This window comes from Gopherus evgoodei, chromosome 2 (genome assembly GCF_007399415.2).
Source record: "Gopherus evgoodei ecotype Sinaloan lineage chromosome 2, rGopEvg1_v1.p, whole genome shotgun sequence".
NCBI lineage: Eukaryota > Metazoa > Chordata > Testudines > Testudinidae > Gopherus > Gopherus evgoodei.
The window spans coordinates 171070462-171358819 of record NC_044323.1 but is presented as its reverse complement, the minus strand read 5'-3'; the positions used below and the strand labels follow the sequence as shown (position 1 = coordinate 171358819).

General features: G+C 41.7%; 2 protein-coding genes across 4 annotated transcripts; one reads left to right on the top strand and one right to left on the bottom strand.

The window, feature by feature from the left end:
- The first annotated feature begins 11434 nt into the window (after window positions 1–11434).
- On the top strand, window positions 11435–29160 carry LOC115646441 (MARVEL domain-containing protein 3-like). Of its 3 annotated transcripts, none has more exons than XM_030552265.1 (4): window positions 11435–11533; window positions 13797–13949; window positions 16658–16827; window positions 28251–29160. In XM_030552265.1, the coding sequence occupies exons 2-4, from the start codon at window positions 13834–13836 to the stop codon at window positions 28946–28948; spliced, it is 984 nt and encodes a 327-aa protein (XP_030408125.1). In that variant the 5' UTR covers window positions 11435–11533; window positions 13797–13833; the 3' UTR covers window positions 28949–29160. The 3 variants fall into 3 exon arrangements, with proteins under 3 accessions (XP_030408125.1, XP_030408123.1, XP_030408126.1); XM_030552263.1 differs by having other exon boundaries at window positions 13794–13949; XM_030552266.1 differs by having other exon boundaries at window positions 11448–11512.
- Window positions 29161–50132: 20972 nt separating this feature from the next.
- Window positions 50133–286412, bottom strand: PHLPP1 (PH domain and leucine rich repeat protein phosphatase 1). Its single transcript, XM_030552262.1, has 17 exons — window positions 284698–286412; window positions 171971–172167; window positions 167869–167994; window positions 142002–142168; window positions 111661–111807; window positions 110868–111098; window positions 105731–105933; window positions 103940–104000; window positions 100657–100752; window positions 94534–94689; window positions 84377–84577; window positions 82970–83132; window positions 71327–71457; window positions 66718–66822; window positions 64852–65046; window positions 56145–56373; window positions 50133–52138 (listed from the first exon to the last, which is right to left on the bottom strand). Exons 1-17 carry the CDS (start codon window positions 286175–286177, stop codon window positions 51026–51028), a joined length of 5001 nt encoding a protein of 1666 aa, XP_030408122.1. The 5' UTR covers window positions 286178–286412; the 3' UTR covers window positions 50133–51025.
- Window positions 286413–288358: the final 1946 nt, after the last annotated feature.

Below are 288358 nucleotides of genomic sequence, written 5' to 3'. Positions count from 1 at the left end.
ATCTTGCTCTTAAAAATCTCCAATGATGGAGATTTCACAACCTCCCTAGGCAATTTATTCCCGTGCTTAACTATCCTGACAGGAAGTTTTTCCTTATGTCCACCCTAAACCATCCATGGGGCAATTTAAGCCCATTGCTTCTCGTCCTACCCCCAGAGACTAACAAGAACAATTTTTCTCCCTCTTCCTTGTAACAACCTTTTGTGTACTTGAAAATTATGTCCCCTCTCAATCTTCTCTTCTCCAGATTAAACAAACCCAATTTTTTCAATCTTCCCTTGTAGGTTATTTTTTTTAGACCTTTAATCATTTTTGTTGCTCTTCTCTGGACTTTCTCCAATTTGTCCACAGCTTTCCTGAAATCTGGCTCCCAGAACTGGACACAATACTCCAGTTGAGGCCTAAAGAATACTTATTGATCATACATATCAGAGGAGTAGCCATGTTAGTCTGGATCTGTAAAAGCGGCAAAGAGTTCTGTGACACCTTATAGACTAACAAACGTATTGGAGCATGAGCTTTCGTGGGAGAATACCCACTTTGTCGGATGTCCGACGAAGTAGGTATTCACCCACGAAAACTCATGCTCCAATACGTTTGTTAGTCTATAACAAAGGTCAACAACCTTTCAGAAGTGATGCGCTGAGTCTTCATTTATTCACTCTGATTTAAGGTTTTGTGCGCCAGTGATACATTTTAATGTTTTTAGAAGGTCTCTTTCTATAAGTCTATAATATATAACTATACTATTGTTGTATGTAAAGTAAATAAGGTTTTTAAAATGTTTAAGAAGCTTCATTTAAAATTAAATTAAAATGCAGAGCCCCCCGGACCGGTGGCCAGGACCCAGCAGTGTGAGTGCCACTGAAAATCAGCTCGCGTGCCGCCTTTGGCCATAGGTTGCCTACCCCTGGTGTATATGGTGCCACAGGACTCTTTGCTGCTATTGATCACAGTTGTTGCTGTAGAGGAGACAACTGGCTGTTTTTAAGATAGTTAGACCATAGCCCATTTAGGGATTTAAAGGAAAGGCCTGGACATTGAAACAACTTTGAAAGGGGACAGAGAGACGGAGTGTATTTGCAGAAATCAAGCATGCTATTGGTCGGCCATTTACTGAACTTTCAAATGACTTTCACTGTTAGCCCCAGGTAGAGTGTGTTGCAGTAGTTCAGTGTGGAGAGATGACTCTCCGTGGCTGAGAATGTATCAGAGAGGAAAGGGCACAGGTTCACTGCTAGTCAGTGGTGAAAGGTGGCATTTCTGGCCATTGTTGCTATTTGAGCATCCAGAGCTGTCATAAATCCCTTAGGATTCCAAGATTGTGCATTCTTTTGGACACTAAAAGACAGATAGTTGCCCTCAGTGCACAAGAGCTCTAAGCTCACTAATTCCTCAGAAAGTTTCCTTCCTTCTACAGCCACTCTCTTACCTGTACCACCTCTGTTTAAGCAGCTGTTTGTTATCTTTGTGCCAAAGCAACCCAAGACAGCTGGGGGGAGGGGGGGAGAATCTGGCTTGCGATCTTTAATTACATAATCACAGATTCTCTGCAAGATTCCTGCCTCATTCAGGACACAGATGAATGCTGCACAGTGAATATAGGTCAGCCATATTTATTTATATACTTGCCATTCAATCAATCAGTGCTAGTTGTAAATTAGGCAGGGGTCCTGTAAACCTCTGCTTCATTCATTACTTCATTATCACGTACACCAAGGTCTCACATGATTTTCAACATCAGATTTGCACTTGTACGCACCAAGATCTTTCAAAAGCTTTATTTAGATAACTCATTGTGTAGCTAGGATGTGACATGAAACATTACAAGAACGTGCAAGCTATATCTCCCATATCTTAAAATTGACTGCTTCAAACATCATCAAATTTAGTAAAGTATTTTTATACTGGCCACAAACCACATACTGAGGGAATGTCTACACCACAAAATTAAGTCAGCCTAACTTTGGTCAGCATATAGCTGCCATGGTAATTACATCACTTGTGCGTGTCTACACTTTGCTCCTTGTGTTGGCCATGTGTGTCCTCACCAGGAGTGTTTGCATCGATTGCACTGTTTGTTTGAAGGGCTAAAATAGGCTTATAATGGAAAGCAAGACTCAACTTTAAGGTTCAGTTACTGCTACCCCATAATAAGACTACTCAGGAACCTTGTTCCTATACTAAAACCTGTACTAATGGCACAGCAGCAGCACCACTACAGTTAAGGTGGCATTCTGATTTCTGTTTACAGGTTGATCTTTCTAAGTCCTGTAAAATTGACATGCATAATTAGATTCCTTTGAAATTTGGTTTCCCTCCAGAGGGTACTGTGTAGGAGTATTGAACTAAATTTGGGGTCATTTGAGCTAAGAGTTGCAAAGATATAAGCCCTGACAAAACTAGCCATTTTTCAAAAAGTTTCTAGGTGGTTTTTTTTTTTTTTTTTTTTGCAGATAGGTAGAGATCAAGTTATTGACATAATGTGGGTCAAAATGGCCTCAATTTGTGAAGTTTTACTGAATCTTTTAGGGACCCAAACTAATAATCGTATTTAAGAAAATGTACATTTTAAAAAACTTATTAAGACAATAAAACACTAATTTATTACACCATACACTACTTATTCAGGATCAGGTTAATGTTCAAAGAACCTGGCTAAAGATTCTAGCTTGCTGGCTGGGAAGCCCTCCTTCTCTGAGTATGCTTAGAAGGGCAACCAAATTTCTAAATATCTATCCTCTTTTTGGCTTTTCTCTTGTATGTAGACTTGATGTGAAAGCTTGTGTATTATGAAGACAGCCCATATTTTACTATACCACAATTACGTAGAGGAAGTCACATTTTTCCAATAATATGCAATACAAAGTCTTGCTAACTAACAATAAAAATAAATTAATTTATTGTTCTGTTTAAAATGTAGATCTTTTACTGGAGCATTAAGTAACCAGTCAGGGGATCCCTAAGAAGCTGACATAAGATGAATCTCTTTAATAATTTCGTCCCAAAACTATCTAATTCCTGGACACAACTACCATATGTGCAAGTATGTTCCCCATTCCACCCGTCCCTTCCAATACAGCATCCCCCAGTAGCAAAAAATATGATGGATCTTAACTTAAATTACTGCATCTATACAGTAATTTCCCATATTGAGAGAGACTCGTCCAGATCAATTTCTTTGTCCAAATCTACCTGCCATCTTTTCATATGAGTTGTTTTCTTAACATCTTTTTCAATCAAATTGTATACATTTTAGAAATTAAACCTTTTGTCCTCAAATATGGTTAAAGGTCTAGATAGACCTGCCTTCTATCCAGATTTCACAATAAAGTGTTCGACTTGTAAATATTGAAAATATGGAATCTTTATATTATTACACATCTCTTGACATGGATTTCAAATCAGGACCCAGAAACAGCTGTCCAAATCAAGTAATCTCACCTCTTACCCACAACGAATAGTTACTTTGATACAGTACTGCCTAGGGATAAATTTCTGATTATTAATTAAAGTAGTTCCTTGGCAACAGGAATTTTTAAAAATTGTCCAAAGGAGTTCTGGATGAATGAGTGGTTTTTTTTTAATTTTTCGTGACCTAAATGCCTTTTTAACCCAACAATAACTATGAATAACTATATTTGGGCACCAGGCTTGTTCGAGTTTTATCCAGTTTGCATGGTCTATTGTTATCCCAGTTGATTACAGCTTAATGAGCCAACTCCTTTTATAACATTAACTGCCATCCACATGATTCCGTCCAAGACTAATAAAGGAAAAACAAGAAAGAAAAGAAGGGGAAAAAAAGACTGCCCATGCCACCTTCCCTCTACCCTTTTCAAGCAATGACTCAATATCCACATATTCACACTGGCCCTTAGCAATTTTAGATTCAGGAGATTCTAGATCCTGACATATATTCACACCCTTAGCCAACTCCCCAGAAAAATTGTACACATGTGGTATTCTAACAACCACTTCACAGACTTTTGCAACTGCCGTACACTTACTCAGAGGACAGTCTCTCAACCTTAGCTGTGCATTTCCTGGTTTTAGAAGTTTGAGTTTTGCTCAACTCAATGTTCTGCAAGGGGACAACCTATCACCAAGCAACCTTAACCTTAACACATTTTTTTCCCCCTGAATCTTACATACAACCAGTGAGAACGTTCCTGTATCAGTCTTACTCTGGATCACTAAATCAAGTATCTAATATTTTTTCTTTTCTTTTCTGTTAGAAAAAAAATCATAGGAGAGAATATAAGTAAAAGGCATGATACTTCAGGTAATTGTATTTGTGAGTTTGCTATTGGGTACCAAGGCTGTATAATGATAATATACCAAAGACCAGACACAGCCCTTCCTGGCACAGTTAGCATGTTTGTGAAACTTGGTAGAGTGACTTGCTTTTTAGGGTGCTGGAGTACTGGCAGCACAAGCACAGTATATGCTGTCTGGCTCTTGAAAGCATTAAAGAAAACAAAAAAGTGAAAGTGAAATAAACTGATGGAAGCCTTGAGATTTGTACTGTGTGTAGAAGATTTTTTTTTTTTAATTAAAAGTCCCCCAAAATAACTCAAATTTCCTACCATTCCACAAGGGAAGATTGCCTCTGCTCTAGAAAATACACACACATGCCATTAACAATATAGACCACAGGATGGCGCTATTTCTTTTCTTTTTCAGTAGGTCAAAATAAATGAAAAAAAACTTATTCATATGAATTAATTTTTGTTTGTTGTTTGTATTACACTAGCAATACAACTACAGACAATACCTGATGTGAAAAGCTCACTATCACAGTACAAAACATCTGCCAGAAATAAAATGTTTGGGTATCTTTAGCCATTGTTTACATGCACACAATTTCCCATGCACTATGGTCCCAATCCAGTGCCTGCTGAGGTAATGAGGTACTGCTAAGTAAAGTCTGCTCATTGACTGCCACGGGTACTGGCTCTGTTACTTGTGAATGTAAAAGAAAAAATAAATACCTTCTGGGGGGGGTTACCTGTTTCCAGCTCAGAGATGGAGAATACAGGGAAGAGGGAATGAAATTAAGAGCCAAAGTAGCTTGTGTGATTAATTCTTGAAAAAGGACAAAGCATCTAGCGCGCTAAAGGCAACTAAAAAAACATATTTGCCTATTATAACTTTCCCATGTAAGCAGTCTAGGATGTAATGGGCTCACCAATGGGAGGGAAAGTGGTTCACACAACTGTATGGAAGAAGATTCCATTAGACAATTTCTATATTATGCTGTGGTCTATCTTATGAATAAAAAAGGCTTGAGAACACCTGCCTTCGGACCTTATGCCCCAATACTGCAATGAGCTCCGTGCATGCAAAATCAAGGATGTACATCTGTAAGGAGCTCATTGCTGAATTGGGGCCATAAATTTGGGGGTGGGGGGAGGGAGGAGAATCAAAGATACTGAAGATCCAAGCTGGTTTCAGATATATTTGAATAAGTGTCAAAATATCACATTACATTTTATATTCAGCTTATTTTGAAATACTAGGGTTATATATAAAGTGCTAAGTATTTTTTAAAAGACCTTAAATATAGAATTGGCGCTATCAAGTTTGAGACTTTTACTGTGAAAATACCTTCCCCTAACATCGGTACAATAGCAGGGTATTGGTAAGAAATGGGACAGAGTTTCTCAACTTTCAAAAGTAGAAAAATGTATGCATGTTTCCTTGTGTCACTTTTGAAAGGGAAAAACATATGCTTTCAGCCAAAAATAACTCATTTGCAGATTCAGGAAAACAGAAACAAGACTGGATGAAAATGTTTTAACACCTGCTAACTAGTCAAACAACAACAGTTCTGAAGAAGGTGAACATGAGAGTGGAAAACTGTAGTGATAAAGAGGTTATGGAGGTTGCAATTGGGGTTGCATTGTTTAGGTTCAATTATATATTAATGATAGGAATAAGATTTCTGAAGGGACACGCTGAGAACTGAAATCCAAAGCACACTGAAGTCTATGGAAAGACTCTTATTGCCTTCAGCGGGTTTTGGATCACTCCCTGAACCAGGATCTTCCATAGTCTAGGATCTGGATTCATGATCTGAGCAGATTCCTCGCCCTCAAAGATCCATTGGGGAAAGAGATTGCGTTTTTTGTTGCTCAGTAGAAGGTGGGAAGAACTTAGCTTTGGAAAGTGGGTGGATAGAAAAATACAACAAAAATAAGATGTCTAAGGATGATTCTGCTTTTTTTTTTTTTTTTTTTTAGAAATAAAGTGTGTATGTGTATCACCACAAAGCAAAGATGCAGTATTAATAAAAACTCATGGTTGTTACTTCCTTTCCCTAGGCAGTATCCAGTCTGATTATATTTATTTTCTACTAGAACAGAAAATTGACCGAGACCTAACCAATTACTTAGCTCCAAAACTCAATTTACATCCCATTCTACAAGACTGGATCATTAAAAAACTGTCAAAAAAAAGAAAAGAAAAAAAAAAAAAGAAAAAACCACAAGAAGCTATCCCTCCCCCCAAACCAAATTAATTCTTCTGCAGGTATTAGTCACTTATTCATAACTAAGGCTATGTTTTAGTCATGGGTATTTTTAGTAAAAGGTCATGGACAGGTCACGGGCAGTAAACAAAAATTCCCGGCCCGTGATGACCTGTCCATGACTTGCACTATATACCCCTGATTAAATCTTGGGGAGGGGGACAGTTTGGGAGTGCTGTGGGTGAGTGCTTGGGAGTGCTGTGTGGTGCTATGGGGGGCAGGGGCTGCAGCACACAGCCCAGGACCCCCACTGATGCTGGGGCACGGGGGTTGGTGGGGCTGGCAGGCTCCCTACCCAGCTCCACGCCTCCCTGGAAACTGTGACATCCCTCAGCTCCTAGGCAGAGACTCAGCCAGGCAGCTGTGTGTGCTGCCTCCTCTCTGAGCACCAGCTTCGCAGCTCCCATTGGCCGGGAACCACGGCCAGTGGGAGCTGCCAGGGAAGTGCCTGCAGGCAGAGGCAGTGCACAGAGCTCCCTGGCTGTACCTCCCCCTAGGGGCCGAGGGATGTTGACACTTCCAGGGATCCTCCCCTCCACTCCCGAGGTAAGCATCACCTTACCCCTCCCTGCGCCCCAACCCCCAGACCTTAGCCTCCCACCCAAACTCCTGCTGCTGGGGGCGAGGAGAAGGGGCGGTGGTCCGACTGCCTCAGCAGCAGCTGGTGCAGCTGGCCAAGGGGCTAACCCAGCTGCTCAGGTGGCCCTCGGGCCAGCTGCACCAGCCGCTGCAGAAGTCACAGAATCTGTGACTTCCATGACCTCTGTGACAAACTCACGGCCTTATTTATAACTAATGATAAACTTAGAGATTCCAGTCATAAGAAGAGAAAAAAAATCAATGTAAATAAGCTTTCATGGGTGAATACTCACTTTGTCGGATGCATTCACCCACGAAAGCTCATGCTCCAATATGTCTGTTAGTCTATAAGGTGCCACAGGACTCTTTGCTGCTTTTACAGAACCAGACTAACATGGCTACCCCTCTGATACTTGACATCAATGTAAATGTTAGTCATGTTGACCTTAGGAGGGCAGCATTCCAGCTAGACACAACTAAGAGGCATCTTCAACCTCAGTTCTGCAACTGGATCCACATGAGCAGACCCCTGCAACTGTATGGAACCCCATAGACCTCAATGAGGCTCTGAATGGATGGAGAACTCTCTTCATGAAGATCCAATTGCAGGATCAGCACCTATTGCCCTGGTTACACTAGATAGTTTTAGCTCTGCTGGTGAAAACTTCCAGCATGAATAAACTGCATTTATTGTAAATGTAAAATGTAGTGTAAAATACTGACAAGACTCTTCCCAGTAAGTTACCAAAGTACGTTGGTCTGGTACGGGGTAGGCAACCTGTGGCACGTGTGCCAAAGGCGGCACGCGAGCTGATTTTCAGTGGCATTCACACTGCCTGACTCCTGGCCACCGGTCCGGGGGGCTCTGCATTTTAATTTAATTTTAAATAAAGCTTCTTAAAAGTTTTAAAAACGTTATTTACTTTACATACAACAATAGTTTAGTTATATATTACAGACTTATAGAGACATCCTAAAAACATTAAAATGTATTACCGGCACGCGAAACCTTAAATTAGAGTGAATAAATGAAGACTCCGCACACCACTTCTGAAAGGCTGCCGACCCCTGGCTGGTACATACATATCCAGTTTTTCACTTTTGTAATGCCTACAAGAGAGAGAGAGTTATATTGGGTCAAATTATTTAAGTGAATTAGGCTCCTGAGTGCCTAAATTACTTCTGAAAATGGGATTTAGGCACTTTTGAAACTTTTACTCCAAGTCTAGACAAGCCCTAAGATGCCTACAGGCTAATGGTACTCACCCTTCCACAGCTGGAAAGTCAAATATTTGTAAATAGCTGGAACAGTTTGTAGTACCATAAAAGATTATTCTCTGCTAAAGCAATATTTTTAAAGCTAAAAGATCATAGAAGTTTCCACTCACCTTACTTAGCGTCTAGAACAAATACAGAGTCAGCCCACCTAGGGGTATGTGGGGGTGGGGGGGGTGTCTATTTTTTAAATTGCCATATTCCCTAAAACATGCTTGTGGGACAGAGGGGGAATGTGCTTTATGCTTGTTCAGATATACACAGAGTCCGAAATGGAGCTCTACGAAGAGTGGAAGACTGAGGCCATGTCTGTACTACAAACTTTGATTGATGCAAGTTATAAAGTTATAAAGCCGCCACAGTTATTATATTGCTTGTGTGTGTGCGTTCTCACTAAGAGTGCTCGTGTTGCTGTACAGGGCAATGCACCATGGGGAGGTATCCCAGTGTGCAACCCACAGCCACCCAGCGTACTCTCTTTTGGGAAGTTTTGGAAATGCACCGTGGGGCAGACAGGAGTCACGCAGGGTGACTAGGAGCATGGGGTCAGCTTCCCAGCAACTGTCTTCATCCTATATCATCATCTACATCGCACAATTTTCACACCTTTTTAAAAAAAAAAATCCCACAAACCCACACAGCCCTCCTAGCTGTCTGTCATCTCTGACAGACGCACACAGGGGCTGGAACAATTTGTATAGGGGGGATGCTGAGAGCTATTGAAACAAACTGTAAACCCTGTATATAATGGAAACCACTTCAAGCCAGCGGTTGTGGCAGCACCCCCCGCACCTCTGGTTCTAGTACTTGTGCAGATGCATGGAGACTGCATAGCTCTGCGCTACTGTCATAAGAATTGCAAGGACAGGAGGAACGACACAGAGTTGTAAGAACAGAATCAGTGTGGAAAATGACTATTTCTTGGAGGACACTATCTTCAGTCTGGATAAGTCATGACATGCATATTTTTACTTTACTTGCTGTATTATATTTATTCATCCTAGACTATTGTGTGTGTTGATTCAGGGATCTCAGGGACATTCTTTATTCAATGTCTCTTAGGTGGCTGCTGAAAAACAATCAAATTTTGTGTGACAGCCCTGGATATTAAATGTTTTGTGGGAAGCAATGCATTATTCTCTCCTAAACTAAAATGGTAAATTCTCATTCCCTGACGTTATTTGTTAATAAGAAGGCTACCAAAGACTTGTCCTGCGGGTCTCTGTGATTGCAGGAATACTTTTTAAGGGACCAGAGTCTCAAGACCACAAAGGATTGGCATGCCTGGGATTAGAAGCAAGAATTGCCAGTCCTATACTGAATCAACCACACCAAGTACTTTTATAAATAATGCAAAGAAATCAGAAGGCTATTAATACAAATGGACAATTAACACCTATTTTATATCAAATAAAAGGTTAATGTATTTCCCTCTTAATTTAGACTACGTTTTTTTCCCCTTTATCAATCTTTAAATCCCCCACTCCTACCTTTCCGGTTCCTGGCCCAGATCTCTCCTCTTTTACTCTGTCTTCTTTGGTTTTCTGTTCTTCAGAGATTTTAGGCTACAGAATTGCCAACCCTAAACATTCAAAATACATGAGATTATCTTAAAATACAACAACTACTTTAGGAGCTTTTTATCTGCCTTCTGGTGTTTGAGGCCTTAGAGGTCCATTTACCAGCTTTTCTTGGCAATCAGTAGGGCTAGTACTCACTTTTTAATAAATGAAAGAGTCTCACATAGTTACACAGTTCTAGGAGCTGTGGGTTATCAGTAAAACACCACATGTTGCAGGGCCCATGGTCAAATCATGAGAGTTGGGAGCAATAAGTTTATGTGGTCATTTATGCCCTTGTTTCTTTTTCTTCCATTTCCTGACACCTGGACCAATCCATATGCTACAGGCTGTAGTCCAACTGCTCAAGATATTACTTCACCCACTTTGTGTCTCATGCAGAAGTCAGAGAAGATTTATGCTGGCAGTACTGCCTACCAAGCTGCATCACCCCTTTGTCCCAGGGTCTGCATCAATACCTCAATCTCTCTCCCTCCTGATTCCTGCTTGTTACTTTATTCCACTCAGCCCTCACTTTTAAGGGGGTGGGGCACGGGCTGTAATTGGTTATGACTTTGTCTCACTTATCTGGTCCTGTGCTCTGCTTAGAAATCCCAAAGCAGTGGCTCTTTTTAACCTTTCAGACTACTATACCCCTTTCAGGAGTGTGATTTATCTTGCATACCCCCAAGTTTCACATCATTTAAAAACTACTTGCTTGCATAATCAGACATAAAAATACAAAGTAGTTACAGCACACTGTTGCTGAAAAAAATCATGTACTTTCTTATTTTTACCATATAATTATAAAGTAAATCGATTAGAATATAAATATTGTACTTACAGGTCAGTGTATCATATACAGAGCGGTATAAATGAGTCACTGTGTGAAATTTTACTTTGCATTGACTCACTGGTGCTTATTATGTAGCCTGTTGTAAAACTAAGCAAATATCTAAACCAGTTGCTGTACCCTCTAAAAGAGCTCGGCCTACCCCTAGGGGTATATGTACCCCTGGTTGAGCCCCACTGCCGCAAAAGAGACTGTTACTGTTGAGAAAATGAAGGAACATCCCCACATACTTGGCATAAATATCACTACATAGCAACCGCTCCCAAACGCTGTCTAAATATCAGGGAGAGAAGGTCTAACTCTCAATTAAGGCGGTACACGCTAATTAAGCAGCACCAGGTTACAGCCGCTTGTGCCCTAATCACTGGGCTGCAGCACATTGCACGGGTAGGATGCTATTTTACTCCTGCTTCCCCTGGGAGATTAACACCACCCCACCCCCAGCACCCACCCCTTGGCCTCAGCAGCAGCAGCTCCCCTGCTGCTGTGACCTCGCGCAGGGCACGAAGCCAGCGCGGTGTGAAGCGAAACTCCCCGGGGAGGGGCGGTGACCTGTCCTCCACCTGTGAGACTCGTCCTCCTCCTCCCCTCCCCCGGCCTGGCACACACACGGAAACGCAGCTCCACGGGCTTGGAGCGGCAGCCAGGGAGGAAACTTCAGCTAAACCCACTCGCTCCGAGGTCCCGGGTGCTGCCGCCGCCGCCGCCAGACAAGTGAGGCGCTTTGAAAGAGGGGTAAGGGAGAGAGACGGGGGGAGGGGCAGGAGAAGCGCATGGGGTTGGGTCTGGATTTTCCGGGCTAAGGGGACTGTGCAGACAGGGTCTAGAGGCGGGTTTTTGTGCACTAGAGCATGGCCGGGGTCCTATGAGGTGGGGATTTTTTTGGGGGGTGTGGGGCAGCCATGGCAGAGCAGCTGGGGCTGGGTTGGACTCTCTCCGCTGCTGCTGGGGGAAGAGGTGGGTGTGACCCATTCGAAGCCCTGCACCTGGTGTCTGTGTGTTATTTGTTTACCAGAGGAGCAGGCTAAAGGGGTGGCGTGCAGGGGGAGAAGGGGCATTTTCCACTTCAGAGGGACTCATGGGGTTGAAATTTTGGACTAGGAATCCAGACTAGTAGATGTGAAAGTTAGTATAGCCCTTTTCCAGGTGAGGAGATGAAAGAGCCAAGAAATGTAAGTCAACTGGCCGAGATACCGCAGTCAGAATTGGGCAGAGCTGGGAACCCGCAGCGTTAGGGGAATAGGGTACTGTCGTTCCACAGTTAAGGACTCAGGCCCAGTATATGCTCCCCTAAAGTACAGCACTAAAGCTGAGTGTAGAATGAATATTCTGAGACTGTGCACATACACAAGGTAATTAGTTTGACAAAACTAATTTGAAAGTGAGAACTTTAAATTTACGATCCTGTCTCTCAGCGTCCTGCATAATCTTAATAGAATAACACAAATTTCTCATAATTAAATGTTGAAATCTCGTGCATTGGCCACATTAGAAGAAAGTGTGGTCATTTTTTGCCACTTTATAACTGTTTCTCCTTCAGCAAAGAATTCCACAAAGGGCCCATCTTTCAAACGAGCTGCAATCTCCTTTTGTTCTCAATGAAAGTGCTCTCAGGAAAGACAATGGCCCACTTTCAAACTGGTCATAGCATTCCTTTGAGAAAAATGGAAGTGAACCCATTCCCTGCCTTCAGGGAAGATGGTGGTTCCCCATTTGTCAGCCATACAACTGTAACTCCTCCCTTCACTGCCACCACCAGGGAAAAAATGTCAGGGGGAGGGGAGGCCAGAGGGAAAGTTTTTACAAATCACTTGCATCTAATGGGGGTCTGTAAACATTTATGCATTAATCACAATTGTCTGGTTGTTACATGGTATCCTTACACAGCAGAGTTAAGGTTGTTTGGGTGAAGTAAGGGCACGGTTCCATGCCTTAACACCTTGTGATTCTTTTAACATTAACCTTACATTTGAATTTCCTGAATTTATAACATTGATTTTTGGAGGATAATTACAACACCTCTAATGTATTTTACCCTAAATACCCAAGGATAATGTACTCTAAACCTTATCTCCATGTTAATAGTTGGGGGTTTTTGGGGGGAGGGGAGGGGATTTGGGCACATAACCTAAGCTATAGCTAGAACTATAACCCTCCGTTTAAAGGGCATCACATTAATTTCTGTTCTCTCCTTAAACTAAAAGTGCTAAATGTTGCTCTCAGCTATACATGGCTCCTAGTAAAGTCAGGGAAAACCACATATTCACACATTGCAGACCTAAATAGGTATGTGGGCATTTCCTAGTCTTTTTCTATAAGACATTAAGCAACCATTACATGATCTTAAGATGTGCTTTATATAAGAATACAGGAGTATGCTATGCTTTGTCCTTGTAATCAGTGCCGGCTCCAGCTTTTTTGCTGCCCCAAGTGGCAGGGAAAAAAGAAAAGAAAAACCAATGAAGCTGCTGCCCAAGTGCCATACAGGAGCAGGACAGCGAGTGAAGGACCCACCCCTGAACTGCTGCTGATCCGGAGTGGGCCGATTGAGCTGCCACCGAAATGCCGCCGCTGGCAGCTACGGATGTGCCGCCCCGACAAGAGACGCACTTGCACCCCTTTCTGTTGGCCACTCCAGGCACCCGCTTCCTTCACTGGTGCCTGGAGTCAGCCCTGCTTATCAGGCTAGGAGAGAAGAAAAATGTGTTTAAATACCTGTACTGTTGAATGCAGAAACATCAAAGTTACTTGGCAATGGAAAAGTAAAAGGAGACCTTCTTTCCTTCTTGAGAAGCTACATCTTACTCATGGACTAAGTACTGCTTCCCTCCCCTCCGCACTCCACACCCCCCCCAACACACACACACACACACCATTGTACTTCTTGATCACCTTTACTGAAATCTTAACTAGCACAGGGTGATCATGTTGTGCAAATGCTGGTCAATGAGTAATTAGAACTATAAACTGAATTGGTTTTATCTCTCTGGCTCAGTAGATTACTTCAGCAAGAAGAAATACATGTGAGAAACAAGATGTCTCATGCTGAGAGACCTCACCGCGATAAGCAACACCGATATTATGAGAGCCACGGATCTGACAGACACCATGAGGAGAGAAGGGCTAAAAAGCCATACCCATCCAATAGAAGGTATGTCTCCTTTGTCCCTCACTATGGGGTGCAGAGCTTGTTTGTGTTTTTACATTCATGTTGTGGTTATTACAATACCAGGAGGGACATATTCAGGTTTGAAAATCAGAAATGTCAATATGCCACATTCAGAACTGTGGCGGAGTTATTTTGCTATTGGAAGTTTTAAAGAGTCTAATTAAACATTCTTTGTAATAAAGAACTACAGTGAGGAAGATTAAGTCACATGGGCTGGGAGGATAGGAGGAAGGTGAGGCTGAGTCAGGGAGGTGGAGAAGGAAGAGGGGAGAAGCTGAGTTGTGGGCATGAGGCGATGTGGCTGGGTCGCATGACCAAGGAGAGGTTATGTCCTGATCTTCCCAGAGGTGACAATTGATGCAGGCTTGTCTACATGCAGAGTTGCACTGGTTTAACTAAAGATGCCATTTAGCTGAACAGATGCTAAGGCTGAATGAACACTTTTTCCAACTAAAGTAACAGGTTTAAGCTAAACCAAAATAACTTGATGTAAACACATGTGGTCACTCTTTAGTAAACCAGTGTTAGTGTGTCAGCAAGGTCTCAGTGTCTGGGGTGGATGTGGTGCAACATGTGAAGCAGCAAATGGTAGGGTTACAAACTTTCTGATTGCAGAAAACTGAATATTCTTCCCTATCCCCTGCTCACTCTTCCCAACCATTGCTCCGGACTAATTTTCACCAGGCTGTGGCAGAGGGTTTTGGTGTGGGCTCGTGCAGGAGTGGGCTCCAGGCTGGGGCAGTTAGCTGAAAGATTTTATAAATCACAGTTTTGTCTTGGGGAGCTGCCTGACAAACTAAAGTCAGAAAAACGTTGATTAAAGTTAAAGAACCAGCAAGAAAAATCATTTAATTCTCTATAGAGTGAGGATGCTTTTGTTTACAGATCCAGGTTAACTATTTGGGGATTATGTTAAATTCATGGAGTTGTAGAACGACAGACAAATGCAAAAGAACCTAGAGATCAGAAAATGAAACTCAAATTCAGCTGAGGAAAAATGCAGGCTAATAGACCTGTGGATAAGTAATCTCAGACAGATGTTCAATTGGAAGGAGAAATTTTAAAGTAATAATGCTGAAGGAAATGTAAGAGTAATAAGACACTATATTAGACATGTTCTGTTCTATACAGTTTCTTACTCCATCCTCATAACTATAGTCATGGAGAGCCTTTCAGTCGTGCACTGAAATATGTGTAACGTCTGTCACATGCAGTCCACTCTCTCATCCTCCTCTGAGGGAGCACAGTTTTTTAGTTGTAGGGCAGCTTTGTGTTTTGGTTTGATAGGGCTTTTATGTTCACGCTGCTATGTTTGTATATTAGAGAACACAGGTCAGAGAAGCATGCTTTGCACTTGGAATAGAAGATGTGAGGCTTGCGATGATCCTTAGTTCCTGTTGGGAATTGTTCTACAGTTTCAAATCTGCCCCCAAGAAATCTCTCTCTGCACAGATACGCTTTCCCATCCCTTGTGCTAGAAAATTCTGTTGTGACTGAGGGGTGGAGTTGTTGATCATACCAGAACTTCAGGAAATCTTTTAGCTCTCCTGGGTCCAAGCCATTTTGATCCTTGAAGATAAAGAGCTAAGACCTGGAATTTGCTATCCTATGGGAATAGGATGGATGTATTAATAATAGTTTGTTACTGAAGAGAGGTACTGCAATGTTCTGTACTAGGTGAACTAAACTAAGAACTGATGGTTCCCTGCCTCAGCATGTTGTATTGCTGTAGTCCAGCTGAGGAAATGAAAGTATGCTTAACTAAAGTCAGGCCATTATCTGCCAGGATGAGAGAGTGTTTCCTAATCCACCATAAATGGTAGAAAAGCATTATTCATAGATGAGTTTACAGTATAAGGCAACAAAAGTGCAATTTTGGCTATCCAAGCAGAAAGGCAATAGTTATACACTGACACTGGTGCTACTGCAGCTGGAATATTGCATTCATTGCTGTAGTTCTGCATCACCAGAAAGATATTCTTAAACTGGAAGGGAGTTCAGAGAAAGGAGGAGAGAGTAGATTGTACCAGATCTCCTTTATAGAACTTTACAAGAATGGCTGTGGTGAGTAGATGCAGTGTTACTGTCATGAAATATTTTATATTCTGGTTTTAATTCCATGCTTTTGTATTCTTGTAAAAGAATCATTGTGAAATGCAGTAAATTTGCAAATATGCATGAGATACATTGCTTGTCCACAAATTGGTGGTGATTATTTACAGATTTGTTATGTGCAACTGTTACAGAAAACTTTAGCCTCTAGTTTGTCCATAAGCTGATAGTTGAGTATTTGCTTTTCATGGCAGATGAGTGATCAGAGGGTACATGGTATTTATAAACAAGAGTTCCACCCACTCACTCTTTTCTTTTTGCAAATTACACAAAAGCATTAGCAATAGTTGAATGGACTTATGTAAATAAAGTTTTTCAAAATTGCTGTGATAGTCACAAAACATTGTGAATATTTATTTATGCAAGCAGGTGATAGATTCGCTTTTCAAGAACATTCTTGCAAACAGATCTCATTTTACCAAATGTCTGCAAACAAAAGGGATCATACATACCAGTGAAGCAAGTCAGTTAGCAAAAATTCCAGAAACTAAAACTAATACTTTTTTGGTGCACTTGTCCAAAAATATTAGACTGTGCTGTCTCCTATAGATAATCTTTTACTCTTACCGCATTTGCAGGTCAACACAAGAGATTCCTGGCAACCAACACTCCAGACCTTATACTGCTAATTCAGACCTGTACCAAAAAAACAACTTACCAACTCATGGATATGTCAATTCTCCACCAAATTATGATCCTGAGAAAAAGACCTTTTCAGAGAAATGTAATAACCTATGCTCAAGGAGAGGTAGGTGGATTTTTATTTGGGCTTACCATCCATGTGTCGCTTCACAGATTTATGTCCTTGTTTCAATCACACATCCTGATTGATAAACACAACAAACTCAAGATAAGGGACAAAAGAGGGAGGGGGACTGACTACCAATGTCCAGGGAGACTAATTTGTGAATGGCATAGCTATGATTCAGTTATTGTTCTTATTAAATGTCTACGGGCCAGATTTACAAAGGAATCTCTGAAGATGCAAATTGGTGCTTTTGTGAATCTGACTAGGAGCCTGAGTTAGGCACCAAACTCCCACTGACTTTCCGTGGGACTTAAGCCTCTAGGCTGCTTAGATGCTTTTGTAAATTCCTCAAGGCATCTGTTTGCATTTTTTAGCCCTTAAGTCTTTATATGCCACCTTAAAACATGGAATTTTGCATTAAGGAATCGCTGTGAATCTTCGGCCCAATGATAGAAAGCCAGAGCAAGTATGAGTGACTGTACAGCCTGGTGATTAGAGCACACCCCTGGGAAACCCAGGGTCCAGGCCTCCTCCTCCAATGACTTAAGTGTTTATCCACAGTGGAACAGCTTCAACAGGAGAGCTTGAGGGATCCCCACTCTGGAGTATCTTATAGCACAGTGGTCAGGGCACTCACCTTCTCCCCTCAGGTGGGGTGGGGGGGATTTGAACCGGGGGGGGGGGTCTCCCATATTCCACTTGGGTACTCTAACCATAGGCCAAGAGTTCTGAGGGAGGGCCACTTTCTTCTCTTCTCCCCCTCGAGCTTCTTGAAAAAATATTAGGTGCCTAACACCAAGACAGGTTTTGCAGCTGAGAATCCCAAGCAGAGCTAGGCCCCTCCCTGCAACCAGGATTTAGATGCGTGTCTTCAAAAGGGGCTGGCCTTAGTTCACACACAGCTTACCTTGGCTATCTTAGGCAAAGAGCCTCCCAGCATGCTGGCTTTTGTGAATCCATTCAGAGGCACTTGAGTCTTCCCATTTGTTGTATCGGGAGCTGAACTCAGGTTTTGTGAATCCAGTGATTTTCTAGGTATCTAAGTGTCCTGATGAATCTAGCCATATATGGATTTAACGATGAAAAATATACACCGCTTGGACGGTCTGGAATAAGTCTCATCTCTCCTGTTGTTGTCAGACAATCAGACCTAGTATCTTTCTGTTTTACAATAATCAGTTTCTCTCTGGGGGTGTTGCTGCTCCCTTTGGACATTTTCTGTGGAATATCTAGAAACTGAGGTATCCTTACCACATGAATTATTTCCACCATCACATGTTGAGACCCAGGAAATTAGCACCACACTATTGAACCCTCTTTTCTCTGATTCTGAAATAAGCATGGCTTAGACCAGAACAGGGAGCCAAATAACATCTTCTCCATGGCTGTTTCCAGAGCAACACCTGATGTGTGAATTGAGAGCTCCTCCCATCCTATTGTTTTACTTTTTACTCTCATCTTATTCCTCTTTGTCTTCTATTTTGTTTAGCTGGCCACAATAAGGCTAACCCTTGCACACTTGGCTTGCCAAACTGGTCACAGCAAAAAGATTCCCAAATGACCAGATCTCTTAAGATCTTTGCCATGCTCAGACAAGACAGATGTTTTTTTCCTCAGAGCTAGGGTTGCCAGCTCTCTAGGATTGCCCTGGAGTCTCCAGGAATTAAAGATTAATCTTTAAAGATAATTTCATGTGAGGACCTCCAGGAATTCTTCCAACCAAAGTTGGCAACCATACTCAGAGGCAGGGGATTAAAATGGGGGTCTAGAAGAGGCCAATTGGTTTGTGCTATAGCCTTCCAAAAACTGAACTGCAAGCACCAGAAAAAGGAACTGCATTTTTCCATCTCTTGCTGTCTCTCCTTCTTGTGCGTTCACCTTTATCTATTAGCCTCTTTCCAGCTATCAAATGAAAAATATTGTGCAAAACAAATAGATCTAATTCCAAAACAGTCTCTTAAAATTCAGAAATTATAAAAATTATTGCAGAGAAATACTGGTCCTTGTGATGCTAAAATGGTCCATACAGATATTGCATTATTTATCAAGACAAAACCATGCCTCTTCTACTTTATTAAAATATAAAACCTATCAGAGCAATGCATCTGTACCGAGATCTGTTTCTTATTGCTTTTATTATTCTGTCAAGTACAATAGTCAAAATGTGAATTAATACAATTATATGAACAAACTCTAGTAGCTAACTATACACAGTTAACCATATTCATATTGAGTAAGGCAAGATCTATTACCTGTGTACCCTGTTCTTCCAATCAAGTTTACCTGCCTTCGTTTTAGATATCATTGGTATTCAAATTAGCACCGCCAGGGTGAGGATGGTACTGCTCTAGGAACTAATGACTAATTACACCCAGTGTAATTTTTGGGGGAAAGCACTGAACGCTTGACAAACCAATGGATTTGGTGCAGCAAAAAACTATACAATAGAACTAGTCACTGACAAACTATTTTAGAATATAGGAGTTTGGTGACAATATACATTCAGCTGAGCATTTATTAATTGATTGTTTAAAGTGAAATATAATCAACCTAAAAATGTAAAAAAAAAACTTTCAAAAAGACAAAACCTTTATATATTAATTTATTCAGACTTGAGATACTATCAACTTTATTTAAAAGAAATCATATCGGATTTATCTGCTGTAGTTACAAGTAACACGTAATACCACTATAACTGGAAGAGTCTGTACTCTTCATTACTTTTGTTATAAATCTTTTGCACTTAATAGCAGTGTGTGTGTGTGTGTGTATATATATATAATTTTACTGTCCTCCTCTAGATAGTCAATTTCCCCCATTTGCAAGGTCTTTCAGAGGAGAGAAAGCCACTGAAAAAATAGGGAAGTGAGATTATCCCACAACAATCGGTAGGGGATTTTGGGGGACTGGTGTTAACACCAAAAATTATTCACCTTGAGATGTATTTTAACTGACTAGATTTCAAGGGTAATGGTGCCTCTAAAAATCCCACATTTGAGATGGTGATATGAAAGAAAAATTTACAATGATGGTGACACTTAAATGAAGACTCTGTAAATTAAGGAACTACTTTTTGCAATAGTTACTTACAACTTACCTAACACACAGCATTTGTAATATGCTAACAAAACATAGGTTGGAAATATTTTTAATGTTTGGAGATAGACTCATAAAACATGACATTTAGTTTGCTTTACAATTAATATGATTGATATTTTGCATATCCTTTTCCTGTGACAATGAAAATAAACTTGTAATTTATGCTTTTGCTCACATGCAGTTTTACTCTTATTGAATGACAGGACAGAGGACGTGGGAAGTTAGGAGAATGAATGTCATAGGTGTGGAAAGTGCTGGATTGAGCCTGACACTACTTTCTTCACCTAGGTTTGGGCAAAAACTGAGTCAAGTCAGAGTAAGGCTCTAATCATAAATAGGGTAGAGATGTTTGGGGTGTCCTTACCTCCAGCCCCCCAAAACAAAATGAACGAGCACCCCACACATTTTGATTTTGTTTCAATATATTTTTATGGGTGTGAAAGAGAAAGCAATAGTGACATGGCAACATTTATTTACAGTACTTTTGTTTATACAGTAAAAGTCCATGAAGTCCTTTTATCTTTTGTCTATACATTACTCTGGCCCATTCCAACAATTCAAGAACTTATTCAGTAAAAATTTCATTAGTAGTAATCTATTTTAATTCTGGTACTACCTAGTCTCTAACTTGCTAATTTCCAAATGAATAGAAAGATTAAAGAAAAATTTGAGAGACAGTTTGCAGGGAACAAGTGTAACAGAAATCCTATTTCTCAGCAGCAGGAAGACAGCTCAAAGCAAATGCAGTGAACAGTGTTGTATTTCTCAAATGTATTATTATTATAATAATAGGCTGCTAGTGAACATACATGTAACCTAAATGCTCTGATTGCTCAGACCCCTGTCTTCTCAGAGAGTGGTATCATCTCTCAGCAACAAACTTTTTAATTTCAGTTTTACCCTTTTTACTAAAGGCAAATAAAATTAAATTTCATTTCAGCAGGAAATAAGATTAAAGTGCACTAACATGATTTTCTCCAGGATATGTTCACGCATTAATAAACTAGCACTAATTACAGTGTAAGCATTCATAAGCCTTTGTTCTCAAATGTGACTGGAAGTTCTAACCACCACTACAGATTCTGGAAAGTAGTTCTGAATAGTGGAATGAATATTTTGGGAATATTAAGATAGAAATCAACCCCAGTGATTAGAGATCAACATCTTTCATGTCCATTGTGAAATTTACGTCATATGTTTTGCCACTCTGTCATGAACCACATTTCACAGAGGTTCCCAGCTCAAATTATTGATCTTCCAAGGGTGTATTGAGAGTATTACCTTCATTTTCAGAGATGGGGAAACTGAGGCTAAGAGCTGAAGTGATTTACCCAAGGCCACAGCAGGAGACAGTAGCAAAGCAGGTATGCTGTACTAGGTAGATCTATTTGATGCTAATCCATGTTGTCACATTTATACAGCTTCTAAAAGGAAAAAAGAATGACACTGCACATTATGCTTGATGGACCAAACTAGAATGGATCAGTTAAGTTCACAACTTTTATTATTCCCATTTAGAAGTATCTTGTTTTTTATGACCATGTCAGGCTGAGATTCCCCACACTTGAGCCAAACTCCTCTAACAATTAGAATAAAAATAATTTCCTTTAACAAGTGTAATCATGCTCAAAGGTAATCAACCCAACAGACTAGTACTGTTCCCAGTCACCTATCATATGTATTTATTAAATTTAGCTATAACAGTTTTCCTGAGACAAGGATAAACTAATTATTAAAAAAAAGCATATCGTGGAACAGGTTCCACTGATCCTGCTGTGGTGTTGGTTCTACAGCCTAGGTTTGACTGATTTAACAAAATGTCCCAGCGTACAAGTTCCCCTAGCCTGCCCCAGCTTCTGCAAGTGATGCTCGTTCAAAAAGCAGTAACTATCAGAGTACCTTCTAGTTACTAAGGCCAGTTTAATAAAGGAGGAGTAATAGTAAAAAGAGCTGGGGAAAGGTGGTTTCCTCGTACCAACTCAGTACATTTGTTCCAGCACCAGGGAGGCGTTTACTTGCCCCCTTCTAGAAAGCTCTGGGTGCAATGGGTGAAAATCTCAGTATTTGATACTCACAACAGGAAGTACTGTTGCAAGTGCCCAGTGCCAGTTAAAATAAATGCAGGCCCCTCTGTGATGTTATTATATTGGGACCCCTTGGTACAGGGCCCAAGATTTGGTGTGTCACCTTCTCATCTGCTTCAACCTCAATGCTTCAGGGATGAATTTAGCAGTCATAGAAGCAGCAAATAGCAGTTCCTACTTTTGTAGGAAGTATGAAAAGAGTAAGTAGAAGGCAGGACCTGGAATAAGCTCAGGCAAGAACCATGCAAAAAGTTAAGATGTCCTGATTCCCCCAAGTGGCCTGAAGTTATTTGCCATAGTGCTCTCAGCCCATATGACACAGCTACAGCTTAACGCTATATGGTACTGGAGCATGAAGTTAATATCGTGCTAGCTGCCCTCCATCACTTAAGGATCAGGTTTGTCAATATTGCCTGTACAGTCCTGCAAGTCCCAAATATGCCACAGATGGAATAAGGCAGGAGTTTCAAACGGTAGGATTTGGAGTAAGTTCTTGGCAGTATGGAAAAATTGCTCCTATGGGAGAAAATGGTCTCCAGGGTAGAGTGGATGTGGGAAATAGAACAACTCCTGCATATGAACTTGAGAATTACCAGGATATCAGGAGGAGTCATTTGAGGCTTTTAAGCAGGGTTATCATCTTCACTAACGAGGGACATTTTACAAATATTTAAAAGGATATGCTATTGCTTCTCTTCTGATTAGAGCTGCTAAATCAAATTTTGTAATACTTTCCAAATTGACTAATTTTTCTCTATCATTTGACCAGTTTAGGGCCATAAAATATTTTGATAAATTGAATAACATTCGATTCTCATTAAAATATTTTTAAATGATCCCACAAGACTTAGGCACCTGGATTCTATTTGAATTCAATGAGACTTAGGTACCTAACTCCCTTAGGCTCCCTTGAAATTCCCAGGCTCAGTGATTAATTTTTGTCATTACATTGCCTGTCTTAACTCCTGGAACCTGAGTGCTTTTTAAGTATTACCCCATTAGGGATGTTTTAGCAATATCCAGAGAAAGAAGAGCACCACTGGAAAGGAAACATACGAACTGCAGGGTGGGTGGTTTTTTACATAGTATGTTTTCTATTGGTCTGATCCTGCAGCATTAGAGAACGAGGGACTTTTGCTGTTGACTTCACTAGCAGCAGGATCACACTCATGGATATGTACATGTAAGGTGTTCAACAGAAAAAACACACGTGAACATGGAACTTCATTGCAACATGGAGGCATCCAGCTTTATTAGCTTGTTTTTAGAATGTTACTTTTCTATGTCTGCTGCTTTCGTTTTCCTTCGTTACCTTCCCTCTCTCTGGTTTTATAATGATCTTCCCTCTTCTGTCCGCCCTTTCGTTCTGTTCCTCTTCATCCTCCTCACCTGTTTTTCCTTTCAGTGATGTGTCGTCTTCTCCCCCCCCCCCTTGGTGTTTTTTAAAAATCTTTTCTTTCTTTCTGTCAGATTTTCTTAATTTTCCATCTCCCCCTTTCCTTTCTCAATCCACAGAAGTGACTGTAAAGCCTCAAGTTCAGCTGTAACTTTACTCTGTGGAATGCAAAATGTTTATTGGCAAGAGTAGTTCTACATACGGAATCCTTTGCAGAGCTGTTTGACTCCTGCTTCTTCAAGTGACTTTATATTGTCAGAACACTGGTCTTTAAAACCAAAAGCCAACCTACTTTTAAAAAATCTGTTTTAAATGAGGGAGACTCACTGGCTCAGGTGCAGCCTTTAACCCTTGAGCTGACCATTCATATCTGACCTGCTTCTATAACAGCCCCTAATGGAGCCTGCCACAGGAACAGCTCATGTGCACAGGGCTGCAGATTCATGCAGTAGCTCATTGGCACAAGTTTTCACATTCAGTTCAGCCACCACATGTATAGCTTGGCACTTATGGGCCACCAGTGAATTCTGCCCAACCCAAATACAGTAGTAGACACCGTTCAGGTGAGGGTCAGAGTAGGCAGACAAGTAGGGAAAGAGGAGCAAAACACAAAGTTTAAAAAAATTCACAGAAAAGAAGGAAAAGAACAAAGAGGAGGCCAGGGGATGGGGGTGCGCGAGTGACGACTATTCTGGACTTGATGTAAGGGATGAGCTTAGGTGGAAATACTCAAGCTGCACCACACACTTAGACTTTAAGGCCAAAAGGGATGATCATGAGCCTCTAGTCTGACCTCCTGCACATCACAGGATACAGAGCCTCACCCATCCACTCACTCTTGTAATAGACCCATAACCTCTGGATGAGATACTGAAGTCCTCAAATCTTGATTTAAAAAGACATCAACTTACAGAGAATCCACCACTTGCTCTAATTCAGACCAGCAAATGACCTGTGCCCCATGCTGCAGAGGAGGGCGAATCCCACCATTCCTCCCCACACACAGGGATTCTGCCAATCTGACTTGGGGGACAGTTCCTTCCTGACCCTATATATGGTGATCAGTTAGAGCCTGAACACAGGGGCAAGACCCACTAAATTGGCGTGTTTAGTGCTCGTTTCTCAGCAACAGTATCAGGGCTTGCATCTATACCATTGCTTGTACTGGTGCAGACAATTGGGCACTAGATTTAAACTAACGTACACCAAGCCTTGTTTGCATAAGAAAATTTTACAAAAAATCCCCTATCATTCAGAATAGTGTAGCTCTACAAGTATGAGCAATATTGCGAGCCCTGGTGCATCAGCAGCTGGTATTCTTACCATAGGTTCATTGACTCCTGCTCAGTATAATGGATACTGTGTGTTAAAACTGACAGTAGGCTGAGCACACTAGCGCTCCCAATATACAGGCACCAGTGTGGCTGCTGTAGGAAAAAAATTTACAGAATGTACATCATTTAAGCACACTTCTACCTGGGTGGAACTGGAGGATAGTGGCAGGAGCAGTAGCTTAGGAGTTTTTCTAGGAGGCAGCAGTAAATGAGATCAGAAAAGGAACAAGAGCTGCTGAGACAACTGTGCAGGGCTTGGATACAATACTCTCATAAATGTATTATGTATATTTTAAAGGAAGTCAGACTTTGAGAAGGGCTATTAATCCAAAGTTCTAATCCCTTTAGCTGTTTATTACTTTGACAAAACCTAGCCCCGCTGCCCTGTAATTCACAGCTGGCTATTTTGCTCTGGAGCTGAATATTTTTTTTCTTTGATTTAGGAGAGCTGTGGATGTTTGCCCATTTTACAATCAGTCTGAATATGTTGCCAGTAACTGGGAAGTAGAGGGTCACTGGAAGACTGTGTGTGTTGTTTACGCAAGTACAGTGAACTTGGTTCAGTGAAGCCGAGCCCAAATTCCTCAATAAGTCAGCATTGTGGCAGTTTAGTGTTAAAAACATACTGACACACAAACCCGTCTAACCTGAATTTCTTGCCTTTGTGGAAATATAATTCACAATATGCCATAAAGCAACTCCTGTTACTGTCAGAGATGGTTACACATGTAGTGACCTCAATCTATTTCCTCTCCTGCTTGCTAAGGGCCAGATTCTGCTACTGTTAATCATGCTGTAGTACCTTACTCCAGAAGGAGTCCCACTGAAATCAGCATGTCAGAATCAGGCCGACTGCAATTACATAGTAAGCTAGGGGCACTGCAAAATTGTAGATTGGGTCCAGTAATTGTCATGCTATTATACAGTTCCAGGGTTTTTCAGACCTCTCCACTGAAGAACACAGTTGGTTTCGCACCAGGAAATCCCAGTTCCCAAAGTGCAACAAAGGTTTCTAGAACAACACAACCTAGCAAGAGGAAGGAAGTTCCATAGTCTAATTTTTGTTGTGCTGCTTTACTCCTTTCTTTGCAAGCTCAGACAGATCTGACAGCAACAGAGAGCAGCTGGCTAGATAACTAAAGGGAAATGCAAGACAGATGAATTTGGCAGCATAAAGTGAAAGACTGTAGGCTTCTTGCGATTTGTGTCCCACTTCGTAATGGCCAGGAAATGCATGACCATTTTGGCAAGCTTCTTACATTTAGCCTGTATTCACTTATTGCTGCAAAGAATGGGGAGCAGGGGTAAGAAGAGCCTTAAAGTAAGGAGGTGCAGCATGTTCGCTACCCTACAGGTTAGGTCTCCTGAAGCTTCAAATTTAACTGCAATAAAACGTTTACTAAACTTAGTCTGCCCTCTAGTGGTTAATGAAGTGATCATTACTACTACATGCATATTGAATAGCACAGAAGCAGAGACACTATGCTGAAGTATTTAATATTTTTCAAATTCTACATTAGAATTATTTACTTAGATTCATGAAAAATTCTTCACTTCACATTTACCACCCTGGAGGTTTTAAAATATGCAGTGAGATCTAAAATACCATCTGCATCAAACAGTAAATAAAACAGTGGAGTTACATGCATCACTGGCTAGAACCAACAGTTTACAAGACCTTCAGTAACTTTGTTGAATTCCTTGTTTAAGGTGTTGTCATCATATAAAATTAACACTTAGATTTCCTAGTCCAACATCATCTGAAGATAAGTTCTGTACTTTCTCTTCCTCTAAGACTATTTAGATTTTAGGAGGCTCGGTGCTTGAAGTGAGCAGGATCCAAACTGCAGCACTTTTCCAGAAAAATAAACATTTAGTCTTTTTTAATGGAGTAAGACAAAAAGGTACAAAGACTGAATTAGTAAGTAGTAAAAATGTAGATTTAATAAAAACAGGCCATTGTATTTGGTCAGGTCTGTTTTATACGTGTTTGGAGAGGTGGGGTAGTACAGTACCTGAATTTCCTGGAGGCACTGGTTCAATGCGTGACATACAAGGTAGATAAAATGAATTCTATGCAGTCTTGTGTATACGGGTGTTAACGTGTGATATGAAAACTGTCTTCCCTAGATGGACATAAAAATCCTATGACACTTTCTTATACAGCAAGGTTTTGCCTTGGTGTTCTTGGGCAAACTTTTCCCTCCTCCAATTTGTTCCCATTTTCCAAACACAGGATGGAGGTATTTGTTTGCTGTGTGGATTTTTTATAAACCACTTTAAGATGAAGAACTACCAATTATATTTATGATTTATCTTACATTGGGGAGCATCCAGCTGGTTAAAATGCCCTTTTGACATGCCAGCATTCAGTTGGATTGCAGACACTTAACATGCAGTTATGCTCCGGGAAGTGATATCCAATGGACAGCCATCAATCCCTACAACCTTGCTATAGAAAAATTACATGTAGTTCTGATTTTTAAAAAACATTGACCTGCCTGATTGTTAGAATACAGATATATGGCCTACTAGTAACAGAGGTCTGTGAATCCTTTCTATAAAAAAGTTCCTTTGCCTGTCAGCTTGGTGATGGATTGGAACATAAATGTTAAATGGCATCTCTTCATAAAATTGCCATTGCAATGGTGGATGGTTTGAAATTGAAGAACTTCAGCTTTACTTTTGTTACTTTGTGATAGACAAATGAGTCAATTATCCAAATGCTGTTCCTTTGCTTAAAGTCTGTTCCATACAATTTTTTACAAGAGGAGGAAGATGGTCAGCCTAGAAGAACTTTTTCATACAGTTTTAGCTTTAGAAAGTGGGGTTAGGTAAGACAAGCTGGGAATCATAGGATTTACTTCCCTTTAAAAAGTTAGTCGAGGCACACAGGTTGAACAAGTGTCTCCTTAAATATGATTTAAAAAACCTTGATTTAGATTAGATCCAGCAAATAAGAGGCCAACTTTTTTTTTTTTTTTAAAACAGGAGCCTGAAGTAAGTTTGCCAAATGTATATTTAGGGATCTAATAAATGGCCTTTTTTTTTTTTGGTTTTGTTTCTTTGTTTTTAAAAGAAAAAGTCACTCGGAGTTAGGAGATTTTTTAAAAAAATCTTGTCCACAGTTTTGTTCAGATGGACAGCTCCCATTCCGTGTGGTTGTGTGTCAAGCAGCTGGAATACCAAATACAATCTGTTGGTGCTGTTACCTTTTCTTCATCACAGCTCAAACAACACTGTAAAAATCTTTATGGTTTTTTCTTGCATGATCCACTTATCAAGTGCACTGTCATATACCGAAAAAGCCATCTTGCTCAAGCTCTGAAGTACACTAATTAAAGTGAATGCTTCGTATACAAAGGAGGGCTTTTTCTGTAGCCTCCCCTGAGGAGAAAAGCTCAATATGATCTCTCTGTAGTTAAAAATGCATTAGTTCTCCCCCAGCCCCCATTTGTACAAATACATTTTAAGCCAATATTCAGTTCATTCACCCTTTTCTTCCTGCAGGTATTTTGAAGTTTGTTGAAATCACTGTCAACATTCTAGTGCTGATCTGTGTTGGAGCCTCCCATGCAGCTATTGCTGGCTATGGTTCTATGGGAGGTTTGGGAATGGGCTCTTTCAACATTGGTTCATTTTACAGCCCATTTGAAGGAACTGAGTTCCAGGAGGTGCGAGACTTGGACATGCAGTACAGCCAGATGAGAGCTCCTTGTGTGTATGGGGGAGTAGCCTTCAGCCTGACATTAGTAGCACTTACACTCCTGTTCCTCATCGTTGGGGCAAAACCTATTGATCGACTCTCTGTGAAGATGCTCGTGGCAGAATGTGCCTTTGATGCGCTGGCTTGTATCGGGTATATTGCAGCTGTTGGCCTTTACTTACACTTTATCATCCAGGTGAACGCCACGGACACATGCAAGAAGAGGGAAAGACTGTATGCGCGCCGTGGATACACCTGGATGAACTGCGAGGTTCAGGGGGGTGATGCAGCTGTCAGCCTGTTTGGCATCGTTGCTGCTTGTTTGTACTTCCCAAGTTTTGTGATCTGTGCACTCACCATTCGAAATGTACAGGCCTTTCGGAGCCAGATGACCAGGACTCAATACAACCTTGAGAACAGCTACAGTGAGAGAGAATACCAAAAGGACTACAGAGGCCCCGAAAGCACTCACAGTGCACAGGCTGTAGCAACACTGGTGTAGAATCTGTCATGGAACTCATTGCAGTGGCAGGGAGCATCAACTCCAGTGATGGGCAGGCACTGGATCTGATATTTTTAGGATTTTCTTTAAATACAGAGCATCTGTATCATACGGACCATAGTGTACACATGTACAGCATTAATTGTCAATTTTATGATGGACTAAAGTCCTGAATGTAATAAAATTTACTTTGTCACAGTAAATTTTAATTTTAGATGGTTACACCAATTACTTAAGTCTATTTTCAAACGTAAATATATATTTGGTTTCAACAGTTCAGCCCTGCTCAGAGCAGGTCCAACTGACTCTAGTAAACACCAGCATGTTAACATCGGAGGAGCTGAACTAGTTAACAATGGTGGGAATTATTATTATTTATTATTTTTTTAGTTTCCTTTGGATAGATATAACTCCAACTAGGAGTGTGGGAATTTCATTTCTTCTTCCCCTCCAGTTGGCCAGCCAATATAAGAGGTTAATAATCTATGAACACTCACAGCTAATGGATTAAGGCCCCTATTCAGAAAGGTACTTAAGCACATGCCTAACTTTAATTTTGACTTCAGTGGGTCTACTAACAAAGATAAGAACATTTCTAAGGATCACACTGAATCAGGGCCTAAACTACAACTCTGCTCCCTTGCCTGGATTGCTACCATGCTACTAATCTAGGGAAAGGCTTTAAACTCCCACTGTTGATCCCAAGTCACCCATATTTACTCACCCTGATCCCACTGCTCCCTGAGGAATTTTGCAGACAGGCGTTAACTACAGTTCCAAACATAATGGTTTTTTATGTCCATGTAATTCTGAACCTAGTGGAGTTAATCTGAATTTACCAACTGTGAAACATCAGAACTGGGCCCGATAGATCTGAGTCAGTATTCCCCTGAATGAAGGAGCAGTTTGCAAATTTCAAAACACAGGAATGAGGAGATGAATGCTAGACAAATACATACTTACACTTGAACATACTGACTTCTCTTGGGTATTTAAAACAGTTTTTTTCCCTCCAGAGAAAAGCTGTAACAGAGTGACAAACACATATGCCCCTCCAACAACTTTGCATGAAAAGCTCTGATGCACAGCAATAATCAGACACTCCCTGGGTCAAGAAAATCATCGTTTAAAAAAACATCTTCAAAAATCCTCTGTTTGAAGCGAAGCAAAGCAAAGAGATCACTGTACAGCACAGTTGACAGGGAAAGCAAAAGCTTTGTTGAATCACATCATGATTTATGTCAACATGTGGAAAAGGCTATCATGATCCTGGCTGTGCTCTTGGCTTTCAGTTTTGCCTGCATGAGAGTTATTATGCAGATGAAGCCCTCTTTTCATACTGGAATAGTTTTTTGATATGCACCCCCATAAATTACAATAAATATAGTGATATATGATGTATAGTCCATACAAACAAGATGTTAATATTAAGTTCTGGACTATGCAGATGTGTTTGAATGGACTTTGCAATAATATTTAGCATTTATATAAAACTGTATGTGTTCAAAGTACTGAACAGATGTTAAGTTAAACCTCAGAACACCCCTAAGAGATGGATAAATGTAATCCCCATTTTACAGACTGGGAAACATAGGTGAAGTGACTTAACCGAGCCCCTCAATAAATCTGCCAGTGGCAGGAGGAGGATTAGAACTCAGAACCTCTTAACTTCCAACCCTGTCCTTATTGATCCAGACCAGAATGCCTTCCACTGGTGTTCTGTGTGGGCATTAACAGTCTACCACTGGCAAATCTATTACTAGGAATAATACCCATAGCAACTCAATTTTGCACTTGAATCACGATTGTCTCAATTTAAGGCTGCACAAGCTCTCTGAAGTCTGCTGCCCCATTGTGCATATAAACTGTGGTGCAGACTGTAGTTACATGATCATATTCTATACCTTTTTAAATTACACACAAAAATGTTAAGAAAACAAAGGTTGCACTCATCAAACACTGGCAAGTTAGGAAATGCCACAATTGAGTTCACCTATACAACCTTAATTTGATCTTGCTCTGCATATGCACTATGACACTCTTTAATCACATACTTTTTTGTCCACAGAATCTCTGTCTTATTCGGTACGTAGAATGGACAGTGTTCACTGAAGAAGCAGCTTTTCAATAGCTTGTTTTCTCTTCATGCAAATCTATGGCTTCATGGGTTATTTACGGCACATTCAATTCTGTCTCAGAGCAGGCATTAAATAATTTCTTCATCAGCTTTTGTATGGTGCTTATCACTGCAGTATTCAAGTGCTTCACAAACAATTTATTTTCACAATGCCCCTGACATGAGGTGGTATTATCCCCATTTTACAGATAGCAAACTGAGGTACAAAGAGCTTAAGGTCAAAAAGTATCCACTAATTTAGAGATACCTAGGACCTGTTTTTTCCAGAGTACTTTATATAGCAGTTTATATGTTCCAAACACAGTTCACATTGACTTCACTTGAAGCTGTGAGCATTTAGCACTTCTGCAAATCAGATCCCAGGGTCTCAAGCCTGGCACCCAGAAAATGAGGACAACACAAATAGAGACCACCTGTGAAAAGTTTAGTTTAAGCAACTTACCCAGCATCACATAGGAACTCTGTGGCAGAGGCACAGAATCCAGTTTTCCAGGGCAGCATTCAGCTGGCTTAACCATGAGACCATCCCTTCTCTTCCCGCAACCCTTTACACTACACATCTTCTGATTTCTGAAATAAATGAAACAGGGGTCCTACACACAACAGTCTCCATTACACAACTCTGATTCATCCCCGGAGCAGGTCCACCTGTGCACTGAATGAATGGATCCTGTGGGGGAAAATATAATAATGAATTAGGAATATCATAATGTATAATCACAAGAGGGTCGAGTTAAGATTGTACAAGCAACCTTAAATCTGGTATTTCCTAACTTTTGACAGCTTGACTTTGCAACATTATTATTTTAACAGATTTTTGTATGTAATCTAGGATTTTTTTTTTTTTTAAACAGAGCAGCAAATTCCATCATGTGCCATCATATTGACACTTACATGGGTCACCAGCAGTGTTGGAACCTTTAGGTCTTCCACACAGACCTCTATCACTTGCATTAATGGAGTAAATTATGGTAGTAGTTGGTCCATGCAGAGGATGACAGCCTACACTAACAGGGAATGGGACACTTTGCCTGTGGTTTTCACAACTGTTTGCTGAGAGCAGAGGAATGGGGAGACTTAGGAATGAGGGTTTCATTCCAGGCTCTGGTGGAGTGTGCAGTCTTAGTGGGTTGATTCCCTTTCCTTCCCGCAGCATGAACTTTCTTCCTTGTCCCCTCTTGTGTATTCGAGTGCTTTCTCTTCCCCACCCCAGGCTTATTGTCCCAGACCCATTCTCCTCACCTAGCCAATGCCAGTCCCTCATTCCAGTCTCTCTGCCCAGCCACTTCTAATCTCCTTTCTTCTGGTTCCTCACCTGATCCATCTCTCCCAAGCCCTATCTTCCAGTCATCTCACCCACTTCCATGTTTCCTATCCTCATTGGCTCAGTCCCAATCTCCCTCCCTGTATATTTATGAGTGCCTACTGTTATTTTCACTCCATACATCTGAAGAAGTGGGTCATAGTCCACGAAAGCTTATGCTCTAATAAATCTGTTAAGTCTTTAAGGTGCCACAAGACTCATAGTTGTTTTTGCTGAAACAGACTAACACGGCTAGCACTCTGAATCATGCAATCTTGGTATCCTTCCTTGCCTGGCTACTTGTCCCTCTCTTTGCCCAGCCAGTCCCAGTCTCCCATGCATGTCAACTCCTTACCAGATCTAGCTCCTCTCACCTCCTGCCCTCAGCCAAACTAGTTCTCAGTCGGTGAGGGGGTTACAGCGCTGCAACTTAGGAGGTGTACACATCTGCAGGGCATCACCAGCGCTGCAACTCCCTGTTTGCAGCGCTGGCCGTACTCCCGTTTTGTCTCGGGTGTAGAGGATCCAGCGCTGGTGATCAAGTGTAGACACTTACCAGCGCTTTTCTTGACCTCCGTGGAATAAGCAGGTATCCCAGCATACCTGAGGAAGCCTCTCTGGTAATCAAGCTGGTCTCCTTCCCCGGTTTGCTCTCGCATTCCCTGAACCCCGAGCAAGCAGGTCTCCTTCCCTGCGGTTTGCAGGGTGGTTTGGGGAACGCGAGAGCAAACCGCGGCGAAGCTGGTCTCCTTCCCTGGTTTGCTCTCGCGTTCCCCGAACAAGCAGGTCTCCTTCCCTGCGGTTTGCAGAGTGGTCCGGGGAACGCGAGAGCAAGCCGCGGCGAAGCTGGTCTCCTTCCCTGGTTTGCTCTCGCGTTCCCCGAACCTCCGTGCAAGCAGGTCTCCTTCCCTGCGGTTTGCAGGGGGGTTCGGGAAACGTGAGAGCAAACCGCGGCGAAGCTGGTCTCCTTCCCCGGTTTGCTCTCGCGTTCCCCGAACCTCCGTGCAAGCAGGTCTCCTTCCCTGCGGTTTGCAGGGTGGTTCGGGGAACGAGAGCAAACCGCGGCAAAGCTGGTCTCCTTCCCCAGTTTGCTCTCGCATTCCCCGAACCCCCCTTGAAGCCGCCCAACAGCGCTGCAGTATGGCCACATCTAACACCACTTGCAGCGCTGGTTGCTGTAAGTGTGGCCACTCTGCAGCGCTGGCCCTATACAGCTGTACTAATACAGCTGTAACAACCAGCGCTGCAAAATTTTAGATGTAGACATACCCCCAGTCTCCTTGCCCAGCTAGTTCCAACTTCAGATATGTTTGGCAAGTATATTTTTCCTTTTTCATATTGATTTCACTGTCCTACTTGTCCTGTTTAGCAAAAGATTTTTTCATTCAATACATTCATTGTACTAAAGTCCACAGATACATTACAATGGGTACAGCAGCCTGCTGGCAGCTTTGGGGCAGAACAAGACCTGTCAATCACTCCCCAGTGCCCAGCTGCTCAGGCAGGCCTCCTTGCTGCAGAGCTTTTCTCAGAGAGAAACTCCAAACTTTTTCAGAAGTTTAGACTAACAGTTTGGCTCAATGGTTCTAATTCTCTGCTGTGACCCAAGGCTGCATTTGATTTTTTGGAGGGTGATTGTCTCCTCAGCTCTGCTCCCCCTTCTGAGGTATTTGTGCAATGGCCGGTGCCCATGCATGCTTCACAGAGCAAGCCAGACAAAGAAAAGAGGGCTGAGGATGAATACTATCAGGTACCAGCTCTCATCTCAGAAGAATATTAACGGAAGATTATAGCCACAAAGGAAAATGAGTGGTGTCTCAGAAAAAATCCAGTTCTTATTTGAATCTATTGAAAATGCTGATCTCATAACAGATGTACTTCAAAGAAACAGAGCTCCTATGAGACCTGTTCAGTAATTCTTGCTATTCCCTTGCATCACATCTCTGCCAATGGATGTGATGGGATCAAGGCCCCATCACATATTCTCCACTCAACCAAATGTAGACAATTTTTTTTTTAAAGGGATCCACCCATTAGTGCATCAGGAAGAGTGAGCCTTATATCAAAATGCCAGCTGGGGTAATGCAGGGGCCTCATTCAGGTCTCAATTTCTTCTGGTACTTTCCCCCTGGATTGAAAGAGTGCAGAGCATCCACCAGTTAAAACACAATGATTTACTAAAGTTTCAGAGGGCTGTTCTTTCCAAGGATAAAAGACTTATTCTACTTGAGGATCAATGTGTCTGAGGGAGTTTTACATAAACTAGGGGGAACATGATCATTCCAACTCAGGAAGGAAAAAACAAAAGACAAAATCAACTTCTCATGTCCTGGCCAGAGCAAAGTTTCCTATCGTTATGTGCACTCCACATCAAGAGCAAAGATAAATACCGAGATTTATTATGGCAGAAGTTGGATTAAGCAGAGTGGAATGTGTACCCAGAAATAGCCCCACTCAGTCAACTTGGTGATCCAGTGATTGACATCTGCATCTAGAAACAACAGAAAGCCATATTTGGCCTCTCTGTGTATCAGGACCTGGATTGTGAAGTGGTGAATGATCTCTCACAAAACTGGGCAATGTGTATGCTATATGCCTTTCCACTGTTGCCCAGGACCATACAAAATATAAGAAGGAGAGCATGGCAGTGATACTGTTTTTGCCTTTGTGGGTGAAGAGGCTGTGGATTTCAGGCAATTAACTAGCATTAGCTCTTCTGATGCCTCTGTGTCACAGAGGTTGTCTGCCATTGAAAAAAGCAGTTCTTCATCTGGATTCAGACAGGTTACAAATGGAGGGACTCACTCTCATGGACTCAAAGTAACTCAACAAAAACAAATTCTGCTGGCTGGTGCAAAGCCCGTGGTTTAACTACCATGTAAAAGTAGTAAAACAGTCTTGAATTCTTCCAGGAGGGTTAATGTGTGTGTATAAGTGTCCAAGCGGAAAGGTAAATCTCTATAATGTTTTAGTGTTCAGGGAAAGTAAGTTTGGTACAAATCCCAGAATTAAATGCTTCCTTAGGACATCAATGCTTATTCCAGCCCAGTAAAGGTCAGAAAACATAACCTTAGAATCTCATTCTGCTCCTTCAGCATCTACCTAAATCAAACTCCTGCACAAGATGCATCTACTTCCTATCCATTAAAGCAGACCTACCAATAGCTACTGTCTTCAGACAGATGAATGTTTAAATTGGGAGCTCTCAGATGACACCCAGTGTTGTACTTGTAATTTAGACATTAGTCCTCACAACAATCATAACATTAAATTTCCTAAGTAAATTCAATAAATAGTCTTCCTTCTGTTAAGCATCAAAGTCCAGTCCTTAGGTGCACCAACAATCTCAGGCACAGGAGTCATGTTTTCTGTATTGAGACCTACTAGGTGGCCACAGGGCATCAATTACATAAATTCACCAAAATTCTAAACATTGGTTAGCCAATGTATAGCCAGTGCATCCTGGCAGAACTCTTTCCCATACTTTAAATATGTACCAACTGAGATATTAGTGCCCAGGGGAGGATATATAAAGAACAACCAAGCTTCCCATCTGTGAAAATCTCATGGCAATGAATCTGTGTGCCTTAGAACAATGAATAAGAACATTCATCTGCTTACCTGAAAATATACCTTCTTTTGTGTAATAAGGCCCATAGCCTGGAGACATATAGAACATCCAGAGTAGAGACAGCTATTGGATTTGGTTTGTTGCTGTGGTCTACAGTAAGAGAAATTGTGCTTTTTCCTCACTCTAGAAAAATAGATATGAATTATCCTGACTGTGGAGGTTAGTTCAAGAGAACTTCAGGAAGACAGGGTACTTCCCTCCTACGAGGGACTTGCAGGTCTAGCTGTTCCCCCAAGCTGCAAGTAGGCGGACATACCCTTGTAACAATCTACCTGAAAATTGCATCTCTGAGTAATAAGATCCATAAATACAGAAAAGTTTTTCCATTCTCTTTCACCAAGGTATGCATTTTAATAGTTGTCAGGATTGGAGTACTATACATTCGTTTCAATGTGTTTTGGAATAGTCTGCGTTTAATGTGGAAGAAATACCGAATGCAAGCAAATAATTCTACAACACTGGAAATCACACTCAAAGTCTAGCATAAGACTCTGGATTACAATCTGAATCATTGATGCATCTTTAAATGAAAATGTTTGTATAGATTAATGCATCAAACAACAGTTTGATTGTACATGTGGACAAATATTAATGAATAAAGAATGTAATCTTTCCCTTGTATTTAAGTTACTCTTTGTTCGTCTTGCTTTTCTTCTCTATTCTTTGTATAATTTATTTTTACATGTATACATAAACACATATTGATGATTTGGTCTTTTCAGTAAATACAATCAAGCAATACCAAACTTTCATGAACTTTTTCTTTAAAATCTCAGATAAGTTATTAAAACAGAAATAGAAACCATGTTACTCATGACAGACATGACAAAGATTCATTGTTAGTCATCTCTTCCATAGCTCATGCTCCAAAACGTCTGTTAGTCTATAAAGTGCCACAGGATTCTTTGCTTCTCTTCCATAGCATCACTCTAAGAAAGGGTGGCATTCAATGTATTAAGAAGCTTTTTGCCAGCACAGCATGAAAACTGTTGCAGATGCTCCTCATCACCCAGCATAAATAAAACAGGCTCCTTGCAAGGTCTGTAGATTGTCACACATTTGATGTGATTGGTTTTGGCATGTGACAATGCAAGACAAGCAAGTCAGAGGATGCCCTTCAATAATACAAATGGTCTAGATTGATTTATACTGATTCCATTTATACTTAGAAATGCAGCTGCTACTGGATTTTCAGAAGCTTTCATGGCATGATGAGCAGCTTAAATGAGGAAAATGTGTATACAATGTCTGTAGATAATTAGTTTTTAAAAAAGATTCTGAGACACTCATGAGAGATACATAGGTAAGGGACACAGATGTTTTATATGTGCTTTGTGTAACTCAGTTAAGATTCAGATACGTTATGTTATTCATATAAAATACCTTCCTTTTAGTGATGAGTAAAATTGTTTAGACAACAGTAGATTCCCAAAAACTTGTGCTTCCTGTATTCCATACAGGCTTTCAAGTTGAGGTTGGATGAATATGAGCAAAAACAGTAAAAGTTCAAACTTGCCCATCTGCTCTTAATGCAAGTTGGAACCTCGACTCTTAAGCAAATTCGATATATGAAGTATCCTTAATTAAACATGAATTCCCATCTGTATTATATATAACCAGTGGTTCTCAACCTATTTATCATTGTGGGCCGCATGTGGTTGAGAACCACAGTGCCCCCTACAAACCTGTATGCTCAGCACTCTCCACCCAGAACCCCCTCCACAGAGTAGGGTCAGGCATGGAAAGCTGAGGAGGGGGAAGAGACGTCGATCCTGGATCCTGCTGCAGGGGGGCTCCTAACCCCCACTGTGCAGGGCCAGGGAGGCTGCCAGGACCCAGACCCCACACCCTGCTGGGACCCGACCCTGCCATGCAGGGTTAGGTGGCAACTGGCTGCCTGGAACTGTGTAGGGAGCCGGGGGGCACCCAGGACCCCGCCCCCACCTGCCCCACAGCATGGACAGTCGGGAGTCCAGAGTCTGCCCCTCCTCCTGCGCAGCAGCAGCTCAGGAACCCGCCCGTCTTTAGCACACAGCTGAGCTGGCCCACAGCTGTGTGCTAATTGGGCCATATGTGGCCCATGAGCCGCAGGTTGAGAACTGCTGATATAGGCACTGTATTTATATTCTCATATGTATTATATATACCCACACACATTATGGTTTAGATTCAAATGATAAGTTTTAACAAATATAGTACCATATCAGCAGCACCACAGAAGCCACTTGACACTAGCTAAGGATCAGGCCCATGAGACCTCACATTAATGCACAGAAAAATCTCTTTTGAAAATAAAACTGGATGTTAGCAATGCTTCTTGGCCACCACGGAAGGAAAAAACAGACACATTCAATTGATGCAGAGAATTTCTTTCCTTTCTTTCCTTCCTTCAGAGAATGTGGAAACACACTTAGACTCTGAGATGGCCGGTAGTTATGTCATGTCCTTGAACAAGCTAATGGGGATTAGGTTCAAGCTAGAATGTCTTGAGACAACTATGACCATTTCCTTTAATTTTTTAAAAATACTCTAACTTAGTGATCATATGGGAAAAAGGTTACTCTGTGCAGTAACTGTGATTCTTTGAGATGTGTTGCCCTATGGGGGCTCCACTTGGTGACTTCTGACAGTATCACCAGATGGAGGAGGGAGTTTCAGAACAGAGTCCACCATGAACTGGACAGAGACCAGTAACTCAAAACATTCACATGTGCTTAGGGAATTTCACAAGTGCAACAGAACAGTTAGTCTGTAAAACAAACTAATTTTACATACGTCACAGAAAAGCCAAGACATGGCAACTATTTCCACAAGAGGCATTTCTCTCCCTTTTCAGTGCGTGTGTGCTATAGCCATGTAAACTAGTTTTGCACAAGGAGCTTCCTAGGGGGCTCAGCTTCTGAGCAGGACAATGAGCCCGGAATACATTTGTTTTACAATCAAGTCTCCCTCATCCTGAAGAAGGTTCTCAATAGTTCAAGAGACTGAGGTGGGCCTGGAAATAATTTATGAGATTGCTGTGGAAAGACTTCATTGCCCGAGGTACAATGATGTGCTGGGGTATAGGGGACACAGAAGCTCCTTCTTAAAATTCTGTCAAACTCCATGCAGGGACAATCTCTCTGCCTACGATGACGTCTCTCCCCTTTATGAAGCCTGCAGAATCATCCCTGCTATGGCTAATTTGTCCCTAAGGTTCATAAAAAGAGTCATATAAAGAGCTTTTACTTTCATCTGGAATGCAAGTGTCAGGTTTTTTTTTCTTCTAATATACATCTCTACCCCAATATAACGCTGTCCTCGAGAGCCAAAACTTACCGTGTTATAGGTGAAACTGCGTTATATCAAACTTGCTTTGATCTGCTGGAGTGTGCAGCCCCGCCTCCCGGAGCACTGCTTTACTGTGTTATATCTGAATTCATGTTATATCAGGTCGCATTATATTGGAGTAGAGGTGTATTTATTTTCCTAGAGGAAAAGACATCCCAGTTTCCAGGTCTGCTCCGTCACCACCCAATTTTTAATAAAAATGAACACAGTCCATATATTCCATATATTGTACAATGTATAAATGCTTACAGCAAGTGCACTTAATGTAAGTTTGTTTGCCAGAGCTGGAGTCCTCTTCCTTGGTTGTGGTTCTAATGAAAAAGCATTTTCTTCACGAGTCACTGTCTCATACTTCTACAGTGCAATAGAATCATAGAACTGGAAGGGACCTTGACAGGTCATCTAGTCCAGTCTCCTTTTTGTTTTGTTTTTTTGTTTTGTTTATTTACAAGGAATCCACCAAGTACTACGTCTCGGAACACAGAATGAACCAAGAACAAAAGGAGCTGTTTCTTACAGCACTCAGGCTGCTTTAGTCAACATCAGACTCAAAAGCTCTGTCAAGCTTTTTCCAAGGTCACATTGTGCTTAGGTTCCTGCCTCTCCCTCTCTCTCTTCTCATGTGCCCTCAGTTTGATCGCTCTCTCTCTCCGCACACACCCACCCACCCTCACCAATTATTTGTTGTCAAGATCTAGACTCCAGAGAACATTGTAATAAAACAAACATAATGAGAAGTAACAAGATTTTGGGGGTCAGTTCAAAACCATCTAGTGGTCTGGTTGTGGCCTGGGATCTGCCTATTGACTACCCTGACTCATAGACTCTAGGACTGGAAGGGACCTCGAGAGGTCATCGAGTCCAGTCCCCTGCCCTCATGGCAGGAACAAATACTGTCTAGACCATCCCTGATAGACATTTATCTAACCTACTCTTAAATATCTCCAGAGATGGAGATTCCACAACTTCCCTAGGCAATCTATTCCAGTGTTTAACTACCCTGACAGTTAGGAACTTTTTCCTAATGTCCAACCTAAATCTCCCTTGCTGCAGTTTAAGCCCATTGCTTCTTGTTCTATCATTGGAGGCTAAGGTGAACAAGTTTTCTCCCTCCTCCTGATGACACCCTTTTAGATACCTGAAAACTGCTATCATGTCCCCTCTCAGTCTTCTCTTTTCCAAACTAAACAAACCCAATTCCTTCAGCCTTCCTTCATAGGTCATGTTCTCAAGACCTTTAATCATTCTTGTTGCTCTTCTCTGGACCCTCTCCAATTTCTCCACATCTTTCTTGAAATGCGGTGTCCAGAACTGGACACAATACTCCAGTTGAGGCCTAACCAGCGCAGAGTAAAGCAGAAGAATGACTTCTCGTGTCTTGTTTACAACACACCTGTTAATGCATCCCAGAATCATGTTTGCTTTTTTTGCAACAGTATCACATTGTTGACACATATTAAGCTTGTGGTCCACTATGACCCCTAGATCTCTTTCTGCCATACTCCTTCCTAGACAGTCTCTTCCCATTCTGTATGTGTGAAACTGATTGTTCCTTCCTAAGTGAAGCACTTTGCATTTATCTTTATTGAACTTCATCCTGTTTACCTCAGACCATTTCTCCAACTTGTCCAGATCATTTTGAATTTTGACCCTGTCCTCCAAAGCAGTTGCAATCCCTCCCAGTTTGGTATCGTCCGCAAACTTAATAAGCGTACTTTCTATGCCAACATCTAAATCGTTGATGAAGATATTGAACAGAACCGGTCCCAAAACAGACCCCTGCGGAACCCCACTTGTTATACCTTTCCAGCAGGATTGGGAGCCATTAACAACTACTCTCTGAGTACGGTTATCCAGCCAGTTATGCACCCACCTTATAGTAGCCCCATCTAAATTGTACTTTCCTAGCTTATCTATAAGAATATCATGCGAGACTGTATCAAATGCCTTACTAAAGTCTAGGTATATCACATCCACCGCTTCTCCCTTATCCACAAGGCTCGTTATCCTATCAAAGAACGCTATCAGATTAGTTTGACACGATTTGTTCTTTACAAATCCGTGCTGGCTATTCCCTATCACTTTACCACCTTCCAAGTGTTTGCAGATGATTTCTTTGATTACCTGCTCCATTATCTTCCCTGGCACAGAAGTTAAACTAACTGGTCTGTAGTTTCCTGGGCTGTTTTTATTTCCCTTTTTATAGATGGGCACTATATTTGCCCCCTTCCAGTCTTCTGGAATCTCCCCCGTCTCCCATGATTTCCCAAAGATAATAGCTAGAGGCTCAGATACCTCTTCTATTAACTCCTTGAGTATTCTAGGATGCATTTCATCAGGCCCTGGTGACTTGCAGGCATCTAACTTTTCTAAGTGATTTTTTACTTGCTCTTTCCTTATTTTCTCTTCTAAACCTACCCTCTTCCCGTAAGCATTCACTATACTAGACATTCCTTCAGACTTCTCAGTGAAGACCGAAACAAAGAAGTCATTAAGCATCTCTGCCATTTCCAAGTCTCCCGTTACTGTTACCCCCTCCTCATTGAGCAGTGGGCCTACCCTGTCCTTAGTCTTCCTCTTGCTTCTAATGTATTGATAAAAAGTCTTCTTGTTTCCCTTTATTCCCATAGCTACTTTGAGTTCATTTTGTGCCTTTGCTTTTCTAATCTTGCCTCTGCATTCCTGTGTTATTTGCCTATATTCATCCTTCGTGATCTGACCTAGTTTCCATTTTTTATATGACGCCTTTTTATTTTGTAGGTCACGCAAGATCTCAAGGGTAAGCCAAGGTGGTCTTTTGCCACATTTTCTATCTTTCCTAACTATCGGAATAACTTGCTTTTGGGCCCTTAATAGCGTCCCTTTGAAAAACTGCCAACTTTCCTCAGTTGTTTTTCCCCTCAATCTTAATTCCCATGGGACCTTGCCTATCAGCTCTCTGAGCTTACCAAAATCCGCCTTCCTGAAATCCATTGTCTCTATTCTGCTGTACTCCCTTCTACCTTTCCTTAGAATTGCAAATTCTATGATTTCATGATCACTTTCACCCAAGTTTCCTTCTACTTTCAAATTCTCAACAAGTTCCTCCCTATTGGTTAAAATCAAGTCTAGAACAGCTTCCCCCCTAGTAGATTTTCAACTTTCTGAAATAAAAAGTTGTCTGCAATGCAGTCCAGGAACTTATTGGATAGTCTGTGCCCCACGGTGTTATTTTCCCAACATATATCTGGATAGTTGAAGTCCCCCATCACCACCAAATCTTGGGCTTTGGATGATTTTGTTAGTTGTTTGAAAAAAGCCTCATCCTCCTCTTCCGCCTGATTAGGTGGCCTGTAGTAGACTCCCAGCACGACATCACCTGTGTTTTTTACCCCTTATAGCCTAATCCAGAGACTCTCAACACTTCCGTCTCCTACGTCCATCTCCACCTCAGTCCAAGTGTGTACACCTATTGTCTTGATAGGGGCTTCTGGTTATAGTTATGTTAACTGAGGATGAATTCACACCTGTCAACCTCAGTTGGGTTTCAACTCAACCTGTAACAAAGTTTCACCCAGCTCATAACAATATTTATCTCCTTACAGTCCTGTTAGCCCTGCAGGAGCCAACGCAAGTAGGGGAGGGAGAGATTGGCTATTTCATCTTACCACCACAATTGTTTCTTAAGTTCCAGTTACACTGGTGCAACCCTTTTGAAAACAAGGCTTGCAGAACCATAATTACTGGCAGTTAGGGCTGTTGATTAATCACAGTTAACTCACGTGATTAAATCAAAAAATTGCAATTAAAAAAATTAATCCCAATTAATCGCGCTGTTAAACAATAGACCACCAATTGAAATTTATTAAATATTTTGATGTTTTCTACCTTTTCATATATATTGTATACTGTGTTGTAACTGAAATCAAAGTGTATATTGATTACAAATATTTGCACTGTAAAATCATAAACAAAAGAAATATTTTTCAACTCACTTTATACAAGTACTGTAGTGCAATCTCTGTTGTGAAAGTGTAACTTTAAAATGTAGGGTTTTTTGGTGTTAGATAACTGCACTCAAAAACAAAACAATGTAAAACTTCAGAGTCTACAAGTCCATTCAGTCCTACTCTTTGGTCAGCCAATCACTAAGAGAAACAATTTTGTTTACATTTACAGGAGATAATGCTGCCTGCTTCTTGTTTATGTCACCTGAAAGTGAGAACAAGTGTTCTCATGGCATTGTTGTAGCTGGTGTTGCACGACATTTACGTCCCAGATATGCTAAACATTCTTATGCCCCTTCATGCTTCAGCCACCATTCCAGCGGACATGCTTTTATGCTGATGACACTCGTTAAAAAAAGAATGCATTAATTAAATTTGTGACTGAACTTGGGGGAGAATTGTATGTCAGCTACTCTGTGTTTTATCTGCATTCTGCCATATATTTCATGTTATAGTAGTCTTGGATGATGACCCAGCATGTTGTTCATTTTAATAAACATTTTTTTTAAACCAGAGCCACTTTTCTGAGTAGAACTGTTTTTTAAATGTTCAGTTTTTACTAGATTTTCAATAAGCAACACAGACAGAGAAATCCAGAAGAGAACTTGCAGCCTAAGTCAAGAATAGTAGGATCTGCAGACACAAGTAGTCTGAAAGCAACACACTAATGAGGGTGGGGTGGGGGCGAACAGCCAGTAACAGCTCAATGTTATAGCACACGCCAGACATAGCTCTTAGTACAATCACTCAACCATCAGTTAATCTAGTTAATGGTGGCTGATGCTTTAAATTTCTCCTACAGCAGAAAACATCACAAGTGTATTTACTCAGAAGAGATTTACTTGCTGAGAAATGCACCAATGCTTCCTTGTCAGATAACAGGCTTCAGTTGCATTTCAGCTATTACAGTATATGCAAGTCTTTCAACACGGCATACTCTACCATTAAGTTTCCAACTACTTCTTGTTGTTGTGTCTTTCTTTTACACATGAAGGTAATAGATACCCACTGGAGAAAGATGAAATATAGTGTCTCTTCCATTTAGCTCTTCACTCAGTTATGACCAAGATAAAAGGCTGTCACTTGCTGAACTTGCTTTACAAACTAAAAGCAGAGTTGGTAGAAGAGGTATGTGAACTAACCGCATGGGAATTTCAACTCTTCACCTAACAGAGGGAGCCGGAGGTCCGATGGCTGAACTCAAACAAATGAAAGAATAAATAAGCTAGGAGAAAGAAGGCATGGATTAGTCATCTGAGCAGAAGACTTGCAGCAAGGAACTTCTGAACTGTTTGTACAGCACCTAAATGGGCCCCAATTCTTCATTGAGACTCCTAAGCATTACTGCCGTAAGTTAAGAAAATTTAGAAAAACAAGGAGTCTGGTGGCACCTTAAAAACTAACAGATTTATTTGGGCATAAGCTTTCAAAAAACCTCACTTCTTCAGATGCACGAAAACTTATGCCCAAATAAATCTGTTTGTCTTTAAGGTGCCGTTGGATTCCTTGTTGTTTTTGTGGATACAGACTAACACGGCTACCCGTGTTATATAAGAAAATTTAGGTTTTCTTCTACATTTTGATTGAGATGTGTGAAGAATTTTTTCTATGTAATAGCAGTACATTTTTCTACCATTTATTAAATATAGCATTATACTATTAGCATTGTAAATGGATTTGTGTCACAACATGACCTTCTCCAAAACTCAAGTAATCAAGCACACATGCATACACCCACCCACATAGCACATCCCAAGAGCCTCACTACAAGGGAAGTGAGTTGAGCAATCAATAGACAGAAATAATTAGTCAAAGTATAGTGCAGTAATCCTGCTCCAAAACAAGCCATTTCAGTTCTCAAGAGGAACAGCACAGAGGATAGGAGAAGGAAAGAACGAGTGGCAGAGTAGGCCCATCCAACAGCCTTTCACTTTGGAAAACGGAATTCCATTCTGACTTTGGGGGATACAAAAGAATCTCTTTGGACTGAATTTTGGTTACCTTAACCTGGCCCATTACTGTGTATCTGTGCACATCAGGGACAATAATGATACAAAGCATTTGTGAAGTACTGCATACATTTTCAAACACTTCACTAGCTAGTGCTCACTACACCTCTCCGCTAAGTACAAAAGAAAGCATCTTTGTCTCCATATCAGAATATAAGATGACACACAAAGGGTGAACACCACAGAAGAGGTAGACTTCCTACACATTTACTTAAACAAAATTCTTTAAAATAAAAGCTTAGGTGAATTGAGCATGGCAATATATGAAATCCACTGCAGGGTTGGAATTAAAATTCAAGAGTCTCTATGATCTAGATCCACAAGCAGATCATGTAAATTTCTCTACAGCTAGCCCTGCAGTATCAACCCACTAAAGCAAAGGTCCACAACTGAAACAACACAGTGACTGAGGGAAGAGGAATGTTGGCAGAGGGGTCCGTGAAGACTTGTTAAAAATCTAACTGCATTTGAACTTATTTTTTTCGGTGCGAAATTCAAAAAGTTGGTCAGAAGTTCCTTCCACAACTCAATATATCCCATAATCCACAGTGGCCACAAGGATCTGTAGATTTGGGTGGTGGGAGTCCCTTCCAGAGGCAGCGGGGCCAATATATCTCCTCTCGGGCACGGGCAGGAAAGGAACAGCAGAAGAACTGTCTGAGGACTGGAGACATGGCAAAGCAGGGGCAGCATATGATGGAGGGGGAGGCTTTCCCTTCCTTGCCCTGATATCCCCTAAATCCTCGTTATTCCAGGGTTTTGGTACTTTCCCCTGACCTTCAGGTGGCGAGGGGAAACCCCCTGGTATCTACTTTCTGGTTGCAACCCATTAGTTGAGATGTCCAGTTTTATACCATTAAGCCCTCACTTGCATCAGCCCATCCAAAAGTACTGCTGAAGTACACCAAAACAACAGCCCTCTTACTTACAGATTTCTTTTGTAAACCTGTACCTATCTGCAGTACCATCATGGAAATTATATATGGGAGAGAGGGCGCTACTAAGTCATCTTCTGGGAGAGGAAACTCTGGCCTAAGTTAAACCCCCCCCACTCATCAACTGCCTTATTACCAAATGCTATAAAAACAGATCCAACTTGGTCTTTTATTTAAGACATTACAGCTTACAGTGGCAGGGGGATGGAGTGATCTGGTGGTGTTCATCACCGTGCCTTTAAAAACTTCTATTTAGGATGTACATGTGTATGATAAAAACAGCACTCTTTGAATGCATTAAAAGATCTGAGAAGTCAGCCACACACAAGAATCTTATATTCCATGACTGGTAAAAAATAAACACTAAATTACTTTTAGTAAGAAATACTATCGGAGATTAAATGAATCCCAAGCTGAAACAGACTTCAAATCTTTCTGGATGTGGCTGAATCAAAGGGCTTGTCTAGATGAAAAATTAGTGTGGAAAAATCTGGGGTCTAAATCACTAGCCTGCTGCGCACCAGAAGTTCCTTAATACACAGTGACCTACTATGCTTTGGAACAAAAGTAGGTCACTGCACACTAGGGAACATTCAGTGTGAAGCAAGCAGCAAGGTCCACATGGACAGCTAGCGTGCAGCACTCTGGAGTGGTGTAGAATATACAGCTAACTTGCATGTAGTGTTTCTGTAGATGTGCCTTGCTTGGCCATCTCTGTCTCTTTACTGGATATGTTATTCATTTAGATGATATTCTAAGGACAAGTAGTCACTACTGGGAAAATTTTCACAAAGTGACCTTCAATTGTATGTGCACAGAACTGCATAAGCAATTACTAGACCCTCATATACAAGTTGAGTAGTTAGACATCTATTCAGTTTGTGTGGAGATGCAGTTATTCTGTTTACAACCAGATGTGTATAATCTGTAAACAAACGAGTCAGATCAGATTAAGATCACTAAAACTGTTGTCCTTTCAGCATTGCTATTTCTGTGCCACTTCAACAAGGTAATTTAGTTCAAGGAGCAAGAGACTGCATCGATACAGATACAGTTGGGCTCATGCTGACAGCAATAAATCATCTAAAGAGATAAGAAAAATCATTTCATTACTTACAAATGAAAAAGATGATGTGATTTACAGAATCACCCTTGAAACAAACTAGCAGAATTCCTATGATCCATCATCCACAATAAAATGCATTATTTAAGAGCTATTTGACAGCAGGCAAGATGAAATATTTCTCTTTAATGCCAAAAAAAAGGTTTGCATATATACTGTAAACAAATGAAGTTATTTTTTCATACACACACTGGTTTGTTTTATATTAAAGGTATTTTCTGTAAAACAATGGGGACACCATCCACCTTTCCAGCACCAGCCTTTCCCCTTTCCAGTCATGCATCTCTGCCTGTCTCAGGTTTCTCGTTCTGCATGTTTCAAAGGTCACATTAAGTTTAACACTGTCTGAGTCTCAAGCACCTCTTTTTCTCAACTTCTGATCCCATTAGAGCTGGGCTCATTATTCACTGAAAATTTCCCTTTTCTTGCTGATTTTTATTAATTGGCTATTGTTCAAAGCACACCACCTATATTTATGGCTTTTCTGGGGGGGATCATCACTATGGCATCACGATGCCTACCCAGCTTGGAGAATTTAGGCCTAGAAGTTAAGTGACTTCCCCAAAGACACCCAGGAAGTCTGTGGCAGAGCTAGGAACTGAAACCAGGTCTCCCAAGTCCTAGTCCAGAGCCTCCACCAGAAGAATGCCCATCCTCTTGTTTATTTAAAAGTGTTTTTGAAAGATGATGGGTTTAACATCATCCACCACCTTGCTGATGTTTTTCAGCATGCTCTGGAGGGCCCACTGGAAGGATGAGAGAAGACTTCAGTCTCTATGGTTCCATTCAATCTTTGGCATCTCAGGCTTGCCAGGACAGCAGCTGGAAGTGCACAAACAAATCCCTGTCTCACAAGAACAAGAAATCCAAAATATACAGTTTCACAGCCAAATCCTGGCATTATAAGAGTACAGAAGCCCTTCCAGTGAACTGATCATCACTCACCTTAAAGTAGGTAGAGGACAGCAAGATTTGGTGGTCTGTCAATTTTGCCTGTCTTTATGCTACCTTGTAGAGGCATAAAAAGAAAATGCTAAAAGGCATTCCCTGCAAGAAATAGCTAACATTTGGACTGAACTTCTCCTTTATTTTCATCCGCTCTGACAGTGAGGAAGGAGAACATCCTGTGTGAAACCCAAAGAGGAGTATATGGATTATTGAGGTTAGGGTCTGACAGACTCATAAGAAAGAATCCCCCATTTTGTCCCTCGTATCTGCACCCAGCACATAAGTATCAATTGACATTAATAAAAGAGGAAATCTCACTCACCATTATGTTATCTATATAATGTTATTTCACAGAAGCATTTTAGACTGAACAGAAATAGAAGAACAATTCAAGCTAGCCCTGCTCACTGACAGGGCAGCAAGTGCATTATTGTGCTGGTAACACACACTGCACTGGAGAAAATTCTCATTCTTAGGGTGCAGAGAAGTTTTACAATTACTCAGGAAGCCCTAACTTGTACCCACTTGCCTAGGCCCCTGCATAACCTTTGTTCATTAGCACCTTTAGACTCAGGCAACAATTGAAAAATCTCAGTTTGTGCCAAGGACATTAAGACTGATTATTCGGAACAAAATGAATCACTACCAGTCCATTTTCGGATTTCAGAACCATTTATCAAAGACTATCCAGAGTTTTACTTGCCTAAAAGTTGTTAATTTAGTCTCTATTTTAATACTGTATCTTATGGCTCTTCCAGAACAAGTCATTTGTGCTCCCATTGTGGAGCTGATTCTGCAGTAAATTAACATACTCCCACAGCTGTACATGTCCCTACTGATCTCATTAATGATACCAATGGGACTACAAACATGTTCTACATTAGAACCACAGTAGGAAAGCAGTGTGAATTGGTATCTGTCAAACTGAAAATCAGTACTTCCGTATTTTCCCCCCAAATTCCCCACCTCTTAATTGCCTGTAGTATTCTTAGAGGGAAAGCTAGTCAAAAGCTGTATTAAAGGAAATCTCTCCTTTTTGCCATCAGGTCCTGGAGCAGACTGGGAAGCCTATCCCGTATTATGCTCCTGCTACAAGGTGTTGACTCAACACTGCCTCAGGGAGGTACGTCATCTGCTATTAAAATACTGATCCACCCAAAGCCAAAATAAGGCCGATCGGCAGAATTCAAATGAAAGTGAGATTGAGAAGAGAGTGTCACCACTTCTCAACTAAAGCAGGAAAAACAATATTTTTCTTGTTCTGAAAGGCAGAACTCCCATTAAACTCAAATTGTTCAGACTTCTCGCTCCTTTCTCTTCTCTGCCCCAAACGACCACTCTTTACCATTTCTAACCTGCCATTTTTCTCAACTCCTCCATCCTTATGAAGGAGGGTGGTGGGGTCTGAGGTTAGACCATAGGTGGTCCTGAGTCTTCCAATATCATCAATAGTATTTGAGAAAGAGCTGACAACAGATGATTGCTACTAAAAGAAAAAAAGCCAATAGAAATTAAATGCAATATTTCTCTGCTAGAGAATTTGAGCCCCTTTAAAAATGTGATTTCATTGCAGAATTACCTGATAATTTATTTTTATAGCAGATTTCTATATTTGCAAAGCTTTGTAAAATTCTCCACTTTCACAGAACAATTTAAACAGAGCTATTTAAAAAACAGTGTGCACTATCCAGATGAACCCAAAGAACTCCAAGGACTTTTGTTCAGGAAATACATACATCCAGCTGCTCAGACATAAAAGCAGACTCATTATTTGTAAATTTTGTATTTATTATAACAAAAGTTATGACATGTTCATTTGTGCATTCTGCTTTAATATAACTCTTGGTATGTAAATGATCTACAGTAAAGGAGCTCTATACAATCATGCTGGTTGTGGCAGCAATAAGGAACACAAATAAAATGTGCCTGTAAAAGTAAAAGGAAGAAAAACAGAGACCAGAAAAAGAGAGGCTGTTTTCTATGGTTTAAGAACCACCTAAATTTGTAGGTAATTTGTACAGCCACTCAGTATGAAAACCATGGCCCAAAGAGTCAAGAAAACAAAAGTCAGTTCAGGTTGTGTCCTTATGCCAAAACTACAAAACATTTTAAGCATCACTATACAACACAGATCTATTTACAGTAATTTCCCAATCAACTGTTCTCTCAGAGAAAATTAGTGAATCTCAGTGACTTAAGTCATCTGAAAGAGTAAAGCAACTCCTAGGAGTTAGTCTCCATATTCTACAAATGTCTGTCATTTTCAAGACCAAAAAAGCCTTTTTCTTTCTCAAAGAAATACAGTATTACAATATTACGTAATCACTGAGCACTGGCATACTGCCCTGCTTTCCAAAGAAACAAAAAAAAAAGAGCCATTAAAAAAAAAATTACATCATCATGTCTCTCTGCAATATATTAAACCTTTTATTTTTTACACTTGATATGTTAAGGGGAAAGTTAACTAGTTTAAATCTTATCGGTAAAATCATCTCTAGAACAATGTCAGTTGATATTAAAACTAACAAACAGAAAGAGAAGCTGCAGTTATCTGTAGTGGCAGGGTAAGGAAAACAAAATGTAGTAAAATCCCTGCAGTAATGTGAGCCCTATTTGGGTCCTGCACTCATGTCTTCTTGTCCGTTAGTTTATTTCTGAACAGTATGCAGACAGGGTCATAGTGGTGTATCGTAATAGTCTGGCAGCTGATCCATCTGATGCTGCCGCTGCTGCTGCTGTTGTTGTTCCTGGTGTTGTTTCATAATCTCCTTGACCTCTTCTTCAAGCTCTGGTGGGATGATGAATTGGTCATCTGGATCTGGCTGAGCTGGGGCTGCAAAGTAGCCCCCAGTTTTTCTGAGAGGTGCATCAGTTGCTACTTCAATCAAGTTATGGCTCCTTTCCTGAGGAGCCACAGAACCATTGCCCCGTCGGCGCCCAATTGTACCAGTGCTGGAGTAATCTGCTTTCCTGGAAAGGCCTGTTTCATCCTCATTCGCGCTAATGACAATGCCTTCATCACTGGCTTCCACAGGCACTTGGAGCAACTGCTTCTCCTTTGCTCGGCTGCAGTGGATGTCCACCTCCACTTCCACCTGGCTGCCATTGGTAAAGACACCCTCAATTGGCTCCTCGTCATCACTGTCAAGGCCATTGTCAGAGAAGGCGCTTGAGAAGGTGGCGCTGGACAACTGCCTTTGGAAAGAATTGGACAGGCAGACTGGGTGAAGCATGCAGCGTTGTTCATTGGGGTATGCTGGGCTGTTCTCATTCATGGCTACCTGAGGGGGCTCATCAGAGGCTGTGGACCCCACCTCACTGCTCATTTCAGAGGTGGAGATCTCGCTGCTAATCTCAGAGGCCATGCCGCTGCTGGAAGATGGCATTCCCAAAGCATCCGTAGGTCTGTCTTTAATAACTACGTTGACTGACTGGGGAAAGATGCCTGGGCTAGGAGGCGGGACTCCATTAAGTTCACAGCAGCAAAAGCTGTCCTCCGTCACATTGAGCTGAACCACCACCGCACTAATGCTGTCGTTGTAGCCGTAGCTCTGGGCCAAAGTGCAAAGCTTCTTTGCAGCCGCCAGTGGTTCAGGGACATTTCTGACCGCTTCCACCACCTCCTCGATGGAGAGGCTGTCCCACAATCCCTTGCTACCAAGAACGAAGAACTCATCCTGCGGAGTCAAGGTAATGGACTGGACATGAGGGCGGGGCACTACGTTTGGGTGAAGGAAGGTGTATCCCAAGATTCTTGTGGAATCTGTCACGCCATTTACTTTACCATCCTGAAATTTAAAAAAAAAAAAGAGGACACGAAGTTGAGACTATACAAAGACAAAAATGCCTAGCATTTACATCTTACAAGCATTTTAGAAATGTCTATCTTCACAACATCCTGTGTGGCAGCTACACATCCCATCCATTTTATAGATAAGGAGCCAGAGTGATGAAGTTTTTTGGGGAAAAACAGATGTAGTCTCATCATATGGTGATAACATTCTTTTCATTTTACTATCATCTCTGGAGGATGTTGAGCAGAAGCTAATGAAGCTAGACATTTTAAAATTAGCAAGTCCAGACAACTTGCATCCAAGAATTTTGAGAGCTGGCTGAAAAGCTCATGGGACTGTTAATGTTGATTTTCCATAAACCTTGGAGCACTGGAAAGTTCCAGATGACTGGAAGAAAGCTAATAATGTGCCAATTTTTAAAAGGGTAAACAGGATGACTCTGATAATTATAGACCTGTCAGCCTGACGTGAATCCTGGGCAAGATAATGGAGTGGCTGATATGGGACTTTATTAATAAAGGATTAAAGGAGGGTAATGTAAATAATGCAAATCAAGATGGGATAATGGAAAAAATCCTATCAAATTAACCTGCTATCTCTTTTTGATGAAATGATAAGTTTGGGTGATATGGTAATAGTGTTCTCATAATATCCCAGACTCTGTAAAGTCTTTGACATGGCACTGCACCACATTAAATGGATTAAAAACTGGCTAGATGATTGGTCTAAAAATGTAACTGAAAATGAGGAATCATCATCACGTGGATGTGTTTCCAGTGGGATCGTGTAGGGATTGGTTCTTGGCACTATGCTATTTAACATTTTTATCAATTACCTGAAAGAAAACAGATAGTTTGCCGATGACACAAAAGTGGGGAGGGGGAAGAGGAGGCAGAGAGAGAAAGAGTGGTAAGTAATGAAGACAAGTCACTGATTGAGAGAGAGATCTGGATCAGCTGATGAACTGGACATAAGCAAACAACATACATTTTAATACAGCTAAAATGTAAATGTATACATCTAGGAACAAAGAGTGTAGGTCATACTTATATGATGGGGGATTCTACCCTGGAAAGCAGTGACTCTGAAAAATATGTGGGGGGTCGTGGTAGAGAATCAGTTGACCATGAGCTCCCTATGTGAAGCTGTGGCCAAAAAAGCTAATGCAATCCCAGGATCAAGAACCAGGGGAATCTCGAGTGGGAGCAGAGGGGTAATTTTTCCTCTAATATTTGACACTTGTGCGACCATTGCTGGAATATAGTGTCCAGTTTGGGTGCCCACAATTCAAGGATACTGATAAACTGGAGAGGGTTCAAAGAAGAGCCATGAGAATGATTGAAGGACTAGAAAACATGCCTTATGGTAATCGAGGTCTTTGAGTCTATCTATTTAGCTTAACACAGAGAAAGTTGAGAGGTGACTTCATTATCATTTGTTAGTATCAACAAGGGGAACAAATATTTAACAATGGACTCTTCAACCTAGCAGAGAAAGGCAAAACACAATCCAATAGCTGGAAGTTGAGCTAGAGAATTTCAGACTGGAAATAAGGTGCAAAATTTTGACAGTGAAAGTAATTAACCACTGGAACAACAGTTGTGGTGGATTCTCCATTACTGACGAGTTTTAATCAAGATTGGATGCTTTTCTAAATATGCTCTAGGAATTATTTTGGGGAAGTTCTATGGCCTGAATTATATAGGAGATGAGATTAGATCACAATGATCCCTTCTGGCCTTAGACTCTATGAAGTGTCTTGCAAACTGCTACTCTGAGTCAGTGCAAGCACTGGATTAGGACTCACGACTTCATGGCTCCCAGTCTCTTGCTTAGCTCACTACACCATCCTGTCTCAGTGGACTTAATACAAGTTACAGTTATGGTGTCACTTATACACAGGTCTGTCTCTAGTACCCAAGAGGCTACTTGACAACATAATGGAGCATGTGATTGGGCAAATAAAAAACTTAATGCTTTGGCTTGAGGCCCCCTGTAGAAACATTTCCCTGGTATGCACAATCACAATCCGCAGTAGAAGCCTGGCTGCTGCCCCTACAAGGCTAGGCCTGGCTCCCCGCTCCACGCATTGTGACCCGGCTTGTGGGGTAGCAACACCACTCAGGTTTGGCCCCATGGTCCCTACATGGTGAGAGTGGCTCTGGGACCAACCCTAAGTGGCACAAATGGGGTTGCAGAACCTCCTTCTTTGGGGGTCCTCTCAACCTGGGGGCCCAATGAAAACCAGCCCTTTTAACACCCACCATCCCCCAAACCCCTGCAAATGGTACATACTGTGCATAAAGGTGTGGGGGTCACTGCTCTGGCTAATGGCTCATGCAGCTACTGTCTTATTAGCCAGTCAGATCTGTCCCTCCACTTAAGGTATTTTATCTTGTGTATGACCCTCCCTGCCCCCACAAGTCCATATTGGACAATGGCTATAGGATCACAGTTATGGCTTCTCTCCTGCAGCTATACATTATTTATCTCAGCTCAGCCCTTTGAAAGGTACAATTTAAAAATATTCTTTAAATTATGCATTCAAGTCAAATATAGCAGAGTACAACTCTGTGTTTATCAATCAGCTGAGCTGTAGTGAAATGTTTTACATGCTCCAATTACTTACTATACTTCCTCTTAGATACAACATTTCCCAAGGGGAGAAGGAGTAATATCGGAGTGGGAAAACACCATTAAAAATGTGTATTTAAGAAATAAATCCCATGTACATTCAAATCCCAAGATTCTGGCTTGGTTAGAATCTGAGCTGGCACGGTAAGGAGAGCAAGCATCTCAAGTGTTGTTGTGTTTGGTTTCCTGCCAGTCTTGCTGGGGATAACTGCAACCCTGCTAATGCAGAGAACCAGGAAGGCAACGATTTATAATCATTTGGTCCAACTGATGCCAGCAATGGCCACTACAGAACAAATAACCAAAGGAAAGTTAATGAAGATCAGGAAAAGGTAGGCCTTTCAAGCGCCTCAGAACATAAAAACCTCTTTGGCCTGTAGGGTTCCATATTCTAAATAAACCTGACAGAACTGATAAGCCATCCAAGTATGTGAAATTGGTGAATCATTTTAAGATTTAAAAGCAGGAATTCACTTCTCCTTCACAAAAGGACTTTGATAGCTCCCTGGTTATCTACAGTACGTGATGGAGCGGCTCGCTTCAAGCATGTCACATTTTAGATTCTAATCCCCCATCACCTTTGCTTGGCAGGTTTAACAGATCTACGCATATACAGTAGTAGGCTGAGCATCACATTCTTAAGTAGGGATGTAGCAGACTAAAAAGAAAAGGACGGGCTTCTCTCTCTCTTTCTGCTTTCGATCAGTTCCCCACATGTATGTTCCTTGTCAGCTATCTGCCCTCTGGGTCTGTATCTTCCAAGGGAGGAGACTGGTTCTCTACTCTTTCAGCCACGCACTCAACCTCCAATCTGTGGGGGAGCACAGACTGGATTCCCTGTGCAGAAGCTGCAGTCTCTCTCCTACAGAGCTGCCTGCCAGAGCACAAGCCCATAGCTGGCACAATACATTCTGTCGTGAGACAGAAAAATGAGCCAGCAGTCTGTCAGCATCCTGGTTGGTCAGACAGCAGGAAGGAGCAGAGAAAGTCTCTTATGGAAGAAAAGACATCACACTCCAAGTTCTCTCTCAGCGCTTTCCCACCCAACACAAAATGGATGGGGTCTTCATTCCTACTCCAGCAATTCCTCTTCCAGGTAGAAGGTTGTTTTCCTCATCTTCCCCTGTTTAAGACCACATTGCTCAGACCCTGGTGGCTGAGTATCTCTGCAGAACAACAGCAACTGGACCACGTGACAAAACATACTGGAAGGGGAAGATGAAATTCCAGCACAGTCGCACCCGTCTTTCAGATACAGATTATTATTTATATGATAAGGACATGCATTTGGTGTGTTGCTCAGAATTGTCTCTAGAGGAAGTTGCAGATTGTAACACTCCCTCCACCAGCACTACAGTTCTCTTACCTCTGTGATAATGGCCTTGTGCTGTTTAATCCTCTTTAGCTCTTCTTCACAACTCATTACATAAGACCTGGACAAAGGCAAAGGTTTTCCATTCCTACAGAGAACAGCTTGGCACTTCCCCACATTTGCTGAGGTTAATGTGAAGCATCCACCTGGGTCTGTGGGATCGTGCTTTATATGGCAAAGGACAGCAGAGCCTCCAAGTTTTTGTCCAGCAGTTCCAAGTTTTCTGGAATGTAAACAAAGCAATACTTGCTGATTAACTGGAAAAGTTGCATTATGAGGTCAGTAGAGAGGGGAACAGGGGACCACAGTTAAGCAATCCCAATCACAGCACACAGACTCTCAAGGTTCACTGGGCAAGAACAAGAGCTCCAGTTCAGATTGTGAAGCTTTATACCAAAGTAGTGAAGAAGTTATGTACAACTCATGGGAAATGTGTTATAAGAAAGGAGATATACATCCTCAATTGGATCCATTCTCAATTTAAAAAATGCTCACAATCCCAGTGCCACTGCTCTTGTCATCATATTACCAAGACAGAGTATTTTATCTCATTCAACCCCCCAGCAAACCTTTAAGAAATTTAAGTATTAAGAAGCTATTGAAAAACTAGAGGTAGAAAAGAGGGGTACTCACCTTTGTAACTGTTGTTCTTCGAGATGTGTTGCTCATATCCATTCCAATTAGGTGTGCGTACGCCGTGTGCACGTTCCTTGGAAGATTTTTACCCTAGCGACACTCGGTGGGTCGGTTGGGTCGCCCCCTGGAGTGGTGCCGTTATGGCGCTGGATATATACCCCTGCCGACCCAACGGCCCTTCAGATCCTTCTTGCCGGTTACTCCGACAGTGGGGAAGGAGGGCGGGTTTGGAATGGATATGAGCAACACATCTCGAAGAACAGTTACAAAAGGTGAGTAACCATCTTTTCTTCTTTGAGTGCTTGCTCATATCGATTCCAATTGGGTGATTCCCAAGCCTTACCTAGGCGGTGGGGTCGGAGTGAAATGTTGCAGAATGCAAAACTGCTGAGCCAAATGCTGCATCATCTCTGGACTGTTGAACCAATGCATAATGTGAGGCAAAGGTGTGAATCGATGACCAGGTAGCTGCCCGACATATTTCCTGGATGGGAACATGGGCCAGGAAGGCGGCAGATGAAGCTTGAGCCAGAGTAGAATGGGCGGTGAGGTGGCTAGCTGGAACGTGAGCCAAATCACAGCATGTACGGATGCAGGATGTTACCCAAGATGAAATTCGTTGGGATGAGACTGGAAGGCCTTTCATCCGGTCTGCCACAACTACAAAGAGCTGAGGTGACCTTCGGAAGGGTTTTGTTCTCTCGATATAAAAGGCGAGAGCCCTGCGAATGTCTAGGGTGTGCAGCTGTTGTTCCCGACGCGATGGGTGTGGCTTCGGGAAAAAAGACTGGGAGGAAGATGTCTTGATTGACATGAAAGGCAGACACAACCTTAGGGAGGAAGGAGGAGTGTGGTCGCAGCTGTACCTTGTCCTTATGGAATACCGTATACGAGAGGTCCGCTGTCAAGGCCCGAAACTTAGATACTCGTCTTGCTGAAGTAACAGTGATGAGGAAGGCTGTTTTCCAGGAAAGGTACAGCAGCGAGCAGGCGGCCAGTGGTTCGGAAGGAGCACCCATAAGCTTGGCTAGCACCAGGTTGAGATCCCAGGTAGGGGTCGGGCGTCTGACTTGAGGTTACAAACGTTCCAATCCCTTGAGGAACCTTGAAACTATGGGATGAGAGAAGATTGATCAGCCGTTTTTCCCTGGGTGGAAGGCGGAGATGGCTGCCAGATGCACCTTTATGAAAGAGACCACTAGGACTTCTTCTTTCAGGGACCAGAGGTAGTCCAGGACAGTAGGAATGGACATCTGCCTGGGGACTGAGTTACGCTGAGCGCACCAGCAGGAGAAACGCTTCCACTTGGCCTGATATGTCATCCTAGTGGAAGGCTTCCTACTGCCCAAGAGCACCTGTTGGACCGAGGCAGAGCAACGCAACTCAGACTGGCTCAACCACGCAGCAACCATGCTGTAAGGTGAAGAGACTGCAGGTCTGGATGGTGAAGCCTGCTGAAGTCCTGTGTTAATAGATCCGGCCAGAGTGGCAGGGGAATTGAGTCTGCCACTGAGAGGTCAAACAACATGGTGTACCAGTGCTGCCTCGGCCACGCTGGAGCAATCAGGATCAGGTGGGCGCTGTCCCTGCGGAGCTTGAGTAAGACTCTGTGGACGAGCGGAAACGGTGGGAAGGCATAGAGTAGGTGCCTCTTCCACGGGATCAGGAATGCGTCTGAGAGGGAGCATCCCTGGAAGGAGCAGAACACCTGGAATTTCCTATTCTCTCGGGAGACAAAGAAGGTCATGTGGGGAAACCCCCACTTCCGGAAAACAGAATGGATGATGTCCGGACGAAATCGACGACTCGTGAGACAGGAAGGATCTGCTGAGGTGATCCGCCAGAGTGTTCTGGACTCCTGGGAGAAAAGACACTACCAAATCGATCGAGTGAGCTATGCAAAAGTCCCAGAGATGGACGGCTTCTTAATAAAGGAGGGAGGAGCGTGCTCCACCCTGCTTGTTTATGTAAAACATGGCCATTGTGTTGTCCATGAACACTGATACACAATGGCCTTGGAGATGGTCTTGAAACATCTGGCATGCTAGACGGACCGCTCTCAGCTCCTGCACATTGATGTGCAAGGCCAGCTCTTGAGGCAACCAGAGGCCTTGAGTGCGAAGGCCCTTGAGGTGGCCACCCCAACCCAGAGATGATGCGTCCGTGGTTAGGGCCATCAAGGGTTGCGGTGGGTGGAATGGCATCCCTGCACAGACTAGAGGGGAGTTTAGCCACCAGGTTAGGGAGCCCAGAACCTTCCGGGGAATAGTGAGCGACCAAGTCCAGGCTGAAGCAAACCAGGTTTGAAAGGGACGGAGGCATAGCCTCGCATGTTTGGTCATGAAGGTGAAGGAGGCCATGTGACCTACTAGGCTGAGGCAGGTGTGCACCGACGTTGTCGGGAAGGTTTGAAGACCTCGAATAATTTAAGCCATTGCTTGAAAACGCGACTGCGGGAGGCAGGCTCTGGCCAGATTGGACTCCAGAACCGCTCCTATGAAGTCTATTCTCTGCGTGGGTGTCAGAGTAGACTTCTCTGTGTTGATCAGCAGGTCTAGGCTCCCGAAGAGGTCTTTGACAATGCGCAGGTGATGCGACACTTGTAACTGGGAAGTCCCTCGAATTAGCCAGTCGTCGAGATACGGGTAGACGTGTACCCGACAATGCCGGAGGGAGGCGGCGACTACAGCCATGCATTTTGTGAACACACGCGGAGCTGTACAAAGGCCAAGTCCAGTGAACTGAAAGTGTTAATGGTTGACCACAAAATGGAGGTACCGTCTGTGTGGTGGGTAAATTGCGATGTGGAAATATGCGTCCTTCATATCGAGGGCGGCATACCAGTCTCCCGGATCCAGGGACGGGATTAATGGTCCCCAGGGTTACCATGCGGAACTTCAGCTTTATCATGAATTTGTTGAGTTCTCGCAGGTCTAGGATCGGTCGTAGACCTCCCTTTGCCTTGGGGTTTAGGAAGTAGCTGGAATAAAACCCTTTGCCCCTCATGTCTTTTGGCACCTCCTCTATGGTTCTCATGGCTAGGAGCGACTGGACCTCTTGTAAGAGGGGTTCCTGAAGAGGGACGGGGAGGGAGGGTGGGAAGGCAGGGTTGAAACAAACTGGAGGTAGTATCCACTTCCACTGTGCGCAGGACCCAACGATCTGAAGTTAGCTGGGACCAGAGAGGGAGGAATTGTGAGAGGCGGTTGAAAAAGGGAGGAGAAGGATCCGGTAGACCAACTGGTGGGCCGCCCTCAGGCGTCCCATCAAAAGTTCTGCTTGGGCTCCGCTGGTGGTTTATGGGGCGCCTGATTTTGACTTCCTTGAGGGTCAGACTGTCTCTGACGATTCCCTCTACCACGCCTTCTGCTAAAGTCCTGACGCGGCCTAGGCAGGGCGTTAGGGTGGTGTGGCTGGGGCCGGAAGGTCCTGCGTTGGGTCACTGGCGTGTGCATACCCAGCGAGCGCATTATAACGCGATTGTCCTTCAGACTTTGCAATCTGGGGTCAGTTTTATCTGAGAACAGGCCCTGGCCTTCGAAGGGCAAATCCTGAGTAGTCTGTTGTAATTCAGGGGGAAGGCCTGATACTTGGAGCCAGGAGATACGCCTCATCGTCACTCCTAATGCCAGAGTTCTGGCTGCAGAGTATGCTGCATCCAGAGAGGTTTGGAGGGAGGTTCTTGCTACCTTTTTACTCTCCTCAAGTAGGGCTGTAAATTCTTGACGGGATTCCTGGGGAAGAAGCTCCGTAAACTTTCCCACGGACACCCACATGTTAAAGTTATATCTATTTAGGAGGGCTTGTTGGTTTACAACCCTAGAGTTGGAGGCCTCCGGTCGACTATATTTTGCGGTGTAGGAGGTCCATGCGTCTAACCTCCTTTGATTTAGGAGCCAGGGCTTGCTGGCCATGACACTCCCTCTCGTTCACCGATTGCACCACTAAAGAGCAAGGAGCTGGATGAATGTAGAGATATTCATAACCTTTTGAAAGGATCATATATTTTCTCTCTACTCCCCTTGCTGTAGGTGGAATCGAGACTGGGGATTGCCAAATGGTATCCGGATTAGCCTGTATGGTGCAGATAAATGGAAGAGCCACTCTAGTAGGTGCATCAGCCAATAGGATGTCAACGACACGGTCCTCCATTTCAGGGACCTCCTCCATCTGTAAGTTCATATTCTGAGCCACTAGTCTCAAAAGGTCTTGATGGGCCCGGAGATCAATTGGTGGAGGGCCTGAGGAGGATGTTCCCGCCACCGCCTCGTCAGGTGAGGAGGAGGAGAGGCTTGGGACCAGGGGATCCTGTGGGGGCTACTGCACTTGAGGAGCGTCATCTGTGTCAGGTGAAACCTGGGTGTCTGCAGATGGTATCGGAGCCTCATCCATGCTCGTGGGGGGCGGGGGGGAAGGGGCAGCTTACTTTGCCTCTGGTACCCGGTGTTCTGATGTGCTGATCGTGGAGCCACTGATGGAGCACCTTGGGCCTGGTGGTATGCCCACAATGTCCAGAAGGACCAGCGATGAGGCCCTTGCTCGTGGCTCTGGCTCTCTGGGAATATATGGCTGGGGACGTCAGAGTCATGCTCCTGAGGATAGGATGCGCTACCAGCCTGCGATGACACCGATGTGTGTCTTGATGGCCACGGCGAAGCCGACAGAACCTGGGAGGGCGCCACTGTTCTGGATGCTTGATCCCGGGATGGTACTGGGGAGCGGTACCAGGAGCTATAATGGTACCACGAGCGAGACAGGGACCTTCTACCGGTGCTGGGAGATCGACCGGGATCTCGAGTCCCTTTGTCTAGAGCAACTGCAGGATAAACGGTGCCGAGAGCGGTGCCATGAGTCGGATTGGTACTGGGAGTATCTGGCTGGCGAACGTGATGGAGAGCGGTGCTGGGACTGCAAGCGGCGCCGGGAGCGGGAATGGCATGATTGAGAGCATCTGTGAGACCGTGATCTTGAACGACGTCTCTCTGTTGGATCAACGGAAGGTGGCCTTACCAGGGCTGGTTTTCCAATTGATTATATGACCCGCACCGGCAGTGTCAGGGGTTGAGGCCGTGTCGACTCCATCATGGCGATGAGCTCCGTTGCCGTGGAGAAGGTCTCTGGTGTAAAAGGGAGGGCAAGCTCAACCACAGCATGAGCCGGGGAGCTGTCAGGCACCGGACTCAATGGCCCTTGTGGAACCGGAATCGACGGTGCCGTGCTTGTTGGAGCTGCAATCGGCGATACCACAGTTGACAGTGCCGCAGCAGAGGACGGTGCCAGACGAATCGTCTTCGAAGAGCACTCCTTCTGTGGAGCTGAAGCAGCTGGAGCTATGTTGCTTCCTGGGTCTCGGGGACAGGGAGTAGTGCCAAGCAGATGTCGGTGCCGGTAGCGGTCGGTGCTGGGGCTCCTTCTTGGTACCGGAGCGGTCTGGGGCCGAAGGGGCGCTACTTACAGAAGCAGTCTGTTGGGCGCTCGGTACCGACGCTGCAGAACTAAGTGCTGACGCCATGAGGAGCTGTTTCAATCGAAAGTCCAGCTCCTTCTTCATCCTTGGTTTAAAGGACTTGCAGATGCGGCATTTATCGGTAAGGTGGCATTCCCCTAGGCACTTGAGGCAGGAGTCATGGTGATCCCCTATTGGCATCAGCTTTTGGCACGCTGAGCACGGTTTGAATCCCGGTGCCTTGAACATGGGCCCGTACTGGGGTGGAGGAAAGGGGCTAATTCCCAATTCCCCCCATAAACTATATACACTAACTATAAATACAACTACTAACAATAATCACACCTCAGATTAACTTCACTGGCTATGATACTGCCACTGTAACTCTAACAACAAGAACTCGAACTATACACACAATAAACAGCAAAGAACTATGAGTAGCTGGGGACGTGGAGATCAGCAAAGCCGCACTCCACAGTTCCAACGACTGTCACGGGCGGTAAGAAGGAACTGAAGGGCCGTTGGGTTGGCAGGGGTATATATCCGGAGCCATAACAGCGCCACTCCAGGGGTCGACCCACCGAGTGTTGCTAGGATAAATATCTTCCGAAGAACGTGCACGCGGCGCGCGCACACCTAATTGGAATTGATATGAGCAAGCACTCGAAGACGAATCTAAAAATACAATAATTTATGAAAATGAAGCTTTAGTTTCCAAAACTGCAATGAATTTTTTAAAGAGCTGGAATCAATGTTTTACTGCTTATTGCCACTCAGTTAAGTATTTAACCATTGTTTTTCTGCACTTTCAGACTCCTAAAGCTCCTAGATACTGTAAAGTATCTATCACCATTAAAGTGATAGAAGCAGTTATCACCGTTAAAAAACACACAACACTTTCCAGTTGTACTTGGACTCAGGATCACTAATTCATAACCCTAATAGCACATCAGAAGTAATAACTTATCAGGCACATTTGAAGAATATTTTTAAACTTGTCATGTTAGAAGGCCTTGGCTAAAGTTCACTGACAAAACCTGTTGCAAACGAACATACAAAGTATTGTCTTGCTCATATTAAAACTAAATTACTTTTTATGACATTTCGCAATATAATTTCTGGTTGTGTTTAATAATTTTTCCATCTCTCCCTCTGCATGGGCTTCTAAACCTATTTAAACTTTCTTTGCAATAACTGAACAATTACATTACAGAACGTTCCAAGCTTTCTTAGCTCTTTTGTTTTAACGAAGATCGGAACTTGGATATAGAACCCTGAGGTGATAATACTCAAATTCAGTTTTCCAAGATCTGATGTAGGTTAGTGTTTTACCACCTCAGGAATGTTTGAGAAACAGAAATATTGTACTAATCCTCAATAAATGTATACATGCAACTAGAACCATTACTATTTCTGGGTTCTACGAAATGTTGATTAGCCTATTCTTTGAGACATGTGTAAAGAACTCTCTTTTTGCAGAAAAACTAACTTTCCTTGAAATTGATGGGCAAGGACATCTATTAGGTACTTTCCCTGCCTCATACCTAGGATTCTAATCATACTGCAGGATTCACTTCCAACACCTGTCAGAGTGAGGCAATATCCCAAGCAATGATAAAAATGGGGAGGCACAGTATTACAGAAGCAAAGGGCCAAGTCCCCCCTTTTCCCCTGTGTACAGTTGATTCAGTTTGATCTTATTGCTCTTGCTTCCTGAAAAGATCCAATTCTTATGTCAGGAAGAGACTGTGCCAAATATTAAGAAGCCCTCATACATAGGAATCCATAGCCCTGCAGTGTGGACTATGGGGGTCATAGTGTGCACGGAAGAGTTGCACTGTAACTGCCCCGTGTAGACCTTGCTAGCACAAACTAGAAGGGGCCCAGTTCATGTTTACACAGTCCTTTACCATACACAGCAATTCACACCTCCATAGTCCACACTGTGAGGCCGTGTAGTCAAGCCTATTTGCATGTCCTCTCCTTTGCTTTCCCTACCTCTTCCTTCCCTTTTGTCTGATCCTCTTCATTCAACTCTATTCCCCAAGGCACAGTCTCTTATACTGTCAACAGCAGCATACACTGGTTTTCAAATAACCAAAAATACCTACTACATCATACTTCTAGCACCATCTCTTTATGCCTGGCTCAAAGAATTCAATTTTATTGTTGAAAATATGCAGTTAAACTGGTAGAATGGATATCCTCAACAACAGTTTTGATGTTTATGATCATCTGAACTGGTGCAGAGGGACAGGTTGAAACATGCCGGGCTTTGCAAGTTGTAGGAGGGGGGATGTTTAAAGATGATCAGTCTCCGGAAAGAAAAGTCACATCACTATTTTAAATATAAGCAATTCTGAACAATGAGACTTTTAAAGAAATTAAGCACATCTCGGAAAAGAGAAACTATTCATTCCTTGGTCATGAACATTTTAGGACATGTGTGCAACAACAGGTCACAATTAAAAAAACAGGCAATTAAGAATGTGAAGTAACAAGCTAGCAAACAAAATCATTTAGAAAAACAGTGGAAAAAACAGCTCTGGGATAGAAGCAAATACGCTGACTGATCAGTATATGGAGGAATATGACAAAAATTCAAGATCTGGGGTTAACCTCTGCATAACGATGAAAGTGTTGATCATGTATTCCTCTTCACTCTTTGTTTTTTGTAGCTCTTCTGCCAAGATATCACTCATTGTACACTGCAGAAGGTAGGGCACTTCCACGTTGCGATCACCATCAAAGACTCCATACAAAGCCTCTCTGTTGTCACAGAAATTATTGGCTGAAAGAGCCGCCACACACAGTCTGAGGAAAGAGAGAAAACCAGAAATGTGTTTTTAATAAGTAAGCATTTGTACCAGATCATTTTAACACTCCTCAATTTTTTTCCTCACTGTTCTGACCAGGATGTGCAGCTTGAAGGAAGATCAGATTATAATAAGCGTCACAAACTTTCATGAGTTATAAAGTTTCACTTCAGATCCTGGTAGTGAACAACATAAGTAGCATTTATGGTACTGTTAAATTCCATGTAAAGAGAGAGCAACTAAGAGGTTGAAACAGAGACCCCTAATGATTTTTCCACTTTTCTGGCATGTGAAGTGCAGCCTTTATTTTTGTGATTTAAAAAAAAAAATTTAGTAGTAAAAACTGAGAAAGCTACTGCACTGTTTACTCTTAAGTTTACCCATGAAAAGTGAGCATAGGAAGCTGAAAAGCAAGATTCTCCATACTGCCCCCTTGAACATGCTTCATCAAGGTATGGAAATAAGTGCCTTTAGGAGCGAGAGGGTAGTTCAGACCATACAAGATCTTGGCCCCTCTGGGCTGCCAACATGGGATAAGCTATGACATGGGTTTTATGACGTGGATGCATGCTGACTGACATCTGCAGTAAGTAAGACCAACTCAACAGCTGTCAGACAGTAATATGCAAATCTACAAATTCACAAAGAAAAGCAGGTTTACACCTCCATTTCCACTAAGCTATCGGGTCGGCTAAGGAGGAAGCCTTCCGACCCCTAAGGACCTGGTATAAACAATCCCATGGATTGTTTTGTGCTCTCTGACTCTAGCTTCTAAATGGTGTAGTGTTAAAAACAAGCACATATATAGAGGTCAGCAATTTGCTGTTTGAGCAGCTCCTGCTCACAGCACCACTACCACAGCAAAGCCTTGGTGAGCTGGTCAACAGAAACTAACTTGGTACACCTAACCAGTCTTTATTCTTTTCAATACTTATTTCATATGTTGCATTGTGTAAATGGGTGGAGGGGGATGGAAATAGAATATCATAATTTAAATTGCTTTCATCCCTGTAGCCCCTTAAAGTTGTCATTGTTACTCTATGTGATAATCATTTTAGTTTGTTGATACATTTAATAGAATGCCAAGTACAAGCTTGCTGGCACTTGACTCAAGTGTTTGAAAACCTCAACTGGAAGTGCAAAAAGATTTGTAGAAGTTATTTATGGACCATTAAAGTGAGATGTATCATATAACCAGCAGCATACATGTCAGGTTCCTGAGATGTTATTTGTCAAGGGCTGCTTTAGTCATTAAAAAAGGACTAGCCAATGATGTAGGAATATGCACAGTTTAAGCCACTTCTCTTCCAGCAGCATCCCTGATATGCTTGGGAACTTGCTTCAGCGAAAGATAAAGTAGCTTTTCAAAGAGCGGAGATGCATTTGAGCACCTGGGACTTTTGGAAATACTGGAGTCTTATACAGACAAAATGCATCAGTAACACTCGTATCTTAGCAATTTCTTTAACAAAGAAGAAAAAGAGAGCCAGGCAGGGGTCTAGTTTACAGATATATGTCATGCCGTGGCCTCTGCTTGTGAGACAAATGTCCCCAACTAACTTTCTCCTAAGAAAAGAGTTTCTTTGTAGGACCTTAAACAAAACAAAACAAAACACATATGTGTTCTAGCAGCAGAACACCTCTGTGCTAATACCAAATCAGTACTGACTTGTTCTTAACTCCCGAAGCTTCAGTATAACCATGACTCCACACTGCTGGGGCTCCTGAAGCATCACCAGCTGATGGCTGGTCAATCTTGAAACAACGAATGTTACTGCAATGAGAAAGGAAAAGAAAAAAGTCCAATGAATTATTACAGACATTTAGCTAAAAGTCATTGCTATCTTAAAATTGTAAGGAAGCTTTTATTGTCCCAATTATCATAGTCACCTGCCACTTGCGGCATGTTGCACATACTCTAAGAAGACTACATTTAAGAAAATGAGGCATCCCTGTTAAGGGGAAACGCTTAATAGAATAGGTAGAATGTTATTCGTCAGAATACACACAGGAAAAGAACAAGCAATAAGCATTCCAATGCAGGTCTATTTCATTCCTGTTTGTGTTAACTTTGTCTTTTCTTTTCTCAGCTGTTTGAAACTTAACCTTCGCTCTGCAGAAAACACAAGCAGAATGTGCCACTGGCCTGAGAAGATATGGAGAGGAGCCATGGGGGAAAATCCTATCTAACTTATGCATTTTTTATCCATTTCCAGAATGAGATCTTTCTGCATTCGATTTTTACTGTATTAAAATAAATGCTCCCATATCACCACCATGTCCAGCTTCCCCATCTCCACCTAAGCCAAAAGCTGATAATAGAGCAATGTTCTAAAACCTCATATGAAAATGCCTAAAAGCTAATATGTGGGTGCTCTCCCCTCTGGGTGCCTTCAGGTCTGTGCTCTAGCTATAAGAATTGCCATTCTCTTCCCTCTCATTCTGGAGTGGTAGCTTTTACTTAGGGTATTAGATCCCTCCTCCCTCCGATTAACTATCAGTGTAAACTCCGGACCGAATTTCAAACATCTCAAATGGTATGCAGCACAATACAGCTTTTAAAAGGGGCCACATACTACTACTGTATGTGGAGGAAAAAACCTGACTCCCTGTTGTTCTGCTCCATTGGCAGTTAAGCAAGTTCTCCACAGGCACCAGAGCCTTTCAGTGATACAAATGCATTATGAAAAGAACAAACACAAAAGGTCTGACTATTCACTCTATTTCAACGTGCATTTCTCCCTACTCAAACCCTCACTGCCTGTTAAAACTGTGAAACATTAAGAAATCGTGTGTGCACAATCTGTATGGCCTTGGAACTCTTCTTCAAACAACTTAAATTAGAGCTGCTGTATCTGGATCAGAGTCTTTTCCTACACAAATAAATAAGTAGGATATGCACTTCCCAGAGCACATTAAAAACAAACGAAAACTCCTCAAGTAATGTTCAAACTACTGATGTTTACATATTAATCTCTGGGTTCTATACTCTAAGTGTCAAACAGAAGGAAAACTTAGCATACTTCTAATATACCTGATAAGAATGGTCACTAATCAAGAAACAAAAACCAGACCCGTTTTAAAGTAATGCTACTTGCAGTTCTGTATAAACTATATGCAAATGCAATTTACAGCAGATATTGAAGTGGCTTGTGTACACTGCACTTGTTTTCCAGGAAGCAGGAACTTGGATCCAAATGGATTTCTGAGAACTGAATTTCCCACCCTCTCACCCCTTTAGCACTGACAGAACAAGGACTCTCATGGCATTTAGCAGTAGCATTCAGTACTGGAGAAATTCCAACTCCCAGTCTCAAAGTTTCATAGAAGAAGAGGATCACTTCTTTAGAACTATTTGCATATTTCCGGTACATTATAAAAAACACTATTTTTGCAATATAGTAAGCCTCTATTGAAAGGCAATTAGGATTATCTTCTAGTGCATAAATACACCCAGAAAATAAAGCTAAGTAGGACAGTCATGACTAGACTTGAATTCAGAAACTATTAGTTTTATGCAAAACTTAATTTGGAGGGTTACATAAGACAGGGGAAAAGTCTGCATTTTCATGCCCTATTTATTATCTCTTTTACCTTTGACCACGTCTCACACTTAGAAAAGATTATACCAGATCTAGGCCTGTAGCAGTTTTGGTTTTTTAATTCTGTCCCTTTGGAGGCTCTTGTACACTCCAAGATGGCATTACTTCCCACCTTGGATCCTAAACTGGCCTTTTTTGGATCCTCCTCCCCACCCTTTTATCATTCCCCCTCCAGTTACTCCCTAGTGTGTTTAGTGACACTTTTATTGGTTGTGATCTGCTCAGAACAGAATTCTATTCCAGTAAGTGCCATCAACACCTAGATCTACACGAGACTTTCTTTAAGCAATGTGATCTTTTGTCACCAACCAAATCCATAAAATGAGGAATTTCACACATCTCCACTGCATCTCTGACAGCCAGCAGTGACTCCTTCGCATCTTCAGTAATTGGACAGAAGGCAAAGAATGGTCCTTCGCCAGCAAACCATCTATTAGGCCAGTGCTACTCAGACTGACGCTCACAAGTGGCTCTTTAATGTGCTTCTTGTGGCTCTTTGCAACACATGCTATTAAAACACTGTGTGATTTAATTAAGTAATCTAAGATATTAACCAATCAGGATGCTTTTACTATGTTATTAACCAATTAATTTATCAACTTGCACTAATTTATTTACTTATTTGCTATGAGATTCTCGTGTGTGTGTGTCTCATCAACACAGGGTATATTAAAACCTCTCATGGAGAGATCTGGGTCTTGTGATGCATTGTTAGAAGGACAGCATCAGGTCAAATGCAACCCAACATTTGGCTCCTTTAATAATCTTAAAACCAGAAGACAAGTTTCCATGAAGTTTAAAAAACTAATACATCAGTGCAAAGAGTTTGTAAACTAAGACATTTCTTTTGCATTTCTCCCAACTTAAAAACTGCAGCACTGTGGTAGCCTGAAAGTGACAAGAAATTGATAAGGACTGTAATAAAATTATCTAGTCTGTTTTCATTGTCCAAACTGAGAAGCAGAAACTGAACAAACTACTTAAACAGTGAAAAGCAATTTAGATTAAGAATTCCTTCAATTTTAATATACTGAAGTTTTAGTGAAGATAAATAAATTTAAAATGAAGGGTCACTGGTGAAAATGTACTGGCTGATAAATCTTCCCCTGGTGAACAATGTACCTTGCATTTAAGAGTGAGACTATCTGGTGATTACAGCAGAGGACTGAATGAGGATACTTGGGTTCGATTCTTGGTTTTGCTAGACTGCTGACCTTGGGTAAACCATAAACTCTATGCCTCAAATTACTCATCTGTAAAATGAGGGTAACAGCTACCTCACATTGTTGGCAGAGTGCTTTCAGTAATAGTGCTAAAATTACATTTCTACATGATTAGGTGTAGCACTTTTAGGACTAAAAATCAACATGCAATCTACATGGTAGTTCTCTGTTGCACATACTGCACTTGTCATCCATATGTGGATTAGAGAAATTTGCCATTGTAATTGAATTATGCTTAATTCAATTACCATCCTCAGAAGTCATCTGCAGAACAGAGACATATTTCTGTACTGCTGTTGTGCTAAGGTAACTCCTAAAATAGAGAAGGATAAGTCTTCCTGTTCACTTGCCTTGTTCGCTGTATAATACTGACATTTATTTTCAAATATCAAACACTTGCCTTAAATTCCCATTTAACCTAGGTTACTGGTCTTAAATAATTTTTCTCTGTTTAGTCTAATGCAATAAGGTACCAAGATTTAATTGTTAAAAGTTAACAAATTTAATGTGAACAAACATCACTTGTGACAGGTGAAATTTAATACTGCACTGTTTGTCTGAAAACTGTTTAAAGTAGAGTTACATAAACAGTTGCTTAACCTTTAAAAAAATCTAAACTGTTCCCAGAACCTATTTGGTCTGTAGGCAGCTAACAGGCTGGAAGGATCAGGCAGGCAAAGAGCCTCAGGGTTGGTGTAGATAGCTCTGGCCTACTGGAGGTTAAAGAATACGAGAGGCTTGAAGGCAGAACCACTATAACACCTCCACCTCCACCCTGAGGGGGAAACCCAGAACACTATGGAAGGAATCAATACAGGCTCAAAATAAATTGCTTATCCATGCGCCAACCTAATTATTTATGGTGGCACCTATACATTCAATAAGGGATGATCCCTGTTCAAAAGAGCTCACAATAAAAGGACAGAAAGAACCCAAACAAGACAACTAAGCTTCACTGCAGGCCGTATGGCAGAAGTGGGTCTTTAAAAGCCACAAGTCTGGAGAGGGTAAGTACCACAGGAAAGTCATACAAAGCGGAGTCAAGTGGAAAGAAGCACAGGATTGTGACAAGAGACAGTGGGAGGACAAGGGAGGAAACCAATAGTTTCAAGGTATATGCATCTCAGTAGTGGAATAAACTAATGTATTTTGTTGGGACCTAATGTACAGAGTGAAAAATTAGGTCAAATCAGCCCAATAGTAGTTAGAGCTGGTTTTGATTAGGAATGGTATTGACAGCAATTGTATTCGTGTGCGGGGAAAATAACACTGTTTAGAGAAGCCTTAATTTTCTGAATTACCTATACATGTGTTGTCTTTTTCCCCCTCTGGCAATAAAAAGCTGTACTCCTTGAAAAGACATGTATGTCTCACACTTGTGTACTGGGTTCTTGTCCCATGTGCCTTTGGAGTCATTCTGCCTCCTGCATTATTAAAAAGACATTTTACTTACTTCAGCAACTCAAGGGTTTTGTGATCCAGGACTAGTCGGGGGTTTCCGGTCAGGTCTAGTTCCTGTAGTTTTGGAGGCAGGTTTTCAGGTAACGTGATTTCACTCAGTTCATTGCAGCTCAGGTCCACGCACTGCAGAAAGAAGTGGGATAAGAGAGGGAGAGAACTTGGAGAGGGACCTGTAACTGGCTAAATTAAAAATAAACATGCCTTATACATGACAATGACTGAATCTAAAATCTGCATCATCCATTTACATAAAGCTCTTTCTTACTAAACGCGGTAGGAAAATTCTTCTGTAATCTTCAAAGATATCACAGAACACCTGAAAATATGTTTGCGCCTCTCCCATTTCTTACTAGTCTTAATGGATCAACACAGGTGTATTGATTTAAATTAGCAACCAGGAAACTATAATTTAAATACATTTTAAGTTTGTTTTGCATTTGTACTTTTTATTTATTTTCATAAAGAGAAGTTGATTCTCACAGGTTTGTAACCATTAAAATTTGTTCATTTTAAATGAAGTATGCCCTTTCCACTAAATATGGTACTTTTTGCTGAATAGGAAGATACACTGTATCCATACACATTTAAGCAATTGCATAGCCTAACATACAAGTTTCTTAATTTTTGTGTGTTTGTTAGAAAATGATGAATGACGCATTTCCTCTTTACTAAATTACTGTTTTATTTACTCATGACTTGTGTTGAGCTCTACTTGAATGGAAACTGGAATTAAATTAAAAATGCACAAAAACAGCATTTAAAAATTTGTATTAGTCAAATAAAACCACTTTAAGCATGCTGAATACATATGAAAAAAATTAAAATTTGTTTTGTATTTGAAACTAAGCAACATATAACAAAGGAAGTATTATCTGTATTAGTGAACTGACGTGATAGTTTCTGATCACCAAACCCTTCAAGATTTTAGAGCTAGCAGATCTTTTTCTCTCACACCTACTTTTCTTTCAGATTGGAAGAGGAAAACAAGTTTTCCTGCGTCCCAGTTGGTTTCTCAACTTTAAATGAACTAGATACTGAACTGAACCAGTTGAAAACTGAAATGAAAAAGATACTCTCTCCGTACCTGCAGAAGAGGCAACTGCTGTCAAAGGCTGGTTGAACCAGCCCTTCAACAAACTCTGGTTCTAGGGGCTGAGCCAGTGACTTCTACTAGTTCAGTGGTTTGCCTCTCTTTAAAACTTCAGCAGCAAACATACTCTTTGTAATAATTTTTTAAAATTTATTATAAGCAATCGAGATTATAGTTTTTGGTTTCATGCAGGTTGTCAAAATTTCAAATAGGTTTATTTTAAAAAAGAAAGATGGATTTAATTTAAATACAAAAATCCAATGTGGTTTTTTTTTGTTTGTTTTTAATTTTTTTTTAAATCCACCCTGTGTTAAGGGTCTGGTCTGCTGTTCATACATAAATGCTAGTATCCTAGCCATGCTTACTGTATACATCAAGGTAGGCAACCTATGGCACGAGTGCCAAAGGCAGCACGCGAGCTGATTTTCGGTGGCACTCACAAGGCCCAGGTTCTGGCCGCTGGTCAGAAGGGCTCTGCGTTTTAATTTAATTTTACATGAAGCTTCTTAAACATTTTAAAACCTCATTTACTTTACATACAATAGTTTAGTTATATATTATAGACTTATAGAGACATTCTAAAAACGTTAAAATGTATTACTGGCACGCGAAACCTTAAATTAGAGTGAATAAATGAAGACTCGGCACACCACTTCTGAAAGGTTACCTACACCTGGTATACATCATATATTATGCTATTTTTTAAAAAATAGGGGTTGTTTAAAATTAAATGCATGTTAAACAGAGAAAAACTAATGACTCATGAAAAGAGGATGACTTCAAAACAATTGTTTGCCACTTAGCACATAAAAGTAGGGTTACAATTTTCTATGTGCAGAAAACCGAATACCCTTGCCCTGCCCTTTCCCTGAGTGCCCTCCCCCCCCACTGCTTGCTCTCCCCCACCCTCACTCACTCACTTTCACCAGGCTGGGGTGAGAACTCTGGCTGGGGGTGCGGGCTCTGAGGTGAGGCTGGACATGTGGGATTTGGGGTGCAGGAGGGGGCTCAGGGTTGGGGTTCAATAGGGGGTGCTTGCTCTGGGAGGGAGCTCAGGGCAAGGGTGCAGGCTCAGGCAGCTCCCAGAAGCAGGAACATCTCCCTCTGTCTCCTAGGCGGAGGCACGGCCAGGCGGCTCCATGCACTGTCCTCACCTTATGCGCCACCTCCAAAGCTCCCACTGGCCAGGTACTGCAGCCAATGGGAACTGCGAAGGCGGAATCTGCAGGCAGGAGCAGCTTGCAGAGCTGCCTGGCCATGCCTCCACCTAGGAGCCAGAGGGAGATGCTGGCAGTTTCCTGGGAGCCACACAGAGCTGGGCAGGCATCCTGCTGTGGGCAGCCAACCACACTTAACTGCCCAGTCAGCAGTGCTGACTGGAGCCACCAGGGTCCCTTTTCCACCAGGCATTCCAGTCGAAAACTGGACACCTGGAAACCCTAGATAAAGGAAATAATAGATGCAACATATCTGCACTTCAGTGGGGCACCAAAAAAAAAATCGTACTTGGGAGTCAATTCAAACTGGCTTGGATATGAGCACTGACAAGGATTGAAAGCTGGCTGAAAGATATTAAAATAAAGTGTTATAAATGGCAAAGTATTGTGTTGGGAGGAGAGGAATCAATATTAAACCTAGTTTTAATTAACATTGTTAAATATCTTGAAGACAAATATTAAATTTGTAGCTAGTTCTATATTGGGAAAGGGGGCACCAGTAAACACAGAGAGGAAAAAAAACCCAAGAGAACAAAAAATCAAGCAGGCAAAAATCAAGCAAATTTGCTCAGGAAAAATAAAAGTCAATATATTTCTGAAAAATAATGCACAATGGGAAGGAAATGTTTGGAATCTAGGAAGTAGACAGCAAATTATACAGGCCAGTATAATATTTGGCAAATCCCCTGAATGCAGTTTGAGCAGAATACCCAGAAGCTTATCAACATGGATCCAGGAGGAACAGCACGGTCCTTGTGAGAAAGCACTGTAATATTTGTACCCTGTTCTAGGAACCTGCATTTAGGTGTGTGGCAAAACAGAGCAACAAGAATGGTTAGTGGTCTGAAGGGGCTGACTTAAGAAATGATAAAAAAACTAAACGCACATCTTTTAGCTAAAAGATGACTAAGAGACAACATATAACTTCCATTTTCAGTGAGTAAAAGCAAGAAGAGCAAGATGGATAAAAATTATGAAAAGGAAAATTTTAGGTTGAGTACCAGGCTAACTTTACTGAAAGTACACCTTATCTGTCAAATAATCTCCAAGGATAGCAGTGATAGCTCATGTCTGATCTAAAACACGCACAGTAGGCAAGATGTTTGAGACTATACTGTAATGCCAATCTTGTACTGAAAAGGGATCAGATGGCCTAAAAATTTCCCCCTCCCCTCTCCTCTCTTTAATTCTAGGATTTCATTAATATAGTTTAAAGTATGTACAGCTTAAATTGAATTCCTATTAAAAGTAATACTTCTAAAACCTGAAACCAGAGACTGCCTGATAATGGAGATCTTAAAATCCAATGCCCAAATTCCAACTCTGCTGACATTATTTAAGCATAGGTGGATCGAACCAGAATTTGGATCCTTCAGATGAACAAAAATGGTGGAAATCTCAACGACAGCTAATGTATTGAGATTTTTGCTTGTCCCCTCCCCTACTACAGTTGGGGTCCTTCTGATTCATTGTAGTTTACTTTTCAGGAATTGATCCCTAGTAGGGCAGTCAATTAATTGCAGTTAACTCACACGATTAACTTAAAAAAATTAATCACGATTAACTGCAGTTTTAATCGCACTGTTAAACAGAATCCCAATTGAAATGTATTAAATATTTTTGGATGTTTTTCTACATTTTCAAATATATTGACTTCAGTTACAACACAGAATACAAAGTGTACAGTGCTCACTTTATATTATTTTTATTACAAATATTTACACTGTACAAATGATAAACAAAAGATATAATATTTTTCAATTCACCTCATACAAGTTCTGTAGTGCAATCTCTATTGTGAAAGTGCAACTTATAAAAGTAGATTTTTTTTTGTTACATAACAGTACTCAAAAACAAAACAGTGTAAAACTTGAGAGCCTACAAGTCCACTCAGTCCTACTTCTTGCGCAGCCAATCATAAAGACAAACAAGTTTGTTTACATTTATGGCAGATAATGCTGACCGCTTCTTAATTACAATGTCACCTGAAAGCAAGAACAGGCGTTCACCGGCTGCAACAGTGCCATCTGTAGCAAGATATTTATGTGCCAGATGCACTAAAGATTCATGTGTTCCTTCTTGTTTCAGTGACCACACCAGAGGACATGCTTCCATGCTGATGATGCTCATTAAAAAAATAATGCATTAATTAAATTTGTTACTGATCTCCTTGGGGGAGAACTGTATGTCTCCTGTTCTGCTTTACCCGCATTCTGCCATATATTTCATATTATGGCATCTTGGATGATGACCCAGAACATGTTGTTTGTTTTAAGATCACTTTCACTGCAGATTTGACAAAATGCAAAGAAGGTAACAATGAGATTTTTAAGGATAGATACAGCACTCGACCCAAAGTTTATGAATCTGAAGTGCCTTCTAAAAATCTGAGAGGGACAGGTTGTGGAGCATGCTTTCAGATCTCTTAAAAGAGCAAAACTCTGATGTGGAAACTACAGAACCCGAACCACTAAAAAAGAAAATCTTCTGTTGGTGCCATCTGACTCAGATGATGAAAATGAACATGCATTGGTTTGCACTGTTTTGAATCGTTAGCAAGCAGAACCCATCATCAGCATGGACGCATGTCCTCTGGAATGGTAGTTGAAGCATGAAGGGACATATGAATCTTTAGCACATCAGGCACATAAATAGCTTCTGATGTCGGCTATGACAGTGCCATGTGAATGCCTGTTCTCACTTTCAGGTGATTTTGTAAACAAGAAGCAGCAGCATTATCTCCTGCAAATGTAAACAAACTTGTTTGTCTGAGCAATTGGCTGAACAAGAAGTAGGACTGAGTGGACTTGTAAAATTTTACATTGTTTTATTTCTGAATGTAGTGTTTTTTGTACATAATTCCACATTTGTAAGTTCAACTTTCATGATAAAGAGATTGCACTAAGGTACCTGTAATGGGAGAATTGAAAAATACTATTTCTTTTGTTTTCTTACAGTGCAAATATTTGTAATATAAAATATAAAGTGAGCACTGTACATTTATTTTTTCTGTTGTAATTGAAATGAATATATTTGAAAATGTAGAAAACATCCACATATATTTAAATAAATGGTATTCTATTATTGTTTAACAGCGGGATTAATTTTTTTTATCACTTGACAGACCTAAACCCTACTTATTACCACTCTGGCTTTTCAAGACCATGTCAACATACTGCCCTTTTATTCCATGCTCCTTTCAAGATTTAATGGAAAACAAAACCAAAACTATGAAGTCACAGGATTATCTGAAGGCTATGACATAACTTTGATTTAACTGTTGTAGTGCTCTCTGACACTCCTAGCACCTATAAACACAGCAATGCCTTGTTGCAACAACTCTAATCCTTTGGCACCAACAGGCATAACTTTTGTTGCCATGGTAGGATGATTTTAAAAATTCTCTGCATCCTTATCCCAAAGGACAACAAGGTATTCAGTTAAATCTAGCTCTCCCTCTACTCCATATACAAACAGGAAAGAACAAATTTATAATTCCAATCATATCACAGATTTGGATTCCCCCATGTATCATTTTAATGCAAGAAGTATCAACCCAGCTTGTACAGCACCAAGATTACTCAAATGTATATAGATTTCTACTCGATCAGGCAGACACCTCCCTCCCCTCCAAAATTAGTTTAGGCAAAGTGGGGAGGCAAAGAAGGATGACTCTTAAATATATTTGTTCCAAAGTATGAGAGATGAGTGTTCAGAGCACAAGTCATCCATGAACCTCGTAGTTCTGAGACGGCTCCTGCAGTTACTCAGCAGTCCTGACAGCGCTATTACTAGGAATCACGTCTTGGCTGCAGCTCATGTGCACATTACAGTATCCCTAATTGTGGCTAAAGATGACTTTAGTGTGGGAGAACTATTATAACTCAGAGAACAGCTATCAAAAGTTAAGATTCTCTTCTTCAAAAAGGTACTACTTGTAACAGATCTTCACTGATACTCGAATATCTCTATAAAGACCAAGAGAGTGAGACAAGGAGAAAACTTCACAATTGTCAAGTGTTCCAAGAGCAACCATATAATGAAGTGATTCAACCAAAACAGTTATTTCTGGAAAGACACCCTGTAATTACAGCAGAAGAGTTAGATACTCTCAGCCTAGAATACATTCTGTGAACCCAGCAGGGTAAACCTGGACCCTGTCAAAAGGGTGAGTCAGTACAGCTGAACTTTGCTTAAATATGCAAGAACATATATTCCAGTTGGTTTGTCCCAGAAAGCAGAGCCAAGTTGCTAGGAAATTACTCCCTTTTTTTTGTAAAAAATTGTTTTTCAAGCTAACAAAATTCAAGACAGATAGAAAAAAAAATAAATTCTGCTCAGATATACATTTTCTAAAGCATAAAACAACATATGGAATTTCCCATCAGTTACATACAGCCAACACAGATCCTAGAGATGGGGGATCATCATGACTCATGTTGCTGTGGACATTTCAGCACCCATTCTCTCTCTCAGAGGTAGGCAAACTACAGCCTGTGGGCCACATCCGGCCCATGGGACCCTCTTGCCCAGGCCTGAGCTCCTGCCCCAGGCAGTTCACCCTGGCCTCTCCCCTGCTGTTCCCTCTCCCCTGCAGCCTCAGCTTGCTCCGCCGGCAGCGCAATGCTCTGGGCAGCAGGGCTGTGAATTCCTGGGGCAGCGCAGCTGCAGAGCCCGGCCTGACCTGGGAATCTGTGCTGTGCAGTGGCGTGGCTGCTCCAGCCAGCGCGGTAAGGGGGCAGGGGTGGATAGGGATCAGGGTGGTCAGAGGGCGGGGAACAAAAGTGATGAATGCGGGCAGTCAAGAATGAGAATGGGGGTTGGATGGCAGGGGACAGTCAAGGGCAGGGGTCCCGGGAGTGGTCAGGGGACAGGGAGAAGGGGTGGTTGGATGGTGTAGGGGTTCCAAGGGGGCGGGGGGCAGTCAGGAATGAGAGAAAGGGTTGAAGGGGGTGGCAGGGGGCAATCAGGGGATGGGGGGGTGGATGGGGCAGGGGTCCCAGGGGGGGCCCCCATCGAGAGTGAGAAGCAAAAGGGGTCAGATGGGGGCAGGGCCAGGCCATGCCCAGCTATTTGTGGAGGCACAGCCTCCGCTAACGGGCCCTCCATACAATCTGGAAATCTGATGAGGCCCTCCGGCCAAAAAATTTGCCTGCCCCTGCTCCATTTACCAGTAGGACTACTATTCCCATAATTTAAAGGAGAAAAAATTAGCAAAAGTTGAAAACTCATTTTGTTTGGGTGGTTTTACGAAGTGCACTGTACTCAGCCTCTGCTAATCAAGGTACATACTTTCTTATGTCCTGACAGAGATAATGCTCTTGATCAGCTAAGTGACACCCTGCTGAGGACTGATCTGCACACAAAACGTGCACTGTCAGAGTAAGAGTTTAACGCTAGATCATCTAGTCTTATCATGTGTATATCACAGGTCACCAACACGGCCCAGCTCCTGCGCACTAAACCCAACAATCAATTCAACTAAAGGTGCGATTCAAATTGATTTAATTCAATCAATGCAAACTTGTGTGCCAACTTTCCTAAAATGATTTGCTTAAAAAAAATGGATAAGATAAGTTTAAATCAATTTACAATTGTCCACACAGGCCTTTAAATCAAATTGTGATTCAGGGACCAGTCTTTTGCCATCCTTGTGAAAATTCATCCAATTGTGGCCAATTTATAAGCCTCTGGAAAAATAGTTCACACATACTCAGAGAATTTTGATTTTAGCTTCTAAAATCTCCAGAGATTCCATCCTCACTAAGCGTGCTCCATCCCATGCTCAAAGCTCCTGTTGCTGACTCAACAGCACATGCACCATCCCTACAAAGCAACTGAGAATGCTCCCTCCAGCCCAAGGCCAAAGCCAGACTCTCTCTATAATGGCTATTCGGGGCCAGGCCCTGGAACAGGGAGCCTGTCTCTGCTGTGATTTCAATGCCTCCGTTGAATATTTTTAATTCATAACTTCAGAAGTTGAAGCATAAGTGAAAATGGTTTCCCTAATCTACATCACCTTTCCTCTGCAACTTGAACATCACAAAGCACAAAAGCCACGTTTCATAATATTTGAAATTCAAGATCTAACCACGTAGTTATGTGATATATTTAAAAGTTATTTTAATGCCACCACCATTCATTCCTATAGCTTAAACAATTACTGCTATAACATGGTATACACATGCACACTATATGGACAATTGCACTGTCTCTCTCATACAATGAGACTTTATATAAAGATTTAGGAATTAGATGAAACAAAACAAGCCCTCAGACAAGTTAGAAACTTTAGGCCTTGTCTACACTGCTACTTTACAGTGCTGAAACTTCCTTGCTCAGGAGGGCAAAAAAACACCTCCCCTGAGCAATGCAAGTTTCAGGGCTGTAAAGTGGCAGTGTAGACAGTACACCAGTGCTGGGAGAGCTCTGCTCGTGGGGTGCCGTGACTACATAGCCACAATAAAGCACTTTAACGCTGGCAGTGAAGACATACCCATAGCTAGGTACTTTTCTAAGGTGCTAAATTATTGACAGCCCTGAAGATTGAATTTCCTATATAGCCAAGGAACAAATAAAGCAATTAGCAGCAGTTCAAGGTCCAAACAGATAGGTCCGTCCCCCCATGAGAATTGAGGTTCATCTTTTAAGGTCCAGAAAATTTGTTATGGGCACTTTGGCCTCCAAACTTGCCAAGTCTAGAGCATCTCTGTTCAGAGTGCTAGCTAGGTTGGTAGTTATGTGAACACTCATTTACTGGGAACTAGACTGAGACCAAGTTCTTTATACCTGGGTAAAACAGGCTAAAAACCAATTGAGTATTTTCTGTACATTAAGGAAAAAGCCCCAGAGCAGTATTTCCTCCTATCTTTTGTTGTATATTCTAATAAAGTGTTTCTGAAACCGAGAGGAAATTTTTCATATAAGAATGGCTTTGTCTATTTTAATGAGGTCTAAGCAACTCCTGACAAAATGAGAAACAAATCCTTTCCCTCTTTTCTTACTAACCTGTTTTATGATAGGATGCTACAAAAGAATAGCTGCATTTTGAAGACTGACTATTCCATAGGGCTTTCTGCTTTTGCTGAGTATGAGCGGAAACACAAGAAAAGCTGTTTGCTTCCCATCAGCGTGTTTACATTATTTTCTTTTTTTAAAAGCACAAAAGGGTATAGTTTTTGTCAAAACTGTTTCCCATGGAAAGTCTGCATCCCTCCACCCCAACCCTTCCTTTAATTAAAAGATCAATTTTAAACCGTGTTCAATTTCCTCTGGCTATTGTTCCAAAGAGGGAGGAGTATCCCGAATCCACAACTTTGTTTCAGATATCCGGCTAAAACCAGCCTAAGCAGCTCATCCTTAGATGTGCTCATTCTCAAGCAGCAGCTTAGTAACTATGTTTCGAGTGACCAGATTTACTAAAAAATACAGATTGTTCTCAGAACTATATTATTCCACAAGCCAACAAACAAACAAAAAAACTGTTGTAGTATAGTAAGCATTTTGGTCCAACAACAGTAACCTGCTCTCAATCTCGTTTACGTCTCAAGATAAATACAGTTAACCTGCTCTGTGTTACGATAGCATCTGTGTATTATATAGTGCTGTCAAATGATTAAACAAATTAATCACAATTAATTGCTGTCTTAATCGCACTGTTAATAGAATACCATTTATTTAAACATTTTTGGATATTTTCTACATTTCCAAATATATTGATTTCAATTACAACACAGAATACAAAGTGTATGGTGCTCATTTTATATTATTTTTATTACAAATATTTGCACTGTAAAAAAAAGAAATTGTATTTTTCAATTCACCGAAGTACTGTAGCGCAATCTCTATTGTAAAATGCAACTTATATGTAGATTTTTATTTACTACACAACACTGCACTCAGATATAAAACAATGGAAAATTTATTTACCTTGCAATGCTGGCTACAAAAGTGCCATGTGAATGCCTGTTCTCACTTTCAGGTGACATTACAAATAAGAAGCAGGCAGCATTGTCTCCTGTAAATGTAAACAAACTTGTATGTCTTAGTGATTGGCTGAACAAGGAGTAGGACCGAGTGGACTTGTAGGCTATAAAGTTTTAACATTGTTTTGTTTTTGAGTGAATTATGTAACAAAAAAAATTCTACATTTGTATGTTGCACTTTCATGATAAAGAACTGTCTCTACAGTACTTTCATGAGGTGAATTGAAAAATACTCTATTTTTACAGTGCAAATATTTGCAATCAAAACGATATGAAGTGAGCACTGTACATTTTGTATTGTGTTGTAATTGAAATCAATATATTTGAAAATGTAGAAAAATATTTATAATAAATTTATAATAAATTTCAACTAGCATTCTATTATTAACTAACAGTGCAATTAAAACTGATTAATTGTGATTTTTTTAAATTAAATTAATTTGTTTTGAGTAAATCGCTTGAGTTAATTGTGATTGAGAGCCCTAGTATTATACCTTCAATATTTTCTACTTGGATAATTAGCACATGACCCGTTAGAGTTCTGTGTTATGGCCTGGAAAAGAGACAAAATTTTAGTTTACTACACGAGGCAAGCAATAGTTTCCTGAACACATTCAATTGTTGCATTCCTCCAAAGATAGAATCTCTTAAGGAAAACTCAGGTTTGTGTTACTTATTTTTAAGCAAAACATAAAATTTTTAAAAAGCTATGTATTCTTGAACTGTAATTTTCAAAATATTACTGAGACTGTTGATTGCAAAATAATTTGCCAGATCTTTCCTCTTCTGGAATACTATCACTACCCCTTAAGTCTTGCCTGCTCTATTGCTTTTAAAGGTATTTTTAAACCAGTCAGTGATATGGCTGGCTCTAAATATTATTCATTTCCATACATGTTAGCTGTCACGGTTACAAGTAATGACATGACATATACAACCTGGTTACAGGAAGACAATTAATACTTATTTTGTAGAGAAGACAGGACCTGCTAAAAGTGCTTGGTTAGCAGGTCCTTCCTTCCTGTGGAGCAGACCATTCCAAAGTGAATTCCTCATGTCCTCTGGCATGGTGTCCCCCATGACAGTAACAGTTGCCCAGATTTCAACAGAAGGTAAAACTCTGTAGGAGTTTGGCAGCATGATGGATTTGGGATTCACATATACGACTAGTACATGTCTGCTGTGACAAACTTAAGGACACAACATAGCCTGCTTACAAATACACTGTACTACAATGAGGGTCTCATTCTTGAGGAATTTTATTCACACTATTTCTAGCACCTAGAATCCTTTCAAAACTTGTGTGTGTGTGTTGTTTTTTTTTAAACGCATCCATTCCATACCTTTATTTCAACAAGTTGCATGACTTCTGGGAAGACTTCAATGCAGTTGGAGTGAGCAATCACAGTATGCATACGTCTACAGTTCATAATGGTTGTTGGAATGGCTTTCAATTTGTTCCCACTAATATCAATTTCTTCCAATTCCTCAAGCTTGGCCATTTTACTATGAAAAGAAAGAAGGGAGATTAAAGATTTTTTTTTTTTAATATGTACTGTTATTTTTAAATTTTAAGCTTAGCAGTTTTTTGGGTTTTTTTGTTTTGTTTTTTTTAACTTGTAGGCCCATACTGTTGTAAGAGATCAGAGTTCGCTATCTCTCCTATTATGTCATGTTAGCAAGGTTACATCATAAGGTCTCATTTGTTCTATTCTGTATTGTTAATTTCTTAATTTAAAAATTCTTGGTGTTTATTTCTATTTTTTGTTCATATTTTCCTCTTTTAGTATTAGTTTTTTCTTTTCTACTCTATGCTCTTTCCTTACCTTTCTCCTGGCATCCTGCTTCCATTCCCTCTTGCAGAATGCTTGGTAAGTTCCCCTCATTCTGTTGCTCTCTGCAGAGCAACATGTATTCTCACTTTCTCTCCTACTTGTTACTCCCTGAAAGCAGTGTGCTAGGGAGTGGCAGCATGTAGGGCCTTCGTACCAATGGGAGGAAGAAAAGAATTTGAAGGAAGTGGAGAGATGGGGCACCAGTGTCAGAAGCCTGGCTGTGCGAAATGTCACATATGACAGATGTAATATACCTTCTGGAATCTGGTGGCATCCCCAGCCTTACACTTGGCTTGTCCACACTTGAGACATTCTGGATCAAAGCAGGGTGTGAATTTAAGCGCAATAGATAATCCAGACTAGCTCTCCGTGCAGACACTAATTTCACAATTAGAGTGTCTTTTTCTGTTTTAGTTTAATCCACTTCGAAAATGCATTACTCTAGTCTGGAAAAAGGCACTCTTATTCCAAAATAAGCATCCACGTGATGTGCTATTCTGGAATAACTATTGTGGTCAATTTTGCCATGTAGATAAGCCCTCAGTATATGTGTGTAAAGTGACCAAGTTATGCTAACTATGTGGGAAACAGCTTCCAGATTTCCATAAAGTGGCTGTGATAGGAGAGTGCATTGATTTTCCTTAGCTGAGACTAGCACACAAACTCTAGAGATAAATGCACACATTAACATACAAAGTGCATTCATTCCTGTGTACAACATGAGAGCATGTAGTTACATACATTCAAGTGGCAATGGACAAACCCATCATTGCACAGGCAACGCGCACATGCACTTAAAAAACAAATGCAACACTCCAATTTGTGAACAAAACCTTGCTATGAAAATATGCTCCGCATTTTCCACTTAAGACTGCTTTCTAATAAAGAGACAAGCAGAACTAAGAAGTTACTTACCTCGCAGGAAAGCTCTGTAATCGATTGTAGGCCATATGCAGGATCTTCAGATGTGGATGGCCAGTTAACAAGGCCACGCATTTATCTGTGAGGTTGTTATTGGTCAAATAAAGTTCCTGTAAGATGCTGTTGGTCTCTTCAGAAAGGGTTGCTGTAGGAAGTGTTTCTAGTTTGTTGGCAGAGGCATTCAAGTTTCTCAAGCTACAAAATAAGATTGTACATGTAGTTAAGAGTTACTGTATTGTTCATCTGTCTTCATTTATATACACCACTACCACCAGAGATTTACAGAATGTTACATTCAGAAGCAGAAAATTGCTGGAAGTGGTCAGAAGACAGTTTAGTTTTATACATGTAAAGTAAATTTCCATTTAAATTGTTAAATTAAGTAGTGAGAGACTTTGTGCTCTTGGAAATGGCATGGATAAAAAAGCATTTTCCAGTACTCACTGGACCACAGATGACATTTCTAATGTACAGTATGAAACACATTATGGAACCTGTATTTACAGCATGGAAAAGTTGGTTACACAAATATGCAAGGTAAATAGTAAAGATATACCTGGCAATAAGAGCTGGGTGGCTTAGGAGTTGAAACTTTTCACTTCTACATCATTGTTTAAAATCTGACAGATACTAATAGCGACAAGAAGTGGTTACTACTATACATTTGTTTGGTGGCCTATGTGTCTAGTTCTTGATGGAAGGGGACATGTTATCCCCAGACCAGGCTGCCTCTCCCCTGAGTGCCCATAGCCAAGTAGTTGGCATTCATAATTATTTCTGCAGTCCTAGATGAGAGGCCAAGGACTGAATAAGCAAGAAAACCTGAGTCCTTCTCCCTCACTCAAAAAAGCTTTTGAAGCCCTGGGATGAGATACAATTGACACTGGTGTGGAGAAGGTTGCACTTCCTGTGCTTTACATATATAGATCTGTAGACAAGGAACTCTCATTTGTTCAAATAATTTTAGTGCTATATTGATACAAACAGTAGTCTCAAGGGATATCTGGCAAATAGATACAATTCTTATCTGAAAAATATCTTAATGCCACATATATTTTACAAGAGAAATGGAAGAACTTTTATCCCACTATTTACTTTACAAAGAGACTGCCTTTGGAAGCATACTTTGCTGAAGAATGAGTGTGTTTGTGTGTGTGCGCGCAAATATACAGCGTCCAGTCTCTTGAGATCAAACCGCACTGTTCTCATCAACTAATGAAAAATGACAGCTGCAACAGTCCAAGTAATTTTCAAGAAACAGAAGATAAACTATGTTAATTTGGTAGACAAGAAAGCAGGTCATTGCCCATAAAATAAGGGAACAGAACACAAATTTAAAAAAATGAAGTATGTGTGTCTGACTGAAGAAGCAATACTGCCTGATTTATTTCACGAGGAAAGTACGCAATATTGATAAATTTTTCTCTAGTCATCCAACTACATGGGGATTCACACAAAATGTTAAGGTTTATTAATGAATGAAACAGATTTCCAAGAGAATTCACAGCTGCAACCTGTTGAACCTTGTCCACAGAAAACAAGAGTTTACACACTATAGAAAGGTCACACACAGCACTGAGGGATTAAAAAATTTTCCATTAAAACAAAAAACTCCAAGAGCTCTGAAGAACTGAAACGAGGTTAACTACTTTACACAGATTCCAGAGGAGTCCACTAACGCAGAAAAACGCAGCTTAAATCAACAGTCTCATTTGTTATTCACAGGAGCTGTATGACTCGATGTAAAAAGATTGCGATTGCAAGGTGGTGGTGGTTCTTTAAAACAAATCCCCCCCCCTTGACTTAATCCTTTAGCAAACAAAAATACACTGTCTGTTCAAAAATGGATTACAAAGCATAAGCATTCTGAACCAAATTACTTTACTAAATCACAAGAATGCACACCTAATGCTAAAATATGAGACGTTACTGTAACAACTTATGTTGGCAACAGCATTCTTTTAGTCTCTTCTTTTCTCCACTATATTTTCAGGTATGATCAAAATTCTCAACTTAAAGGTGCTGTAAGTGATTTAACAACATTTACAAAGCCTAAACATTCCTGCAGCCACCATGACTGAATGGTCGGTTTTGAAAATGGTTTAAGGCCTTACCACTGAGCAACCACCTACTTCCTATGCTGCACTACAACAGTTGCAATCGGTAGAGCTACTCAAGCTTGATCCCCTTGGAAGAGAGGTCTGGCAGTACAGCTTTCTTGACGAAGGGGTCTCAGCCCTCCACCTGGTCCAAAACTGTTCTGGTGACTTTCAGAGCACAATGCCAGGCACACACATTTGCAAGGCCTGCAGCAAAGAGTGGGGTTTCATGGGGATTTGACTTGTGCTGTGGAGGGGAGTAGTGCTTTCTTGGGGAACAAGTTCTGCGGGCATAAAAGGGATAACCGGCTATTTTACTTCATTTCTTGTAATATGCAAGGCTCTAAGTGCCCCTGTAGCAAAGGTGTGTATTACTGCATGAATCCAACACACAGTACCTATGCAGAAACCCTAAAGCAGAGAGGTTAAGCTATTTGCACACAGCAATTCCAGGGCAGTAGAGCTGGTCGAAACTGGAATTTCTGTTCTTTGGAAAATTCTGACATTTTTTAAATTTACACTGCACTTCCCACTGTTTAGGGATTCCACAGACTGGGCTCCTCTCTGCCAAGAAGAATGCTGGCACAGTCCCTCCCTAAAGCTCAAGTCTCAAATCTACGCTCATTTGTTTTATCCGCCTTTCCTTTGTATAACAGGTTTGGGTGGTTTTTTTGGTTTGTTTTGTTTTTTTAACTTGAGTGCACATAGTTACAGTTTCCACGTTTCTGGTTAGAATATCAGATCCTACATTTTTCATTCCTCCTTCCCCCATCTATAACTTAGATCACCACTGCTCATTAACATTTCTCTTTAGAAGCTGTCATTCCAACTGAGGGTACGTCTACACTGGAAACTTCAAAGTGCTGCCGCAGGAACGCTCCCGTGGCAGCGCTTTGAAGTGCGAGTGTGGTTGCGCGCGAGCGCTGGCAGACAGCTCTCCCAGCGCTCCTGGTAATCCACCTCCACGAGGGGATTAGCTCTGCCGCGCCAGCGCTCAAAGCCTGTCTACACTAGCGTTTTAAAGTGCTCAGACTTGCTACACTCAGGGGGTGATTTTTGACACCCCATAGCAGGCAAGTTAGAGCTCTATAAAATGTAAGTGTAGACAAGCCCTTATTTTGGGACACTGAAGGATTCATAAAAATGCTCTGCCAGCAATTCTCAACCACATGCCCATATATAAAAAGACAATATTCTCAGAGAGGAGGGCTTAATGAATGAATGGTTTGAAATAATGTAAAACAACAACTAACTCTAAACTAGTTGTACATAAAATAAGTTGATAAGAGTCGGCAGACAAATTTCCATCATGCTGATTTAACTAACTGGGCCTAGTCAAGGCTATCCTGAGGCTATGGTTATACTAGAGAGCTTGCAGCTGCACCGCTGTAAGCTTTCTAGAGTAGCCACCTTCCGCTAACGGGAAAGAGCCTTCCCGTCAACTTAATCAATCCATCCCCAATGAGAGGTAGTAGCTATGTCTGCAGGAGACGCTCTCCTCACCAACATCATGCTGTCCACACTGGCGCTTAGTTCGGTGTACCTTGTCGCTTGGTGAGGGGAAGCACCATAAGCTATTACTGACACAAGTGGCAGTGCAGTTATAGACTGAATCGTTAGAATTCATCCTCAAACCTCCAGCTGGGTTTGGCACTGCGAGCTACCACATTAGATTTGTTTCATGTTCCATCAATGCCCTCTGAAGCCACAGTGCTGGGAATTTACTTAGACACAAATATTGCCATCTTTCCAGTGCCTGTATTCAAAAACCATTCCATATGCCTGCAGATATCCCACTCATACCACTATCAGATGGAACCAGAATGTCAAGCATGAAAGCCTAGTCCAAACTTAATTGTTTTTCCTTCAGACTCTGCCAACACACACACACCACACCACAAGCACATGAAAAAGTACAGCATCAACATAAGAACTTGATTCCACTACCCTCATATATACCAGAATACAATAGCGAGGAAATATGAATTAACAACAGTTACAGAGATAAAAAAAGAAAACTTAAGTCACTGGCAGCGACACAGGAATTCTGTAGCTTTGACAAAGTGCAAGGTTTCCTCTGGGGTAATAAACATTCAGCTCTGGCTGGAACAAGTCACCTTCAGTTTTACAGGGTATTAGGCGGATACCCTTAATAAAGGGTCACTTATTTTTTTCAACCACACACCTAGGCAAAATATAATATTGTCCCAGAGAACACACACAATCATGGTAGGGCTTCACTGATTCCGCTGAAGTAGATCTCTCAACATATGTGCAGTTTACATAAAGTGTTAAACTACTTGAAGTAAAAGAGTGACTTCATCTTAAAAATCTACTTCTACAGTAGAGGCAACAATCTTCAGTTAGGAAAAATAATTAAGAGATTCCAAAATATTTATATTGGTATCTAGTTGTACTGTATTCAAGAAATAAACTAGGATAAAAGAACCTTCAAATTTGTATAGTACCTCTTTCTCCCCAAAGTATTCTGAAACATTTTATAAACGTCACAATGCAGCTACCAATGGAGCATAACATGGTAGCTGTTACGAAATGCACAGCTATATTATGGAATTGTTTAAAATAGCAAGGTAAAAAAGATTGTATCCAGTAAGAAAGACTGGAAATTTATATTAAAGCAATCCTGTTTAGCTTGCAAACAGTGACATATTCAGTTAGAAGTCCTATAGCTGCAAAAAAAAAAAATATGCACAAAATTAAATGGATATCAGAAGAATCCAGGCAATATGTACCCCAAGTATTAAGATCTCAGATGATACAAGTTAGAAAAGAAAACCATTTTAAGTATCTATAAAAAAATGCTCTCAGTATATGAACATCTAATACCATCAACAGCACAGAAGTGAAATGGAAACAAGTTCCATAAAAGGAAAAATCAGGGAAAAATAAATACTAAATTGATACCAATTCTGGCATGATGGTTTTAATTGAGAAAGGGGTGAGAAAAGTACATCCCAATCCCCCTCTAAATCATCCTACCAATGGATCGCCAAAAGTACACTATCCAGATCATCTAATTTCTTCCTTAGCTCTTGCCATCTTACTATCTCCTCTTCTCCTGTCCCTCATTCTCTTATTCCCTAATCCTCCAATAAAACTACTTTCCTGTCTCCAGAGTACCTGTTTCAGTTGATCACCTTCAGGTAATGAAATAGGAAGAGAGGGGAAGAAGATAAAACTATGTTAAATTATGTGTGTGCAGAAGGTTTGGGTATCAATCATTCCACCTGTCATTCCCCGCTCCCCCTCCTGATACAAGAATTAGAATCATACACAGCACCAGGAAGTAAAGGGGAGTGTTATGGTGTGATTCAGTGGCGCACGAAAGTGGCATGTATTAAGTGCTAGCAGTATCTTTTTTTCATCAAATATTTTCCAGCTACCCAGCCCTGGTGTGGGATCAGCACCTGGATGAAGCTAAAACCAGGCATGAAAGATGAACACATTCTGAAGAACTAGCCCACATATATCAAATCACCCTCAACAGATACCCTACCCCCAACATCTGTCACAGTATACAGATGTATGATCCTAGACTCACCACTAACACTACATACTCCAACAGAACAGCTGCCAAAAGCATCTTTTATACCCAAGTCTGGCCAGGAGCCTTTGTCCCACATCCCAACAGACAGAGATTTGGTCAGAGTGATTCATGTATATGTGAATTCACACAGGCTTGATTGCTGCTGCTAACTCAGAAGTAGAAACATTGAAAAAACTCTACCTAGTACTAGAGTACTAAGAGCACACATGAAATGAAATAACACAGTTACTATGAGTATGACACCCACCATTCTGAATGCTAGCATAAGTCAAACAACATCAGTGAACCTGGTTACTACCCAGTTGTCTCCAAACAGTTAATCACAGTTCCAATCTGTAGCACAGAACAGAGTAGACTTAATACATGACCAAGTGAAAGTCTTGGAGCCAAGTTTGTAAGCGGGTGTACGGAACTGCATTGTAACGAAGCTCTGTGACATAGCTGTATTTAAAATGTGGCCTTAGTTTAAAAAGGTACTGACCTATCTTGGGGACCACCTCTCTCTCATCCTTGTTGGATGCACTCCTCCGGAACAAATGGATCTTTCTAGGACAAGAGGAAATATTTTGGGAAGCTGTCCCATGGCTCTGGAACCACACCAGCTAAGAATGATTACAAACCTTACTGTCCCTCAAGGAATCTTTACCATAGCTTTCCCACAACAAGAGGAGAATGAGGGGGAGTGAAACATTGACTGTCCTTGAACCTCTCCACTGGCTGCTAGCTTACTTTTCAAACCAATGGGAAGTCCAAGGAGACATTGCTACATATGATCCACACTACAAATTTTAACTGCCTCCAGTGACTGTTTTAGGCTCCAACTATACTTCTACCATCAACTTCTACAGCCTAATTTCCCCATGCTGGACTCCATCTTTCTTAGTCCCCTTCTGACCACACCTACAGGTGCCACTTGATGCTATACTGAGCTGATATTGTTTATATTTACAAAAACTGATATGCTTAGTTGCTTTTGCATCTGCCTATATATTAACATACTGAAATGTTTTGCACTGTGTGGATCTACAGTTTAACTTGAAGCTGACCAGTGACCAGATCAAAAATTTGTAGAAAAAAATCAGACACGTAAAAGGACTAAAAGAATCTGGCCACTACCAACAAATGAGGAAGCATTTGGAACTTGGGGTTATGAGAACCCAGATGCACAGATGAAGGTTAGACACATTTTCTGGCAGTTTTTCTACCAACCCTAACACCCATAGCAATTCTCCATTTTCACAGAAGCATCTGCTAGTGAGACTTGAACTGATTATCTGCCGATCTCTGTAGTGCTCAACTCAGCCAAGAAAACTCCTACCAACATGATCAAGATCTATACTATCACCGGTATATTCAGAAGCAATTTCTGTCCTGTTCAGAGGAACGTAGTTTCATAGACAAATCCTCAGGGGCTTATGGTCTAACAGACATAATGGAAGTTTCTCCACAAATCTGATACTGTAATAGTTTAAAAATAGAAAACTAATTTTAATGAAAAACTAGTGCATCACATTCCTAAGCTCTATTTGCCAACTGAGAATAGAAATTTTGTTTTAATTTTTGTACGAGTTTGAGGAGGATGCCATTAAAGGTTTGATGCAAAACACAAACAGAAGTTGGTAAGTATCTTATTGTTTTTCAAAATGCGTTGATGCACTGATTTGTGTGTTTTTTTCCAACCAGGTGTTGTGGATGCTAAAACACAAACCCTGTGTTAAAATTAAGTAGGCACCTCAGACCCACTAAAACCCAAGGATATCTGGAGTTCAAGGAAGATGGAGAGGTCTATGAGCTGAAGCACATCTTCTATCATCTTCCCTTGGAGGATATCAAAGTGCTATACAAACAAAATCCATCTCCACAGACTCCTGGATGTAGGTCTCATTTTATAGATGGGGAAATTAAGGGCCTCTGGGGTATACTGATCTGCCCAACATCATATGCTGTAGAAAGACTGTGGCAGAGCTGGAGCTTGAAACCAGCTGTCTTAGCACCCACTCCTGTGCTTTAATTACATGGTCACAGGGGTATGCTGCCCTACAAACCAGTTTGAGTGAATTTCAGCCATACAATTCTTTCAGTTCATATTTTTAAAAACCCATGAAGTAAAAAGGCATTTTCCAGACAAGACCCAAGTTCACACTCCAAATCTGAGGCCTAATCTACACTGGTCTTTTGCTCAACAACTGTTAGTGCTGCAGCAGCGGTGTGTGCACTAATAGACCAGCCAAAGTGTCATTTTTGCTATTGTCTCTTCTGTATCTTTTCCAAGTAGGGTTAGATGACATGGTAACAGGATAGGTCTACATAAATGATCCAACCAACAGTGGAGATGCAAAGGTGTTAAGAAAAATTCTAGAGTCTGTGTATCTCCTGCAACAATACTTTACATTACTAGTACATCGCTAAAGGAGAGCTCCTTTACAATGCGTTGGGATGTCTACGTAGTAGAGGGAAGATACTGAACCTTGAGGGGACCTAAAGTTCATGTAAGCTTACAAGGGAAGAGAACATCTGTCATATACATTTTACTTTAAAGTCTGAATTTTCTTCTGATTGTTTATTTCAGTCAAATGTTGTTATGGTACTTAATGTTTTTGCAGTTGAATTTAAGGTGTGCATATTATGGTACAATCTCCACCTGCAGCATCTCTATCTTGCCGCAAAATGGCATTAATCTGCATTCTAGACTAACAGATGGTAAATTTAACTCAGAAAAGGATTACTTCCCTACTCCCCCTTCAGAGATGTGAGTAGCTTTCTGAAACTTCTATTTCTTCTTTTTTTGCTCTCCATGCTTGACTAAGTATATTTTCTTTTAAAAAAAAATCTTGAGTAGAAATGTATATTCCTGTCTGGGGAGGGGGGCGGTATTTTACAAAATGGATCTATTCTTGTGAGTACTTATGAATAATGTTTGCAGGGTCAGGCTCTATGTTCATGCTATGTTATGGTGGAGAGTTTAGATGTACAAAAGACAGGAAGTTCAAAGTTGTCACCCAGCATCAGCAGCTATACATTTGTCCTTTTGCACACAAAATATAGGTAATATTTTGCTTTACTATACAGGCTGTTAAATTTACTGCAATAAGTTACAGTTGCCCTGGTAGCCATATTGTTATGTTTCCTAACTTGTTAATTGTGTGTTTGAGGGCTGCAAAATTTCAACCATAATATCGAACAACTACATTCAATAAACTGAGCAAACCTGACACGTACATAGTGCTGAATATGGAGGGCATACTGCAATAATCAAACTTTTGAAATCAAAACTCCATTTCAGCTCCCAGCACAAGCACATTTGAAAGATTCCTTAAAACCATGAAGAAGGAAGTTCTATGCTTGGGCAATTTGAACAGAAGAAACCTTTCCTAACGAAAATTAACCTTTTGGCATTACATGTTTTAGTCTAAAGGACAGTTTTCCCACAGCAAATTACTGAAGTTTGGAATTTATATGCAAACTGCATCTCCAACCAAGCCTGTAGCACTATAACCCTCACACAATGAGCCCTTGAAAATGAAGACATAACACTGCCTTCATAAAAGATTTACAATATAAAATAAGGGCATCCCTCTGACTGACTCATTACCAATCTTTTGGTGATGAGTCTTGTCTAAATGATGACAGTGAGATTAACAGTGCGGTTTCCCACCCAAGGAGAGCTAGTAGCCGTGCATTCTATTGTCATAGTTTAGAAAACGAACTAAACAGTCTTGCATGTCAAATTAAATGCAGCATTAATGTCACCAGTAAGCCTATGACCATTGTTGAATCATGAAGGTACGAGAAATATAGAAAGCTAAGCAGGTCATCCCATCAAAGGCCTCTAAATCTGCCTCACTCAGATGCTACAAATATGTTTTAAAAATACTTCTTCGTGCCTCTAGGCCATACACAAATTAAAGTACATTTTGAAGTCTGTCTCTTCAGATTCATAAACACAATTACAAAGACTCCAAGGCATGTAAAGCTGCAGCACAGAAATAAAGGTGAGGGGAGAGGAAATCAAATCAAGTGATGTCACCAAATAAATTAGTGACAAATACTCAAAGGCATGAAAATTTCAGAAGCAGGAACAGAAGAAACCACTGTCAGTTATTTTGACAATCTTATGTGACAGGTTTTATTTTGTTTGAAAGGAATGAATACATTTTGGCTTTTGATTCACAAAGAAGCTTCCACACTCTGGGTTAAAATTTATTTAGAAATTGCTGCTAACATATCTGGGAATGTATAGCAAAAAATGGCTCACGTTACTTTGTAGGTAGAGGTACTGTGGGAGCTTAGTGACAAAAAAAGCATATGAGAGCAGAAAACCAGAATTTAAAAAATTACTTATGTTTTAGCAGGTTTGACAGGACATCTGTTCTTAGCACAGAAGGCTCACAGCTTTCAATTTAAGGGACCCTCAGATTACCCTTTCAACTAAGAAATAAAATGCAACAGGTTCGTCATGTAAAAAATAGATTTTTTTTATTTACCTGTCAGCTTTCAGAAGAAGGTTCGATGGGAGCTCAAGGACCTGGTTGTGTTGCACATCCAGGACTTCTAGTTGCGTTCGTTCAAACCTCTCTGGTAGTCTTCCTAATTGATTATGTCCTGCCAGCAGCTTACGCAAACTGCTATTGCAAAACAACCTTAAAAAAAATAAAATGTCAAAAATAAATAAATCTAAATTAGATAAGGACACACTGAAAACTACTACTTATAGGGGACCCAAATCTTGTTTCAAAAACAGCAAAGAATCCTGTGGCACCTTAGAGAATAACAGACGTTTTGGAGCATGAGCTTTCGTGGGTGAATACCCACTTCGTCGGATGCATTTAGTGGAAATTTCCAGGGGCAGGTATATATATGCAAGCAAGCTAGAGATAATGAGGTTAGTTCAATCAGGGAGGATGAGGCCCTGTTCTAACAATTGAGGTGTGAAAACCAAGGGAGGTGAAACTGGTTCTGTAGTTGGCAAGCCATTCACAGTCTTTGTTTAATCCTGAGCTGATGGTGTCAAATTTGCAGATGAACTGAAGCTCAGCAGTTTCTCTTTGAAGTCTGGTCCTGAAGTTTTTTTGCTGCAGGATGGCCACCTTAAGGTCTGCTATAGTGTGGCCAGGGAGGTTGAAGTGTTCTCCTACAGGTTTTTGTATATTGCCATTCCTTATATCTGATTTGTGTCCATTTATCCTTTTCCGTAGAGACTGTCCAGTTTGGCCGATATACATAGCAAAGGGGCATTGCTGGCATATGATGGCGTATATTACATTGGTGGATGTGCAGGTGAATGAACTGGTGATGGTGTGTCTGATCTGGTTAGGTCATGTGATGGTGTCGCTGGTGTAGATAAGGGGGCAGAGTTGGCATCAAGGTTTTTTGCATGGATTGGTTCCTGAGCTAGAGTTACTATGGTGCGGTGTGCAGTTACTGGTGAGAATATGTTTCAGGTTGGCAGGTTGTCTATGGGCGAGGACTGACCTGCCACCCAAGGCCTGTGAAAGTGTGGGATCATTGTCCAGGATGGGTTGTAGATCCCTGATGATGCGTTGGAGGGGTTTTAGCTGGGGACTGTATGTGATGGCCAGTGGAGTCCTGTTGGTTTCTTTCTTGAGTTTGTCTTGGTATAGCACTCCCAGCTATCTCCCAGCTATCTCCGTGACACCACTGATTTCGTGAGGAAACTACAATGCATTGGTGATCTTCCAGAAAACACCATCCTAGCCACCATGGATGTAGAGGCTCTTTACACAAACATCCCCCATACAGATGGAATACAAGCGGTCAGGAACAGTATCCCTGATGATGCCACAGCACAACTGGCTGCTGAGCTCTGTGCCTTTATCCTCACACACAACTATTTCAAATTTGATGACAATATATATCTCCAGATCAGCGGCACTGCTATGGGCACCCGCATGGCCCCACAATATGCCAATATTTTTATGGCTGACCTGAAACAACACTTTCTCAGCTCTCGTCCACTCACGCCCCTTCTCTACCTATGCTACATTGATAACATTTTCATCATCTGGACCCATGGGAAAGAGACTCTGGAAAAATTCCACCACGATTTCAACAGCTTCCACCCCACCATCAACCTCAGCCTGGACCACTCTACGTGGGAGGTCCACTTCCTAGACACCACGGTGCAAATAAGCGATGGTCACATTAACACCACCCTATACCAAAAACCTACCAACCGCTATGCCTACCTTCATGCCTCCAGTTTCCATCCCAGGCACATCACAGGATCCATTGTCTACAGCCAAGCAGTGAGGTACCACCGCATCTGCTCTAACCCCTCAGACAGAGACCAACACCTACAAAATCTCCACCAAGCATTCTCAAAACTACAATACCCGCACAAGGAAATAAGGAAACAGATCAACAGAGCCAGACGTGTACCCAGAAGCCTCCTACTGCAAGACAAACCCAAGAAAGAAACCAACAGGACTCCACTGGCCCCAGCTAAAACCTCTCCAACGCATCATAAGGGATCTACAACCTATCCTGGACAATGATCCCACACTTTCACAGGCCTTGGGTGGCAGACTAGTCCTCACCCACAGACAACCCGCCAACCCGAAACATATTCTCACCAGTAACTGCACACCGCACCATAGTAACTCTAGCTCAGGAACCAATCCATGCAACAAACCTCGATGCCAACTCTGCCTGCTTATCTACACCAGCGACACCATCACAGGACCTAACTAGATCAGACACACCATCGCCGGTTCATTCACCTGCACCTCCACCAATGTAATATACGCCATCATATGCCAGCAATGCCCCTCTGCTATGTATATCGGCCAAACTGGACAGTCTCTACGGAAAAGGATAAATGGACACAAATCAGATATTAGGAATGGCAATATACAAAAACCTGTAGGAGAACACTTCAACCTCCCTGGCCACACTATAGCATACCTTAAGGTGGCCATCCTGCAGCAAAAAAACTTCAGGACCAGACTTCAAAGAGAAACTGCTGAGCTTCAGTTCATCTGCAAATTTGACACCATCAGCTCAGGATTAAACAAAGACTGTGAATGGCTTGCCAACTACAGAACCAGTTTCACCTCCCTTGGTTTTCACACCTCAATTGCTAGAACAGGGCCTCATCCTCCCTGATTGAACTAACCTCATTATCTCTAGCTTGCTTGCATATATACACCTGCCCCTAGAAATTTCCACTGAACGCATCCAACGAAGTGAGTATTCACCCACGAAAGCTCATGCTCCAAAACGTCTGTTAGTCTATAATGTGCCACAGGATTTTTTGCTGCTTTTACAGATCCAGACTAACATGGCTACCCCTCTGATACTTGTTTCAAAAATTGGTTCATAAACAACTGATTAGCAGAAGAGTGGATTTAATAATCCACAAGAATCTTCCCATATCCCACCAACCTCTCAGAAAACGGATGAGTGTTGAGGGATCTGGGGGAGGAGAAGGGACAAGGAATCAAATCACTCCACAGGCTATTCCTACAGTGTGTGTCATTGGTGAAGTGGGTAATTACCAGCAGTGACTTCAGAAAGCTGAACCTGTGGGATCTCTCCAGATAATGAAGGATTAAAAAAGTGAGAGAACACCAACCACCCTGGAAAAGTAGTAGTAGCAGCACTATACTCATCATGTGCTGATTTATAATCCACTGTACTTCCCCTCCTACGTCCATTTTCTTTTTGTTAATACCAGACTAACAAAGCCTCCTTTGTTAGTCTGGTATTATAGGAAATGAAATTTATCGAAACCGCTTTTCTATCTTGAGCTTTACAAGCTGCGGATGGCCCAAAGTTCCCCTCACTGCCTCTTTTTTTTTTTGGGGGGGGGGAGGTGGGAGGGTAAAAGGTTTGTTTTGGTAAACTACAAGTCAAAACCACTAATTGTTCCTACAAAAATTGTTAAAGGAATTTAGATATTGGGCGTAAAAAGCCCGATAACACAAAAAGACGAAGTTTCGATTTTCAACAGGAATAAATCAAAAGAAAAAAGATTATTCTTCATCTGCCCTGTGCTCCAATGACTATACAGTTTTAATTAAAAGATGACTATGCCTCTTTTTGACCTTGCTTTCAAGCAAAGATTCACATATTACTCAGCATTAGTGGAAACCTTCCTCCCCCTCTTCACATGAGACCCATACATCCGCAAAGAATTTTGCCTTTCCTCCCACCCCCAATGCATCAACTATTATTATGCAGTGCCATTGCAGGTCATTGGGCAAGTGTGCCAAAGTAATCAGTTAAGTATGCTGGCTTTTCCCTTGACAGATGTAGTCAGACACTACAAGTGAGCACCAGTATCAACAGTTCAGGAAGATGATGGCTTGCATTATGTAATTATGGATACAAATCAATGTCACCACTTTCTCTAGCCAAGATGACTCAGCAATAAGGGTAAGTATCTCTGAAACTGTTGACCCTATTTATTTTAGTAGTTTTGTTCTGCTTTGCTTTAACTGTCAATTTTGTTCAAAAAGCCTCTTATAAGAGAAAAAAGAAATATGGAATTTTCCTTCTATTTTTTGTTTCGCATAGGCATGGTCAATGTTGTCAACATAAAATGTTTTAGCTAGTAACTAAAGCTGGCCAACAAAACAATGTAGCGGATGTGGAAGAAAACTGGAAATAGTTTCTGTCCCAAATCAGAATGGAATGTCAAAAAATTAAAATTTTCTGTGGAAGCTAAATTAAAAAGCAATATAATCAATTTTGGGAGAACCAAAGCAGAACGTTTTGGCTTGCTCCTCGAGCGACCTGATTACCCAAGGAGCTGGGCAGCCCAGTGTGTTACAGAGGTGGGGGAACATTGACACTACATTTCTTTGTATATTCTGCTCCATTTTGACTGTGTAATCTCCACAGCTTGAAGGACTATATCTCAGTTATAAAAAGGTAAGTGCAACAACAATCTGCTGTAGTTTATTCAAATTAGGTGCAAACCCCAGGCTCCCAGCAAAATCACTAGTCTCTCTCTTTATTCAAACTATGGACACTTATTTTTACAGTATTAAACTTTCTCCAAACAGTGAGCTCTTCATCCACTTAGCATGTCCTGGCACCATTGTACAATATGGAAACAAATCAACCAGGCTTCCTTTGAGAGCGGGAAGGAGTAAAGGGGCAGTAGGGAATACTCCAAATACATATTTATACCGAAGTGCCAGAGGATTTTGTTGATACTGTTGATAAACATTTGAGAATGGGAATCAAAGCTTAAATCCAGGCCCAAACTTGCCTGAAGTTCAGGGATGTTCAGAGCCAATGCTTTGGGGTGGGCCGATCAATAAGTATAATATCACTAAGTCATCTAAGCATATGCTATCAGGAAAAACTATCGAGGTTTAAAACATTTCCTGGTGTTTAATGGGAAGATGGGAGAAGAAGATGCATGTAGATTGTGCCTTGGAGTCATTAGTTTCAGCCAATCACTCATCTCCAAAGATGCTCTGTGTATGCCTTGATAGTTTTTGCTATTATAAAATACAACACAACAACTGAAAGGCAACTGAACTTGTTTTTCTTATGAGTGATGCAGTTTCAGCTGATGTGAACAAGGCATTTCTAGAGAATTAACAGTATGTACGTTAGCCTGATAGGTTGCTCAAGTCATCTTCTCTCATTCCTTTCAGCCTATATATTTCTAAATTCTGCCTTTACTTTCTATTTCTAATGCAAAGTCCTCGATTCACATCACAGTTCTCACCCGGACTAAATTAACCTCCTCTCTGGCTTCCCTAACACTCTTCTTTGCTACAATGGCTCTTTTTCCATATGAAGTTTGAACTTATCCTCACTTTTATGGATCTGCCCCTTACTCTCCATCACTTTGCCCACTCTTCTCACCACATAGCTGCTTCTTGTCTCTCTTCTCCCACGCTCATCATGTCTTTTTCCAGGCTGTTTCCTATGCCAGGAATGACAACCCTTTTCCTGTGAGCCACGTGTTCACACTAATTCCTCTGCAAAACCCACTTTTCACTTTGATTTCCAAACTGACCTCCACTCATGTGCCAGCTAATTCCCGTTGTCTCAAGGTGCTATTTACAAAAAAGATATGAAAATATTAAGATCTTTCTTCTCTTCTCTATGATTTGTGTTTGTCTGTGAAGTTAACTCTTGAGGGGCAGGGCCCATGTTTTTACCTGAGAATACTGCTCACTGTCGTACAAACCTAGAACAGTCCCAGCCTCTGGGTGAGTAATATCCTTAGGGGCCGGGATTGCTCTGTTTCTACCACACTTTGCACCATGGAGCCTTGTCTGGGGCTTCTAGGGGAACAACATTAAGTTGTAATTTCTGAATCTATAAAACATCATGCAAAGTTATGGTTGTAAATATTTAATAAGCTTTCCTCTCTGAAGCGCTGCATAGACGGCTTTAGAACTTCTGTCTGGAATTCAAAGACATTGTTCTCTGCGTGAAAGTAAAGAAGAAAGGCTGTGCTTAAACTTATGGCACGATGACATCCCATGAGGTAAACATAAAATCAATCAAAAGATAAAAAAAGCTTATCAGTCAATGGAACACACTAACATTGAATCAGCAATTATTTTTGAATATGATTATCCTGTCTCAAGTTGCGTAACCTGGTCTGAAGGACTCACCGGGCAGGCAGTTCACATAGCCGATTGTGGCCAACATCCAACACTTCTAGTTTTCTGCTGTCACATACCCACTCAGGCAGGCTTTCCAGGTGGTTTCTATGGGGATGAACACAGGAATCAAATTAAGGTGTAGTCCTTAAAGACTGCTACTAATACAATCAAAAACTTATCTGTACACATGTGCACAAACACACACGAAGCCTACTGCACATACAGGTCCCAATGGGAACTGTAGATCCTCTCACCATTGAGAAAACACTGAGTACAGTACGATTTTGGTTGTAAGAGAAGAGAAAGCAGCCAATTATTTTATAAAACTAAACATTATGGGGAAGGGAGTAAGTTTTTCAAACTCACGCACAAAGGTGAACCTGGGCACAAATACTGTGAATACTTTCCCTCTGCAATGGTAAAGCACCTAGTACAGGAGGAACAGATATACACCCTGACGAGCACTTAACTGAATACTCAGCTACACAACTAGGCATCTAACTTAAGGTAGCTGCACGCAGAATTTAAGTTTAGGGAACAATATTTTTGATTGCATAGAAATCAACACTCCTTTCTCATCAGCGTGCTTGAGTCCCCTTTGGATTTATTCAAAGAATGATCTTTAACTCAAAAAAGCAAATAGTGACCAAGCCCATATTTTCACTGAAATATCAATTACCTTAAAAATATAATCATGAATACCAAAACAAACAAACATATTCCTCTAGGAAAAAAAACAAAGAAACCCCATTGCTTAACTGTATGCCAATTTATTATAACACAAAAATGAAGTCATAAAAAAGTTTCAAAGTCACTGCAAAATCAAATCTTACTCAATATGACTAATGCTTTGTTTCCCACTTCTTACAAACAGCACTTTTCAGTAAATCACACTTACCCATGCACATACATTAAGGTTAGATACCCAATTATGCTGATTTATGTTCTTGCACATCTAAAAATGAATGGCCACAGCCCCAGGCTAGCTCATTTACTGCTATGCTCCCATTTAAAATGTTCAATAGCTTACAAGTGCCTTAAACAGTTTTTATGAAGTTAATGGCACTTAAATGGAGGTTACTTACTGTAACTGGAGGCTCTTCGATATGTGTGGTCCCTATCTGTATTCCACATGTGGGTACACATGCACGCCATGCACCCAAGTCTGTAGACTTTAACAAGCAGCGTCTATTGGCCCAACTAAAATGTCAAAAGAGGCTCCTAGCAGTGGGCTAGGAATGGGTCACAGGTGTGGTGGTAGAGGGGGCCAAAAAGCAGGACCTCATTCTTTTGTTGCTTGTGGGAGGCTTGGCAGGATGCTGGTAGTAAAGCACAGGAGGAGAAGATGGCAGACTCGGCACTAAAGGCAGACCTATAAACTTTCTCTTTGGGGCTGGTGTGTTGATCATCAGGAACCGGAAAATAGGCCTTACATCCTTTAATGAATGGAGAGGGTCAGTCTTTGCGTTAAAGAGGTTGGGCACAAAGGGAAGATCTTTGCTATATTCTGCATCTCTGAGAAAGCCCAAAGATTGCAGCCACAAATCCCTCCTTGTAACAATGCCAGTGGCCAAGTTGCTGGATGCTGCATCAACTGCATCCTGAAGCTCCATTTTCACTACCAGGCTTGCCGCCCTCTAGAAAGGAGAGGAACTGGGCTCTGTCCTCAGAGGAAAGTTTGTCCTGAAAGACTGCCAAACTAGAGTAGTTATTAAAGTCATACCTGGCTAGGAGAGCCTGGTAACTGGAATTGGTAGAACTGCAAGCCCACAGAGAAGACATTTTCCCCAGGAGGTCCAGTCTCTTGGAGCCCTTGTCTGATGGGGTGGTCTAAGTATTGAGACCTATCAGGTTTCATAGCAGCCTCTACCATCAGGCAGCTGACAGCAGGGTGGAGAACAGGAATTTAGCTCGCTTTACCGGAACAAAAAAAGAGCAATTCTCAGCCTTCTTAGATGTAGGGGGCAGGATGCTGGGGTGTGCCAGACGAATCTAGCCACCGGTTCCAATAGCGTTTCGTTAACAGGGTGAACCACCTTACTTGATCCCAGAGGCTGCAGAATGTCCAACAGTCAATGGTGTGGGTCCTGGACTTCCTGGAGAGATATCTGGAGATTACCAGCTGCTCTTCATAGTAAGTTCTGGTATTGCCTATGGTCATCTGGTGGGGAGGGGCAAGAAGGAGAGACTGTCTCATCCGGGAAGAGGAAACTCCCATCAGAAATGTTGGTACCTGCTGTCCTGGTTCAACCTCCTCCTCCTCCTCCACCAATGGAACCAATTGTTGGAGCAAGGGGGAGGGGACTGGAAAGACTCCTGAGTGTGTCCTGGATGTCTGGTATAGGGATCCCATGGTCCCCAATAGGGCAAAAAAGAGGGGCCAACTGTTTGAGGGGGACCCCATGGCATAGGGAAACATTGGTTCCTAGGGAGGCCACGTTCATAACAGTAGCAATCATAAATCCTGGCTCACTTGTCCAGGCTTAGCTCTCTCTCTGTGGAGATGAAGGAGGGATTGCCTCATCATATTTGTCTGAATCTGAAAATTGCTCTTGTAATGGTGAAGCTGTCAGTACTGGGGCAATCCCGCCTGATGGCAGTAAGTAAGATAGTTCCTGGGATACCAAAGTACTGTCATCTTCCAGTGTAGCTATGTCCCTCAGAAGGGCTAGGCCAGAGAAGACGGGAGTTCCGATGGTCAGCACTGATGGTAACAGTACATCTCTGGTCATGCTGTGTTCTTTAGGAGGATGCGTCAGTACTACTGAGTCGAGAGCTGCACTGGTGGATGGAACTGGCCATTAACGTAATATCTACAAGCCCTTATGTGCGGATGATAACGGACATTTGCAGAACTGTAAGTCATCCCTGTTTAGGAAACCACTTGAACACATGCTTTAAATATTGAGCTTAATAGAGAACTAAATTGATACAGAGGAACGCTCAAGAAACCTCCCTGTTACGTATCCAGCCTATCTACATTGGACAGGGAATCTTTTAGCCAATGAAGTTTATACAAAAGTAATTGTAAGTGACTCCAGTAGTATGGTTTATCACAAAATTAAAGAGAAACAGGCAGAATGCCCAGTACAAAGGACCAGAGATAGGGTGCAGTTGAAGAACTAGGAATAAAATTCAAAATTCCTGAAACCTCTCAGGCAACATCACAGCCCTTCCGTAATTCGGTATTTATGTTCAGTAAAACACAGGTGACCCTCACTTACTTCACATGAACTTAACTGATTGATGTAGATGCTACAAATAGCAAGAGAAAACATATCATCCTTCTTACCTAGAAATATCCATAGATGTCAGATGATTTGGGACTGGATACACATCAAGATGAACAAGTTCTGGGAGAAGAAAAAAACTAATTTCATGCAAAGCAAACTTGTCATTTAGTGTATCATGTAGTTTTATTAATTGCCAGAGTGTATTCCATAAGAAGTGTATTTGCTATGTAGAAGACTTAATACAATAATCAAAATGAACCATTTAAGATAGTATTTCGTTAATTTTAAAAAAGGAATCAATGACTAACTGAAATTATTTTATTTTCCCCAACTTCCTCCTACCCAGAGCTCCAATCGTTAGCTTTATTTCCTTTATTCTCTCTCTATTTAATAAGATAGCATAGACAGGCATAAATCTGTGATACTTTTTCACTAATGAATAGAATCATTGTTACTGGGTACCTAGGAGCAGATGGTCTACTCCCAAACAGAATGGGTCATCTCTTAGATGTGCTCTGCTTGACCAGATCACACAGATATGAAGCACATTCTTCAATTTGGCATTCAGTGACAAAGTCAGAGTCATCTGCATTCCTGTGGGATTTTCTTTTTTAAGCAGCCCAACAGGCATTTCATAATTACGTACCACTAACAATATAAGTACTTTTTTTTTTGTTTTAAAAAACTTATTAACACAAAGACCTATGCAATAAATATTAGAATTCTCAATTCAGAGTGAAGGCTGAAACTCACTGAGTAATGCATATTACAATTAAACCTACAGACTGTTCTAAAATAAAGATGTATGTACACAATACATTACCTTCAGTTATAAAACTTAAACAGTAAAATGAGGTAGGAAAAAAGCACAGGGAAGGAGGAGAGATTGCACAGTAATAAGTTATGTTGGCTGGTCCACCCAGAACGGCTTGTGAGGAGTCCCTTCCTTTTATTTCAGAACAGTCCTTCCCGATCACTTTTGACTGAAATAAGCAGTTGTCACAACCACTAGGGTTCTCAACATCTGTCGTTGCACATGGCTGTATTCATGTTAACTTTTAGCAGCTGTGAAAACACATCATCTGACCCTTTCTTGGAGTCTTTCCACATCTCTCAAAACTGACTTCATTAAAATACAGCCTTCTTTCTACAGAAAGTGTGAAGTATCCAGTACCAACTACTTAGAACAATCAAGTCTAATCAGAGTGACTAGTTGAAATTGTGTAGTTTTTAATAAATATAAATAATTCTAAAGACCATTCAATTAATTTTATTCCCTGTTTAATTTGATCAGAGGAGCTATTTAGGTGAAAGATATTGCATACCCTATATGAGGGGAAAAAACCAAAATGTTGACTGACCACAGGATTTGTAACTTTTTAACCAGAACACAGGCAGGGAGATCTGTTCATAAAAATACATACCACTTTACTAGGTCACCCAAAAGGCCAATTGTTAAAACATTGCTTACCTCCAGAAAGGAGAAAATGTCCTTAGCTTGCCTTGGCAATGCAACACACATAGCTTATAAGGTAATTCAGACTTTCAAGACCTCTCTGACATTGTATACTGTGGAGGGTTAAGAATGGAATTTCAACCTTCATTCTAAATTTCTATGATGCTCTGTCCAAGTCAGCTGCTTAGTGTCATTTGAACATAATTTTTGAAACTTAAAATTACCACTGACATGATATTAGGTAAAAGTTCTCATTTTCCCAAAGGCCAAGTCAATAGATCCCTTGATTAAGCCTAATTATGTGTATTCCATTTAATAAGCATTCATTCGGCTGTTTGAAAACCAGGTAACAAAAAGACAGACCTCAACATGATAGCCTTGAAAACAGTCTTACCATTTGAAAAGGCATAAAGAGCTTTGAGAAAATATCCACTGATTTTGAGGGTCACCAGCTGGTTTCGTTCACAGTGCAGCACTTCAGTGTTGTTGAAAACTGTTGCATCTAGTTCACAGAGTTTATTGTCTCGTAGGTCTAATTGTGTCACATGATGCAGGAAGTCTACTTCATCCGGCACCAGCCTCCTAATTACATTCAATCTTGCAAAGGGAGGGAAAAAATAGAAGTTGCTAGACACAATTACTACACACTCCCTTCTGGCAGGGTAGAGGAAAAGAAACTTTGCTCTCCAATTAAGCTATTCCCCAATGGTTGGGTCAAAATGATAAGACTCAGGATCCTGACCTACTTCAATTTTAATTGTTTTATTATTCTCTCTTCTTTGGGATTTTTTTTTTTTAACAGGATGGTTCAGGTCTTTTATCTTATCTACTGTTATACTGGGATAACAACACTGACCCCTTTGGAAGAATCTTTTGAGATCTACCGAGCATGACGTAAGAGCTAGTGCTATTATTATGGTGTCTAAAACAATAAAGGTGATCTTGCTGTGATTTACTCTGAAGTAGCACAGAAGAGTAAAACCTTTACAGTTCTGCTAGCCTTCAAAGAACCATAGTAATTGTCCGCTGGACAGGCTGAGCAGATACCCGTACATACTTCAGGGGTCGAAGTGAGAAGCTGGAAATACTGGGAGTCGGACTTACTGAAAGGCAAGATCCAAAATTCTAAATTCTACACACAGTCACTCACATCTCACTTCACCACCTTCCAAGGCAACCAAATACTGAGTCAGAAGAAAGCATACTGAACTTAAAAGGTAATGAGGGGAGAGGATCTGGAAGTAAGGGCTTATCTAATCCAGTAAATTAGTGTGCAGCAAGTCTGGGTATGAATCTACAGTACACCAGCCTGTCACACACTAACCCACTGTGTAGACAAGAACAGCTCTTACTGGTTTCTTACTGTTTTCAATGTAGCAGTTACTAGATTGAAGCCAGCCAGTTCTATAAAAAGGAGCAACAAGAAGATTTCAGTACACTTCAAAATATTTTGCCTTAGCAGCGAAACCTAACAAAAAAAAAAAGGAAAAAGCTATATTTACTTTTTTTAAAATTGGTGTTTTTAACTAGACAGGAAATGCTTGTCTCTGGCTTCATTGCAGCATTATACATATCATGTAGCAGATACAGTTCATGAACAAATTCAACACAAAACACTCAAGATGTAGGAGTACTACATTCATTATTAAAAAATTGATATTCATCTCTCGGGGTACAAGGAAGCAGCTGACAGAGATGGGTCCTGACCAGCAGACTTCCAAGGTTCAGGATATTCTGACACACTATTTTGGTTCAGGCCTATCTGTACTATAAGGCCACCAAGTAATAATATTCATGTTCAAAAGTGGAGTGTGTTACAGCTATCGTAGATTTCATGATTTTCCTTTCTTACTTTGAGCAGTATATAAACCTGGTTGACTAATAGACAGCAAAAGCTCAATGACATTACATGAATAGGACTGGATCACTGGATGCACAGTGAACACTTACATTTCTCCTAAAGATCAAGAGCTTCCTCCTCCCTCTTCCCATTGCCAAATGACCAATGAGTTAAAAAAAAATAAAATCAGTCATAACAAGAGTTTGTGTATCCAACATTATTCACTGTTACCATAGGATATACAGTCATTGCTATTTAAATCGAATGAAAAAACTAAAAGGGTCGAGTACAAACCAATCTTCAAATTTTTTCCTCCTTACAAAAAAAAATAGCCCTATTATCGGAGGTGTTTAGCACCTCTGAAAATGATACCATATGTTCCATAGAATCATAAAAATGCAGGACTAGAAGGGACCTTGATTGGCTGTTTAGTCCAGTCCCATGCACTAAGGAAGGATTAAGTATCTCTAAACTTCCCCAACAGGTGTTTGTCTAACCTGTTCTTAAAAACCTCCAATGACAAATTCCACAACCTCCCTAAGTAATTTGCTCCAGAGCTTACAGTTAGAAAGTTATCCTTACAGTTAGGAAGTTTTTCCTAATGTCTAACTGAAATCTCCATTGCTGCAGTTTAAGTCCATTACTTCTTGTCCTGCCCTCAGTGCCTAAGGAGAACAAATTATCATCCTCTTTATAACAGTCTTTTACATACTTGAAGACTTATGTCACCCCTCTACTCTAGACTAAACACACCCAGCATTTTCAGTCCTTCCTTGCAGGTCATGTTTTCTAGACCTTTAATCATTTTTGTTGCTCTCTTCCTTTTTCTACAATTTTGTCTGTCCTGAAGCATGGTGCCTAGAATGGATGCAGCACTCCAGTTGAGGCCTCCTTAGTGCTGAGTAGAGTGTGTTTCTAGGACTTGCACCTTTTTCACAATGACCAGTCTGACTTCTCCTAAATGAGCTGCACTTAGTAAAGGGTTCTGATTAAAACTCAAGTTCTAATAATGGATATGAAAAATCAATTTCATAAAGAGAGAAGCCCACATACTATTTTAGAAACTAATTAAAAAAAACAGATTAAGGATCCGTTTGCAGTATCTGAATACTTCCCTCATGGATCCATCATTGCACTGGTGGTTCTTCTTCATTACAAAGAAACAGGGCTATGTGACAATGTGGTGTACAGTACATTTCAGTTATATTAATCTAGTTACCAAAAGCACTCCGAAATCCAGTTTTGTTTGGAACCTTGCACTCCTTTACTCAGTAGCATTGCAACAGTGCTGTGAAGGCTGTCCCTCCCCCAGAACCCGATTGGTTAGGATTGGACAGAGACTGAAGAAACTGGCCTCTCCACTCACACAGAGCCCTGGTTGACTAGAAAACTGGCAGGACATTCCATCCTTACTTAGGTGCTAGCTCTCTTCCAAGTGGTGGAGAGGGAACATGCTACCACTAAAAGAACACGGCAGACCAAAAATCCAAACTTGGGGCTCAGGGATTGGCCTAATGAGCAATCTAAGCATTCGGTAAGAATTGGCTACTATACAAAGGGAAGGAGATGACTTAATCCATGACCGAGGCTGAGACTCCGAGGGGCCCTTAGACTGTTTGTGATGAAGGGAGACTCTCTTTTAGGCATTTCAGATTTATGTCATACTCCTAATGACTGTCTATTTAATTACACTGGGATTTTGCTCATGCTAATAAGGACACTGGGAGAGAGCTGTGCACTGGAGTGATTCCTGGGTGAATTCATGCTTCCCAACGGTTATAAGAATTTGAAACAACCTAGCAGGGAGGGGAGCCCCACCACAGTTTATGAAGATGACTTGGTCAACACATAGCTGAGATCATCAATAAAATATTACACATGGTGAATCTGGCTAGGTACTGTCCAGATAACTAATCTGTGCAGAATCATATTTTTGTTCCTTGGTCTCTCCCCTTTACTGCCCACTTGTTTGTCTAGTCCATCAGTTATTTCATGTCTTAAGTTGTAAGCTCTTTCAGACAGAGGACTATCATTTATTGTATGTTTATACACTACTTGCACAATGAAACCCTGACCTGGCTGAGCCTGTCATGATATTGCAAGATTGTTGTTTTTTTTAAATTTACAATTTCTTTAAAAAACATTAAATCCTTCATTTCCCTAACCCCTACCTTTCCCCAAAAGAATGCTAGTCATCACAAGCAGTGTGAGTTTCTATAGTATGATCTGAAACGTGGGAAGATGAACTAAATATATATATACCTAGACTTTAGTAAGGCATTTGATATGGTCTCGCATGATATTCTTATAGATAAACTAGGAAAGCAAAGGAAGGAATTGGGTTTGTTTAGTTTGGAAAAGAGAAGACTGAGAGGGGACATGATAGCAGTTTTCAGGTATCTAAAAGGGTGTCATCAGGAGGAGGGAGAAAACGTTTTCACCTTCACCTCCAATGATAGAACAAGAAGCAATGGGCTTAAACTGCAGCAAGGGAGATTTAGGTTGGACATTAGGAAAAAGTTCCTACCTGTCAGGGTAGTTAAACACTGGAATAGATTGCCTAGGGAAGTTGTGGAATCTCCATCTCTGGAAATATTTAAGAGTAGGTTAGATAAATGTCTATTAGGGATGGTCTAGACAGTATTTGGTCCTGCCATGAGGGCAGGGGACTGGACTCGATGATCTCTCGAGGTCCCTTCCAGTCCTAGAGTCTATAAAGTACAATTTAGATGGGGCTACTATAAGGTGGGTGCATAACTGGCTGGATAACCGTACTCAGAGAGTAGTTATTAATGGCTCCCAATCCTGCCGGAAAGGTATAACAAGTGGGATTCCGCAGGGGTCTGTTTTGGGACCGACTCTGTTCAATATCTTCATCAACGATTTAGATGTTGGCATAGAAAGTATGCTTATTAAGTTTGCGGACGATACCAAACTGGGAGGGATTGCAACTGCTTTGGAGGACAGGGTCAAAATTCAAAATGATCTGAACAAATTGGAGAAATGGTCTGAGGTGAACAGGATGAAGTTCAATAAAGATAAATGCAAAGTGCTCCACTTAGGAAGGAATAATCAGTTTCACATACTGGGCACCACATTTCAAGAAAGATGTGGAGAAAATGGAGAGGGTCCAGAGAAGAGCAACAAGAATGATTAAAGGTCTTGAGAACATGACCTATGAAGGAAGGCTGAAGGAATTGGGTTTGTTTAGTTTGGAAAAGACAAGACTGAGAGGGGACATGATAGCAGTTTTCAGGTATCTAAAAGGGTGTCATCAGGAGGAGGGAGAAAACTTTTTCACCTTCACCTCCAATGATAGAACAAGAAGCAATGGGCTTAAACTGCAGCAAGGGAGATTTAGGTTGGACATTAGGAAAAAGTTCCTATCTGTCAGGGTAGTTAAACACTGGAATAGATGGCCTAGGGAAGTTGTGGAATCTCCATCTCTGGAAATATTTAAGAGTAGGTTAGATAAATGTCTATTAGGGATGGTCTAGACAGTATTTGGTCCTGCCATGAGGGCAGGGGACTGGACTCTATGACCTCTCGAGGTCCCTTCCAGTCCTAGAGTCTATGAGTCTACGAGTCTATAATATAAACAGCATTACACCCAGGGCCTACTATCACTATGTAAGAAAGTAACTTCTACACCAACAATTCAGGTTTGCTTATTTTCCTCTCAAGTGTTTACCTTAGATCCACATGTTTGATATGAGGCATTCTTCTTAATGTCTGTAGGTTGAGGACCTCCATACAGTTTCCAGACATACAAAGTTTATCCATGGAAGTCAGCTTCTCTAGTACCTCTGGAATGTCAGTGAATTCATTGAAGGAAAGACTCAGATAGCTGAGCTGATGTATACTCTCCAATTCAGCAGGAAGGGACTGGAGAAAGTTACCATCCAGCAAAAACGTCTGCAAACTAGGGGAAAAACGAAATGATTGTTTAAACTACATTTCCTGGTTCTGAACACATATTCAACACAAATCGTGGCAATTAAAGTTGCAGAAAATGGACTAATGAGGAAAAAGTTTAAAGATAACCATAACACAGGTCTGCAAAAAATACAACAAAAATCTTACAAGCCCTGCTAATTCTGCACTGTGGACCATAGATGTGTCACATCTTGGTTTTCAGAATTCTCACTTATCTTGCATGTACTACAGCCTTCTTTATATCTTACACAATTAACTTTGTTTCTACAAGAAATGGATTTTAAATTTGTCTTCCCAATATTAATAAGGTTATTTTTAAAATTATATTGAGAATAGAAAAGCTACAAACATAGATGACCTTCCCCCCCCCACCTACTGTTTCTGATTGCTCAACATGAGCATAAAAGCGAGCCCTCTGTGACAAAACAATCCAGTAAGTGAGAGTGTATACATACATATAGTAAGACATGCATAGGGGGTCACAATCTTCTATTGTGTGTACCAATAGGATCCCACTGAGCATGTACACTAAGTTTAAAAATACGCACTTGTGCATATCGCCTACAGCTGCTGGAACACTTCTGAGGGCATTACAGGACACATTGAGTTCAGTCAGGGTTGGAATACTGCAAACTGCCAACGGGAAGTCTCCTAAATGATTATTGGAAAGGTTAAGGCTCTTCAACTTTGTGAACCTATAATAAGAAACACAGGAAAACACACTTTAAGGAAATGGAATACGAAATGCACCAAGTTACTACAGTTGCCTTGTAGTAACTGAAATATAATGTACGTTTGTGTGACGGGCTGGATCACAGAAACCCCCTTGGGCCTGCCAACTGATGTGCTGGGACTACCTCTAAGTCAGTTTTCGCTGGAAGCCTGGGACTTCAGAACCCTACCTGGTTTGAGCCAGACATGTTAGCCTGCTACAAACACAGACCCAGGTCTGAACCATTTTCATCAACAGCTGCAGGCTTAACTGAAAACACCTTAAAAAGCGTTCCTGTCTCTAACACTCAGATACCGAGCTCCCAATGGGGTCCAAAACCCAAAAAAATCCATTTTACGCTGTATAAAGCGTATACAGGATAAACTCAAAATGTTCGCCCTCTATAATACTGATAGAGAGAGATATGTACAGCTGTTTGCCCCTCCAGGCATTAATACATACTCTGGGTTAAGTAAAAAGTGATTTTATTAAATATGAAAAGAAGGATTTCATAGAACCATAGAATATCGAAGTTGGAAGGAACCTCAGGAGGTCATCTAATCCAAACCCCTGCTCAAAGCAGGACCAATCCCCAACTAAATCATCCCAGCCAGGGCTTTGTCAAATCTGACCTTAAAAACCTCTAAGGAAGGAGATTCCATCACCTTCCTAGGTAACCCATTCCAGTGCTTCACCACTATCCTAGTGAAAAAGTTTTTCCTAATATCCAACCTAAACCTCCCTCACTGCAACTTGAGAGCATTGTTCCTTGTTCTGTCATCTGCTACCACTGAGAACAGTCTAGATCCATCCTCTTTCGAACCCCCTTTCAGCAGCTATCAAATACCCCCTCATTCATCTCTTCTGCAGACTAAACAATCCCAGTTCCTTCAGCCTCTCCGCATAAGTCATGTGCTCCAGCCCCCTAACCATCATTGTTGCCCTCCTCTGGAATCTTTACAAGAAGGATGTGGAAAAATTGGAGTGTGGGGCCCAAAACTGGACAGTACTCCAGATGAGGCCTCACCAATGTCAGATAGAGGGGAATGATCATGTCCCTCAATCTGCTGGCAAAGCTCCTACTTATACAGCCCAAAATTCCGTTAGCCGCCTTGGCAACAAGGGCACACTGTTGACTCGTATCCAGCTTCTTGTCCACTGTAACCCTTATGTCCTTTTCTGCAGCACTGCTGCCTAGCCATTCGGTCCCTAGTCTGTAGCAGTGGATGGGATTCTTCCGTCCTAAGTGAAGGACTTTGCACTTGTCCTTGTTGAACCTCATCAGGTTTCTTTTGGTCCAACTCTCTAATTTGTCTTGGTCCCTCTGTATCCTATCCCTACCCTCCAGAGTATCTACCACTCCTTCCAGTTTAGTGTCATCTGCGAACTTGCTGAGGGTGCAGTCCACACCATCCTCCAGATCATTAATGAAGATACTGAACAAACTGGCCCCAGGACCTACCCTTGGGGCACTCCGCTTGATACCGGCTGCCAACCAGACATGGAGCCATTGATCACTACCCTTTGAGCCCGACGATCTAGCCAGCTTTATATCCACCTTGTAGTCCATTCATCCAGCCCATACTTCTTTAACTTGTCGGCAAGAATACTGTGGGAGACTGAATCAAAAGCCTTGCTAAAGTCAAGGAATAACACATCCACTGCTTTCCCCTCATCCACAGACCCAGTTATCTCCTCATAGAAGGCAATTAGGTTAGTCAGGCATGACTTGCCCTTGGTGAATCCATGCTGACTGTTCCTGATCACTTTCCTCTCCTCTAAGTGCTTCAGAATTGATTCCTTGAGGATCTGCTCCATGATTTTTCCAGGTTTTGAGTTGAGGCTCACTGGCCTGTAGTTCCCCAGATTCTTCTCCTTCCCTTTTTTAAAGCTAACAGTGGACAGTTAACAGAGGGAGTTTGCCTGGGATCTGTCCGAGAGGAGATACGCTAAGTACTGCATTAGGGGGTCTGTGTTGGTGAGTATCTGAGCGTCTGTTGAGGGGACAGTTTGTCAGTTTGACTGTGTGCTTGATTGATTGTTTGAAAAGTGTGAATTGGGAGTGCTTTGTTCCAGGTGTGCCTTGAGTGGACCTGACTGTTATAAAAAGGCAGTCAGCAGTGAACCAGCTGAGTGGCGAACAGCAGAGGCTAACAGAAGGAGTTTGCCTGGGGAGAGTGTACTGAGGCTTTCATCTTGCGAGCTTCTCTGAGCAGTTTCTGCAACAGCTGAGGAAGCTTTTAGAAGGAAGGAAATATAGAAGGTTAGTGTTCAGCTATTGTAACCTGCACAAGTTGTTCCATGTTTGTATTTCTTCCACAGGACAGAAGCGACTTTGTCTGTGTAAAGTGCAAGCTGGTCTCCATATTGGAAGAGAAGGTTTGAGGTCTGGAGAAACAAGTATTGACCCTGTGTTGCATAAGAGAAAATGAAGATTTCCTGGACAGACATCAGGATATGCTTCTACGGGCACAACATTCTGAGGAATCAGAGCAGGCTGCGCAGCAGGGACAGAAGGACAGGGAAGAAAACTGGCAGCATGTGACCTCCAGAAGAAGAAAGAGGAGTGTCCATGTACCAGCAATGGAGATACAGGTGAGCAACCATTTTCATGGTCTCTCCACAGGTACTAATGTGGAGAGTGGACTAGATGATACATCTGAGGGAAGGGAACAGGAGGAGACTCTACCGATTGGAAGGCATGAGATGCACTGTCCTAGGGATGGGTGTTCCACAACCACCGCTCCCAACAGAAGGAGGTCAAGGACTCTCTCCTCAGGGGGACTGAGTCATCTATCTGCTGCCCCGACCGGGAAAACCGAGAGGCCTGCTGCTTGCTAGGAGCTAGGATTCACGATGTGACAGAGAGACTGCCAAGACTCATCAACCCCTTGGATTGTTACCCTTTCTTGCTTCTCCAGGTGGGCACCAATGATACTGCCAAAAATGACCTTGAGTGGATCACTACAGACTACGTGGCTCTGGGAAGAAGGATAAAGGAGTTTGAAGTGCAAGTGGTGTTCTCGTCTATCCTCCCTGTGCAAGGAAAAGGCCCGGGTAGAGACCATCGAATCCTGGAAGTCAACAAATGGCTACGCAGGTGGTGTCAGCGAGAAGGCTTTGGATTCTTTGACCATGGGATGGGTGTTCCAAGAAGGAGGACTGCTAGGCAGAGACGGGCTCCACCTAACGAAGAGAGGAAAGATCATCTTTGTAAGCAGGCTGGCTAACCTAGTGAGGAGGGCTTTAAACTAGGTTCACCGGGGGAAGGAGACCAAAGCCCTGAGGTAAGTGGGGAAATAGGATACCGGGAGGAAGCACGAGCAGGACAGTTCAAGAGGGCAGGACTCCTGTCTCATTCTGAGAAAACGGGAAGATCAGTGTTATTTTAAGTGCCTATACACAAATGCAAGAAGCCTAGGAAACAAACAGGGAGAACTGGAAGTCCTGGCACAGTCAAGGAACTATGATGTGATTGGAATAAGACTTGGTAGGATAACTCACATGACTGGAGTACTGCCGTGGATGGATATAAACTGCTCAGGAAGGATAGGCAGGGCAGAAAAGGTGAGGGAGTTGCATTGTATGTAAGAGAGCAGTATGACTGCTTCAGAGCTCCGGTATGATACTGCAGAAAAACCTGAGAATCTCTGGATTAAGTTTAGAAGTGTAAGCAACAAGGGTGATGGTTGTGATGGGAGTCTGCTATAGACCACCAGACCAGGGGAATGAGGTGGACGAGGCTTTCTTCTGGCAACTAACAGAAGTTACTAGATTGCAGGCCCTAGTTCTCATCGGGGACTTTAATCACCCTGATATCTGCTGTGAGAGCAATACAGTGGTGCACAGACAATCCAGGAAGTTTTTGAAAAGTGTAGGGGACAATTTCCTGGTGCGAGTGCTGGAGGAACCAACTGGGGCAGAGCTTTTCTTGACCTGCTGCTCACAAACTGGGAAGAATTAGTAGGGGAAGCAAATGTGGATGGGAACCTGGGAGGCAGTGACCATGAAATGGTTGAATTCAGGATCCTGACAAAAGGAAGAAAGGAGAGTAGCAGAATACAGACCCTGGACTTCAGAAAAGCAGACTTTGACTCCCTCAGGGAGCTGACTGGGCAGGGTCCCCTGGGAGAATAACATGAGGGGGAAAAGGAGTCCAGGAGAGCTGGATGTATTTTAAAGAATCCTTATTGAGGTTGCAGGAACAAACCATCCCAACATGTAGAAAGAATAGTAAATATGGCAGGCGACCAGTTTGGCTTAACAGTGAAATCCTTGCTGATTTTAAACACAAAAAAGAAGCTTACAAGAAGTGGAAGATTAGACAAATGACCAGGGAGAAGTATAAAAATATTGCTCAGGCATGCAGGAGTGAAATCAAGAAGGCCAAATCACACTTGGAGTTGCAGTTAGCAAGAGATGTTAAGAGTAACAAGAAGAGATTCTTCAGGCATGTTACCAACAAGAAGGAAGTCAAGGAACGTGTGGGCCCATTACTGAATAAAGGAGGCAACCTAGTGACAGAGGATGTGGAAAAAGCTAATGTACTCAATGCTTTTTTGCCTATCTTCACAAACAAGGTCAGCTCCCAGACTGCTGCTCTGGACAGCACAGCATGGGGAGGAGATGACCAGCCCTCTATGGAGAAAGAAGTGGTTCAGGACTATTTAGAAAAGCTGGATGAGCACAAATCCATGGGGCTGGATGTGCTGCATCCGAGGGTGCTAAAGGAGTTAGCGGATGTGATTGCAGAGCCATTGGCCATTATTTTTGAAAACTCATGGTGATTGGGGGAGGTCCTAGATGACTGGGAAAAGGCTAATGTAGTGCCCATCTTAAGTGGTTCCAAGTAATAACAGACAGAACAAAGTGAATTACCAAGCAAAATAAAACAAAACATGCAAGTCTAAACCTAGTACAGTACGAAAAACTGGATACAGATAAGAATCTCACCCTCAGATGGTTCAATAAGCTTCTATCACAGACTGGACGCCTTCCTAGTCTGGGCACAATTCTTTCCCCCTGGTACAGCCCTTCTTCCAGCTCAGATGGTAGCTAGGGGATTTCTCATGATTGCAGCCCTCTTTCTTCTGTTCCACCCCTTTATATATATTTTTTGCACAAGGCAGGAATCCTCTGTCCCTCTCTGGGTTCCCATCCCTCCTTCTAAATGGAAAAGCACCAGGTTGAAGATGGATTCCAGTGCAGGTGACATGATCACGTCACTGTAAAACTCCAAGCCCTCATTCCTCCCAGCCTGATTCACAGGAAGGCCTGTAAGCAAACAGAGCCATCCACAGTCAATTGTCCTGGTTGATGGGAGCCATCAAGATTCCAAACCACCATTAATAGCCCACACTGTGCATAAATACAATAGGACCTCAGAGTTATATTTCATATTTCTAGTTTCAGATACAAGAGTTACATATTTATACAAATAGGATGACCACAACTCAGTAAATTATAAACTTCGTAACGGATACCTTACAAGAGATTTTCTGCATGAAGCATATTCCAGTTATGCTAGAGAGTGAATATAATGTATGTTCATAAAATCATACAGAGTGCAACCTCACAGTTTGATTATTTGAATGCTGCTGGTGTGCATTTCAAGTCTGTACTTTCTGAGTGTCATACACAGATTTGTAAGCTCAGTTAAAGACACTTCAGTGGGCCATTGAAGGTTTGTTGGTTCCCTTGATGTCAACGCACCATTTGGTATAGGCATAAGAGGGAAACCAGAGTGAAACACTAAATACATTTTCTACAAGTACACCAGAATGCAGTAGATTCACCCCAACTGTCAGAATTGTATGGTAGATTTTACTTTTAACAAGGTCTTCTGCGGCATTTGATCTTGCACTGAAGTACTACTGTATTCTAACATGCTTCATGCTAGAGAACCGCCCATATAGTTAGCAGCATCAATTATCAGGTGCATGATTCCCTCTGTGTAAGCCCTTTGAACTGAAAAACCTGTGCTGCATGGCTCAGTTTTGTTCATCTGTGCAGACTTCATCTCTCAACTGGAAAATTCTTAAGATTTTTATGTTAATTTGAACTGAATAGGAACATCCATTACAGTAAACTGAAATTTAGTAACACTTTTGGTAATGGAAGAAGCACTTCCTTAAAATCTCAATTCTGCATATCTACAAGAGTGTCTGCAATTATACTGATTTCATAATTTTATCCTCCTGACGCGTGTCATGGGATTCCTAAAATCTTAGGTTTCTCATATCTCCTGAAAGTAACACTTGCATATGCAGCCTATATTCATCTTGTTTAAAAAGTTAAAAATGCAAAAAAAAATTTGGTTAAAAAAAAGGTAGAGGACAATCCAATCACACAGCCTGCATGTGCAGCAACATTGTTATGGCTGCCTAACAACCACTGGGAGGAGTGCCTAAAGGCAACTAACTGGATGAATGAAAAGATCTGCGTCAGAGACAACGGATGAGAGGAAGCTCTTTTCTGGCATGGCTAACTAATGCATTTTATTCAGACTTCATTTTCCCGTCACTAAATCTCAGCTCCTTTGTGTTCTTATATAAAGTCAGTGAAAATGATACCACACATACTGACACTAACGGTATAGACAAAAAAGAGCTCTAAAAGCATGCCTTTAAAAGTCTCAAAAAGTCCTGTGGCACCTTATAGACTAACAGAAGTTTTGGAGCATGAGTTTTTGTGGGTGAATACCCACTTTGTCGGATGCATGTAGTGGAAATTTCCAGGGGTAGGTATATATATGTGCAGGCAAGAACCAGGCTGGAGATAACGAGGTTAGTTCAATCAGGGAGGATGAGGCCCTCTTCTAGCAGCTGAGGTGTGAAAACTAAGGCAAGCCATTCACAGTCTTTGTTTAATCAAATGGCTTGCCAGTTTCTCCTCCCTTGGTTTTCACACCTCAGCTGCTAGAAGAGGGCCTCATCCTCCCTGATTGAACTAACCTCATTATCTCTTGCCTGCTTCTTGCTTGCATATATATACCTGCCCCTGGAAATTTCCACTACATGCATCCGATGAAGTGGGTATTCACCCACGAAAGCTCATGCTCCAAAACTTCTGTTAGTCTATAAGGTGCCACAGGACTCTCTGCTGCTTTTACAGATCCAGACTAACATGGCTACCCCTCTGACACTTCAAAAGTCTGCAGCCCAGGGGCCTCCCCAGATTAATATCCTAAAATGATTTGTTCTCCAATTATAAAGTTAGTACAAGCAAAGCAATCAAAAGAGTGTTAAAAAATAAAAACTACAAAAAAATTTAAAAAAAAGACAGGGAGCAATCCAATTAGCCAGCTTGCAATGATGTTATTGTTGACTAACACAGAATATGCGGCCAATGATGAAAACTTCTCCCCTACCAAGATATAAATAATGCCTTCAGACTGTAGTTAGATTGTAGATATATCCAAGGCGGGGTCCTATGTCACTGGAAGCTGAGACAGTGAAGATCTGTAATATTTACAGAGACTTCAATGACGATGGCAATACTGGGTCAGACCAATGGTACCTCTGGCACTATATCCTATCTTCCGAAAGTGGACAGTTCCAGATGCTTCAAAGGGAATGAACAGAACAGGGCAATTATCAAGTGATCCATCCCCATCATCCAGTCCCAGCTTCAGGCAGGGAGAGACTTAGGGATACCCAGAGCATGAGGTTGTGTTCCTGATCATCTGGCTAATAGCCATTGATGGACCTATCCTCCAGGAACGTGGCTAATTCTTTGTTGAATCCAGGTATACTTCTGGTCTTCACAACATCCACTGACAATGAGATTCACAGATTGACTGTGGTTTGTGTGAAGCACTCTCTCATGTTTATTTTAAAACTGCTTCCTACTAATTTTAATAGGTGACCCCTGGTACTTGTGTTATGGGAAGGAGTAAATAACACCTCCTTATTTACTTTCTCTACCCCATTCATGATTATATAAACCTCTATCATTAAGGTATCAGAGGGGTAGCCATGTCAGTCTGGATCTGTAAAAGCGGCAGAGTCCTGTGGCCTTATATCATTAAGGTGTGGGCATTCCATGGATTTATAGTGTCATGGTATTTTCTCTCATTATCTACCCCTTTCCTAATGGTTCCTAACAGCGTTAGCTTGGACTGCCGCTGCACATTGAGTGAGGTTTCCAGAGAACTATCCATGACTCCTTCAAGATCTCTTTTGAGTGGTAACAACTAATTTAGACTTCATCGCTTTGTATGTATCGTTGGGATTATGGTTTTTAACTTGCATTACTTTGCACTTATCAACATTGAATTTCATTTGCTTAGTTGCCCAGTTTTCTGAGAAATAGGTGGTTGAGGTCCTTTGTTCACCAAGATAAGCTTTCCACTTGTCAGCTTCACTTCGCACCTCTCGCCAATCAATAGGAAAGTGTTATGATGTAAGGAAGAAAATCAGTTAACAGATTACATCTTAGTGATCCAGTGATAAAACTTCATCATTACTTCCCCCTCTGACTGGATTACAGCAAACATTAACATGAGTGGAATGCATAATGGACCCAGACTTATACAGAAATAATATTTCAATGTAACCTCCATTTGCAATACTTAATGCAAGTAAGTAAAAAAGAGGGAAGATGGAGGGCAGAAGAGATAAAGTGACAGTCCAATGCATCATCAAGGATCTACAACCCATCCTGGACAATGATCCCACACTTTCACAGGCCTTGGGTGGCAGGCCAGTCCTTGCCCACAGACAACCTGACAACCTGAAACATATTCTCACCAGTAACTGCACATCGCACCATAATAACTCTAGCTCAGGAACCAATCCATGCAACAAACCTTGATGCCAACTCTGCCCACATATCTACACCAGCGACACCATCACAGGACCTAACCAGATCAGCCACACCATCACTGGTTCATTCACCTGCACATCCACCAATGTAATATATGCCATCATATGCCAGCAATGCCCCTCTGCTATGTACATCGGCCAAACTGGACAGTCTCTACGGAAAAGGATAAATGGACACAAATCAGACATTAGGAATGGCAATATACAAAAACCTGTAGAAGAACACTTCAACCTCCCTGGCCACACTATAGCAGACCTTAAGGTGGCCTCCTGCAGCAAAAAAACTTCAGGACCAGACTTCAAAGAGAAACTGCTGAGCTTCAGTTCATCTGCAAATTTGACAACATCAGGTCAGGATTGAACAAAGACTGTGAATGGCTTGCCAACTACAGAACCAGTTTCTCCTCTCTTGGTTTTCACACCTCAACTGCTAGAACAGGGCCTCATCCTCCCTGATTGAACTGACCTCGTTATCTCTAGCTTGCTTGCTAGCATATGTATACCGGCCCCTGGATATTTCCACTACATGCATCTGAGGAAGTGGGTATTCACCCACGAAAGCTCATGCTCTAAAACGTCTGTTAGTCTATAAGGTGCCACAGGATTCTTTGCTAGTCCAATACAGCTACATCCATGGATAAGCTTGAAAATAAACATTACATTTTTTTAATCAGCCGTAAGAAAATTAGCCAGTTTAATAATCAGCACATAGGTTATAGCCTCAGAGGGCTTCAGAGTATGTTTCAAACATTACAAAGAAGATGATTGCTAAATTACATTTGAAGAAAAGTTGGAAGGAAGGACTGTATACTTGGAATTATCCCCCACATTAGAGGGTAATTTAAGATGAGCAGAGGGTGTTGTTTATTTCCTTCTCTGTGTGTTCTCTCAGTTCCAAGTAAAGCTACGTTCTTCATACAGCAGTGTAAATTATCCAGCAGATATATTAGTAATGAAGGCTGGTGGGCAGTTGCTCAGAGAATTAAGATAGTAAGTCAAACTCACATCTTAATCACCTGCTTCACATTAATTATTAACAGCATGAATCCCTAATGGTTGTTTGTTATTATGGACCATTGCCAAAAATGAACTGATCTGAAATACTGACTTTGTGTCCAATGTTTTTTATATTTAGAGAGTTATGCCATTAATCTACATTGTCACTGATGCAAGTAGGATACCATGAAGGTATGTAACTGACTACAATTCTCTGCTGATGAGTTTGTACAAGGAATCAGGCTTTAAAGAATTAAATATCCATGGTTTCCCTTTCTCCTAAATCGTTACATTGTGCTGACAGCAGTAACTAGAAAAGTGGTGACAAGCGACACTGATGCCTTTGCAGCATTCCTTGGTAGGAGGAAAACTCCACAACATACATAATTTGTTAACTACTTGATGATACACTGACTCCATAATTCAAGATATGTCATTTCCTCCCTCCTATCTGTAGACCTTTGCCATTCTTCAAAAAAAAAAAAAAAAAAAAAAAGAAAAAAAGAAAAAAAAGAAAAAAAAGACACTTGTAGAATTGTACTTCCTTCCTCTCCTGAACACACCAACATCAGAAAACTTAATTCTGAGCCTTCTATAATTTAAGCTAGAGCAAAATGCTGACATGTCAACCCTGGTCTTTGAACATGCAATATGACTGAACACCAACTGTTATAATTGAGCGAAATAGCGTCCACATTATTTGTTCTTGAAGTTACCAATTTAGGAGAGACTAGTTTGACATATATGAAGGTGGGCGGGGTATTAATAAGCTAAGTTCTCTATCACAGTAATATGTGCACGTTTATCATGGTTTCTAAATTTAGGATTCTGATCCACTTGAAGTGCACAAAAGGGAATATTGATTATACTGCATAGTACTTGTGTTCCAATATGTTTGAAATAAGAGTTACAGTAAAGCTGGCTATTTGCTTTAGTCAAGTAAAGCTACAGAAGTTGGCCTGACATAATCGGTTTGTCTGATTCTTATCAGAAGTGTTTATACAGAAGGTGATTTTTACTATATCCGACCAGGATATCTAGTATAATAAGGTAACAAATCTGAAAGAAAACAATATTCCCACTGATCTCTTTGGTCTTTCATGGATCTATTTTTATGGTTACAATGGAACATCATTTCAGACAGGAAAAAAAAAACCGCATTCTCCCTCAACTCCAGCAGAACGTTGAGAGCACTAGCTAGCAGTCAAGCAGGATGTGGCAATTAAGTATTGGAATTGGCTGGAAATCTCATTACACGAATTTGCCAAATTACATTGTTAAATTTCTTTCTTACTACTAATAATCCAAGTTATTGTCTTTTAGCTGTCATTTGAGATCCTCCTGGACTATAGTGTTAATGCCTTCCCATGGAATTAGTTACCCTGGAGCCAGAAAAACAAGACAGACAGACAGCATTTCTTTTCCCTTTAAGGTATAGCCATTAAGACTTTAAAGTAGCCACGCAATTGTCAGGATCAAAGCTTTATGAAGGCTCCTGCTACTCTAGTGCTCTCCAAGTGGGAAAACCCTTCCCTGCAGCTAGATGGCTCAAAGATTGTGCTTAGCAATAATCCAGATGCAGAGGGATATCTTGGCCCCGCTGAAGTCAATGAAAACATTCCCACTGGGTTAATACAGCCAGGATTTCACTCCAGATGCCTAAGAAGAAGAGAAGTGCTTCAGATCTCTTCCTCTCCACTTTGAAGATAAAGTTATTTTAGTAGCTCCAATGCATCTGAGATGACAACATACAAAAGCAGACAGGGAAAATAATCCCAAAACAAGCAACAGACACAGATAATTGGTTAATTTTAGGGTAAGGATCGTATTTGAGTTTGTTTTGACTACCAAACCAATTAACAATCATACTTAATTGAATAACTAAAATTCAGATATAACCCTACCTCCTAAAAAATGTTTTCAAATCCCCATGCAAACAAAAGTTAAGTCCCAGTCCTTGTTAGTTTTACAGCATTCATATTAACACTACAGGGATCCTGCCATTTTTTTCTCTATCCAACACAGTAAAGGGTCCCTGGGTTCGTGAAGACAAACTTCAAAGTCTCTATATGCAGAGAAAAGTTAATAATCATGTCTTTCACTGAAGAATATATAAAGAAACTGTAGCACATTGCACAAAGAGCAACTTCAAACCTTAGTGGCTCACTTTTCAAAACATACAAATAGCCACAGATGCTAAATCAAACTAGGATTACATCCAAGTCATAAGCAGCTTTTATTCTAGTACAAAAATCAGTAAGACCATAAAAAGATAAATATGTTGTTAATGGAAACAACCTGAAGTTATATGGTGCTTTACACTTTACAAGGAAGCAGGATTTTACAATGCTCAATTTCTGCAATAGCCTATTGCAAACTACTTCCTTGGGGAAAGACTATTACCTGCAAAAAGAAGGAAATCCTAAAGGATGAAAGTGAAAATCTATACTCATCTCCACCTTGGAAGTCTATTTTCAAAACACAGGAGCTAGCAACAGCTAATCACAGCCCTGCTGGCCCAAATAAAGGAGCTGCCTGGCCTTAGCAGGTCAGTTACTCGCTGGGACCAGAGGAATGATGAAAGGGGCTCCTTTCTGGCCTGGAGATAGAAAAAAACCTGGGCCTGAAACGGGCTGGAAATAAAAAGGTTCAGCAGGATGAGGCCCACGGAAATAGCAGCAATGGATTCACGCAAGCAGTATGTAGCTGCGGTGTACAGGGGTCCCTGGGTTGGAATCTGGAGTAGTGGGCAGTCCGGGTTCCCCTACCGGCCACAGGTGAAGTGTTATAAACCCCAACAAGGGGACATACTTCATCAGGGAGCATGAAAAAAAGGGCTGAATTTAAAAAGCCGAGAGCCGAGGGTGAAAACCCTAGCCCAGAGAAACAGACTGCTTATTTGTTGGACTCCTTAATATCCTGGAAGGCGTTCATTTGGACTTTGTGACTCAGCCAGAAGGCCAAGCAATTGAAGACCCACCAAGGTCAGTCGGTAGCCTGCAGAAGGCACCGGGGCAAAAAGGACTGCAGTTCCTTACCCAGCTGATTGGAGGCACTCAAGAGGTGAGTGCCCCTTTGCAGATGGGTACTGCCAACCTGAAAATTATGAAACCACTGTGTTTTAAACTGCAAGCAGACTGCTTGGAGAGAGACTCTTCTCTTTCAGGAATCTCTTCTTAAATAACGAGAGTGCCAAAAATACTAGGAAAGCTTTTCAAATTACTATGATTACACACAAAGCTCCTTGCACAAGACGCTCTTTCAACAATCTCCAACTCTTCCTTGCTATGGCAAATTTTCTTGACATCCAGTTTCTGCTGCTAACAAGCAAATAATCCAGGTATTACTGTAACCAAAATAAAATTGTATTCAATTAAGCGTATATAACTACCATATGCAGAATTTCAATAAGATGGAGAGCAAAAACTCCACTACTCTATTCCAGAATGCAGTATGATTTAAAAAAATATATGATCAGGAAAAAAGTTTACCGTATGATTTAAACTAGATTTGACCAGAATCCCAGCCTGCCAAGTATATGTAAATTAGAAAGGGTGTCCAATTAAGTTAGGGGTTGAGCACACCAATGTGTTTTCATACTAACTATATGTGATTACAAGATAAAAGGGAATATTAGTGCAAATAAACTAGTGAAGATTTTAATCTCCTACTTTTTTCCTATCTACCAGCAAGTAGCATAATATTTTATTCTCAGGAAATTCAGCTGTAATTTTTCAATATACTGCTACGACAATTACTGAAGGCAATATGCCTCTGCTATTTAAACTTACTGGCCCAGATATTACATTTATAACAAGCTTAGCAGCAGAAGAAAAAAATAGAGCTGAGCATCCAAATTAATTTTACTAGGTATCTGATGCTGAAAGAGAAAAATGCTTTAACAAAGAGACAAGCAAAAATAAAAATAAGTCCATATAAATTTAGAACTAGCTCTTGAATAACTGAAAAAATCTTATTCAATTGAAAGTACAGGGGGAATTTCAGATGGGCAGAATATAAATACTCACCCTGGAAACGAGCCAAGACATCTAGAACAACATCTCTGCTCTTGTGAGAAGTACCGGGGGATCTTTTATTGATCACAAGTGGTCAGAGCATCATCATTTTTCTAAAACTCCTATTCCTGAATAGTCATATCATGAGGACACAGACCAGGGCAAGCAGCGGATGTGATGTGAGATCACTAGCAGATTAACAAAGACTACAAATAGTATTAAAAAAGGGACACATTCCTCTTCAAATAACCGTTCAGAAAGGGAGAGTGACAGATAATATGAAATGGTAAACTAACTTGTATTAGACATGAAGAGCTAGAAAGGAAGATCTAAGGGTTCCAGACATACTCCAGAAACCCTGGAATGCCTAGCATGCTTTCTCTCAATTAGTTGTTAACCACCTTTTAAAGTAAGCCTCATGCTATACTTACGTATTTATTTGATCATTCTCTCCCATCTTCGAGAAGTTAAAAAAATGAGTATGTTAAACTTAACTCAAGAGAAATGTAGTTCACTGTAATTATAAATTCACATCCTGAGACTGAATTAACACATTTGCCACCTCTATTTCCACTTCATCTCAATCTCTATAAAATGTCATTGACAACAGAATTATAAATAAAGTAGTTTTATTGTAATGACACATGCAAACACCACTTAGTTGAAGGACAGTCACCATTTCTATTACTATTACAAACTATTCTTCTCCAAAAGCAGTACTAAAATGGTAATAAAAATGTCCTTGAAGTTAGATGCTAGCACAAAGTACAAAATCTCAGCTTTTCATTTTGGAGGTTAGGATGGGAAAAAATGGATGAAAGACAAAAGCTTACCAAAAGAATTCACATCAGCAGCTTTAAAGCTGCATCAAAAAGGAATAGTCAGAAGTAGACCAATACATAATCTCTATTATTTATTTCAATATGTTTTAAAAGTCCACCCATGCCAAAACAAGCATTTCCAGCAGCAGAGTCCTGTTTAGTAATGCAGATTCATTAAAATTCCACAAGAATCCAAGTCACCAGATGCACCGTAAGTGCTGCACGTAAACTACACTAGCCTAACACTTTTTACTTTGTAGCATACTTCATAGCAGCCAGTATTTAGTCTTCATTTTTTAACTATACAGAAATGAGATGCTATACAGTTTCTGCTTTCAGGCGGTTCTGCTTACAAAACAGAGCTTTTTCAAACATAAAAGTTTTTGCATTCTATCAGATTTAGTTAATTATAGTTGTTTGGTGTTTTGACAGCATTTTTGTCCAGAATTTTATAATTTATTGTGTTTAGGTATTTTGGTTTTTTTACATTAGGTATAGGTTTTTCCAAAGAAAAAACTAAACAGTAACTACAAGTAGACAAAATGATGGATATGAAAGCCCTGAAACAGTTATCAAAAATAGACAGTAACAATTCTAAGTAGTATTTATAGGCCAAATAAAACTAAAGAAGCCAAATTCTGCACAGAACATTTTCTAGCTAAGTGCTTTGTTTGATGTTTTAAATTTCAACTCAGTGTTGCCAGCTCACATAAACATGAGCAGCCAGTGGCTGGAAGCTAGCTTTTGTGACCAACTCTGGCAATCAAAGAGAATCCTCAAAGGCTTATAATGAACGTGCACTTTTGGGATGCCATGGTCATGACGACACTTCTGTCCTAATCTTGCTTAGGTGGTCAGATTTCAAATACAAAACTCACAGAAATAGGGCACTCCTGCCTCCAAAGTGCAGGGAATCTCCACAATCTTCCTGCCTCGCACAGCATTCCTTTCCTCCTCACAACACACCCCACCTTTAACTTAAAGAGCAAATGAAGATTGATTTGTGTTTATAAAATCTCCCTGAAAAAAAAAAAAACAGAGTTCACAGAACCTGTAAAGCATAGGGCCCAAGAGCCACTGCTTCATTTGTCCTTCTCTACTGCACTCATCAAGTCTTTGAGGGTTTGGCGAGGGGAAAAGCTAACAGCTCTTAAATTGGTTCTTGGTAGCCATTTGCATCTGGCCAGCAAAGGGTGCTGTAACAGGTATTAGCAGGCTACAGGGCTTCCCGCAACAAATCCCTTTCTCTCCTGGAGAAAGGAGGCAACCTGAGGAAGCCACTTCAGCTTGCTCCAGTTCTGGTGGAGGAGAGAGCCATACGGGACAAGTCTGAAGAAGAGGAGACATTGCCTCCCCTACAATGCGGAAGGAAGGCGAAGCAAGAAGCTAGAGGGAAAGGAAATAGTGGGATGAACTGGAAGATAGAAGAGGGAGGTATGATCTACGAAGATGACAGAAGATAGTAAGTCTGCTGGTTGCCCCTCAAACCCTTGTAGAGGAGTAACATGTCATTATGCTACTTCCTTCTCCCCAACTTCCTTCTCCAGCAAGAATGGTAACAAGCCAGAGGTGCAAATGCCTAGTAGGCGCCTCCATAATTTCAGAAAAAACAGTTACTAACCTTTCTGTATCTGTTGTTCTTTGAGATGTGTTGGATATGTCCATTGCACTGTGGATGTGTGCATGCCCCGAGCACAGTTGCCAGAAATTTTTCCCTCTGATACCCATCAGGGTGACTCAGGCACCTTCTGTTGCTGCGTGCACATAGCGCCAGTATAAAGGGTCCAGCTTCCAGCTCACTCCATGCCCTCTCAGTTCCTTCTTTCTCTGCTAATCTCCGATGTAGAGCGGTAGGATGGCAGGTTGTGGAATGGACATGTGCAACAACAGTAGTTGTTAGTAACTGAAAGGTTAGTAGTTGAAAGGTCAGTAACTGTTTCTTCTTCTTTGAGTGTCCATTCACTGTAAATGACTCCCAAACAGTTGCCTAGGAGGTGGGATCGGAGTTCACGGGTATGCTGACTGCAAAACTGCTCAGTCGAAACTGGCATCGTCCCTAGCCTGTTAAGTAATGGCGTAAAGAACAGAAAACGTATGCGCTGACAACTAAGTTGCTGCTCTGCAAATGTCCTGAATAGGGACTTGTGGTAGGAATGTTTCTGAGGATGCCTGTGCCTTTGGAGAGTGCGTGGTCAGGCTGGCTGGTGGTGGAACAATCGCCTGGACGCAACACATGTGGTATAAATATGATATGATCCAAGACGAGATTCTCTGAGTAGAGATGGGGAGACCTTTCATCCTGTTAGCTACCGCTGTGATGAGTTGGGTGGATTTACAGAATGGTTTGATTCTTTCTATGTAGAACGTTACGGCATGTCTAACATCCAGAGCGTGAAGACATTGCTCCTCCCTCGTTGTGAATGGCTTCGGGTAGGAAGCTGGTAAGAAGATTGCTTGATTGCTATGGAACTGGGAAACCATCTTTATGAGGAGCTAGGGTGAGGATGTAGCTGCACCTTATCCTTAAAGGAGACCATATATCGAGTTTCTGACGTGACAGTGGGGACCTCCAAGACCCTTCAGACTGAAGTAACGGCCACTAAGAAAGCCATCTTCCATGAGAGATATGATAAGGGGGATGTTGCCAATGGCTCAAACAGGAGACCCATAAGTTTTGACAGGATCAGGTTTAGGTCCCATGAAGGGAAAGGTTCTTGTATTCAGGAGTATAGTCTTTCCATGCCCTTGAGGAAATGGATAGACATATCTGGTGAAAAAAGACCGGTTATCCACTCAGGGTGGAATGCCAAAATTGCTAAAGGGTGAACCTTAAGTCAGGAGATAGCTTGGTGCTTCAGGTGTAATAAATACTCAAGAATCTTCTGCAGAGATGACTACAGGGTGGGAAGCCCATATGGAGACCTATTTCCATTTTGAGACAAATAGCCCTGGTGGAAGGCTTCCTGCTATTCAATAGGACTTGGCAGACCTGCTCCAAGCAAGTCAGCTCACCAAGATTTAGCCATGGAGCTTTTAGGTTGTCAATTTGTGGGGAGTTCAGGTGTGGGTGGAGCAGTCAACCGTGGTCCTGGGAGATCAGCTCCAGATGTTGAGGGAGCAGAATTAGAGAGACGCCACTGTGAAACCTAGCAGTATGGTAACTAGCTCTGAGGGGGACAAAATGGGGCTATAAGAATGACCCAGGCTTGATTTTTAGCAGAACCTTGTGCATGAACAGGATGGATGGGGAAAGTGTAGTACAGGTGACCTGTCCATGGGAGTAAGAAGGTGTCTGAGTGAATCCATGCTGTGGCCTCACAGGGAGCAAAACTAGTGACATTTTCTACTGTGCTCAGTTGCAAACAGATCTACTTGGGGAGTCCCCTACCACTGCAAAACATCCCTCACAATGTCACCAGTCATGGTAACAGAAGAAAGACCTGCTAATGCAATCTGCCAGCTCATTCTGCGCTTCTGGAAGGTGAGAAGCCTCAAAGTGGATTATGTAGGTTATGCAGAACTCCCACAGCTGAATTGCTTTGTGACACAGAGGAAAGCGAGTCCCTCCTTGACTGCTGAAATATAACATAGAGCCAACATGCTCTTGCAGAAATGCATGTAACGTGAGGCAGAAATGCATGACAGGCCAGGTGAACTGCCCTGATCTCTCTGACACTGATGTCTAGCAAGGGCTCTTCCAGAGACCAGAGGCCTTGAGTCCTCAGGGGCCCCAGATGAGCTCCGCAGTCTAGCGCTGATGACCAGGGATGTTCCACAGTTGCGACTGTGAGAAGGGAATGCCTGTGCAAATTGTCTACAGGTCCAGCCACCAGTTGAGGGAGGCAAGGACCCTCGGGCAGGTACTCTATTTGGATAGTACACCAAAGCCTGTCATGTCTGAAGGTGTCTGAGGTGCAGTCTTGTGTGCTGCAGCACATACATACATGAGGCCATGTGACTCAGGGGCGGCTCCAGGCACCAGCGCAGCAAGTGCGTGCCTGAGGTGGCAAGCCGTGGGCGGGGCAGCCTGCCGGTTGTTGTGAGGGCAGTAGTCAGGGCACCCTCAGCAGCATTTCTGCGGGAGGTCCGCCGGTCCTGCGGCGTTTCTGCTGGAGGTCCACCGGTCACATGGATTTGGCGGCGTTTCTGCGGGCGGTGCGCTGGTCACACGCCTTCGGCATACCCACCGCCGAATTGCCGCCGGGTATGCCGAAGGCGTGTGACCAGCGCACCTCCCGCAGAAACGCCGCCAAATCCATGTGACCGGTGGACCTCCAGCAGAAACGCCGCCGAAGGTGCACTGACTGCTGTGCTTGGGGCAACAAAAAACACAGACACGCTCCTGATGTGACCCAAAAGCCTCAGACAAAACCAGGCTGTTGTAATGGGGTGGCCCTTAAAATTTATTATCGGGGATGTGATAGACTCTGGCCTAGGAGTTGAGCACTGCTCCAGTAAACTATCTGCTGCAGCAGAGGAAGGGTAAACGTCTTTACATTTATTAGCAAGCCTCTGGCCTGCAACGTCAACTGGATGAGGTGCAGGTCCGACTAGCTGAGCTCTGACTATCCAGTCATTCCAGACAAATATGGGTAGACTTGCACCCTGTTGCCTTCAGAAAGGTCACCACTACCACCATGCATTCTGTAAACACTTCTGCGGCTGCCAACAGACTGAACGGAATACTGCAGATTGATAACGCATTTGGTTCACAGCAAACCTGAGGAATCTTCTGTGGCCTTGGAAGATCGATATGTGAAAGCAGGCGTCTCTTAAATGAAAGGCAGCATACCAGTCCCTGGGATCCAGGGAGGAATTAAGGGAAGACAGAGAAATCATAAGGAACATTAGTTTCTTGAGGTAGCCATTCAACTGGCAGAGATCTAAAATAGGTCTGAGACCTCCTTTGGCTTTCAGGATGATCAAATAGCAGGAGTAAGACACCTTCCCTTTTAAATCCTCTAGAACCTATTCCACACCTCCCATCTGGAGGAGAATGCACCTCCTGTACTAGAAGTTGCGTGTGAGAGGGGTCTCTGAAGAGGTACAGGGAGGGAGCATGGGGGAGAGAGAAACAAATTGAAGGGTATATCCCACTTCCACCATGCTCAGCACCCAACTGTTCATGGTGATACAAGATCACACACTGGTGAAGTGGTACAGATGGTCTGCTAATAGAGGGGAAACAGGAACCTGGAATATGGAAGCTGGTACGACATCCTTGAGCATCTCTTCAGAAGTTCTGCTTAGCGCCTCCTGGGTGTCTGGAAGGGGCACACATTGACACCATGGCAGTAAAGCAGGAGTCAGCAACCTTTCAGAAGTGGTGTGCCAAGTCTTCCTTCATTCACTGTAATTTATGGTTTTGCGTGCCAGTAATATGTTTTAATATTTTTAGAAAGTCTCTTTCTATAAGTCTATAATATATAACTAAACTATTGTTGTCCGTAAAGTAAATAAGGTTTTTAAAAGGTTTAAGAAGCTTCATTTAAAAATTAAATTAAAATGCAGAGCCCCCTGGACCAGCGGCCAGGACCCAGGCAGTGTGAGTGCCACTGAAAATCAGCTTGCTTGCATCCTTCGGCACCCATGCCCATAGGTTGCCTATCCCTGCAGTAGGGAGTGGCAATCTGCATCTAAAACCCCTGCTAGGGTTCCACAGTCCCTAGGTTATACAATCATAGAGCTTCACATCAGTCTGCTCAGAAAAAAGGGAAGCTTCCTTGAAGGGAAGGTCCTGAAGGGTTTGCTGGACCTCATGCGGGAGACCTGACGACAGTAGCCATGAAATCCTTCGCAAGGCCTCTGTGCAGGCCGTGAATCTAGCTGCTGAATCCATCACATCCAGGGCAGCTTGCAAGGAAGCCCTGACTATCAACTTCCCTTTGTTCACCAGTGAGAAATTCTGCCTGACCTTTTGGGGAAGCAAGTCCTTGAACTTTAACATGGAGTCCCATATGCTGAAGTCACATCTGTCCAGCAGTGACTGCTGGTTAGTGATCCCAAGCTGCAGCCTCCCGGTAGAGTTCCCCTTGCTACCGAAAAGGTACAATTTCCTGGAGATTTTCGCCTTATGAGTTACCCCCTGCAGTCCCTGCCTTTTCCTCTTGGCAGCCACAGACAGCACCAGGGATTGGGGGTAAGGGCCAGGGACAAAGTATTTCCTCTCAATTCTTTTCAAGGTGGGGGGAAGGAAAGCCACAAGGCTTTCACCGGGTCCATAATGGCCTCACTGAGGGGCAATAGTGCTGGTACTATGCTGTCCCTCTTGTGTAGCCAGTTCGTCTGGTACCAGACTCAGTGCCTGAGTCAAAGCCAGAGTCAATGGTGCTGACTGCGATTCTGAAGCAGAGAAGCAGCCTGATCTAGGTCACACTCCACTCTGCTCCCCATGCCTGGCTATCTTTGGTGTGGGGGAATATCCCCTTTCAGCCAGCTTCTTTCTGTGCTGCTTCTTCGGCATTCGGGATGCTGAACGGTGCCAGGATTCCTGTAGGGTGAGATGAGAATTCCCCTCCGATGCTGAGGTGCTTGGTACCAAGTCAGACCAGCTTGGCTCAGAGGAACGTCTCAGCGCTGCCTCTCTTAGTAGGCGCTTTAACCTGGACTTCCTGTCCTCCTTCATGTGAGGTTGAATTCAAGGCAGATAATGATCCCCGACGTGAGCCTCACCCAAGCACTTTAGGCAACTAGAGTGCAGGTTGCTCAGAGGCACAACCTTGTCGCAGGAGACACAGGGCTAGAAGGCATGCCTCAGCGCCGGGAATGGACAAAACTCCGCTATCTAATGGAGAAAACCAACTATACTAACATACTAAGGTTAAAAAAAAAAACTATATACAACTATGGTAAAAACAAAAAACAAACCACAAACCAGACCACTGAGAAAAGCTTGCCATAGCAAGGAGAGCAGGGCCAGCAATCACAGGCAGTAAAAAGGGGTGTGGGGTCAGCTGGGCCCTTTATACCAGCATTATGTGCACATGGCACTACAGGGCATCCAAGCTGCCTCAAAGGGTGCCACTGAGGGGAAATTTTCCAGTGACTGTGCTCAGAAAACCTACAGTGCAATGGACATGTGCAAGCACTCGAAGAAGAAATGAGTATGTTGTAAAAGTCATGAAAGATCCAGAAACCCATGGGACTGTTAAAAATCATGAGATCCTAACTGAGTGAATTGTATGGTTTGGGTCTGACTCCTGATTTTGTAACTGTCTGTGGAAAACCCTCCTGACACCTATGTGTGCATATTTTCAGGATGAAAATTCAAATCAAAATGAACACAAAGCATGTACATAAAAAATTAGGACATACCATTCCCATCCTTGTCCCCTCTCCTCCTGAGAGCTCTTGGCATGACATACTTTTCCTCAGTCACCACTTCTTGGCAACCCCACTCTCCTCTCCTACAAGCAGTCTCTACAGCATCTTTCCACAGACTTTCACCCACCCTCTCCAGCCACTCCTAACCTCAGCAGACATCACTTGTTTCAGTTCTCTTCCTCACTTCACATGGCACAAAGCTGCCTCTGCCCTCCAGTACTAATTCAACTTCAGCAGTCTGCACCAGAACCCAGTCTGTTGCCCCATAATCCAGTAGGTTAATTCCCCTCTCTCAAGTCCTTCAACCCCGTGGATTCAGCCTCAACCCAGTTTCCAACAAATGTGGTCAACTTCTCTGCCAATAGAAGGCTACGCTGTTGCCTCCTCCCCCTTATTTCCTGCACTATTACCCAAACAATATGACCGTTGTCCACAGTTCCTGCACTGCAAGTGGAAGAAGGCCCATCTATAGCCTCTACTGCCTCATTTTGAGGGGTGGGGGTGGCTCCCTGATGCTTCCATGCAGGACACTGAGGGGTACACAAGAACTAGAGGCAGCAGTCCCCTCAGCAGATGGAAGGGGTCTCTCATGGCCACAGGTGGAACAGGTAACTGAGCTCAGATTCCTGAGCCACCTGCAGCTGCTCACATGATCAGAGCTCTAAATGACCTCACAATTAAGGAGTGCTGGCAAACAGGGTATCAACCACATTTTATTCTGCTTAGGAAGACCTTTGAGGGGTTCACATATCACTGGTTTTATGTATTTTTGTAATAATGCGTTTTATAGCACATCTTGTAGCACAGTATGATTAAGCGATCTGTCACAATGATGCAATGTTACAATACAGCCTTTTATTATTTTGGCATTTCTTACCATGCTCACCACTGTAATCTTGTGGGGCAGAGAACATAGGATTTAGTAGATTGTCAGTTTGGCAAATAAACAGGTCTTTAAGAAAGGTCTGGAAACTTGTTTTCAAGCCTTATTAACTAAGGCATTTGTATATAAATAATGTATTTTTAAACCAAAATGCAGAGAGTCTCGAGACTTAGTGCTCTTGCCATCTTATTTGGCAAGTGTTTTCAGGGACAGCTTTTACAAATTTGGCAGCTATAGATGATCATCCCTGTTCTATACGAAGCAGCTCATCTAGGGTTTTTTCTAGGGCTGTCAAGCGATTAAAATAATTAATTGCAATTAATCATGATTAATTGCACCACTAAACAGAATACAATTTATTTAAATTTAAATGTATTTAAAGAGATCGCACAGAGGTGTACTTAAAAATACTGTTTCTTTTGTTTATTATTTTTACAATGCAAATATTGTAATAAAAAATATGAAGTGAGCACTGTACACTTTTTGTATTGTGTTGTAATTGAAATCAATATATTTGAAAATGTAGAAAAATATCCAAAATTTCAATTGGTATACTATTGTTTAACAGTGCAATTAATCATGATTAATTTTTTTTTGAGTTAATCGTGTGAGTTAACTGCAATTCATTGACAGCCCTAGTTCTTTCACAAGAATCATCATGGCAGCATAGGGTCTTTGAAGTTATGTGGTGGTAAGTCCCAGAGAACTTTGAGGGAGAAAGCCAAGGAGTATTATTGTAAAGACCACTACTAAAGGCTGGTAAACTAGAGAAAAGATGAAGATGCAGCTAAAGACTCAGAAGGGAACAAAATACTGGAGAAAATGGAAGGAGAGATTAGAGTGGAAAATACAAGGAAATAAAGATTACATACAAGAAACAGAATATCCCTTTCACATAACATCTTCTGCTCTGCTTTCCTGCATTACAGTCATTTCAAATGTGGCCACAAAATTCTGTTTTAAACACCAAAAAGTTAACAAGCACTTTTATATTATTTTTTAAACTCCAAATGGTAACTTTTAAATCAACCCTTTATAGTGTTTGCAACTCAAACATTGCAATACTTTGCAAAACAAAACAAAGGCAAAACGGACTAGAAAGTGATGCTGTTGTCGTGTAATTTAAAAAGTTCAATTTTAAAAAACTTTCAGTTTTAATGAACTGCTATTTGTAAAATAAGATTTTATTTAAAATGGTTTATTTTTCCTCACTCACCAGTAATGCAGTGAATTGTTTGTAAAAGTAAGTTCCTTCCCAGCATCTGCACCTACGAAAATAAAATACCTCAGCATTTTAAGCCTTGATCCAAAGCCCACTGAAGTCAAACAATCTCTTTCCATAGACTTCAGTGGATTTTGGATTGGGTCCTTATAGAGAGATTATTTTCCTATGACTGAGCTATTAAATGCCTTATCCCCTTCCTCTTCTTGCGTACATTTGTAACCCCAGAATATACCATTAGCAGGTTATAATTTCTCTGGAAAGCATGACGTTCTTTTCCTGTCCTTTGGGTATTTGATTATTTTTGAATTCCTGTGCTTCTTTCAAACAAACACTTTCACTGCTAGCATCCATAATCTATAAACCCTTTGCTTTGTCATATCCTGTGAAAGCTCGAAGATTTAAAGCTGTGTTACCTGTCTAAAGCAATTTCAAGTAACGGATGCTTGAGAGATTAGATTTCTGAGAGAGGCCCCTAGGAAACCACTAATGACTGCATGTACATATTTGCAAAAGAAAATCTATAGTGTCACTATTAATTATTAAACCTTAATTACAATGTAAGGGGTGGGGAAAAAAGCTAGTTCCTTGGCGTCACAAGAAGAATTGCTAGAAAATGCTGACGAAAATGGTGTTTGCCAATACTATTTACTCTAAGTTCAGTTGCATGCTTTCACTAAAACATTGTTTAATGACAAACGTTTGACTGAATCATTTCCCATCATTTAACAAGCAAACAATGTTCTTAGTGTATCTCGTATCAGTATTTAATCTAAATGAGATGTATTCAATCTAAACATATTGCCACAGCGAAACAGATCAGCAGCAAACAACAAATTTTAATCATGAGTTTGCCTCAAACCTCAGAACTGAAGTCACTGGACTAACTAATGTACCTGAATTATCTTTTACATTTCAGTAAAGGAGCTGAGGAGTTTAATTGTAAATAAAGGGAAAACAGCAGTTGCAGCTCCAAGTGTAATGTTTTTGATGTAGCTCCTCAAATTGCTGATCCAAATGCAAGCTCCTTTAGAACATTATCAGAGGATGAACACCAGTGCAAGTGTAAACCCTAACACTTTTGTTAAACTGAAAAATTAAGCTTTAATGCTAAAAATGAAGAGAAAAGCTGTGGCACTTTAATACTTTTGAACGTGTGTCCAACAACAGCTCAGGTATATTTGTAGTATAGTGCTTATAGACTGAAGGGACTCCAACCCACCCACTGCTCTGATACAAGCCTTGTGAGTATCTCATTAGCTTCCATTATTGCAACAACTGGGGAATATTTTCCTGAAAGGCACCACCATGTTATAACTTTAAAGAAGCCACTGTGAACTGGAGCCAAGTCAAGTCAACTCATTCAATAGGCCATTTATCTTTTACTGTACTTGAATTTTCACACCACCTACCTTTGAAGGTTAGATTCAAATATTTGTTCCCTATTTTCTAGCATGCCCCAAAAAGGAAAAATATAGGTGTTGGTACAAAACTACCCAGTAGTCCAAGTTCTGTTTACAATTTTGGACCATCAGAAACACACTACAAAGTGGATTTAACAAGTTTAAGTGAACAATAAAAGAAGTGTACATGAACGGTCTCACAAAGTAATGTTTACTTCTCATGCCCCAAGCAAATATGTTCTTTCCCACTCCTCTCCCTTCCAAAAGAGATGCATGAAGCTGTCAAACTAACAATTAACTCATCTTGATTCTTCCTTTTACAATACTTGGAAAGTATCAAATGCACAGTTACTATAAAACTTCTTTCTACAGCATGCAGCAATGAACATCTATATTTGAGGGCAAAACTGAATCTCAGGATTATTATTTATCTACTCTGTCCTGTCCCTTCACTGGAAGATCAGACCTGGCATCTTATTTTAATGTGAATAAGATGCTGAGGAAGGCAGACCAACGATGCTAACAATTCATCACCATATCAGGCTTCGTTTATCTACATGACCTACTGAACAAGAGTTATGACTATGTATTGTTCAGCCCCACAAGGTACATGATCTTGAAAATACAAACAAAAACAAACAAACTACAATAACTTTACAGTACTTTAATCTTCAAGCAGCCAGTTCTAAACAGATTTCTTTCAGAAGCTGTTGAACATACATAAACTCCTGGCTAAAACAATATTATCCAAAATGTATACCAGGTGGCTATTGACTGATAGGGATGCCATCCAGCCAGCATTTCATTACCATGACCAAGTTACCTGTAGTTAATTGGTAATGGAAAAGCTGGTATTTTCTCCTTCCTGTGAGGTGCCTCTTCTTGTAAGAAGTTTAACATACATGAAGTAAGTGTTCGTGAGGGGTGCTGGAGTTAGTGTCTGGGACAGGTGAAGTGCTTTATTATTTATCCACAGGACCAGTACCACCACAAGCTGTAGCAGCAGTGTGAGCTTTCCCAGACTGCCCTACCAACTGTATTTGATGCAAAATTAAACCAAGGAGGCTTGATCTAGGGGTGAGAGCATTTCCATCAATATGCCCTTTCAAATCATTGTCCTTGCTGACTAAAGAGTTTCTGAGGCAGATTCACTAAGGCCCTGCCCCTTGTGTAGTCATACACCAGAGCAAAGTGGGCCTTAACACGGCACCCAATCAGTATGGCAATGGTTTTGCGCTCGCTTTGCGCTGGTATAAATGATTACACAATGGTGAATCATGCCCCTGGGTCTTTTTCTAGTCAAATTCTTGTTCATTTTAATAAAAATTAGTTTACAATCTTATTTAAATACTATTTTTCTTGACTTCAATGACATTTACTACAGTTTAATGACCTATGCTTTCAAGAATGAGTTCCTTGTAAAGCACAGAAGGATTGTTTCCTTTGTGCTTCTATGCTACATTTCAGTGAAGGACTTCAAACCACTTTATATATAATAAATTAAGATTTAATACACTTGTAAACTAGGGAAGTAGTATCCCCATTTTACAAGGGGGAAAATGAGAGAGGGATTAAGTTATCTATACTCTGCCTTTCACAGGAATGCATGTTCCCTGCTTGTTGAACAATTATGAAATTCGATGTCACTGAACTAGATCTATATTGGCAACTATTAAAGTTCTCAGAGTGTCAGTAACTCTGCCAGTAACTCAAACGTATAATCTGACTCCTAAGGTGAAGATCCACTGTTAAGGAACTGTTGAGCTCCCTAAGATGGGCAAAAGAAACATTCAGTTGAGTATAGATGAACATTCCTATTTCCCTTTCTGCCTTCTCTCACAATCTCGCTTCCTCTTTGGGAGGCTTACCCCTCTCAGAAAACTGAAAGCAGTATGGCCAGATTGCCCACACCCTGGGATGCCTATGAAATTTAAGATGAACAATGAAATGGTGACAACAAATGGGTGTGGGAAACAGAAGATGGATTAAGTGTCAGTGCCGCGATGGCTGCAGGGGATTGGCTCCAGTGTGATGTCAGTAAGCCATGAGATGCCAATGACATTTGCCAAGCTGGTGCTCACTTAAGAGAAGCTACTGCTGAGGCTCAGTGGTGCAGCCTTCACAAAATTTCTGTTGTGCAGGCTCAGAGAGAAGCTACTCCCCACATTTGGCACTAAGGGGCCAGCCAACGAGGAGTTTGACTGCCACCTCAAGGAGTTACCAAAGAAGTGCAAGCCCCCTTGACAAATACTACCAGAAAGATATCTGTGCCCAGCTGATACCAAACCTACTAGATAACCATCAGAAAGGCCACTATACACTAGTGACCAATGAGTGCTATGAGAATTAATTTATTCATGTATCTGGTGTCTTAATTTCTGTAGAAAACAGGTTAACTATATTGCAGAACTAGAGTCACTACAGATTTAGGGTGAATGCTTCCTAAGGGTCCCCATTACTGCTCCTGTCAGCACTGAAGAGGCATAGAATTCCTTTGCCAGGGACCTTCACAGGCATTAAGGGTCCTGACTTAGCTCCAGCTGTCTTCCAGGTGCCTCAAAGATCTTGCCCTCAGGAGGTTACAATCTAGGTAGACATGCGAGACAGAAAAAAGGGAACTGTAGAGCCAAGAGGCAGGAGGTTGATAGGGCAGAGTTCCCATCCACAGAGCACTACTGTTTTGCCTAGTAATTCATTCTGCTTTGAAAAGGTCCAGACACCGTTAGAGTTCATCTTCAGTCAACTCTGAGCCTCGGATGCACTGTCATTCGTTGGCAGAGTAGGAGTGGCTTCCTTCCTGAGGAGCAAGGCAAATTTTCTGTTCTGTGTCTTAAGGTGCAGGTGGCTTTCCTAGACCTCCCTGCCATGAAGCAGAAACTGAGACCAGAGGAGGAGTGCAAGGGAAGGAGAAGTTTTATTTGATCAAATGAGCTGTCTCTCAGCTGTATGGTTAGACCGCAGGTTTGTCTGAGGGCATTTTTTGGCTCTTGTTGCTGTCTTTCACTGAGGCACTATAGCAGTTCCTGCTACTGCAGAGCACAAACATAGCAGACAATGAGAGTAGCCTGCCATGTTATTTGAACACTTCCCTTTTCAACAGCAGTTGGAACCAAGCCACTCTGTTCACAAAAAAGGACTTCTGTACCTTTTCTAACATTAAAAATGACAGCAAAACTGTTTCATGCTGAAGATGCAAGTTGGTTCTTATGTTCACCAATTTGTTTCTCTCTAACTGGCAACATAAGGCAGTACAACATTGCTGATATGGTTTTAGAGGGTATCAAATCAACTATTCCACTACAGTTTACTTCTGGCTGTGCTCATATGTTCCTGGAAATGCTGTCTGTTTTGTTTGTGAATCAGACTTATTGGGTTTGTTCATCCCTACAGTGCCAAATTTTTTGTTTTTCTAAGTCAATTGGAGATTATGTAAAAATGCAGCAGCCTGCATAATCCATTTCGTAATTTTTCAAAAAGAAAAGGATTAGAAGTGCTGGCTATAATATACACCTCTACCCCGATATAACACAGTAAAGCAGCGCTCCGGGTGGCAGGGCTGTGCGCTCCGGCAGATCAAATCAAGTTCGATATAACGCGGTTTCACCTATAACGCGGTAAGATTTTTTGGCTCCCGAGGACAGTGTTATATCGAGGTAGAGGTGTATTACAATACAGTTAAATAAGATCATTCACAAATAATCCCAGCTCACTTTGCAATTCAGGCTCCACTGAAATTGCAAAAATTCTTAACTTGCGATATAGAAACATCCATCTTTCTGAACAGCTAGTCTGTTCTGTAATTCTAAGGGATGTAGCAGATACAGTGTTCATGCCCCATCTACGCAGTGACACTGTTTACTATCAATTTGTTCCTTCTTGCTCTATGCCCATCAGAAAACAGTCACATATATTAGTGGTCAAATCCAGACAGAATCATTACGGTCACAGCTGCCAGAGGAGTGGGTAGTAGGGAAAAGGGGCAGATGTCACATTTAATTTACTAGTTTGTTTTCCTGACACCTATATAAAATCCTACACAGTTTCTACTTCAGCAAAGAATCCTGTGGCACCTTATAGACTAACAGACGTTTTGGAGCATGAGCTTTCGTGGGTGAATACCCACTTCCTCAGATGCATGTCATCTGAGGAAGTGGGTATTCACGCACGAAAGGACATGCTCCAAAACGTCTGTTAGTCTATAAGGTGCCACAGGATTCTTTGCTGCTTTTACAGATCCAGACTAACACGGCTACCCTCTGATAGTTTCTACTTCATAGCTCAAGAACAGAACCCATCTGATCTGCAATTCATAAAAGTATACCGATCAAACATGTGAAAGATCAATGGATTTAAATTGGGCTCAGGTGTGCAAGGAAAAACAGTGAATGTGGGAAACTATTTTGGATTTTAAAAGCTTGCTTAATTCAGAGAACAACATTCAAATACTTTATGGAATTTGATCAGCTCCCTGTACACACATTTTCCAAATTCATTATCTATAAAAAAAGACCAGAATCTATTGCTCCATAGCATGTTTCCACACAAAATACACACATTTTTGTCTTTTTGTAGATATGCGTTTAGGGAAGTTCCTGCAAATGAAGTATCACTAAACTTACACACAGTGAGTAAAAACAGAATGGAGGACGTGGCTAGAAGCATGTGGTGTTTTTTTTTTTTTTATTTACCTCTGTAGTTCACTAAGCCCTCTAGTTGTTGACAGGCTGGGGTTTAGCCTCAGGAAGTTCTGTTTTAAATTGAGATGAGTGAGGTCCTGGCTGTAGAAGAGGTTGGCAGGCAGATGCTCCAGACTGCAGCATGAGAGATCCACCGAGCTTATGCGCTGCGATGCAACCTAGAAAACAAGATGACCGAACACATTAACACTCCTAAAATATAGGAATGTCACCCTTTACACCTACAAGTGCAAGGTAAGATTTTATACACAGCAGAAATCATTGGTCAATATTGTCATTACACATGCCCACGTATGGATAACTTTCAAAAAATAGAGTCGGAATAATTAGCGAGACTCTCCCTTACTTTGTTGTAATGCCACTTCAGCTCCACTGGTGACCAGTCCATATGGACATGTACAATAAGACATTCTAATACAAGACTTGACACATTTGTAATCCTCACAAATAGACACCTAAAAAATGAAAGCAATACTTTAAGACCTGAGGGAAAGAGCAGAGATTGGTTTGACAGCAATTTATCTGCAGGTGGATAACAGTAGCAAAATGAGACAGAGCAGATGTCTTTATTGCTGCATAGGTAGAGAATATACCAGAATGATGAACAAAGCACAATTGCACAAAAAGGGTGCCATATCCATCTGCCCTATCTCAAGCACTTAAATGCAGTACTAATGATGGGATATTGAGAGAAAAATCACCATGTCGTATTAAAAAACCAACATAAAAACATGTTACTCATTTATAGAAACTCCTACTGCTGCTCATATTGCAAATCAACCCAGGTCACAACAATTCAGGGGATAAAAATGGCCAAGAGTAACCAACAGTGGTCTGAAAAAGGAGATGCTGAGATTTGGGGGTTTTAAACACTCTTCTCAGAAGAAAAAAAAAGAAGATCAAAGAAACATCACCAGCCACCAGCTGTTGCTACCATGGTTTCAGACATGATATGCTGAGTAGCAACAAGTCTCTGCCTTATCCATGCTTCATTATACACCAATAAGGCTGCTGTGGCAAAAAGGTTTCAAAAAGAAGGTATCCTATCCCTGCCTCCCCCCAACGCAGCTTCTGCAAAAACTATTAAAAAATCCTTTTCACTTGGTCATGCAGAAAGGGGCATGGGGACAGGGAAACAGCCCTAGAAAATCAGCTCAACGTTAGAAAACAACTGTAAGGAGCTATATAAACAGGCAGAATGTTGGATAGGACATTAAAGCCAGTGGATGCTGTGTCTGACACACAGTTATGAGTAAACTCTATTGGAACCATAAGGTTAATTTTTTAGTGAAGATGAGCCAGAGACAATGAATTAAGAAATAAGGGGAAGTCTACCACTGGGCAGGTCCACTAGTTGTATAGGGAGAAGGGGCTTTGTGTGGGGACCTCGTTAAAGAAATAATCAAAAGAAGAGGTACATCTCACCATATTAAGATGCCCTAGTAGCACAAATGATGCTCAAACGGTTATATATTGTGTCAGCTATTCATTCCAACAGCAACATTATTTCATTTGGTCAGTGGCATTTTTATTGCCCTTTTACTCTTAAGAGCCATTAAAAATACAAACACAACATCTAATGGAAAAAATGTTTTAAAAGTTCGTAAACACCACATAGGGAGATTTGATAAGAGCTCAATAAGCTCCAAAGTTAAAATATGTAATTTTTGTGCAAAATCATGACCCTTTTCACAACATGCCCTGAATGCGGACACAAGTCAGGCTTAGCCAGCACAGCCCAATTGCATTCTGAGGCTGAAGGCTGGTGTCAGGAACAAGTAGAAGTGTTCATTAATTTTATTTTAAATGCAAAGCAGGGGGAACTGTAGGATAGAGCAACTCCATTGTAAGCTTCAAGGGGAAAATATCAGTTTTGCAGTTTCTCCCATGTTTTTTCATTCAAAATGCTCATTTTGTCTACTCATCAATTACCCATCCATTTCGTATTTAGGTCCATAAAGGATCGAGAATCCTTTCTTCTATACTAACCAAAATGTTATTTGTATGCCATTCTAACCAAGCACAAGAACACAATGATAATTCCATTTTAGTGTCAGAATATGGCTGGTAAAGTACGAACCACCGGCAATTGCCACCACAAGGGTTCCCCCACACAGCTTGTCTGGATTGAGAAGATAATTTGGATTAAGGTAGGGTGTGAATTTAAAGTAGACTAGCTGTTCCTGATTAACTCTGTGTGGATGCTCTTGTTCTAGAATAAGAGTGCTCTATTTCCAATTAGCGTAATCTACTTCCCAAAGTAGATTTCTTTGAAGATGCTTCTAATACAAGTGTATGCAAAAATACATATCAAAAAAGTTTTAGTCCACACAGCTGTCAATTTTATTGAATTTTATCACAATCTTTATATGGCTTATAAACAAAGCAATATTCTGCGAACAATGAATTTTAGTATCCCAATGGAGAATATTAATATTCAGCTAACAGCTCATTTCCATAGCTCTCTCTGAACCATAAACAGATAAAGTGTTTTTGCTTCCAGTTATTTCACTTTTTGCTACCACAAAGTGGTAGGCAACACAAGGGCAGATTTCCTGGATCACATTTACACTGAGATAGATATGGAAAAAAAAAACTCAAGCAATATACTCTCTCAGCTTTCAAGTGTAAGCTTTTTAAAAATATGTCACATTCATCTTCAAAACTGGTTAAACACTGAAGTGATGTCTTGCCTTCCAAATTAAACAGTAAAGGAGATTTAAATCTTGTGTTTCCATCAACCCAGATTTAAAGAGACTTTGTGCATGACTTTTTTACTTTCTATTGGATTATTAAAATCAGAGCATTCTTCTAAAACCTATTGCAGTGGGTTGCTAAAAATCACAGCAATGGATTTATAGCACACTTAAAAACAAATCAAGCAACAAGAGCAATCTTCACACAAAAGAGTAAGAAAAAGAAGCCTTGTAACTAGGGACAATCAAATCTGCAGAAAGAACAAGAAAGATTTACTTAGATTTCCTCCCCAACCTAGCCCCTCTAGAGAAAAGATAAATTACAGCAAAAGTAAGCTCCTCCTCCAAAAGATACTTTGTGCAGAATGAGGATACACTCCAGCAGCATTATCTTAAAAATAACTAAAACTAGATTTAACTAAAATTACTACGATGATAAAAACTTGGTATGTTGGGTTTTCTTCTGTTTGTTCTTGCTCAAGTTGACAGAAAGGGCATAAGATTTGTTCTGTCTAGGGAGCTCAATGCTTCTCAACCTCATCTATATTGGCAAACACCCTCTTTTAACAATACAAAAAGTAGGATGATCGTAATCTCCAACATGAAAGAACCCATGGCCCAGCTGCATCTCTCCCTGAATTTTCTTCAGTTATTCTACCCTAAGCCAGACCTAGGTGCAATGCCTACTGTTCACATAAAATAGACTAGCAATAACCATGTAAGAAAAATGGTAGGTTGCAGTGGTGGGTAGAGGATCACTAAGGATAGTGGTTAACAATTCTGGTGCCACTTCAGTCACTCTAGCCACAGAATAAAAGAACAATGCAATTGCATACAGAGTGGAAGCCAGTTTCCCCCAAATAGGAATGTTAGTAGCTTATATTTCTTTTAATGAAGTTACAGACTCAAGGATATAGCCAAATCTGTACTCCATAAGCCCTAATTTTCAGCTGTTATTTATTAATAACAATAAAAATACATGGGTGCAAACAAAACACTTAGCTATACTCTATTCAAAGATAAATGGCTAAATAGATTTTATGGAAATTTAATTTGCCCCGTTAATATTTAAAAAGGAGACTTAAAGGAACAGTAACATGGCAGTCCAGATACAATTTATACATTAAAAAGCAACATCAATTTGACTGAAGATCCTTTAAGTCCATAGTCCAACCCTGGTTATGCAAATCAGACCTACAGTATTTTAAATGCTACCTTTGCCTACTGTGAGTCAAGGAAGGCAATGTAAAAGTCTTTATTCTAGGTCCTATTCCACTTATTTAATGTGCCAATACAACTAGCATGTGTCCCTCTCTAGCAATGAGTTCTCAACTTGCTTTTTACTCCCAGTTTTACAGCAATTAAAGTGCAGCTTCTACTCCAGCATCATTATTCATAATTGTATTGGCGGAGTACTCTCTCTCATCAGGCAATGAAAGCCAGTAAATGTTCTCTTATTCTCCACCAAGAATCAGTTTACTTAGAAAAGAACTATGACTATCAGAATATGAAGACCCTCAGGGAATGCAAGCATTTTTAAACTATCATCTGTTTATCCGTGCAGTCGTAAGGCTTACAAATGTAAACAAGAGTTCATAAAAACCAGTGGTGTCCTTGAAAGGAAACTGAGTATTTTGAGAAAGTCAAAAGATGATTTAGTTTAATTACAAATTGCTGTTTGCAGCAGAAACTATCGTAACAAACCCCTCTGTGAATCAACAGATATCCTTGCCTATAAAGAACGGTATTTAAAGAAAGCTTTCCTTTGTCCAACAGTAAAATGCCACCTCTGTCAAAGCTTGCCAGGACTGATCACTGGCGCTGTTTATTCTAAAGCGTTGGCTACATTACAAAAAATACCTGTTGCCGACTATGGGTGTCTACTGAACCAGCTGTATGGACAAAGTTATAGGTCTTGTCTATGCAGGAATTTTTTTTTTTTTAAACCTTAAGGTGTGAATTTTAATAACTTCCTCCTGTCCCCTCTCCTGAAAGCTGTATTCAGAGAGTTAAAGGATGCACATTTTTAAAAAGAGCCTTCAACAGAAGAAAACTCAGTTAACAGACTGCATTGTAAAGTGATCCAGGATTCTGACTCAAAAACAAGTTACTTACCTTGTGCAGTAATGGTGGTTAAGGCGACATTTTAGTCACAGGTATTTTTAGTAAAAGTCACGGACAGGTCATGGGCAGTAAACAAAAATTCACGGCCTGTGATCTGTCCATGACTTGTACTATATACTCCTAACTAAAACTTGAGCCAGGAGGCCACGGGTGCTCTGGGGGGGCAGCTGCCAGGAGTGCGGGGGGGGGGAGGTACCATATAGACTGGGACCCCCACTGGTGCTGGAGGGAGCAGGCAGCAGGGCTGGCAGGCTCCCTACCCAGTTTTCTGGAAGCAACTGACATGTCCTGGCAGCTCCTAAGGGGGGAAGAAGGGACGCCGTGAGCCACCCTCATCACGAGCGCCAGGTCTGCAGCTCCCATTGGCCGGAAACCACAACCAATGGGAGCTGCAGGGTGGTGCCTGAAGGCAGTGGCAGCACACTGCCCCCTGGCCTCTAAGCCTAGGAGCTGTAGGGACATGCTGTCTGCTTCCAGGGAGCGCCCCCCCAAGGTAAGTGCTGTCCCACATCCCAACCCCCTGCCCTGAGCCCCCGCCCACACCCAAACTGCTACTTCTGCTGCTGGGGGAGGGGAGGAGGAGAGGAGAACGGTGGCCTGAGACTGCCCCAGAAGTGGCTGGTGTGGCTGGCCCAGGGGCGGTCCAGCCTTTGCAGAAGTTACAGAGAGTCATGGAATCCATGACTTCTGTGACAAACCCAGTCTTAATGATGGTTCTTCAAGATGTGCCCCTTTATGGGTACTCCATTGTAGATGTGTCAATGTCGTTGTGCTGCTGATTGGAGAACTTTGGTAGCTGTCTTCCTCCTGGGCATAGACTGCTCCCTGCCTGCCACGAGACTAGCCAGCATGCGCGACCAATCCTCCTCAGTTCCTTCTCTACTGCAGAGTCAATGACAAGAACTCCAAAGTAGAGGGGAGGACGACAGTCCATGGAGCACCCACAAGGGGACACATCTCGAACAACCATCATTACTGCACAAGGTAACTTCCTTAAGTAGTGTCCCTTTGGGTGCTCCACTGTAGGCGACTCCCAAGCAGTGCGCACGCTTGGAGGTTGGAACTTTGGAGTAGAGTGTCTTATATGGACGATAGTACCGTGGCTTCTGTAGCCGAATCCCCAGGATGACACATTGTTCTGCAAAGGTATGTACCGATGCCCAGGTAGCTATTCTGCAGATTTCTGCTACTGGGATACCTCTGGAGAAGACGATGGACAAGTAGACTGACCTTGTAGAATGTGTGCATACTGAAGATGGAGGTATGATGTTACACAATTGGTAACAGAGTTTAATACAGCCAGAGACCCACTCAGTTTCTGAGCTGAAATTGCTGTACCTTTCGCCCCCTCTGCAATAGAGAGGAAGAGTCTCAGAGTATCAGAAAGTAACAAGAGTAGAAGCCTCTACCCCTTAGATGTGCAGGCACTGGCTCTATGGCTCCTACGCTGAGCAGGTGACTTATCTCCTGATGTAGCAGGCTTTCTGAAGAGGGACGGGAAAGAGGTTTTGGTAGTGGGGAGAGGAGAAATGGAGGGAGTATCTCTCAGATAATCTCCAACACCCATTTCTTGAAGGTTATCCATACCCAGGTGCTGCAGAACAAGGTGAGACAATCTCTGAAGGGATGCTTGGGTTTTCCAGTGTGAAATGAGGAGTGCGTGCTATGGGCCCATCAACAAACCTGTCAAAACTGTCTCTTCAAGGTGAAGGGCTGAGAGGAAGTTTGCTGAGATCCCAACATCTTTTGTCTGGCAAACCCAGGCTTCTTCCTGAGGTTCATACAATCTCTGCCTATACTGAGATGGATACTGGGATGAGTATTGAGATTAGCATTGTGAGTGAAGCTTGAATGGTGGCCGAGGGCTCTACTTTCTTTTGTGCCCAGGTGTACAGTTCCTGAGCAATCAAAGAGGTGGCCCCTGAATCTTTTAAAGTCTGGGGAGTCATCAGTCTTTTCAGCAAATTCGTTCCCTCAAAAGATAGGTCCTTCACTGTTTGGACCTCCTTGAGGAAGCCATAGAGATGAAGCCATGAGGCCAGTCTCATCACAATGGCAGCTGAAATAGAATGTGCTGCCCTGAAAGCTGCATCAAGAGTAGACTGGAGAGACTTTTTGCCACCAGCTGGCCCTTGTTAATCAAGGCTTTAAATTGGTCCTTGAGAATCAGGGAGCCGTTCAATAAAAGAACTAAGCTTCATGTAGTTCTGATAGTCATATTTAGCCCACAAGGCTTGATAGTTCGCAACTCTGAATTGAAGAGTGGCCGAGGAGTAGGCCTTCCTGCCAAACAAGTCCAGGTGCTTCCAGTCCTGGTCATGAGGGGTGGACTTAAAGTGGTGTTGGCAGCCTTTAGTGTTAACTGCATCCACAGTGATCAAACTGGGAGGCAGATGTGAGAAAAGAAATTCCATGTCCTTTTCTGGCACATAATACTTCTTGTTCACTCTCTTACAAGTTGGTGGGACAGACGCGGGGAGTCTGCCATATCACCTTGGTGGGGTCCAGTAGAGCCTCATTAATAGGAAGGGCAACTCTGGAGCATGTGGAAGAATGGAGAATGTCCACCAGCTTGTGATGTGACCCAGACACCTCTTGTACAGGTATTTGGAGTGCCTCTGCCACCCTTGGTGCCAAGTCCTGGAACAGTTTAAAGTCATCCAACATAGATGGCAAAGGGGACATTCACCATTTTGTCTAGTGATGATGATGAGAAGTGGGCTGGAGGAGTAATTTCCTCCTCAACTTCCACCTCCAGTTCCTCCCTAGCCTGCTCAGGGTGTTCAGAGGCCCTCGAGGCAATGGCTGAAGGAGGGCACTTCCTCGGCTGTTGGTAGGCCACACTAGCGGTGATAACGGCCTATTGCCTTTGGCCCTGCCAGGGCCCCAGTATGGCCATTGTGATGGGAAGAGGCCCAGTGGTTGGTTCCACAGCTGCTCAAACTAGGGAGGACTGCAGGTCAGAGGGGTGGTACGCCCAGTGTCCATAGTGAAGCTGGGGCTCTGTATGGGTGAGTGAGAAGAGCACTGGGAAACTAAGTCCTTCTGCTCACTTTCTGATTCCCATGATGAAAAGGGCAGTGCATGGCAGGAGGTCGATGAATCAAAGGCTCTGGGTGAACACGGTACCAGGGTGCCAGTACTGACAGAGGAGAGTCCAGTGTGTTGGACACCAAAATATCCATCACGCACTGGAATTCTGACGGTGGGGAGGGCACTGGTACTGGTAGAGGCTGTCGGTGCCAAGAAGCTTGTATTGATGGTGTCGCAGAAGTGGACCTTTAAAGTAGGATGCATCAGGTGCCTGGTGTATCATCAGCAGTACTTACGTTGATGACTGCACCGACAGAGCCTTATCCACGGTGGATCTTCTACATTTCTTACTCCCACACAGTACTGATGCTTCTTTGCCTGCGCCCATTAAGTGTTCAGGCATTTTGACTTGTCTCCTGTTGGTTCGTACCGCGTGTGCCCTGGATATCAGATTTAGACAGCTTCGATGTCATCGGTACTGATGGTACTGACCGAGCCAGGGATTGTTTTCGGCTCAATCAGGGTTCATTATGAGGAATCTCAGACCTTTTCTTAGAGGTCTTACATGAGTAGCTCGCAGGTGTGCCTCTGAATTCACCTCTCTTCGAAGTAGCAGGTTCCAGTGAGGGCTCCCGTCTGGACTTCGGAGGTTGAAGGGCTGACTCCATGAATAAGGAGTTCTGACTTTTCTGGCTCTGTGCTTCAGTTGTCAACACAAGCTACACTTCTGTGGAATGTTTTCCCCCTCCCAGGCACCGAATGCATTGTGAGGTTCTGTCAGTCACTGGGATAGATTCCTTGCAACTGAGGCCATGTCTACATCTAAAATTTTGCAGCGCTGGTTGTTACAGCTGTATTAGTACAGCTGTATAGGGCCAGCGCTGCAGAGTGGCCACACTTACAGCAACCAGCGCTGCAAGTGGTGTTAGATGTGGCCACACTGCAGCGCTGTTGGGCGGCTTCAAGGGGGGTTCCGGGAACGCGAGAGCAAACCGGGAAAGGAGACCAGCTTCGCCGCGATTTGCTCTCGCGTTCCCGGAGCCACCCAGCAAACCGCAGGGAAGGAGACCTGCTTGCTCGGCGGTTCGGGGAACGAGAGAGCAAACCGGGAAAGGAGACCAGCTTCGCCGCGATTTGCTCTCGCGTTCCCCGAACCACCCTGCAAACCGCAGGGAAGGAGACCTGCTTGCTCGGGGTTCTGGGAACGCGAGAGCAAACCGGGAAAGGAGACCAGCTTCGCCGCGGTTTGCTCTCGCGTTCCCGGAGCCACCCAGCAAACCGCAGGGAAGGAGACCTGCTTGCTCGGGGTTCCGGGAACGAGAGAGCAAACCGGGAAAGGAGACCAGCTTGATTACCAGAGGCTTCCTCCTTCCACGGAGGTCAAGAAAAGCGCTGGTAAGTGTCTACATTGGATTACCAGCGCTGGATCACCAGCGCTGGATCCTCTACACCCGAGACAAAACGGGAGTATGGCCAGCGCTGCAAACAGGGAGTTGCAGCGCTGGTGATGCCCTGCAGATGTGTACATCTTCAAAGTTGCAGCGCTGTAACTCCCTCACCAGCGCTGCAACTTTCTGATGTAGACAAGCCCTGAGACACTTCTTGAAGCCCAGAGAGCTGGGCATACTCTTGCCCTGGGGGCTCCCCACAAAGGGGGTTGATAGGAGAAAACATTCTCTCTCCCCCGGCTGTTTTTTTTTTTCTTTTAAAGTCAAAGGCCAAAATAAAATGCAAACAAAGCAAAGAAAGGAAAAGGGCTTCAAAACAAGTTAAAATTAGCAATTCTAAGAGAGTTAGCAATCTGAGAACTGACAGCTCTAGCTCTGTCCCTAGCCAGGGGTGATTGAGAAGGAACTGAGGAGTGCCCTCGCACACTGGCTAGCCTCACATCAGGCGGGCAGCAATGCATGCATGAGCAGGAGAACTTTGGTAGCAGTCCATCCTATCAACAGCATCAGTGGAGCACCCACAGGGATGCTACTCAAAGAAGAAATAAGGTTTTAACAAAGTTGGTTTGTTCTAAGGTGACTTTTGTTAAGTTAAACTTGTTATATTGGCCTTTTTATGTAAGCATTTTAATCCTCTCCCGCTTTAGATTTTTTCTTTTTTTAAACATTCTGTTAGTCATTACATACTTCACTTTATCATTAATTCTGACTCTTGCTCCAGAAACAGTGATACAGACCTATAGGAAACTAAGATAACAGTGAACACTACTGCACTGGAAACCTTCCACGCCAGCTAGTCAAAGCAAAGAAGCAATCAAAGCCAACCCTATCTCACAGCCAAAGCATCTTTTATATGTAAGCATGGAACTGCAAGAGAATCCAAGCATGGAACCTAATACAAGAACACACACCAAATTTAGTGTTTGGTACAAAAAATGTCTTGCTCCATTCTCATCTTACCTAAAAAAGTTGGCTTTTTTATATTTGAACTTCAGATAAGGGTGTAACAAAAAGTTTGTTACTGTAGAAACAGACCAATGAAAAAAATAGTTACCTACATACAAACACCCCCAGTTGTTCAAGTCATCTTCTTGGAACTTTCTTCTTGAACACTTAAGATGAAATCCTGGGATTCTTCCAGATTTTGCAGGCAAGACCTGTCTCTGGGAGGGCATATTTACCAGTCTAACTACACCATTGTATTTATACTGCTATATGGCAGTAAGTTTCCCAGCAGAGACAATCGCCAAGCATGCAATCTTGTTAGGCAATCTTCAGATACACTGGGTACAGCAGAATATACTTAATACCATCACTTTAAGTAATTTTCAGTTGGCATTGATTTCAGTACTTGTGTGACAATTCTAACAGCAGGGCTCAACTGCACATAGACAAGTTGTGTATGTACGCTACCTGCCCACACCAGTACACAATAATCAGTTACAGAGAAGATTAAGGTTATGGCTGTCCACAAAGGGTGAACATCTGTACCCCCTACTGGCCCCAGCTGGTTTGTGGATAATATCGTTCCCAGCCTTTATCTGGACAGAGGTCTCTATCAGTTGTTTTGGGAAATCCTCGTTCCTGTGTTTGATGTTGTAGAAGGTGACATTCAGGTGCTTCTTTCCATGGTGGTTGTAGAGGTGGAACACGAAGACATTATTTCTCCATCCATCTTACCACTCTCCCTCCAAAGCACCAGCAATAATACAAGAACACAACCCGGCAATAACCCACCCAGACTTGCCCACCTACAAATCTCAAAACACTTAAGATGCTGCTTTTAGTACAGGAACCCGTTCTGGTTAGTGACCAAGGGTTTCAAAACCTCAGGAATATCACCAAAACACAGATGGTGGCGGCTAGGGGAGAACAGTGGGATCAAGAATCAAGACCTAATCACGGGTCCTACAGACCAACTACCTGGCTTCACCATGCCATGCAGTATATGGATCACAGCAAACTGCATCAGATCCACAAAAGGCGTTGCTATTACCTACTGCACAAATGGAAAATGAAGGACAGCCAATATTCAAATGTGAAGACAGTCGAGCCATGGAACATCGTGAACCACTGCCCTCTAAGATCTGTCTTCAGAGGGACAGCCATGATTCATTCCATGCCACCGGAAGCCACAGATGACAAACTCAGATGTTGACCTTTAATGTTGTTTTTTAAGCTGCCAAATGAAAAAGTAATTTTCTGATTGAAATGAAGACCATTTCCCTGCAACTCAGTCCAAGGAGTATGGACAGATAGAAAAACAGACAAAAGAAAAAATGCTATTGGTAGTCTCAAAAATTTTTAACCTTATGAAAAACACTTAGCTTGGGAAATATTAGCAGTTACACTTTTAAATAAAGTTCACTGTTGTGCACCTGTTCTGTTTCAAAATGGTAATCCCTTATGCTCCATAGCAGCTTGGGCAATTATTTGCAAGACTCAGAACAGCTACTGTCTACACCAGGAGTGGACAAACTATGGCCCGGAGGTTGCATATGGCCCTTCACACATTTCAATCCGGTCCTCAAGCACCCGCTGGGGTCCAGGGCTTGCCCTGATCCATACGTGCCATGACTCTGCACAGCTCCTGGAAGCAGCAGCATATCCTGCCTCTGGCACCTATGCATAGGGGCAGATAGGGTGCTCTGCATGCTGCTCCCACCCCAAGCACCGCCCCCACAGCTCCTATTGGCTGGGAACCGTGGTCAATGTGAGCTGCAGGGGCGGCACCTGCGGACATGGCAGCATACAGAGCTGCCTGGCCATGCCTCTGTGTAGGAGGTTGGGGGGGAACATGCTGCATCTTCCGGGTGCCACTTGAGGTAAGTGCCACCCAGATCCTGCACCCCGATCCCCTTCTGTGCCCCAACCCTCTGCCCCAGCCCTGATCCCCCTCCTGCCCTCTGAATCCCTCAATCCCAGCCTGAAGCACCCTCCTGCACCCCCAACCCCTCATCCCGAGCCCCATCCAAGAGCCTGCACTCCCAGCCAGAGCCCCCACCTCCTCCTGCACCCCAACCCCCAATTTTGTAAGCATTCATAGCCTGCCTGTCATAACTGTCCTACTCAGATCTGAACCTTAGAGTTCAGAACATGAGAAGCTAGCATGAAACCTCCAAACTTAATTACCAGCTTGGATCTGATATCGCTGCCACCAGCCAGAAGATTCCAGTGTCTGGCTCACTCTGGTCTCCCCAAAGCCTTCCCTGGGGGACCCCAAGACTCAGATTCCTTGAGTCTCACAACAAAAGGGAATAAACCATTTCCCTTCCCCCTCCTCCCCTCCAAGTGTTCCCTCCCTGGGTTCCTGGAGAGATATACAGATTCAAGCTCCATGAATCTAAACAAAGGGATTCCACCCTCTTTACCTCCTCCCAGATTTCCCCGCCCTGGGGACCCTAGGATACTCCCTGCTTCCAGTCCTTGAAACACAAGTACCAAGAGATCAAATCTCTCTCTCCCCTCACCCAGAGGATATGCAAACTCAGGCTTAGTAAATCTATCACAAAGAGATTTTCCCTTTCCCCCTGTCTTCTTCCTCCCACCAATTCCCTGGTGAGCTGCAGACTCAATCCTCTTGAGACCCCACTAAAAAAAAAATCCAACAGGTCTTAAAAAGAAAGCTTTATATAAAAAGAAAGAAAAAGACATACAATGGTCTCTGTATCAAGGTGACAATATACAGGGTCAATTGCTTAAAAGAAAAAATGAATAAACAGCCTTATCCAAAAAGAATACAATTTAACACATTCCAGCAACTACACATATGTAAATACAAAAGAAAACAATATAAACCTATTGTCTTACTATCCTTGTACTTACAACTTGTAAACAGAAGATTAGAAAGCCTGGAGATTCCAGTGGTCACTCTCAGAGCCCAGAAAGAGAACAGACCAAGAACAAAGGACTCACACCCAAAACTTCCCTCCACCCAGATTTGAAAAAGTCTTGTTTCCTCATTGGTCCTCTGGTCAGGTGTTTGGTTCCCTTTGTTAACCCTTTACAGGTAAAAGAACATTAACCCTTAGCTATCTGTTTATGACACTGCCATATAATTTCCATACCTAGATGTGGCCCCCAGGCCAAAAAGTTTGCCCACCCCTGATCTACGCCTTCTGACAGATGTAGTATTCTGACATCAGGAGTAGTTATATTCTTAATAGTTTAATTCATTTTAGCAAGAACATGTTTTTGCAATTTATTTTGTGTTGGCAGAATCCTCCAACACCAAAAATTTGGTTCAGTTGGGGTCATTTTGCTGCAGTAATTACTGGGAAGTCTTTCAGCTTCTTGTTGAGGAGATTACTAGTGAGTCCAACAATTTTTATTTGCTTGGGTCCTACCCTCCCAACAAGGGACATCTTTAGAAAAGACGTTAGCTGAAAAGGCTAGGTCACTATTTGCTGACTTATTCCATTTAGGAGAAGTCAAACAATGGTCTCTTTCTCTCAAGTAGAATTTAAGACTTTAGTTTGAATTTTTACTTCAGAATTTTTTTTTCTAGCCATGCTCTCTATTAGATATTGAGAGAAACGTCAAATCCGTTACCCAGATAAGCCACTTATCAGTGGTGGAACACTTCCACACAGCTGTGCACTCAGTCTTGATCAGAGTCCTGTACTAACTTAAACTTATTTTGATGAAATGTCTGCAGTGGTAAATTCATATAACATTTTGTGATACAAGTGACAGTCTTTTCCCCCTCCTTCTGCGGGTTTGGCTTTTTAAAGAGGCTCTCTGATTTTGGCTCTGTTTAGGCTTCTTGAACTAAGACCCTCAGTTTTGTTCTAAGATAGTACATCAAACTGCTACCTGTTCCGATCACAGTAGATTATCAGATGTTTCTATTTGTAGAAGAGGTTACTGTTTAGCAAGTTGTTTCAAAGTTACTTGCAAGATTTTGGGTAAGTTAATTCACACGTCTACCTATTTTATTTAGATTTAAAAGAATAAAAAGGTTTCATCTGAAGCTCTAGGCATCCTAACCCACCATTAATAAAATAAAATTTATGACTGAACATTGCAGTCTCAGTAAGTGAGGATGTCCAAGGTTCTATTTTACTTTCCCTGTGTAAGCCATTAACCTGATTTTTAAAGGTCTGCTCTTATAAAAGATTCCCTCAGGCTTCCATGGTTTTTGTCATTCCCAGAAAACAACCCTTAGATGAGAAGTAAAGCAGTGGAGAGAGTGAGACATTTACCTTCCCATGCCTTCACCATCCAAATACCCCAAATGAAAAACTACTCAACAATTCCTCATGTTGTGCAAATACCCTGCGCAGATCCAAAATTTGGATCTGCATCCATTCTCTTTCTTATGACCACCCCCCACTACACACACACACACCAAAGCCACATACATACAGGTTTATCTGGAACTCTCTAAAATGACTGCATTTCAGAAATAGGTGTGTATTTTGCAATACACTTTGGGATCTTTCTGTATTCAAAGGTGCCGCACATTAAATCGGTGTACACAGCACCTCACGCAATTTCTAACTCAGCAGAAAAATCTGCAAGCCTTGTATATCTAAATATACAAAAGTATGCTGTAGAATCACATTTATTATTAGGACTAGAGATGCCACATGTCCAGTTTTGGGGCAGAAGTCCAGTCAAAAAGGAGACTAGACAGTGTCCGGTTAGATCATCTTACCAGATACTCCAAGTCCAGTTACTATGGGCGAGGGAGACACCGGGTCACCCGCATGAGCCCCTACTCGGCCAGGACCACCTCTTACCTGCATCGGGCAGCTGCAACTCCAGCCCTGGCTCTGCAAGTGAGCCCCTCCTGACCTGGTGGCGAAGCAGCAAGTGACTGCTCTTGCCCCTTCTCCCCCAAACAGAGGCAGGGCCTCAAGGGAAGAGGCAGAGTGGGAGAAGTTCTGGCACTTCTGTTGGAGTATCTGGTTTTTAACTATTACAAAGTTGGCAACCCTAATTAGGACTGATTTAATAGTAATGTATGATTGGCACTTGAAAATTATTGTGTGTGTACAATGACCACTTTTCAAGTTCTCACTCTTGGCTGCAACATTTTGCACGTACACCTCTACCCCAACATAATGTGACCCGATATAACACGAATTCGGATATAACGTGGTAAAGCAGCGCTTGGGGGAGGGGGGGCGCTGCGTGCTCCAGCATATCAAAGCAAGTTCAATATAACGCAGTTTCACCTATAACGTGGTAAGATTTTTTGGCTCCCGAGGACAGCGTTATATCGGGGTAGAGGTGCATTATTAACTAAAGGCAGTGGTCTAGAAAGGGGATCACAGGGTTGCTAAGTTTTGTTTTGTTTTCCCCTCCACTGGAAAAGCCACAGCTTAATTGAAACAAGGAAATTAAAAGCTTCAAATCACTAAACATGTCACGTACTTTGGAGTCCTATTCGTAAAGATCTCAATTATTGTAACAGGTGGGGAAAACTTGTCGTCTGTCAGCCGGAATACAAAGCTTCAGTCCCATCCTGGTATCAGGCATGTTATAAACCCTGGAAAACTGAGGTTCATAATTGAAATGGCAACTAACCTTTAACAACTTTGAGGGCACAGAAAACAGCAATAGATATTAGAAGAAGAGAATCACTTCTAAGTGCTTTACGATTACAATAAAACCTAGTCTATTCTTATTTCACACAGCAATTTTCAAACCTGTTTTGATCATTCTTTTGTTCTTCCAGGGACACAAATATGGTATGGGATCCACAAAGTTATTTTTCTTGCTTCAACAGACAAAAAGTATAAATCCTGTTAGAGAGGCTGGAACAATTTGTATAGTGCAGGGGTCAGCAACCTTTCAGAAGCAGTGTGCCGAGTCTTCATTTATTCACTCTAATTTAAGGTTTCGCGTGCCAGTAATACATTTTAACGTTTTTAAGAAGGTCTCTTTCTATGAGTCTATAATATATAACTAAACTATTGTTGTATGTAAAGTAAATAAGGTTTTTAAAATGTTTAAGAAGCTTCCTTTAAAATTAAAATGCAGAGCCCCCCAGACCAATGGCCAGGACCCAGGCAGTGTAAGTGCTACTGAAAATCAGCTCGCGTGCCACCTTTGGCATGTCTGCCATAGGTTGCCTACCCCTGGTATTGGGGGGTGGGGGGGGAAGAGGAGAAGGAAGGGGGCCTGAGAGCCATTGAACCAAACTGTAAACCTTGTAATACAACAGAAAACACTAAGCCGGGGGCGCAACAGCACACCCCCACCCTCTTCGTTACAGTACCTATGAATCTTGTTGGGAAAACGGAATAGTACCTTGAAGGCAATTGCGGGTTTTTCACTTGCATTATTTCAGGGGACAATGCCAGAACAAAAGCTAGGCCCATTGCCTGCATTGCACTCAAAGAGTTGAACTGCACATTTTTTCAGGAAGTGTCATCAATGAATAAACATACTAAAAACCATCAAAGACAGGAACTCTTAGATATTATTAGAGACCAAAGGTCTTAATATTCAAGGTTTCATACATACACAAAAAAGGAAGTTAAGATCCGGTGTGGAAACCGGAGGTTTTGTTTATGTTTCAGTACTTGAAATCACCACTAAAAGGAAACTGTGGGTTTATTTTTAGACCTCTACTTCCAGAGAAGCATTATCTGAACACTATGCCTATGTGTGGAGGAGACTGGTTTACTTAAAGCAATCTAAAAAAAACACCAAGAAACGCAATTGTCAAAATTAGACTAGATGCTTTAAAATCAAAGAAACTATCAATCAATCTGAATGTGAAGAAACAGTCTGTGTTTTGCTGTTGTAAAAAGTATCTTATCCCTGATGCTGTTCAACATGGTATTGATCTGTTTCTATGAAATTTGTAATGGAGAGAAAATCTCATGGGGGTAAAACAGGCTTGTATTTCTTACTTAATGAAAACAATGATGCTATTCTGTGATCAGTGAGCAAACACTGTCTCAACCAGGGAAGGGCAAAGCATGAGGAAGAGTGAAAATTGGGTCCAATTACTCAGAAGTGATCATCTCATGATCACCATATTAAGTGCAAGGAAATGTAGTCCAGTGAAAAATAAAAGCCCTGAAAGATAAATAAAAAGCTATAACTTCAATGTTAAACAAAAGTACTGTAACAAACAATTTTCTAAGTTATATGGGATTTTTCTTTTTGCATGTTTTGGATGTGCTGTGCTGCTGTTTTCTCTGACTTATCTGAGATGAGGCCAAGGGTTTAAAGCAATAATTTTCAGGGTTGGCTCTGAACAGTAGCTACTAGAGAGCAGCTTGTATGCAATACACACAGACACCTCAAAAAACCCAAACTGATCATAAAAGTTTCTGAAGTCTTGAATTATGTAGGAACAGTAACACTCACTGTAGCTTCTGCAGATACAAATAGGAGAGTGGAGATGCCTCAAAGAATGGGCAGAACTAGCTAAATATAACTAGAAAGAGATGCCAACCTGAAAACTTTGGAGTGGTTTCAGTTTATTCAGCCACAAGCTTAATTGGTCCTAGCCTCCTCTACATTCTGGATTGGGACTGCTAATTTTTATTTAGAAAGCTCTGTGAAACCCAAGCTTCTGATATTAGTTTAAACTGGAATCAAATTTTAAACTTCCTTATATTTGGCCATGCCTAGTATCACAAGTTTTAAAATCATATGTTAGTGATATCTGCTCAGTCTATAAAATGGAGCCTCTGGACACAATTTGAGTTTAATTACATGCAACTTTTAATTTTAATGAGCAAATAGCCCAAAGGAAAAATGTTCACCTACTAGATTATCTTTAGCTACCTCAAAAATAAACAAAACACAACTGACAATCAAAGCTACTTTACTAATCAGCAACGCATTCGATTTGAGTTCTTCAGCACTATCCCTGTAATTGGCACATCATGGGGATACACAGATTACATTTCTGTCACTTATTTTGGAATATACTTATATGAATGTAACCAAGATGAAAGATTTTTTTTAGGATATGAATAATTTAATAGTTTATTTCCATATAAATGCTTGAAATCTCCCCACAGTCCTCAAAGCAGCATACAGCTAGTACCCTGCACATTTCCTTCTGTGCATGTTCTAGAACAAAAGCCACTACACCTATGCTACAAGTAATGATGCAACCACTTCCTCTCCATGCTATTTAAACTGACACTGCGAAGCATGGTTAGACAGGACACACTAATATCTCCAAATTTATCTTAAAATCAACTGCCTTATTAAAAAGGAATTAAAATAAAGCAGGAAGGCCAACTGCCCAGCTAGCACATCCTAGAAAAAAAGTCTTAAATATGTTTTAAAACTATTTTATAAGAGTTTCCTAAAGCTGCCACCAGAGGATCTTAAGAGGTAGAACATTAAATGCTACTGCAGTGTGCCCATCTTCCCTTATCCGGTGGATGGGTGTGCTACTTAATTGGAGGACAAAAAATATTAACAAAAAATAATAATTAAAAAAAAAAAATCAAACCTACAGGTTTACTTTGCTTTCACAAATTATGAATAAGTTCATCACCAGTGTGTAGTCAAGAAAATGCCAAAAGGATGAGAGATCAAAACAGCCAATCTCAACCACTTTTAGAAAATGCCCAGCTAATACAAATACCTTTACCTCTAGACTTAAAAAAAAAAATCAGACTAAAACATTTGCGTCAAACATACCTTTTATGGTTCTGGGTCCCTATTAGCAAATAGAAACAAGACTGACAACTGCTCCTTAGCACATGTGCACACAGTGAGAATTAACCTTTTAGTTACTGGACTAAACTAGAGCTGCGCAAAGCACTTTTCTAATGTTTATTGCCTCTTTAAAAAGGAACCACTAAACCATCATGAAGTTCCTCCAACCACAATTTGACCCCTCCCCACACCCACCCACCCACGGACCAACTCAGTTTATCAGGTCTAGGAAAATTTTAATAGTCTGTGTAGACTTGTGTACTCTATTTATTTAGGAAGGTTTGCCCCCAAGCGTACCTCTCTCTCTTGCTCAGAGCTTTTCCTGGGAACTGAGAGTACTGTAGAAACTCAGAGCTACAAACATCTCGGGAATGGAGGTTGTTCGTAACTCTGAAAAAAGCATTATGGTTGTTCTTTTAAAAGTTTACAACTGAATCTTGACTGAATACAGCTCTGAAACTTTACTATGGCTTTTAGCCATCTTAGCTCACATGAAACAAGCACAGAAACAGTTTCCTTGTCAAATCTTTTTTTAAACTTCCCCCTTTTTTAGTAGTTTACATTTAGTTGTAAAGTATTTGCTTTTTTGGGGTCTCTGCTGCCTGACTACATACTTTCAGTTCAAAATGAGGCGTGTGAGTGACCGGTCAGTTTGTAACTCTGGTGTTCATATTTCTGAGCTTCTACTGTATTAGGTAGAACTAAACTTCTCCAGCCGTAAGCACATGAAATTATAGCAAATCAAGGCCAGATTAAGCATTAGGTCCATTAGGCCCATGCATAGGGCCTCTGATTCTGGACGCCACATGGTGCTCCAGAATTTAAAGATTCCATTTAATTCAGAAACAAAAGCTGTATTAAGATGTAGTTAAGATTGAGAATTTACAGTAAAATTACAATATCTTGTAATGTATTTTACCCTATGTTACAGCGTACTATCAACCTTAAGTCCATCTTAATGTAGCTTGAGTCTGGGAATTTCACTTTTTCAAATTAAAAATTTCATATATGAAAGGTAAACAAACCCAAGGAAAAGGTTACCACATAACATTTCCAGTTACTGGACGTTATGGAATATTAAATCTTTTATTTAACTTCTATGGCCATATTCATTGTATATCCTGGCTGCTTAGTGCCATTCGAACAATGCAAAGCAGCTAGAATTGCCCAAAGCCGTCCTCCGCCTTTATTCTAGTGTTACTGGAAAGGAGGAGGATGGCTCAATTAAACTAAACAGCCAACACATTGAAGATATCTTAATGGAAATACTTTTGTATGTAATGTACAATAAATCCATGGAAGTCATTGCCACAGAGCAATTCATTTTCTTTTTTTTTTTAAAAAAAAGCAGCTTGGGCATTTGTAATAGTCATATTTGTAAAACAGCTTGAAGACATGAAAGTGCTGTACAAGTACTAAGTACTACGTGACTAATGATATCTACAATGTAGCTAGCATAAAAAGGAGTTATGAATCCTCATGCTCCAGGGCATATTACTATTGGAGAAGAACATCCATTTCTCTCTAAGGCATAGTATTGTACAATTTAAATAAGGGCACACTACATGGTTTTTTCTTCCTTGGAAAAGCATCTGTCGCTAGGTACTTTGAGAGAGGGTATCTGATAGAGATGTACTGCTGGTGTCCTTGTTTGGAAGAGAGAACCGTATTGACATCTTGTTGCAGTAATAGTATCCTGGTTAGGGCTGTGACTTGAACAGGTGTAACAAGAGTGTGGGACAAGTTAGCTTTTCCTAAGCATAGTCTCACAAACGTGTCACAAACTTTTTTGATCTAGGTCAGTGTTCTCTTCAGGAGGTGGAATGGCACCCACATGCACAGTGGGTAATAAATTGGTCTGTGTGGCAGAGGTATTAATATTTTCCCTTGGTAACTTCAAACAGCTAAGGAAAGTCCCACACAAAATGTGAAAAGGAATGTTTAAGTTCCAATGTCTTGTGAAAAGCCATTAAATACCTCCCCACCCAGTTCAGTCTTTTCTGCCTACAGATTAATGCTGTAAGGTATAAGGTGTTCAAAACTGTCAAAATTCTGGTATTCTAATTTAATGTTTGCTTCTTTTTGCTGTTTAGTATTACTACATTCTCTCTCCTCTTATTCCCGTAGAAAATGTGTACAGCGATAGTCCAGAATCAACTGCTTAATCTGAACCACTTGCACTAAGGAACTGTACTAGTATCAGCATCTTGATTTCAAGTTAATGTAGACAACAAAATACTGTTAATATCAGAGTAGGAAAACAAGTTCACACACACACACACACACAATCACACACACACACACACACACACACACACACACACACACACACACAATCACCTATTTGTTTTCAGCCTGACAATAGGGTAAATATAGTAGATTAATAAAACTGAATCCTCTTTATAAACCTTTTGAACAACCTACAAACTATAATTACAATATTTAGAAATTAAAACTAAAGTTATGATACAGTGTAGAAAAAGGCTATCAATAATGAAGAGCATGCACATTTACAGCTTTTAAAAGCATTCCATTTGAGGCTAAATCACTATATTTAAAACTGACTTATTTGGAGCAAGTGTGTCACCAAGTTCCATATCTAGGTCAGCCTTTCTGCAGTGACCCCAGTGAACCTCAGTCTTGAGCAGAACACACTGTAATCGCCTCCATTTCTACCTCCCCCCCCATGACAGAGTCTTATCTGTGTACAAGTCTACACACAATCAGCCCCCCCACTGTTTAAATGTGTGCGTACAAAGGACATATGAAAACCTATCCAAAAGCCATTAACAATAAACAGAAAATATTGGGGCTGGGGGTGGAAGCAAAGGGCAGTCTTGGCTAACGCACACTTTGAATCACCTTGTTTTTATTTTGAGCATTAGTTAACATTAAACTTTTTAAATTAAAGAAGCAACAGCATGCGCATGTTTCTCATTATGTTTTCCACAATCTTAACTCTCAGCCTTTCACTGATAACTAGCGACAGGCAGAATTAGAAAGATGTGGAATTCATTCTGGTCTCCACAATAAAAGAAGAAATGGAAATTAACTCAATTATTGGATGCAAACAATTCACCCATTAATTGTTTTGAAGCTTGAATGAAATCCGTTTCCTTATCAATGTTTTCCTGTTGCATATGTGATTTGTTAGGGATTTTTTTCTTTGACATGCTATTAAAATAGTCACTCGTCACCCTCCGTACAAAAAAGCTGTCAAAGCAAGCAATCCTTTGCAAAGTCAAATTTTCAAGATTAAACTATGTGAGTTATATAAAAGTGCATAAGACCATCTGAGAATTTTTCCTGAAGCATGTATAAACAATACTACCTAATGTTTTTTCAATTGAAGATTTTTGTAATTGAAAACTAAAATGAAATTTTTCATAAATAAATATCTAGTGCTGTGACTTCCTGTGTTTATTAAATTTATGATGCATTTTATTTTTTGAATATACTAGTAAGTGGAAGTTTTTACTCTAATTTGTCAGAACATATCAGACAGATACTATTTAGGGACAACACAATTCTACTTTCAGACTATCCTTCACAGATGCTGAAGTGCTTTTGAATACTAGTGAATTTAATAATGTTGAGTGTTGTTAAAAATCCAAATAGATGCCACTAAGTAATGAATGCATTTTAAAAAACAATTTCAATTAGTATGAATATTCATTACTACAAATTTCATACATCCCCTGCTCCAAAAACATTTAAAAGTGGATAGCATTTTAAATAGATCACTTCTATATAAAAAACATTTAACCTGTTACAAAGTTACACCTAAAAGCTAACAATGAAAGATTAGAGAAAATTCCCCCACCCCTCCCCCCAGATGGTTTACTTTGTACATTTAAACAGCACATTTGTATTTCTCTCGCCTCCTCCCCCATTTCCAAGGGTGTTTTGAGTGCCTGAAACCAGTTTTAACTGAACTAGCTTTCAAATAGGTAGCATCCTTTAAGATAAATACAGAAATGGAAATACAGGGCTAGGGTTTATTTTGCTACAAAAGGACTCCATTTGGCTAAGCCACATTGGAAGATTCCTTCCACCCTTCCCCTTTGTACATGCAACTCAGGAACTATTTGTTTCATCTTCTAAATTGAATTCTACAGGTACTAGTATCAGTACCCAAAATATTTAAATTTGTGGTTATTGCTAGTTTTACTATTTCAGTAACATACTATTCTGTTATTGAATGATGCTTCTCACACTAATGCATTTAGCTGAGCTGGTATCACTTGTTTTCCATATTTATCTTAAATAACAGTTTAGAGAAACTTCATTCTAACACATATTAAGTCCTGTCTGAAAGATGTGAATCTACAAAGCAGCTATACTACTGGAACAGAATGATCGAGTTAGATGAACGTGTAAACTATGAAACAAAGATTTTCTCATTCTCTCTCTTGCTATGTGCTGCTGTCAACATACTTAAGTGTTGAACTGCCAATATTAGTGGCTTTCCTCAGTTCTGGCACTTAAAGCCTTCTATGAGCTCTGGGCTTGGAGTTCCTCCCCCTACATTTAAAAAAGGGAAGATGTCCTCAGGTTGGCTACCTTCCCAATACTGTTAGTCATATGGGCGAGACAGAGCAAGAGAGAAAGCACAGCATGGTACAGAACAAGCCTATGCTGTCAGTAATTCAGTGGGACTTTCTGGCCATTTATTTCTACTTCTGAAGTTCATTGTTTTACACTGTTTATCCTCACTCATGAGATCTGCGCTTTATTCACCCCATGTCAGAGCCACTGGAGATGAAAGAACTCTTGTCTTGCATAAAGATCAACTGAACAACAAGAACAAGCTCAAAACTGGATCAGATCAGACCCCAAACCATGTATACCTTGGTTTCAAAACAAGAAGTCAGGGAGTTTTAGGTTAGCGTTCCAATACAAAAGCCTAAAATAGATGAACTACTAGAACAGGGGTCGGCAACCTTTCAGAAGTGGTGTGCCAAGTCTCCATTTAGTCACTTTAATTTAAGGTGTCGCGTGCCAGTAACATATTCTAACATTTTTAGAAGGTCTCTTTCTATAAGTCTAATATATATATATCTAAACTACTGTTGTATGTAAAGTAAATAATGTTTTTAAAATGTTTAAGAAGCTTCATTTAAAATTAAATTAAAATGCAGAGCAGCCCTGGACCGGTGGCCAGGACCTGGGCAATGCGAGTGCCACTGAAAACTAGCTAATGTGCTGCCTTCGGCACCCATGACACAGGTTCCCTACCCCTGTACTAGAACATGCACAAAGGGCATTCTGTTCCAGAAAAAATCCCAAACATTTATTGCCCAAAGAAAGCTACAACATAATTCAACCCAATTTACTATAGAAGCATAAAATTAACAATCCTCTTTAAAAACCAATACTTCAAACATTCACTAGATAAAGTATGGTTTCAGAGTATACTGCCTTTTGAAAAAGCCAAAGACTGAAAATGATCTAAAGTGCCATAAAATCTATAAATCTCTTCAAAAAAAATCACACAAACTACCTTAATACAATCAAGAACATAAAAACCAGTAGTCTCTTACTAAATATGGAATTAATCAACATTAAAAATACAGTGGAAAATCAAAGAGAAAAATATTTAACCAGTGTGTCAAAAGAACTGAAACATTTACCCTTCAGCGTGCAAGATACAGGAATATGAGCTATTATCAGACACCGCAAAGAACCTGACTAAAGGAGTAGATGGGAAATAATGAGTATAATAGAGAAAGACAATTGCAGAAACAATCTCTCAAGACAAGATAATATGGCAACAAATAGTAAGAGGTTAATAATGCAAATGGTGGAAAAAAACAACACCTAAATTCTGTTGGCAAAGCCTGCTCTAACACACATGATGCATTTTTAAGTCCGGAACTCTACTTTTAACATGCTCAGAGCTTTAATTTTTAAACATGAGTGGCTTCCCCATCACACACATGGTAAGGTATAGACAGGAATCTAAACATTTTTGGACTGATGTTGAAAGTGTTTTAGTGTCAGCTTAGTTAGCTCTCCCTTATTGCCTCACCCTGCCCATTGCATTATGGGATTTCTGTTCAATTATTGATTTACTTCTCTTTTATTCTGAGGTTCCCTTGTATCCTCAGCACCTCCAGTCCCCTTGCCTGGCTTTTCCTACTGCACCACCTTATGCTGCTTTGCTATCAGAATGACAGGAGAAAGAGCAGGGCTGTTCTGAGCTCTGCCACAACTGCTGTTCAGAGCTATTCCACTGAGGGAAGTGGGGAGAACAGATCATGCTGAACAGGCTCCTCACCATGCTCAGTCTTTCCAGCAGAAGGCAAATGCAAAGGAGCTTTGAAATAGAAATTCATCAGCTCAGCTAGAAGATGGATTGCTCTATTTGTGGAGAGACTAGCACTGGTAGATGTATAATCTGACTGCAATGATGTTGAACAGGTACCAAAATACAGTATATTGGAGAACACTAATTGATCAGCAATAGGAAATATGTTGATACCTTGCCAGTCACTAAAACTTTACCTATTTTAAGACCGAAGTGAAGCACAACATTCTCAACAGAAGAACTCCTCCAACTGGTTCTTAAAGTTTCTAGCAGTGTCTTTGGGTTCTCTACATGTCTTACATTACCACAGCTTTTATTACTTCTGAAACACAACTTTTCATATTGAAAGCTTGGAAAGAGATGTTACTGACCTGCTCTATTCTAATGGCCTTATTCCCTACATTAGTGAGCAGCACCAAGATGAGGAAAAGAGGTAAATCTGGCTAGTATTCTTTATTTAGGCAGGCAAATGGATTTTAACAGCACACACACCTCACTCCAGCCACAGACCCACAACCGTTTATGCCATTATGGTGAAAATGACCAACATTTTTCTTAAGTAGAAAAGGAAGGAGAACTCTAGTTGCTAGAGGTGTTCTTACCTTGGATGCTTGTCGAAGACATCGTAAATACTCCGTGAAGGTATCAAAACAAATGTAATAGGTCTGGCTCTGAGGTCCAGAGGAACTAAATGCTAAACAGTGCTGGTGCTTTTTCACTTCTTCCACCTGTATTTAAAAAAGATAAAATAATTACTGCTTAAAATTTGGAAAGAAAGTCAGTGTGCAAAGGCAAAGTGAAGCTGTGAAACGGAGGAGCAGCACAAAAACCTCATTAAGTATTGTTATGCCTGCAATCTAATTAATCTAGTGTCAAGGAGCCACAAAACCCATGCAAGCAACAGATTAAGAAACCTGAACTGTTTAACAGGACTCTTGAATTAAGTAATATAAATGTACAGTTACAGTTGAAGATAAAGATCTGGATAATTCTTAAGACTTGAATATCATAAGACTTCTCAAAATTAAACTGCCATAAAGCCAATTATTTTCTGGCATTTAAAAAAATGTGTATTAATCACATGCTGTTTCTGACTGTGAAAGGGAGTGGGAGATATGTAAATCTGACGGGCTGTGGGTAGGGCAGGGAAAGGAGAGGAGTTTGGCAATAACTCTTCTCTAGTTTAAACAAGTATTTGCTGATAAGCCTTTAACAGTGGAATGTGAAACAAAAAATATTTTGTGCCCTTTGCTGCTCCTTTTATATAAAAACCGGCATCAAATGTTTAGTTTTGTCTGGATATTCCAAACACATGAAAACATGAAGTCCTTATCTCTGTTTTTGCCCTGTTCTTCAGCAAGGTATATGGATGACCTGAAAAGAACTCTACAGAAAAAAGACTTTCCTTATGAAAGACTTTTATACTGCTTTTATACATTCAATAGGAGCTGCAAAGAATATAAAATTTAGTTTTGTTCTTCACTAGTAAAAATTTACCTTTAAAAAGGAAACTGGTACAATATCTCCAAAATGTTTCTGTGATGTTTCACAACGCTATGTTCTGGAATGCCTTTTGTAAAGCAGGAAGTGGGTGAGGGAGAATTTTTTATTTAAAAAAAAGTAATTAAAAAAAATACTTATTCTGCTCCAACTGTCCCCCACCCAAGCCTCAATAGTGTAGGCTTTCAGCAAATATTTTTGGGCTTGACTCAGTTTTCATTTTATGTTTGCATTCTAAATTCAGCTTGACCCCTTGCACATAAGCAATTCCTACAACATGCAGGAGACATAAGCAAAGACATACTTTTTGCCAATTCCATGAACAAAACCCTTTAAAGGCTCAGGATCCATTTGGTTAGCTCTCTATTTTTGATGCTAGAATTTTACCCTAATCCTCCCTTGTGGCTTAATTTGAGGTAACAGCAGGCTAGGAACACTTGAATCTTGCACTTCCTAGTGTGCAGCAATGACTAATGCCATCTGCTGCTGGGGAGAGGGTTGTGGACTATCTCTTTGTATTTCTTCTGGCAGAGGGAAAGGACACACTCTATGGAAAAGGCAGGAACATTCTTGTACGGAGAAGACAGAGAAAAGAGTTGCTAGAACAGGGGAAGCTCCACACAACTAGATTTGGCATATAAAATGCCCTAATACAGAATATTAAGTGGAACTCTGAAAACTGACTTTGTAAATATGATATCATGTACTTCCATGTTTAGCGTCTCTTAGTCGATTTCAATATCATGTGCTAGTACACAAGGTTCAAAAAAGATTCAGCTGCCAGCCCTGCAAAAATCAGCTTGAGGTCCAAGAATCAAGAAGGATTCTTCTCATCTTGTGCATCACAACTAGTGATGAAGATTATGCAGGCCATATTGGGTCTCCAGTTGCTCCTATGTAGCCCCATTGTCATCAGTGCTGTTTCATAGGCATATCCGATTGGAATACATTCTGTTGATGCACAAGATGGAACAGAATCCAGCTCACTTTCTTACCAAACAGGTAGCATGAGCAAACAGCAATAAACACTAAGCCCCGGTCTACACTTGAGGGGGGGGTTGACCTAAGATAGACAACTTCAGCTACGCGAATAGCATAGCTGAAGTTGGCGCATCTTAGGTCGACTTACCTGGCTGTGAGGACGTCAGCGAGTCGACCGCTGCTGCTCCTCCGTCGACTCTGCTTCCGCCTCTCATGAGCTGGAGTTCTGAGTTGACGGGGAGCGCATTCAAGGATCAAGACAAGACTCGATAAATTGATTCTCGATAGATCGATCTCTACCTGCCAATCCAGCAGGAAGTAAAGACCTGCCCTAAGGCTATGACTACACTTGCAGATGTAGAGCGTTGTGAGTTAAACTAGCCCTTGGAGAGCACAGTAGGGAAAGTGCTGCAGTGTGTCCACACTGTCAGATTCGAGCACACTGGTATGGCCACATTAGCAGCTCTTGTAACGCCAGTGCACTGTGGTAGCTATCCCAGTGTGCAAGTGGCTGCAGTGTGCTATTCAAATGGAGGCGTGGGTGGAGTGCGACAGGGAGTGTGTTGTGTGTATGGGGAAAGAGACTGTTTTGGGGGGCAGAGAGTAAGTTCAGACAGCAGCAGGGGAAAACCCTGACATCAGCCCCCCCCACACACAGCAGCATTCCACAGTAATGGTTTACTTTGTGTCCCAGAGCAGATAAGCATGCTGCTGTCAGAAACGGAGCTTTGAAAGGGGATAGCCACGTGGCTGCCAGCCGAGTTCAAAACAATGACGAGAGTGGCCATTTGACTTCAAGGGATTATGAGAAGTTTCCAGAGGCCAATCACAGTGCAGTAATGCAACATGTCATCCACAATGACACTCACGCATTTCAGTCAGGGGGCAGCAAGCTCTATGCTTCTCATGGAGGTGGATTACCAGGGGCGCTCCAGCCACAGAGTCCAGGCGCTCTAAGTGCCTTGCCAGTGTGGACACCTCAGGAGTTAGGATTTAATGCGCTCTAACTTTCTAGTGACTTAGGGCTTGGCTACACTTGCAAGATACAACTCTGAATATACAAAACAGATTTGTTGATTAAGATGGTGCCATTTTACAGTTATGCTGTGGAACTGCTCTAAAATTTAGTGCATATATTTACACATGCAACCTAATGAAAACTAAACTCAGCCAATGGGCAAAGTAATGTACTACTCAGCAAATGCAATAAAAACACGTCTTGCCATATACAAGGAGTGGCTAAATTGCTCCTGAGCCGCATGCGGCTCTTCTACAGCTAAAATGCAGTATAGGGGGTTGGGGGGAAGAAGAGCTCAGGGATTCTGCCAGAGATGACTAGTTCCTGCTGAGAGTGGGGGGGAAGGGGCACAATTTAGAGGTTTGGCCCTCACAACCGCTTGAGTCATGCCCCTCAAGGGACGCCACCCCTTCTTACCCCAAGCAGCTTCTCCCTGCAGCTCTCAGAAGCAGCAGCAAACAGCTGGGAGCTCCAGGAAGGGGCCACTGCTTTAGCTCCACAGGGAGAGTCAGCAGCAAAAGTGGCAGCTCTCCCTGCATCTCCCAGCTGATTGCTGCTGCCTCTCCCCACGGCCACAGCTCCCAACTCACCAGCAACAGTAGTTGCTGTGCAGGGAGGGGGCCTGGTGGAACCATGCGACTGAGCAGGGTCAGTCAACTCTGGCAAAAATCTGTGGAGACATGTGATCCCATATGCCCCCCTCATATGTTGTTTCTGGCTTCTGCCGAGCAAGGAGGGAGGTCTCAGGGCTTCAGCCCCGCGGGGTGTGCCTGCAGGTGCTCGGGACTTCAGCAAAAGTGGAGCTGAAGCCCTGAGCCTCGGCAGGCGCACCCTGGCTCTCGAATTTCTGAAGCTTGTTGTATGCGCCTTGGAGGGTCAATAAATTTGGCCACCCCTGCCATACACACATACATACACAGAACAATACTATGTGAAATGAGATAATGATCTCACACACAAAATTTAATTGCTATTCCCTGATTTTTGCCATTTTTAAGCTCTCAATGCAAGAACTTTGCAAGAAGACAAAAATGAAGCAGATACAGGTAGTAAGTGTTATGTCCAGTAATAATTGTTATCATCAGATTCCACAGAGCACAAGCTCCTTGGGGCAGGAACTTGTGTCTGAAAATCACCATGTACACCTACAGTAGTGAAAAATAGGATTAAGTGAGCAGCCTCAAGCATTACCAAAAACCACTTACTTTTCCACCAATTAGAGGGAGAACATGCATCTTTCCAATTTGGCTTTCTTTCACTGATGATATGATTAGGCACGTCCCACAAAGGATAACTTGGCGCCTTGTCCATCTGTTGACTGGCAAATGCATTTTCCCTTTTCGTACATTGTACATTCCTGACAGCTGAATCCGTTCAGAGTTGCCAGTGCTGTGGGGCTTTCCTGAAATTGAAACAAAAGCAGGCACTTTATCATTAAGGATGTTCCTTTTCCAATCACTCTTAATAATGTTGAGCACAATCAGAAAAACCACCACCAACTCTGGAGCCAAACAAACAAATAAAGGATTTGAGCACTGCAGTACCAATACATGGATACTGAAGAAAGGAAATTGTACCAGTCAATATTAGTCTTGCAGTTTTGGTACATTTAAATACACCTCTACCCCGATATAACGCAGTCCTTGGGAGACAAAAAAAATCTCACCATATTATAGGGGAGACCGCGTTATATCAAACTCGCTTTGCCCCCCCCAGTTCCTTGTTCCCTGACCGCCCCCCTCCAGAGAACTCCATCCCTAAACACTTCCAGGATACCACCCCCTGCCCAACCCCTGACTGCTCCGATCCCTATCCACCCCTCCCTGCCCCCTGACAGGCACTCACCGGCAGCGGCAGGAAGTGGAGCAGCCCGGCCCCAGTCCACTCCACCCTGCTAGCTCCCAGTTGCGGTGCTCTGCTTCCCGCCGTTGGTGAGCACGGAGAGGTTGGGGAAAGGATGCCCCCTCGCAGTCACCTGTGGTGGAAAGAGGAGCGACGTGGCCCCAGCCTGCTCCGCTTTCCTTGCCCCGGCCCCAGCCGTGTCGCCGTGAAGGTGGCTTAGGAAAGGTCCTGCACTCACCTGCGGTGGGAACTGGAGCGCCACGCAGGTGAGTGCAGAGAGGATGGGGAAAGGATGCTCCCCGTACTCACCTGTGGCAGGAAGTGGAGCGCTGCAGCTGGGAGCTGGCAGAGTGGAGCGGGATGGGGCCGGGCTGCTCCGCTTCCGCCACTGTTGGTGAGTGGGGGGGGGAGGGGTGAAGACAGTTTCTTCCCCCAAGCCCCCTCCCGAGTGACATGGCTGGGGATGGGGCAAGGGAAGCAGAGCGGGCTGCTCCCAGTCCCCCGCAAATCCCCTGGGCCACTCTGGGACTGAGGGGCCCCCAAAAGTGCCCTCCCACCACTCCTGCCCCCCAGACCCTGGGGGGGAGCCCCTGACCACTCCCGAGACCCTCTGCCCTTATCAAATCCCTCGGCCCCAGCCTGGCCTAAACACCCTTAACACACTGTTCAGAGCAGCGTGTCAGAGCTTTACTGTGTTGTATGTGAACCCGTGTTCTATCAAGTTGCATTATATTGGGGTAGAGGTGTATTTGCCTAGAAAATTTCGAAAATAATTTTTGCATCTTCTGCTTTACAACTATGTACAATACCTTTTCTTGCCTCTCTTCTGAAACAGTGCTAAAACCACACTAACCCATCCCTAGTAATTATATTTCAAAGACTGTGTAATATGCATTTTGAATACTTGTTTAATAGTACGGAAGTGTTCACAGACTTGGAATGTCCTCTATTCATTAGAGCTTGGAATTCATTTCAAACATCTCTAGATGTTACTGTTTCAGTCTCACTAGACCCTCAAAATTGCCCACAGCACTTTTACGTACAGTACAACAGAGAAATTGCAGACGGGGTAACAAATGAGCAGTGACCAAACCAATGATCAGGCTGGTCATTTAAAGGAGAACTCTCTGTAATACAAAGCTTTCTTCCCAAAGAGGCCACCATTGACAGACATTCAGCGGCCACATGGTGCAGCAGATTACGGAGCTCTATGCTTAAATTCTTAGGCCTCGGGGGAAAGGATTATCATTGTCTCACTATAATCTGAAGCATTTATCCATATTAAATTACCACCACCTCCAAATCTGGCATTACGCCGCTAAAGACAAGCCGAGGACTAAAGTAGCAAGGCTGCTGCGAGTCAGGACAGAGGTGCAATGACAGATGTGTGATACATTGGCTAAGTTTGTTAATACTGTGCTTGGTTTTAGTGCAACTTTTCTGACAGCATATTTAAAGAAAGGTTTTGCTGTTGGTGAAACAGCAGAAGCAGTAACTCCAATAAATTTCCTGATGCCTAGACACAAGACTGGTAAAATGAAGATTGATCCATTTTCTAAATTAAACCATAAAGCATGAGATCAAGAGAAATCTTAAGATATAATTTCTTTAAAGAAATGAAAACCTGAAATCCCACAATTCTAGGAGATTATTACAACAGCTGCTGCAGATTAGGATCACTCCAGTCAGGGCCCACTATTTGAAAAAGATAAGTCACGGTGCAGAACCACCCTTTTCTAAGGGTCGATGTCTCTCACCAAATCAGCTCTTTTAAATTAGCCTTGGAGGACAAAGCAATTTAAGTCACCTACCCCAAAGTAATTTTCCCCCATGCCAACTGCAACTATCACTTCCCTTTTAAAATCTGTTTATTAAACCCAAACTTGGCACGGTTAGTCCCAGTTTTGCTATGCTCTAATTAACTCTGGCATTTAGGCTACTGTCTGCCTGTTTAGAACTCCAAGAATGCTGCTGTAACTTAAAAAAGGATACTTCATTGCCTACAGGTTTCTGGCATTTATTAATAATTGATACTCTGACATGGCACTACCAAGTATCAAACTCAAATCCATCAGAAGATGAAGGCATTCCTATTATGTCCAACAGCACTTCGAAGATGGGGGCACACAGGGTAATCAGTTGCAATCTAATCAGATGATCAGGCTATGGCTGGAACTTTATTATTGTATGAACCTGCTATCAAATGCAATGAACCTAGTACAGTACCGAGAACCAAACCTTTAGGAGAAGAAATCTCCATGAGGCAAATCAAAAAGTTATTTTGAGAGCTTACATGGCAAAAGAAGTTGGAACAACATCTTGTTATTGTTCATATGTATGGCTACCGTAGTGCTAGGAATGTGAATCAGTGTTGTGCCATGCTAGGTGTTATACAGAAGTAGGACCGCTGTTTGCTATGAAAAGGTTTACAAAATTTGTGACCAAACTCAGAACTCCTTTAGAAAAGTCATAAAGTAGACCACCAGGGCTGATGCTGTTTGGAGATAATATTCCTGTGGATAAGCTCTATAAGATGTCTGGAGAGGCCATGTTGCTGCTACATGGCAGAAAAGTCAGACATGTCCAGAGCCAAGATATGAAGAGCAATGATCTTCAGGCAGACTGGGGGCTATATCAGACCAGAGCGTACCTTCACTTATACTTTAATAAACAATAATTAACTAAAGGCAGTTTTGTTGTTTAACGAGGTAAACACAGGCTCATCCTCCAAAGCTAACTACATGCAAAAAGAGTTTAGAAAGAATTAACTAGAGAATGAACACAGTTAACATCCACCAATACCATGTCTCTCTCACAACTACCTTTGGGAGAGAGAGTTTAAGTAATGCTTCTCTTCATTTTATACTATGGATCATACCTCTCAATAGATCAAGAATAATTCCCAATCTTGCAACTGATTCTACAACTTAAAACATTAAACAAAGTTTAGAAGTTTAAAATCTGCAGGAACTGATAACTTGCACCTAGGAGTTTTAGAAGAACTGGAGGAGGAATTCTGAAATTTTTTAACAAATGTTGGAATACTGGGAAGTTCCAGAAGGCTGTTAAAAGATGAAAATGTCAATAAATTAGAAAGGATAAGTGGAATGATCATGGTAACTACAGGCCAACTAGCCAAAACTTGATCCAAGGCAAAGTCGTGGAGATGCTAGTAGAGTGAAGTCAGTAAGAAAAATTAAAGGAGGGCAATAGAATTAGTACGAAACAACAAACTTGATATTTTCGATATTACAAGTACGGGTAATTTGACATTTGCGAAGTGTTTGGTTTAATACCATATAATATTCAGATTAATAAAGTTAGAAAAGATCAATATAGCACATTATATGGATTTAAAACTGGTGAACTGTAACTCAAACTCAAACTCAAAAGGCAACTGTATCATTTAGGTGAATCATCATCCTAGAAGGGATGTTTCTAAAGGGGTTCTTTAGGTATCTTGGCTCAATGCCATTCAGTGTCTTTGGGCATGCCTACACTACAAAATTAAGTCAGTTTAAGTCAACCTACAGCCATTGCAGTAATTAAAGCAGGGGTTCACATCCACACTAAGATCCTCGTCCTAGCAGTGGTACACGCCCTCACCAGGAGCGCTTCTACCAACTTAACTGTGTGGGGCACTGACAGCAGGAGTCCCCTTTTCCCCCTACTCTGGGGCTGATAACCCAAGCTGTCTGCCCCAGGGGCCATTCCATCTGTCAGCCCTGGGGTGGGGGGATAACTCCAGCTGTGAGCCCCACATGGAGCTGACAGGCAAAAAGTGATGTCCTAACTACATCAACCAAAGCACGCCTCTCGCGGAGATGCAGTTAAGTCGATGTAGTCGGCGACTTACGTCAGTGGGGGCAGGGGTGAAAGTAACTTAAAGGACTTGCTGGTACTCCAGAGTCCTGTGGAGGGAGAGGGGCCTCAACCGGAAGAGGTGGGGCCTTTAAAACCTAGGGCTTTTAAATCAGGATTTAAAGGGCTTGGGGATTCAGCTGAAGCTAGGCCCTTTAAATCACCCCCATGCTACCAGCTGCAGAGGCGGCTGGGAGCCCTGGGGTGGGCAGGGGTGAAAGTAATTTACATTTCTTACCCATATGGTCCAATCGAAGCAACCCACCTCTCCTACATACTTCATGGATCCCTCCCATTGCATGACAGATAGAGAAAATAAAACTACTATTACTATTACCAGTACTGTCTGTAATAAAACTTTACTATTGGAATACGCCTGAAAAAGTGAAAACTCACTGTCACATTTTTCTCTGCATCTTCCCTCCTCCTCCAGCCAGGCTGCAGACACTAGGCTCCATGCTTTCTCCCTGCCTGGCACTGAGCAGCAGCTGCAGGGGTTTCCCTCTAGCTTGCAACAGGGAGCAGGGAGCCTGGCTGAGGGACGGAGAAGACTGCCTCCTGCATAAGAATAGTTTAAACTCAGCTGTTCCCTGCGCAGTTCAGTAACATTTCAAAGAGGATCTGCAAGCAGTTTGGACATCACAACCATGATCCTCCGCTGGGAAGGGAATGGGATAGATTTGAACTTGGAAATGGTTCCTGATTTTGATTGTGTTTTGTGTGCATAGGAGATCCCCTCATCCCGGGGGCAGAAAAGAACTGCTCCTGCCATGGTCACACACACCCTTCCCTCCCTCCCCACAACAACAACAACAACAGAGAGTGAAATTAACAAGGATGCTAGAAACGGCTTCTAACCCTAGGGGTTGAACTGTGCAGGGAACAGCTGAGTTTAAACTGTTCTTATGCAGGCAGCAGCACCGGGCATCTCAGCCAGTGTCCCGACTGCAAGCTAGAGCCTAGAGGAGAACCCCTGCTGGGGGGTGTGGGGGAGGAATACAGAGCCTTGTCTGCAGCCTGGCTGGAGGAGGGGGAGGGAGGAGACGAGAAACCAGTGTGACAGTGAGTTTTCCCCTTCCACCTGCTTTTATTAGCTCTGGATTTAAGCTGTGCAGCCAAATGCTTGTATTTGTTATGTATATTAGTATTGGAGACAAGATCCCTCATCCCGGGGGCAAACAAGGACTGCCCCTGCCATGGTCAAACACACCCTCCCCCCTCCTCCCAGCTACTGTGAGTGAAATTAACACGGATGCCAGAAACCCCTCCTAACCTCGAGGGCTGAACCACTCAGGGAACAGCTGAGTTTAAACTATTCTTATGCAGGGGGCAGGCTTCTCCCTCCCTCAGCCAGTGTCCTTTTTTTAAACCGGTCCTCCGTACCGGCTTACTTTCACCTCTGAATGGGGGCTATATTTTAGTGTAGCTGCTTACAGAGTAAGATCAACGTAAGGTGCCTTACGTCAACCAAATTCTGTAGCCCAGGCCTTTATTAGTTATTTGGAAGAATAAAACCACTACTAACAGAGTTGCCAATGACAAAACTTGGTAGAATGGTAAATAACGTGAAGGCCAGGTGAATTGTACAGAACAATTGGGATTGCTTGGTAAGCTGAGTTCATTTGAACATCATGTGTTTTAATATAACACAATGCAATGTCATACATATAGAGACAAAGAATGTTGGTCATACTTAGTGGATAGGGAATTGTATTTTGGAAAGCAGTGACTCTGAAAAGGATTTAGGGATTACTGTGGATAACCAACTCAACATGAGCTTCTAGTGCAATGCTCTGTCTAAGAGGGCTGGTGTGAAATACTGAATAGCAATAGGGAAGTGATATTGCCTTGTGTAAAAATGGTTTCCCATTCCAGGGTCCCCACTTGGAAAAAAATGTTGAAAAACTGGAAAGGGTTCAGAAAAGAGATACAAGAATGATGGGATGTCTGGAAAAAACTGCCTTATAGCATGAGACTAAAGATGATCAGTATACGAAAGCTTATGCCCAAATAAATAAATCTGTTAGTCTCTAAGGTGCCACAAGGAGGCTTTTTTTTTTCTGATACAGACTAACACGACCACCACTGAAACTTGTCAGTATACTTAGTTAATCCAAGAAAGAATTAAGAGGTAATTTGGCCATTTTATGAAACTACGTGAGTAGAATTGTCAGACACCTCTGATTTTGCAGACAAAGCTAGATACATTCAGACTAGAGATACAGGGAAAATATTTAACAGTTAGGCTGATTAAACTTTGGAACCAAATGATGTGGTAGATTCTCCATCACTTGAAGGTCTTTAAATCAAGACTGGCTATCTTTTAAAAACCTGTTCTCAACCAAAACACCAGATTTGATTCAAGAATTACTGGGCAAAGTTCTGTGGTTTGTGTTATAGATGAATACAGACTAGATTGTTATATGATCCCTTCTGGTCTTAAAAAGCTAACCAACTTTCCAGTAACTACAGTACTTTGTTATACAAAAAATTACAACAGTATATGGAGAAAAAATAAATTTAGCTTTACTGAAATAGGAGTAACTGCTTGCTTATGTCCTTTCCCTTCTTCATTTGGTATCTTCACTATGCGTATTTTTTTTTTGAGTGCAAGACTTGATACTAATACTTCCCCTTTATTTCCTGCTGCCCAAAGTGCTCTAATATTCTAGTCACTCATTTGGTTCACTCCTACAGGATTGCAATTCCTCAATATTTAATGTCATCTGGAAGTTTGATCATAGTTCAATTTACAGTGCAAAAGAAAAACATGAGGCAGTTCTACATGATTCTGAGAGGTGCTAAACTATTCTGAGCTTACTTGAATCCATCTGAGCACCACCGAGTTAATGTGTCACTAGTTCAGAGTTACCTGATAGCTGAATTCCCACCCAGGGAGCACATGGCTCAAAGGAGAAACTATTTAACAGGAAGCAATCTTGTCTGCTGACAGATTAGCTTGAACAGCTTGTAAGTTTAAAAAGATCAAGACTATTAGTTGCCAAAGAGTGCACCAGGCAGGAAAGCCTCAGCAATGGTGAGTTATAGAGTTAGACAACAAAAGAACAAAGATTTTTTGACAGAGTAAAGGAACTCATATCTGCTGCTTCCCACTGCACCATCATCAAGGCAGCAGGTGGCAGAATATGGCATCAACAACAGATCCATTACTATAAGCAAGAATACAGAATAGCTAAATGAAGTAGAGGGAGAGGAGGAGAGCAGCCAAGACCAAAGAATTCATCCAAACTTTATATGGCCCAAAAAAACCAAACAAGCCATGCACGGGAAGCAGAAGTTAGTCTCTGATCTATTATAAGGCGGCACAAGCTCTTTTTATGGTTAATTGTCCCATCCCTTTCATGAATGTGAACTCTGAACAAAACTTTAAACACCTTCCATTTGGGTTACAGATCAAGGTTCTGAAGGCAAACAACTTGTAGTATACCAGACTATAACCACAAGTATTAACAATCTCTGCTGGGAGGCTGTTAGTTAATGGGTTAAATTATCCACAGCTGGAAGCAATACATTCTCACTGGAGACCAACATTTAGAATCTGCTTCCTCAAGCCGCCTGACAACACTCCAATTTGGTGAATTTCAGAGAACAGTGTATGTCATATTTTCTCCAATATATGAAAAGTACCTAAGGATGCTTCATGATTGCACCAATAAAAAATTCAACAATCAATCAAATATTTTTGCAGGAATTATCATCTTGATGTAAAAGAGCGAAGACCAGAATGTCCAAAGCAAATCCCAAACACATAATAGAAAAAAGAGTGGGTTGAGCATTTGAAAAAACACAAAGAAATCAAAATAGGTTGGGTAAATTGGCAAGAAAAAGATTTTTCTTTCCTATTAAGATTCCAAAAGTACAACCCTGTACACACCCAGAACAAGACAAGACATTTATAATACAACATTCTATGCAATGCTTCAAAGAGATGTCAAAGATCGAGCAACAGACCACTCAGTTAACCTGCCATTCAGGTTAACTTTAGTTTTAAATTTGTCCCAAGACCTAGAGAGGAATTGGTGGCATTTAAAATAAGAGTATAAAAACCTAGGGTTTTGATTTTAACTTCAGACTTGTCATACAAAAACCAGCAGCATAGCCATGGCTGGCCCAGATCAGCTAACTCAGGATCGCGGACCTTGGGCTGCAGGGTGAAAAACAGTGATGTAGACTTCAGGCTTAGCGCCTGGATTCTAGTCTTAGACCCAATCCCATTGGGCTCCGAGATCTCACTCTCCTGGGGGACTCAGAGCCAAGGCTCCAGCCCTGAGTGTCTGCACTACACTTTTAAAGCCCCACAGCCGGAGTCCCACGAGCCCAAGTCAGGTGACCAGGAGCCGGCTGCAGCTGTGCTGCAAGTCTGTTGTGGCAATGTAGACGTGCCTTCAGATGGAAGAGGCCAGGAGAAGCACTGCTCTCCCACATGAAGCACAGTTGGGTAATAGTTATCTTCTGGAGGTTTCCCAGCTATATTACTTTCTTCAACAGATTTCCAAATACTAAAAAAAACAGATTCCGATTTATTAACAATGGAAATTAAAAACCACACAAGAAAAGTTTGAATATCCTGGGGGAGCTGTAATATTTACTCTACAGAAAGTCAGTGTTTGTTTTTATTCACACTGCAACCAACACTAATGCCAGCAGCTGTTCCCTGCAAACAGATTATTTGGATGAAATAATGTATGATGATACTGAACTATACAAGTCACACCCTTAGGCAATTTATAAAACTGCTCGATTTCCGGTGTCCACATTTTGACGTTAATAAAAAAAAATATTTTATCCCCGCTGATTATAGAATTCTGCACTAACAAAGTGGAGACCCCTAGAGATTGTCCCTGACTGAGCTGGAAGAAGCTATGAGTACTGTGAAGTTACTCTACATCTATTAGGGGATTGCAAAAGATTTCAGACCATTCTGAGAACCCACAACAGCTGACTTTGGAATCTGGAAAATAGCTATTTGTCCTAGTCACAAAACTTGAGAGATATTTATGATTTGCAACGCATTGCTGAGAGAAGTTATAAAATAGCTGTTTATCATGGGATAAAGCATTTCCAGAAAATACAGGGAAACTAGAAAGAATTAAATTTAGAGTGTCTGAATTTGTACGATATTAAAGCTATAGTTAAGTTAACTTTAAAGCTCTATGCACAAGTTAACAAAACAAAAGAGAGGGAAAAAATGTAGTCAGCACTGATGTATTGGACTTGCTAACTCATCTGACTTTGTAGTAAGTTTTCTTTTGTCAAAGGTAGGTGCTAAAGAACCTCCCCAACTGCAAAACATTTATACAGCATTGACTGGGATTTGTCCAGCTTTACATGTTAGCACAGGCTCTCCTAGTATATTCTTGATCTTCTCAAAAAGTCTCAGATTTTTGCTAGCCAATAAGAATATAAACTTTTCATACTTACAACGCATATCTTGCTTTAGCTGTCAGTCTGCTTGAATAGGCTGAAGGTTCAAGAATGACTGCTGATTGGGCATCCAAAAATTGTCACTCAATTTCAGATACCTCAAAAGGATCAATCGAACATTCAGAAAAAGGGTGCTCAGAGAGCACTATATTACCTAGCACTCATTTTCAGAAAATCAGATCCCTTTAAGGTATCTCAAGTTGGCTCCCAAAAATTAAAGTATCCCAAATCACTAGTCACTTCTGAAAAATTAGGCCACCATCCATTATGAAAGGCTTAGAATTTCCTCTCTCTCTCTCCCCCATATTTCTTAATTGCCCCATTGACAGACAGACTGACCGACCTTACCCCCTTGATTTACTTTTTGTGCTTCCTTACCAGGTGAATGAGTCTGAATGGAAGATCAGAGTTCTCCAGAATGGATCATGTGGAATAATCATTTTAACTCAGCCACTGGTGGTCGCAAGCTATACTGAGCCCTAAACATAGAAGCAAGCTAAGGTTTTGAACTGATTTGGCTAATCAAGCTTTTGCCCAATTATAAATATGGGTAAACCTTGATTAACTGAAATAGTCCTGACTCCTGCATGTCCTTGTCTATATTTAATTATGTCTACACAGACAAGAAAATCCCACAGCGCTGAGTCTCAGAGCCCGAGTCAATTGACAGGTTCACTGGGCTCAGGCTGCAAGACTAGAAATAGCAATATAGACATTTCCCTCAGGCTGGAGCCTCATTGTTTCAGAACCTAGATTCCAACCTGAGTGGAAATGTCTACACTGCTATTTTTAGCACCAAAGCCAGATGCCGAGTTAACTGGCCTAAACTCAGGCTTAGTGGCGAGGATTTTTTTTTTTTTTTTTTTTTTTTTTTTTGCAGCGTAGACATACCCTCAGTGCTCAGCAACTGCTATACCAATGCTATCCCAACCACTGAATGGTCAGAAGTGTGGTATTTTTGGTTTTGTTTTAAATATTGCTGCTCTTTTCCCCTTGGCTACACAAGGCTTCAAAAAAAGCTAGTGATATGGTTTTCTTAAGCTTTTTGAGTATTTAAAACTCCTTTTGACATGTGAAGGATTAAGATGACAATAATGCAGAAAACTGCAGGCAAAGTCGTAGAGTAAAGACAGACAGATGCAAATAGGACGGCAAGGGGATAAAGGACTAGGGAGGGACAAGAGAAGCAGCAGAATATTAGACATACAAGGGAGGCTGAAAGAGGAATACTGCAATACATCTTGTATGGACAGAAATGGGAAGAATAAATAGCTTTGATTATTATGTACTTCACTAGTCAGAGAAGCATAATCAAGTAGCTATGTGCAGGAACCTACTTGTAATTAAAGTCATATGCAGCAAGTGGATTTTCCTTCCTGAAGAAAACAACAGGGTTCTTAATCTGTTCCAAGTCTTCTTTAAAAATTGTAATGAGATTTACATGTGGTTGTTGAAAGATTGATCCCTTTTCTCTGCCTCTCCCCATCTTCTACTACAAACTAAGGACTTGATCACATTCTTAAGATAGATGAGTGAGCCTTCTTGTATTGCTACATACATGCAGCGTTATATCTGGAAAAATCCAGGTTGATCTTTGCCTATGAAAAGACAGTTACCTTGTAACTGGTGTTCTTCGAGTTGTGTTGCTCATATCCATTCCAGGTAGGTGTGCGCGCCGCGCGTGCACGTTTGCCGGGAACTTTTTTACCCTAGCAACTCCAGTGGGCCGGCAGGTCGCCCCATAGAGTGGCGCCACTATGGCACTTGATATATACCCCTGCCGGCCCGCCCGCTCCTCAGTTCCTTCTTGCCGGCTACTCCGACAGTGGGGAAGGAGGGCGGGTGTGGAATGGATATGAGCAACACATCTCGAAGAACACCAGTTACAAGGTGAGTAACCGTCTTTTCTTCTTCGAGTGATTGCTCATATCCATTCCAGGTAGGTGAATCCCAAGCCTTTGCTAGGCGGTGGGGTCGGAATGAGAAGTCGCAGCCTGGAGCACTGCAGAGCCAAAGGCCCCGTCATCTCTGGACTGCTGACCCAGGGCGTAATGGGAAGCGAATGTGTGGACCGATGACCAGGTCGCCGCCCTACAAATCTCTTGGATCGGCACGCGGGGCAAGGAAAGCCAGCGATGACGCCTGTGCTCTGGTGGAGTGAGCAGTCACACGGCCCGTCGGAACGTGGGCCAGGTCATAACAGGTCCTGATACAGGAGGTAACCCAGGAAGATATCCTCTGCGAGGAAATCGGTAGCCCCTTGACCTGGTCCGCTACCGCCACGAATAACTGGGGAGACTTGCGGAATGGTTTGGTCCTGTCCACATAAAATGCTAGCGTCCGACGGACATCTAGCGAGTGGAGCTGTTGCTCCCTGCGGGACGAATGGGGCTTTGGGAAAAAGACGGGGAGGAAGATCTCCTGGTTAATGCGGAAAGCTGAGACCACCTTGGGAAGAAAGGCAGGGTGTGGTCTCAGCTGCATCTTGTCTTTATGGAAGACCGTATACAGGGGATCTACCGTGAGGGCCCGTAGTTCTGACACCCGTCTAGCTGAGGTGATGGCCACTAGGAAGGCAGTCTTCCATGAGAGATAGAGCAGGGAGCAAGTAGCTAACGGCTCAAATGGAGGACCCATGAGCCAAGTTAGGACCAGGCTGAGATCCCATGAAGGGGCAGGAGGGCGGATCTGTGGATAGAGACGTTCCAGTCCCTTCAGGAATCTCGCCACCATAGGGTGGGAGAAGACGGAACATCCGTCCCCTCCAGGTTGAAACGCGGAGATAGCCACTAGGTGGACCCGTAGGGACGACAACGCCAGACCCTGGGCCTTGAGGGACCAGATGTAGTCTAGAATAGTGGTGATGGGAATCTCCATAGGGAGAAGACCTTTCTTCGAACACCAACAGGAGAAACGCTTCCACTTAGCCGAGTAAGTAGCCCTGGTGGAAGGCTTTCTACTGCCCAGGAGAACCTCCTGAACCGGGGTAGAGCAGCGTAACTTGGAGCCTGTCAACCACGCAGGAGCCATGCCGTAAGGTGCAGAGATGGAAGGTCTGGGTGACAGAGCCTGCCGTGGTCCTGGGTGATCAGGTCTGGATGTAGGGGCAGGGCAACTGGGTTGGCTACTGAGAGGTCCAGCAACATGGGGTACCAATGTTGTCTGGCCCACGCTGGAGCTATGAGAATCACACGAGCTCTGTCTCTGCACACCTTGAGGAGGACCCTGTGTATCAGCGGAACGGGAGGGAACGCGTAAAACAGGTGGGTCGCCCATGGGATCAGGAAGGCATCCGCTACAGACCCGGGCTCCCGACCCTGAAAGGAGCAGAATGTTCGACATTTCCTGTTCTCCCTGGACGCGAAGAGGTCCATCCGGGGACGACCCCACCTCTGGAAGAGTGAGAGGGCGACGTCTGGACGGAGGGACCACTCGTGCGAGCAGAAGGACCTGCTCAGTCGATCCACTAGAGTGTTTCGTACTCCCGGGAGATAGGAGGCGGAAAGGTGAACGGCATGGGCTATACAAAACTCCCAGAGACACATCGCCTCGAGACATAGGGGAAGAGGACCTGGTGCCGCCCTGCTTGTTGATGTAGAACATGGTCGTCATGTTGTCGGTGAACACCGCGACACAACGACCTTGAAGGTGATGGACGAACGCTTGACAAGCAAGACGGACCGCTCTCAACTCCCATATGTTGATGTGGAGGTCCAGCTCCTGAGGGGTCCACAGGCCCTGAGTTCTTCGGGCGCTGCAGTGTGCCCCCCAGCCCAGATCTGAGGCGTCCGTAGTCAGGGATGCCGAGGGCTGGGGCGGATGAAAAGGGAGCCCCGCACAGACTACGGACTGGTCCAGCCACCACCGAAGGGAGTCCAGTACCCTTTGGGGAACGGTGACAACTGTGTCCAACGAATGTCTGGCCGGCTGGTACTGTGCGATGAGCCAAGATTGAAGAGGCCTCATGCGGAGTCGGGCATACACTGTCACGAACGTACAGGCCACCCTATGTCCCAGGAGGGCCAGACATGTTCTTAGAGAGGTCAGCGGGGCCGCCTGCAAGCGCAGAATGATGGTCGACAGCGACTGGAACCTGGGCAAGGGTAGCAAGGCCCTGGCTAGGGTAGAGTCCAGAACGGCCCCGATGAACTCTATCCTCTGCGTGGGGAGCAGAGTAGACTTGTCCACGTTGATCACGAGGCCTAGGGCAGCAAAGAGGCTGCTGATCCTGCGGACGTGGTTGCGGACCTGCAGCTCCGATGTGCCCCGGATCAGCCAGTCGTCGAGATAGGGGAACACATGAATGCGGCTGCGCCGAAGGTGTGCGACGACGACTGCCATGGATTTCGTGAACACCCTCGGGGCCGTAGAGAGGCCAAATGGGAGGACTGCAAATTGATAATGTTGGCGGTCGATCACAAAGCGGAGGAAACGCCTGTGCTGGGGGAATATGGCGATATGGAAGTAAGTGTCCTGCATGTCGAGGGCGGCGTACCAGTCTCCGGGATCCAGGGATGGGATGATGGTTCCAAGGGATACCATATGGAACTTCAACTTTACCATATACTTGTTGAGTTCCCGCAGGTCGAGGATAGGCCTGAGGCCCCCCCTTAGACTTGGGGATTAGAAAGTAGCGGGAATAAAACCCCTTGCCCTTCTCGCTCTCTGGAACCTCCTCTAAGGCTCCCTTGACGAGGAGCGTCTGCACCTCCTGACGGAGGAATTGCTCGTGAGAGGGGTCCCTGAAGAGGGACGAGGATGGTGGGGGGGGGGCGATGAAAACTGCAGGCGATAACCGGCCTGCACAGTACGCAAGACCCAACGGTCCGATGTTATTTGGGTCCACACCGGGAGGAAAAATGAAAGACGGTTGGAAAACTGCGGGGAAGGATCCGGAGGGGAAACTGGTACTGCACCCTCAGGCGCACCTTCAAAATGAAGGCTTGGGTCCAGGAGGGGCCTTGGCGGAGCCTTGGTTTTGCCCCGTTTGGCCACCCGACTGTCTGCGTCAGTTGTTCCTGCCGCGGCGCCTAGTGAGGTCCTGCCACGGATGGAACTGAGGATACGGCCGACGCTGCTGTTATTGGTTCTGCTGCCGGAATGGCCTGCGCTGTGTCGCAGGCGTATGCATCCCCAAAGACCGTATTATGACCCTATTGTCTTTAAGGTCCTTTAGTCTGGATAGTATGCTGGAGCTCTGGTGGAAGGCCAGAGACCTGAAGCCAGGAAATGCGGTGCATCGTAAGGCCCGAGGCAAGGGTCCGAGCAGCCGAGTCCACAGCATCTAAGGAGGCTTGTAGCGAGGACCTCGCTACCTTTTTGCGCTCATCCAGGATGGTGGTAAACTCCTGACGGGCGTCCTGTGGTAACAGCTCTGCAAATTTTCCCGCCGCTACCCAAGAGTTAAAGGAGTAGCGGCTAAGGAGGGCTGGTTCGAGACCCTGAGCTGTAGCGCCCCCGCTGAATAGACCTTGCAGCCCAGGAGGTCCATCCGTCTCAGCTCCTTAGACTTGGGTGCCGGGGCCTCTTGACCGTGGCGCTCCCTGTCGTTCACCGACTAGACCACAAGGGAGCTGGGTGTCGGGTGAACGTGCAGGTATTCATAGTCCTTCGAGGGGGCCATGTACTTCCTTTCCACTCCTCGAGCGGTCGGAGGGATGGAGGCCGGTGACTGCCAGATAGTAGCGGCGTTGTCCTGAATAGTCTTGATAAAAGGTAGGGCCACTCTGGTGGGCGCTTCGGCGGAGAGGATGCTCACCACAGGGTCCTCGATTTCAGAGACCTCCTCTGCTTGAATGTCCAGGTTTTGTGCCACGCGTCGGAGGAGGTCCTGGTATGCCCTAAGATCTAGAGGGGGAGGGCTGGAGGACGAGGTACCCGCCACTGCCTCATCTGGGGAAGACGACGAGGAAACCCCCGGCAACAGAGCGTTCATGGGGGGTTCTGTCTGGGGCTGCACCTCCGTTGCTGGAGGGAGCTCTGGGTCCTGGTGGCTGGACCTGTCTTCTGCTTCCGGGGAGGGAGGGGGTCTAGACACTGTTGCCTCTGGTGGCCTGCGTTCCGCCGCAGGGCGGGGAGTGATATGTTGTGGACCCTGGACTTGGCGGTACGCCCATGGGGTCCAAAACCCCCACTGTTGAGGCCCTCGTTCCTGAGGCGGAGGGTCCTGAAACAGGGCCGAGTGTCTGTCCTGGCCCAACGCATAGGCGCTCTGCCTGAGAGGACACGGATGGTTCCCTTGAAGGCCACGGAGGCGCTGAGCCAGTTTCATAGACTTCTCTATATGCCGACACCGACGCTCTCCTCGGTGCCGAGGATCGGTGCCGCGACCCGTACCAGTGCCGGGATCGGGACTGGGAACGGCGTGGTAGTCGGTGCCAGGATCCGGATCTGCCTCGAGGTCGGTGCCGAGAGCGGGACTGCGATCTTTGTTCAGCGCGGTGCCGGGATGGCAGTGGGAACCGGGACCTGCCACCAACGCAGTGCCGGGAGGTCGACCGGGAACGGGACCTACCACCGGCTCGGTGCCAGGAGGTCGACCAAGGAGCTCAACGCCGAGGTGAACGGCTTCTAGAGTCTCGGTGCCGGTGGTAAGAGGAGCCAGACTGGGACCGTGCAGATGCTGATCGGCGCCGCGAGTGCGACCGGTACCGCCGGGGAGAACGGTGCCGGGACTGCGAGCGGCGCCCCGAGCGCGAGCGTTCACATCTCCGGGGCGATCGGTGCCTGGACTCCGGAGACAGCGCTCTCAGCATCGGTTTGCCTCTGGACGTTACCCGTCCCGGGGATGCCGTGGTCTGAGGTTGCGATGGCTCCGTGAGCGCTATCAAGTCCCGTGCCGAGGCAAAGGTCTCCGGCGTAGATGGGACTAACAGCTCGACCCCTGATCTCAAGGGGGAGCTAGGAGGGGCTGGACTCGACGGACCTTCCGGACACGGAGTCCACAGCAGCCCTGCAGGTGGTGCCGCGGCCAAGGTAGGTGCCGGGCGTTCCACTCGAGCCTGCCTCGATGGTGTTGCAGACGTCGAGGGTCTTGGATCTGCTCCCGGTGCCGGGGATGGACGGTGCTGGGGAGTCTTGCCGGTGCCGGCACGGTCCGGTACCGGAGTAGAAGTGGCCGGTTGTGCTGCCGGTGCCGAAGTCAGTGCCGCTTCCATTAGGAGAGTGCGGAGTCTTTGATCCCTCTCCTTCTTTGTGCGAGGCTTAAAGGCCTTGCATATACGACACTTCTCACTGATGTGCGATTCCCCCAGGCATTTGAGGCACGTGTCGTGGGGATCGCTAGTCGGCATCGTCTTCTTGCATGCCGAGCACTGCTTGAAGCCTGGCGAACCAGGCATGAGCCCGGTGCCGGGCGCCGGGAAGGGCAACGGCCCACCCGCGAACAAGTTAAACAACTATATATAATAAACAACTAACTAATATACTACTTCAAACTGTCTATAAAACTATTTACAACTACGACTATGAACAGTGTACAGGAGAGCTAGGTACGTGGAGGAGAGCTAGGTACGTGGAGGACAGCAAGCCGCACTCCACAGTTCCAGCAACCGACACGGCGGTAAGAAGGAACTGAGGAGCGGGCGGGCCGGCAGGGGTATATATCAAGTGCCATAGTGGTGCCACTGTAGGGGGCGACCTGCCGGCCCACTGGAGTTGCTAAGGTAAAAAAGTTTCCGGCAAACGTGCACGCACGGCGTGCACACCTACCTGGAATGGATATGAGCAATCACTCGAAGAAGAATTAGTAGTTCAAGATCTAGTACTCGATGGTATGTAGACTACCTCAAAATGAAAGCAAGTCACCTACATATCTAGTCCATAGAGCGGTTGTAGTTATACAACTACATTTTGTATAATAAATTCTATTAAGACTGCAAAGCACCTGGTGCTTATCTTCTTCTCAAGGAACTACAAGCTAGAAAACCATGCATCTTATGAAGCGAAGGAAGACTGGAAAATAATGTTCTTTGGCCTTTGTAAGATATATGCTACCTTCACTATGATAGCGCCCCTGGGAGAGATGTGCAACTGCTGTATAAAAGAGATCACATTGGAAAGTAATGACTGTGGTATTATACCAACAATCCTGACTACATTAAACCCACTGAGCAAGCTTCTAAAATGCTGCTAGTATGATTCCCAGCATAGAGAGTCTATAACTCAGTGGAGATCCCTCTCATCTTTATTTTGCATGGAGACACACCTGAAAGAACAAAAATCCATGATTTCATAGCCTGAGTACTCCTCACTTCTAGTTTTCGCAGGCCTGTTTCCTGCCCCCACCCCCAGTTCAGAGTTAATGTCAAAGTTAAGGCTTTGTCCCCACACAGAAGTCACACTGATTAACTTTTTTTTTTTTTTTAAAAGGCAATTAAACAAGTGTATCCACACAGGATTTTGCATGCATCAACTTAAAACTGATTATTTTGATTTAGTTTTTTCCTGTACAATTACCAACAGGGAAAAATAGATATGAGCCAGAGAATCCACACAGAGATTTGTGCTGGTTTAGCTAAATCAGTTTAAACACATTAACTTGGTGCAATTTTGTATCTTCATCAGGTCTAAAGACAGACCAAAGAGAGAGGCAGAATGGTTAATGTAGGATGCTTCTTGCAATCCAAAAAGGCAAGTCAACCGCAAGTCTCTTGCGGATGATGATGGAGGAGCAGCTTGGGAACTCTAGCTGCTGCCTGTTACCATTTAGAGGCAGAACAGAGTACAAAGAGGCAGCTTCCTTCAGGCCCACTTGCCTTCATATGAATGACAGTTTTAGCTGCCTCTGTACATTGTGAACTGGACCATGCATTAGCAAACACCTGCAAATGTGCATTGCAGGAGAAACATAGCAAAAAGCTTCACTCTCCACTCCACCCCACCCCCAAAATCTAACATTTGACAAAATAACATTTCAATAACCTTTTTGCTGGCCTTAACATTCTGGGGCAGAAGATAACTACCAGCCCTGCACATTGCCCCTCCTTTCTGCCTTCCCTGCGCCCTCCCCCCCCCCCCATCTCATTTCCAGTACATTAACAAGTTTTAAAACATAAAGTGCATATAAGCAGGTGCACAAAATGAAACCCAAGGCTATCTTGACATGTCCAGCCGTTGTTCATTATGCTTGCATAGGGAAGCAGGACGGGGAGAATGAACTGAGACCAATACTGAACTTAAACTCCAAATTCTTTAGCCTGTAAACAGTATCTGGAGAGGCAGAACCCTCCATTGTTCTACAGAAACCATTACAGGCTGGTGGCATGGTGCTTGGTGAGGCTGGATATCTTAAGGGAGGTTTCATATGGTATGACTGAGTGCATGTGATACAAAGATTATGAAGGACATCCCGTCATTTATGCTATAGCATTTTTTCTTGTTCTAGCTCATTTGAAAGAAGTGGAAAAGGAACATCTGAGAATGGTGACACCTGGGAATCAGGTAGGTCGCTTTAATAATTAGGCAGAATCCAGAGGATGAGATCAACACATGAATATCCAAAGCAATCCAGGAACTTGGCTGTCTGCGTGTCAAAGTTTAAAACGACCACGACATCTGGATGTCAACAAACTGCTTGTATACAGAGCTGTTTTCATCTCTTTTGTACAGGTGCGAAACATGGACACTATATAGCCGTCACATCAAGCAGCTCGAAGCATTCCACATGCGCTGGCTCCGCAACATCATGAAGATCTGCTGGCAAGACAGAGTGCCCAACCTTGAGGTCCTCAAGAGAGCCCAGATGACAAGCATCGAAATAATGATCAAGAAATCACAGCTACGTTGGACCGGTCATGTCAGCCACATGGATGCCAACAGAATCCCCCGCCATCTTCTGTATGGTGAGCTCTCCCAGGGCATCCGGCATATAGGTCGTCCACGGAAACGTTACAGGGACACCATCAAAGCCAATCTGCAGTACAGCAGTATCAAACCTAAGGACCTTGAGGACGCCACCAGCGAAAGAACATAGTGTTGTGCAACCATCAGAAATACCTGCATCGCTTTTGAGGAAGACCGCTGCCGGGGTCTACATGAGGCACGCGAATGACGTCACAGAGCACCAGCAGCGCACAACCCACTGACTGCGAACTTCCCATGCACCACCTGCAGCAAAATGTGCACCTCTAGAATTGGTTTGTATAGTCAGAGGACACATCACGAGACCAACAATAGATGATCTGCACAGATTTATCATCATCGGATCGATGGACTACCAAGACAGGAGATAATTACCCTGATTGAATCCTGAAAGACCAGGTGAGGGTCTGTAGAAAGCCGAGTCTGGAGCCCAACAGAACAGGAGAAGGGATGGGAGGCAGGGAGTTACATGAGAACTAGCCCCCTGAGTTTGAGTGCAGGCAGTTTTAAACCCTGGAAACTTTAAACACCCAGACCCAAATTCTGGAGAAGCTAAGGTTCTGTAGTGTCCACATCAGAGTGTTGCTCTTTTAAAACGTCTGAAAGCATGCTCCACACCTGGTCCCTCTCAGATTTTGAAAGGTACTTCTGATTCTTAAACCTTGGGTTGAGTGCTGTAGCTATCTTTAGAAATCTCACATTGGTACCTCCTTTGTGTTCTGTCAAATCTGCAGTGAAAGTGTCCTTAAAATGAACAACATATACTGAGTCATCATCTGAGATTTCTAGAACATGAAATATATGGCAGAATGCAGGTAAAACAGAGCAGGAGACATTGAACTCCTGGGGGGAGAATTATGTCACAAATGTAATTAACGCTTTTTTTTTTTTTTTAAACAAGAGTTATCAGCATGGAGGCATTTCCTCTAGAATGGTGGCCGAAGTATGAAGGGACATACAAATGTTTTGTAGCTGGCATTGTAAGGTATTTACGTTCCAAATATGCTAAGTCCCATGCGATGCCGCCTCTTATTTACAAGGTCAGCAGAAAGTGAGAAATGGGCAGCATTATCTCCTGGAAATGTAAATAAACTTGTTTGTCTGAGCAATTAGCTGAACAAGAAATAAGACTGAGTGGACTTGTAGGCTCTGAAGTTTTACATTGTTTTGTTTTTGAGTGCAGTTATATAACAAAAACACATATTTGTAAGTTGCATTTTCACAATAAAGATTGCATTACAGTACTTGTATAAGGTGAATTGAAAAATATTTATTTTATCGTTTTTACACTACAAATCTGTGTAATAAAAAATATAAAGTGAGTAGTATAGATTTTGTATTCTGTGTTGTAACAGAAACCAATATTTCAAAATGTAGAAAAACATCCAAAATATTTAATACATTTCAATTAGTATTTTACTATTTAACAACGGGATTAAAACTTTAATTTTTTTTAATTAATCACATGAGTTAACTACGATTAATCAACAGCCCTAAAAAAAACCTTCAATATTAACTCACGTTTTTAAAGGTCATTCTGCAGGAATGACCTGGACTGATCACTTAATAGAACTTCCATCTTGAATTCATAGAAATTAGAGACGGGATTTATTTAGTAGTGCTATTGAACAATATCACCATTCTTCAATTCAACCACTCTCTGAAGAATAACATTTCTCCCCATAATAGGATTATTCCAATTTAAAACCTAATCCTCAAGAATAAACATTTTCCACCTTGTCACATCCCCAAAGTGAAACCTTATGCAGCAGGATGGTTCATGCTGAGAATATATTGGCAAAAACTGAATCTCATTCATGTTTTAAGATGATCCCAGTAAACCGTATTCCAGATAAAACTGTACATATGCACAGATGTATGTTAAAAACAGGAATTTATCTAACACTAGCCAAAAATCTAATCCTTAATGGTATGGAAAGAATGTGTTGGATTTCAAAAGATCGTACAAAATTTTCAGTAGGATAGGCCCCAGTGACAGCTCAGCCTGGTCTTCTCCCCTTAGAAACAGATACATAGAATGCTAACAATGCAGATTAATTTCTGTGAAGTTATGTAAAAATGAACTCTGCTTGCTAGACTGCCAACATTTAATAAAGCCAGAGACTAAAATCCCTGACATCCCAGATGATGTTCTCTCTCTGTAAAGCAATTTCTATAGGGGAAAAACCTCTAAAGATAACTCATTGTTCTAAACAAAAAACTGTATTCTGAAATCTGAAAAAATTATTCCTTTATAAATATATTGATGACCCACAGTTGGCAGTTTTGGAAGATACCTGAAAAATATTACAGCTGCATAAAAACTATAGTGTTTGAAACTTAATCAACTGTTTTAATAAACAAAACTGTCCTCCATGGAGAAGGAACAGTAGTGGATTACAGCCCTTGGCAATGGTTTGACACTAATATATATTTATATCTCACTGCCACGAAGGAAAAAATTATCTATAGTTAGGGCCCTTCGTTTTGAATTTTGAAAAATCAGTGCAAAAATTATTTCTGGGTAAATACCTAGGTTTATGTTGGTGGACAGAAAGGCAGGGGAAAATATTCAACAGATTAATGCTTTGAATTCAGTTCATTTATATGTTGCTGCAGAACTAAAACTGAACACAATGCTACCTCTGAGTTTAAGACAACAACAAATCTCTAATCTCCAAACAAAAATTTCTTTGAATAAACACTTCTGTTGTATACTTAGAAATATTAGCCTATAAATATTTACATTTAATAATTATATCACACCATTAGCAGCGCATGCACTCAACTTCATCCTTTTACCATATTTTTGGTTTTTTCTTAACTTTTGCATACTTCCTTGTATTCTGAAATGTATTCTGATACAGATTTTTGTTTTCTTCCCATTTTAGTGTCAAATCTTTAAACCTTTTATCTGCTAACAGTTTGAAATGTGTACATGGTAGGCATGAGATTCATCAGTACGTTCAGACGTGCACGCGCTTCAGAGCTTGTGGGCATGCCTGTTTGTTTACTGTGTATATCTTCTAAATGATTACATAGCCTTACACTTCAGGCAGCTTTGTATACACACACACACAAATGTATTTTTATATATATATAAAAAACAATGTCTTGTATTTTCCTAATAAAAAGCTTTTTTTATATATATTGTAATTATGCAACTGTAGGGAAAAAAAAAATCAGAAAAAACTGAAAAATAGTTTTTGTAAAACCCAGGAATTCTACCAGCAAAAAAAAGCATAATAATTTGGCTAGTCTCAGACAAAAACAGGAAAATTCTCATGGTCAAATTTAAAAGCACATTCCTTTAGCAAAAAACTTCAGGGCAAGAATATCCTCTCTCCTCTCCTCCCTCAGGATTTAACAGACCTTATGAAAATACTATCTTCTCTACTAAAAACCATCCTCTCTGTTGACACTACTGTGTTAAATATTATACTCCATTTTAGCAATAGTGTATCAAGTTAATAAAACATGATGCTGAATAAACCTGATTGTCTTGTAGTATACAAATATCAATTTGTTTTATATACATTTGCCACCATGTGGCCATTCAAGGTTCTCTAGACGAAAATTTTAAAAGCCAAGAGATGCACTAAAATTCACAAAATAGTTTACAGTACATAGAGTCCAGTGTGATTTACGGTGAATATACAGTAAATACAGCTATGGTTTCATATTTTCTGTGTTCTTTCAACAAAACTAACCAGATTTGGAATTCTAAAATAGGTTTAGAAATAGTTTAGTCATTTAAATCCTTTTAAAGTGTTTTAAGTAATACACCCTGCAGTAGAGTACTGTACCAGCATTACAACACATAACAGAATCAAGACAGTTTTATTTATTAGGATTCGTTTGATGAGCTGTTTGGGTCAGAGCAATATTGTGCAGTTTTGCAAGACAGTGACTAGCATATCTAATTTAGTTCTCATTTAAAATGCCTCAAACATTTAATTGCTATGAAAACACTGGGGAACATGCAGCAATATATTGTGATGTTTAGAAGTTTAAATTTAATAAGTTTTAAGGAGGATGTCTGGTCAAACATGCTCTAAAATTAAGGTTTTGAAATAACAAGCTTTTACAAAACCTGAAGCGTTCCCATATTTGTTGGTTTTTCAGAATCCCAATTCTATTGGATTTGAACCAACCAATGTTTATAACATATTGCCACACTGTTATTATGCAAGAACCTAAAAGTGAAACTGACTATTAAACAAAAGTGAAACCTTTTTAATGTAATTGTACAAAGCAGCAGGAAAAGACAAAAAATCCAAACAGCATAAACAACAAAAGAGTGCATTGCATATGGCAGGCCACTGAGACATACTTATTTGGGGGCATTCAACTTAACTTTTGCCTGTTTTAGTAATCCAAGATACAGTGATAAAGTAAAATAATCCCCTATACAGTGTCCCTATAAACAAGCTTGCTCAGGTAACATCAACTGGTCTGCCAGTAACTCATTGTGACCTGGGAAAGATGATTAACCTGTATGCCATAACTGCTCCATGTGTAACACAACAACTCCCAATAGTCCTGTTTTCATTGGGATGTCCCAATTTTCTGCCACAGTAGCTGCGTCTTTGGTTCAAACAATTGGGATTGAGCAGCATTTCCACTGCAGTTCCTCCCCACCAATCACTCTAGGTTGCACGGGTTTCTCTTCCTTCTCTCTTGCTGTTTCTCCCGGCTCCAAGGTGAGAGCCTGCTTCTTCAGCAGACAGCCAGGAAGAGAGACATCAGGAGATAGGCTGGTATCATTAGCTACCCCATTCACTGGTCTGTCAGCTTTAACCTACCCAGGGCCACCCGGGGGGGGGGGGGGGGGGGGGGGGGGGGGTGGGTCAAATTGCCTCAGGCCCTGGGACCAGCAGGAGGCCCCACAAGAATTTTTCAGGGCCCCTGCAGCGGGGTCCTTCACTCACTCCAGGGGCCCCGGAGCTTCTTCTGCTCCAGGTCTTTGGCGGCAATTCAGCGTTGGGGGGGGGTCCTTCCGCTCCAGGGTGGAAGGACTCCCCGCTGCCAAATGACCGCTCAAGTGGGACCCGCCACCGAAGTACCGGGTCTTCGGCGGCAATTCAGTGGCAGGTGGCCCCCGCCGCGGTCCTCGGGGCACTTCAGCGGTGGGTCCCGGAGCAGAAGGACCCCCCGCCACCGAATTACTGCCGAAGCGGGGGCCCCCCACCACCGAAGATCCCAGGCCCCCTGATTCCTCTAGGCAGCCTCAACTACCACCAGCAGCAGCTTCAACATCCCTATGTGAGTGTGTGTATTGGAGAGAAAAAAAAAGAGAAAAGATGGGGTGGGGCAAGACAGATAAAGGGAGGCCTCTCTTCACAATGGAAGAGAGAAGGGAGGTTGTTGAGGGAGGACAGAGAAGAGAGAGATTCACCATGAAGAAACTGGAAGAGGAACAGGTGGTGCTTTCCCTTTCCTTAAAATATCAGCTAGGGGAGATCTATCGCTCACCCCCAGATGTTAAGTTTAATGCTACTTTTCCTCACCTCTGTCAATATTCATCTGAAGTTACTTCTCTCAGAAAACTTGACATATAGGAATCACATGGAAGAGACACATACCATGGTATCTGCATAATATAAAAATACACATTTTGCACAGCCACTCTAAATTCATTAAAATCAGCCATCACACTCATTTGATCTCAGAGTCCTCCCAGCACCTGCTGTCAGTTTCTGTACAAAACATTCTAAACATGCCTCAAAAGAATATGAGAGTGCTGGCTATAAAGGTTGCCTGATGCTTCAAAAATATCTTGCTTCATAGATCTACCATAAAAAATGAATAGGTTAATGAAAAAAAATCTTGGTGCTATGGTCCACTTTTACAAGTACAGAGCCGATTCAGTGCTCTTGAAGCCTGTTTAAGTCAGGAGATTGTATAAGCTAAATCAAAAAGGTATTTGTAGATCCTCTTTCCCATGGAAGCTGAACATATTCAAAACCATCCCAGGAATCTGAAAAATCCCAGCCAGATGATGACTAACGTTTGCTCAAGATAAATTTTCTGATATTTCTAAGGTAAAAAAAGCACAACTCCCAGACCCTTCCCACACCATAAAGCAGCAAATAGAGGAGACGAACAATTTTTTCAGAAGTCCTTCACAGGTCACATTGAAGAGGTGGAAAGAAAATGGGTTAAGTGTTAAAAGTAGATGTCCTAACAGTAAGAATTCTCTTCTGCTAGTGTCCCAAATGCCAGATCACCAGAGTAAATAATCAAGGTCCAGAACAGTAGATTAAAAAAAAAAAAAAAAAAGAAAAAAAAGAAAAAGAAAGAAAAAAAACCAAACCACCATACTTCAGAGTCCTATTTCAGATTAATCATTTTACTCAAGAAGAATAATTCAGTTTAAACTACTCATGCCTAGAAATGGTTCCTCCAGGACAGGGATGAAGCCTGCACTTAATTTGTAATGAAAGGAGGTGCCGGGGCTCAAGCTTTTTTTAAACTTTCATAACTGACACAGCAAGCCCAGAAGTGCCAGGGCTATGAACTACCAAGCCTAGAGGTGACAGGGCTCAGTGCTGGCACAAATTAAGCACTGGATGAAGCACACTGGAAGGACAACATAGGGGAAGCTTGTGCAACTACTGCCGCCCATGCTGGACTTGTTCTATAGGGAGATTCCAGCACTGTCGAATTCAGCAACATTCACCACCATTAAAAATTTTTTTTTTAAAAAAATACAATTGTAAAGTAATCATTTCCATTTGGATAAAAAACAACCTTACTGCTTCTTCCCGTCCTCTGGGTTAGGAGGATTGAGACTTTCAAGGATCTTACTTTGACACAATCTATATATGTTCCAAAATTCTGCATCTCCACCCAGGCAACAAAGGGAAGGGAGAGGTCAAGGATACATTAAACTTACAAGCTGTTTTTGAATACTCTGTGGATTGTCAGCATTTACTTCTGTTTCTACAATACTATAATCAAAAAGACCAAAACAAAAAGCCACTCAAGGCACTTTTTTCATATAATTATTAGGAGGCAAAATAAATGTTAAAACTGCATTAAAAGTTCTCTCCAGAAAAAAAACCAGAATAGAGAGATGGAGACAAAATGCACAACGTGAACAGCTGAGTCAATGTAATCATATTTACTTCATATTAACAGTATGCAAGTTATAAAGTTTATTTTTGATGATGTCACCTTACTGCACAGTCAAATGAACCGATATAATAAGGAACTGCGGGTGTACAGAAATTTTAAATTGGAATAGTCTTGCTATAACCAAGCAGATTAAATCTGACTGCAAATTAAGAAAGTAAGATTTAGGTTGAAACACCACAAAGTCAGAGGCTTTTGCCAAACCTAACTTGAAAGGGATTAGAGGGGCTAGGGATGTGAACATCCCAAAAAGATGGGGGCAGGGGGATGTGCTTGTGAACAGTCTTGTTTAAACTGCGTCAAACGAGGATGAGATAAGAGGAGAAAAATATATGCAAGCATGCATGTAGGCAGACAGACCTCATGTACCGTGGCATACAAGTTTCAATTTCTATGGGAAAAGATTGCAGGAAAAATTAGTATTCTCAAATTTATTATATCAGCAACCACTTATGGTTACTCCCATCAAGATGGAGAACAAAATTTCAGGTGTAATTACTTCAAGACTGCCTTGTGAAACTGTAGGAGTGCCAAGAAATTACTTAGCGGTTGAGGGGATTTAAATAAATAGATAGGGTTACAGCTACTTACAGTGTCTGCGGAACACTTTGTAGTTTAGTCTAGAAGATCACAAGTCTAGAGGATCTCCTATGCCCGGATGAGAGGCATATGGGTTATGTTTCATTTTCAGTTCTTATGGAGACTCAGACTGCATGATCAGGGCTTTATCATCAACTCTAGACTACAAGGGGGGAAATGTTTTGTATCCTATAGCAATGGAATGCTTCCAAAGAGTTAAAGGGGGAGGGGGCTGCCTTTCTACCACAGAAAGTAGAATCCCGCCTGCTCACCCCTCCCCAATTGTCCCAGCTCATCTTACTCAGTCTTACTTTATAAGTCTGGGTTTCTGCATTGGCTTCCTGCTGGTATGTGAGCTTATTTGAACCAATGACCTGGAATGTAATTATGAGAAAAAGACTCTGTGGTTTACTGCATCTGATTTGCATGCTGCATACTAAATCACTGTATAAAAGGCTGCTTGGATACACTGTCTTGCCGAACACCAAACTGTTTGCTCTTAGACAAGAACTGTAAATAAAAAGATGAGAATCCATGAGAACTCAGTTTAAAAATGTTGGTTCACATTATTTGTTTTGTGTTTTGTTATTTCTCTCACACCACAAGAGCATACAATTATATTTAGTTGTAAGGAAGTAAAAGAAATGGCTTTGGAGAACTGTTCTATACATTTTTGTGACTATGTATTTGACCCAAAATAAAAAACTTTATAATTTTTGTAGCTTTTTTCCCCTCAATCTAAATGAATGTGCAAAGCCCTATAAGAAAATAGGAAGTCAGGTTTACATAATATCAAAAAAACTTTCCAAGAACTCTTTTCCAATCCCTCTCAGCCTAAAAAGCAGACCTCTGTAACTAACAGGGAAGTATTCACAAATATCTTTGCACAATGGACTTCTACTCAGGCTACTGCTTGTAAGAATGCTCAAAAAAATGAGTCATCATTCTGTAAGACTGCTCACAAAAAAGAAATTGAACCCACAATTCTTGATAAACCGATATCTACTAACTTAGTTTCAGGAAGAGCTAATTTATAAGCGGTTAAGTCATTTAATTGGGAAATAGAAATAGGGACATGTAACTTGGGTAGCCAGTCACACAGCTTGAAGAATTCAAAATGTTGAGTAATTAACTGAATGCTCATAACAAAGACTGAACAATCCAGAATTCAAACAGGTTAGTAAAAACTGTTAGTTGAGCAATTTTGAATAGCAAATTCATTAAAAGTTGTGATATGATCAGTCAATTCACACACAGGAAAAAAGAGCGCTGCATTCAAAGTATCTGGTTTGCAATGCACAGTTCAACGAGATATATTAAAAAGAGCTAAAAAAATCAAGATCTGCACATTGTTCAGTATCAAAACTGCACCACTGAGGTTCTACTCTGAATAAGGTGCCCATTTTCTAGACTCGAGCCAACTTCAAGTCGCTTCAAAGGCTCTTTTTTTTTAAAGTCTTCTGGAGAAGACACAAGAGACTTCAGATTATTTTAAGTGATTTAACCATCTTTGAAAGAACAAATCAAAACGTTAGCCAGATCCTAACTGTAGGGGCAAAAAACCCTGCATCGCTTGGATGAAATGTACTTGTTCTCTGCCTCCTGACTGAGACCCAGACAAACCTGTTTCATTCTCTTCAGGATAGGTCTCTTGGCTCCATGAAGACAGGAGTGTAACCACTATTCATTCTATTTACCACAGATCGCTAATTCCAGCTAATCTAGTCTCAGACATTTTAAATGACTGAAGATAAAGTTTATGATATTAGTTAAGATTTTTCAAAATTTGGTACAGGGATCTTTAAGCATAAGTGGTATGTTTATAAACACAAAGGTACAATTTTCCAAGAAGTTAATGAAAAGACATTCTGAATGGAAATGTTGTATTTAATTCTCCAAAACACAGGATACAATGCATGGAAGTTAAATTCTCCAATTCCTTCAGCAAACTTTGTAGGCAGAGTGGAAGTAGGCTGCCCTCACTGTACTTGGCTTCAGGATATTGGATTGAAATGCAAACCACTACGTCCAGCTTTGGGTGCCTCAAATTTCATGCCAGATTTACCAATTTTAGAAACAAAATACATATACTAATATAATGGCTTTCAAAACAATCTATGCGCAGCTGTGCTCATCCAGTTCTCTTATTAGGAGCAAAGTTAGAGTGACGCAAGTTCAATTCAAGTGGAACAGAAAGGCCAGAACCTCTTCAGAACCAATGTACTCCCTGTTTGGAGACCACCATTCCTCTCCAGGTCCATCGTGACTGCACTATTCACTGACGCCCTCTCTCTTGCATTTCCTGGAAATAACTCCAAAAGATTTTCTCGTGACTAAATACGGTACGTCATGGGAAGATTAAACAAGGTCTCTGACTCGACACTTCTGATGTAGAGAAGAATGAGTACAACGAAAGAGAAAATTTAGAAAGGAGACTGGCTGAGAGGCTGATAATGCAAGGAAAAAGAATCTACATTATCCAATTAATTCTCGCAAGACGTAAGGCCTGTTTGCTGTCAAGTCACCTCAGGCCCTGCCTTCATGACAAGAACAGCCGTGTCAAGAAATCTGGCTACTATGCAGTATCTGAACCAACATACTTGGTCTATGCTCCAACTTCTTCTTTAATATACAAAGGGTTTAACATCTTTAAGACTTAAGAATGCCTTTGAATTACAAGACTTAAGAAAAATGCCACAGGATTTAAAGTAAGACACACTATTTATGGGGAAAATATTAAATATTCCCACCATTATGTTTTAAGGAGCTGCCCCAGCTTCAAGTGAGTAACACCAAAAAAGAAAATACACCAAGTCTGCATTTATGAAAGGTATAATTTATTGACAGGAGGCATTTCTAATTAATATTCTTCAAAAACCAGTATCAAAAGCTACTGCACATCTGCAAGTATATTTTGTCTTCAAAATATACACAAGTAGGAGATACAGCCGATTATTACTATATGATTTCTATCATCCTCCTCCTCTCCCTAAAATAAATCCACATATCTGCTATTTGCTTTATAGTTAACCCACAGCTAAATGACATTTTGTTCCTATTAAATTGGCCAAACAGAAGCTACCTCTCAAAAACAGTTTCAAGTGGGGAAAGAGGATGGTTAGGCTCAACTAAACTATTAAGAATTAGCCAACAGTGTATAATAAGTCAGAACTGACTAAAATGTTTTTATAGTTGCCAATTCAACAGTGGTCTGCATTTGTGGAAAATTGAATTGTGCTTGCTATCTAATCATAGAGAGATCTAGCCTTTTAACTCTATGCAAGACATTCGAAGAGCTGTAGCTGCCTACAAGAGTTTGTAAACTTAAAAACAAGGAAGAAATGCCAAATACTGTTTCTTAAACGTGGGACCAGTCTGAGTTCATGGTTCTTCATGAGAATTTACTTGGGTAGTAACAAAACCTCATATTCTGTTGCTGCATTCAAGTCTCCATTTCATACTAATAAAATCAAGGTGATTAAGAGATGACAGAAGCAGAGCAAAACACAGATATACACATAAAACACCATGCAGTGAGAGAAGAAAAATTGGCTGGACTATTAAAAACCCCTAATTTAATATTAAAATTGCTACATTCTTAACTCACTCTAGGTTAAAAACCTGCATCTTCATATATTGCTGTTTCATCCTTCCCTCCATCCCCTACACCCTCCTCCGTGTCCATGGATGATGCTCCAAACAACATTTTCTAGCCTGCAGCTATAATTAGTATTTTTTTTAAATGCATTGCCCCAGGGCTTCTCATCCAACTGTTCGGAAACAAAAATAGTATGCTTTTGAAGAGAACCTAGCTACTTGTTCATATAAAAAGGAGATCATCATGCCAAGCCAACACAAAGGTTGTTGTTTCTAACCAACCAAGTTACTCAAGCATTCTGTAATGAGCCATTAAGTTCATTGTTACTTGTCCGAATGGATTAGTCACGTTAGTGCTGAAGCTATGGCATTATCTAAAAGGCTGCTTCTCCTTGACGTGCTTCATTAGTTCCCCATCATATTTATAAAATAAAACATACTACTTCAGCATGTCAGCAGCAATCATGCTGTTATCATCATCCACAATACACATGGGTGGTCAAAGTGCAGCCCACAGGCAAAGTCTACGCAGCGGGGCGTAGCCACTTATTTTTTTTTAGTACAGCAGGTGCAACCTGTGGAGACTAAGTCTCACCTTGTGTCAGTCCATCTTGATCCTAAGCAGTCTCTGCACCTCTGTATCATAGATGGAGGTAGCCACAACTAGCTCAGTTTTCTGGATATTGCTGTGGGTCATTTACATCCAGCAAATTGCAGCAAGAGGCTCTTCAGGGAACAAAGTTTAGATAGATATCTATGCTGACAGATTCAAACTGTTTTACTACAGATATATGTCTACATTACGATGACTACGGAAGCAAAACTACAGCACCATAACTATGCCAGCATAACCCTGTGGTATAAATGCAACCTACAGCAAAGGAAAAGATTTTTCAGTCACTTGTAGGAATATCATGTCCTCAAGTGGCTAGTAGCATTCTTCCGTCAACCTAGCTCAGGAGTGGGCAAACTATGGCCCGTGGGACAGACCCAGCCCATCAGGGCTTTGGATCTGGCCCACAGGACTGCCACCCCCATGGGCCCTGTGCCGCTCCCAGAAGTGGCCGGCACCACATCCCTGCAGCCACCCTGACATATCTGCATCTACACCATGGTTAGCTCAGCAGAGCTATGGCACTCATGGGTATGGGTTTAAATCACACCTATGCCCATACTTATGCCAACGTACACTTCAAGTGTAGACCAGGCCTAAGAGTGTGGTAGGATGGACAGGAGAGAGAAGAAAAAAAAGGGAGAATACCAACATACCTTACCTCAAACATATAATACTGAATGGGTTTAAAGAAGCTATGGCAAATGTTATCAATCACAAAAAAAAGCCTTTTCAAAAATATAGGCTGCCTCCACCTCATTTAGATAAAAAGGCTTTACATAAAAGAAACTGCACCCATCAGCTTGGCATTGTCAGAGTTCTTCTGCTGAGAATCATGTTTCCGTAATTAACATTTTAATACTCATTATAAAAGGAAAATTTTCCACCAAAAAGAAGTCACATATTGCCTTAGATTTGTCACAAAAGATATTTTAGTTACTGATGCATAGTTAGCAAGTTACAATATTTAGTCCAGTAATCTCTCAAGTAAGTAGTTTATTATCGGACTATTAAATATTTACACTGCAGAAGCAGTAAGGGGCTTCAACCAAATCAGGAACCATTGTGCTAAATATTGTAGATACAGATAGTAACTGACCAACCCACATTGTTCCCTGGTCTTCTGGGCAATATTCTTTAGTAAGATTCCCTCTGTAATCAACCAGTACAATGACTGGCAATAGGAAAGATATGCAAAGGAATTTAAGGTTCTTCTTTGGTACTGAGCTAGGTCAAAAAAGTCGGAAACATAGCAGACAATCCAAAATTTTGTGAGGGTCAGATGTTTCAGCAACAAGAGGCTACTCTCTTTATGAAAGAGACACTTATTAACTTTGGTCCATCTGCTTATTGGATGGAAAGGTACAACTTTTTTCTACGAGCAAATGCACTGGAAAAGCTTAAAGTTGGAGGTAGTCAGAATGCCTAAGCTTCCAGGGAAGAGAGATGTTTCCAGGAAGGTATAAATAAGGGCTGGTGAACCCAGCAAACATATTTTAAAGTATATTTATTTTAAATTTAAATCTTAAAAATCAGTGTGCAATATTAAATCAAGTTGTGAACCGATTTTACACAAATTTTCAGTCTTGAAGCTCTCAACTCCAGATGCAAGTTAAAGATGTCCTTCGGATGTATGATCCTGGTTTCAGTCATGATTAACTGATTACTCATCATCTTCTGTCACAAGCCAACTGTCAGTTCACAGAAAGATTGTTGAAGTCAATTCAAAAATATCTATTCACTCAGCCAAAATCTAATGTTAGCTGTTTTGTGAAGTGGCGAGGCTGATGATTTTTGTGGTACCAGCAACCAAATGCTGTCAGTGAACGTTGTTCCAGTGCTCTACATCATATTAAAGCATGGCTTTGATCTACAATGGGACAGTCATGGCTCACTTAGTGTATGACTTCACATGTACAGAGCAAAACTAACTTAAAGCTTACAGATATTTCAGCAGAATTAATTTCAAGAAGCCTACGATGAAGATAATTGTTCAGAACTTTTTTCAGATTGTTTTTTACTCTTGTTTAAAGTAATGCTTTAATGAATTGTCTTGTACCATGACCAAACTGCTCATTAAAAGTGAAACAAGTCTGCTTCTGTTCCAAATCCCAGTTTCCTTTATTAATTAAAATTCCTAATTTGGGGGTGGGGGCAAAGAGGGGTGCCAACACTCTCTCCAGTCGGCTTTACTTTTGCTATTGTCTGATAAGGAATCACTAATTTGGAAGCCAGCCTGAAACTGTTCTTGTCTTCAGCTATAAGCGTACTCCATGCAAAAGTTCAAGATGGTTTACTACTTTAAAAAAAAACAAAAAACAAACCCCACCCTCTCTCCCCCAAATATGAGTGTGGTTTTTGCTGTGGAAGTTTGTCAACTGCAAGGTTATTCAGAAAGAGTATATATCTGCCATAGTGAGAGATCTGGTTTCTGTCCCCAAAGCTTCCGGTGGGCTGGAAAGATGTAGTAGAATCAGTGGTCCCTACTGCTTGAAGTAAGAACTTTTCCAGTAAGATTGGATAAGATATTCTACTAATGTTGCTTTAGTTTTTCATTTGCACATCTCACTTCTTGCTTTAGAAATTGAGCGAGAAGTAAACAAAAAATGGTATTAAGCAGAATATAAATCCATGTTTTACTCCAGTCCAGTTATGTTGCAATTCCTTATCAATACTGCAAGAACTTGTATATGATCTCATTGATGGTATGCTCTTTAAAGTTCACTTTTCAACAGTTGTACTGCCGTTTTGCTACATTGGCTTTGAGAGGTCCAGTAACTAAAGGAGATCATTTTATTTGAAATAGGATACTCTAAAGTGTTCTCATTTTATCACAGTCCCTAAACTTTCTAAAACATTGTAACATACGTAAGCAGAAATTAAATTACATAGATAGTATGCGGTATATAGTTTTTATCCTTTAGTGGTTTCATCTAGACATTTTTTTGGTATCAAATCACTTAGAAAGATGCACCTATTTTATTTGAGTTCTGCCTTTTCACCATGGATATGGCATGGCATTCACCTACCTTTGTGCACTGTTCCCTCCATCTGCCACTTCCTGCCACTTACTTAAGGCCAGGCCGGCTTTTGATCCATGGTCTTTTAGTTGATCAATTATGTATTGTATATAAACTTTTTTTGGTGACAGGGAATTGTTTTTCCCCCAAACTGGCTTAGCTGAGCAATAAATACATTTCTAACCTGACATGGAATCTTGAATCCCATGAGCTCATTCTTGTGAGAGTGGCAATGCCGATCCAGTACTACACTTGTGGTACCTAGTGGTTTAACTATTAGTATATTAGGCGTGTTAGAAATGTAAAGGTTTTCTTTAAAGAATAATAGTGAGAGGGGATAGATTTATATCAAAACAATTTAAATCAGGTATTTTAATCATGATTTAAATTAGCAAGTAGGACACCTTGATTTAAATCTATTTTAATCTTGTTTTGCATTTTTACTTTAGTTATCTTCCTAAAGAGAGAGTGTTTATCATTAGCTGACAATCATTGACATGTAAAGTATAGCCTTTGCACTGAATTTGGTATTTATTTAATATAAGTGATTTTAGATTATAATAAGCTTAGGCCTTCATATAGGTTATTTCAAATTTAACTTTACATACATTAAATATTTTCGCTCAAAATAAATGTAAGTAAATTCTATGTAAATTGTTTAAAAAAAAATCTATTAAAAAAAAAACTATTTTTTTTCCCTCCGTGATAGCTGCCAGTATTCACAATCTACTACCTAAAACAGTTTTGTTGCAATTACTTAATGGGTGACATCTGTAGCTGTATACCCTTAAACCACTTATCAGAGTGGTTTGTCATACTTCAGTTCAGAACAATTGGAAAAAATTTTTTGTGCCTTCCAGTATTCTGGTACTGAAGCAGGTTTGAAGTGCCTTCGTTCTCTTGAATGTGTAGCTCCCATACTCCCTGAGCCACTGTCTAGCAAAGTCTTCAGCTACCAGTTCCCTCTAGAATTGCCAATTTGGATTTTTTTTAAACGCAAAAAGCAAAGCCCCAAATAAAACTCCTCTAAGTGCATAGCACCAGGGAGAGAAGTGTCATAAACTTTACCTACAATGTACATACACACATTCTATCTTATTAGAATTGCTAAATCAAGGCACATAATTGAAGGGACAACACTGAATACATCCCCAGTGCTTTTGAAGGCTAGTAATTTGTCAACTGTCTCTTCAGCTTTGGGCAACTCTGGTCCTAAGATAAACAGAAGAGGATGGTGGTGGAGCAGCACTTAATGTTTTAAGATCAGACCTACTGAAAAAGTGCTATTTCATTCCAAAACACAACTTCAGGCGTTTCAACTATTTATTAATCTGGTCTACTGAACATCTCAGATGTTCATTTAGCAAAGGTTTAGTGGAAGTGGAGAGGTGTAAGTTCTTGAGAACTGGACCGAGATATGAGATGTTCAGAATAACTCCATTAAAAACAATGGTGGTTTTTTTAAGGAATGCCTCTGTAAATACACCCCATGTGGACTGTAGGGCAAGAACTCTCTTCACTTTGTGTTTGTAGAGCACCTAGCACACCAGGACCTTAATTCTGATTGGACCTTTTATTGACTTTATACAAGTAATTGCTATTTAATTCACACACTTTAGCCTTCAAGAGCCTTTTGGGAAGCAGTGCTTATGGGTGCTATGCAAGCATCTTTGTGCTCAAGTTTGGAACAGAGCTTGTAAAATAAATACTAAGTGGTTCTCCTAATACTAAAAAAGTAAAACTGCAAGGAAGATGGGGAAATGGGCAGGTACAGATACATTTGGAAGTGAATAAACTCAGATCACAGCTACTGAAGAATTTCTACCCCCCCCCCCCCAGGATAGTCTCTACACAATCTTAGTTACAAGAATTTTAACAAGAAATCCTAAACCAGGGTAGGTAGACTGAGTTGTAACTAAACATCACAGCATGACTTGCCATTGGAGTTAGTATTTTCACCAGTGAGGCCAATATGTGTGAATGAGGATGAAATATCCTCTCATCTCTAGAATTGACCCCATCCACTGTTATTGATTCATACTGTGGGGCAGTGTGGAGAAGCTAGCAGTTCTTACTCTGAATCTGCTCTGTGGGTTGAGGATACCTGGCTGTTAGTCTTGCATTCTTCACAATCACTAAATTGACTGTATTTAAATCAGAATGTTGCATAACCTGAAAATGTGCTTCCCCTATAACTGAGCAAAGTATGAATGACCTAAAACTTAAACTTTTCCATCTGAGCTGCTATGCGACAATTTGAGCTCATTTCAGGATCTTCCATTCCATCCTTTGCAACCTCCCATGTGCACAAGACAAGGTAATTCTCAAATTGAAGCCAAAGCTTCTCCATAGAGTCCATTTTGTTGGACAGATGCCTGGTGATGGTACTCAACACATTTTATGTCTTGAAATAGAGTATCTCCTCTGGATGATTTTTTTAATTAATCTTCTATTATAATAGAATAAATAGTTTCAAGCATATTTCTTAGGATAGTATTTTTTAAATAGGTATCTAGCATGTCAAATTCAAAGCATGCCCATAACAATGAGTATATATAGCTCATGGTTCCTCCTGCTGCAATGTGCGTGCTGCACAGGAGACTAAGCCTGCCATATTAGTGACAGCACCATAGAACTGTCCATGACAATTAGTGATCCTCACATTCAGATGCAATAATATAGATCTTTACTTATATTACCTTCACCGATGTACAGGCTAGCCTGTACAAAGGCAATTAACTTAATGAATATTCAAATCATCCACATAACAGGCATAAAGCAAAATTCTTCATTGGAGAAGTCTGTTTCATCTACCATAATTTTATAGAAATTCTCAGAACAAGAATTGTGAATTTCTCTAGACTCTCAGCCACTTGGAAATATCAGGGTCACATCCGACCTGCAAATAAAAGTTGCAGTCAACCTCTTCATGGAAGGGCTTATTTTCAGTTTGTTCAGTATAATGGCCTTGCAATGCAAGTCCTTGTCTGACAAGATAACATATGTTACTTCGTATTTTCAGTAATATCCTCCTTCTTTCTTCTGAGAGCACCAAAAATAACTTAGCATGTCACCAACATTCTTTGCGGTCTATTGAAGAACAACTTTGTGATGACGAAGCTTGATGCCTCTCAAATTTCTCAAGCCTTTTTCCAATTAGAGAATCCAGACTCTGTGAAAGCTTCATCTGTGTATTTAGTCAAAAGTAGTTTTCACTTAAAAGCAGTACAACAGTGACAGTGCACTTAATTTCTACTAAAGTCGGAATAATGAAGCCACTGGAGGGGGGGGGTGTAAAATCAAACCGGGTTAAACTCTTGTTTTCCAAAGTATATAGAGGGAAAGACTTAGTCATGAATGCTAATAGTCTCAAGCAAGTGGCATTTGGTTCCTGCTGCAGGTGATGGTGGAGCCAGCTTAGCATTATAACCAGCAGAAACTGAAACAATTGTTGCTATCTGATTGCTAAACCTTTCGTCTTTAAAAAAAAAAAAAAAAATCAGCCATGTTTTAAGGGATTTCATTTTAGCAACTTGAAAATACTGGTAGATTGTTTTTGTACTCCACCATTAAGATTAGCATATAATTGCAAAATTAAAAAAAACATGCTACAATCCGGTAACACACAAACTTTTAGCTGGCCTGTTGGTTTTATACAGTCACTGTGTTCTCCGTAGAGGAGTCTAGAATGAAGAAATGAAACGTGATCTGTTGGTTATACCAGAAAATTATTTTTTATATATTTTACATATGGTAACCCCTTAGGTTACTCTCTCGCCCAGAGACTGACAAGAAAAGGACTACAAACAAGATGGTGATGGAGGGCCTCTGATTGCCTGACATGATGGGTCTGAGGTCAGACACTGCAAAGGGAAAGTACAAAGAATCATGGACTCCATGAGGTTTGGCCTCCCCTATCCTTTTTTGAAAACAGCTCATGGAACTCATGCAGGTGGAAGGGGAGAGGAAGGAGGAAAAGAGCCAATTAGGAGGCTCTGGGAGTCAACCCAGAGGAGTAGCAACTGGCTAAACCTAATCTCAGTCTTCCTAGAGAGGGGATCAGAAGTCCTCGTGCACAGGGAGAGAGGATCAATTGCTTTTATGAGAGTAGGAACACAGCCAGCCTGGCTTTTCAAAGAATGGAAGAAGCAGGTAAGCAAGCCTCACCCAGGCATATATATAGAAAAGGAGATCCTGGCTGCAGAGCTATTCCCAGTTACGGAAGAAAGGAGCCAGACTATTGCAGGAGAGCCCTTTATCATGGTCCTATTTATCAAGAACCATTTGATATTGTGGGGGAAAGAGGGACTTCAAGCAGTCAAGATCAGAGGACTATACTCCTCCTGGTCTGACAACAACAAACTGACTTATGAGGAGACTATTCCAGTTGCAATTAAATAGTAAAAAAGGATAGTCACCAGCTATTTAACTCTAGCTCCCTCCCCAAAACCCTCGTCCCAAAAAAAGGAGTCTAGACCCTGCATAGTGTTGGCATGGTCTGTAGACCTTACTATTTGAAGTAAATGAGAAGATAAGCATAGATACATTTTCTTCATCCTCAGCATAGTAGCAGTCATACATTCTACAGTGACATTTAATCAACAAAGTACAGCTAAGGATGGACCATACAGGGGAGGGATAGCTCAGTGGTTTGAGCATTGGCCTGCTAAACCCAGGGTTGTGAGTTCAATCCTTGAGGGGGCCATTTGGGGATTGGGGGCAAAAATCTGTCTGGGGATTGGTCCTGCTTTGAGCAGAGGGGTGGACTAGATGACTTCCTGAGATCCCTTCCAACTCTGATATTCTACGATCATAAAAATGGACACATTTTATTACATTCCATGTGGAGTTCCCAAATTACTAAGGCACTACACTGTGCAATACTGTCCTAAAACCAGCATCTGCCAAAGAGCATACTACAGTGATGGGGGACATACAAGAACTTACCCAGTATTTTGCAAAGGTGTGGACAGATGAGCACATAGCCACCTCAGATTTTTACATATAGGGTATATAAACAAACTGCACACAAGAATCATACAGCTCTTAAGAAGTAAGCTAAGACCAAAGGAGATAATTTTTTGCCTTATAGATCTCAGGCGCACGCGCACACACACACACACACACACACACACACACACACACACACGCCTAATACTCTGAGGCCTTTTGGCCTCAGGTCACCAGATGGCCTAGAATAAAGGAAAATGCTGAATGCTTTAATTCAGTCTATTTGGAAAACCCCTGATGCATGCATATGAGATTTGTTTTGTTTTGTCTTCTAGTGCAAAGGATCTGAGGAGAAATATGGCAAAACTATCATCAGTGATTTGTGAGAAACGGAATTTATCACAGGAATTGAGGTCAGATTTGTGCTGAGGACCCACAGTATCAAGAGTGAAATATGCAGTGCTGGCACACTACTGAGCTACACATGAGCACACCTAAACAAACGATCAGCCTGTCACCAGTGATATCTGAGCATCTCTGAGTCACTAAGTTCTGTAGACCTTACTATGTTGGATTAGTAATACTGTAGGATTTGTAGGTTTTTCAAAGCCGAAAACTTGGACAGTCATTTAATTGCACGTGTGTTCAGTTCCCAGCATGATGTGGCAATGATCTCTGATTGGGGCCTCTAGGTACTAACAGAATACAAAGTTACAAAAATTCCAAGAGAGCCTTAGTTTTCTGCACTGTGACTTGGGATATTGCCATGGGATTTGAATGGACTGAGGTAACATAGCATGTTTTTTGTACTAAACAAACATTTTGATTATGTTTAAAAAAAGAAGAGCTTATTCAGTATTTTATCTGATTTTGTAATTGCTATGACACCATCATTATACAGAAGATACTTCACAGACATCTGAAAAAACATTTAATACTAAAGAGGAATATATTAGATTCCCATTTCCACTTCCACCAAAATAGATCAGGGTAAACCTCCAACGTGAAACAGCTCTATTGCTTTGACCTTTATAATGTTACTAAACATTTTAAAGTTGCCCTTTTAAGAAAAAAGGGAGTTTACTGCATATTGACAATCTGCATAGGGCATGAATTTGCCTACTCAATTTGCAAAATCTTGTAAAGAATGCTTCAAGAGTTTCTCCAGTTCTAACTGGGACAGCTATAAATCCTGCATGCTAAGAATCGAATCTTTCCTCCACACCCACACAGTGACCTCTGGCCTGAACCACAACGCTATCTCCTTTCAAGATGAATAGCACCACAGAAGGAAAAAGTGTTTCAAAACCACTCAATGAGTCTCATACTGAGTCCAGGATTCAACAGAGCAACAAGTGCTAGCAATAGAGGAAAACTAGCCAGTCTACTTATTTAAAATGTACACTTTGATACCAAGTCAAACCCTGCAAGATTTAAAAGACTTACAGGAATGTAGTCTAGTGCTGTCAAGTGAAATTTTTTGCAGTTACATGCTAATACAATATACAAGAACAGCCAAATCATCATATGCTAGTAGGACTAAACAGTATTAGTTTCGTATGCTCAAGTCATTAAATTTGAAAATGTGAACTTTTAATGGACAGTGCAGGAAAAAATAAGCTGCTTATAGAATACTCCATACAAGTATTAGGGGGAAAACAAAGTCCATAACATTAACAGATGCTCAATATATAGAAAAAGTTCTGTTGCAAGTGTTTTGTTCAAAGCCGATAAGTCTCTACCACAACCATAGGGATGTTTTGTCAATTGTAACGTAGCCTTGTATTAAGCTGTTAATAGCATTTTCATCGTGCAAGTATGCCAGGTTACCATTTATCCTTAACATGTTTAAATGACCCTCCAAAACTGGTTTCTATTCCCAGGCTTACACTACTAGTGACTACTAGCATGTTTGTTTTGGGTAATTTTAACCATATAGGATGGTTACAAATCTGAATTAAACCCAGCAGGCTCAGCCAATTCATCCTCAGACCTCCTTAATGTGGCTTCAAATTGTAGCACATATGGCACCTTTCATCAGCAGCTCTGAAAATCAGATACTCGGAGGTTAAAGGTGACATTTTGGACCTAGTGTATACTAAAGTAATATTGATGGTTTTTCAACTTCCCATTATTCCTAATATTGTGATACAAAATTCTACAAAATGCTCTTCCTCATTAGCCATCTTGCTCTACCCACCCCTCCCTTTCCCCACCAAAAAGTTTTCACCCTAGGAACAGGGTTCATAAACGTACATAACACAAAACAACCAATGAATTTGTAGAGACCACTCTATACCTATTTTAATGATATTGCAGACAATGACAAACACAAAAGAATTAGCAGGTGTACTGACAACGTGATTCCGAAAAGAGCCTGAAGGTCCATTTTGTCGATGCCATGGCTATCCATATTAAATTTCTGAAATACCCAGTGCTCAGTTTTAGATGCCAGTCATTCTCCTCCATAAACTGAAAAAACAAAATCTATTTTCAGATGATTTCTTAGTATATAACAATTTGTTACATTGTAAGAATGTATTAGCATAAAAGACTTTTGGACAAATACCAATCAAACTGTACTAGTCAGTTAACTTCATCTCCCCCTGTCCCCCACACACACTTATGCTGAGAAATTATATGCCAAATTTAAGCCATTTTCTAAAAAAGGTAATTTAAAATGGAAACACTAACAGATAATAAATTTTCTCCTTCTCCAAAGTTGTGCAAACTCCAATTTAAAAGCCTACTTCTAGGAAGATACTGGACAGGAAATTCTGAAGCAAAGTGAGGCACTTGATGTGCTCATTTAAATGTCAATATGCAGACCATTTACAACTATTTCATACTCATGAGAGCATCTATAAACTACTAGGGGGGTGGAGGAGAGAATCAAAGATTTGGATGTGCTGTAAGTTTCTGGCATTCTTCTCCACCATATGGTCTGCAAACCATAGCTGTGGAAGGTTCTCCACTGCTTTTCATGAGTTACATTAAATAAATTTTAAATCACATGAATGGTACCTAAAATCTGTTTCTCTGGAAAGTCAGCATAATATAATATTTCAAAGAAAGAAGCTAACCACATTACTAGATATTATTTATTCATGAGCTCTTGGTTTGCTTTGGGGCAGCATCTCAAATCACTTCAGTGAATGGGAACAGAGTGCAGTTAATGCATGGCCAATGCCAGTATTATAAAACTAGATCTCTTTACAGAATTTGTTGGCAGTAAGCAAAACACAAAACTTTTTGAAGTTAGCCCTTTCTCCCCTTTTGAAACATTTCACCTTAATATCCTGGCCATGAATTTAAAGATTATTGCCAACACACCACTCATCCAGCTAAGGAGTGTGCTGGTCTTAAAAGATTACTCTGAGGAAATAAGAGTATAGATATGACAAAAAAGACAGACAGCTGCTGTGAACTATATCCTGAGCTACTTTATGAGGTTCTGGCTAATGGCTCTAATAACTCTGAGTTAAATTTTCTTTGACAAATCCAGCACGATGAAGTGGCATTATCAATTTGTTAATATTTACAAGCATTAGGGTGAGGAAAACAAAAGTTTATCTTCTGAAAAGCAGGGTCGTGAAAGTTAAAGCTAACAAGTAATTCTCTCCAGTAAAATGTTCTGGTTTATACAGACATGGTTCTAGTATTCGATACAACTGTAATTCTTAATTCTAGTTTATATCCTTTGATTATTTAGCACTCAGAGGAATCTCACTTGACAGGTTTTTTTCTCTCTAACTTTATTTTTGGTAAGAGGCAGAAAAGTCATAAAATATACCTCTACATATGCAAAAATATCCAGACTTGATTATTTTTATGCTTTTGTAAAGAAAAATTTGATCATTCCATATTTATGAGGTTAGAATTGTATCTCCAGTCTGTAGAACAGAAACAATAAAAGTATGTAAGATGAATACTATAAGATGGATGTACAGTTGGTTGAAAACCCACAGTCAAAAGTAGTTATCGATGGTTTGCTGTCAAACTGGGAGGGCCTCTCTAGTGGAATCCCACATGGGTAAATCTTGCGTCTACTACTATTCAATATTTTCACTAATGAATTGGATAGAGTTGAGAATATGCTTATAAAATTTGCAGATGGCATCAAGCTGGGAGGGGTTGCAATCACTTTGGAGAACAGAATTAGAATTCAAAGTGACCTTGATAAGCTGGAGAAATGGTCTGTAATCAACAAAATGAAATCCAATAACGACAAATACTACACTTAGGAAGGAAAAATCAAATGCACAAATACAAAATGGGAAATAACTGGCTAGGCAGTAGTACTGCTGAAAAGGATATGGCGGTTATAGCGGATCACAAAATGAACATGAATCACAGTGATGCAGCTGCGAAAAAGGCTAATATTCTGATATGTACAAACAGGTGTTGTACACAAGACAAGAGGTAACCATACCACTCCACTCTGGTGAGGTCTGTGTCCAGTTTCGGGCATCACATTTTTGAAAATATGTGGACAAATTAGGGGAAGAGTCCAGAGGAGAGCAACAAAACTGATGAGAGGTTTATAACACCTGACCTGGGCATGTTCAGTCTTGAGAAAAGAGGACAAAAAGGGAATGGATAATCTTCAAATATGTCAAGAATTGTTTTAAAAAAGAGGATGGTCATCATTTGTCCACTGAAGGTAGGACAAGTGGTAATGGGATTAATCTGCAGCAAGGGAGATTTACATTCGATATTAGGAAAAACTTTCTAACTGTAAGGATAGTTAGTATGGAATAGGTTTCCAAGGGAGTTTGTAGAATCCCTGTTGGAGATTTTTTAGGACAGGTTCAACAAGCACCTGCCAAAATTAGTCTGGGAAGATCCTGTCTCAGTGTGTGTGGTAGAAAATTAACTAGATGAACTCTCCTGGACCCTTCCAGCTCTACATTTCTATGATTCTTTAAGATGTATTTGCTGTAAATTTGACTTTCATTTAAAATATTTTATGTAAAAAAAATTGTTGGCCTCAATAAGTGGGGTAAATGGGTGAAATTTAATGGCCTGGTCTGTGACATACAGGAGGTCAGACTAGATGATCTGATGTTACTTCTGGCCTTTAACTATGAATCTATGAAAACACTGTATTGTAGATTTCTGAATAAAAGCTTCTGGAAGCAGAGCTTCCAAGATGAATTTTGTTCTTTGATAAGTTAATGTTATCTTTTCCCCCCAATGGGCTGCAGCGGGGAGAGTGGCAGCTTTGCTACACGTGATATTTTTGCCTCCACCTCAAAAGGAGTTCAATGTTTACTGTTTATGTGAAATCACAGATTTAAAAAAAAATTTATTGGGAATCTTATTACAAGGATACAGACAATACAAAGGAAAAGTGTAATTATGAAAGAGTATTAAAGTAAAAAAAACTATGCTAAAATACTAAGGCTATAAATGTCTTTATTTTTGTTAAGATGCTCACTCTGCGCTTGACAGTGTTTAGGTGGTGGAGAATTAGAAATTAATATTAAAGTCATCCAAGCTTGATCAAAAACCTTTTATCCTCTGCTCACCATTCTATTGGAATGAGTATATTCAGCTAGGCAGAAACCCAGTAAGGGCCTTGGAAGTATAAAACTGCACATACTCTGTGCATCAATTTATAAATTAACTAGAAGACAACCATTCCTCCAGATTTTCTTATTTATTGGTTTTGGCTTTCATCTGGAGAATTAATACAGATAGCTAACACTTCTCTTTTTTTACCACAGTTTTAAAAGCCTTCCATCATCAATTCATGTTCTTGGTGTCTTTAAAAAGCACCTACACATCACATCTATTCAGAAAGGAGTTTAAAAATTCACTGCCACAACAAGTAGACTTCCAGACAAGTAACATCAACATATTTAACGTTTAAGAATCCGATTAAGCATCCCCACAGAACTCGGGGACAGCAGCCCCTACTTTTCCTAGCAGCTAGAGGTAGGAGTGGGAAAGATGACGACTTGGCTCCTCATCTGGGTATTACTGCCTTTGAATACTGGGCCTCCCATCTTTCACATCAACCTGTGGCTAGTGTGTTAATTGTCCAGCACAATTTTTAAACATGACATACAGGTGCATAGTTAAAATAAGATAGTCAAAGTAGTTGTAGTAGTAATAATTTTTTTTTTGGGGGGGGGGAGGGTAACAAGGGGGAAGAGAAGGAAGGAGAGAAAAATCTATGGGAAGAGGCTACCAGGCTTTGGAAAGTTTTTTCCAAGACCTGCATTCACACAGTTTTTAAATTATGTCGTTTTAGAACAGTTAGTTATCTCCTTTCCAAGGCTGCATTCAGGGCATGTGTTTGTTATGTATCAGCCCAATCAAAAAAATAACATGTTCTGTGTCAAGCCTAGGCCACAAAATGACAGTGTTGTGGAAAGTCAGGTGAGACACTGCTTCTTCTGTTGGAGACTTCACACCTCTGAGACACGCTGAAGTCCCACACTATCATACACCAAAAATTGACCTCCTATTGGATGTCCAGTGTTACTGAGACAATGGAGTGTCCACACAGCCCAATGGCACAAGTTAAGAGGTGAACTCGGAGAGACTTTCCCTGGAAATAGGATTCCTTCCAGATCTTCTCCTCCCCATGTGGGTTGGGCACCGACAAGGAGAATCATGTCAATCTTCAGACTCAAACAGGCAAGAGCTGCCCAGTGCAGAGAAAGAAGGTTGAAGCAACAGCACAAATACTGATTAACAGAGCAGCAAAGAACCACATCAGCAAATCCTTGTCATATTACAACAAAACCATATGAACTACAATACACTAGTACATTACTAGGAAGCACAGGGCACTTGGACAACAGCACTCCCTACTTTTCCTAGAACCCAGAAGCAGGAGTGGGAGAGAAGACAACTTGGCTCCTCATCTGGGTATTGCCTTTGAATCTTGTGCCCTGGATCTTTCACAGCAGTCTGTGGCTAGTTTGTTATGTATTGGCCCAATCTAAAAAACACGCTATCTGCAGCACGTAGACCACTTTGTTTGGATGTCCTCACAATAAACCCACTACAACAACCAGTTTCTACTCAGAGAGGGGCCCAGAGGAGAACAGTAAGGCTGCTGAAGTCAGAAGAAAAATTGGTACAACTATGTGAGAAAACTTGAGCCCATAATAAGGTCTATTTCTAGTCTCATTTTCATGAATACCCAATTCGCATTAGAACTAGGAGGTGAATTCAAGACAACCTGTATAAACTAGTTATCTGGCTCAGACCCTGTCTAAGGCATCCAATCCTATCAAAAAACACACTTTTCCCACAAAGCATCAAGACAGAAGATCCACAGGGATCTATAGGTAAAACCCTGCAATCTTGCAGATGCATCTGGATGGCATGTCTGCTACTAGGATAAACACTATATTGATGGTGAAATAAGGGTTTGAATCCTTACTCGGACTTTTAGAGACTTTCACTCCCAGCTCATGATCACCTCACTTCCACCAGCACCCTCCTCTCCAAAGAGACTGCCACAATTCAAGCCCTCACAGCCCACAACTGCCAGCAAGATTGCTTTGTACTCTTGGGGCTACATGCCTTTCCATATCATCTTCCTTACTCTCAAAACACAAAAGATGTCACGTTAATCTACAAACCCATGGAAAGATCAAGCATCAGTTTAGCGTTTCCAAAGCAGTTCAGCCACTCTGAACTACTCAGGGAACACACTGCATCTGATCAGCTGCTTGATTAACCAATGCCCAGGTTAAGTATAATATAGTGGGTGGGTTCATCTTTTGTTTTTCTCTTTGATTTAAGAAGTTCAAGACATCTGTATCCATAACAAAAGCACTATCAAGTGAGTGGATATTTTGTAAATTACAGAAGATTAAATAATTAGCATCACTTTCAGGATAAACAACTTAAATAGGAAAATTACTTTAAAACATTTCAACATGATTAGATAACATTTTTAAGGGACTCATCTTATTTTAGTAAACCACAGGAGAGTGGGTATAAATTGGAATTAAGTCATCAGTAAAGCAATAATGTCACAACCACCACAAAAGCAAAAGTGACAATTATGATTCAAATGTAGGCCTGTTTAAAGCAGAAAACACCCCAGGGAAATCTATGCTCTACTGAACAGTTGCACTTTGGTAACAAATGGGACAGGTGGAAGGAGAAAAAATTCAGTTTCCCCATGTGATAACACTTCTGTAACCAGTTCTTAGACATACCAGCCTAACACTATATTGATCAAATTTCCTTTGTTAATTAAGACAAGCTATTAGCGCTTTTAAAACAAATCTCTGCCTCAAGTGCCATTTATAAATTCTGCAGGTTTTTTTTTGTTTGTTTGTTTTTTGTTTTTTTTAAGGCATCAGACTAATTGGGGGAAGGGAGAGAATTAGAAAAAGACCCACATAAGCAAATCATCTCTGTTTATCATTCCTGGGAGTGTGTTATAATTACTTGCTACTAACAGCTGAATCAGTGTTTGTGCTGCTCAGAAAGGGGATTAGTTTTTTTAATTAGGGCACATATTTTTACTATAACACATTAAGGATTAAGTAGAACAGGTTAGAAAAAAATTTTACTTTCAGCAGAGAATGGGGAGAGGGAAAAGGAAATCTTGTACTGCAGAGTCATTTTAGGCAGCCTAATAGGTTTTCTGGCCTTATAAAATTATTTTGACCCCCATAATATATTGTATCACACTTTCAATGGTTTATTTCTGAACTGATCTATGGCCTTCTGCCCTATGCTGACTGGCTGTTTGCTTCCAAACATTCCCCCATCAATCTCCACTGTAGCCAACCCTCATACTTTCCTCCTCCTCCTCCCCTCCCTCTTCTTATCTGCTGTCCCACCTCACCCTCCCTGTTCTTCCATTTAATCCATTGCAACTAAATCCAGCCCAACCCCTTTGTCCAAAAAAACCACAAAGAAAGAAAATGTGTAACTAACATGTTTGCCTCTATCACCTGATCACTCTGCCTGTATTTTGCACTCTACTCCCATAACCTTGACAAGCAGGTAGTTTTGTGTTAAAAGCTATGGGCTGTCCTCCCACAAAATATCTTTGCTTAACAAAGCATTAGGATAACCACCATGCAATTGAAGGAGTTTTGGCATGATATCACATGACAAGACCCAGTTCTGATGAGAACCAACTTCAACAATGACACTTAAATTAGACTTAAGCACCAATTAAGTAGGCAAAGAGGTTATGTGCCTGAGAAAACTCTCCCTACAATGCTCTAACCAAAACAGCCTCTAAGCTCCAACAATTTGAAAGAGAGAATTCAGATACTCTGCACTGTCTACAAACATATTAGATAAAAAATGGTCAAAAGCATTAAAAGCTGAAACAGTAACACGCTGTCAATAATATAAAATGTCCCAAAGGGAAATATTTTACATTTCATTCTGAAGTCCAGAAACGTCAGTTTCAGTTGGCCCACTAGCATACCTGCTTCTTACTCTGCACTACAGAACCCTTCCATCACAATGAGATTTGAACCTAACACTGCACTTAATTAAAAAAGCAAACAAACTCTTTTCCCCATTTTTTCAGTACGTTCTCAAGTTCTAGTTTTCTTCCCTCAGAATCTCCTTGGACAAATGTGTTTTGTCCAAAAAGATTATTGTGGTGTATACACTGATACTCTGTTACTGTAATTTGACTTCAAAATAAATGAAATCTCTTTACTGACTCTCTTACCAGGCCTCTATCTGGAGACGCTTCTCTCTCCTGCCCATGGAAGTTGCAGATGTCATTTTCCATTCTGCACAAGGAACCATAGCTTCAATAGACTGAAACGGACTGGATTCCTTGTTAATAATAACAAACAATAAAATAATAATAATAATGAGATATACCTATCTTTTAGAACTGGAAGGGACCTAGAAAGGTCATTGAGTCCAGCCCCCTGCCTTCACTAGCAGGACCAAGTACTGATTTTTGCCCTAGATCCCTAAGTGGCCCCCTCAAGGATTGAACTCATAACCCTGGGTTTGGCAGGCCAATGCTCAAACCACTGAGCTATCCCTCCCTGTTGCAGTAGTTAAAGCCAAGTTAACATTTAAGTCTTTTCATCAAGGCAAGATTTTTATATTTTTCAGATGGGGAGAACAGATGAGAGAAGGAAAACAAAATCCAGAGGCAGTGGAACTAAAGCAGAAGTGTTGCCAAGACAATTCTCAGCATTGTGCAGCATTCCCACTTAGAACTAAAAATTGATGCTCTTCCCTACACGGCTGTAATAGAGAGAAGGGAAATTAACACTCAGCCTTTCTTCCCTGGCTCTGTTATCTCTCAGACATGCTTTATCCTTCGAGCATACACAATAATTCCATGGATCCAAATGAATAACTGCTGCTCAAAGCTGGACTCAAATCTCCACAATTTGCTCATGGAAGGCATAAAAATCACAGGTAAAAATGTAGTTTCCACAGTATTGCAGTAGCTATATCTACAAGGGTCAAGGGTTGCACAAGGGTGTGAAAAACACCACCCTGACCAACATACACCTCTGCCCCAATATAACATGACCTGATATAAGACAGGTTCACATGCAAGGCAATAAAGCTCTGACATGCTGCTCTGAGCAACATGTTAAAGGTGCGGGGCCAGGCTGGGGCCGAGGGGTTCTATAAGGGGCAGAGGGTCTCGGGGGCAGTCAGGTGCTCTCTCTAGGATCTGGGGGGCAGGAGCTGTGGAAGGGCACTTTGGGGGACCCCCACAGTCCCAGAGTGGCCTACGGGATTAGCGGGGGGCCAGGAGCAGCCCATCTGCCTCCCTTCCCAGCAGCATCACTCAGGCCCCAGCCCACTCCACTCCGCCAGCTCCCAGCCGCAGCGCTCTGCTTCCTGCCGCAGTATGGGGGGGCGTCCTTTCCTCAACCTCCCTGCACTCACCTGTGGCAAGAAGCAGAGCGCCGCAGCTGGGAGGTGGCAGAGTGGAATGGGCTGGGGCCACGTTGCTCCACTTCCCGCCGCAGGAGAGTATGGGGGACATCCTTTCCTCAGCCTCCCTGCACTCACCAGCAGTGGGAAGCGGAGCATCCCAACGCCAGCCAACTCCACTCCACCAGCTCCCAGCAGCGGCACTCCGCTTCCCGCCGCAGATGAGTGCAGGACCTTTCCCCAGCCACCCCCCAGCGACACGGCTGGGGCAAGGAAAGCGGAGCAGGGTGGGGGCACATCGCTCCACTTCCAGCTTCAGGTAAGTGCAAGGGGGGAGCATCCTTTCCCCAACCTCCCTGCACTCACTGGCAGCAGGAAGCAGAGCGCCACGGCTGGGAGCTGGCAGGGTGGGGCGGACTGGGGTCGGGCTGCTCCACTTCCCGCTGCTGCCGGTGAGTGTCTGTCAGAGGGTGGGGGGGTGGATAGGGAGCGGTCAGGGAACAAGGAACTGGGGAGCCAAAGCAAGTTTGTTATAACGCGGTCTCACCTATAACACGGTGAGATTTTTTTGCCTCCCGAGGACAGCATTATATCGGGGTAGAGGTGCATCTTTCACCGACAAAAGCGCCAGAGGGATGATGCTGTCAGTGGGAGACTCTGTCCTGCCAACATAGCTACTGCCTCTTGTTGGGGGTAGTTTAATTATGCTGACAGGAGAGCTCTCTCCAGTCGGCATAAGGCGGCTACATGGATGACCTTATAGCGGCACAGCTGCAGCAGTACAACTGGCCGCTGTAAGGTCTTTAGTGTGGACATAGACCAACTCATTAATTTAATGTGCAAGAGCGCTCCAAAACATTGCTGTGATTGTGAACGCAAAGGCAACAGGTCTAGGAGATGTATTCTCTACTTTTGGAATCCCTCAGAATTAAGGGGTCTCCAAGTAGGTATTCATGCATTAGCTCAGAACCTCTTGGGACCGAGAGAGAGTGAAGAAATGGAAAGATGTATTCCAAGATCTTTCCCAGCTCTGTCTTTCCTTGCTTATCTGCTTGGCTCTTATGTTGCCCCTGTCTACCCCTACCTCCCTCCCACTCCAATAAGATCAACTGCCTCTCTCAAGGGTCTGGTGTCCATCTTATTTATTTTGCTCCCTCTTCAGAATGCTAACACCTTTTGTCTTCAAATTTCTCTTCAGCATCCCCTTTTTTTGACATGTGCAGTATAAAAATAGAAGATACATTGGACAGTCACGTGTAATTAGACATTATGTACATATTTCGATTTTATCCTTCCCTCGCCCCTCTTCCACCCTTCGAACATTGCCCATTACCCTAGATTGTAAGCTTTTTACAATCGGGGGCTTTCCTTATACATGGAAGCTGCTTGGCATTTTGCGATTGCTACTGAAGAAACAGAACAAGAAAGCTGGTAGCAACCCTATGTGGAGGTTGACTAATACTTTCCATTATAAAAGCTACTTTCCATCTTTTGAGTTCTCTCATACCTCCATTGTGTGCAGCAGGCCTTTGAAATTCAGCAAGAATAAAGTCTAGAGGCCTGAAAAATGTCTTGTGTCCCTTGAAGTTTTGTTCACATTTAGTCAAGCTGTAAAACTGCTGTAAGTTGCCATTTCCTTTCTGTTTTGTTGTTCAAGTTTTAGCAGCATGTTCTGGGTGCCAGAGAACCCGGCTGGGCATCCTCAGACAATCCCTGGAACTAGCACATGGCCCCAAGGACCCACCCCAGGAGAATCAAGCTCTTTCCTCTCCAAATCAGGAAGGTGGGAAGCTGGGACAAAGAGCACAGGTTGCTCTGAATAAATCAACAGTGCTCTAAAGAGATAGTAATGATTTTTGGGAGGGTCTGCACATCTACACTGCAATAAAAACACCCGTGGCTAGTCTGTGTCAGCAGACTCCATCTGTAGAACTATGAGGTGGCAGGGACTCAGATCCCAGGCTCCTGCCCATGCCTGACCACTTACACTGCAATTTTATAGCCCCACAGCCCATGCCCCACAAGCCAAAGTTAGCAGACATGGGCTAGCTGCAGGTGTTTTATTGCAATGTAGACATACCCTCTGCTCCCAACAGCCATCCTTGATCCAAAGCCTGGGACTGCAAAACTTCAAGAAAGCTCCAACCAACTGTTGCAGAAAGAAGAGCCCTTCAGATTATAAGTTTGATAAAGGTAATAGAGATGATGTAATACACCTAGACTTCTGTACTTGGTTCCGCATATTTTGATTAAAAAAACTAAAATATAAAATTACATGACACGCATGAGGTGGATTAAAAACTGGCTAACTGATAGGTCAGAAAGTGTTACTGTAAATGAAGAACAGTCATCAAGCAGGTCTGTTTCCAAGGGGGTCCTGCAAGGATTTGTTCCCAGCCCTACACTATTTCACATCTCTATCAATGACCTGGAAGAAAACTAAATCACTGACAAAGTTTTCTGATGACACTAAAACTGGAAGGAAAGGTCACTGATACAAAGCAAACTAGATTGGTTGGCAAACTGGGTGCAAAATCAATGTGTGTTTTAATATGGCTAAATGTAAATGTATACATCTAGGAACAAAGAATGTAGGCCATGGGGGCATGCTTCTATCCTGGGAAGCAGTCATTCCAGAAAAGAATTGAGGTCATAGTGGATAATCATCTGAACATAAGCGTCCAGTATGATACTGTAGCCAAAAGAGCTAACGCAATCCTGGAAGCAGAGACAGGTCAATCCCAAGTAGAAGCAGAGAAGTTATTTTACCTCTGTATTCCGACTGTGGCTAGAATACTAAGTCCAATTCTGGTGTCCACAATTCAAGAAGGATGTTGAAAAACTGGAGATGGTTCAAGGAAGAGCCACGAAAACAATCAGAGGATTAGAAAAAACGTTAGTGATAAGCTAAAAACAGATTGAGCTTCTTGAATCGAATAAAGAGAAGGTTAAGAATTAACTTGATTACAGTCTAAAAGTAAGGCCCTATTTAACTTTCAATATTGTGGAAATTGTGGATTCTGCAATATTAGCTTCCACTGCAATTTTGCCAGTAGGAGCCCAAGCCCTCGGCGGCCAACAAGAGGAAAAAAAAATGGACTTTATTACCACAAATAATAAGCTCCATTACTACTTCTCTGAATTTTTCCATGGCTCATCCACGACTCATCCACACTTTTTTAGTCATCCTACAATTCAAGTAGGGCCTTAACTACATGGGGAACAAACACTTAATCATGGGCTCTGCAAGCTAGCAGAGAAAAGTCTAACAATTTACTGGCTGTACGTTCAAGCTAGACAAAATTTCAGACTGGAAATAGGATGTAAATTTTTCATGGTGAATGTAATTAACCATTGGAATAATCTTCCAAGGGTTGCAGTGGATTCTCCATCACCGAATTTTAAAATAAAGATTGGATGGTTTTCTAAAACATATACTCTACGGATTATTTTTGGCAAATTTTATGGTTTATGTTATACAGGTAGTCAGACTAGATGATCACAATAATCCCTTCTGGCCTTGGAGTGTGATTTCCTGATTCGTAACCATAGCACCAGCCTTCCCCTCTACTGGGGGGGAGGTGCTTCCCTCAAGGCCCCACCCCTGCCCCACCTGGTCCCACCCTGCTCCACCCATTTTCCCAAAGTCCCATACCATCCCACTTCTTCCCATCCCACCCCCAGCCTGCCTCCTCCAAGCATACCCTGTTCACCCCCTTACCAGCACTTACCCATATCAGGCTCTAGATGTCTCACACTAGACATTGAGAAAACAAACCATCAGTGGCCATTGCCAAGTTTTGTGTTTGACTTGGTCAGCATCAAATGGGAAGACTCTGGCATGGGCAAGCAGAATGGCTTTCCAGTGGCATCCATCTGCCTTATCTACAATACAGTCCTTTTTCTTCCTGCAGTCCCGACATTGTTCTCCTCAAATCTTTCAATTACTAAAGCAAGTGAGGCAGAGAGCCTGCAAGCAAACAAACAAACAAACCAAACCAAACTCCTTCACTAGACAACCCTGATTCATTCACAGAGCATTTATTGTTCATCCTGTGCCCTGACTGAGGCATGGTTCCCTGTGGAAAAAAAAAAAATTAGCTTTCAACTACATCACATACTATCATACTGCACATACACCAGGGGCTAAGCTAAGGTTACACATACAACTTTAATTCTGGTACTTCCTAACTTTGGAATGTTTGACCTTACAACCTTAAAAATGTTCTTTAAATGTAGCTTTTGTATATGGTAAGTCTTGAAAAGGAACCTGAATGTTTCAGCAGTTACTTCATAATGTTTTTAAAGACACTGGATTTGTGCTTTTTTTGTACAAATGAATCAACGGCTCTTTTCATCCAAGTGAAACTAAAATATCAGGATGTGAAAAAGATTCAGAGAAGCCAAGCTCATCTCTGGATAATAATGGGTGATATAAGGGGGGCAAAAAGGCATTTCAGTTACCCATCACTTCGGGAACAGCACCCTTTGATTCTGTGAACGTTGAGTCCCCTGGCCTGGAGGGTTGGAGATGTTGATAACTTGATGCAAATAAGAAAGATGCTTAGATAAAGATTGTAACTTGCTAAGATAATGTTTTATTTTATTTTGTTTGTAACAATATATCTTCCCCACCCCCAACCCTCGCTTAGTATCACTTAAATCTCTGTTCTTCATTAATAAACTTATTCTTGTTTTAAACCATCTCAAATGTTCTTTATTCAAATGACATATGAGTCTTCAGCTACCCTAATAGGCTGATGTGTGCTCTGTCTCTTTGGAGGCAGCGAACCTAATAGTTTGAGCATCCAGTGAGAGGGAATGGACACTGCAGGGAGACGTCTCTGGGGAACTCAAACTGGGATTCACGGATTGTTACCTGCCAAGCAACACTGAGACTGGCAGAGTCCTGAAGAGTTTGCCGGCAAGGCAGACTGGCTGGTGCGTCAGGGAGCTGACACAGCTTACCAACAGCGAAGCTCTCAGATGCTGAGACAGAGGGGTAACACAGCAACTCATAGTTCAGGTACCCCCCGAAATGCAACATGGTCTTTCAGATGTACATCATGTCTACAACATTAGTTTTCAAAATTTCCATCTTGGTGATACTCACTCCCAGATATTCTTCTCTTCTGGCCTTCAGTATTTAAAAATAATCATCAGATAACCACCAAATGAAATGGGTCAGCCACTGGAAACTCAGACCGCAGCTGACATGCGCCAGACCCAAAAGAAAGGAAGAGATATTAGAGTGGACATCAGTTAACTGTCACCAACTACTAGGTGGTCAAGTGCCCCAGGAAACCAACTGTTTTCAGAAAAGAGCGCGCACGTTAAAATAATGCCCTTGTTCAAGGAGCTTGCTGATGTACTTGAGAAGACCTATTTTTCAGTTCTCTATCTAGCCATGGAGTGTTAGTATCTGGCCGCACTGAGTATGCCTGATGAGCTGGTGGCCAAGTGGTAAAGTTTTTATCCACCAGACATCTCAACATATGACGACAAATTGTCTCAGGTCTGCTTGTGCACTCTTCAGTTTAGTGAAGGCCCTCAGGATAGAGTGCCATGACAAGTGAGGAAGTTACTGTATCATTATTTAGCTTTCAGACATGACAGGAAACATCCCAGCTGTCAGTGATATTTCTTGCACTTTTCCTTGAGCAGTAACCCTCGTAGCCCAAGAAAGGGTCTCAAAAAGGTAGTTCTTACCTTTCAGGTTCCTGTATCTCAATACATCACTTTGAAACCAATAGCAAGCATCTCCCATTGTTTTCAATAAAACAGAAACAGAGGGAGTGAGCTGAAGCTGTCTCTGGTAAAGGAAAAAAGGTGACAGGACAAACATTATCTTGTTGAAGAGGCCAAGAAAATGGCCTATTTCTAGTCAGTTTGGAACAAAAAGGCAGTAACCCACCAAAATTTTAAGTTGATGTACTGATGGTGCCAAAACTGCAGTGTTTTTCTTTCTGGAAGAGGAAAAAATGAAGGGAGAACAATAGAAAGGTAGAAGTTGGGTGACATGTAGGCCCTATTTGGTTCTAGCGTGTTTTGGCAAATCGTGCTGTTTATTCTTGCTGGACCAAGAGTTTTTCTGCTGTAGAATATTTTTCTTGCTTAGAAGAACCATGAGCTGTTCTTCTGGCTCATAATATGATCAGATAGCTGGAGGCTTCTCTTTTGTGCACAAGTGGTTTGAGCTTTCTTGAAGTTCTGCAGTCTCAGGCTCTGGATCAAGAATGGTGGCTTGGAACAGAGACTCAAAAACTCAATACTGCCTTACAGAACTGGTGGCTTTTTCATCTCTGTCTGCAGCATCCTAATGACCTAAGAGCAACGACAGCTTAATATAGTGTTGAAACTTGGTATACTGCAGCACTTTTAAAGAAAGAAAGTGGCATTCAGACCAAAAAAGGACAGATTCCCAAAAAAAGGCAAATACAGACACTTCTCTGTAACTGTTTCTACATGGATGGACAGATGACAGCTGGAAAGGCAATGACCCAGATGGATGCTCAGAGGATACAGAAGCCGCTATTAAAAATTAATATTAAAACCCCAACTAGAGGCCCATTATTAAATAATTCAAAACAAGCAAGGTTTCACTGTCCAACACTTTCCTTGGGAAAGTCCTTTCGCAAGGCAGGAACAATTTAAGAGTTTCAGCAAACGAAAGCTGGACTGAATATATAACAAAAAGGCACTTTGAGGCAAAAAGGAGAGAAAGACTTGTTTAAACAAGGCCTGTAAATTCTTAAGAAGAAGAAGAAGAAGAATCTCCCCTACTATCAGCTACTGTGGAACTTAGACGCTTCCATGTACCAATTTAAAGCGCAGTGGTGAATAGCAGAGAACACAGCCTCATAGCATTACCCTGATCTACTGAGATTCACTGACAGAGCCGAAGAATTATATATTTTGCTTTTGAATAAGGCAACACTTTTCTGACATTGAACATGGCACCGAGTGTTGCTGTTTTAATAGCTAATCAATCTGCAGCTAGCTGGGGCATATTAAAAGTTAAATTAGTATATGCACAAGTTACAAGTTTTCCCTTTTCAAAATGCAGTATATTTTCTGTCATACATGCATACATACACACATACACAAATATATAAACAAGAATTGTACACAATATAGCTCTCCCACCACCACCACATTGGTGGACTCTCCCAACAAGTACCTGAATATAAGCAAAATGTAAGCTTAAAATTGATGAGTATTTACTCATTTTCCTAAGTTCTATGAAATTCGGTCATCTCACTTAGAGGATAGCATAAGTCAATGGTCCTAGGTCTCCAGTATGCAAAGCAACTGTCCAGTTATGTAATCAATCAGTGTCTTGTTCTCTGACTGCATATTATGGTAATTAAACCTATTACTAGCATGCAAATCAGCAACGTGGAGGAGGAGGAGGAATGTCTATATCAATTCTCTCAAAAAAATTGCTGAAGCTCTCTTCCAAGTTCCTTATGCTGGCTATAAAATATACTTTTAAAGGCTTTTTGTAAAACAAACACTCATTTCATCATTGTTGGCAGAATTTCACCCTGTAATTGTTTGAGAGAATATATTGCATGCCATTGGGATATTATCAGAGTCCTTCACTATCATCCAGACACTACTTAGTAATAGAGAATATCAGTTATGAAAAAATCTGACAAGTATAGCAAAACTTTAATAACTGCTAACTTTTGAAGCATTGTGAACACATTAAAAAAATCCATGGAAGTGAAACCTGATCTTTCCACATTAAAAGAGTAATGGAGAGAGTAAAGGGAGTGATTTTTCACAACATATTTAACTATGTATTTTCCCTGACTCAATTTCTCTCATGGCATCCATATTCTTATTTCAATATTCTAACAGCTACGTGAGAGAAACCATACAATTATCTAACAAAAAACAGAACCCTATAATCTTCCTGCTCATTTTTTTTTAATGACAGAAATAGCTATACTCTCAAATGTAATCCACTGATTCTGTGCTTAAAGCTTACAAAAGAAACTACATGAACAACAGTGATGGCAGATCACTGCTTGGGTGCACCACTAAGCTACATGCTACATTGTGGAGCAACACAGAACTTTTATTATTTCTTCATAAAGTTTTGCCATTTCTTCACGTAGAAGACCTTGCTTCTGCATTTGGGTCATCACTTTTGCACTTAGATGCTTAACATGATTTGAAAGATTTAGGATGGCGAGGTAAATGAAGCTTGCTAGAAAATTCAAGACAGTCTCACTGTCTGATCTTTAGAGACTTCAAGTGTTCTTTTATAGATAAAAATGAATGGCCTCTATTTTGAACTTTGGGAGTAACCAAAACCCATTTCCAAACAAAAACAAAAGAAAGCCAGATGTTACTCAAATAGCCTAGTTAAAAAATGCATTTATCTGAAGTTATAAGAGTGTGTACGGCTGGTTGTTGTAAGTAAACCAGACTTAACTCCAGAACGGTGATTAGTAATTATCGGGGTCATCCTATCACCTTGCCCCATGATCTCTAATGTCAAACTCATCTTCATTTTATGAGGATCCATATAGCTATTCAGAAAGTGACAGACAATTTTATGGAATCAATGGCTCAGGTAAGACCAATAATTTATCTGAGACACTGTTGGAAGGACAATCTACATATACAATCTATATATCTATCTATATACCTATAATATATGGAGCAGATATCAACTCCCACCCCAAAAAGGCACAGTATAAGTTAATCAACTGAGGTTCTGCAACGTGCAAACAAACAAACAAAAAAAAAGGCTCTCTTCCCCAAAGCAAGGACAATACCTAACAAAAATAAAGTTGGTTATGCTTTAACACTGCAGAAACTGACTGAAGCACAAATATATGAATGGTGAGGAAAATAACGAAGTATATATTTGGGAAACAAAATTCTGTGGGTCTCTATGCTAGGCAAGGGGCAGGGGAGAATGTGTACGATGGAAGTTTTAACTTCCCAAGGAACTTAATGCTTTGCTAGTGAATTTGAGCAAAGTTCTTGTTAAACAATCTCAAGAATTCCTAGCCTGAACAAGCTCAGATGTGCAAGTCCATTTTACTCTGGTCCTTGAATTGGGGCACGCACTTTTAAGCTGATCTAACTGTGTATGTGGATTGGATATTCACATTTAAACAGAAGCCATATTATAACCTTAACTCTGGTGCAGTTATTGTTGCCTCTTTTATTTGTTTCTTCATATTTTAAATTCAGGATACCTATCCAGTGCTTACATAAATCATAGGATAGAAGGCTTATTTTGGATCTGGTGTCCGATGCATATCATCTTTTTCCTTTTAAACCTAAAGCACTATACACTCCGTATAATCCTGGATAAAAAAAAGGAATAGTCTTTAAATTCAAAGATCATCTCAGAGTACTTTGTCCCTTCGCACTGAGGTGTCACAGACTCCTCCTGCAGGCAGCCTGGGAGCCAGTATGGGGGGCACTGACAGCACAGAAGCACTCTTGCACTCTAACTTTCCATGCCCAGCACTACAGCAGCCCCTAACACACAAGAGGACCCATTGCAGGGAAGGTCCTGCTCAACCCCTACAGCTCTGGGATGGAGCATGCTCAGTACCATTGGAATCCTCCATGAATTTAACTATCCAAATATCAGGTCTCTGAGCATATGCTAATTGATTTTTCAGGGGCTTACAACTACCAGATTTGCGTGGTTCTTCACAGAAACAGCAAAAGCTCTATCTTTGACACAAAGGCCACCCCTGCTGCCAAATTTCAAGTCCCTGCTCCAAAAGCACGCAGGCACTACAGCTTTTCAACACAACTGCTGCAAGAGTTTAAAACATGGGCAAAACGTATTCCCCTCCCCCCCACACACACACACCTCATCTTCTTGGAAATGGCTTGACTTTGTTGATTAGGCTTTCCAGAACAATTGGAGCCTGAGGCAGACACCCAGCTTTGGAAACGTCAGCCCAAATGGTTAAAGTTTGGCAAAGTTACAAGCAACTAAAAATACAATCTTATAAAGGAAGCAAAAGGCAACTTCACCTACACAGTGTTACCAGTTCTTCTTATAGCAGCTCCCCAGTATTTTATCGTTCACTGGATAGTCAGGTCAGCCTCCAAAATTGAGATTTGTTCTTTGTTCCCTCAGGGCTACTTGCTGCAGAGGATACAAAAGCCTGACTGCACAAATATGTCTTCCTCAGAAGTGAAAAGAACATCTTTTTTATATTTTTGGATGGAAGGAAACTAAGGCAGAAAAAAAAAAGTGACTTATGACTGAAGGAGGAGTCAGTCATTCTACGGTTTCTCCTCTCAAGGCAATGAGTAGAGGTCAGATCTCCATGCTGATACTACTAGATTTATCAGCTGCCTTTAAAACTGATCATGAAAAACGAAACTTGACAGTAGGAGCTGGAAGGTAGAGATTAACATAATTGCCTTAAAGGTGCTCCATGGATTCCCTTCTGCAAGAGCACAAAAGAGGATGCTGAACAAGTGCTCTTCCTCATCTCAGGGCAGTCAGCTGCGTTATTCCATGAAGTCCGACCTTTTCATCCCTAACATACACAAAGGCACTAGGAGAACATAGCCTATAGTGTATTACAGTCAGCATTATCAATATGGCAGTATACTAAGTCCTAAACCTCTTCATCAGATCTGGACAAAAGCCATTTCCCTGCTTTCTCAATGTCTGAAGGGGATAGGGACTTGGGCACAAGAATATTGGATTGCATAATACTGGGAAAGCAGGGGAAAACATTTTTAAGAACTGGAGAGCATGTGCCCATCTATCAAAGCAGTTCAGAGTCCTGATCCTCCTAGACTCATCAGTGGTGACCAGAAATTCTTTTAATCTTTGATTGGCCAAGAGATTGTGCCCATTCTTCTCAGATGAGAGCACAACTACATTCATCAGTACCCTGGTTACCTTGAGAATAAGCTACTGCAGTACTTGGAAGATTCAACCAATGCAAGATGTCTTAAATCATGACAGAATGTTACATCTCTAGTAAGTATTCTACAAAAAGGTAGGTGAGGGAAGGGAGGATTCAGGCAAAGACTTTAACTTGTCTAATCACAATTTACCTCAAAGATACTGTAGGAGAGTCTTGGATTGAGGGTAACTGCATGCTTTGGTTAACTGCCTAAGCTCAAAGGACCCAGGGCACGATATTTGCAGCCATGGGCCATCACAGCTAATCTCAAGCCTGGCAACTTTCAGATCAAAATGCAAGAAACAGTTCAGGCTAATAGCAAGACTTGGAATCTCCCAACACTGTCTGCTGTTCACTCTGCAGTCCTCTCAGGAAGTTGGGTTGGTTGCCATGGAAAGCTGAAAAACACAGTGTATCCTTTTTATAATATTTTCAAGGGGAGTGTCATGGTATAAATCCCCACTCTGAACCTTGGCGTCCAAAAGATGAGGTACCAGCATGAATTCCTCTGAGCTTAATTACCAGCTTAGAACCTGTAGCGCTGCCCACCACTAGGAATTCCAGTGCCTGGTACACTCTGGTCCCCCCAAAACCTTGCCTGGGGACCCCCAAGACCCAGTCCCTCTGGATCTTAACACAAGGAAAGTAAACCCTTCCCCCCACCGTTGCCTTTCCCAGGCTTCCCCTCCCAGAGTTACCCTGGAAGATCACTGTGATTCAAACTCATTGAATCTTAAAACAGAGAGGAAAATTCACCTTCCACCCCTCCTTCTCTTTCCCCATCTCAGACTCTCCCTGAGAGAGAAAGTAATCCTAACACAGAGAAATCAGCCTCTCTCCCCGCCTTCCCTCCTTTCTCCCCACCAATTCCCTGGTGGATCCAAACCGAGTCCCCTGGGGTCTCACCAGAATAAAAAACAATCAGGTTCTTAAACAAAAAAAGCTTTTAATTAAAGAAAGAAAACAGATACAATTATCTTTGTAAATTTAAAAAAATGGAGTAGGTACAGGGTCTTTCAGCTATAGACACTGGGAATACCCTCCCAGCCTAAGTATACAAGTACAAATTAAAATCTTTTCAGCACAATACCAATTTGAACTCCTTTCAGCCAAATACACATTTGCAAATAAAGAAAACAACCATAAGCCTAACTTGCTTTATCTACCTAGTACTCACTGTTCTGAACTTATAAGAGCCTGTATTGGAGAGACTGGAGAGAAATCTGGTAGCACGCCTGATCCCTCTGAGTCCTCAGAGTGAACAACCACCAAAAACTAACAGCACACACAAAAACTTCCCTCCTTCAAGATTTAAAAGTATCCTGTCCTCTGACTGGTCCTCTGGTCAGGTGACAGCCAGGCTCACTGTTCTTGTTAACCCTTTCCAGGCAACAGAGATATGAAGTACTTTTGTTCTATTAACTCTTACTTATCTGTTTATGACAGGGGGGAAGGAAGATTCCCAGTCTAGTCTCATGTGCACAAAAATGCACTTTTGAATGCCTTAAATTACATAGTGGGAATAAAAATAAAGTGAACTTAGATCCTAGAATGAGGAGGCCAAATCTCCCAGCTAGAAAAAGAATGCTAACCAGGAACTGCTAAAAAATATTGATTTCACACCTCACTGCCTAACCTTACTGACTTCAGAATCCTATTACAATAAACGCTTTATTGTCTTGAAGACAGTGCAACAACATTATCATGAATTAGCACCCATGGTGTTCAGGGGAGCTATTGGGTAAATAGTGACTGATAATATCCAGATGTTCCATTTCAGATAAGCAGCCCAAAACTAGAATGCCTTAGCTCAGGGGTTCTCAAACTTCATTGCACTGTGACCCCCTTCTGACAACAAAAATTACAGTATGCCCCCCAAGAGTGGGGACCAAAGCCTGAGCCCCGCTGCCTCAAGTGAGTAGGGCCAAAGCTGAAGCCCAAGAGTTTCAACCTTTGGTGGGGGGGGCCTGTAGCCTGAGCGCCATCACCTAGGCAGTGGTGCTTGGGGCTTTTGGCCCCGGCCCTGAGGCCCAGTAAGTCTAATGCCAGCCCTGGCAACCTCATTAAAACAAGGTTGCGACCCACTCTGGGTCCCGACCCACAGTTTGAGACTTAGTTTAACCTGATGTGGAAGTCTTGCAAGATCAGGCTCTCCTGATATTAACCATAGCTCATTATTTTGGTAGACAGACGATCATGACTACAGCCTTCCATTCAGAATTTCAGAAATTCTGGCTGAAACCAGGATGCATGCAAGTTATAAGAGGAAAGATTAAATAAATCTAGAAAGAAGGTTTGTCTTCTTTTTTTTTTAATCCCATCAGATTTTCCATCTCTAGTTCTCACTACAAAATACTCTAGAATTACTACAAAATACTCAACAGTAAACACAGCAACCTGCAAAGCAATGGGCAGAACTCACTTGCTAATAAATTGCATGTGGAAAAAAAAAAAAAGAAGACCACACTGACAGCTGCTTGCTTTTCATTTCTCTTATGTTACAGGAGGTGGTTAGGTAAAGTGAAACTACACTACACATTCTGTTATACCCTTTACAGAAGCATCGTATTTAGAGCTGCTTTTTGACAAGTGCCTTGAGTGACCAATTCCTGTATAGGTATCTGAAGTTCCCAGCATGCAGATGGAACATCCCAGGAAGCCACTATATCAAGATCTTTTATGTAAACTAAAAGGGTTTTTATTCCAGTTTCCACATTTCCTCTTATACAAAGGATGAGTGACATGCACCAAGACTCGTAAGTAATTCCCACTGTTCTTGCAATCTGGAAGATAGTTGTTCTAAAGAGGAGATTAAAGGAAAGCAACATGAGGAAAGGAAGAGATGCAGAAAATGGCTTATCCTAAGGGCTCAAATGCCCACTTTTTACTTCTGCTACTTAGAGAACAAAGACAACATTCATTCCAAAAAGCACAGTATGGAAGCAGTTTGTTACAATCAATGTTACAATCTAGTATTTATCTAAGAATACTGCAAACAGAATGGACAAACCGAGGATGCCATGAGATACAGTCCTTAAGAAGTTTGAAGTAGTATGATCATGGGGTCATACCCATAGCTCCCAATTTAATCCTCTGGGAGTAAGTTTACTGGACTTTATTAGTTCTACTTGGTCCATACCAGCATACAGTACTCTGCTATGGAGTACACAAGGGCCATCGACGATGCCCATTAAACTGATGTTGACACTCCCCAGCTTGTGCTTGCCAGTTTCTGGACCAGGTTGACCCTTGTCTTTGTCTTGGCACCTACTTCTTCAGATGGCTGTAGAAGGTTAGCATGCGATCCAGCTTCAAAGAGGTCGGAGTGGGGTGACAACGCAGTGTTGCCACAGGTGGTCATTTTCAGGAGGCACGTGGCGTTCCTGTTATCAGCATGGAATGCAGTGACTGTTTTGTGAGAATTTGGCTTGAGTCTCCATTTCTGGAAATATTCCTTCATGGTATTTAGGTTCCTGTTCAAAATGGACATGATGTCCTTGAAGGTGGCTGCTTGCATTTGCCTATTAGGATAACCTTGTCCTGGCAATTTGCATGACTTTGTTGGAGGCATGTCACTCATGTAAACATTGAAAAGCTTTGGCACAAGTACTGAGCCTTGTGGCACTCCACTGTTAAGGAACTGGGGTGAATTGACTTCGTTGCCAAGTGGACACGTAGCCATCTATTGCTCAGCATTGTCCATAGCAGGCATAGTGTTTTGCGGCAGATTGATCCTTGCAAGTGTCATTAGGCCTAATGAGATTTTATAGTGGGTTTCAGAAAACTAAGCATCAATATAATATCCCCCTCCTTGTTTTTAGTCACCTCAAGATTTTTTAAAAATGCGAACATCGAAACACTCAGTTATCAGTAAGTGATTTCAGTTGCTCATCCTTTCCTCTTTTACAAAAAAGATGCATAATATCCAGAAGCAATTTTCTAGAGATATTCTGTTCAGCTGATTTACATCAGTGGTCCCCAAACTGTGGGGTGCACCCCTGTTGACAGTAGTGTGGAAGAACATTGAGAGGGGCATGCAGCAGTGCTTGTGCATCCGCCCCAGCTCCACACACTGCCCCCAGCCCAGGTCCGTCTCTAGCCGCAGTCCCTCCCCCAGCTCCACCTTCAGCACAAGATCAATCCCCCAGGGGAGGCCCTGGCTGTGCAGAAATGTGGGGGGCGCACAGACAGATTCTATTAATGGGGGAGAGGGGCACGACTGGAAAAGTTTGTTCGATGTCCTATACTAAGGAACAACAAATAAATATAAACAAAAGACGACCATAGGAATCTCAACTGCTACATAATCACAACACATGCATTTTGACTTGCTTCTATGGAGATTCAAGCCTACTTTTTCAGAAGAGCACGCACTCAACTGAGCATGAGGTTACAAATGCATGCACAACCATAGCAGTTTGCAAATGAAGGAGTAATTTTGAGCATTTCTGAAAACCTGCCCCTCAAAATCAGTGACACACATAGAAAGTACCAATTTTTCACACACCAGGTGTACACATAGTCAAGCAAACTAAGAAAGCCTGCCTAATCAAAAGAGAACACATTGTCAAATACTGCTTCAGCATCTCAAAGTTTCAGTTTAGATAGAGAAAACTATTTCTTTACCTGTAATTTAAATTTCTTATAATAGTACCATCTAATGACATGAATTACTTCGCTGGTCTGGGGGCAGAGTGTGGAGCTGGGTTGCACCCCACAGTTTGGGGACCACTGGTGTAAATCAACTAAACAGAATATCTCTAGCAGGCATAGTGTTTTGCCTCTTTTTCTTATCTGTTGGATATCTTATGCCGCTGATATATCTGTTGGATATCTTATGCCGCTGCTATCTTAAAGGCAGTCGCCGCTGCTATCTTAAAGGCAGTTGGAGACACTGGTGTGGGTCAGGACAGACTGCCCTCTAGTGTTTGGGATGGCAGACTAACAGCCACAGGCAAAGTAAGTTAATGTTTTCAAGTAGGCAGCTCAGAACCACTCCAGGCACAATACCAGGTGCTGCTTTGCTTGAAGGGTCTATATGCTGCTCTGAAATATGTTTAGATTTTAGAATTCCTGAAGTCAGGAATCTCAATCTGGTTCCCAGTGGAGAAGGGGAGGGGGGAGAAGATGAGAGGCTGAGTGACAAGGACAGCTGCAGCATTCAATGGAGGGAGAGGGAGAGAACGAACGTGAGAATTGGGGCTAATGGTACAGTGTCTTCCTGGTGAAGGAGAACAAATGCCATAAAAGAAATGAATATAGAGATAGCTTTGTTAAAAACCTCAAGAAACTGGCAATAGCAAGGACTCCAGCAGATAGACTATGTGTGAGAAATATCGTGAACAGTTTACATGCCCCTCCACCCCCAGACAAGGTAATGAAGTCATTTGAAAGAGTATAGTTATAGTTATAACAAAAGGCATACTATCTTGTATGTTAAATGACAGCATTGTGTTGCCACAAACAGCTAAAAAAGCAGTAGGTTGTTGTTGTTTTTTACGTACATAAAAGTACTTTAATACCACATTTTAAGCATCAGAAGCAAGAGAGGTCGTGGCATCATTTGCTGGACAAAGGCCAGGATCTCTCATAACCACTCAAGCTTCTGTCTCCAGAGACAATTTGTTCCTACCATAATTAAGTTTTGTGCGTTACAGTGAAAAGGTGAATCAATTAATTCACCACTAAAGAGATAAGGATAAGCATTCTCACAAGGCTGTGCATTACTTTAAAACGTTTGGGGGGGTTTTTTAAGAAAGAAAAAGGCCTTCACTTCAATCTGATCTGACCCTAGGATTTCCTGAACTGATGTACTAATGAATCACACTCACTCAATGCTAACTCCCTAGAGTCAGGAAGTTGGATACACCCACTATCAATTTCTAAAACGCTTCTGATAGAGTAATTTAAGCAACTTACAGAGTCAGCTAAAAAGACTTTTGGTAAAGGCTAAAAGATTAGAATATAAAAATAATACTGCCAGACACCCAGACACCTTGTATATGAATTACAGGTACTTAATCTGAGCATTTATGAAGATTATTGGAATCCTAGTTCGGGATGAAGAGGTGTTTGTTTCAAGGCAAGCATCACTCCCATAAAACCTACAGAGGTCCACAGTATTTTATATCTTAAGCTTGCATATGCAGAAATGCTGTCATATTACTTAGGAATCCTGCTATAAACCAACCTAAAATCACTGCACTAGGACTCTAGACTGAGTACACCTGATAAAGTCTCCAGACAGACTAAAAATCACCGACTTCCCCCCCCATACACACACACACACACACACACACACACACACAGGAAGCTTTTTAAATACCGTTTTAGAAAGATTGTGTTCAGTTCTTGGTATCAGATCAAGAGATAATCTTTTTTAAAATCAAAAGAACAAAAGTCAGTCAGTGATACAAGAGCATTTTCTTACTTGATCCCATAGGTTTAGAACAGTGAAACTCAGACTCGTGAGCCGCAAGTGACTCTTTAATGTGTCTCCTGCGAATCTTTGCAACACGTGATATTAACACTGATTTAAACTAATCTAAGTTAACAACCAATCAGGATACTTCCACTATGTTATTAACCAATTGCAGTTGATAAAATAGTAATATGTTGTCATTTTGCTGTGAGAATATATATTAGATATATATAAATAGTAAATGAAAATGAATTCATACTACTGTGGCTCTCTTGGTACAGCTGATCATTACTTTGGCTCCTGAACCACCGAGGTCTGAATATGACTGGTTTAGAATGTTCTACTATGCATATTACAAACAATAGCAAGTTTTAGATATTTGTTTAATACTCAGTTTTAGTTCAATTCTGTTTCTGTGAACAGAATTACTGTACAACTACAACATAAAAATAATAAAGCCTGATAGAGTTAAAGTGTTGTATGCTGACAATATTCTCTTCAGGGTTCTAAAAGTTACTCTCTTTTTAGGAATAGTGCTACCTCACTGACTTAACATGCCCTTGACATCTCGTCATTAGGGTTTTTATTTCCTTCTGAGGCATGGGGTTTTTATTTCCTTCTGAGGCATGGAGTTATAAAAAATGATTCAATATGCTATAATCAAAGCCATATTAAGTTTCACTACATAACATTGTTTAAAACAGTGTTTGAGTGTTTTCCTTTGTAAGAAAACAGACTTGTACTAAGTTTTCCTCAGTTTTTGATAAGGTTATTTATAGGATTAAGGACCACTGATGTACAGCAAATTCTTCTCCCATTTTAAGATTCAAATTCATTGTTGCTGTCAGTGACTCAAACAGATAATGATTTCTGAAAGAGCCACACCTCCTCCCCTTTTGCCCACTTCATTCTTAAGTAGATTATAACCATCCATTTGAACATTTCAATCATGCAAGTCATCCCACCAGTTTCAGTACCACCACCTATATTGAATTTATGTTCATAAATGAGTAATTCCTCCTGTTTGTTACTCAGGCTCTTGGCATTACCATTAGGCAACTAAAGAATTTAATTTCTTCACTTTTTTATTATTTTGTTCTCAACATCATGATTTGTGCTGACTGCTCATCTGTTCCCTTTTTCAACTTCCCCATTTGTTATTAAATACCCTTTCTAACTACTCAAGCCAGCTCATCCCCAAGAAGATTGGCTCCCCTTGTACTGAGATGAAGGCCATCCCTTGGAATAGTGACTGTCTTCCTGGACCTATTTCCTAACACACCTCTACCTCGATATAACGCTGTCCTCGGGAGCCAAAAAATCTTATTGCATTATAGGTGAAACCGTGTTATATTGAACTTGCTTTGATCCACTGGAGAATGCAGCCCCACCCCCTTGGAACACTACTTTACCATGTTATATCTGAATTTGTGTTATATCGGGTCACGTTACATTGAGGTAGAGGTGTATCTGTTTATATTTAGAAAGAAATTAATTGAGGAAAAAGTTCATTAAGCATTATACAGTATAGCTGTAAGCAGCTTTAAAGAAGTGTGTCTAGCCAGACTTTCAACTGCACATGGTCAAAATGGGGGAAATATTTTATGGAGAAATACTGCAGCATCTTTAAAGCTTTGGCTTTAAGAGATTATGTGAGGAAATTACTTTCTCACAGCAGTACTCATTTCCAAGCAAGAAAAACAGGAATGTAGCAACCCTTTACAACAACCTGTAAAGATAAGATTTCTTTTTTAAGCTAGCTTTAAAAAAAGTGACAAAACTAACAGTTATCTTTTGAGTATCAACACAAAGCAGCAGCCTTAATCAGCACTAATTAAAGAATGTCATCTCACATATACCAAACTGTGCTGCTTGACCTATTGTCTTCCTTTGGCTTAAGTTATCCCATATGCTAACGGTTCTTCCCTTACATCTAGTCTTTTGCTGGTTCTTTTGTCCCCTCCCCCATTTTCCGTGGGACTCCATCCAGTGCTCTCTACTCTCGCCACACCATCTTTGGCCAACTTCATCTGCTCACACAATTTAAATTGCCATCTTTTAACTGACAATGCATGAGCAGGAAGGGAGTAGTATATATCAAGAGATCATTTCCATCAGGTAAAATCCTGGTTTTTACCACTCCAGAAAAAACTAGTTAGCTCTGGTGCAAGGAATTTTTAATTTTGAGTGCACGGTCTGAAGCCCCTGCGGATCAGGCATTTTTCTTTAACGTGAGTTTTCCAGAGGCCCTTTAGACAGCTAGAGTGCAGATCACTCAGTGGCATCAGCTTGCCACAGGAGGCACATTCCTTAGAATCATAGAATACCAGGGTTGGAAGGGACCTCAAGAGGTCATCTAGTCCAACCCCCTGCTCAAAGCAGGACCAATCCCCAGGCAGATTTTTGCCCTAGATCCCTAAATGGTCCCCTTAAGGGCTGAACTCACAACCCTGGGTTTAGCAGGCCAATGCTCAAATCACTAAGCTATCCCTCTCCCACCACAGCTGCCCTTCTGAACAGATGGCCTGGCCACACTGACCCAAGGCCCCCCTTGTGAAGACCGCAGAGGGTGCCAGAGCTGGCACTGCATGCCAGGGGCAAGCTCCTTGGCAAGGCACAGATGAGAGAGAGTCCTGCACAACGTGCTCTCGACCAGCTGCCAGCTGAATTCTGGGTAACAGGCTTTAACACAGCTCCTTTTTGCCTGGGAATTACCCTGGTTTATTGTCTAGGTGCTCAAAATCCAATGGTACATCTCAGTTTGGGGATAGAGGGCCTTTCCCCCAGTTGCTAACATTTTAACATAGCCTGTTCTCTATTTTATAGCTCTTGCAGAGTTCTTGCTTGAAGCCCGTGATCAGGATGAAAGTCCCTTGATGAAAGGGGCAACTATTCACATACAACTATATATACAAAGAACTATATATACTAACTACAGTAACTATACAATATACTACCAAAAAAAAAAAAAAAAAACCTATGTAGACAGTGCACACAAACCTAGCATGGAATGGATGTGAGCAAGCACTCAAAAAAGAATACAATCTGTTGCTGGGTAGATCTATATAGCTTATTATGGAGCTGTTAGCTTGCAAAGAATATGAAAAATTAAATGACTCAAAGGTCATCCAATGTCAACAGGTAGACCGAAGCCCAATCATCTCACAGTCCTAGGAAGGAGTGAGACCATGGGCCCCTAGTTGGGAAAAACTTACTCCATGTGTCAAGAGGACTAAGATGAAATTTGAAAGCCTCCCCAGTTTCCTTAACTAAAGTTGCTCAATCACTCTTCTTTTCATAATGCTGCAGAAAAAGGAAAAATCACAATATTTCACTAACCTTAGAGGACTTCAGGTACAGAACTGGAAAACAAGATACTATGAAAAGCTACGTATATATAGTATATTTGACTAGCATCAGAAGCCTCCATCCAAATGCCCAGTGAGTCTCATCGAAAATAAACTGCCATTTGGAATATCAATTTTGCTACGTAGACTAAAATTACCGCATTCATGTTAAGAATGAACAAGTTGTGTCACCATATAAACAGCTTTCTGTTTTCCCCTCCTGCTTTCCTGCTGCACACTATTTTCTACATTTCTGAATAGCACTTGCAAGGACACGTTCTATAAAGAGTCTGGAACATCCAGCTTTTTTTAAAAAAGGAAAAAAAACCCACTCAAACATGAGAGGAAGGAAGCACTCTTCTGCTTGTATGAAAAGGTGAATTAAGGATATTTTGAGCAAGGACAATTAATCTCAATGTTTTTTTGCAACACTTAACTAAATATAAATTAAAACAACAAGGGGAAGTTAAGCAGAATCTTTAAAAGTATGAATCTTGTATTCTTGAAGTTAGAAGTGAGCTTAAAGTAATGTAATGCCATACATCTTTTTCAGTGTGTATTGCCTAGTATCTTTTCACCTCTTCTCAATTACTATGCTAAATTAGAACAGAGCAGCATCAGTTAAACCTAGTCAAGTCAAATAGCTCTGGTGGGCTTTAATGAAGGAAAACAAGTCAACGGTATCTGTCCATGCCATCAAATCCATTTACTTCTTTGAAGTCTATCAGAAACCTAGACACACAGCAAGGATAAGCCAAGCATAGAAGAAGTTAAAAAAAAAAAACAAAAAAAAAACAAAAAACAGGTTTGAGTGTAGTAATAGGACACAAAGGCATGGTAACAGTTACAGAAAAATTTGTTTATATGAAACTGAAGGGACATCTATTCAAGGCTCCAGGAATACTGGAAATAAGTTACAAAACCAAAATTCAACAGCTAGCAGAACGGGGTGGATAAAGTCCATTTTTCTTTTTTAAAAAAATCATAACTTGGATTTTAAATTTAAATTAAATGCAGGCTTTTTAAAAAAAAGCCAACCTATTCAAAATTTGAAATTAGGACCTGTATGTTTAGTCTTAAATTTACTGTAATCTATTAAAATTATTTAAGTTAAAAAAATATTAAGCAGTATATATTTGTTGCCAAGTTTTAAAGAATGTCAAACCACCAAACTGGTGGAAGTCACTGGCTAAGCAACTGAAACCAGAGTTTGCTGATGTGCCAAACCGGCTTTTGACAGCAGTAGCCTCTTTTGCAGGTGCAGAGAGAATATTTTCTTCATATCAATTTCTTCAACTAGTTCAGTGCAATGACTAGTTCATTCGAAGTTAAGTTCATGAAAAACAGCTCAGATAGGATGAGATCTACTAGTTCTAAAATCTTGAAGGATCTGGTGACCAGAAGCAAATCAGTTCAATTTACTAACTACAGATAAAAGCTACAGATAATACTTCCTTTAATAAACTGATTTTAAATGCAGAACAAGTTTTGATAAACTTACTGAATATTTTTTCTTATGTATCCAGCATATTTACATTTTATTTTAAAAAGGTTTAAAATACTGTTTTTGTGCGTTAATTGAATTTCCGTTTAAATAGAGCTTGATGCAAGCCAAAAGTAAAAAAAATAAATCTAGTAAATAAGAAATGCATCTGTAGCGAGGCGGTGTGGCTCCCCTCCCCCTCAGGGAGGGTCAAGCCCCGTCAGTCATCCACGGGGGCAGGGCCGCTGAGCGGAAGTCCCGCCCTTCACAGGGTCAGGCGGCGACCCGGAAGAATAAAAGCCGGGCCCCAGCCTTCAGTTGGGGCTCGGCCTTCGGCAGGAGCAGACGTGCCTGCCGCTCCTCGTGCCTGGGAGGTTGCCCGAGCCAGAGGCCGAGACCAGGAGCCGCCCGAGCTGCCTCGCCCCTACTACGACGAGGAGCCGCCAGAGCTGCCTCGCCCCTACTACGGCCCTGAGGAGCCCCCGAACCAGGCGTGGCCCGACTTCCCTGAAACCCTACCGGACCTGCCGCCCAGCCCGGATTGGGAGGAACCAATGGTCCTGGACGTCCCGGGAACAGAGGCCCCGGACCAGGTAGGAATAGAGGGGGAATTAGGAAGTAGCCCGGGGGCAGCTGACTCCAGTCAGACTGCAGAGCTACCATTGCCCATGTCAGTGTGTTGCGGTCAGGACCCCACTGACTACCAGTAGCGGCGACAACCGCTACCAGGGCCCTGGGCTGGAACGCAGAGGAGTGGGTGGGCCTGCGTTCCCCCTGCCACCCGTAACCGGGTGGCAGATTCCCCCTCTTCGCAGTCGGAGAGGCTGGTAACTGTTTAGAACTGTGTTTGGTGCCCCGCCCGAACCAAGGGCTGTGCCCCGTTTGACTTTGCCACTGCTCTGCCCTGCTCCAAAGGGACAGAGCTGTTTAGAACTGTTTGGTGCCCCGCCCGAACCAAGAGCCGTGCCCCGCTGACTTTGCCACCGCTCTGCCCTGCCCCAAAGGGCCAGAGCCACTTGTAACGGTGTGTTTGGTGCTCTCCCCTGCTCCCAAGGGCCAGAGCTACTTTGAACTGTGTTTGGTGCCCCGCCCGCCCCAAGGGCTGGGCCCCCTTTGACTTGTCACTGCTCTGACCTGCCGAAAGGCCAGCGCAGACTGTAATTGCAGGGAAGACATTGAGGCCGGTGTGGCTCCCCTCCCCCTCAGGGAGGGTCGAGCCCCGGCGGAACCCGTCTACAGCATCATTTACCATTTTCTGAAGATATATTGTTAAGCTATATAATTGTTTTAATAAATGTGTATAGGTTGAGTGTATCCTCCTGGTTATCAAAGAGCATCAGATTTAGTCTTAATGTTATATTTAGTTGCAAACAAACATTTTAATGGTTACCAACAAATTCAACTCAGTCTTTCTTTAGGAAAAGAACTAAAAAGTACAAATGCAAAGTGCAATTAAAATTTAGGATTCAAAACAAGGTTTCCTTATTGCTGATTTAAATTGCTTAGATTTAAATCAATTCACCCTGCAGCAGAACCTAAAGTTCTCCTTTCTTCCTCTATACAACTGATGATTGTTTCAGTGCATAAGCAGTATGGTGAGATTTCACCTGGCTGAGAAGACAGCACTTAGACTTGAAAAGATTAACCAAATTTCTCAATTACAACTGTGAAAAAAAAAAAAGTGTTACTTTTTCAAAATAAGCAGCATTTTTTCACCAATGGAGGGTATAGGTCACTCCCTGACATTTCCTACTGTTGTCATGCCACACCTTAGCTACATGCCAAGCGCTCTATATAACTGTACGGAAAAAGAGGTTAAACACATGACTGATGTAGAAGAGGCTGGGAGAAAGAGCTTTGCTTCTGTAATGTTTATTGGTTAAGACCCCATTTTGAAAACTGCTCTATCCTTCCTCCAGCTTTTTCTCAGGAACTAATATCTTAAGAATACTGCATAAAACCGGCACACTACACCATGGGTTAAATAAAACGTGGAATTAGTCACTCGAATTGCAGGAAGTAATCAAAGACAACAAAAAGCTTAACAGAGGGGAAACTGACTATATCAGTACTAAAAGGATGTATTAATCTGTTACAGTAGCTGGAAGTTGGGCAGAAACGTTTTACAACCACATCTGATGCTTACTTGCTTTCCACTAAATAAAAAAAAGTTTCTAAAGTGCATCAGAAATCATTCAAAAGTTAATTTCTTAGATGCAAGGTTTGACTTCCAAGATTCAGATTCATACTGGAATTTGAACATACATCCCTATTATAGTTTAAGCTGGATTTTAGAACTCAATATATCAAAGCAGAAAGCATCTCATATTTAGCAATTGCTATCTAGCTAGAGCTCTTAATTAAAATCCACTTCCAAAACCCAAATTAGAATAAACTCATTGCATGGATACAGGGATTATATCTAGAGCCTACAGCACCATAGTTCTCTATTGTGTCCAGAATCTTCGTGAATATTTACACCCAGACCAATTTCTCCAGCACTACGATACTTAAATGATCAGTTACATTTATGCAATAAGAGCATGCATTTAACTTTCACATTGCCCTGAGTGCTCTGCACAGAGAAGCATCCTGATGGAAATTTACAGTATAATTAATTCTATCTTAGTTATGGGTCACAGACACACACATACACACAGCTCCTCTGTTTACAAAACAGATCAGAAGGTAAGATTCTTCCCTCTAGAGATCTTACAATCAACTTCACTCCTCTCATTCAAAACACACCCAGAATGCATTCTGAAAGCAGGATATACCTGTCAAATTCAGACTGGTGTAAATCTATTTTTAATCTGATTAAGTGTTCACAATTTAAGAGCCACACTTTCCATTCCACAAGTGAATTCTCATTTGCACATAAACAAAACAACTGCTTAAGAAATTACATAAATATATTGTCTCGTTTAGCAACAAGCTTCTACTTGTAATTAGCCAACTTGCAAAAAGTACACGAGTATCTGTATATTATGGTTTACTTTGCTTACAGATTTAAGTTCCCCAAAGGAGTTAGAGGGAGTGAAACCCAGCACCAATAGATAAACTGGAGAAGGATACTATTACCCAATCCTAGATCAAAGACCTGTGTGAAGTTGACATAACTATCAGCTTATCTTAGTGAACAAACAAAGTATTCTAGTTGCTAGATACTGGAATATGCATGTTTCACCAATACTATAGCCGTACTCAAATATGGAGCTTTCTAGGGCCCTTAAGGTATTCAGCAGCAAAGTGGCCTTCACCTCTATCAGAAGACCAGAGGCTGAACTATACCTGGCCAAGTACGTACTAATTGGTAGACTGGTCAGATCTTTTGAGAGCAGCCACCATGTGCCATTCCCAGGGGGAGAAATTTCCGTGATAAAAAGCAGAAGAGACTGGTACATCATCCCACCCAAAGCAGCTGCCATATAGATTGAAAATAATAATGCACTCTTCAGAAACTCTGAAGGTTACAGCCACTTACATAGTGGAGAAGCCATCTGCCATACCACGCAGGGTGGATAAAAATTAATGATTTTTTTTTAATCCAAATCAGATTTTATCTAAAGATGGTTTTAATTAAGATCCATGATGAGATCTTTGAGGTAGAATGTAACAGGAATTATAAATTCTAATTCTATAGTATGAGACAATATATTCATGTAATGTTTATGAAAAGCTTTGTAAATGAGTTCCAATTGTTCACGGATTAGGGACCCAATCTTAGGGGATTCCACAGGCTTCTGTATACACTATTTTGGTTAATCTGTCTATCTACCCAATGGGACTCAGTGCTCAGTTTAAAACATACCATCAGAGATGCTTAGTTTTGCAGTTCTCAAACTGTGGAGGTGTCTCCCCAGAGGTAACACGGTTGTTAACAGCAATAATGCTAAGAGAGAGAGGGGGGAAAAAAAAAAGCAGACCTCAACTCTGTTGTGTCTCTGCAAATCTGTGTACACCAAGTCAATCCCTTACCTCTCTCTAAAAGTGCAAAGTTTCAAAAAGTTCAATGAAGAGAAGATTATTGGGGGCAGACTAGATCTGGACAAGGAGAAGAAGTCTGGAAATAAATGTGAGAAGCGAGGGACATATGCTTGTTTTGTTAAAATGTGTGTTTACTGTTGAAAAAAATCTAGATATAACGTGGTTTTAGTTAAATAAAAATTTAAATATCTGTCTGCTGATGTTCTCCTAATACAGCATGGCAAGAAAATCCTCCAAATATTAATGATTAACCTTTGAGTTGGAGACAGTTTACCTCCCAATGACTTCATAAATATCTGCTTTAATTATCTTTGGTAAGTGAAATAACCATTCATTCATTTTCTCATAGAAAACTTTTCAGATTAGTTTAGTTTTACAGCTCTAAATAAATCACTGTTTAAAAATGTATAGTGTGCACCATCTAAAAATGAAGACTACATCTGAGTTCTGAAGAATATGTATGTATTAAGGTTATTACAACCAACAAGAATGCACTTTTATGTAGAAAGCCATGATTAAATCAAGTGTTCCTGACTAGTGATTTAAATCAAATCCACCCTGATACCACATGCAAGCAAGGAGCTCCTACATGTCAGTTTCCCTCCCACCCTCTGTCACGTACTACATTTTCCACCGTTTCTGAGTTACTGCTGCTGAACCCTGGATACCATCTGTGCCCTAGTGAGCCCTGATTATCTGTCTTACATGATCACCACAACTTCCATCCAATAGATCCCCATAAGATAGTGGTGTTGGTACAGGTGATGAACTAAGTCTTTCCTTTCATCCTGGAAGATGGGGCAGCTCTAGCTTTTTTGCTGCCTCGAGCATGACAGTTAGGTAGCCTTTGGCAGCTCACCTGTGGAAGATCCCCAGTCCCGCGGATTCGGCGGCTTGCCTGCAGGAGGTCCGCTGGTCCCGCGGATTCGGCGTACCCACCGCTGAATTGCCATCGAATCTGTGGGACCAGGGACCTCCTGCAGGCAAGCTGCCAAAGGCTGCCTGACTACAGCCCTCACAGGGACCGGTAGGGCACCCCCCATGACTTGCTGTCTCAGGCATGCGCTTGGAGCGCTAGTGCCTGGAGCCGCCGCTGCTTGGAAGCAACCTTTGTAATATTTAAGCTGTGGACATCATCAAATAAGCGATTTAATGGATCCAACTTTATTGTTTGGGTACCTTATCCCTCAGTTTCTATTTTTAGTCATCCCCAACTTTTTTCATTTTAGATTTGTTCACAGGTGTAGTCCTCTAAGTTTTTCCCCCCGTCTCACTACTAAACCACCTCTGTTACTTACAGAGCTAGGAAGCACCAACTATGTATGCCAGGCTCTTATTTTCCAGAGTATAGCGTGTAAGCTTCTATGGACAGGGGCTCAAGCCAAGAGAGTATGTGGTTTAGGAAGGAACACTTAAGTGAGACCCTACAGGAAATATTCTTGTCACCTTAGCCCACTCCGTACTGCTGCCCAAAATACCTAACGAAAGGACTGTAGTCATCTGTATTATCTTCAAAATGGAAATATGCATGTTTTGATACAACTAAGGAACTGCCACCACTTGTTGATCATGGCACGTAAGAGACAAGATGGTCTGTCTGAGCTGTATTCTTCTAGAGTGCAGAAATTACAAATACATTAATGTAGGAGACAAGTGTTACCCTCTGTCTTCTTCAGAGGTGGAAAAGAGAAGCCTGACTACTACAGTACTGCTTAAATGGAAAGATCTCACCACTGTACATTACCTGTTGTAACAAGATTTTTGTGTGTCATTTTCTTTTATTCTTTAAATTTAATTTATCTCACATGGCCTGGTACATTAACAAAACCCTGCTGGATATTACTAAGTAATATCATGTGAATCACACACAAATGTCTTGTACTAAATTCTTACTCTTAACCTCCAAATCTCAGAGAGATGGTTTTTAAAAAAAAAAAACTAAAAACAGCCTCACAGAGGGAGAAGGAGATACAAAGCCTTCCTTTACCCAAATTTCCTTTTACTAGTTTCAGTTAGAGATTTTTTTATATATCTAAATGCATAATAGACATACATGTAAAGGGGGGTGTATTTTACAATTTCCATTTCTCTATTAGAAAAAAACCTCATGCAGAAGTTGTTAAGATTGCATAAGCTATCCTAACAATGCTTCCTTGTGACCCATACAACAGATTTAAATTGCATGATCACATGAGCCCATCTTATTCAGCATGCAGCCAACACAAAAAAGAAGGGTGAACAGTAAATGAAGCAGGATTGAGGATCCTTGCCTAACATGGCAAAGTTCTGTTTGCACTTAGTCTAAATGCAGAGCAGTTCCCCAGTGTAAATGTGCACATATATAGTCTGACTACAGGTTTTAATTGACAAATACCAATAAAATGACCCCAATAAAAAAAGCTTGAGTTTATCCAATAAATGCCAGTAAAACATTGGAAATGTTCCTTGTATCTAATGGCTTGTCTACACGGAACAGAAATGTGGACTACAGAGGTGCGATTTTTAAAGTGTACCAACATGTCGCGCATTAATTGGTCCATACAGATTCTGCTGATGCGCACTAAAGGTGCCATAGTGCACTCGAACGTAGGTGCTGTTTGAAACAGTACTATGTTAAAGCACACTAGGGAATATTACAAAGATTGTTACTGTATATACAAAGAGAAAGCCCCCAAGGACACATTTTGGACAACTCAAATGGCTGAAAAATAAACCTTGAAAATAGAAACCATACTTATGCAGTAGAGCAAAATTTGCACAGTGAAAGGAGTGCACTGTATGAAAGTAGATGTGTTATTTAAAATGTACTTTTTTTTATTTAAAAGAGACAAAGTAGAAATTATTGTAATTGCCAGAGTTCCTTTTAGCACAGATATTTTTAATGTGTGCAGCTTCCTTCACTTGTTTTCACAGGTATTTTAAAATAAAGGTCACACCACTTCAATCACTATGCTAAAAGGTAGCAGGAGCTCTGCAGGTATTATGTATGACCTTATAATTATAAGGAGAAATGCATATGCACAAGATGACACAGTCAGAAGTGGTGTAGGCAACACGAACTTTTGCATGGTTAAGCACTTAGTAAGGAAATACTAGTCTTGATGCTCTTAATCTAGTTTTATTTATTCCTTCAGAGTCCTGTGTGCTAGGTACTATATAGAAAGAATGAAGATGTGGTTCCTGCCCCAGATGTCTTACAATCTATATCAACAGGAATACCTACTAACTTAACATTTCCATCCTTATACACTTTATACATGTTTAGTACTTTACATTTACTTTACAGTTATTTAATACTATGCATTATTGGCCTTCAGTCTTCAGGACTTAAATGCTAACCTCTGCAAGGAAGAAATATGCATGCCCTGGCGGCTAGTTATAAGCAAATATAAATATCCAGGAGTGGCTGTAGCAATCTTGACATGAGGAACAATTCTTGCCCCTTGGCATTTCCTCAATTCCATAACTAGCTTCTCTTTGAAGATTGTGAAGCAAGACTACCACTGCAACTGAAGGCTGGGAGAGAAGAAATACGATTCCTCGGCCCAAAGCTCTGGTTCCAAATGCAACTGGTACTGCTGTCAGCCTCTTGCAAGGCAGGGCCGGCTCCAGGCACCAGCGCAGCAAGCAGGTACTTGAGGCGACCAAGGGGAAGGGGCAGCATGCCGGCTCTTTGGCGGCAGGTCTCTCGGTCCCTCTCAGAGGGAAGGACCTGCTGCGGAAGTGCTGCCAAAGAGGAAAGCAGCACGGTGGAGCTGCAGCATAAGTGCCACCGACCACAGCTTTTTTTTTATAATTTTTTTTCTCCACCGCTTGAGGCAGCAAAAACCATGGAGCCAGCCCTGTTGCAAGGATACATCCCACCAGCCCGCAAAGAAGAACCAGAGGGTGGAAAAATATAGTTTCTATCTACAGAAGAGCTAACAGCACCAACCAATCACAAAACCCTGTTACAACACCCCAAGAATCACCAATATGACACATTTTAACACATTCCCATACATGGAAATATAGCCAGGTAGGTTACATAAGACTTTACCTCACCCTCTATTAAATATTATTTCTATTACCTGAATAGATGGAAGATACCAGGAGACTAATTTTCTTCAGTCAGACCACATGTTTGGGTGGATAGAGATCCTTACACAGTGGAGTAAGCAGCCCCAGACCGGTACCCTTGCTTTGTTTTTAGCAGACACCTACACCTAAATGAATTAACTAAACCAGAAAGAACAAAATCCTTTACCCGCCTTAGTGTTCCCAGCAGGAATCTACATTAAACATAGAAAACAATGACATATGGTCTATTAGAATTTAAGGCCATATCTTTTCAAAGAGAAATCCCATATTCATTCTTATGTTGGCCCAATCTGTATTATGAAACCTGTGGTATCAGGAGCCGGGTTTCCTGGACATTAAGCAAACAAACAATATTGGCAGACTCTCTAGACCCACCAGCAGCAGAGGTTAAGAGATTCTGAATATTGTGCTGAGAAGAAAAAAAAAAGAGAGTAAGTTCAAATGGTTGCGATGTATTTCTTACCATATAAAATACAAGTTGTATTTGAAAATAAGAATCTTCTAGCTTTGTTTTTTAATTAAAATGGGCCTTTCTGTGCTTCCTGCTGGTAATATAGCAACTATGTTGCTGAAGTGACAATACTGATATAAGAAGTAGTTGTGGGGGAGGGGAGAAGAGATGCTATATTTATTTTAGAAGGATATTATATTCTCCCCTTGTCTGTCCCCAGTTGACATTAGTGAAGCTGTCTGCTCAGTTAGGATCAAACATCTTCTCTATATAGCCTGTTTGGTTGGGGGATGGAGGTGGGAGTGTCAAGGAAATCCCAGCAAGTGTCAAACTTTAATGCAGGTTATTACAGTAAAGAGCACTGTTTCAGCAGTCTCACTAGTAGGTTGCCACCTTTCAAGAAAAAAGTTCAGAGTTGAAATAATCGTAGCAGATGGGGAAACTGAGGCAAAGAAATTATGAAATTTGCTAACAGCCACAAAGTCAGTGGCAGTTAGAAATAGAAACGCCATCTTCTGACTCATTGCTCAAGTCTAACCAGGCTATCTTTTAACAATATCAGCAAGGTAATGGAATGTTGCAGGAACAGTCATTAGCCTTTTCTTATTATGGGAATGAGAGAAAAGTTATCCAGAACTCGAGGGAAATTCCAGTGTCATTCCATCTTCTGAAGTGTGTACATTACCAGACGTGTTTACAAAACAAACAAACAATCTTGCATCCATATGTTATTACAATATGTTTTAGAGCAACTACGGTAAGGCATGCTATTAGTTATAAGCAGTTTACAAATAAAAATGCATACTATTAATTTTATTCAAATGGAGTTACGCACATTTCATTGTAGCAAGCTTTGCACTAATAGCAGGGGGTGGCTTTCATTTATAACTGAGGAAATATATGATCTGATACACAGAGCAACTCCTTCAGGCATTCAGCGGGTGTCTAATTAGGAAGGTATACTAAAACTTCCATCCTATATTACAAAGACGAAGGAAACAAAAGGATCATACTGAGACAATAATCCATCACCTCTACAAGTATCACACCTAAGAAATAGGCATATTGCAGGGCCCCGTGTTAAAGGCTAGCCTCATTTGTACTGCAGGACAGGATACTAAAATAAATTTTTAAAAAAGCTTCACATTGCAATTGTGAGGGAAGAGTCTCTAAAGCACCTTTATATCCAAGATAATGTCTGATGAAAAGAAGATTACAAGTGATTTGACAATCCACCACCCACAAGTGGACACACACTATCCTCCTGACGGCTATTTGAGTTACAGCATTAAGATAAATTTTAAAAACTAAAGGAATAGAACTATATTTTCAAGTTTGATCCACTGCTACAGTCTCATCACTCATTGGTCAGGCCTCCTGGATGACTGGCTATTTTCCCATCAATATTAATCTACAATCATTTTCCTCTGTTTTGTATTTTTGGAGGCAGGAGCAAATCCATTAAGAATACTGTTCAAGTTCTCCCTTCTCTGTATTCCCTTCACCCTGCTCTAACACCAGCCCCCAATCTATTCTCTCTCAAGTGATGCCAAGTCTCATTTCTTGGGATGCCTGGCAACAGCATTTTATTTAGCTTGTCATCTCTCCCTAAATCTACAAATTCCCCCTCCTCCCTAAATACTCTAATAGGGTTGTGTGGAACAGCTGATGCTGTTGGCTTTTGTTTTTATTGAAAAACTTCCCAAAAGAGATCTTCAACTTATCCTTCACTAAGAGTCTCTCTAGCTACCTTTTTTGCCTTACAATGCAAATGATTTCTCAAAGTAGGGCTATTAGCTTTTTTAAACACTGCAAACTGCTTTTAAAAAACAAAATACAACTTTTGCTTTCCTGCGTATACAGCAAATAAGTTAGTACTACTAGAGACTACAAAACAGTAAATTAGTCTTATTTGAAAGAAAAAGCTGCCCTAAATCAGAACTATGATCTTCTTTAATATAAAAGAGAAAGCACTGCTCACAGCTCCAAATCAAAAACAGTTTTGAAAGTGTGAAGAGGCAATCCAATGACAGTAATTTTACACTCTTCATTTCCTTATTTTTTGAGGGTGCAAGCCAGACATTTGGCATTACTTTCACATAGTTATATGCATGTTAATATGTCCCATAATCAGTACATAAGTAATGTTCTTAGGAGACCACAATTCTGGGAACTCCTCTGGCACATTAAAGAGCATTCCATCCAAGACAATCTATACAAAATCCTCTCTAGAAGATACAAAGGGTTTTCCAGACTCAATGGAGCTTTAAACTAACTTATTTTCAAGACTGGAATTTTAACTTAACTCTTCTGCTACTCACCAACTACTGTAATAGCAGGACTACCACTTCTGTATTTGATGGACAGTGGAGGAGTGAAGTTAAAATCTCAGTATCAGAAATGAGCTAATGTTTAAAGAGAGGAAGCAGTTAATGTGGACAAACAGAATTGTATCAAACTGAGTGGAACCTCTTTCCTTTGGCTTTGTCTACTCTGCACTTTTGTTGTTAAAACACACCCCTGAACAACAAAAGTTTTGACAAAAAGCGCTGGTGTGAACAGCACTTTGTCCCCAGGAGAGGGTCTCCTGCTGACTAACAGCAGCAACACTGCTAACCTTACAACAGCAGAGCTACAGTGGCCCAGCCATGCTGTTGGAAGATTTGCAGTGTAGACCAGTGTTTCTCCAACAGGGGTCGCCGGTGGGTATGGAAAGCCCCTGGCAGGCCAGGCCGTTTTGTTTACCTGCCCCGTCCACAGGTCCAGCCGATCACGGCTCCCAATGGCGGGGGATCGCTGCTCTGGGCCAATGGGAGCTGCTGGAAGAGGCGCGAGCCAAGGGACTTACTAGCCACTGCTTCCAGCAGCCCCCATTGACCTGCAGTGGCAAACCACAGCCAGTGGAAGCCATGATCAGCCGGACCTGCAGACGAGGCAGGTAAACAAAACGGCCTGGCCCGTCAGGGGCTTTCCCTACACAAGCGGCATCCCAAGTTTGAGAAACAGTGGTGTAGACATAGCCTTAGAAAGACTGTAAGTAGAAGGTAACAGAATACTCAGAGGGGTTGTGGGGACAGGGGGAAGGGGGAGGAAGAGAGAGAGAGAGAAGATAAGCTTGTAGGTTTATATCATTATTAAGCTTCATTTAAATTAGTATATCCTGCCTGTTTATGCCAAAAAATCAAAATGAAATACCCTAAGGGCAGTAATCACACCTGTGTAAGGGGTGTCAATTAAGATTTTTAAATTATATACAGAGAGAAAGAGAGAGCGAGAGAAAGGCTACCACATTTTAAATACCCCCATGAGACAGGGCAAGCTGTATTTTAACACGAAATGGGAAGTTGAAGTCTTAGGCTTCACCCATAGTTCACTTTGACAGGCCAGAACATGTTAAACACACACACTTTTCCCATCCACTCTACAATTTTCATTACTTTAAATGCATATTCACACTTCACGCTTATAACAATGAACACATTCAATATTGTCCATTACCCGTACCAATGAAAAGAGCAGAAACCTACAACACAATATAGTCCCTTCTTCATAAGCCCACAGCAGCTCCTCCTCCCTCCCATCCCCAATTTGATTATGCAATGGAGACTGATAGTGGAGAGAATCTATCATGAAAGGTTTATCCACAGGCGACCAAATTTGCAGGACTGAAGACACCATCCTGCTTCATCTGCTTGGGAAGGTAAAGGGGGTATTGTTACATGCTACTGCCGCTTTCAGGAACCATCTGCCATACTTAATCAGTTAAATACTCCATGATCTGCATATTTACCATGCTCCCATTATCAAAGACATTCTACAATCATCTTCCCATCCATTATGTATTCTAGGTGTAAACTGTGCCTACCATCATGGTTTCTACCTGTAACAATTATATATGCTTTAGATTAGAAGTGTGGGATGATTCCAGAGAAGTGAAACAAGCTTTTAGGTTTATGACGTGTTTAAATATCTAATTCTTTTATTCATTTCTTTCTCTATTTTGTTTCTCTTTTCTGCTCCTCTTACCCGCAGATATTCCCTAGCTGCCCTCAAAAAGCCCGAACTGGCTACTGCAGCATATATCCCTCCTTGGAGATGCAGCATTATTTTTCTGCTAACCCCTTTTTGGGGAAATGAAAAGAATTACCAGGGGATTTGTGCTGGCTAGCATAAGAAAATGTTCAGATTCTAGATAGGTCCTTCTAAAAGTCCTGTGTAGACACAGCACGTTGTACTTTGGCACATATTAGCTGACTGAGCTGAACTTTAGCCAGCTAGCACGTCGATGTACATCTTTCCTTGTCCACACTAGATTTTAGAATATATTAGCTAATGAATTCTTTAAAAAACAAACAAACAAACAAAAAAACCTACCTTTCTACCTTAGTCAAGACAAATCCTAAGGAATCTAAGTGTTTAGCTGTCTTGGGGCTGTGGACTGAACTTCCATGATTCCTAGGTCACTCTGAAAAGCTGCTAAATGTATAAACTGTTCCCATTATTTACTCACAGATTAACAGTTGGTAAATTGGTCCCATGGAATCACTAAAGAATTTTCCTTATAACCATTTCCCTTGCTTTAAAAAAAAAAAACAAAAAAAAAAACCCAGCATCCCTCTATTTCCCCCCCATTCCTGAATGAATGCGAGAACTTCCTGCACTCAGAACAACATGAATAGACCTGGCAACTAGTCAGGGAGATAGTACAGGCCTATGAATGCTCTGAATTCAGCTTCTGTGTAGCCGCTAAATTAAAGGAATTCAGGAGCTTCACAAAGGCTTGGCTATTTAATGGATTCAGCCTTTTATTTTATAAGATAATTAGGCAGCATACGAAAGAAAGCCTTTTCCAAGTGGCTGTGCTGAACAAGCAGGCCCAGTGACTTCTCCTGACATTCTCCCTTTTTCTTGAGGTGATGTCATTATCAAACTCCCGTAAATACTTTAGGGAAGAGTTAACCGCACTCTCAGTCACTCTTTACCTGCAAGGAGAGAGCCTTTACAAGTGAGCTTTCAAGTTGTATGTGCTTCTTTATTGTCTCATTTTTTAACTCCACTCCTCTGTACACGGGGAAACTCCCACCACATTCCCAGACAAGATACAATAGCAAAGTCAAAATGTATCTTCAATCCCCTCCCCTGAAATACATTGTTAATTTGTCTTTGGATATGTGCACAGTAGAAAGGGGATATTGCAGGCATCCAAATTGTAGGCACCCTTAATATTATAACTTCAACTGCTCCTTCCTACTAGCCCATAACCAGCAAGCCATGCAAGTTAAAAAAAATTAAAACTGACTTCCTTCGCAACAATTCAATGATCTCACAATTCTCTACCCTTTTCAAACACTATGGGCTTTTCTAACCCCTGCTAAGTCTGCAAATCTGGATCACAAGTCAGTCATCTCATGATAAATGGTATCTTTAGATCCAATATCAGCAAGGGTATTGATGTTTGTCTATTACCAGGAAAAGGTAATCCACCAATGCAAACAAAAGTGACTTCTGTTCCATACCTGATTTGTAGCCATATTGTCAAAGACCAATGAAATCTGGAACAACCAGGATACTGTGAAAACTGCCTCACCACAACCTTTTCCCATCATCTTAACCAAAAAACAGAGACAGCGGTAAATGGCCAGATCACGAGCATCAAGCAATGGTTTCCTGTGCTGTGGCCATACACTGGTTTACTTAAAAGACAATGGCAATGTGCTTTCCTTTAAGGAGGCAATGACTACCTCTACCGACACTCTGGTCCACCAGCTTGAGCACAAGTTGTCACTGAGTGCCCCCAATATCTCCAGTACCCCTGGAGAGCAAAAACCTGAGGAGAAAGTGACAAGCCAAGACATTTCAAGGTTTTCCCGAACATCCAGTTATTTCTGAAAAATATGTCAAATTAAAAATCAAAATTATTTTGTCCTTCCTATTCAATCCGAAGCTGCCCATTCAATATTCAGTAGTCTGTACCTTATACCAGCAAAAACTTTCAGCTGACAAAACCTCATTTAGTGCTTTGCTTATAGCAGAAGGTTCAGCTCATCTGGAACTGCTGGATTCATTACTTTCACTCCTACATTTAAGTCGCAGCTTTTAATTTTCAACTACAAAGAATGAGTGAACATCAGTTTTAAGAAGGATTTTTTTTTAAAAATCATGACCTCTACCCACAAGAGATGTTGAAGTTAGCCTATCAATTTTTAACTGCCTCTGTAACAGTTGCGTTTCTTGCACCAATGTTTGTATGTTGTTCACTAACATTCAATTTGTTTATCTAAATAAAGGTCACGTCACCATCATGTCAGAAAGATTCAAAGTGAGTTTCAGACGTAAACTGCTAGATGGAGTTGCCAATGCCCTGCTGCTGAGCAGGGGACAATAGGATGCCTTAGCTAGAGCCCTGTTCAACTGCGAGCCTTACCCAACAGGGGAGCGTGTTCTGTTGCAAACTTTGAAGTCCATGTACAGGGTTTGAAAGGAATATTTCCAAAATCTGCAACACTAACACTTCAGATTATCTAAAGGAGGTGTGTGTCAGATCTCCATAGAATGGAAATTGCATACACCTGAAGGAAACAATTTCTCACCAAGCTATAGAAATGTCTACTGATTTTTGGTGCTAATGTATTCACGCTTCTCTCATAGTGAACTAAATTTTTTTCATGAACAGCATACAATTCTGAATATTCAGTTATCAGTGGAAGAAAAAAAAAACCCACACAACAAGCTTTCAGTTGCAGTGACTGACTAGACTGAAATCATGTTGACATGACTTAACTCCGCAGCACCACCCCTCATGAATCAGAGAAACAGCTCCAGGTTAGAAACTATGGGTATATCTACACTAGAAACTTAAAGTCAACCTATATTAGGTCAACTTACAGCCACCTCGGCAATTACTGAGGTGGTGCATACCCACACTATCCTCCTTGAGTCAGTGGTGCACGTCTTCACCAGAAGTGCTTCCACCAACCTAAGAGGAGCAGCGTGGGGAGCTGAGAGTCCAGTCTTGGGGCTTCTCGCCTCCCTGTTCCTTGCCAGGAACAGTGGGGAAGCTGCCCGGGGCTTCTTGCCTCCCTATTCCCCACGAGGAGGAAGCCACCCAGGGCTTGTCGCCTCTGAGGAGCAGAGTCCAGCCACCCCAGCTTCTAAGCACCCCTCTTCCCCCACCAGGAGCCACGTAACCTTGTTAATTTTACAGCTCCAGCAGGGAGCCATGAAATTGACAACGTTCCCTGAGAGGAGCCAGAAGTCATCCAGGCTTCACACCCCAACTTCCCACCAGGAGCCGTTCAGCTCTTCAAGTGAAGGGGGGGGGGAGCAGCTGAGCTCTAGCTGCCCACAGCTCCTGCTGTGAAATTGACAAGACAGTCAACAGGTGATGTAAGTAAAGCATTTTCTACAGACCGGTGGGCTTGTCTACACTTACCGAGGAATCTATAAGTGCTAATCAATCTTGCGAAGACCCGCTAAATTGACCGCAGATCGCTCTCCCATCAACTCCTGTACTCCACCAGATCGAGGAGAGTCAACAGGAGAGCACTGACCGTCAACATCGTGTAGTGCGGACCCCACACTAAGTAGATCTCAGCTACATCATTTTGAGTTTTGCTATTTGTGTAACTTAAATTGTGCAGCTTAGACGGAATTTCCTCTGCAGTGTAGACAAGGCCTGTGTCTCCCTAACTACACTGACACAAGCCCTAAGCTTCTCATGGAAGTGGCGTTATGTCCACGAAGTGGAGTACCAAGGAGGACTTGATTTAGATCACATCACTAGTCAGGAAGACTATTTAATCATGATTTTCTACATAAAAGTGCATTCTTGTTGGTTGTTATAACCTTAACACACATTCTTCATAACTCAGAGATAGATGCAGGTTTCATTTTTAGAAAGTACATACTATACATTTTTAAACTGATTTATTTTGAAAACTTTTCAAATTAGTTTTACAGCTATATCAGAAAATGAATGCTTGTTTGTTATTTCATTTACTAAAGGTAAATGAAGCAGGGATTTATGAAGTCATTAGGAAGTAAACTATCTCCAATTCAACAGGTTAATTATTAATATTTGAAAGATTTTCTTGATTTTCCAGGAGAACATCACCAGACAGACATTTAAATTGTTTTATTTAACTAAAACACATTAAATATTCTGGATTTTTTTCCTTCAACAGCAAACATAATATTTTGATAAAACAAGCATATGTCCCTCGCTTCTCACATTTACCTCCAGACTTCTTCTCCTCGTTCAGATCCGCCCCCAACAATCTTCTATTCATTGAACTCTGAAACTATGCACTTTTAGAGAGAGATAAGGGACTGACTCTGTATACACAAATTTGCAGAAGAACAATAGAATTGAGGTCTGTTATTTCTCACCTCCATGTATTTATTTAAAAACATTTTTGCTGTTAACAAGCATGTTACCTCTGGAGAGACAAATCCACAGTTTGAGAACTGCAAATCTAAGCATCTCTGATGCTATCTTCTTGATTGAGCACTGAGTCCCATTGGGTAGATAGAAAGATTAACCGAAATAGTGTATACAGAAGCCTGTGGAACTCCCTAAGACTGGGTCCCTAAACCATGAACAATTGGAACTCATTTACAAAGCTTTTCATAAAACATTACATGAATATATTGTCTCATACTATAGAATTAGAATTTATAATCCCTATTCCATGATGAGATATCTGAGCTATAATATATCTTAATTAAAATGATTTTTAGATTGCTTTTTGAGGAAAACACCTTTTTATCAAAAAAAATCAGAGTTAAAAAAAAATGCACATTGATTTTTATCCACCCTGTGGAACACTTACATCGGCGGGATTAGGCTGTAGTGCGTACACTGCATAAATCTGGTCAATGTAAGCTGCCTTATGTTGGCCTGTGTAGTGCAGACCAGGCCTATGCTTTACAGTCTAGTCCTCTACACCTCACTACCAACACCAAACCAAAAGGCAGCTGTCTAGCCACCAGATAATAGTCCAAACCTGCAATGTTAGATATAGATTCACAGCAAAGAAAATCCTCCACATTAGCAGAAGTTATTCACACATGTTAGCAAGAAAAAAACCTTTGTTAAACGGCAGTGAAGGTTGAGACTGTAGTATTATATCAGATTATTAAGAATCAGGACATTGAATTTAAATTTGAATCTTAAAACACCTTAAGAACATGAAAATATTTCTGCTGCCAATCAAGACATCATTAACTCCCCTGCTGTGGCAACACCAGCCTCCTATCTATTTCTTTCAGATCTACTTTACAAGATGTTTTCAAGATCAAGTATTTTTGGAGAGTTTTAGGGCTTTAAATTTGAATGAGCAACTACTAGTAAAGTAAACACAAATGTGTACCACAAAAAGTTTGAATTTGCAACTGCTTTCATACACTTCTCTCAGACACCAAATGTGATGCTTTGTCATATTCTTAACTTTGCTCTTTTCATCTGTATGCTTTAAATCATGGTTTGAAACTCCGCATTTTACAGACATAGATATGCCAAGCTAGCGTGTCTATGTAGACAAACCTCACAGCTGCCTTCTTCACTGCCAACTGTTCAGGATTCTGGCCTTCAACTGAAGACTCCCAGCATCGGATGTTAGTTCTTTTAGAACAAATCCTTCCTGTCAGATTACAATTTAGGGCTACTGTTATGCATATCATCTTGCAGAACAAAAGGCCTAAGCATATCAGTAAGCATGCTTAAAAAAGAGGAAAAACCCAAGGTACATGCTCCAAGCTCTGACATTTAACTCCCAAAGGCTTCATGGAGGACAAACATCTTACTAGCAAGTTTAGCAAAGTTGTGAGATGAGGAAGCCTGCAACTGATCCATCATTACTATTATGGAAAATTTTAAAACAACAAACAAAAAACACTTGAAATATACATGCTTATAAGGCAGAGGTAGCCAAGTTGTTCCACCAGCTAAATGCAACAGTGGCATCTTGCCAAGAGCCCAGATTGCAGCCACCTTCACCTTTAATCTGAAACGACGCAGATTATAATAGAGTATTACATACTGGGGCTACATCTCCTTGATGTATTACAGATGCGAGCCACCCCAGGCTTCGGCAGCAAGTAAAGAGAAGGGCCCTGATCCAGAAAGTCAGTTTCAGCATCATATCATCCCTTAGCCAGTACAGAACACAAAAACATGGAAGCCACACTCGATATAATCCAGTTTCACAAATTAAACAAGATTCAAATCTTTACTTATCACAGAAGGCTATGACCGATGAATAAGGATTTTGATTGTACTGCACATTGCCGGACCTCTTATTGCACTGAGTAATATACAGCAGAGAGTATCCTGGACAAGGCTACATCACTCTTTCTTTGAGCCAACCTAGTCACTATGCATCCTATAACGATAAGTAGCCAGCTCTACAACGACCAATCACGCTGCTAACAGGTAAACTGTGCAAAAGTTAAAAATCCACTTTTAATTCACATTTACAGGGTTTTGAATCACAACCGTAATACTGTAAACATATTGCTCCCTCTTTTCTATCTGATTAGAATTTGCTTTATGAGAGTTTATGTAGGGGTTAGGATAGGAAAGAGACCAAAAGAAGTGTTTACTTGTCAAAGAAGAAATATCACTATATAAACTTCTAGTTAGGAGATTGCCTCACTGACCTAATTAACCTTCAAGTATTAAAACTATATGAGGTTCTCATTAAATTTCAAGTTAGACTCTGTGGTCCACATAAAAATCAAGTCATAATTCATAAGAGGTTTCAATTTTTCTACTTTATTTAACTTAAAGCAAAAAAGATGTGCTCAACTGAGTATCAAGAAGCTGTTTAAACAACTTAAGTACAAACATAGCTTTTCCCTCACTAAAATAAGGAAGCAGGGTTGGTATTGTTTTGATTAACTGAAGTTGTAGAGATTAGAATTACCAATTTTGTTCTAGAGCTGCCTTTTTCCAGTGCATTTTCAACAATTCTCCTTTAGCTAGAACACCCATTAGAAAGAGAATGGGCCCCCATTTATTTTAGTTATAGGTCTTGCTTACTCTCTCATTCCCTTTGGGTCAGAAGCAGATTCCTACGTGGGATATAAACAGATAAAACCAGCCTGTGTTCAGATTACATAATATAAAAGCATCAATGCTTTTAAAAGCATCAATTATGTTAGATGCTAATTTGCATAAAATATCAAACACTTTAGGGTCTGATCCTGAAAAGAGCTGCAGATATCTACTCAGTACCTCGTGGGATCCATCCAATCATTTTAAAATAAAGTTGGCACAACCATTTGAATGCTTGCAGAGAGAGGAGTGGGTTAAAGGAGGTAAATTTATTTAATTCAATGTAAGCCTGGAAACAGAATGGGGATTGGGGGCAAGGACTTGACCCCCATTCCCTGCCCCCATTTCCAGAGAGCCTAATACAGCTACAGCTGACTACAAGAAGAGCTCATCTTTACCTCTTAATATCTTTGTCTGGTGACTGACCCTACTCTACTGGTCCATCAGACACATGGGACCCAGATTATGTTTGGGAAATCATGGGAGACGGGGGAGATTCCAGAAGACTGGAAAAGGGCAAATATAATGCCCATCTATAAAAAGGGAAATAAAAACAACCCAGGAAACTACAGACCAGTTAGTTTAACTTCTGTGCTAGGGAAGATAATGGAGCAAGTAAATTAAAGAAATCATCTGCAAACACTTGGAAGGTGGTAAGGTGATAGGGAATAGCCAGCATGGATTTGTAAAGAACAAATCGTGTCAAACTAATCTGATAGCATTCTTTGATAGGATAACGAGCCTTGTGGATAAGGGAGAAGCGGTGGATGTGATATACCTAGACTTTAGTAAGGCATTTGATACGGTCTCCCATGATATTCTTATAGATAAACTAGGAAAGTACAATTTAGATGGGGCTACTATAAGGTGGGTGCATAACTGGCTGGATAACCGTACTCGGAGAGTAGTTATTAATGGCTCCCAATCCTGCTGGAAAGGTATAACAAGTGGGGTTTCGCAGGGGTCTGTTTTGGGACCGGCTCTGTTCAACATCTTCATCAACAATTTAGATGTTGGCATAGAAAGTACGCTTATTAAGTTTGCGGACGATACCAAACTGGGAGGGATTGCAACTGCTTTGGAGGACAGGGTCAAAATTCAAAATGATCTGGACAAATTGGAGAAATGGTCTGAGGTAAACAGGATGAAGCTCAATAAAGATAAATGCAAAGTGCTCCACTTAGGAAGGAACAAACAGTTTCACACATACAGAATGGGAAGAGACTGTCTAGGAAGGAGTATGGCAGAAAGAGATCCAGGGGTAACAGTGGACCACAAGCTTAATATGAGTCAACAGTGTGATACTGTTGCAAAAAAAGCAAACGTGATTCTTGGATGCATTAACAGGTGTGTTGTAAACAAGACACAAGAAGTCATTCTTCCGCTTTACTCTGCGCTGCTTAGGCCTCAACTGGAGTATTGTGTCCAGTTCTGGGCACCGCATTTCAAGAAAGATGTGGAGAAATTGGAGGGGGTCCAGAGAAGAGCAACAAGAATGATTAAAGGTCTTGAGAACATGACCTATGAAGGAAGGCTGAAACAATTGGATTTGTTTAGTTTGGAAAAGAGAAGACTGAGAGGGGACATGATAGCAGTTTTCAGGTGTCTAAAACGGTGTCATCAGGAGAAGGGAGAAAACTTGTTCACATTAGTCTCCAATGATAGAACAAGAAGCAATGGGCTTAAACTGCAGCAAGGGAGATTTAGGTTGGACATTAGGAAAAAGTTCCTAATTGTCAGGGTAGTTAAACACTGGAATAGATTGCCTAGGGAAGTTGTGGAATCTCCATCTCTGGAGATATTTAAGAGTAGGTTAGATAAATGTCTATTAGGGATGGTCTAGACAGTATTTGGTCCTGCCATGAGGGCAGGGGACTGGACTCGATGACCTCTCGAGGTCCCTTCCAGTCCTAGAGTCTATGATGCACATGCAGAGGGAGGAGAAAATATCTAACTCCTCAATAACGTGAGTTGTGCATAGACAGACTGGGGAAAGCAGGATGCCTCTGTTTGTTTATAGGCAAAGAATAATCTGACTCAAAAAAACTTTGTGCTGTTACAGCACGGATCTATCAAATCTTTGATGAAATACAAATTATTATCCTGCAACAACTCTATTCCATTCCACTCTTACTCAGTGGAAAAGTGTTCTTTTATGCTCAAGGAAGTTTTTAAAACAATACTTGTGTTACAGCAAATAAATCTGTTATTAGCATCTGGTGCCTTAAAATGTATTTATTTTGGGAATATCTTTTAAAGACATATTTTGACCCTACAACTCTAGGAAGGGCAGCTAAGTAAATGAGCATTTTGCAAAACTGTAGTGGGAAGGTGGCTGTGGGGGTGGGGATTATTTTATATTTTTGGTTTTGAGAACTATGGGCAGGGATGGCATAGTAAAAAACACCTCAGGTAAATACTAAGTAAAATCATGTTTTTTACTGCCCCAGGAAAGACTAAATTAGCCCCAGTTTAAGGCATCTTCTAGTTTAAAAACTGTGCTGTTAACGGGCACACCCTATTACACTTAGTTTTAGTTACATACCCAAACTGCAGTTACATAAAGGCAGTAGATTCATAGATTTAGGATTACACAAATAAAAAGTAGAACTGCAGTGGGCATAATTCTAATCTGTAATAATGCTGAGCCTTGGAATGTCTGGATGCATTCTGGTTTGATATTTTTCTCAAGGAAGTTACATGTCATAACTCATTTCAGTTCTCACTATTACAAAAGCCAAAACATCCAATTATATGAAAACGACAATAATTCAGGAGTTGTAGGCTTGAAGCACTGAGCAGTCAGAAGCATGCAGAGTCCAGGTCCACTTGGTCACGCAATATTCTGCAGTAGAAGACCACCTCTGATTTAGTGGATAGACCAGAGCTCCCCGAACTGTAGGGCACACCCCCATAAGGAGAGGGTGAGGAGGAAGCACCACCTAGCTCCACTCCTGGCCTCACTCCCAGCCTCGGCTCCCTTACCCCTGTCCATGTCCCCCCTCCCAGAACTGCAGCCCTGCTACCAGCCCCAGCTCAGGGGCGGGAGGGTTCAAGGTATAAAGTTAAAAAGTTTGGGGGCCACTGGGATAGACGGAGCCTGTGTCTCAGTTCTAAATGGATGTACCCAAAGTTTGAAAAGATTCATTATGTGCTTGCTGAATTTGCTGGACACCAGTGCAATTATTTTTTCCCAGTTTGCCAGTGTAAACTGGGTTTAAGCTGGTATTTCCCATCACCATGTCCTAAACTAGTTTTTCCCCAGAAAACTGTCAACCTTGACCATAGGTCTGATCCAAAGGCCATGGAAATCAATTGACATACACCCACTGACTTCGGGCTATTAGTTATTCAGTGTTTCATCAAGGGAATACAAGTTACAGGACCAAATTTACCTTTGACAACTCCTCCTTAATTGAGTTACACGCTTAAGCCAGAGATGTATTCCATACATAAATTCACATATTTTGACCGTCTAAAAAGACAAGCGTACACGTATATACCATACTATTTTCACTCTTTAGTTTTTACCCTAAAAACCAAGCCTAGATACAATTAAAAAGAATTCTACTTCTTAATATTCATTTGAAAGTTTTATTGACTGCATAAAAAAAAAAAACTGTCACACTAAGAAATGCTTGGCTCATTTGGGAATGAATAGTTTCAGCAATCAACCCATGGCCACAAAAGCCAGTTGGGAGACATTCTAGTTTCCTACCAATAAAAAACCTATAGGCATGCTGTGGTGTCAAATTCAACAATTCCCGACCCCAGGCAATTTTTTTTTAAAAGGCTAAAACAGATGTTGATTTTTAGAGAGATTTGTTTCTTTTTAAATGCAAATTATTGAATATTAAATAGCAATATTTTGAAAAAACGGAAGGAGAATAAGACAGTTTGCTTCATTCACATCCTTCCAGAATGTATATCATCTGCAGCCATGCCACTTACAGTTGTGAAGATACAACATCTAAGCTGAACGGGATAAGATCTAGTTAGCACTTGAACAGGAGATCTTCAAATAAAACCCAGATTGTGGCAAAAGTGTCACTGACAATTCAGTGGTTTTGAGTCAATGACCATGCATGGCATTGTTGAGGAAGGGGCACAGGGCGCCTTTACAGGTTGTATCTTACATCTAAGACTCAATATGGGATCACAGTTATTGTTATTTTTCAAAATAGGTGTGTTAGCATGGGCACTACAGCAAGTGACGTTTGGGTAGTTATTCTACCTACCTAAATTCCCCCTAGAATATCAACTGGACACAATATTGTTATTCATTTCCAGCTCACAAACGTTGCTTTGTGCAGTTAAGGCCGCTGTCACATTCCAGAAGCAATTGATGCTGTTCCTTGTATACATGTGTAATGTAATTTATATTTATAACAACATGCTTTGTTGTAAAAATATATTTAACATTATGCCACCAAATAAAAACTGAAACTGTGGTTTAGATACCATAACACCTTAAACTTGAATGGTTAAGTACAGTAGTCTATGTTGGTTTAATCCTAGCCACACTGGTTGGGGGGTGGGGTGGGGAGGGGGAACACATTAGGTTTTTACTTGTATTTATTTTTGGAGGCAAGTCCCATATTACACAATGTATTTGAAGCCCAAGAGCATAAAGCTCTAAAAAAAGAATTTCAAACTGAACAAGCAACAGATTACCTTCTATGAAATGTTAATACTGCAACAACCATTGGAATAAACTGATTGCCCCAAAGTTTCTGAAGGCCAAAAACAATGTAAAGAGTTCAAATACATTCATTTTGGAGAGTGATTTTTTTTAATGAAATATTAATAGTCAGTTGGGTGGTGGAAGTAGGTCACATTTCTTCATACATTTAGCAGCACAGTTTCAGCTTCCTGAGTTTTTTTTTAAATGGCTGCCAGGTAAGCCATCCAAAACTCAACCTTTAAAAGATGTTAGCATGGAGGAAGGTTCCATCTGTCTGCTCATTAAACGGTTGATTCAATTCTGACAGGAATTGGAACAGATCCCAAGTGCCAAAATCTGTTCCCATTTTAACCAAAGAAGCTTTTGCCATGGACTCCAATGGCACAGAGCATCCAGCTCCCAATTCAACACCAAAGAAGTTCTGCAAGAGTTGTTTAGACACAGGAGCACAATGTGCATTTTTGGCCCAGAAGTTACATTTTTTTTTTTAATTAAAAACACACAACAAATGAGCCAGACAACCAATCAATAAAAACTCAATCTACAAAAGTATAATGAACTATAAAACAAAAACAAAAAACTTTTTTCCATTGATTTTCCACAGTCCAAAGAAAAAGGAAAGAGAAACAGTCAGCACAGGCACTAGTAACTGGATTTTTAAAATTCTCACTAAAGCAACAAAAATATCTTGTCAATCAATTTCTTCAAATTGTCTGTCTTTTAAAAATCAAAGGGAAGTGCAAAATGAGGACTTGAAAGTAATCAGAGGTGAAACTATACTCCAAACTTAAACAATTTAATACAAATGGGAAGCTTTCTTGTAGGTGTTGGAAACCCAAAAGAATTTGTTAAGATAAAGTAGAAAAGAGTGAAAAAGTGCAGAAATAAATTTTAAGACAACTCCATAGAAGCATTCACTACAGCTGTATTATATAATTATGTCTTTAAAAAAGAAACTTCCTTTACATTGTCTCATTAGACCAATAAAGCAATAAATACTTCTCATTCAGTAAAAGCCAGTTGCTAATATTGTTTTGTATAAGGGCTTTAGTTTCCTTTTGCCCCATTGATATTGCCTTTATGAGGCTGTGTTCTCCTATGACAGATGCGTGGGACTTCTAATGTTTTAATGGAATAGATGGATGTTTAAATGCACAGAGAGTGTTTATCAATGATAGCATCATCAAGAGGGGGTTTATCCACAGAACTCCAAAAGTGAGATCTTTTGGGGGATTTGGAAAAGGGCAAGTCAGAATATCAGATACTTATAACGTAAGAAAATTGAAGAAATATGAAGAAAAATAATACCATGTTCTATACTGCATCAGTAGTGAAATTCAGCACTTCAAACATTCTAAATACTAAATATTTACAGAATATAGCAGTATTTACAATTTACTTAATACTGAGATATTTAAATTTTAACTTCTTCATATGTACTTATAAATAATGGAAGCTAGCCAAGTGTGCACTAGGATTTGTGAGAGACCTGTAAACACCATGGGACTTGCAGCTGTTGCATATCAACTCAAGCTACAACACATTCCAATGTTACCAGTGTGGCTCCTCCTCCACTATTTGAAAGGCCTGCACATACTGTAGCCCCCGGCTTCATAACACCAACTGAGGGTTTGGCTACACTTGCAGGTGTGCAGAGCTGGGAGTTACAGCTGTCTTTGTACAGCTATGTAGGGAAAGCACTGGAGTGCGGCCACACTGACAGCTACCAGCACTGCAGTGTGGCCACATTTGCAGTGGTGTTGGAAGTGGTGCATTATGGGCAGCTATCCCACAGTGCATCTCGTCTCATTTTGGCACAGTGGGTTGTGGGAAGGGGGCGAGTCATTCTGCTTCCTGTCCCAATGCCCCGTGATGCATTGCTTCACATCCCAGCAATCCCCGTTTTTCCGTCCACGGCACCATCTCGACTCTCTCAACGGCACCATCTCGACTCTCTCAACGGATCCTGTGCAGCACGATTTCTGTGGGAAATGGAGTCCGAACTGCTGAGGAGTATGTAGACGAGTCTCGCCAGCACATCACGTTTGGCAGTTGAGCTATTCCTTAAGATCCAAAGTGATGAGAAGTCCGACGATGATAGCGAGTCACCTGACATGTATGACACTAAATTGCTTCTGGCATTCACCGAAGTGCTCCGCACAGTGGAACGCCGCTTTTGGGCTCGGGAAACAAGCACTGAGTGCTGGGGTCACATCGTCATGGAAGTCTGGGATGACAAGCAGTGGCTGCAGAACTTTTGGATGAGAAAAGCCACTTTCATGGGACTGTGTGAGGAGCTCGTCCCCACCCTACGGCGCAAGGACACAAGATTGAGAGCTGCCCTGACGGTGGAGAAGCAGGTGGCTATTGCAATCTGGTAGCTGGCAACTCCAGACAGCTACCGATCGGTCAGGAAGAAGTCTGGAGTAGCAAAGTCGACTGTTGGAATCGTGTTGATGCAAGTTTGCAGGGCCATTAATCTCATCCAGCTAAGAACAACCATGACTCTGGGGAATGTGCAGGACATTATGGATGGCTTTGCACAAATGGGTTTCCCTAACTGTGGAGGGGTGATAGATGGGATGCATATTCCTATTAGCACCACCCCACCTAGCATCGAGCATGTTAATCGGAAGGGGTATTTCTCTATGGTTCTCCAGGCGCTTGTGGATCATCATGGGTGTTTCACTGACATTAACACAGGCTGGCCTGGAAAGGTGCTCTATGCATGCATCTTTTGGAACACTGGCCTGTTCAGGAAGCTGCAGGCAGGGACTTTTTTCCCAGACCGGAAGATCACAGTAGGGGACGTCGAAATGCCCACTGTGATCCTTGGAGACCCCGCTTACCTGTTAATGCCATGGCTCATGAAACCGTATACAGGGAAGCTTGACAGGAGCAAGGACCGGTTCAACTACAGGCTGAGCCGGTGCAGAATGACTGTGGAGTGTGCTATTGGCCGTTTGAAGGGGCGCTGGCAATCTCTGTATGGGAAGCTAGACTTGGGTGAAAGCAGTATCCCCATGATTATATCTGCGTACTGTACCCTCCATAATATTTGTGAAGGGAAGGGTAAAAGATTCAGTCAGGCATGGACTTCTGAGGTTTACCGCCTGGAGGCTGAATTTGCAATGCCAGAGAGCAGGGCTACTAGAGAGGCCCAGCACCGGGCTGCAAGGATTAGGGGTGTCTTGAGGGAGGAATCTGAGGCTGAAAACTAACAGTAATGTTTGGTGCCTTGCACAGGAGTGAAATGCAGTGGTTACAATGTCAGTAGAAATCTGTTTCCTAAGCTGATTTGCAGTGCCTGTTTCTTTCCTGGGCTAAAGTATCTTTGACTTTCTGCAATAAAGACTGTTTTCAAAGCCAAGAATTCATTTATTGAAAAGAAAATAACTTTATTAACAGACACGCAACATTTTGGGAATCTAAAAGGGCAGGGGGGTGCGGTGGGGAACTGGACAGTCTCAGGTTTGAATATGTCCTGTCTGGAGTGCTGTGCAATGACTGTTGCACTTCAGGATGCCTGTACTGCATGGTAGTGGGGGTTGAGTGCAGAGGGTAAGGGTCGTAGTTCTCAGGGCTGGTTGGTGAACGTACAGGTGCTGGAGGCAGCTGGTGGTGGTAAGAACCTGGATGCTGGGGAAGGCGGTTTTGAGCTGACATTGGGGCCCAAGGGAAAGAGCTTTGGGACGGGGGAGGGGGGGGCACCAGCACGGTAGTGCTCTCCCTGCATGGCTACGAGCGCCTGGATAGAGAGTCCGCTTGGCATGCCAGGATGCTTACCAGCTGCTTTGTGCTTTTCTTCCTGGCCGCTGCGTTTTTCTGGCGGATCCTGCTTTCCCTTTCCCTCCAGTCCTGCAGTTTTTGATTTTCTGTGACAGAGTGATCCATAACCGCTTGCAGCATGTCTTCTTTGCTTTTTCGCGGCTTCTTCCAGAGATTTTGGAGTCTTTGAGCTGTTGATAACACGGGCAGCTGAGATCTCAAGGTTGCTTGTGGAAAGGCAAAAAAGGCAACACTTAACAGAGGCAGCATTTTTTATATCAGACAGTTATTCCCACACAGTGAAGGAGTTTACAGTCTTCACAATAGCATAATTTTCCCATGCCAAAGAGAGCACACAATCCACAGGAGCCCCGAAATGGTGAGTAAGGGGGACTGATTGCTTCAAGGCTGTACTTTCCTCAGAGTTTCTGTGCATTGGGGAAAGCAAGCAGCGGCAGGAGGCACCTACACCGAACACTCTCCCAACATTTTCCACAGGAGTTAATCCTGAAAGATATCTCGCTGCTGCGGGTCACCTGGGAAGAGTAGAAAGGTCTGCTACAGCAATGCGGATTCCGCCCTGGCCCCTATGCAGCTTGCCTGTGTGCAGCAATGGTCCCCCCACCCCTCGCGGCACAGTGGGGCGGACGCGTTAGCCTGACTGGGACAAGGACCACAGTGGCTCTCCCAATAAACTTGTGCAAGTGCATTGCCCACACTCTGGCTGAAACTTTTGAAGAGATTACCGAGGCCAATTACCACGATGTGATAGACCACATCAACGCGCTATTCCACATCTAGGCATGCATGCATGCAGCCTTAACCCTCCCTCCTCTCCCGAAACATTTCCATCCTGAAAATAAAAGCCGCTTACCGGGAACCCACTCCTCTGTTTGTCCTCCACCAAGTACCGGCTACTACGACTGGCTACCTTCCTCCTGGCTTGAGAAGAGCTGCATGCCTCCAGGGACTCCGGGGTGTCTCCCCCCACCCCAGTACCCTCACTCTCTGTTTCCTCCTCTCCCCTCCTGCTCCTCTCCCCCTTCGCTCTGAAGGGTCCATCGTGGTCCTCGGATTGGCAGTGGGGTCACCCCCAAGTATCACGTCCAGCTCTTTGTAAAAATGGCAGGTCGTGGGGGCAGCACCGGAGCAACAGTTTCCCTCACGGGCTTTGCAATAGGCACTTTGCAGCTTCTTCACTTTAATCCTGCACTGCACCGCGTCCCGGTCATGGCCCCTTTCCAGCATGGCTCTTGATATCTGCCCGTAGGTATCGTAATTCCTATGGCTGAAGTGCAGCTGGGACTGCACAGCTTCCTCCCCCCAAACACTGATGAAGTCCAGCAACTCGCCATTGCTCCATGCTCGGGCTCGTTTGGCATATGGAGGCATGGTCACCTCAAAAGATTCATTGACTGCACTCCACACCTGGCTGAGCAAACAGGAAGGGGATTTTTAAAATTCCCAGGGCATTTAAAGGGCGGGTCACCTGAGGCCAGGGCAGTAGAGTTCGAACTGATGAGCAGAGTGGCTGAACAGGCATTCTGGGATACCTCCGAATACCTCTGGAGGCCAACAACAGCACTTTTGGTGGCCACACTGGCGGAGCAGCGCTGCAGTCATTATTCCCCAGGCCGAGGTGGAGTACAGCCAGCGCTGTAGCCAGGGAGATACAGCACTGTACGTGCCTTGCAAGTGTGGATGGTGAGTGAGTTGCAGCACTGGTAGTGGCTTTACAGCGCTGCAATTTTTCAGTGTAGCCAAGCCCTAAGTCTTCACATCAGCTGAACTACTGCCAACTAACAGTGATTCAATCATTTTAACTTGTTGACAAGGAAACCAATGCAACTTCAGAGGTGGACATTTAGTCACCTTAACATACCAAGGTTAAATGTTTCAGATTCAAACAAGATTAATAAGGTCTGGTCTCACTGAGGTGTGAGTATTTACCAGTGTTTTCTCCTACTGCATGACACAGAAGTGTGTCCCTTACTCACAAGGGTGAAATGCCTGCAAACTGCACAGAGATTATTTTAAAACACCATAATGGAGACTCAAACTAAATGTATATTACAAATACATAAATGAAGTAAAAACACCAAAAAAATGCCACCACAGTTAAAAAGAGTAAAAAAAAACACAAAAAAAAACCAAGTCAGACGCAAAAAGGCTTCATTTAAAAATGGGAAGTCAAATCCTAGTGAGGGAAACAGAAAGGGGCATATATTTTTATTCAGCTTGCCACAATTTAAGAAGGCAAACCAAGAACAAATTTGGAGAGCAACTAGCTAAGGACATAAAAACTAAGGGAGAAAAAAAATAAAAGTAAGTACATCAGAAGTAGGAAGCAATCAGCAGGGTAATTGATGATCAAGGTGCTGAAGCAGCACTCAAGAAAGATATGGCTGATGCAGAGAAGCTAAATGAAGTCTTTGAATCAGTCCTCACTGCAGAGGATGTAGAGGAAATTCCCACACCAGTCATTTCTTTTTAGGTGACGGATCTGAGCAACTTTCCCAGATTGAGGTGTCAATAGAGGTGGTTTTGGAAGAAACTCAAATTAAACAATAAGAAGTCACCAGGACCGGATGGTATTGACCCAAGAATTCTGAAGGAATTCAAATATGAAATTGCAAACTACTAACTGCAGTATGGAACTTATCGCTTAAATCAGCTTTTGTACACGGTGATTGGCAGGTGGCTAATGTAACATCTGTTTTATTTTATTTTTTAACAAGAGCTCCAGAGACCAACCTGACAATTATAGGCCAGTAAGCTTAATGTCAATATCAGGCAAACTAGTTGAAACTAGGTAAAACAACAAAATTATCAGACACAGATCAACACAATATGTTGGAGCTTTTGTAAATGGAAATCATGCCTTGCCAATCTATTAGAACAACCACCATGTGGACAAGGGTGATCCGGTCAGTGTATCTGGACTTTCAAAAAAAACCCTTGACAAGGTCCGACACAGAAGGCTCTTGAGCTAAGTAAGCAGACATGAGATAAGCAGAAAGGTCTTCTCATGGATCAGTAACTAGTTAAAAAGACCGTTGGAAAAAAGTAGGAATAAGTGACCAGTGTTCATAGTGGGCAGAGGTAAATAGCAGGACCCCAGGTCCCTCTACAGATCTCTACTGGAACCTGTTCAGTTCAACATATTCATAAATGACCTGGAAAAGGGATAAACAGTGAGGCGGAAAAATTTGAAAGTGATACAAAATTATTCAAGATAGTTAAGTCCAAAGCTGGCTGCGAAAGATCTCACAAAACTGAGTGACTTGAGCAAGAAAATGGCAGATGAAATTCCATGCTGATAAGTGCAAAGTAATGCACATCCAAAAACATAATCCCAATTATACATACAATAATGACAGGATCTAAATTAGCTTTCACCTCCCAAGGAAGATCTTTGAGTCATTGCGGAAAAATCTCTGAAAACATCACCCAATATGCTGTGGCAGTCCCATTTATCCCCTAAGTGTTAGGAACCATTAAGAAAGGAATAGATTAAAAAAAGAAAATATCCTAATGCCTCTATATAAATCCATGGTACACCCACACCCTGACTACTGCATGTAGTTTTGGTCACTGCACCTCAATAAAGAGATATAGTAAAATTGGAAAAAGTACAGAGAAGAGCAACAAAAAAAGTGATTATAGGTATGGAACAACTTTGGTATGAGGACAGATGAAAAAAGACTGGGACTGCTCAGCTTAGAAAAGAGGCAATTAAGGGAAGGATATCACAGAGGTTTATAAATCATGAATGGTGTGGAGAAAGTAAGTGTTATTTACTCTTTCACAGAACACAAGAACTGGGGAATCACTGAATAAAATTAAACAGGCAGCAGGTTTAAGGCAAACAAAAGGAAGTACTTCTTCACACAATGCACAGTCAACCTGTGGAACTCGTTGCAAGGGCATGCTGTGAAGACCAAAAGCATAACTGGGCTCATAAAAGAATAAGATAAGTTCATGGAGCAAAGGTCCATCGATGGCCATGTTAGTCAGGAACATAATCCCATATTCTAGATGTCCCCAAACCTCCAACTGTCAGATGCATCTGGATCATTGGTCTGATGCACTATGACAATTCTTACGCAAGTGAACATACAATTTACATCAAACAGGAAGGAAAAATAAAAGAAAATAAGTAGGAAAGTTCAAGCCAAAAACTGTTTTCTTTGAAGTGCTTGGTTGTACAGTTATGTTTAAGTTAACACACCAAAGAGCTCACCTTCTCAATGACGTCTTTGGGGAAAGTGGGGTGTATTACATTAAATAAAATAATGGAGTTAAAAACAAAAAACAGTGATGCAAAACCAACAAGAAAGCGAGACCTTAATAGTACATTTCTAGTTTTACGCTTATGCACTGTGTTTGATGAACTCAGTTTAAGACCACTAGTAGTTCCCGAAGAAAAAAGGTGCTAATACACCTCTACCTCGATATAATACAACCGGATATAACGCAGTAAAGCAGTGCTTGGGGGGGGGGGGCTGCACACTCCGGTGCATCAAAGCAAGTTCGATATAACACGGTTTCATCTATATTGCAGTAAGATTTTTTGGCTCCCGAGGACAGCGTTATATTGAGGTAGAGGGGTATTTTGCTACAGTTGTATTAAATTATTCACTCTCTCTTTACCGCAAAGTGGCACAACTTCAGAATCATGACTTCCACACTATTCCTAAAATATACATAAGTCTAGCCATTTCCACATGTGCCACACTCTAGAAAGCCCATGTGTCACATAACATTAAGTATCTAAAACCTGTTCTTGCACACATAGTAACATTAACATTTCCAGCTTCAATAACTGACTATTTTTAATCCAGTTGGATCATTCCAGTTGACTGATGTATTAATTGTCCCAAAATTGAGACAAGAATGGAAGACTGACATTTTACATCAAAATACAGTTTGATATAAAGCTGAACATATTTTTCTCAACACTGCTTTCTGAAAGGTCATATGGGCAAGGAGCATTTCTCAAATAAGATCTGACAACCATGTTTGAAATGAAAGTTCTTTATTGAGAAATGCCAGTTGTAATATTCTGCCTATAGGCAATTTTCCTGAAAAGTGGTATTTGATGACACCAGCAGTATGGAAGCCTCATGACTCACACTGAATTTCAGGGCAAAAGTAATACCACATTTCAGCAAGTGCCAAAAAGCCACCCCAAAATCCCAGTCGCAAAAGAAAAGTTTTCAGAAATCATTTCAGAGAACACATTGTTTACAGTGCGCAGATTCAGAACGCAGCATGAATAAATTTAGGAAACCCTTTTAATCTGAAAACTCAAATTAATTAGTCCAAAATGATCTGTTCATTTTAAAATTATTTGTACTAGCAGCACAATTTTGCCTGCATTGAAAATTTAAGAAGTCCAGTCCACTAGGAAAATGTTTCACAAGATTTTTTTTTGGCAAACAGAGCATTAAGGGACACTATACTTGGTGTTCAAAAAGCATGTTGGATCAAAGTGACTCTTACAATTTAAGGAATAATTTAGTAACTCTGATCTAATCGGTCTCACAGCTACAATATCACAAGTATAATTGCACTATGGATTATTACTGAGTTCCATAATCCAGTAAAATAATACCTCAGCAGAAAGATATTAAATCTTAATTTAAAAGGATGTGGTTAAATATTTGGACTTTGAGGAAAGTCTTAAAAATAGATTCCCACAAAGCACAACGTTACTGTGCATGACTAGTCACTTAAGCCTGATTCTGCTCACAGTGAAAACAACGGGAGTAGGATCAGGCCCTTAAGGCCCAAAAGATGTGTTTCACTTCAACAACAAGTTATATTGTAAGTTTAAATGTTACAAAGCTTAAGACAAGAGTTAAACAACTCCATGATCTTAAAAATAAGAGGAGCACGGCCGATGGAGAAATACTGGAAATGTGCAAGCCGTATCTTAAAGTGAGCTAAGATAAACATGCTTCCTACTAATTACATGTAGAATACAGAACTCTGCCATAAAATGTCAAGCGACATGTTTCAGCATTTTGTTTGCTTGGTTTTTTTGTTTATTTTTTTTAATAAAAGCTGCAATTCCACACAGAGAAATGTAGCACTCTACTAGCATTCTATATTTTAAGTACATTTAAGTGTTGCAACATCTTCCTCCACTTAGAGTGTTAAACATTTTTATGAAAGGGAAGCAAAGATAAAAGTGATCAGGAAAAGACTACACCAATTCCTACTGCATCTGCAGGAAATTGTAAAGATAGATAGCAACCAACACCTCCATCCAGTGGTGCACCACCCAAGAGAATGATGGCCAAAGGGGGCAAGGGGTGCACAGTTTTAGAGCAGCCCTCAGGGTCTTTATGAGTCACCATTTGTAACCACATTGTTTATCACAAGCAGAAATATCCCATGTGAGGGGCATCTGCTCCTTCCACCCCTCTTAGGTGAAGCCCTCCACTAGAATATAAGGGACCAGACAGTCATAGGGAATAATTCAACACTTCCTTATGCCATTTTGTGTTAATTCTGTCCTGTGTATTTACTGTATGTATTGTTGTAGCTGTGTTGGTCTCGGGATATTAGAGACGCAATGTGAGTGAGGTAATCTCTCTCAGTGGATCTGAAGAGCTCTGTGTAAGCTTGAAGGCTTGTCTCTCTCACCAACAGAAGGTGGTCCAACAAAAGATATTACCTCATCCATCTTGTTTCTCTGTGCATTTATTGTCTGTTCAGCACTACTGGTTACTGTTACACTTGTTTGCCTGAGAAATAGGAGATGGCTACTTAATTGACTTCTAAGACTGCTATATGAAATTGTTATGATTACATGTTGTCCATTATTTTTAATCACTAGTTTTGGATGGCACAGACTATCAATTAATGTAGTCATTCTATAATAGACATCTCATGATAGGTGTTTCCTACCTTGGTTATTAGGACAGGTCATCCTGAGAAATATGAATTTAAACTGAGTGAAAGTTTTTTTTGTTTGAAAGTGCTAAAAAATGGCATGCTAATCAATATTTGAGATTGTGTAACTCAAATTTAAGTTTGCTTTAATCCACTACATACTCCATACTATGTACTTATCCTACAAAGTTGTGTTTTAAAGCCAGGAAATTCAGCTTTTACAAGCTGTTAAGTTTTCTATCAAGTGGATAAAAGCACAAAGATTATCCCATGCCTAAATAATTTTGGCATTCTATGGATCTTTTCATATTAAAATAGTCACGCATTAACGTTAAAATATGTAAGTGGGTGTGAGCAAGACTGTAAAAGGCTCATGGTTTTTAACTTTTATTTTATTTAAATAATGTGCAGTTTGTGAAGCACACAGAAGTGCAAACACAGTTGCTACCACATTTGGGACCAAATTTGTGTATTACCACTTAACTGTGGGAGTGGAAGTAATGAGTTTAGAAAAAAAAAAAGAGACATTCCTTAAGAGACCTGCTTAATTACACCTTATTGCATAGTTAAGACATTAAATCTACAACCACCTGAAACAATTTTAAAATTTCTGATTCCAAGGTATCTATCCCCTCCCAATGAACTCCTGCACTGAGCAATACTCTAGTTGCAGTGAAAATACTGCTATGGTGCATGCTAGAAACCTGAAGGAAGCATCAGAATGGAGAGAGGGAAATAGTGGTGTCCCCCAGGGGGCTGTTCTGGGACCAGTCCTATTCAACATATTCATAAATGATCTGAAAAAAGGGGTAAACAGTGAGGTGGCAAAATTTGACGATGATACAAAATTACGACAGATAGTTAAGACCCAGGCACACTGAAGAGCTACAAAAGGATCTCTCAAAACTAGGTGACTGGACAACAAAATGGAAGATGAAATTTAATGCTGATAAATGCAAAGTGATGCACATTGGAAAGCATAATCCCAGCTATACATATAAAATGATTGGGTCTAAATTAGCTGTTACCATTCAAGAAAGATCTTGGAGTCATTGTGGATAGTTCTCTGAAAACATCCACTCAATGTGCAGCGACAGTCAAAAAAGCAAACAGAATGCTGGGAATAATTAAGAAGGGATAGCTAACAGGACAGAAGATATCATGTTGCTGCTATATAAATCCATGATACACTCACATCTTGAGTACTGTGTGCAAACGTGGTCGCCCCATCTCAAAAAAAGATATATTGAAATTGGAAAAGGTTCAGAAAACAACAACAACAAAAGCAGCAAAGAATCCTGTGGCACCTTATAGACTAACAGACGTTTTGGAGCATGAGCTTTCGTGGGTGAATACCCACTTCCTCAGATGCATGTAATGGAAATATCCAGGGGCAGGTATATATATGTGTGCTAGCAAGCAAGCTAGAGATAACGAGGTCAGTTCAATCAGGGAGGATGAGGCCCTGTTCTAGCAGTTGAGGTGTGAAAACCAAGAGAGGAGAAACTGGTTCTGTAATTGGCAAGCCATTCACAGTCTTTGTTCAATCCTGAGCTGATGGTGTCAAATTTGCAGATGAACTGAAGCTCAGCAGTTTCTCTTTGAAGTCTGGTCCTGAAGTTTTTTTGCTGCAGGATGGCCACCTTAAGGTCTGCTATAGTGTGGCCAGGGAGGTTGAAGTGCTCTCCTACAGGTTTTTGTATATTGCCATTCCTAATGTCTGATTTGTGTCCATTTATCCTTTTCCATAGAGACTGTCCAGTTTGGCCGATGTACATAGCAGAGGGGCATTGCTGGCATATGATGGCGTATATTACATTGGTGGATGTGCAGGTGAATGAACCAGTGATGGTGTGGCTGATCTGGTTAGGTCCTGTGATGGTGTCGCTGGTGTAGATATGTGGGCAGAGTTGGCATCGAGGTTTGTTGCATGGATTGGTTCCTGAGCAAGAGTTGTTATGGTGTGGTGTGCAGTTACTGGTGAGAATATGTTTCAGGTTGGCAGGTTGTCTGTGGGCAAGGATTGGCCTGCCACCCAAGGCCTGTGAAAGTGTGGGATCATTGTCCAGGATGGGTTGTAGATCCTTGATGATGCGTTGGAGGGGTTTTAGCTGGGGACTGTATGTGATGGCCAGTGGAGTCCTGTTGGTTTCTCTCTTGGGTTTGTCTTGCAGTAGGAGGCTTCTGGGTACACGTCTGGCTCTGTTGATCTGTTTCCTTATTTCCTCGTGCGGGTATTGTAGTTTTGAGAATGCTTGGTGGAGATTTTGTAGGTGTTGGTCTCTGTCTGAGGGGTTAGAGCAGATGCGGTTGTACCTCAGTGCTTGGCTGTAGACAATGGATCGTGTGATGTGCCCGGGATGGAAGCTGGAGGCATGAAGGTAGGCATAGCGGTCGGTGGGTTTTCGATATAGGGTGGTGTTAATGTGACCATCACTTATTTGCACCGTGGTGTCAAGAAAGTGGACCTCTCGTGTAGATTGGTCCAGGCTGAGGTTGATGGTGGGGTGGAAGCTGTTGAAATCATGGTGGAATTTTTCCAGAGTCTCCTTCCCATGGGTCCAGATGATGAAGATGTCATCAATGTAGCGTAGATAGAGAAGGGGTGTGAGTGGACGAGAGCTGAGGAAGCGTTGTTCCAGGTCGGCCATGAAGATATTGGCATATTGTGGGGCCATGCGGGTGCCCATAGCAGTGCCACTGATCTGGAGATATATATTGTCATCAAATTTGAAATAGTTGTGTGTAAGTATAAAGGCACAGAGCTCAGCAGAACAGGGCCTCATCCTCCCTGATTGAACTGACCTCGTTATCTCTAGCTTGCTTGCTAGCACACATATATATACCTGCCCCTGGATATTTCCATTACATGCATCTGAGGAAGTGGGTATTCACCCACGAAAGCTCATGCTCCAAAACATCTGTTAGTCTATAAGGTGCCACAGGATTCTTTGCTGCTTTTACAGATCCAGACTAACACGGCTACCCTCTGATACTTAACAACAACAAAAGTTATTAGGGGTATGGAATAGCTTCTATATGAGGAGATATTAACTGGGACTTTTCAGCTTGGAAAAGAGACAGCTAAGGGGAAAGATGATTGACGTCTATAAAATCATGACTGATATAGAGAAAGTAGATATGAGAAGTAGTAAACAACACTTCCTTAACATAAGAACTAGGGGGGTCACCAAATAAAATTAATAGGCAGCAGGTTTAAAAGAAATAAAAGGAAGTATTTCTTCACACAATGCACAGTCAACCTGTGGAACGCCTTGCCAGAGTATTCTGTGAAGGCCAAGACCATAACAGGGTTCAAAAAAGAACTAAATAAATACATGGAGGATAGGTACATCAATAGCTATTAGCCAGGATGGGCAGATATGGTGTCCCTAACCTCTGTTTGCCAGAAGCTGGGAAATGAACATCAGGGGATGGATCACCTGATGATTACCTGTTCTGTTCATTCCCTCTAGGGCACCTAGCACTGGCCACTGTCGGAAGACAAGATACTGGGCTACACAGACCTTTGGTCTGACCCAGTAGGGCCATTCTTATGTTCTTAAGCATCAGACCACCTGAAAAGGGAGGGGAGTTGATCTAGTGTATTACTGTTAGTACACTTTTTTCCAAACTGTTCATTTTGCTGCCTCAGTACTGTAGCTTTAAGTAGTACACAATAGAAAACAAGTTTCATGGTCAAGTGCAATAGTGGCAACATGTTGCGTTGTTATTTTCTATCAAATGGCTAAGAGTACTAACTTGCAAGATACAAGATATGCACATTGAAATAAACTCACTTATTGCATGGCACGTACTGTATTTGAATGTTCAATTGTTCTTTTCTCTCCCCTCATTTCTAAAGTGATGGGCAAGGAAATTAAATGCAAACTATTTGGTTGACATTTTACATTAAGTCAGTAACACAATTGGGACAGCATGTTTTAAAGCAGATACCACAAATACAAAATTGTGCATATTTACAGTGCAAAAATTAAAAGCAATTTATTTGCCAAGTTCTGCTTGGGAAGCCACACAGCAAAGTTTCATTAAAAATTTAGTTTATGTGACCAAGATTTTGATACATATATTCTTAAAGGTTACTTTGCCTACACACACTTCTGTGGTTATTGTCTTATTCTTTCAATACAGACAGGACTGTTCTGTATAAACTGCTCAAACATCTGCAGTTACTTTCAACAATTTTTTTTTAATGTAAATACAGAATTTAGTTTTCAGCAATATGCACTTCTATGAACTCATAGGAACTACTGGTGCTACCTGTACAATTACAAGCCTAAAGTGGTTAAATTTTGAAGATCCATCTTTACTACACATCTCTATGCAGCCCTGCCCTCAGCTTCATGTTTTGAGAAGAAACAGTTGAAAGCCATGTATAATATACTGCTAAGCTATTTGTATGATGCAAGTTAATATTTAAGATATACTTCTTTTTTTGCCTTTTCAGCCCAACAAAGAGTTGTGGAAGACACAAGTAACAATATATTAGAACTTCTACATTTAAGGTTCAATGTAGATGCTAAATTTCATGTAGCAGGAGGAAAAAACCTCTTCAACACTACAGTACAACCTTCATGACCCAAACAGCATCAGAAACACTAAATAAGCTCAGATAACGTGAGTTTTGGATAACAGAGGCTTTTGCTAAAGTTGACTGATAGGTTTTCATGACAGTCTAGCCACATAAATGATAATGGAATATTAATCAGGTTTCTCGGTGGGGTTCCTGGGGTGTGGAATTTGGTAAGGCAAATAAATGGGACGGAAGATAATCATTGTAAGCTTTTCACGGCAGAGTGACACCATATTTATGTAAAGCACCTAGCACTTTGGGAGCTATATCATTAAAAATACACTGTAATAAATACAGGCTAACCCAGCATGTCTCTGGTGCCACTATAGCAAACAGTCCACAGGTGTAGTTTTTAAAGTAAGTCCCCTGGTACTCAACTGGGGATGCCTAGTTACCCCACAGGTTAGCGTTGGTCTTTCTGGTAGGCAGAGCTGTCCTCGCACCCAGCCAGCCCTGTTACAGGCAGACCCCTTTGCTCACCTGCATAGAAGCGGATGAGGCAGCCGGTCTCGGAGTCCATGCCCTCCTCCTGCACCCTCCACAGGTCCCGGAAACCCAGCTGGGACAGGTAGTCGTTCTGGATCTGCAGGGGTTTCTCGTGTGCCTCCAGCCGGCGGCTGACCTCCCCGTGGAACTGCACGTACAAGGCCGGGGGCAGGGGAGATAAGGCGCCCGCCTCTCCTCCTAAGTGAGACACCTTGGAGCCGGCAGGGGCTGCCGCAGCCATCCGTACCCCGTGGGGCTCTTCTCCCGCACGCCCTCTTCGCGGAAGGGGGTGCATCGAGGGGAAATCGCCCGGCCGACGATGGCTCCTGCCCGGCCCCACACCTGCCCCCTCCCCCGCTGGCGCAGCAGAATCCACCTCCAGCTCCTCGGAGGACGACGAGCCGCCGCCGCTGCTGTAGGGGTCCAGGCGATCGGAGACACTCTCCGCGCTGGGGCTGAGGCTGAAGCTCTCGGTGTCGGAGCCCGCCAGCCCCAGCTCACCCAGGAGGGAGGGGCAGGATAACGGCGGCCCAGCCAGGTAGAGCTCGGCGGGCGGCGGCGCCCTGGGACTGAAGTCGGAGGACAAGGGACTCGGCCGGGGATCTGCCCAGCTACACTCCCCGGCGCTGCTACTCAATGCCAGGCGGCCGGGTCGGGTCGCCTCCCCGTTGTCCCCCGGCGGTTGCCGGGCCAACTCGTGCCGTGTCCCCCGGCGGCTTCTCGGCCTCTCATCGTGCTCCGGCCGCTGTTGCCTTGCAGGCAGGGTCAGGCTGCCCAGGTCTGCTACAGCCGCGGCATCGGAGAGTGTCTCCCCCGGGAATGCTGCCGCCTCCTGCTGAGGCTGCGAGCTCGCCCTACCCAGCACCCGGACCACACCGGCGCCTCCCCTGTGGCCCAGCTGCAGCAGCCGGGCCGCCACCTCGGCCGCCGTGGTCTCCAGCGTGCAGAGCACCGGGCGAAGGTAGGACATGTGGCGCTCGTAGACATGGACGCAGCCCCGCTGCAGGTCCCGCCGCACCCAGTCCCGCTCCGGGGGCTGCAGCTGCTGCAGCTGCCGGGGCGGCTTCAGCAGCAGCGCTTTCCTGTCCAGGCTGCGGGTGCCGAGCGAGGCAGGGGCAGCCGGGGAAGAGGAGGAGGCGGCGGCGGCGGCAGCAGAAAGATTCCTCTTCAGCCTCCCCCTCCTCAGCAGCAGGGAGTTGGCGCTGCTGCCCCGGCCGGGAGCAGCCTGAGTCCCTTTGGCCACCAGCGCAGCGTGGGGAGTGAAACCTCCAGCGGTCCCTCGCCTCCTCCGCGGCCCCCCGGCTGCTTTGCCTTCTCGCTGCCCGGCCTCTACGCCGCCCGGCTGCTCCGCGCTCCTCTCGGTGCTCGGCGTATCCCGGGTCCTCTCGCCTGGGGAGCTGCCCTGCTGCTCCGCGCCGCCGCTGCTCCGCGGCGCCGCCGGGGCTTCTCTCGCTCGCTGCTGCGCGGGCTCCATTGCCCGGGGGCTCGGGATGCCGCCTCCTCCCCGGGGCAGCGCCGCTCGGAGCCCGGAGGAGGAGGGGGGCGGGGAAACAGAACGGAGAGAGGCGCCGCGCTCCAGAGGCGGATTATGTAGCAATTGGGAACATTCCGTCGGTCGCTGTCTCCGCGCGTTCGGCTCAGCCGCGCTCCACAGCTGTCGCGAGCGCCATTAGGGAGAGAGAGAGAGAGGAGCCGCCTTCCCGCCTCCCCTCCCCGGAGCCTCATGAATATTAAGCAACTCCAACCTTCTATTTACAATAGCAGTCAGGGAGGAGCGAAGGGGGCGGGCTCATGAATACTAGTCCCAGGTTGACGCCATCCCTGGCGCGGTGGGGCGGGGCTCCGATGATAAATTCAAGGTGACGGCAGAGGGCGAGCGAGGCATGCTGGGAAATAGAGTCCGCGGCCGGCTCCCCAGGGCACGCACCCACACGCGAACTACAAGTCCCAGCGGCCCCCGCTTCCTCTCTTTTCTCTTCCCCCGTCTTGTTCCTACCGCGCGCCCGCCTGTCTGCACCTGCTCCTGTGACTGCCCCAGGGCAGGGGCCCTGTCAGAAATGCCTCACCTGCGGCTGCACAAACCGTGGTGGCTTTCCCGCAGCCAGACGGGTTCCTCCCGCAGCTGGCAGTCACCCGGCGTCAGGCCCATTTACCCGCCCTCCAACCCCCCGCGTTGCTCAACTCTTTAGTGTGCTTAAGTCCAGCCTGAAGCTTTCCACAATAGTTGATTACAGAAGCATCCAAAGGCCCTGGTTAGGATCATGGGCATGGTCTTCCTTCCTTTTTAATAATTAAAACCGATTTACTATCGCTGGGAAACTTCTCTTCACACTTCTTCCAGTTCATAAATGTATTGAAGACAGATTCATTTCTTCTCAGATACCACCAGATTTAAGAAACTGAATAAAGAATAGGCTAGCTAGAACTCCCAGGGGATATCGCCATTAACTTTGAGGCAGTGCCATTCACTATTATTCTTCACATTGCTTAATTAGTTTTGAAATCTATACTAGGATCTATACCCAATTATTACATTTTATATCAAGGTTTCTCAAAAATAAATCCAGCTGTTCCAGGGAACCTGTGTGTCCCAAGGCACTGATAATGAAACCTATATGCAGCTCCTTTCACTAGTTTAAAACTAGTTAAGGCAACCCTGTTTGATAGTAATTACCAGCTGATAGCTTCTTGAGGGCCTATGTAAAACAATCTTACAAGTCTACCATCGCCACATAATTTTTTAAATCTGAAATGGCAACCCTATTTGCTGTTTCAGTAAAGAGGTCAACAAATTAATAAGAAGAGTGAGCTACTGTCTCATCTATAGAGGACAATCTCTTCAGATTAGAACCAGGATGGAGAAACAGGCATACAATTGTGAAAAAACTTGTACAGCTGTTTGCATGTGTTTGGTCCACAGAGAAGTGGTTGTTGGTCTAGCACCCTTTTCAAGCACTGAAAACTGAATTAAAATATTTTGATTTAAACAATTGCTTAGTAGCAACAATGATGCTGCAAAATTGTCCAAAAAGATATGCCTCAAAATAAAATAATGTATGAAAATTGTAAATATCTGGCAAATACACATAACTATGTGAAAGCATGAGTTTTAATATTGTAGGGGCACAATCCTACAGTATTTATTTAGGCAAAACTGCTGCTGAAGTCAAGGGGGAGTTTTAGCTGAGTAATGTCCCCAGGATCAGGTTTGAACTGCTTGAGAGTTGTACCCCATTTAGTACATTTTGTAAAGTTGCAGTGAAATGTTTTGCCAAATATTTGTTAAAAATGTTACAGACTGCGCTAAACTAATTGCTTTTGGCAATTAACCAAGTAGCAACAACATTATGGGAGATAGAAACAAATCTCCACTAGTTAAGATAATATCTCTAGTGTCAATTAAACAACATTAACTATGAAACCTACTGCAAAACTTGTGATTTTTTAAAAACATTTATAATGTAAAGAGAAACAACAAAGCAGACTATGTTCATTTATACATTATCATCATCTTTATCCTGAAAAAGTGTGCTGCTCACTTAACAAAAAAACACTCAAGGTCCTCTCTAAAGAACTTATGATGTAAATATATCTTAATCTTTGTAAAATGTGTGTCTAATGGAGGCTCACAAGTTTATTTTCACTGGTAGACTGT

What these genes read in the sequence shown, in the direction of transcription:
- LOC115646441 (XM_030552265.1), top strand. Translation starts at nt 13,834, where the DNA reads ATGTCTCATGCTGAGAGACCTCACCGCGATAAGCAACACCGATATTAT. An exon ending in CCATACCCATCCAATAGAAG is followed by an intron (nt 13,950 to 16,657) that starts GTATGTCTCCTT and finishes CCGCATTTGCAG; the next exon opens with GTCAACACAAGAGATTCCTG. An exon ending in TAACCTATGCTCAAGGAGAG is followed by an intron (nt 16,828 to 28,250) that starts GTAGGTGGATTT and finishes TTCTTCCTGCAG; the next exon opens with GTATTTTGAAGTTTGTTGAA.
- PHLPP1 (XM_030552262.1), bottom strand. Translation starts at nt 286,177, where the DNA reads ATGGAGCCCGCGCAGCAGCGAGCGAGAGAAGCCCCGGCGGCGCCGCGG. An exon ending in ACATCTATGGATATTTCTAG is followed by an intron (nt 100,753 to 103,939) that starts GTAAGAAGGATG and finishes TCATCCCCATAG; the next exon opens with AAACCACCTGGAAAGCCTGC. An exon ending in CTATGTGAACTGCCTGCCCG is followed by an intron (nt 94,690 to 100,656) that starts GTGAGTCCTTCA and finishes ATTTTTTTTAAG; the next exon opens with GTTGTTTTGCAATAGCAGTT.